At 45.0% G+C, this 285,690-nt stretch overlaps 3 protein-coding genes and 1 long non-coding RNA gene across 12 annotated transcripts in view; all 4 read left to right on the top strand.

The window, feature by feature from the left end:
* ANKRD17 (ankyrin repeat domain 17) overlaps positions 1–23,756 on the top strand; it is a 93,757-nt gene extending 70,001 nt beyond the window's left edge. For 3 of the 6 annotated variants that reach the window (XM_064450733.1, XM_064450737.1, XM_064450736.1), the window contains 19 exons: positions 619–767; positions 2,468–2,579; positions 2,763–2,908; positions 4,926–5,068; positions 5,823–6,036; positions 6,684–6,859; positions 7,684–7,846; positions 8,643–8,738; positions 9,977–10,093; positions 10,952–11,123; positions 11,931–12,378; positions 12,793–12,948; positions 13,180–13,329; positions 13,852–15,500; positions 17,348–17,545; positions 18,616–18,864; positions 20,738–20,913; positions 21,238–21,402; positions 23,166–23,756. In XM_064450733.1, coding sequence (XP_064306803.1) covers positions 619–767; positions 2,468–2,579; positions 2,763–2,908; positions 4,926–5,068; positions 5,823–6,036; positions 6,684–6,859; positions 7,684–7,846; positions 8,643–8,738; positions 9,977–10,093; positions 10,952–11,123; positions 11,931–12,378; positions 12,793–12,948; positions 13,180–13,329; positions 13,852–15,500; positions 17,348–17,545; positions 18,616–18,864; positions 20,738–20,913; positions 21,238–21,402; positions 23,166–23,225 — 4,739 coding nt within the window. In that variant the 3' untranslated portion in view covers positions 23,226–23,756. The remainder of the gene's footprint in view (positions 1–618; positions 768–2,467; positions 2,580–2,762; positions 2,909–4,925; positions 5,069–5,822; positions 6,037–6,683; positions 6,860–7,683; positions 7,847–8,642; positions 8,739–9,976; positions 10,094–10,951; positions 11,124–11,930; positions 12,379–12,792; positions 12,949–13,179; positions 13,330–13,851; positions 15,501–17,347; positions 17,546–18,615; positions 18,865–20,737; positions 20,914–21,237; positions 21,403–23,165) is intronic. The other 3 variants (XM_064450734.1, XM_064450738.1, XM_064450735.1) reach the window with 2 other exon arrangements.
* Positions 23,757–25,710: 1,954 nt separating this feature from the next.
* On the top strand, positions 25,711–31,610 carry LOC104041813 (cytochrome c oxidase assembly protein COX18, mitochondrial). Its single transcript, XM_064450744.1, has 6 exons — positions 25,711–26,067; positions 27,292–27,392; positions 28,100–28,263; positions 29,350–29,462; positions 30,504–30,611; positions 31,280–31,610. The coding sequence occupies exons 1-6, from the start codon at positions 25,726–25,728 to the stop codon at positions 31,451–31,453; spliced, it is 1,002 nt and encodes a 333-aa protein (XP_064306814.1). The 5' UTR covers positions 25,711–25,725; the 3' UTR covers positions 31,454–31,610.
* A 99,506-nt stretch (positions 31,611–131,116) lies between these two features.
* Positions 131,117–142,232, top strand: LOC135313209 (uncharacterized). Of its 2 annotated transcripts, XR_010372846.1 has the most exons (4): positions 131,117–133,944; positions 135,031–137,610; positions 137,705–137,869; positions 138,633–142,232. It is a non-coding gene; the product is annotated as an uncharacterized LOC135313209 (long non-coding RNA). The 2 variants fall into 2 exon arrangements; XR_010372845.1 differs by having other exon boundaries at positions 137,705–142,232.
* A 3,982-nt stretch (positions 142,233–146,214) lies between these two features.
* Positions 146,215–276,998, top strand: ADAMTS3 (ADAM metallopeptidase with thrombospondin type 1 motif 3). Of its 3 annotated transcripts, XM_064450731.1 has the most exons (25): positions 146,215–146,548; positions 147,931–147,992; positions 151,793–151,820; positions 160,009–160,409; positions 192,374–192,530; positions 240,422–240,621; positions 249,927–250,010; positions 251,183–251,339; positions 252,534–252,639; positions 253,588–253,731; positions 255,256–255,388; positions 255,861–255,974; positions 257,077–257,222; positions 257,779–257,954; positions 259,139–259,272; positions 259,808–259,931; positions 261,964–262,020; positions 262,240–262,323; positions 263,668–263,748; positions 265,336–265,499; positions 266,081–266,246; positions 266,994–267,126; positions 267,395–267,602; positions 268,337–268,454; positions 274,152–276,998. In XM_064450731.1, the coding sequence occupies exons 2-25, from the start codon at positions 147,969–147,971 to the stop codon at positions 274,727–274,729; spliced, it is 3,717 nt and encodes a 1,238-aa protein (XP_064306801.1). In that variant the 5' UTR covers positions 146,215–146,548; positions 147,931–147,968; the 3' UTR covers positions 274,730–276,998. The 3 variants fall into 3 exon arrangements, with proteins under 3 accessions (XP_064306801.1, XP_064306800.1, XP_064306802.1); XM_064450730.1 differs by lacking the exons at positions 146,215–146,548; positions 147,931–147,992 and adding an exon at positions 150,563–150,913; XM_064450732.1 differs by lacking the exons at positions 146,215–146,548; positions 147,931–147,992; positions 261,964–262,020; positions 262,240–262,323 and adding an exon at positions 150,564–150,913.
* The last annotated feature ends 8,692 nt before the right edge of the window (positions 276,999–285,690 follow it).

The following is a 285,690-nucleotide window of genomic DNA, read 5'->3' as shown; positions in this document are numbered from 1 at the left end:
TGGTATTACCTTTTGCTTATCCTAACAACCTTGATAAAAGTTTCTGCAAAATGGCTGTTAAGAAGCTTCCACGCCTCTGGTTTCAGCAAATCCTGCCATGTGAGCATCCTGGCACTAGCGCTGTCGCTTTTTTGTTACGTTGATGGGGGCCAGGGTGGTGGGGGTTAGTGGTTGGACAGACTTCTATGTGAGAATATTTAAACTGTTTTAAGAGAAATTGCATGGATACCCATTGATGGGACATGTTCTGCAGTCCTGCTTCTAAAGGTATGGAACTCCTGGTCCAAGTAATGGCTGACCTCTTGTGGGAAAGATCTTGGTTTTTTTTTTTTTTTTTTTTAAATAAATTATTTTGTGGTGGGCTTGTAGAAAACATGCCAGTCTGATACTTACCTATTTCTTGGATCTAATACAGTTAACCTTTTTCGTAGCTGATAAATTCAAAGAGTTAAAGGTTCAAAGCTTGGGTTAACTGGATTGAAAATATGTATTTGTGGAAAACAAAGTTTTTAGGGAGTTCTGTCTGTCGGTGGGAGTTCTTTCCCACTGTCCATTTATTGTCATGTTAAATATTTGAAGTGTTTTTCTTTTACTAAGTGTAATTATTCTGTTCAACAGCAGTGAGCGGAAGAGCATCTGCAATGTCAAACACTCCTACCCACAGCATTGCAACTTCTGTCTCCCAACCTCAGACGCCAACTCCGAGTCCTATCATTTCTCCTTCAGCCATGCTACCAATCTACCCAGCTATAGATATCGATGCACAGGTAAGCCTGCAAATGCCACTGCGGCACAGATGCGTGAGGCTGTTTTGCTTCCACGTCCTGAATAATTCAGTGATAGTAAATGACTCTGTTGGATAATGAATTGGGTTCTACAGACTTGATTTGCTGCTTTTAGAAAGCCTGTACAACTCCCCAGAGAGCTGCAACCGACTTTCCTCTGTGCTCTCGCTGGAAAAAGAGAAGTCTTTGAATCACTAAACACTTGTATTTCTTATTTCTTTCACATCGGAGTGATTATGAGAGGCAGCAAAGCTGTCTTCTGACAGAAATATTTTTTTGGCCTTAATATCCTCAGGCAAAAATAAGCCTTAAAATGTTGCGTGCTGTTTTTTCCGGTTGTGCTTGCAGTTGTTGGCCGATGATCACCCAGCTTGACAGAAGTATGGAGGTATTGAAACTAATAATTTATGTAAATTTTTTAACAAGAGAGAATAATTCAAGCTTTCACTTCTTGTGAAGAAAAGGCATTTCTTTACTGAAAGTGATTTTAAAAAGGGCTACTTAATGTTGACTCTCGCACCTAGCTGGCCATCAAAAAACCACGCGTCTACTAACTAGCATACGTACATGCATAGTTCTAGACTATACATAACGTGGCTAAGATGTGGGCAGTGTGGAGAAGAGGGAAGGGCATGAAATTATTGTGGAGAAAAGGAGAGAAACCTCTGGAAAACCGGTCTCGGCTACCTCAGCCTCTCGTGGCGCTGGGCTTGGGTTCTGCTGTGACCGTGTTGGGAAGCTCTCACAATAGCCTGACCGGCCTCGTTAGCTGGTAGGCACCAGTTAGGAGTCAGAATTAGGAGAAGTTGCCAGCTACCCTGGGTCATGATAAAGTAAAATGAGGTTCTCATAGTAGCTAAGGTATGCATGTGTGTGTTTGGGTTTTGAGTGGTTTTGTTGTTCTGGTGTTCGTTGAAGGAGAGAGAGATGTCATTTTAGGCAGTCCCTATGCTGTAACTAGCAGTGCCAGTAATCCTCTGAGTTTCTCAGTTGCTCTTTCAAACAGGATGGTGTTCATTTACATGGACCTTGGCAATACTGACAAATAAAATGCACGTTGTTTCGTTGCAAGTGTTTTAATAGGCAGAATCAAGGTTGATAAGGGCTCTAGAAACATTCACTTGGACACAGTATGAGTGCTCTAAAGGGAGAAAACTTAAAAGCAGAGCATAGGCTCAAAGACTTCTGTATATTTTCAGCTTTTTTGCGCTTCTCAATTATTGTGTTTCGTGGACTCACTGTAGCTGATGGCTGCTCTTCAGAGGCGTCAGCAATGGTAGTGGTGGGATTGGGAGCTCTCCCTCCTTTGGTTTAACTTGAGGGATAAGAGTTAAAGACAGAATTCTTACCTTCATTATACCATCTAAAGGTCGCAGTCGAGCAGTGGAAAAGAAGTTGATGTAGTTAGCAAAGCACTGATGAAAACTTGGTTCTTGAAGAATCTCAGTTCTTGTCAGGAGCTTTTCTGAAATCACTCAACAGAGCAGACTTGAAGTACACTCCTGTTATGAACTTGAACAAAAACGATAACGGTGAGGTAATGGGTAGACGTGTCTGATGCATGTAGAGCTTTTTGTTCTCTTAGATACAGTTGTACTTGGGCTACTCTGCAATATAACAGGGGCTGTACATGAAAAAGGAAATATTTATCTTGTTGCGTATATGATGTCTGTTTCTTCTAGACTGAAAGTAATCATGACACGGCATTGACACTTGCTTGTGCCGGTGGCCACGAAGAACTAGTACAAACACTGCTGGAGAGAGGAGCTAATATTGAACACAGGGACAAGAAAGGTAGGTATCTTACTACGGCAGTTACAGACCGTCTGTGGTTTTCCAGTGTATCCCACTAAGTAAGTGCACAACAGGCCTAGTCTTTATGCGAAGTTTTTCGGCATGTTTTTCTGGTGTTTTAACTTAGGTTGCTTAAACTTAAGCTGTGAACATGGACTTTTCAAACATCTTTTTTCATTGCAGGGTTTACTCCGCTTATTTTGGCTGCTACAGCTGGCCACGTGGGTGTTGTTGAAATCTTACTGGATAACGGAGCTGATATTGAAGCCCAGTCTGAGAGAACCAAGGACACTCCCTTGTCCTTGGCTTGTTCAGGAGGGAGACAAGAGGTGAAGTAAAACTTAAGTCTAAAAGCAGTGTGTAGATAAGATATTGTGCCAGTGTACTAAAGCAATCTTCTGGAGAAGTTAGAGTAACTTAATCCACCATTCTTCTTCAGGTTGGTGTTTTTTAAAAAGCATGCGAAGAGCTTCACATGTTCTAAGTTATATATTGCAGCATGTCTGATATAAATGGCTTTTTCTATTTTTATAAGCTGGACCAGTGCTGTGCAGACGACCCCATGACTGTAATAATTAGTGGCTCATTATGGGGCTTTTACCAGCGTAATTAGATGTAGATAGGAAAGTGAATGTGATGAGTGTTCCTGTTGGGAAGCTGGAGTTAGACATGAATCAGCTCCTTATATGAGCCAAGAGGGTTTTCTAATGGATTCTGTATAGACCATGGGATATTGGAGTACTGCAGATGGCTCCGGTGTCTCTGGCTGAAAATACAAAAAACGTGTCACAAATGGCTGATGAAAAGGAAATGTAGGGGAAGGTTTTTTTTGAATGTTGCGTGAAATACTGTATTGTGAGACTTGATTGTGAAATCTGCATTTTGATTTTTTTTTTTTCCTAACGGTTGTTGTATATCTTAAGTGTGTAACTTTGTTAATGCTTCTACTATTCAAATTGCAAAAGCCACAGTGGAAACTATGTATTGTGGTGCGGGATCACCTTCCTCTGTCTGTGGCCGTCTGGGAATTAATGAGGCTGGAGACACCTCTCCCAGTTCCTCAGGATGTCTTCACAGTGATACTGTGGCATTTAAAAGGTCATCTTCTTGAAAACTTGTAGCTCTTCTGGCCTGTTTTTAGCGCCACTTGGAAGATGTCAGGCATTGGGGGATCAGCTGCAATGACAATCACGTCCTCTCTGGTGGAGGGAGAGGCCTGATTTTTAGTAAGCCTCTCACAGCAGCCTTTGCGGGCAGCAACCTCTTAGAGCAAAGGTGAATTTGAGCCTACCTTCTTAGAGATTCACTTGAGCTGTGTTTCTCAAACAGTATTGGAGGAACGCATCATGTTTTCCTTCATGTTTTTTGGGAAAGAAGATGGGAAAACATTGAGCTTTGGGCAGTAGAGATGATGTCGGGATGCCCTCCCCCCCCAATTGTTGTGTTCGGCAGTATGTGTGTCCTGTGACTTCAAGGGAAAATCTTCTGATTAAAAAGCCCTTGGCTTCAGTTTTGCAGGTCTAATCTAAACATGGTTTCTGCTTTAAAAGCTGAAGGTGGAGCAAATTAAACGTTGCACTGGAGATGACACAGTGGGTTTTCACCTTGGTGTTCATCTTGATTTTTACATTGCTAGTTCAGTTTGTTTTCTGCAGAAACTTCATTACAGAATGTGACCTTCATGTAGAATATGGGAGGCTGTGAATTGTTTGGGTTGCAAATAAATCTGTAAGGAAGGAATAATGTAAGCACCATTTGCTGTTTTTGTTAACGTACAGCAAAAATCAGCGAGGGATGCGAATGTTATCTTCTGTAATGGCTCTCGCATGAGACTGCTGTGAGCAATCTACACACCGTTCAATGTACGGTGTAAACAGAGAACATAAGAGCATGCAACTGCCTTCTTGTTTGCTCGGCAGCTTTGGTTTGAGGAGGAGTTTTTAACTTGATAGCGAACGGAGCATTGGAAAGGGAAAGATCAAAAGGAGTACTTGGTATACCGTATTCAAACTGAATCTCTGGTTTTGGCAGTCTTTAAGGACGGCTGAAATAAACATAAAAAGGTCTTGATTTTTTTTCTCGCTATGTAATGTAATTTGGTATGACTGGTTAAACATGCGAACGAGAGATCATGATGGATTTTAAAAGAAAGTTTCACAGTGGCTTTGGGAACGTAGTTTCAGCCTTATCCATTCACAGAGGTGAGGAGTATAGGGAAGCAACCGAATAAAATTACTTTCTTACTGTTCAAAGATGTCAATGGTATATTTAGGCTTCAAAACATTTGCCCTGGGTAGATTTGCAAGTTTGGGAGAAAACCAGATGTTATTTCTTAAAACACTGCAGGTGGTGGAGTTGCTGCTAGCTCGAGGGGCAAACAAAGAGCACAGGAATGTTTCTGATTACACACCTTTAAGCCTCGCCGCTTCTGGTGGCTACGTGAACATTATCAAGATTCTGCTAAATGCTGGGGCAGAAATAAATTCCAGGCAAGTACCCTTTTCACCCCTTCTCTCATAGTTTTTGTAGTGTTCCGAATTATTACCCTTTCCACAAGGATTTCTTCACGGCTATGTGGAGCAAAATCTGATTATTCTTATATGATCACAACCAATGTATTGTTTAATTTGTAGTAGCCTTCTTTACTCCGAGGTCAAAAACGTAAGGTTTTGACTGTGCTTCTCTAATGCTATTTTAACTTCCATTTCCCTTTGTGTATTTTAATAACTTCTTTCCTATATCATACTATCAGTCTTCTGTGTCCAAGATAGAAATCGTGCTTTCTGCTCCGGTTGGCCTGCTGGGTTGAAATTAGTTCTGGGTTACGTGAAGAAAGGGTGTGTGTTTATTATCCCTTTGTTTTCCCTGTGTAGTTTAACGAAAGCTCTTTCTGTGCATGTATGCATGTGTGTAATGCTTTTGCCTCCATTGGGAGGTAGAATATAGCTCAACCATGCGCTGCACAAGTCGAATGGAAGGACCAAGAAAAAGTTATGCTTCTCATAGGAGATGCCTTTAAATTTACATCAATTAAAAGGTAATGCGCATAGTATCTTGAAGTAGAAATATGCTGTCCTAAGCAAAGCAATTTTGGAGAATCTCTTGAAATTTCAGTAATAGTTGCTATGTAGCTGATGTTTCGGCCTTGGGTAAGTACTCTGCCTTCCTAGTTATGATAAAGTAATTTCAGAAACGTGATTATGATGTAGAGAGTTCATTGGTTTTTCTTTTTTTCTCTTTCAGAACTGGTAGCAAATTGGGCATTTCTCCCTTAATGCTGGCAGCCATGAATGGGCACACTGCTGCTGTCAAGCTGTTGCTGGACATGGGCTCTGACATAAATGCCCAGATAGAAACCAACAGGAATACGGCACTGACTCTGGCTTGTTTCCAAGGGCGAACTGAAGTAGTTAGCCTGCTGCTTGATAGAAAAGCTAATGTGGAACATAGAGCTAAGGTAAGGAGCAAATAGCTGAATACATCTCCAAAAAGCGATGCTTGTACGTCGTGGCGTCTCTGTGGTTATCTGATGCCTCTTGTGCAAATAAACTTCTCCTAGTTCAGTTAACTGAACTAAACCACGTATTCTAAGGAAAAACAATGGCAGCACTTCAGGGCTAGTATTTTGGTGGTTACAGCTTGTCAAAATTAAGTGTTTCTTCTGAAGCCTTAATTCCTCTTCAGGTGCTTACAAGCATAAGAATAGTAAGCCATTAACTTAATAAAAACAGCAGGTTTGAGGGTATTCAGAAAGAGCTGGAATCTTGGCCTAGGTATGCTCAGTTGCCTAATCTCCTCGGGCCAGCTGCTTATATCCAGAGTGGTCATGCACAATTGAAAGGGGATGTCTGTGCTTGAGAGTATCCCAACTCTTTAAGTGGGAGGAAAGGCTGTACGCTAGAAAAGTAGCTTGAATATTGAGGGGAAAGAAAAAAAGAGAGATGTCCTACAAATGGCATTCCGTTCTCTTTTTCCTCTGTACTTAATGATTGACAGAACTAGAAATACGTTCCTGGAAGCTGAAATAAATCTTGTCTCTCAAGCAGAACACCCCCCACCCTCACCCCCTACTAAATGCTTATTTTTCTTGCTTTCTTCTCTTAGACTGGTCTCACACCGTTAATGGAAGCAGCTTCTGGTGGATATGCAGAAGTGGGCAGGGTTCTGCTGGACAAAGGTGCAGATGTAAATGCTCCTCCAGTACCTTCCTCAAGAGACACAGCTTTAACCATTGCTGCAGACAAAGGGCACTACAAATTTTGTGAGCTTCTCATTAGCAGGTACTGTATTTGCAAGTGTGCTGCTTGAAGAAAAACATCTCCAATATGGCCTCACTTAGACCAACATTTCCCAATATACAACAATATTTCCCAATATTCTGTACAGGGTAGGAAATGGGAAAGGTTCTGTGTCTGTCAACCTTTACTATGTATTTCTGTTGATCATAAGTGATCAAAGTTCTCTTTGGTGTGGGAGTTCGGTATTGGCATGCTTGCTTTTGCTTAAATGGACTAAATCAGTTTTTCCTGCCTCATGGAATCATGAATGTTACAAATAAAACAATTTCTTTTAAAGTTTACCTGTATAGTACTCATAATCATGACGCAGAGCCATTTTAGATGGCAGCGTTAAATCCTTAAACAGAGGAAGCACACAAAGCATACATCTTAATTATTTCTTTTTTTTTTTTTTAAACGATTGCAATGTGTGTTCGTTGTAATTGTTTCCTGATTAGCTTTTTGATATGTCGTTTCCCCAGTACTCACACTGGTTGTTGGCTTGCACTTGAAATGTTTTAAGTTGTTCTGAGTAAGCTAATGAAGAATACAGTGTATGGGTGGATGGGAGTTAATGAAGTAATTTGTCAGCTCTCTCTGAAGCTTCTCTAACAGCATGATTTAGAGTACTAACAATGTTTTTAGGCTCAGTTGAGGCTCTTGACAGCATCAGAAGAAGCAAAAGTATAATTTTGGAAGCTGTGAATGCATAAATTTGATGGAAGAATGGCTACTGCATTCTACCCTATTGTTGTGTTGCATGTCCAGTTGATAGATCACATGAAAATCTGGTCCAGAGTTTTGATCGAATGTGTTTGTTTCTGTAGAGGAGCTCACATCGACGTGCGTAACAAGAAGGGGAATACTCCGCTGTGGCTGGCAGCAAATGGAGGGCACCTAGATGTTGTCCAACTGCTAGTTCAGGCTGGAGCTGACGTGGATGCTGCTGATAACAGGAAAATAACTCCCCTTATGGCAGCCTTTCGAAAGGTAGAATATGATGTTCAGCTTTGGTCTTAGCTAGTATCATCTTGATCATCCCTACACAGTTCTTGGAAACAGAACTTAGCTGACAAACTACATAGTTAAAAATATGTCAGCTAATTTTAGGACTTGGCACTGAATCTTTGCAAATAGGTATGTGTGTCACCTTTAAAATATCTGTGTTAAATTGCACTAGAATTTTGCTTTGTAGGCACTTCACTGAGGCTTGTTCTCATTTAGGTCTCTTGAGAAGTGAAAATTGCAGTGTATTTGTGCAGAGAGGGGAAATATGTGATAGAAGGGGGGGTGGGGGGATTGGATTGGTTTCTTATGCGAGAGAGGATGAGCGCTTTGGCCAAAAAAAAAAAATAATAAATTGCAGGTTAGCTCAGTTGGACTCCAGCGATAATCGTTGTTAGCGAGGGAGTGTAGTTCAACTGCTGCAGTACTTGAAAAATTACAAATAACTGCACAAGCCTGCAGCTGTTAAGTTGCCAGAGCTGGGCGTTTGAAAACTACCAAAATAAAAGGCAGAAGTATGTGGAAGGATGGCTGGGGTAAGGGCAACCTGACGATGGGTACTGTAATTGCTTGCCTTCTTTTCCATCATAAATGTGAACAAATACGCCTCGCTAGTTTAGGGGGTGATAAAGATTCCAAAAATAGAATTAAGTGCGGAGAGCATCGTTTGAAGGAGTTGAAAACAAATATTTTGCAATGGGTGCTTGGACTAAAGTGCTTCTTAGCAAACCAGAAGCAGCTGGCCTGATAGAAAACGTTGTCCTTGAAATTTCTTTGTCAGGGTCATGTGAAAGTGGTGCGCTACCTAGTGAAGGAAGTCAACCAGTTTCCATCAGACTCAGAATGCATGAGATACATAGCAACAATTACTGATAAGGTAAGACTGTAAGAAAGAAAATATTTGAGAAGGAATAGTGCTGTGACTCAGCTTTAGAATCGATCTTACGAATGTTCTTTAGCTTCCTAGCACACCGGATTTCAGCCAAATGATGGAGTCCCATCGGAATTCTTCAGAAAAATCATAGCAAAGAAGGGAGCGCATGGCCACAGCAGCATTGTGCGCCTTAGTGCTGTCAGAGCAGTAGTAGAGGCGTTGTTATTAATTATCCGTGCTTATTTTCAAGTGTCCTCCCAGTCATTACCTTACTCTGCTCTGCATTCCTCCCTGTTGAGCAAATTCATACTGAATTCACGACGGCTTCTGCAGCGAGGTAGAGCTAACAGAATGAACTTCGAAGTGTGTGTCAGCTTAAATAGGAAGATGGAGAATCTTTTAAAGACAGTTTGTAGTAGAAAGAAGATAGGAAACATAATTGACAATGAAGTGGTTTCTTACAGCATATCAGGCGGACTGGTGCTCTTCCCTGTGGGGGTCCGGTTTTATTTCGATCATCTTCAGTCCAGAGGAACAGGGCAAAAACTGCTTCGTAGTAAGAGAAACGAGAATAGCAACTGGTGCAGAAATATGGTTGTAATGCTTCTACCTCTTCACTGATACCCTGCGCTGCAACTGAGCAGTCGTCTTTCAGGGCGTCAAGTTCTGATGAGCATGTTAAGGCTGAAGAGGTGCTAATGTTTTATTGCCAGTGGCTGTGACTGCTGTAGGCACCCTGTGCATTTCAACATGTTCACCACTATGAAGCCAATATAGGTTTGAGAATTATTATAATACTATAATTGTCATCTATTTCCCAAATGTCTTAAAAAAAAAAACAAACAAAAAAAACCCCCAAAACAAACACACACAAAAAACCCAACAAACACCCAAACCCCACAAAACACCAAAAAAACCCCCCTCTTGCTTTATGATATGTTTTTCTTTTATTTCATTACATTTTTTGGGCTTGGTAATGGGCACAGGATACGAACTGTCTTTGTACCGTTTATAGCATAGTGAGACATAGGTTATTGGTGGCACGTCACGCCTGTGCCTGGAATATTAGTTTGCAAGGTTGGGCATGAAGAGGAACTTACTGGCAGGGAATTTGAAGTTCTCCCTTAGTCCTGTGCGAGTGACGCAACACAATAATTACAAGTGTAAGCTTGAGATCGTGCGTTCTAACACATGCAGTGTTGCTTTTTCAAACAGAGGGTTGATGTTCTTTATCATTTTAGGAGATGCTGAAGAAGTGCCACCTGTGTATGGAATCAATTGTTCAAGCCAAAGATAGACAGGCTGCTGAAGCCAACAAAAATGCAAGCATTCTTTTAGAGGAACTGGACTTGGAGAAGGCAAGTTGAAAGAGTTTGGAGCTGTGAATGTTTATTTGATAAAATTCCAATTTCATGTTCCTTCAAAATTGTAAGATCAGTGAAAGTACCTATTAAAGTATGGGAGTATGTGAGATTACCAGAATTGGAGTATCTAGAGCTGAGTACCCTGTTGTTCAGGTAATCCTTGAACTTCACTTCAACTACTAGTCAGAGAAATTGGATTAAGCAACTGCCATAAAACTATTCTCTTCCGGAATAATATTGTACCAGAAAAAGGATTTCTGAGTATAACTTTTTGTCAAGCGTAAGATAGGCATTTTTCAGTCACATTGATGTGGATTTTAGGTCTAAACCCTGTTTTGTGTCTTAGAATTTAAAAAACAAAAACCAAACAAACAATAAACCCCCAAAAACCCCCAAACTTAGAATGTCACTAAAAATTATAGTTGTGTAGTAGAAATCTAATAGAGAAATCAAAGTACAATATAGTGTCGAATGAGCACACGCTTTGTATTTTAACTAGCTGAAACCATTTCATGTTCTAATCTTTGAAAGGGAGGTGGGTGTTGTTTGGACTGTACCGCTGAGTTACACCGAGTTGCACAAAGAATCCTGAAAATGTGTCGTGGAAATCACCGACTTAAGTTCGTATGGTGTCTGTCTTGTATTTCTACACTAAGCTTCTGTTAATGTCAGTGAATAATATGTTTGGAAGAAGCAAATACATAAAAATATGGATAATAGAGAATTTAGCTTCTCCTTTGTGAATACGATAGTCTAAAATGCAAGTTCAGCTTCCTAGGAAATAGAAATCATTTGCATTTCTTGAAATGCATGAGGTGTCCTGTAATACGGTTCCATGTGCTTGACTTGTAGCTAAGGGAAGAAAGCAGGAGACTGGCTCTGGCTGCCAAAAGGGAGAAAAGAAAGGAGAAAAGGAGGAAGAAAAAAGAAGAACAAAGACGAAAACTAGAAGAAATAGAAGCAAAAAACAAAGAGAATTTTGAACTTCAAGCTGCTCAGGAGAAAGAGAAGCTAAAAGCTGAAGGTGATATAAAATATTTGCCTTACTTTTGAAACTCGGCCTTGATTTTATTTCCAGTATTAAAAATGGCTTTTCTTGTCAAAACTTGAATCTGAGCTCTCTTATGACCTGCTGAGCTTGGCTTTCATTTACCTTCTCTATTAAGCCCATAGATTAGTGTGATGGCTGCAGTGAGAGTTATGGGTTAACTTTACCATAGGGATGGTGCTGGGGTGGTTTATTGTTTTTCTGGGTCCCAATACTTAAAACCAGGTCAATTTTTTATTTTTAGCTTACAAACAGAATAATAATAATGATAATCTGGAAAAGCTGGCAATATGGAAATTCCAAATATGTATCTTAAATTATCCATTGAAACGTGGCTCTTCCATATCTTGTGGCGAAGAGTTTCATGTACTGTACTGAGAAATGGTTTTCACTGGTGGTTCCCTCACTCTGATATGCTGAAAGAAAGGGAAGACGTGGCCATTTTCTTCTGTTGTTTCATGTGCTTGTTTATGTCCCCTAATTGCTGGCATCTGTCTCCCCATGCCTGAATTCAATTTCACTTTTGTGAAATTGCTACTGCATTTGGTCCAGGAAAAGAATAAAATTCTGTGTAAGGTAGCGTAAACAAGGGGAGAGGCTCCACTGTATGACATACCTGATAGTCTTACAGATGTCTGCATAGTTAGGGGTTCTGCATGTTTCCTGGAGCCTTGTCGAGTTACTCACAAGTCATGTGAACGGACAGGTGTGATTTGGAAAACAAAACCACCCGAGGTTCCTGGAGCCAGCTAAATTAGTGCTGTTTTTTCACTCTTCCATCAGATGATCCGGAGGTCCCAATGGAGCCTCCCAGTGCTACCACTACAACCACCATAGGTATATCTGCAACTTGGACGACATTAGCGGGTTCCCATGGGAAGAGGAATAATACCATCACCACAACAAGCTCCAAAAGGAAAAACAGGAAAAACAAAGTAACCCCGGATAATGTTCAGATCATATTTGATGATCAACTCCCAATTTCCTATAGCCAACCAGAAAAAGTGAATGGGGAATCTAAGAGCAGCAGTACTAGTGAAAGTGGTGATAGTGACAATATGAGGATTTCCAGCTGTAGCGATGAAAGCAGCAATAGCAACAGCAGCCACAAAAGTGACAATCATTCTTCCACAGCCGTTACTAACACGCAGAGCAACAAAAAGCAACCATCGGTTCTTGTCACTTGTCCAAAGGATGAGAGGAAAGCAGTTACTGGCAAATCATCCATAAAGTAAGTTGCTGTGACCATGCCTGCCATTCTAAGGTGGTGGTTGCCCTACGTTGGAACACTGTCCTTGTCTTTGTGGACTTGTGCTCCTAAATCAGTTGTTCCGAAGCGGATGAGGCAGTGCGTCCTTGCTCTAGTGTGTATAAGGAGTATGGACATTGCTGCAGTATGAACTTGAACTTAGTAGTAGGTTCTGAAGCAAGGAATGTCATTGTGGATCTGGAATTAGGGAACTGCTGGAGTTACCTTGAGATGTTAGCATCTCAATTCAAGCAACTTCTTAATAACAGTCTCTTAAATAACAGTGCTAAAAGAAAAATGGGTTGGCGGGGCTGGAGAACAGGCAAAATACAAGTCATCCTTCCCTTTTGGGGTTTTTTTTGAACGCATAATGACAGCATATAATTTCTTTTAAAGGTTGTCTGAAGTCATGAGTGAAGTGACGAGTAATTCATTGTCTACTTGCACAAAGTCTGGTCCTTCTCCCCTTTCTTCTCCAAATGGAAAGCTAACCATTGCTAGTCCTAAACGCGGTCAGAAAAGGGAAGAAGGGTGGAAGGAAGTTGTGAGAAGGTAAGCAAAATGTTCCCCTAACTCCTCCTTGTAGATGCCCTTTTTCAGCATGTTTTATCTAGTGTAGCACTCTCTGGGGTTACTGAGTGACCTTCTTGGCGGACCTGGTAGATACCACAAAATTACTGCTACATCGGTTGAATCATGAATTATAACATTGTTTGACTGACCCGCCCACAGCTTCATGCCATGGAAGTGTTTCCCGGTTAATACTGTTTCTTTTCTGTATAGATCCAAGAAGGTTTCTGTTCCATCCACTGTAATTTCCAGAGTCATTGGCAGAGGAGGATGTAACATCAATGCGATACGTGAGTGCACGGGAGCGCACATAGACATTGACAAACAGAAGGACAAAACTGGAGATAGAATAATAACGATAAGGTAAGCAGGCGGCTTGGTTTGCTCGTTCCGGTGGGGACTTTTTTGCTGTAGAACACTTGTCTGTATAGAAAAAGAGAAGGCTTGACCTCATTGTCACTTGAAAGATGACTTTGAGACAGTCAGTTCTGTCAGGCAGGGGAGACGAATGGGGTGAGGAAACCAAGAACAACTGCCAGTCGGTGCCATGGCATTAGTACAAAAGGAGATGTGGGACGTAAAGAGCATAACCATTAGCATTTGGGCATTTGGTGTTTAGACTTGTTTAGACGTGGCTAAATATGTATGTGTATTGAGGGGAGTAAATGTTCTAACCGTTTGGGGTTTTTTGGGATTTGGAGTTTTCAACCTGACCTTCTTAAATAATTGCTGGTGGCAAGAATGTGCCAAGCTCAGCCTTTAAATAGAGAGTTATTTTTCTGTCGGTGTTAGCATGATGGAAGACAGGCTGGATCGTGTGCTGCAGGTACTTTGCTATTATGTATGCAAACACTTCAGATGCACTTTCCCCTTTCCTTTCTATAGGGGTGGCACTGAATCGACAAGACAGGCCACGCAGTTGATTAATGCTCTGATTAAGGATCCAGATAAGGAAATCGATGAACTTATTCCAAAGAACCGTTTGAAAAGTTCGGCCACAAACTCCAAAATAGGGTCGTCGACACCTGCCACCACTACAGCTGCTAACAGTTCTCTCGCGGGCATCAAAGTGACAACCGTAGCTGCTTCGTCAACATCTCAGACGGCCTCTGCACTCGCCGTGCCTGCGATTTCTTCAGCATCCACTCACAAAACCATCAAGAACCCGGTGAATAACGTGCGGCCTGGTTTCCAAGTTTCTCTTCCATTAGCATATCCTCCTCCGCAGTTTGCACACGCTTTACTTGCTGCTCAGACGTTCCAGCAAATCCGTCCGCCTCGGTTGCCCATGACACACTTCGGAGGTACTTTCCCACCAGCTCAGTCCACATGGGGTCCGTTTCCCGTTAGGCCATTGAGCCCTGCAAGAGCTACCAACTCGCCGAAGCCTCACATGGTGCCTCGCCATAACAGTCAGAACAGCAGCGGTTCTCAGGTGAATTCAGCAAGCTCTTTGACAACTAGTCCGACAGCTACAACAAGCTCGGTGGCTTCTACCGTGCCTGGTTCTTCTGCAAACGGCAGTCCAAGTTCACCTTCGGTCAGAAGACAGCTTTTCGTCACGGTCGTGAAGACATCGAATGCCACGACGACCACGGTGACAACTACGGCGAGTAACACGAGCACGGCGCCTACGAATGCCACGTATCCGATTCCTACTGCCAAAGAACACTACCCTGCATCTTCCCCCTCATCTCCTTCTCCTCCTGCGCAGCCCGCGGGCGTTTCCAGAAGCAGTCCCTCTGACTGTGCAGCCGCCTCTCCGAATAAAGGTGCACCTTCATCTGATCCAGAAGTGGGTAGTCCGCCAGCAGTGGAAACAAGCAGCTCGACCAGCAGTAGGCAGCCCAATTCTGGTACTGGCAGCTCATCTGTGCACCCTGCTCATCAGCAGCCTCCGGGAGCTCCTCTGCAAGAGGCAAGACCCCCTCTTCAGCAACCTCAGGTTCCCGCACCAGATCCTCGAATGGTTGTGCCTCCGAATTTAGCAGCGGCAAGCTCCTCTGCTCCCGTGGCAGGTCCAACAAATGCCCCGATGACCTATCCCATGTCTCAGACATCAATGGGATCTTCTCAGCCTGCAGCTAAGATGGAAACCCCGGCCATCAGACCGCCTGTCCACGGAACCGGTAGCGTCCACAAGAATGCAGCTCCTGTGCAAAATTCTTCTGTCGCAGTCCTCAATGTTAATCACATCAAAAGGCCCCACAGTGTTCCTTCTTCAGTGCAGCTTCCTTCTACCTTAAGTACACAAAGTGCTTCTCAGAATCCAGCCCATCCAGCAAACAAGTCTATGGGTAACAATTTCAGTGCTACTTTACCATTTGGGCCCTTTAGTACGTTGTTTGAAAACAGTCCTACATCCGCTCATGCCTTCTGGGGTGGTTCCGTCGTTTCATCTCAGACAACGCCAGAATCTATGCTATCAGGAAAGTCTTCGTTTTTGCCAAATTCAGATCCTTTACATCAGTCTGATACTTCCAAAGCCCCAGGTTTTAGGCCACCGTTACAGAGGCCGGCTCCAAGTCCCTCAGGTGAGTCTGCGTTTTGCTGTCATGCCTTAATAATATACTTCAAAAATAACTGCGGCATGTTTTTATTTTGAACATGTAATACTTTCTGCCTCAGCTTTTGTGGTCATTTATAGCCAATCGCTGTCTGCCCTGCAACGAAAGGGTGCTGTAGTACAGTTTTTTGTCGTTCCTGTAAGCAAAGTAGAGTTCATCTTCCTTTTAAGTGCTGCCTGACAAATCTAGTAACTATTTTGCAGCTGATGAACTTGATAAAAGTTGAGCTGAGGCATTCTGTCTGCCTTCCCAATCTACTCTTCTCTGATTGCCAAGATAATAAAACACTGCACTGTTATTTCCCCCTCCCTTTCCCACCACCAGCTAACAACTCTTCTAGTTCATGATAACTTTCTTCTTGTACTGGGGCCGCAATAAAACAGCATCTTCAAAGTGTTAGGGTGATGAATAAAAAAGGACTGTGTTTTGATCTGAAGTTGTAATAAGAGGTGTGTTCTCTTAACGACTAAATTAGATCAAAAAACTTAACTTCATTGACTTCTTGAACTTTATAGCAAGATGTTTAGCCTTCTGCACAGCGGCCAAGGGACTGCCACAGAACTTGTTGCGTAGCTTCCAGAGAGTACGTGCACCGTTTGTGCCATCTGTGTCTGTTTTAGTAGGACCTGTGAGTTGTATTCGTAGTTTTGTTTATGAATGGAGAGATTTAACAAGGTGGTTGTTTTTTTATTTTGTGAATATCGTGGTGTCGAGTAGCTTTTGAGGTGCTCTCTGTGGATTTTGTCACCTTGATACATGCTTCTGAGTGTTTTGAGTTCGACACGCTCGTGCACTGTGTGCCACCTGAGCATGCCTGTCAGTTCCTGAGTGAAAGGGGTGCTGTAACCACAGTCCTCCTTTACAGCAGCTCTTCTTCCTTGGGAAGGCTGCAGGCATAATAGATATAGTTGGAGGTGTCTGTTACAGAGTCAGGGAGTGTTAATGTTAAGTTCACTGGGAAGTAGCCCCTGAGAGCCTGAAGAATTTGTCAAGAAGTAGAGGTTGGATCTTGCTAACGGATGATGCAGAGGGGGCGTCACTGGTGAAGGGAAGTTTCTCTCTTTTTTTTTTTTTTTTTTTTTCCTAACTGAAACTACAAATATAAATCTCTCGTCATGTGCTTGATGAGTAGGAGAAGGATGGAAGTGGCACAGCAGTTGCGTGGTAACAAGCTTCCTTAACAGTTTTTGCAACTTAAAACCCTAAGATTTTGTTTCCCCCTTTCTTCACTAAAGGGATAGTAATTCTTGTCTTTTTAATAGCTTGGCTTATTGGTGCCTATTGCGCTTAATAAAAGAACGTTTTCCTAAGCAAGTGAAAATGTCCCCCTGGGTTGGAAAAAAACACATCAGTGTTGATCATGGTGTATATAGACGTCATTGTGTAAAATGGAAAATCAAGGGAGAAAGTCTTCTTCAGTACTATTTCCACCATTCCTGGAACAAAACCATACTTTCTGAACCTGCAGAATTTAAATTACAGGTTAATAAAATGCTCGGTTACTTTTCCAGTATGCAGTTATATCAGAACATGTATTATATTCCCTATTTATTTGCAACCAGGGTACCCGCATGATAACGTAAGAATCATTCTTGACTTACATACACAGCACAAGTGCCACATGCTGTCAAGACTTGCAGAGTAGGAAGCTTAAGACTCCGGGTTCTCCCCAGGAAATAGTATGCCCCCCCTCCCACCCCCCAAATTGATTGGATAAGAGTTCACTTCAGTTTTTTATCATTTCCATGATATTGATGACTTTTTCACAGCGATCTTGGAGTACTGGGAGTCATTTGTACCAATTTCTCCCATAGGTATTGTCAGTATGGATTCACCCTACGCTTCTGTAACACCTTCTTCTACACACCTGGGTAACTTTGCCTCAAACCTTTCAGGAGGTCAGATATACGCGCCTGGGACACCTCTCGGCGGAGCGCCTGCAGCTGCTAATTTTAACAGACAGCATTTTTCCCCACTTAGTTTATTGCCTCCATGTTCATCAGCATCAAATGGTGAGTCCTAGTCGGTTTGTACAATGGCTTCCGATCTAGTTTCCCACTAAGTGGCCTCACGCACTGCCTATTTTAGGTAGGCTTTTCTAGTTATGAAAACTTTTAACGTCAGGTTTTTAGGTATGTTTTAAATCTTTTAGTCTGTGATCACATAAAATTTTCTTGTGCAAGTTCTGATCTCTAGTGTGTGGTTTGGTTTATTTTTTTTTTAACAGCGAAGGCCCTGCTATTGTGGACTTCCTTATTTTTGCTGCTATTAACTTTGGCCTGTTAACATATATGACATTCTTATAGTCATTTTGCAAAGAGGAGGTTGGGGTTTTTTGTTCATGAAGGTAACATTCCAAGTGTGAGTTGTGTAAACCATGTAATGTTTCATACTAAAGCTAGCTCAACAGTGGTGATTGCTTAGTTGTTCTGATGTTTTTAAAACAGAACTGTCTAATGTGTTCTAGGAGAAAATACTTAAGACAAGCTCTGGTACCTTCCTTTGTGTTTGGCCCCTGCCATTTTGGCTATGTAGTGGAGTTTTTCAGACAGAAAAACTGTTGAGTGCTGGCTTGTTCAGGGAACTTGTTAGTCTGTTTTACTGGCAAAACCAAACAAAACCTACCAAAAAAAACCCCACTGAGAACAAATCAGGATTAAAAACCAACCAACCAACCAAAAAACTCAGCCCAAAACAACCCAAGAAGAAACAAACGAAACAAAAGCACAGGTTTCTTTTGGCTATACTTTTGGGTATAAGCCTCAAATCCTTCATTAACGATAGACAGGAATGCTTAGTTAAGATTTTGAGGTCTGTTGTGATTGATTGCGGCGGACGTCCAGTAGCTGAGTTGGCAGGGCGTGATAACCATTTTATGTAAGAGACTAAATGGATGGTGATTCTCTCTGATCTGAAAGTAAACCATTGAAGTTATGCTGATGTGTTTGCTGTACGAATGTGGCATTAACACACCACCTATATTAACTTGTTTGATGTGTGGCTTGACTTTAAAGCATAGGTTGGTGGTGACTTGAGAGGATCTGGCTGCTGTTACTAAGTGCTATCCTGGATTTTCTTGCAGAATCCCCTGCTCAGTCAGTGTCTTCTGGAGTAAGAGCACCATCTCCCACCCCTTCAGCAGTGTCCTTGGGATCAGAAAAACCCAGTAATGTTTCTCAGGACAGAAAAGTTCCTGTTCCGATTGGGACTGAACGGTCTGCACGTATCAGACAAACTGGAACTTCTACTCCATCTGTTATCGGGAGCAACCTAGCTGCTCCAGTGGGACATAGTGGGATCTGGTCCTTCGAAGGTATAGGTGGCAGTCAAGGTACGTAGTGCTAACGGACATCCCTGTGCTTGCGGTTGACCACAACGGTGTGTTTCCCTAACTTGCCTTTGGAGCTGAAGGACGGTGCAGAAGCAGGTGCCTCAAAACGTAGGAGTGCTCTTTCCGAAGGAGTGGGAGCAGGGACTTCTGTTTGCCCTCCTGTCCACTTGGCTGTGTTTCAACAAAGCCTCAGAAAGCCTCAGGGGTTCTGAAACGCCCTGGCTGTGTAGAGTAGTTACTCAGAGCAGGAAATAGGAGGGAAGATAAAACCACAGGGTTTAGAGGGATGAACTGAGTGAGGATCGTCTGATTTAGGAAGAGGGGAGATGAAGATGTCTCAAGACAACTGTATTTTCTTTCTGTTGATAGATAGATGATCTGGTACAGTAGGAGTTACTATTTAATTCATAGCCAAGATGGAGCTTTTTGTGCTGAGGATGGTGCAGTTCATTTATGAGTTTGAGTATTCCTTGTTATTTTCAGTCGTGGCATTTGTGTTTCACTAACACGAGGCTCTTGGCTCTGCTGTAGTCACATAGAATTCAGTATTCCACAATTCATGAAAAAATTAAGTTCCTGATGAGACAGGTTTTCTCAGCAAACGCTTCAGGAGTCTTGGATGCCTTTTGTAGGAGACTGCTGAATTTCTTGGGGGTTGTTTTTTTTATTTGATTTTTCTTTGTTTGGGATGAAGAGGAGGGAATCATGAGGTGATGCTGGATGGCACCTCTGGAGGTCATCTCAACCTCCTGCACAGAATGGGATTTGCTATGAGGTTGATCAGGGTTGCTCAAGGCTTTATCCAATCTGATTTTGAAAACCTCCAAGGATGGAAGCTGCTCAGCCTCTCTGAACAACCTGTTGCACTGCTTGACTGAGGAGTCGAAACAGCCTAAGGTTTTAATAGACTGACTATGCACATGCTTTGCGTGCGAGAAGTGATTACTGGGTTTTTTCTGCCAAATACAAAATAGGTGGGATGTATCCAGACCTTTCTTTACTTAACTAATGGTCTTTTTCCCATCTGTGTAGCGAGAGGCTATTCATAACTAAGGCTGAAAAAATTGAGTGTGTTCATTTGCGTTGTCAAGGTGTAAAAGTTGCCCTTAAGGTCTGTCTTAGCTTCCAGGCTGCTGTTTTCTTTCTACTTTGTTCAGTTACTTCAACGTTCTGATTTTCTGTTCAGAATGAGGTTAGCTCTTCTCATGTTGAGTATTAGGATAGCTTCAGAAGTGTTTCTATGTTCCTCCTCCACCCTTTTAAGTGTAATTTCCTTATGTTCTATTTTGAAAAATTGGCTTTCTAGTTGTCTGGGGTTTGAACTGTAGTGACAATACCAAGCTGCCTTTAATGAATTCATGTAATTAGAACATGAGCACACATCTCCAGCCGGTCATGTTCTGGTTTTGCTTTTCAAAAGTATTTATCTGTCTGTTAGTTCATTAAATAATTCATGAAAGAATGGTAACGAAGCAGAGCAAATAGTCTTCACAGTGCACCTACCCCTTCCACAGCACCAAATGCACAAGGAATTTAAATTTTTGGAGGAGGAACAGTCAAAACAAATGCCAGCCTTCCTTTTCAAGTGAAGGAAAAATGTAGAGGTGATGGTTTGGTTGTATATAACTGTTCAAAACTCTTTGCATTGGCTCGGGCTTGATGCCATGGAGTAACTTTACGTGCCGGTGCTGCTTCTGATGCTGTCCATCCCACGTGCACCTAAACCTAAGTTTTAATGCGGGTAGGTGCATAGGAGGTGCAAGCTGAGCAAATGCTACTTCTAGAAACGTTGCGGTGTGCAAACGTTGAGGGTGGAGAATGGATGATTAGCGGGTGTCATGTCATGCTGTTGCTGTGTCTTCTGTGCTGTTAGATAAAGTGGACTGGTGTCACAGCGGGATGGGGAGCCACATGATCCACAGGCCCATGTCCGATCCAGGGGTGTTCTCACACCAAGCCATGGAGAGAGACAGCACGGGAATCGTAACGCCTTCCGGTACATTCCATCAGCCCGTTCCTGCAGGATACATGGACTTCCCAAAAGTCGGGGTAAATGACCTTCTTGGACTTGATAACGCGTGGTACCGCTCCATTTCTGTTAGTTCTCTGCCTCATGTGCTGACACACAGAAGCATGCGTAATGTAAAACGCTGCCTAGCCCTCACAGTCTTGCAGGAGCCTAGATCTGATAAAAAATAACTTGTCCGTGATGTGATTGAACAAATGCATGGAAATGTTTTTTGTAAATTCAGGCGTTACATTACTGCTTCAGCACGGATAATTTTTTGAACACAAATTCCCTTTTGTCATTGTACGTGCAATAGTAGCAGTGTTTGTGACTATGTACTGATTCTTGCTTCTTCCTCCCTCCAGGGTATGCCTTTCTCTGTGTATGGGAATGCAATGATTCCTCCTGTAGCCCCCATCACAGATGGTACTGGAGGCCCTATATTTAATGGGCCTCATGCTGCTGACCCATCTTGGAACTCGCTGATAAAGATGGTTTCAAATTCCACAGAAAATAATGGGCCTCAGACGGTAAGTTTTCAACTTCTATATTTGCAATTTCGTTTTAACTTGAGAAACAGTGTGGTGAAGGTAAGAGCTTAGCTGTTAGAAGGTATGAAAATACAGTGCAATGTTTCTTCTTGCTCATGTCTCTAAGGAGCCGATAGAGCCCCGCTACTCACTGCAGCACCGAGTGCTGTACGTGCTTACTGACAACTTCTGAACATCAGTTGTCTCTCCAAAAATAGAAGTAAGTTGTCCCAAGAAAAAATCAGCACCACTAAGTTAATGCAGTTCAAAGGAGTGTGCTGTAGTTACTTGTGTGAACATATTAGTGCTTGAGAACTGGGAAGCTTGCTTCCAGCTGAGCTCAGGGCAGCTTTGCCTCTTCAGTCAAAGTGGACACCTGGTTAAGTACTGCAGAGCAGCTTTTCTGATGATGTGTCGCAGGTGAGTGTGCATAGGAAAGAGAGTTTTATGCGCTATATTTTCCTCAAAACTATCATGATTTCTGTTTGTGCAGTTCTGCATTTGGGAAAAACACAGTCAATTACCTTCTGTGAGAAAAGCCATTTATTTGCTGTTATTTAAGCTTTCCCTTCCCAAAAAGGGAAAGCAGCATTAGATTTAAAGGATTGTTGCCAGGCAGTGAAAGGTATAATGCATTCACTGTGTTAAGAGTTCACATGGGAGGGTACTAAGAAGCTCTTCTGTCCGCTGCTCTGATCTCACCTGGGTTATAGGCTTGTCCACTAAATATAATTTAGGTACAGGGGTTCTGTTCCCCTAAACCTCTTGCTGGTACTGAGCCAGCAGCTAATACTTTCACGGATCATCAGTAGCTCTTGTTACATTATATCCTGTGTTTATTTTCAGTTTTACAGTGAGCTCTGTTATACTGTTACTAAATAAAGATATTTCTGGACTTAATTTGCTTGGGAATCATCCAAGCTGAAAACAGCAGCTCCCGGCTCTGGCAGACCGTGGGTGTGCAGCAGAAGAGGCGGCCTGTCATTTGGATGATTCTTGTATTGCTCTGAAGTGGGTCACGACCCTGTGAGGCGACTTCTGGTTTAGTGAGAAAAGTTGGTCCCCCAGAGAACACTTTGCTTTGTCCTACTTGGGTTTCCCCAGAGCTGAGGGTGCTGGTATGCATTGGGGGAAAATAATTCAAGGTGCCAGAAGTAGAGTTCTTGATAGACTGACCTACTGAAGGTAAAGAAGACAGACAGTCGCTTGCTCTGAAAGCTGGAGGCCTCCAGGTGTTGTCCTTGCAAATAATTTTGCACATATACACGTCCTGTTAGTTGTCCTTGACAGCGGACCTGGCACGTTTAGGAGTACTTTCTTCCCGGCTTCTAAAGGGACGCATTTTTCCTGTGGAACAGTAAAATATATATTTCATCAGTGTTGCTTGATGGAGAAATGAGTGGGCCTAAATAGCGTTGATATCTCTCTTTGGTTTTGCTATGAAGGAAAGCAGTCAGGCTGGCTGACAGTGATTTTTTGCACAAAGTTGAAAGGGAGAGGGGGAATGGACCCTTTGGCCGAGGTGAAAAAAGTACAGGCAGAAAGACGAAACCCCCATTTCCCTCGCGTCTCTCCTGAATTGCAGCAGGATAGAACAAGTGCTGAAGGGAACTCAGTACAGTTTGACGGTTCGTGGCTGTGTTGTCTGATGTTGGGCTTTACTTGGGCGCAGTGAAAACTGTGAGCACTGCGGTGTGGTTTTGATTTGTGAACTGCTTTGAGCAGCCCCGAAGCATGGTGTTAAACGAAGCTTTCTCTTCCAGGTGTGGACTGGAACTTGGACACCTCACATGAACAGTGTGCATATGAACCAACTTGGCTGAGTGGGATCAACTTGCTAGCCTTGAGATTCCTTTCTTGCAGAGGAAAACACAAACGGCAGAAACAGTTTATGTGCTCCCAGATCATTCTACTGATGTGCTTGACTGAAGTGTGTAGGCTTTTTGCAGAAGAACTTACTAACTGACCTTTTTCTGTGAACATTGTGACCGCCCATTCCCCACCATCATACGTTTCAACTTAGTTAGCCTTTATTCTTTTCTTTCCTTTTTTTTTTTTTTTTTTTGACATAACTTTCTGTTGAAGCTGTTCTTTGGCTGGTTGGTTTTAGTACTGTAAACTGCTTCTGAGCAAACACAGAAAATTAGCAAAATTATGTAAACTTGATCCTGAAGTTTTAGAATGGCAAATAAATGTACAATTGTTTACATAACAAATGGCTAAGCAGAAAGTAAATTTCAATATGTCAGTATAGAGGCTCTACTTTATGTAGACTTAAATTAATGTGAGATATGTACCTTCATATTCAGAAATCTGGATGTTTCCTTCATACATTAAACTATTAATAAGCATAACTTTTCTACTTGTGTAATTTAAGTACATTATTAAAAAAAAAAAACCCCAAACCAAAACCCACCATGGGCATTACCGACGGGCTTTTTCACAAACGTGTGCTGGATTTTTTTGAGAAGGCATACATCAGTTGTAAAAAGATATTAAGAGAGTTTCCATTTTCCTTCTGTGAAAGGCTTTTCAGCAAAAAGCGCCTGAGAAAACAGCCTTTTGGTATTTTCAGAGTCGTCGCCACACTGAACCCAACTACTTGCCCGGTAAATGTAAAACACTGCAGCATCTATTAAAAATTATTCTTACACTTGGGTGGATTCAGCAAGGCCTGTTCTGTTCCACGAGTGCTCCCAGAGCTTGTTCCTCTGGTTCCTTCCTTTGCCTACAAAAGTCATTTCAGAACATATATCCACGGTGTGTGTTAGTTCCAGAATGAGACTCTTAATTTGCAGTTTTAGCAGAACTTTGCTGATGAAAACCGACTCTGAAGGAAGGCTTATTTCGGAATAAGTGGCTTTGTTCTAGGAGGCAATCTCTTGCTCCAGACTTGGTCACTGCCCCGTGAAGGTTTATTTTGATAAGTCCAAGTGACAATTTCCTTACAGTCATTGTCAGGAGCTCACCTTCTTCACTTAGATTAGCTTGGAGTGAACAGCAGTACTGGGAGGCGAAGTCTCGGAGGTGCTGCGAGGCGACTCGGTCAGCAGTGACGCACAGCTCCGCTCAGGATCCCCATACGGTTTGTCTGTGTGTGGTTTAAAGCAGACCTACGGGTAGGTGTTACACTTTCTGTGCAGGACAAGCAAGGGCCAGCGTGGTCTGTTGCTTGGTTATTCTGCATGGAGAAAGGCTGAAGGAAAGCTTGGTTTTTCTTTGCTATGTCACTTGGAGTCAACCCTTCTGTTGTAAGTTACTACCCTGAGAGATACTACCTGGGGGAGAAATATCCTGGGGGGGTTAAAGGGGCTGCTGTTAAGGCTGGAATTTACAAAGTGCTATTTGGTATTTATTATGGTACTCCTTTGAAAGCCAGAAGCAAACAGTGCTTGTCCAAAGAAACCCGCTGCCTTTTAAATACTGTGTTATTTCTGAGGTGTCCAGAAGGTTTGGGTGTACCCAAACATGCCCTTGGGCAATGCTCTAAATAATAATAAGCTCCTTGTTGCAGCTGTGAGATCACCTGAAATATGTTGTGTAAGAAGTGGTGGTAGCAAAATGGATTCCACACTGAAGAACTGCTGCAAGACATGAAGGAAACTCCATTTCAGCAGCTTACTGTGAGTGGGGAATAGTGCCCTTTCAGTCTACTTTACTACCTTGAGCCCTCTGCTAGAATTTTTTGGGTAATGCTTCAGTGCTGTTTAGGATTATTTGCATTCTTAATCAGAAGTAATCCCACTGAGAAATGGTGCTCAGTATTTATTAACAGCCATGAACTCAGTGGGTCAAAAGAACAGAGCTTCTCCCCTGCGTTTTGTTGATTTGACATATCAAACTGGCCACAGCAGCCCAGGCCTTGGTACTGCTCCTTTTCCATGTTAAATTAAATCCTGGGTGTTTTGGGAAGTCTGTACACGGAACATTATTTTCTGCAGATAACTTTTTTTTTAGTGTTTTTTTTCAGATGTTTTGCTTTTTCTTTGACCAATAAAAAAAAGGAACATACTCTTGCAAGACCTTTATTTAAGGAAAAGGAAGAGACCCCAGCTAGGGCTGGGTACTGTGGAGGGGAAACCCTTTAGCCTGAAGGGGAAGAGAACAGGGTCGAGCACGCAGGAGTGGTTTAGCCGCTCGGGCGCTGAGCCCGCACTCTGCAACGTCCGGTCCCTTGCAGTGACGCCAGCACAGGCGCTCAGCCGGTCCGCGGGAGTTGTTAATTGCTAATTAGCCCCCGCCTTTACCCTGCGCCCGGGCGCCTGCCCTTCCCGCTGCCCTTCATCAACATGGCAGCCGCGGCGCCGGCAGGGCGCGGGGCGCATGCGCCCTCCACCCCACCCCACCCCATATGAGGGCGGGGCGCGCGCGCCGGGACCGTTGGCCATGTGGCGGCTGGCGCGGGGTTGGGGGTCGCGTGGCGCGGCCGTTGGCGGCGCGCGGGGTCGGCCGTTAACGGTCGCGGCGGCAGCGAGCGGCGATGGTGGCAGCTGGTACGAGGGTCTGGCGCATTCGGCGCCCGTGCAGTGGGCGGAGGAGGGGCTGGTGGCGCTGCAGGCGGCCACGGGGCTGCCGTGGTGGGCCGCCATCGTGGGCGGCGCCGCCCTGCTCCGCACCGCCGTCACCCTGCCGCTCGCCGCCCACCAGGGCCGCCTCCTGGCCAAGGTGGGTGCCCGAGGGGCGGCCGCGGGCGCTGAGGGGCTCGGCGCGGGCTTTGGGGCCGTAGGTCCTGGGACCTTCCCACAGACGCGTAGCGGCGGCCGCGGTTTCCCCCTTCACCCGGGGTCCCTTGTGCGGTCCGTTGGTCTCGGGTGGCAGGGGGCACCGCAGCTGGGGTGGGGGGTTTGGCCGGTTAAAAACCTGCGCTGGTCTTTCCTTGGGCGTGTGAAGTATAAGAGAAACTGAAAAATGGGGATGTGCTGCTTCATGGTCGCTGCATGGAAATCGGGTTGTTTGAGTGAGGGTCAGCTGGCGCGGGCGAGGTACTTTCTGTGATTTGTTACGTTAACTTAAAGCTCTTGATAAAGTTGCTCCAGTGAAAACTTAAAAGTAAACCAGCCTTCAGCGGTTTATAAATATCCATTTTTCTTCAAAAATGAGGAAAACGGTTGGTAGTTACTGAAAAGGTTATATGCTGTGCCTGCAGCTGTGAAGGAGCCTTGGCAGTGCAGTGGTATGAAACAGGGCGTTTCTCCTTCTCTCTACTCGTTTTTTACCACCTAACGAGGACTTTGGGTGGTGCTTCACAGCTGCCAGAACTCAGGACGGATTTGCAATCAGTTGGATCTTTGTTCTTCACCTGTGTAAAGGTCAGACTGGTAGATGCAGCTGCGTTTCTTAGACGTGTTCTTCAGCAGCTGTCCTTTAAAGACTGTTACTGCAGAAGCAGCATAATTGAATTTTTTTATTGCAGTGTATTTGGGGTTGTTTTTTTTCTCCCTAACGATCATTTTTCCTTTTCTTTTGGTTGCAGAAGTGAATGTTGTACTGCACTCTTGTGTAATGGGGTCTCTTCTGATTCGTCAGGCTAGTGACCGGTGACTTGCAAAGTTGCATGTCCTGCTGGGCTTTAAATCTTTCTGAGGTGGCATTAAAGGTTGTTTTAAGTAGCTGGTCGCAGTTCCTGAATGAAGAGAGAAAAGATGCTTATTAACAACAAAATATAAAATCAAATTCCTGGTTTGTTTCCCTCAGTAGTAAGTCAGCATCTTTGAGGTTATTTTAAATACTTCTTGTCAGTATCTTCACATGTTCATTTTGTTTAAAGGTGTTCACGGATGCGTGCATTGTCTTTCACAGTTGTTTTTAATGTCTGTACAGTATTAGGTGGGGTAGGAAGCGGTTGTTTTGTGTAACTGTGCATAAACGTTTTTCCTTTTCTTTAGCTAGTTGGAAAATTTGCAGCCTGAGATTAAAAAACTAGCTGAGCGTCTTCGCTATGAAGTTTCCGTTCGTGGAAAGCAACTGGGTTGGTCTGAAAAGGTGGCCAGGTAAGATGGCAATTGTGTATACCTTATAAATCTATTTTAGATTGAAGGGTAGCAGGAGGGAAAGTCCTACAAGCAACAGTCCTGTAGAAGGATTCTCCTGCTGCCTAAAGCTTAGATTTTGTTACCGCTTCTACAGCTTAATTGTGTTTGTTTTGTTGCCCTTCAGAGTCTGAACTTGTGACAGGCTTATGATTACAGGGCTGCATCCAGGATTGTTACTGTTGTTTTCACTTGGGACTAAAGTTTTCTTAGCTATTATGGCATCTAAATGTTGTTGGAACTTGAGGCTTGAGTGGTAGTGGACCTCTTCGTTGGCGTAGCACTGGGCCCTGCGCAGTAGCAGCGTATCTCAGCTGGGTTACTGAGGATCATGTAACTGGCCGATTGCCTCTGTATTGAGAAAGTTACACCCTAGTTCAGACAAGAAGCACCATGAAATACAATATCAAATGACTTACTGGTAGCTGCCAGTGACAGTGGGAATTTTTGTTGTGAAAAGCTGCTTAAAGCAACAGGGCTAAAAGTTATGAGGGAAGAGGGTTGGCAAAGGAGAGGGGCACATTTGAAGAGGAAGGGCTTTCAGGTTTTCCAAGGTTGTACCCAAAGAAGCCAATTGGACGTGCGCAGCCTGTAGAATTGCTGTTTCACAGTTTGAGACGTTACTCTAACAGGTGTTATGAGAGGGCTTTTTTTTTTCTTTCTTAAAGGTTCCACTTTAAGAAAAACCTACGGAGGATTATTACGGACCTGTACGTTCGAGACAACTGCCATCCCTTCAAAGCCACTTTAGTGGTGTGGGTACAGATTCCACTGTGGGTTTGCGTGTCCCTCGCTTTGCGCAACTGCAGTATTGGCACCACCGACTCGAAAGGTAATTAAACTGGACACGCTCTTTCCAGATGCTTCGTTGGTTAAGGAACACTATCTCCCGAGCTTGACATGTTAGCTGATACAAAAACTACTCCACTACTAAGTTTTTAAAGTTAATATAGCTTAAGCGTAGATAAGTATCTGATAAAAATAAAAATTCATTTCAAAGCCGTTGATTGGGCACAGTGCACACATTGTACTAGAGCAAACCACCGTTCGTATACGCAAGGAACTCGTTTCTGGACCGCACCTATACTCTTCTTCGGTTGGAACTCGTCGAGCAGGTAGTCACAGCATCCAGAGTATCACTGATTGCTGCTTGTACACCCTCAGTATTTGTAGTAATGTTGTGACCTTTGTGGGAGGCCTCTTCAAAAGCACTGTCAGGGTTTGAGCTCTGGGAGCAATGTGAGGCATTTTATTAGGCCGTGTGAGCCTTGAATTATTTTGTGGCCTTCTGAAGACAGGGTTACTAGAAAAAAAAAAATGCCTTGGGATTTTTCTGGTTCACAAGATAAGCATATTTAGCAACTAATATTACCCATCCCACATCACATTCAGTAGTAATCTGTATTTTCTTATGTGTGACATTTTACGTGAAGTACTATAGACAGGTGAACGTGTGTGTGGTTTTTAAATAGAAATACTGATGTTTTAGAAGAGAGTTTATAGTTTGTTCTTCTAAACAAAAATATAATGAGTGATATTAAGAAAAATATTATTATTTCCAAAACACAAAATCTGTAGTCACCATAGGTTACCGCATTGTGTATTTTCCTCATTGGCTTGTAAAATGGTAATTGAGATCAAGCTAGTTTTTATCACAGGTTTGCCTGAATCGGTGGCTGTCACGGGCAAAGCCGCATCTCAGCTTGTATCTTCTACCATTTTTTTAGTCGCATGGAGAGCGGACTGCCTTGATGTGTGTTCTGTTAAACCACACATTTCTGCTTTAATAGTACTTATCATGTAGATAAAATGTACCTGGAAAGTTGGATGATTTGATTGTAATACATGGTACAGTTCTGGCCAACTTGAGGCAGCAAATGAGACTTAATTCCATATTTTCTTTAAACTATTTGTGTAGTTCAGCAACAGTTTTCAGCCGGCGGAGCATTGTGGTTTACAGACCTCACAACACCAGATTCTACGTGGATTTTGCCAGTTTCACTGGGACTTATGAATTTGCTGATCGTGGAGGTACGTTGGTGGAATAAATGGGATGATTGCAAAAGGATACTTCTTTTTATAGAATTGTAAGACAATATTGCCCAGTCATAAAATACGGTAACATAAGGGTAGTTACAGGTTATCACTGCTTTAATCTGCTTGGGCAGAACCTAAAAATAACTTAATTGTTCTGTGTATTTGAATGTGTGGGTGTCTTTTGTAGAAATGACCAGCTCTGATGTGACATGTCTCAGATGCTTTATGGGCTTTACTCGAGCCCCAGTAACATTTAGTCTTGACTCTGAAGTCTTGTTGCATGATGTTCAAATGAGCTTCCGGGGTGCTATGCATATGAAAACACACGTGGGGGTTTTTGGTTTGTTCTACTCTCTCCCCCCACTCTTATTTGTTATTGCCTGGTGGTCAAAACTAACAGCATTATTTGTTCTTCTTAACAAATTGGAAAAATCCAGAAGTTCTTTGCGTTGCTGGGGAGATTAATCAGCAGAAACAGCAAAAAGAAGAAAAGTCTTTATTTCTCATTTTTGGGGAAATATTTTTCTTCTTGATTTTTCTGCGAGGTGTTCTCATCAGATTCTAACCATCTGGATTTCATTCTTACTCCATTTTCTTCTTTGTCAGGTGGACTGAGACTGTCTTAGGGACAAAAAGTCAGCATGTGACTCTAGACCTGATTCTGCTTTCCCTCAGTTACCTGTCAGCCGCTTCAGGGCTGTTTCCTGTTGGCAGCCTTTTCTGAGGGGACCGTGCTTTGGGCTGAGGCGTTGGGACGTCCACATGTGCAAAAATGACTATGTAAAGTTATTGTGAAATGATTGTTGGGAGCTCTGCTAGGTTGGTACAGCATTTTCTACAAAGGACTGAACATGTCAAACATCAACCGAGTCAGATGAGATTGTAGCAGTATGTTAATGGAAATGGAGGGTGCAGCATGAAAGTAATAGGTGAATGAGAGTGCTGGGTTACAGGAAACCCCACTGTTGCCTTTTTTTCTCCTTTTAGTTGTTTCAAAAAAAGCTTGTTTATAGCTGTGGGTTTCTCTTCTTTCAGATCTTTGCTTCACAAAAAATGAAAGTTTCCAGATTCCAGAAGTTTGCAACGAATTTCTTTAGAGTGGTGTCAATCATAATGATCCCTGTTGCTGCAACCGTCCCCTCTGTAAGTACAGGCTCTTAATGGGGCGTCCGTTATCCTGTGACCCTGGCATGTTCCTAGTGCTTGAAGAGCAGCCCGAACGCCCGGCGTATTTAACAGACCCTACTCTCTAGGACAGCGTGCCCTAAAACAAATAAGATGTTTTATTTACTTATATGTTCAAATTTTTAACGCATTAGGATTATTTTGGTCCAAGAGGGAAGAATATGCAAACTTACTGTTTCTAAACATCATTTTCACAAACTGGGGCTTGGAAGGACGTTCAGAGCGGGTTAGTGTCCTTTTTGCGATCTCAAAAAGGAGAGGATAAGTTTTTACCGGGTGTTCTGCTTCTGAATGTTTTTGCAGTGGTTAGTAAAACGACAATATCTAGTTGTTTCGCTTATCACCTTAGTCTGAAATAGAGAAGTTTAAGCAAGTCTAATATCAATTCATTTATGAAATGTTGTCAGACTTCAGTATAGATGACTCTTTTTCCCGGAAGAGTTGTGCAAGTGAAAAATGCATTTGAAATGGAAGCCATTACTGTTATTGAGAGGAGTGGTTTTAGGTGAGTTATTTTTCTTGGTAGCTGGGCGTAACCAGCGGTCGTGGTTCGTGAAGAGCTGCCTAAAATCGTAGCGTTTTGCTTGCCCCTGGGGAGGCTGACCCAGGTGTTTGTCTCGTTGCAGTCCATGGCGTTGTACTGGCTGTCCTCCAGCTTCGTGGGACTCTTGCACAACCTGTTGCTGCGTTCTCCGACTTTTCGTCGACTGTGTTGCATACCAAGGACCAAAGCTGACTCGGATACTCCTTACAGAGATATTGTGTCTGCCTTGACTACCAAATACAGTTTTAAGAAATGATGTCATTCGAACTGTCAGAAGACCTGTCCCACAAATGTTGCATGGGTAATTAAGTAGCGCTGTTTTATTGAGATGTACTTATGTACTGTGCAGTGTTGCAGCTGGAATTATATTTATTTTCCAAATAAAGCATTGACTGCGTGGCTGTAAAGAACAATTGTTCAGCACAAATGTATGTATGTTGGGAAGTTTTCTGCCAAGGGTGGTCGTTTTGCAGTTAGAATAGTCCAGTAATACAGGCTTGTCTGCCGAGTCATTGTAAGGAATTGTGCAGGTGAATATTAAATAAAACTGACTCGTGTAGGCTGCCGCCTTGTAGTGAAGCTGATCTGACCTACGGGCTAGTGAACAAGTTTTGGGGAGAGGGAAAAGGCTAGATGGACTGATGCAGTAGTTACTGGTTTATTTAAGACACCTGTGCAGATTGGTCATCAGGTATAGTTGTTCATTATTCAGGTGGTTCATGTGGTAGTGATCTTAACAGCTCTGAGAGCTGATTTCCTGTAACTGCAGAGTGAACTAGGTTGCTGTCAGTCTCTTGTGCATTCGGTTTGGAGCTAGGACAGGCTTCTTCTATCATTTCTGATCATGAGCTGCTGAGTGACAGCATTCTGACTGTATATACTAAAATGAGGCAAAAGTAGCACCTTGAAAAGAACTAATGATGGTAAGAAACCAAATACTTAATTCAACTGTGTATCAGGTCTCTTCTTCAGTGTGAATCTTAAAGGTAAAGTGCAAATCTTTTATGCTGTAAAGGACCTGTGTGTGATCTTTTTTTCATGTGAACATCAGTGTCACTACAAGTATGCCCCTCCTGTAAGGGTATTCAGGCTCACGTCTCACCCTGCTCTGCATACACCATAAGTCACCAGGCATACGCTGTTGTGAAGCTTGTGCACACCACTGTCCTTCTGCACAGAAGGTGTGCAAGTCCAGCCTTGGAAAGGGTCACCTTCTTCCTTCGAGAGGCAGAAATCAGGATAGAGGGCAAAGCATTGCTTGTGTTCTTTGATCGTAGATGCTCATCACAGTGCAGAGCTGAGGTGATTCATGTTTTAACTGTCACAGTTAGTGCTCATTAATCTTTGATAATAGGAAGGAATTGTTAAAATAACTGGCACTTTTGTCATTAGAGGAAACTATTTAGCACTGGGAAAGAGAGAAGCAGGTGGCCTGCCAGGCAGATGTAGACAGCAGTAACAACCTGATGGGTCTCTTGCCTTTGTTGTGGTGGAAACAGTCTGTAGTGTTTGGTTTATTTCTTCCTGTCGCCCTGACCCCTGAGCGAGACATGGGGTTGGAGGAGTTTATCAAGGTTTGGCGTGCAGGTAGTGCAGGGATGTTTTCTCAAAAATTTTGTTTGAAACTAAACATTCCTAATTTCCAGCCCTGAGGTGCCTGCTTGTAGGAGGGGAGCCACTGTCTACTGGGCTACATTAACAAGAGTGCAGCCAGCAGGCGAAGCGAGGTTGTTATTCCTGGGAGCTCAGAAGTGCATAGAGGAAGGATGAGAGGCAGCGGGGACAAGTCAGAAGACAAAACATATCAGAGTTGATACAAAAAACCCATGGTTTTTACCTCGAGGATGGTCCAACACCTGGTTTTCTGGAGGAATTGTGGTATCTGCATTATGGGAGGTACTTGAAATGCCAACTGGGCAAGGAGGCCCTGAGGAACGTGCTTGTAATGGGCCCTGCCCTGGGCCGGCGGTCGGATTAGAGACCTCCAGAATTCCCTTTCCAGCGGCGCGGTTCTGTGATTGTATTCATGTCTTATCTGGCGAAAGTCACAAATTACTTAGAACACTGTTTTTCAAGCATACATCTGGGAGTGTATTCGGTATTGTGGGTGGTGCATTGCCAGTCATCGGAGAGGTCAAGACAAGAATGGGTTTTTCTGTTCTGCACAGGTAATGCTGAATCTCTAGCAGCATCCCATCCGATGGTGTAACAGACCGATTGTGTTCTCGTGTCATATCAGGAGCTCAGTGATCCTTTTATCTGCTTGTTTCTGCTTAGGAATCACTGACTTGCACATTTTCTTCCACTCATATGTACAGTTTGTTCAATAATATCTTGCGTGAATTTCTAGAATTTTTAAGGAAGAGCAGCAATTAAAATTTTAGGTTGTGCTGTTCTAAAATGATAGTTCTAACTGTTGCTTAATATGGGCTACTGTTTCCTTAAGAGTAATGGCAAGCTTGCTACTCTGTAATAAGGTTTCTTTCCTTGAAATACATTTCCTTCCCTTTTGAGATGTCAGTCAGAGGTTGTAGTCTCGTTTGCAAACATGCATGCAATTCTTTAAATACAGGAGAACAGGTTGGTTATTCCAGTAAGGAGGTGCTTGTGCAAGATTTTGAGTGTTGGTATTTGAACTTGTGTTTTGTCTTTAGTGTTGTGGAATGTCTCGCTTCACAAAGTTGATACCAGGTCTGGCTGTGTGGCAAAACGAGGCAATCAAGCTTGGTGAGATACAGTGCTCTTGATGTCACTCACAGAATTATAAAGAGTGACTTTGTATTCTTTGGCATCTCAAATAGCACAGCAGGATTTAGTGACTGTTCAGGTGCTAAGTTTAGCAGTTGATAAATACTCCACAAAATAACCAAAGTTAATAAAAACTCAAAAGTGTGTACAGAAGGAATATAAGGCATTGGATTTAATGGGAACTGGCCACAGATAAATGTACTTAGAGTTAATATAAGGGTAAGAAAGGTCTGGAGTGTTTTCAAATATAACAAAAATCTACTAAATTAAACCTGAACTCAAACTATCAGGACTAATAGGAAAGTTCTCAGGAGGTGAGTTACTCCACACCTGTGTTTGACTTGTTTCCTGCACTTTCTTCTGAAGCACCTGTTTCTGGGTGCTGCTAGAGGCACTGGGGAGATGGGGGGAACACAATTTTGGCAGAGCTGGAGCCATCTGCGATAATTTTGGCATGGAAACACCATGCTTGTGGCTTTGCAAGCTGGAATTCTGCGTGCTAATTCTGAGCGGCTCCCCTCTCTCTGTGATGGGTTAGTCACTTTCATCTCATTTACTCTGTCAGTTGAATTGCCAAGAACAGGTAATCACGTTTTGAAAATATTTGTGTTTGTTGGGCTTTCCAAACTTCTGAGTTTGGAAAATGTTTATGAACTGGTTTTTGTCCTTGCTTTGATACTTAGAGTTTGAGATAGGAGGGTGGTGTGGACGTTTTGTCTCGCTTGTTCATCCTTGGTCCCCCATCTCTGTGGTAGCAGCCCGGCAAGACTGAAGCTATTTTATGGTGGTGACGTTATTATCCTTCCCCTCTGGAAAGGAGTTCAGGCACGGCTCTGGTGTTCACTATTGTTTCTGTGTTGGAAACCAAATGCTTGTTAGTAATAAGGATATGAGATTAACAAAATCCAGACTGTTCAGACTGGAACTGCAGAGAAAAAGAACAACTCATTAATTTACATATTATTTTTAAAATATAGGTATGAGGCAAAAATATTTAACCATTCACAACCTGGCTTTTAGAAAGACACCATTCTGGAGTACTTTGGCCGAGGAGTTTCAAGTCGGCCAACATCTGGTAAAACCCGTGCAAGGCATACAACGGTTGATTATCTTTCTCATGGGATAGTCGCTGTCACAAATGAAACTGCTGTTCTTCAGAAATACAGAAGGTAGCAGAGGAACTATGATATGGTACTGCAGAGAGCAGAGCACAGCTCCTGATTCGTACAACTGAGTTAACACAAAGAATTCTGCAAAGAGGATTACGTTCCTTTGAAATGTCAGGTTGGAGCACTTAGTTTTAACACACCTGTTGTGAAGATAAGAATTTGAATTTCCTTGACAATTCGCGACAGCAATTGTACTTCTAATTTAAGAGAAAGTAACTTTATTTCTGTTGAGGTGTGTCTCAGAGAAGGTGCTGGTTTGTGTGAAGTGGATCCCAGAGATAAATTTCATGGAGCACTGAGTTTTGGTGATCTGCAGGTCCGTAAGTTTGCTGGGAGCAAATAAACTGTACCATGTGTCTTGTTTCAGCTGTTCCAGATACCAAGGTTATGAAATTCTGTCTTATATAATTTAGCTGCGTTCCAAGTAAAGTTTCTAGCTTTTATTGTGGTTTAGTGTAAGTGGTGCACCTGTATATTTGGGGGGAAGGAAGAAAAAGCAGAAAGTCTTATGTTTTTCAGAAAATCTTGATATGGCTACAAGTTGACAATTCATACAGTTATTTCCTTAAATACTCTGGCTCTAAAAATAAGGAAGACTTGTTTTATCATTACCAAACACACCCAAAGGAACTGTTTCTCTTTCCTTTTGCCCATTATCTTATCTTACCCTTACCTTTTGTCCATTCCCATTTGCATTAGGCTAACGTTAGAGAATCCAGGCATTTTCAGCATCTGCTGATTTGGAAATTTAACATTTGTGCAATACCACTGCTTTATCTTTGTTTGAAATGCCTAGTAATTTTGTCTAAGACTTACTTCGACTATGTCCCTTAGATAAAGGGGGAATAAAGTGGATAAAAGGAGCATTTGGGGTTTTTGATCTTTTTCACTCCCTTGGACCCCTGAATGCAGTGGTGCGTATGGAATTTGTGACAAAAGGGAGTGCTGAGAGAAAGAACTGCTTAAGGATGCTCTGCGCAGTAGTCTTCGTTTCGCTGCCGGGCATAAGGCAGCAGATTGGAATAACTGTGGATGGCTTTGTTTGTGGAACAGATGGGAACACTGGTTAAGCATGGAAGGGAAGCACTGATAGCTTTTACTAGTGTTTTTATTTCTCAGTTGTGTAGCTGTTGTCCAGGCGTAATGCGAGTTGGCATGATGGCTCAGTCCTCAATACAGACTGTAGTTCCTCGCGTCTAGTCCCCACCTTGCGTTGCAGTAGCTGCTGTGACTCATTTTGTATTGTGCCGGTGGAAGAAGCGTCTTCATCTTTCAGTTTATCACCAGAGTAGACGGTGACCGAGATGGGAAAAATTTTCACATTTGATTAAATTAATAGTATCTGTCAAAATACTCTCTAACAATAAGATTTCTGTAAAATAGAAACCACCTTCTAATTCTTGTATAGTTTCTGAACTTCAGTCAGTAGATCCTGCTCTACAAATGCTTTAAATACTTTCAGTACAATCAGAAGTGCTGGAATTTCTAAACTGTTTTTCCTAGCATTGCCAAAAAACACCCAAACAGTAGAAATAAGTGCCATAAACCCCAAGGATCTCTTGAGAACGTTAAGCTGACCTTTAAACAGTGGCAGAAATAAATAAAATTCGTTAACTGTTTCTATGCTGGATGAAAAAATCTGCAAGAAGGGATTATTCAGTAACAATCCTGTCATGAAGGAAGATTCATGGATTTCAGCCACCAAACTGTCTGAAAGCTGTTGAAGAAAAAAGACAGGATGAACTGTAAAATAACCGCTCAGACAGGAATTAAGTGTTCCACCCCGGATTGAAGAAGTCCACGTGCCTCAGACATACTTCAGTCTTGCCTGAGCACCGGTACCGCAAGCCCTCAGTAAGCCAGAGATGACAAGGCTGGAAAGGGGCAAAAAATACTGTTTGTGGAGTGACAGGGTGTGTACCTTCAGGCATACATGCCCCCAATCTTTTTTTTAGCCGTTCTCCACAGTTCCGTGATTGTAAGAAAACAGTTCTATGTTTGCTGGTAATTTCCGGCTTAAAGGCCGCGGCAGTTCAGCAACTTGAGTTCAAGTAAGAGAGAGTATTACCGCTGTCAGAGTGCACTTTTTCCAGATTCTTTTTATTCGAGTTAGAAGTAACACTGATACTGAGTGCTGAATAAACATGCTTTGGTCCTTAAAGAAAGCACTAATTTGTGTTTCAACCTCATGAGACGGATGAGGAAAAGGATGTTCCATGTGGTTTGTTTCTAGTTCTGTATTAATTGGTACTTCAATGCTTCTCTGTAGCTGTAAGGGCTATCCGCTGATGGATCTAAAACTGGAACCAAGCTTCTCGGGTGGATTAGTCACAAGCAGGCAACCATACTCTGCGGGCACCGCTCATTTAAATGGGTAAGAGGCTAAGAGCAAATGTGAGCTCATAGCACTTCACAGTTTACTTAATTTTGAGATGTGACGCATTCAGCCACGCAGCAGTGCAAGGCTGAACATCTCTTTCTTCTGTAGCTTGCTTGCTTGCTCCATAATCTTTGTCCCTTTCTCCCAGAAGTCTGTCAACTATGCTTCATGAAAGTGTCTTGAAGCACATCTGAAAACAGTGATAAGCTGTGCTCCTATACCTGTCAGGGTATTATGCTTTAACTAGTAAGAGAAACGAAATCCAAAACTGGTAACTGTTCTACATAAATGCCCTAGCCTTCCTGTCTGTTCAGCAAGAAGGAACAGGAGAATGCTTCATTTTATAGGAAATTTTCTCCTTGCCTTCCTTCCTAGGCCCTTAAATTAGCATTAGTTAGTCATATGTTATCCATGTATCTTCGATCCTCCTTTTTCCCCCTTTAATAAGTGCTTATTTTTCTCCAATTTTTCCTTGAATAGAAGTGCTTTAATAATTGTGTAGATTAATACGGAGATGTCTCTGGGTTTTTAAAGTTTGTTATGACTATATGTCCTCTTTACCCCAAAACTGCAAAGTTTACTGAGTTTAAAGCACTATGATTTTAAAATAGAATTATGTGCTTTGTGTAAATACTGGGTTTGACTTAGAGTTTTATCTTGCTAAAACGAAGGGTAAGGAACGAATCCAGGTGTAACTTCACAGATAGGGGTGAGATACTGTTTCTGACTGAGAACAGCAATTCTGGAGAAAAAGCGCAGAAGTCATTATACTAGTAAAGCTGCGCTTGCACAGATTTGGCTGGGTTACTTGTGGAGATATTTTCACTATGTGGTTATTGGTCTTGGAACATCAATGATCGGGCAAGTTCTGTGTGCTGCCAGGATATTCTTATGCCAAAAAAAAACCCCTCTGTGTGAAACTGCAAGTTAAACGAGGCAGCAAAAAGCGTCTTATCTAATGATATCTAACAACTCAAAAAGCACAGGTAAGGAGGTCATGGCATGGGGCCAGAATTGGTACAATAAAGCCCTTTGCAGGGCTGCATCAGATGTAGGAAATTGTTTCTAGATTTTTTAGAGGGTGTTACAGACCTTCCAGAATGTCATGTTGTTATTTTGCTTCAGCTGAAGGTATTGGGAAAAGAGGATTTGCAAAGGTGGAGTGAATTTTGGGCTGTAAACTGGCTGTAGGGGGAGCTGGTACTCTGCGCAGCTCAAGCAGAAAAGTCCCCTTCACCTTCCTTAGCACTGTTAATTTGGAAGGGGATCCCGTTTCCACCTTGGGAACAGGGCATGCTTGAAGCTTCTGCGCAGGGCCTTCAGCCAGATACGTCTTTTTTGTAGTAAAAAAATAACATGGTTTTCTTGGGAAGCATAAAGAGGTCCTTGAAACTGCTGGCTGAAAAATACCTCACAGGTGAACAACACTGTCAGGACATCGAACATTTAGTACGTGAAATTGGCTTTGTTAGTTTGTCTGTTGTGTTCGTTATCTTTGAAAGTCTGCTGCTTCCTAAGATTTGAGTGGCCCTAGGGTTTGGGGGGAGAGGCATCTTTGTTCCCTTTGGTGGTACGTCTCTGCTGGGGCAAGCAATATGTGGCATATATACATAAAGAGAAGCAGCGTATTTGGTAGAGTTACATACGGATACATAGATATATGTACACTATACATTTTCATAAACACATCTCCCTATATGCAGATAATCCTGCTCGTGCTGAAGTGCTGGCAGATCCTTGTCATGGGAAAGGCACACATAACGGCGGCCCCGGCAGATGTTTGTCAGGCATGGATTTAAATGTCGGACTTCGTTGTCAGCAGCGATAAGCATTTATATTAAATGCTTTGTAACGCTTAATTCAATATATCAGGTACCGTTTCACTATTTCTTGTTTATTTCAGAAATCACCATGAATCCATTTGCAGCGGAAAGCTTGCTGTGCTGAACTCAGGCCAGCTTATTCTGGCCTTTGTCTGTGGTTTTCCTGAACTCTTCTCCGTTGCAAATAGTGCATTTCACGTCTGAGCAAACTGTGTGCCGTACATAAATGTGGGAATTTTTGTATGGATAAAAATTTTCACTTGCATAAAACTTGACTGTGAACTTTGCCAGTCAGTTTGATTGCTTCTACTATGCAAGCCAATTTTCAGTGCTGTTCTAGCAAGAGGTGGGTGCGGAGGTCTGTTAATGTAAGTGCTCGGATCTCCATTTATTGGTGTTCCTTTTACACCATTTTAATTGTTCTTCTCTGCTTCTGACTGTGAACTGTACCAAGCACCAACAGCAGAAGCCTTCAGGAGGGAGACTAAACTAAAGGAGCTGGCGTCGGTCAAGCCATATTCAACTAAGTACAAGTTCCCTGAATGGGTTCTGATGAGATAGAACTCAAAATTGCTGAAATATCCTGGCACAGAATATGGAGTAAAAGTTGGAGCCTTCAGTGTCTGTATTGCTTTGCTATTCCAAAGCCGTAATCCAGCGCACGCATGGAAACTTCCCAAACCATTGTGAAGTATTCATTAATACCAATGCAACACAGAAAACAGTTCTGCAAAGGCGAGTTGAGAGGGCACAAGCTGAAATTGGGAGAGAGGTAATAGAAAATCTTGTTTTGTTGGTAATAGTTTCAATGTGCAACAGAAAATCAAAAAAAAAGATGCCTTTTTAAATGCGCTTTACCCTGCCTCACCAGTGCGGGTGGGGTTTCATCTATGTCTGTATAGCCCTGACAGCCTGCTCATGCACACACTGCCTACTCGCCTTAGTTTAGGATGAATGATATTTAAAAGCATACGTTTTTAAGCATCATATATGTTCCATTCTCTGTCTTGAAAATACAGCCTAAATTTTGAAAATAGGCTGCAATGCTCATTAGCTTTAGTAGTTTTGGCTTGGAAAAAAAGGCTGTGTGCCCAAAAACTCACCTCCTTTCTCAGCCACGGTAATTACTCTCTTAAAATATATTGTCTGCACTAAAAAACCCTTGTCCTGATGTTTAATGCTGTTTCTGTTGAAGTGGATCAGAGCTTTGCTGTTTCCCTCCCTATGATACATGCCTATGGTAATGTAATTCTTCTATTTTCTGTCCATGTTGACAAGATGACGATGGAGCAAAGTAAGATATAACGATCTGTCTCGGGCCAAGCAAGCTTGTCAGCTGCAGGAAGGAAGGAGTCCCAGGAATACACCTGCTCTGTCCTTTATGCTAACCTTATGAGTGAGTGACCCTGCAAGCTGTCGTGTCGTGTTAGAGGGTGTGCTTTCTGCAAGTCAGCCCGCAACGTGGATTTTGGGAGGAGAAGTTAGAAAAACTGTTGCTGTGTTTTCTGAGAAACAAAACGGAAATGTCTTGAAAAAGTCTGTGCAGTATTCTTTCTGAATGATACAATATCACTTAATAGCTCTCTTTGACTTAACTGTTTCTTCACCTGTTCTGCGTGCTTCCCATTCTGGCTTCACCAAAAGTGAAGAAGTTGTAAATAAATTACGAAAGCTCACTAGTAAAAAAAAAGACTTGAGATTTTAGAAAGGAGGAGAGAGTTCCCTTCTTAACTTCCCTCTGTTTATTAGCTTGAGATTCTGTAAGAAGATCAGTGTGGTCAATGTCACATTTGAGATGCAGCTGTCAGTATAATATAACGCCATGTACAGGGTGCTGGAGGGGAGTGCTGTTGTCTGCCAGAGAACGTGGTACCTTGCTAGTCCACTTGGTTGTTCTTTGTGGTTGTTTTACTGGGGAATCCAAATTCTTAGTTCAAAGCTGAGTTACTGGGGTGGATTCCTTGAAGCGCAAGAATATTTTCAAGGGGAATGTATCACTTTTGGTGCTTCGGTTCCATGGCTTCTGGGAAGAGAAAAGTGCTTAAGTATTTTTGACGATGCTGCTGTACACAGGGGGGTGCCCAAGCTTATAGTTGCTGTCGTTAGCTGTTGAGCTGTTGGGGTTCTGAAATGTAGGGCAAGCAGGCAGACCTCAGATCAAAACGTTTTTCTTCTGTCTTTCATCTTGCTGCTGTTTCAGAACTTAATCAGCCCATCCCCTTGCAGTGTACACTGCTTTTCCACCTCATTGCCATGTCCCTTTGAAGTACCCCACCATTTAACACTTCTGATCTTTGAAATAATGAAAGGAACTTTCTGGCTGCTCCCTCTTTGTGGGCTGAAGATGCCAAATGGAAATTGGCAGGTGCGGGGGCAATCCCTCTTGCCGCCTAGTTGTCTTTGCAAAGCCATCCGTTTATGCAGCCATGTGGCCAGCTGGCAGGAGAACTCCTCTATCTTTTTTCCCTTCTTATTGTTGGACTACCTGTATTTAATTGATCTGACTTAATTCTAATGGTGAATAAGGTGAGCGCGCACATCCACATGTTCCTTTATTTGAAGAGCTGAGCTTCGTAGACTCACTTGTCTAACTGCCAGTTCATAATTTGCATGCCTTAATTAACCTTGCAACTGAAGTAACAGTAAATTATGTTTTTTTAACCTGCTTTACTTAATATAATCCCCAACTTTTGTTTCAAAGAAAAAATGGTAAGAGTCCTTTAGGAGAGACCACTGCTCCTTTATTTATAGGGCTTTGGCTTCTGGACGAGGGTAGTAGCTAGCCACAGAGCCCTGACGGCTCTTCTTTGCCCACTGCTTCCTGTGTTTGGGAAAATGAGGATCCTCTCTGGCAGTGGGGAGGGTACCTCTCTGGGTCTCCTTGCGAGGTGCCCGGGAAGAATTTGCTGCCATGTGTGGGCTCAGATACGTAAACTTGGTAAGCGTGTTCTCCCTGGCTGTCCCTCCCAGCCACAGTTACTTTGGCCAATTCCTCAGAGACCAAATTATTCAGTGTTTTGTGGCTTTGACCAGGAGTAGATAAACAGATAATAACAATGTCTCTGCTTTTACTTCGTGCCATGGTAGAAAATAGCAAAGAAATCTGCAGTATTATCCACTGCAATGAATGGGAACTGGAATTAAAGCCTATGATTTTAATCTGATTTCATACTTTGGTGAATTAGGACCATCGTCATCTCTCTGTAGTAGTTAAATTCTGTTCCACATAGTACTGATGGGGGCGGCTAATTACCACGGAGACTGGTATAAATTGAAATAAACTACTAGAACTCACCAAACCTTTTCCTCTGAATTCTAAGCATTGTGGTTTGAGCCATTTTCTTTAAGGTGGGTTTTTTTTTCCCTCCAAACTAATCCCCAGTATTTGTTTTCTGATTTTTTTTCCTGTGTAGCATGATAAACTTAACTAAAGTACATTATGTTATTATTTCTTTATATACATTCCAGCTTGTTTGCAGGGTATGTGATGAGCAACTTGGAGAAGAAATAGTTTGTCCTGGATCAATTAAATGAATGTGATTTGAAGCCCCTGGAAAGTGGGAGATAAATTAATTTCCAAGTTTTCTGGTGGACAATATTTTTACCAAAAGCCAACATGCTTCTGGGGATTTGGCAAATATTTTCACAGAACCAAGTAACAAATGTAACAGTCTACTCCAGGAGCAAATAGATATGCGAGCGACAATAATAAAACCGGGAAGCTAGTTTTAGTTAAACAGCCTACCAATTCTTTGTGCTGGAGGTGATTCAAAAAGGACCCTCTGCTTTTTAATATACATGTCACATATTTACAAAATGATGGAGGCTTTTTTTCTTAAGGATCACAATTCTTCCTAAGTGCCAGATAACCTTTCCTGCTCTGAAAGCTGTCCTGTCATTACAGTCCTCAGATGTTACAACGATCGGAGTGTAAAGGCAGACTAGGGAAGCTGGCAGTGAGGGATTCTCTGATTTCTTGCAGATTCTCAGGGGAAATCTTAACGTATCACAAATGGTCCCGACTGTCCTGGAAGGGAACCGGCCATCGTCGGCACTCCTAAAAGCTAAAGATGGAGGAAAGCGAGGATGACGCTTCTTGTGCCATCCTTCAGCATAGAAGAATTTGCGTGTGAACTGTCATGCTTCATCCTGCCTGGAACCCTGTCCCCTCTGTTCACCCCCTCGCACCCTTCCGCCTCTCAGGTGGGGGCGCCACGGCAGTCGGCTCTTTCCAGTTCAGCGTTCTGCAGATGAAGCCTAGAAGGCATTTTAATTCTGGAATCTTGTGTTCTGACTTGATGGAACAAGTATGGTGCATGCAAGAGTCTGTTATTTGCTTAGATCCTGAGATGGAAGCAAGGCTTTTACCCTGTGCTCAGAGTGTTCCTCAAGTGTACCAACAGCAGATACTTGAGTACAAGTGTGTCCCTGCAGATAACAATCTTCACCCTGGCAAGCATAAAAGCAATGAAATCTGCCCAGCTCCCAGAACCCCTGGTACTCAAATCACTCATGAAAAAATGGGGTATCGCACTGTATGCTCTGATTCGTAATACCAGGCTTTTTTATTCCTGGAGAGAGGTGGGGAAGGAAGGAAAGCACGTTTACCTGTGCCAAGTACCCTGCCTGGGCGCTCTTGTTCTTTTCACAGCTGCTTTAGCCTCACAGGGTAGAAGGTGCTTTTCCTGGCAAATTTGTCACAGGACACCAAGAGCTGTACGTAATGTCTTGTCTTGACCTAGGAACTGACTAGCAATGAACGCAGACCCTGGCACGGAGGTTGGGGCCTGTTTTCTCGTACTGCTCAGCAGGTATTGCCAGCCCATGCTGTTGGGTCAGAGCAGCCTGAACTGCACGACGTGATGGTACGTCTGTAATCAGCCACAGCTGGATCCCTGAAAAGTGCAAAGCAGTGTGTCAAGAAAAAAAGGATGCAAGGCTTTTTGTGGCACCATTGAAGCATGTGGCATCCACCATTTCAGGTAAATCTGTTTTTATAGCATTACGGAAACTTCTTCAGCCTCTCACTAAATATTTTCTATTGCCTCTTTCTTGGAGGTGCCATTTTGTTCTGAAGAACGTTGGCAGCCAGAAACATAAGCTTCTCCCTGGAAGGTGGAACTGTTGGAAAGAGCTCTATTTATAGCAGAAAGGAACCTCTGATACTGATGTTTTTCCATACGCAGTAGTTGCAGTCAGACTCAGGATAAGACACTGCAGAGGGAATAGACTAAATGGCGTGTCTTTCTGTAATCTGAAATGACTCTAAATATTTGCTCCATTTAGGTTTCATCCTAGATTTAGTCTGCCAGAGAAAAAGTATGTGTATCTAGCAAACCTGTGGCAGGGGAGCACTTAAAGTTCTGTTAGTAAGAGTTCGTGATGTACTTAAGTGAAGGCAAACTGCCGTTTTGCTGTTTGACTGGATCCATGCAGAGCATTTGTATCACTAAATATTGCTGATAAGAAGCTAATTAATTTTTACAGCTGGATTCAGTGATCAGTGTTTAAATGCGTACATGCCTGTAGTGTTGATTGGGGAAGGGTCTGATTGGGTTTAACTGTCTCCACATTCAAAGATAGGCAAAGTGGGCACACACCGTTTTTCTTCAACCAAGATAGTGTCGTTGATATTTTTGTGAAAAGCACTCGAACTCTGAAGAGGAGAGGTATAATCTGCTTGTAGGCCTGCAGTACTGCTCATCTTGGATGTCAGGGTATAGTTCTCACTGTCTTCTATTCTGTGCTGCCATGTGTATCTCTGCTGCTTTCATCTGCCATATCCATAATGCACCACATGGAATAGCATGTTCTTGTAGCAGTGTTTCTGGAAATGTGTGACAATGTGTTTTGTTCTAAAATCCAGGAGAAACGTGAAGAGAATGCCCTGTCTGGGGTGGCACTGTATTTCAGCTGGAATGAGAGAAAAGCAACCCCTACTGTCCTCTGCTCAGAAAGTAAGGATCCCAAGCTAGAATGTACATCTCCTTACTTGGGTATTGCCTAGTCAATATTCAAAGTCAAGGAATGACAGTAAGGAGAACAGGATGGTTCCTGAGCTACCTCTGTTCAGCTCCTAAATCCTCCCACCCTTCTTGACTGTGCGTGTTGCCAAGCCTGTTGTAGCTGCTTCCTCAGGGTCTGGTGAGCTCCACCCAGAGACTCAGCAGAGAAGAATTACTTCTGCAGCCTAATGATTGATCTTTAATAGGAAGAGCCATTACTGTTGCTGTTGATTGAGCCATTACTGTTGATACTGTTGGTATCAAGCCTTCTGTCACTAGGTGGAAGGCAGGTATAGGAAAAAATAACATCCCCACCAGAGATTACCCTGTCTCGCCTCAGTGGTGAATTAATGCAATTGATTTCAAGGAAATCACACTTCTGCATCTGCACTTGTACAGTAAAAAGATGGTTTTGGTACTTGTTACAGCTGAGAACTTGTGATACTATCACAGGCTTGATTTTGGCTTTACAAGTCTGAGGCTCAAATGTGTTAAATAGAGGGGCCAGAAAGGTTGAAAAGCCATTTGGAATGTTGACGGGTACCACACACGTTGTGACGGGAAGAATGTTGTTAATTAGAAACAAATGCCAGCCTTCAGCATCAGCCAGTTTTGAGGAAAAGGGCCTGTCAGATCCAGGAGTTTGGGCCTTGTTATGTTTGTTTTGAATTTGCCTGGGGACTGTTTCTCAGTGCTGATCAAAAGTGGTGTGCAGTTGTTCCAGAGCAGATAGAATGCAAAACTGTGGTAAATGATTGATCCTTGGAAGTGCAGGAGGGTGAAAAGAGATCTTTGGATCATAGTTAAAATGTACTCTTGCAGCCAAGGCAGAGCAAGCCAAGACGTTGCTTTTCTGCTCTTACTGTTGAGATGACCTGCTTTACTTTGCAATGAGGTGGGCTAGGACTCTTCAGGCAGAGAGGTGGTAACTTTTGAAGTACTTGAACTTGAGCAGAGGAGAACATCTGGCTGGCTTTGGTCTTCATTCCTATTTGAGGGCTGCCATTGGTGAAGCTTATTCTCTTTGGAATTGCTGAGTGAAAAATCTGATAGTGTTCCTCTTCTCCTGGATGCCAATTCAACTCCCACTGCAAGTAATTTGTTTAAACCCCCCTGGGTAGTATTATTTCCATTAGCAACTGAGGCAAATGGAGATTAAGAAACATGTTGCACAGGCACAACATCACAGTACATGTCAATGTCCTTTTCTGTACTTGAACTGTAGGGGCTCATACTGTGATGGGTAACCCAGAAGCGGCCAGAAGTCAAGTCAACCACTGCAACAGGCAATGACAGCCTCATTTTCTTTACATGTTTAGCTATTTTTACATTTGGTGTCTCTACACTAAAAGACATGCCCTAAGTTTGGGCAGTGGAGCTTGTTGAGGACAGCTCTGAAGAAACATGGAGAAGTGATAAGTGCTCAGTTGCTAAAGGGTCATAGGTCTCACATCAAAAAGGGGAACACGCACACTGATTATGACTGCTCAAAGGAAGTCTGTGGCAGAACTGTGAGTGGAAATTCAGTCTTCTGTGCTCGGATTGTAACAAAATCCAAATAACTTAGCTTTGTATGTGGTGTGCATCTGTGTCTTTCATGCTGCCTTGTATTTCCTTTTTTCTTTAAGAAATAGCCAGGTGTTCAAATGATACCCTAGAAAGTACAAACTCCACTTAAACGCTGCACAAACGGAGTAAAGAAACTTTTCAAACAGAACTAGGATTTGCAGATGTGTCAACCTAGTTTTTAAATAGCTGAGCCTTTTTTCCGTACTCAATACTGTATCATAGGGCGCTTTTAGGCTTTGTGAGCCAAAAGATCAGTCTCTGTGGTTTGATCCTCCAGGATCTTTTTACTGTCATTAGTCCCTATATTAAAATATGTCTTAAGTGTTGCAGGTATTCGTCTGACTTGTACTTTGATAAACCTGGATAAAGTTAAAATATTGGTAAGAAAGCTAATTATTTCAAAGTCTCTTTGCAAAGACAACCAGCTGCATCACAAATGTACTGTTAAGTTGGGGCATGTGGGGGAGAGGGAGAGCAAAAGGAGAGATGCTGTTATAGTGTCAGTTTGGATAATTGTTGCAACTTTACTGGTTGTTTTCCTGTGTATTAGTAAATACACAGCTCGGTGTGACATATAATATTGCTCCTTAAGGAATCGAGGGTGCCTCTCCAAATCCCTGTGGAGCTGCTGCCTAGCAAGTGGCTGTAACCTGGCTTTTTTCCACCTTAGCCTACAGTTAGTACCTCACGCAAAGTGCAGTTGTTTGCCCTGGATCGCTTCTCATCAGAAGCTCCCAACTGTTAGAGTAGTAGAGCAGGGTAAAGGAGTTGCCATGGTGGTGGCTGCAGCCTGAGTATCTAACAGGCTGCAGAGCAAGGGATGTTGGAATGAAAGAGAGCACGAGCGGGCTGTGAATGTGTCTGTACGCTGTGCTTTACGGGCCTTGGTGAAGGCAGAGATTGCGGTCTTCTAGCCAGGAGCGAGAATGGGTTTGTCCTTTCAGAGACTTGGAAGGTGTTGCAGACTTCACTTGGCACCCAGCTCCGTTTCAGGGGAGCGACCAAGACACATTGTGGATAGTGCAACCCATTTTCCCGTGCAATAATATGCACAGGGATGATTCGTTCATTTTAAAAATGATTGCATGTTACAGAAAAGTATGTTGTTCATTTTAAGACTGAAGTACCTTGAACTGAGCAAACGTGGCAGGAACGTAACAGATGGTCTTGGCTGATAGATGCTATTTATGTGCTTGAATTGATGTGGATAGGACAATCCTGCATTCTGTAATATTTCCACCAGCAACGCTCGTGGCAGAGCTGCCTGCTATGAGTCAACTCCGTGGTAGCCCATAGAGTGGGATCGACAAGTTTCGGAAACAGTTTGAAATGTCTGTGCTTGCCCCAGGAAGAGAGATGCTAAGGTATGACTTCCAGCCTGCTGTTATGCAGAAAGCAAAAGAGCACTTGTTAGCTCCTGGGTCCTCTTGTAGCACAGACCTGTGGAAAATGCCAAAACCAGCTGTATTCCAGTGTGATCCTGGTTGGAAGAATGTTGAGATGCAGGAATTCAGTTTTGAATAATAGACATAATTGCCCTTGAGGGCTCAAATTAAAACTGAGGCCCTTTTTGTTTCACATGCTCAACATAAGCAGATGGAAACCATATTGAGCATAACTACATATTTATGTAAGTCAGGAAACATACTTTCTTAAGGAAGTGAGAGTCGGAGGGACTGCACTATAAAAGTGCCGTGTGGTCTAACCTTGGGCAGCCGATAACATTCTTTAATGGAAGCTGCTGCAGGCAGATAAATTCTCTTCTGTATGGATTTGTGAACTGTTAGGCTAGGAAGGGAAAAAGAAATGTGGAACTTGAATTCTTTATGGCCAAGAATTTGAGCCCTTTTTGTCTAGAAAATAGTTAAATGACAAAATTTTCTAATAAGGAAAATGAGTTGCTTAGAAATGTATCTAATAAATGATGAATAGTGGCAGTACTCGCTAGGTGCATTATTTCTGCTTTGAGGAAGAGTTTGAAATAGAAAGTTTGCAAAGAAAGAATTTTCAGAGGTTTCATATTGATGTAGCCTAAATCTCATCTTCTGTCTTGCGGGGACAACCAAAGGGATTTTTGTGCTTTTTGAGCACTCGCATTCTTTGTGCATGTTGCTGAAGTGCTGAAGTCTAGCTGGCCGGTCTACGTAATGAAACAACGAAACAAGATTTTTTTTTTTTAAAAAATGTTCTGTAAAGCAGAGACACTTAAGACTCAAGACAGCTGAAAGTGTTTTCATTTATGCCTAAACATGACACTATTGTTCAAACTTAAGATTTGTTCTTGGGTCAAATTCCAGTTTAATTTGCCTACACCACCATCCTTCCCATGAGTTCTGTGTTTATACCATTGTGTTGGTGGGGTTTGTTTTGGGGGTTTTTTGTTTTGGGTTTGTTGGTTTTTTGGTTTTTTTTTTTTCAGAAAGCCAGCCTTCTTTAAACAGTGTTAGTCTTTTATCTTTTTTTTAATCTCTCTCTCCTGCTATTCAGTGTTCAAGCCAGGAATTGGACTTTTTACCTTTTCCATAGATGTCCATGTGATTCACGATATTTGCTGATTAAAACACTACATACTTTTGACACTCAGCTGTTTGAAAATATTTCTGTTCCTCATTTCTAGGGATTTATTACGCTGCCAGAATTACTGTTGGGAGTCACTAGGTCCTTATCAGCTTTTGTAAATGGAACAGATCCAGTTTTGTCAGATGGAAAACAGTGAGGGACTGGAACCAGGTCCGTTGATTCCAAAGTGGTGCCATTTGCAAAGGAGCACTGATCTTCGTCTGTAATCACTGCACGGTTCATGTTTTTTATTTAGTTACTGCCTGTATAAATGCTTGCTCCGGAGAGTGGAACTAATAATTCTCTTCTACTTTACAAAGTAAACAACCTCAGATTAATTGGATAATAAAAGCTTTGCTATGCTTGCATTTTTCCACTTTATATGCTATTACTGGAAGGTTGCAAGATAAGCTTTGTTTGGAGATATTTAGAATAATAGTTTCTGCAATAAGTCCCCAGAGACTGACTACGCACGTGATTGCAATTTTTAAAAAATATATGGTGACCTTTTCTCCTTCAGATGCAGATTATCTAGAATGAACTAATCGTACAAATCAGGAGAAAACAAAGCATTTTGAAGCATTGCTGCTCCTAACGCAGCATACCTGCTTATTAATAGCTAGTCCTGCGGGTACTTCTGGTTCTCTTCGCTACAGCGTGGCGATGTTGACGTGAACATGTCAAAATGGGACAGAACGTAGTTGACAGACTGCGAGAGCTTGGAGCTTTGGCATGTTTACTTTTCCAACGCAGCCAAGTCCCTTAAGGAATGGAACTGAAATAAGAACGGCTTGGCTCGGGAGCTGTATATCATGTTATTTGCTGTCACAAGCTATTTGCTCTTGTGACAGTTCAAAGTCTGGATTGAAGATCTCTGTGGAAAATCAGGCTTAAGTCTGGGAGGTGCTGAAATGCAAAAGTGAGGACTTGATCACAATACAGTCTGTTAAAAATCCTAAAGATGGGGAAAACTAATTCTGATATTCTGGCCAAATGAAATTTGTTTGGTGCTTTGGGCTTTTATAATACTTCTCCAAGTTCTGTCACGTGAGATGATGTTCTTATGGTGTTAAATCATGCTAAACACAGATTTGTGGCGGAGGCCTGAGCAAAGGAGCTGTGTGTTACTGTGTTGGCATTATAGTGGCTGTCAGCATCCCTGGGTTTGTAATGCTTTCTGTGTTGCTATTTGGATGAGCATTGCTATGACCTGTTGTGGGCCTGTAGTCAAATAGCATTTTCTAGTCCTTGTTGTGAAAACTTTGTGGTTCCCTCTCAAAAAATTACTCTTTTTCCCTATTATCAGCTCATTTTCTGACCTAAAAAATGAAGGTAGATTGCCCAAATGAGCATGCAGCCTCACCGTCAGTTAACGCATACCCTTTGATATGTAACACATCAAAGGTCTCGAACAACATGTTGAATGTTCACTGCAAGTTATATTTTCCAGTGCAAACTGAATATTCTTCAAACAGTCTGAAAACCCTGAGCAAAGAGGATTCTGCCTAAAAAGTAAGCAGAGTTGGAGCAAGGTATAATATAGGGGTCTAACTATGGATTTCGTTTACTAATTTCAAAATTCAGTTTTGGGCCAAAGTAGTTACTCTTTCCACACAGAACAGTGAAGATTTCAGTTATGAATACCTAAAAAAAGGCTTTTTCTCTACCTAAAGCTCAGTAATTTCAGTGAACAGCTTGCTTAATTTCATTTTGAAAATGATCAGCTATCCTTCTGAGGATGTCAAGTAGTTCAAGCAGGACCTGTTATGAATGGCTGAGTTCCTGTATCGATACGTATTGTTTCGTATACTCATTTCTTCCCTCCCCACTCCGGCATGGTCTCTCAAGTCCTGTCAGTGCTGTGTCTGTGATGGTGTAAGAGGAGGCATGCTGGAGCTCCCTTAGGGCCAGTGTCCTCTCCAAGAAACCAACAAAGGCAGTTCGCATTTTCAGTCGTTTGGGAACTGATCCTTTGTGATGCTGAATGACTTTGATTCACATAATCTGGTATGGGGGTGGAAGATGCCTGCTCGGTGTGAAGTGCTGAGATGCAAAGGATGAAGGTCCGAGTGTGTGGCTGAAGGATTTCTCTCTTCCCCAGCTTAGAGCCACCTGTTTCTCTCTCAGAGGGCTCCTGAGTGTCTTTAACAATCCACTTGTGGTAGCTACGTGCACCCTGCTGAAGCGTAACGCTGCCTTACTACCCTGCAGGCTTCTGTCCCCATAGGAGCAGCGCTAGAAAAAGAAGTTGTAAAGGAATGTAGTGTGTTCCACCAGCTACGTGATGGCTTGCTGGCCATCACGATGTGGAATGCGCTTGGAGCACGCAGGGTGGGTTCTGGATCCCCTTTTTATTGCCAGGTCAGCATGTAACTATTCAGTATGTGTCAGACTCGTCGTTACGTTTTATCGTTTGTGTTAATTGTGACTTTTGTGCTATTGGAGATCTTTAGGATTACTGATCTGGTATTTTTCAGAGCAGGGTCTCTGAGCCACTTTGAAGCACTCTTCGTTCTGTGACCTGATACTGTACGTTTTTTTCACAAGCTGGTGAAAAATGAAATAAGTGTCAGTGAAATAATACAAACTTTTAGATTATTGATGACCACAGTAAAACGAAATTATCATTTTCTTCTGGCACAGGTTATTAATTCAGTTGGGTTAAAAAAGCTAAACGGATTAACCCTTACTCCAAGCCTCACTCTCCCCAACAGTCTGGGTAATCTTTTGCCTTTTGTTTTCTCCTCCTCACCATTGGCCTGATAATTTTGAAGTGGCTGAGATGCAGAGAGCAAAACCAAAAACCCAAACCAAACCCCCAAAATATTCTTGTGCCTCTGTCACTGCTAGATTTAACTTGCAAAGTGAAACTGCAACCTATTGTACAGTTTGCTGTCTTGTGTTCTCTGAAAATGGGGACACATCTGGGGTAGTGATGCAGTTCTTAAGAGAAAGACAATTGCCTGTGATAGGCATCATTTAAATGCCACTTTTGGATGGTAGCTGAAGGGAAGATGCAGGTTATGCTATGACAGCACAGAACGTTGGGAACTGGAAAGCTATGCCAGAGCCTTCTATGAATTCCTGTTGTGTGTGGTCAGTTAGAGATTTTAGCCCTGAGTTTGTATGCCGTGTAACTCATCTCCCTCTGCACCTTTAAAAAATGAGACCTCTCTGAACTTCACCAAATGAAGGTCCAAAATGACTCACTGATCAAAGACTTGGCCAGGTGAGTGAGGCTGAGTGAACAAAGAGCCCTTCCCCTATAGAAATCCTGCAAAGAAAGATGTCTTGAGGTGTGAGACTTCTGAAGGATAATCGGTAATTGTGGAATCCATACAGCAAAATGCTCGCTTCTAGGAGTAGACCGTTATATTTAACGTGACTGTTGAACAGGTATGTGAACATAACAGGCGTTAGGCTAACAGCTGTTGGGTGCTGGTTTTCTAACATAATAAGCTTCTGATTGGCTTACTTGCTTTATCAAAGAAACTATAAGAAATTAAGCCCTTCTTTCTTGCTGTCGTTCTTTAAGCTTTGGACCTCTATAGGTGATGATAATAACACAAATACGAATAATACACCAACCGCTGGTCAGTATAACATGGTGGGATGTGAAGGGAGGGGAGGATTAGCTGCAGAGCGGTGTCTAGGGCAGAAGACCGATATTTGAAATGCTTGTAGTTGCTAGGGGCCAGCATACTGCTAATAGTGAACTGTGTTCTTTGGAGATGAGTACTGCCCTTACTCATGCGTCTTTGGTTTTTAATGCTTACTGGTACTAAAAAGCCCTCCATGCAGAAACTGAAGGAATATTTGGCAAACGGGATGAAGACGGCATCTGAAGCTCTTGAATGATGCAAAGATTGTTTCTTTTTTCATGCTTTTGATTGTGCTATGATTTGGAAGGGTACACAGAAAAGGAACATATCTCATGGTGTATCTGTATAAAGGCTGCCAAAAATGTTGAAATGATTTAGCGGCCAATGCTTATTTTTCTCCATAATGTAAGGTTTATGGCTAGGCATTCCAGCATTCTTGGTAGAATCCTCTCTTAGTGTTTCTGTCTAAATATTTCTGTTTTATGGAAGGAAGTTGAGCAAATAAACTGCTCGTCATCATAGCTCACTCTCAAAGTTTAGAATATTCTTCAAGTTGCAAAAGAAATGCTACGAGAGGTCAACTATATTAGCTTTATCTGGAGTTTATCACAGATTTAAACGCCGTAGCTTATTTTAGGAAGGCTTTTTACTTTTTCTGGGGAACCTCTGTCCTTCAGATGCTCTCTCTGCACGTTTGCTTTGTGGGGAATGTTCATGTCGGGGTCAAACGGCTGTTCTATTCTTACGTCTGTCACAAACCTATCTGGAGATAGTCGTGCTGGGTACCAAAGTTGCTGATCTGCACACGTTTCTCTGCTTAAGCATAATTGGTATTCCAAGTTACCAAGTTACCTTTTGTTGCTGAAATGTGATGTTGAGGTGCTAAAGATCTTTGTAAATCCCAGGATAAGCTAACCTATGAACAGTAGAAGCAGGAAAACGCACTGCTTTCACAGAAGTAAGACTGTTTCCTAATGTAAAACTACGTATATGTTGTTATTTCTGCCTGAATAAATGTGTGTATGTGTCCATACACATGGGAATGTCATTTATTCAGTCTGAACAGGAGAGATGCTGCAAAACTCAAATGCAACTATCAAAAGATACTTTTTGAATGTGACAACATACCTAGAATAATGAAAACAGGTGGGTTTTTTTTTTTCAACATGTGATGGGAAATAATGGTAGTTTGTAGGGTTTTTTGGTATAGTCATCCTGGGGGAGCTCTTTTCTGGTATGCTGGTATTTGCCCGGCCGCTGAAGGCTGGCCATGACTAAATTGAGCAGATGACTTACAGAAGAGATGGGCTTTTGACTTTTAACACTGGATGGCAGTAATATGGTGGTAATGGTAGTAGCCACCAGCCAGAGGCTGCATTGCTACCTCCGGTCATTCGTAAATAGCTGTCCTGTTTATGTATGTGGGGTCTTTTTTTCAGGGTGGTGTGAGATCAGATGTATTGTTTATTTGTTCAAAGCCATAACAAGGTACTGTTAACCAACAGATTTTAATTAAAGCAACCCAGCTGTAAGTAGAGTGACCTCATTTACCACAGGAAACAGGTAGCTTTTATGAGGCTCCAAGTAGTGGCTCCAGTTTGACTTCCATGTCCTGTGTTCCAGAGTTATCATATGGAAGAGTCCTGGCGAGAGAGACAGACCTCTGCCATTGGTCTGGGTTCCCCATCCCCAAACACTACAGAAGAGCCCTAGGAAAGAACAACTACATCCAGGTGCCTTTTCTGCCTGTTCGCCACCATGGCCAGTGTCAACAGCCCCCCTCAGTACAGGTGACGATGCTGGTTTTCCATTCATTTCCTTTGGGTGAAAAAAGAATTGATATTGGTTCTAGATAATGGCATGCATGCAAGCTATTGTGTACTGCATTTTGATTCAGATATTGAAATGATTTTGCAACTGAGTCACAAACAATGAAGTAAGCTTATGTTATCGCTGGGAAAAAGAAAGCCCTCTAGCAACAATTATGTGTACATGTCTGAGTAATGTTTTCTGAATGTGGTGGCTATGCTTCGTGGTCCGGGTATGTATTTAATTTGCATGAGGGTGATTCTAGATCTCAGAATTTCTAGACTGATGTAAAACAGGAGGTGCACAGATACTTCTGGGCTTCTGCAGCTTGGCACTTGTTAGACTTGTAGAAGAATCTAGGTAATTAGAGCCTAGTAGTACTTTTGTATGCTCAAGAGAAAAAAAAAACACCACTTCAGAATGAAGTTTTCCACTTCCCCTGTTTTACATTAAACAAGACAAAATCACACAACGTCTTTGTCAAGTCTTTGGCTGCAAAGACTATCTTTTAATAAAACATTGCGCCTCTTTGAGAGGACTGGAATCCCTAGAAGCGTTTTGGTTTAGAAGAGAAGGGAAATGTGTGTGGAACCGAAGCAGAGAACAGTTTGATCATTTCATATGAAAAGCTGGAGACTGCAGGCTAATAGTTCTGGAAAACCAGGGTAAAAGGGGTGATGTGACACTGCTACTAACCCTTTGGTGTGGGTGAGAGGTGTTAACATGTACTGAGGAGTGTAATTCCTCAGGTATAATTGCAATCTAGGCCTCTCTTGGCTAGAGATTAAGTAGGAAAAAACCCACTGACTACTACGTTCCAGCAACATCATGCTATATGCCTATGTAATGATCATCTTGTGATAGATACACTCATCAAAACAAAGCTGTATTGTTTCCCAGGTAGACTTCGCTAGGATTTTTTTTGTTGTTTAATTTAACAAGTCTGCTTACAGTAGACGGGGGGAAAAAAAGAAAAATCCTGGTTACAAAACTAAAAGTGAAGGGTGAAGTGGCTGTGACTGGCACTTGTCTTTGTTTCACAATCTGTAACTATTATACAGGTGACTGACATCAGCCATGTCCTTATATTGTTAGAAAGAGAAGTACTAGATTTCACTGACTGACTGTGAAACAATTTTTTTCCCTCTCCTTGAGGTCTAAACCAGCATTTCACATTGGGTGTAGGGGTCTCTTTGCCAGCACATCTGGAAACAAGTTTCAGCAGCACCATCATTTCATGTTAGCTTTTTGTGGATTTCATGTCTGGACAAACTGTAGGTTTGTTAGAACTAGATGTGTGGCTGAAAGACTGCAAAGTTTCCTAGTTAGATCCACGTCTGGTATTTTTAAACGTAAGGTTCAAGCAAGAGTGTGTAGTAGTCCCTCAAGTGATAGGAAAGAAAAGTGGGAAATTTTTGATGTGTAAGATAGAGTTACTAATGTGTGCATTAAATATGAACTTATGCACATGCTGTAATGAGTATTGTATTGAGCAAGGGGGGGAGGCAGGAAAAATGTTGCTGTGTAGACTCAGAGTTGGGAGACCTTTGCAGTGGTCTGCTGCTGTGTGACCTTCAGCTTCCTTAAGTTCAAATGTCACTAAGTTTTTGGGTTTCAGCTTGCTTTCTTGTCCTTTCTCTGGCCTACTTTGGTTGTCAGGTTTCCTAATAGGCTCCGTCTCTGCCTACGCTTAACTTTGACCGGATAATCCATGTTAAAATTACAGTTTCTTTGTTTACAGTGGGATTTTAATACAGCTTGATTAATAGCTTAAAATACTCTCTTCTCCAGGTGTGACTACTTTTGGAGTGTAACCCTAGCACGTCTTTATACAAGCAGTAAATAAAACTGTGTTTACTCGATATAAGCTACCGAGTCAGGAGTTTTGCCTTCCTCCTATTCCGCTTTGCTCTGCTCTTATGTACAGTTCTAAGAAATAAAGACAGTTCCAAGACAATTTCCAAGTCAGAGCATCATGTGATATATGTTGTGTTGGGAAGAAACCTATGTGCCCTGACCACAGTAGTTGTTGGTGTATAGTCAGTGTTTCTTTTGGAATATTTATTGAGAGTAATATTTGACATGCAGTTCATGTTGCTGCAGCAGACAGGGTAAATATGCTAATGACTTCCAAGTGGGAGCTGCCTGCTCAGGAGTTGTGTGTGTAATTTATTCCTGTTATTGTTTTCTAAGGTAAGTCATCAAATTGGCTGCACATGTTGAGTCATTTCAACCCTCCAGTTACTTCAGGGTGTGTAACGTAGCTGCTTAACCCTTTCTCAGGCCATTGTGATATGCTACTCGCATGCTGTTAAGGTAACTGTTCAAGTGAATGAAAAAAAAACAACCCATCAATAAATTGGCTTTTGCATTTACTATTAAAATACCTGTCAAAGACCTGATTTTGATGTCAGAAAAGCTTTGTGTAGGGGGACTGTAAACGAAACTAGTTAAGTAATTTTGAATTGCCAGTTTAATATATGGGGTTTTTTGTGTTCCTTCACACCATGAGGACAGCCATAAGGCAAGTTTTTCTACTGCATGTCATAGGAGTCCACTGAACCCTGCAAACAGAATCTGACTCCAAAGAGCCGTTTTCTTAAGTACCAAAGACAGTTTTGCTCAAAGGAGTTCAGTCAGGGAACTTCATTAATGTTTTGTGTGACATAAATTTGCCTCCTGAGACATGTTCCTTCACACCATGAGGACATCCTGCACCTACAACAGTTCTTTCAATCAGATGTGTTTTGATACAATTGTTCACAAAAAAGGCAAATAAGGAGGAGCTGAGAATAATAAAAAAAAAAAAATTGGCAATTAGGTTTTTTGCTGTAGTGGTTAGAAGCTGTTCCTGTCTTGAAAATATATATAGATTTTAATGTGAGGCTTGGCTGTTTTTGTATGTTTTGTACGTTGACGACTGATCCAGGCACAGGCTGTTTTGGTGGTGTTTAGGTTTTTTGTTGTTGGGGGTTTTTGGTGTTTTTAATGAAAGCATAGTGTTCACTGGAGGCAACATCAAATTGGTATAAAGCTTCCTTAGATTCATATGGCTTTTTCCTGTTCCCAGACTTGCTTAAGATATTTTGGCAGAAGGTCACTATTATATCATTTCCACTCTGTCTCCACTCTGGCTGACTGCAGGTTTGCTGATAAAATTGTAGCGTGGAAGTTAAATGGTGAAACTTCTGTGTCCGAGGCTGTCACTCCAGCATGTCATAGAAGAAACCTAGATGATTCTGTTCACATAAAAGTCCCCTTCTCAGCATAACCTACGCTTGTTTTACTACCACTGTACTATTTAAAGGAAAGGAAGAGGTGATCCTCAAATCACAATATATGTAATACCTACAAATATTTTTATTTTTAAAAAATTTTTAATTTAATAGACTGTATGTTGATATATATATTATTCAAGACCTGAAGAGGAAACGTGACCTAAGGATACACATATGTAAAATATATTTAACAGTGTTACAAGCTCCTTGGTTTGCAGAGCTGAGTATTTAAATTACAGAATTGAAGCTGTCTGGGCAGTTTCCTTCATCCCTGTGTGTATATATATGTTACGACACAGTGTTAAATGACCACAGACCGTTTTATTCTTTGGTAGTCGTGCCTCAGCGCAGAGGCTAATTGATGTTCAGGGGTTTATGTGCAGTGTGAGGCTCTTGGACATGAATGGAGTTGAAATGAACCTGGTGAGTAGGTCAGGAAGTTACAGAGCAGAAAGGAGGGTCTTGTGCTGAATGTGGCTGAGTGTTCCCTGGCTTTGGTGTTTTTCTGTGGGCAGCTCAGAAGACAGTACAGGAATCTCTAGTGTGTTGCACAGATACGCTGTCTTCCTAATAAGGTGTTACAGGACGTCCTGCAGAGGAAGAGGTATGGCGTATACTTCTGTTCAAAAGCATATCTAAAATGCATGTAATGTACCCTGCGATGCTGATGGGTATGGTGTTTGTCCTCTTTTCTGTTCCTGAGCTGTTTGCATATCTGTATATGTTGCTTTATTATATAATAATATTGCTTTGTACGAACAGAAGACCGCTAATAACAGGCAAGCCTTAGAAACGTGGAACATAGCAGCAGCACTGACGCATGCTCATATCTAGGTCAGGGTTGTAAGAAAGCGTTAGAACAGGCATCCGACTCGCTTGAGGAGCAGTAATCTGGACTGCATTCCAGACTTGTCTCAAACTGCTCCCACAGGTATCGTCAACTTTAGCTACATCTTACATAGGGCTTGTCCTTTAAATTCATACTTGAACTTGCGGAGTTTGTGGCATTTAGGTGTGGTGTTGGGGTCATACACGTGATAAGTGAACGAGTAGCATCTGGATTAATATAATGCTTCCTTATTTCAAGCTCATCTGTCCTCAGTGGTACCTGCTGATGCTTCTGTTTCATATGGGAGGCCTGGCTGGAGACAGCACAACCTGCTCTGGTTTTGGCCAAAGTTTTAAAGTTTCTTTCCCTTGCCTTTTCAAACTCTATTCAGAATCCATTACTACAGTGTACGGTGAGATCTTTGTCAAGAGGCAGGAGGACCTACGGATCCTTATTGCTAGGCAAAATAGAAGAAGATTTTGTTGGCCAGCTGTGAGTTCTCGGGAGGCATCAGTATGGTACATTCCAGTTCTACTACCTACATACTGGCGACTGCTTGCCACAACTTTGTTGGACTCATTCAGACTCAAACAGGAAATGCTAACTTGCCGATTTTGGTCTTGCAGTTTTCTTTGTGCTGCGGAGAGAAAAATCTGATGCACTGGGCTAAATGTTGTGTTTGCTGTGGGAATTTGCTGTGGCTAATGCAGTTTTTAAGACCTGTTGGTTCATTCAGAGGTCAAGGAACACTTATTTAAGAGAGTCTTCAATAACATTCCTTTACCTTGGCAAGTTGAAAAAGCACAGTGCCAATTTTTCTCCTCTTTTGAGTATTAAATTTTTGCATGGATCCTCTTGACTAGCAACCAAACAGTGAAATTGCTTTTAAAATCTGAAGACAGCATCATGTAAAGGCAGGCACACGTGCATTATGAATTCGTTTCCATTTGCTTTTATTTTTTCCCTACCTTCCTATTAATGAGGGTTAACTCAAACCCCAGCATGCTATCTAGGAGTTGTCAGCTGAAAGGGTATACAAAGGTGTAATTTGCCTAAGCTTGCTTGAGTCGAGCTATCTGCCGTTACGGTTTTTCATGCACCCAAACATTGTGGAGATACCAGGTGTGAGGGAAGGCCCCATATTCTATGTGTGTAGCTGCTTCTGTTCACCAAAGAATCCGTAGTGTTTGGTGTTTTCCGTTTCTCTCATGCTTGCCATCTATACAAACGCTCAAAGATTTTTCATCCTCTAAAGTCTATTAAAACCCCCACACTCTGAAAAATTCCAGATTAAAAGCATTCAGGTTAGGAAACGTTTGAAGTGATTTCTTTCCTTGGAAGGACAGACAAGACTCTACTGTCCCTTGCAGAGAAGTGGGTTGAAGGGTGATTTACCTGAGTTGCCTCATGTGACTTCAAGCAATGGAAAAGGCACATGTCTCTCCACAGAGTTTTCTTACACATAAAATGCTCTTCCTCCCACTTCCAATGCGGTTATTTCATATTGTGTGCTTTATGTAAAGCTTGAAGGGGGAGGAAATTTGGGGGCACATTGCTGAGAAGCAGGATGAGATCCCCAGCCTCCTCATTAGCTGCTAGTTAACAGAAGGATTTTGGATACAGAAGTGCTTGAAGGAAAGCTACTCCTAAATTCTTCTTTTCCTCCTTTTTGCCATTCCCTTGGGACAGAATTGTGTTGGTTGTTTTATTATCCCATTGTCTTGACAGATTCTGTGCTCTGCAAATGTGAACTGTGGTTTAAAAAATAAAGGCAAATACATATTTACAACATCTAGCTGCAGGTATCACCAGAAAACTTAGCAGTTTATCTTACTGCCAGAATTACCCAATGTTACCTGGACTGAAACTTGGAAAACCAGCCTTGCTGCGAACTGTGCTTTCAGCTGGGAAGGTAACGCCCTTCGGCCAAGTCTACACAGTTAGACAAAATGAGCCAGACACTGCTCTCTGGCTCAGAGGCTGGATGGCACAGTTGGCATCCATGCAGTTTGTAGCTAAACTCTTCTTCCCAAGAAGAGAATGGGTGCGTCAAAACTGCCTTGTTAGGAGAGGTATCCTGAATCATGCTGGGACGTTATACACTTGAGTGGTAGCTGACATGGGCAAAAACTGCCTGGGGAGTGAGAAAGAACCAGGATGAATGGTGATGTTGTGTCAGAGCCTTGTCAACATTTTATTTATGAGTGGAGACAGAGCCTCTCAGTTCAGTGGAAATAATACAGAGCTGTGTGTCTTTTATCTGCTTATATAGTCTTCTCCTTCAATTGGCATGACTTGGGAAGTGATGTGGTCCACCACTGACCGCTGGGGCCATGCAAAGACGACTGCAAACACACAAGTGTGTGCGCTTTGGTTTCCTCACCAAGGTTCACAAACACGACGTGGATAATCCTTTCGGAGAGATGACTTGGGCAGTGAGGCAGTGTATGCTCTCATATTCTTGAGTTGGAAGACAAAATGGCAGGAGGAGTAGGGAATCTGGATTAAAAAAATAAAAAGAGATGCCTGGATTTAAGAAATTAGTTCTGGAGCAATATTCTAAATGACTATTTGGTCAGCTCTGTCATTCTGTTGCTGCTTTCTCAGGAGTAGTTGTTTATATCCATGTGTGATTTTTATGGTCAAGAGTAGTGTGAATCAGCTTCTTGGGTACCTCAGTAGTGTTAGAAGTTTGGCCGCTTCCACTGCTCAAAATGGAGCCAGCAGTGCTGCCTGTTCAATGCAGCCACTACTCAGGAAACAGGCGGTTCTATCCCTTATCCCAGTAGAATTAACTGCTGAAACTGGGAAAAAAAACCCTCAATGCTTAATTGAAGATGCAACTTACAACATGGAATGGTTAGACTGATCAGAAACCCATGGGCAACCTGGAAAAGAAGTCGCCTTTCCTTTCTTGGGGCAGCAGCATAGCGTTTCAGGGTTGGTGGGTTTTTGGTTTTTTTTTGCTACGGATGGTCAAAGTCAAACCAGGATTTCCATCGTCAGGCAGAGTTTTAGCTGGTTTGTCACGTCCCTTGCTGTTGCTTTTCCAAACCGGTCATGACGTGTGCAAGTAGCAGATACAAAGAGATGCAGAGTTATGGCTGTGCATTTGTACCTGAGGCAAAAGATGCCTGTAAGGAAAAAAATCCTGAAATCGGACTTGAGCAACCCCAGCCTTCGGGGCTCTGGAGCACAAAGTTGCAGAGATAGTATTGCCACAGAGATCTCTGAGGTACGCTTCTCATCAAGCCCATGTCAGGATTTTACTCCTCTGCGTCAGCACTAACAGTTCACAAGCTTGCAGTGATTCTTCTGTAAAATGTCTTCTGACAATCTTGCTAGGACTCCTTGCTTTCTTATCCCTGGTGGGTAGTGCATAGGTGTTTGGCAGCCCTTTATCCTAGCTGTGTTCCCTCTCTTTACTTGCTTGTTTATCATTTCCCTGTGTATGTTGTACTTTTTAACTATAAGAGCTTTAATTGCTGTGTTATGCAGTTGTTTGGGGGAGAGATGGGAAAAAAAAAGACAAAGAGACAGCAGATCTTGTCTCTTTGTGTGAGAGAAGCCCTGGGTGGTGGAAAAGTTGTTTGTAAAGCTCTGAAAAAATCTGCCTTGACCTTGAAACATGTTTGGTCTCCTTTATCTTATTACAGTTCTTGCAGTTATACCTGGGGTGAATTAATCTCTTCATTAGCTACATCTGACTGCTCAGGCAAATGTGTCACTGAGTTGGATGAGCGGTCTGACATTCGTTTCATGCAAAGAGATGTCACCATTTTAAATAGCACATCCCAGGGGGCAGTTAAATCTTTTCACTGCTGAGAAAGACATGGCTTGGCTTGAAATGAAGTTTAAAAACACTACTATACTAAGTACATTTTACTGCCTAAATACATGCACATGCCTATATCTGTGGTCTCCTTTGCCCTCTACCTCCTTTTGGAATTCTCAGAAGTGTTCATAGTGTTTGTTTCCAGACCTACTGATGGCTGCTTGTGATTTGTCTTGATGTATCTTACGCACAAAAATGGCAATGGATCTTCTTCCAGTGTGTTCTGTTAAAACCTGAGCATTTCCATGTCGAAGAAGGGTGCCGCCTTGTGCCGCAGCTGCGCGCTACCGTAGGAATAAGCAAACTTTGTGGAAACTGATGGTTTGCAAATATTTGAAAGTGCTTTGCGGTTTCTTAGATAAAGCTAAAGTATGTGAACGTGAGTGTCGCGGTAATCCAAACCTGCAGGCACGCAGACTTTGAGCTGGTATGAACTGGGAGAGCTGTCTTTAATATGTGTGCTTCCTGCACCTTCTCCCTGTGCATCAGGTACGTGTCAGGTGGAAGTAGGAGTGCCGGGGCTGTTGTGCCTGAGCTACAGAGAGCTGCCATGAGAACAGCGAGTGCCTTTGCTGTGCTTACAGCTCAGTTGCTCTGCCTCTGCCCGCTCCCTGCTTCCTGTTTCTTCCTACGTTTACACTGGTCCCTGCGCTGCGAAAGGGGGATGTAGGAGCTGAATTGGGATATGTCAAACCAACATCATGTGAAATGGAGATCATCTAGCGTGAGACTTTGATGTACATCAGGAAAGATTTCATAGGGACTTGATACAGGAAGGGGCACAGTGTTTTTTCGAAGGCATCCGTACATTATAATCCTCTCTATGGAGGATGAAAATCCTTAGCTAGTCTATTGAGCGCTACCTTAAGGCAACATTACTGTTTGCCCTTACCACTCACACGAGGACATGAGTCCCAGCCTCAGTCCTCTTAAGTATAGAAGCTTTTTTCTGATTTTCAGCATGTTTTTTATTCCTGGCTAGTTTGTACCCCTTCATTCTTTTGTCATGAGATTCCTCTAACTGAAACTTTTTCTCTTTTTAGGTATTCATACCAGTTATGAATACCTAAAGGATTCTCCCTCCCTTGACGTTCTCTTCATGATATTTTCAAAGCAGTGGATTTTCCAAAAGGATACCAGAATGCGTATCTGCATTATGCCAACGGCATCTGAGTCATTTGTTAAAATGTCCCCTCCAATCTATTCCTTTGGTTTACTTGTGTGTATCAGTGACTCTGTCACCAAAACGAAATCTTGTTAGAAGTGATTGGAAATATTATTGGAGCATTAAGTGCCTTTGGCAGGAGAGGAGGGAGAAAAAAATCATTTAACTATGAAGAAAGAGCGCACAAAGGGATTTCTGATGCACAGGATGTACAGAAGGCGGTAGACTGCTGGGCTCTCTTCCCCTCTGTCATCTGAAGGCATGTCATGAAGTGTGTTAGTTACTATGAAGAAAGTCTCTGGCTCTGGTTGCCCTATATATGTGCTAGCTTTAAGTAAGTCTGCCATTTTACTGCTGATCTGGTATCGATTTCCTGTCTGTAGAAGCAAAAATTATGATTTTTTAAAATTGTACTGTAGTAAAAACCCATGCCGATATCTCATGTGGCATTTGTTTGCAAACCTACCTTTATTCTGTAGAGGTTTACCAGTAAACAGAATATCTGCCACTGCCTCTTCCACCGGATCTTTTCTGTGATTTAACTATGAGACTTACAGTGTGTCTGTCTTCACTGTGTTCCCTTTTCAGTTGCTGAGTCTGCTGTTCAGCTGAGCCAGATTTTTACTTTGTTAGTGAATGACTCGACCATACAACAGGAACACAGTGATGCCAGTGACTTGTGATAAATCGCCTTTCCATAATTCCAAACCGTTTTGTTGGATGCTGTAGACGGTTTATTTGCTGACAGGATGTACTTTGAGTAAAACAGGCAAACTTCTTTCATTTATACCAACACCAGTCTGGAACAAGTCAAAGAAAAACACAGTGCAGCTCCACTGAGTTTGCGTTGAGAGGCTTTCCCTAGACCTAGGCCAGTGAAACCAGTAGCTGCTGTTCGTCCGAACTGCCCTAATCTATGGCGAGGATGCTTGCTATCCAGCACCACCAGGTAGAAATGCTATTGTAAATAATAGTAGATTGCAGCTTCAAAACACTTCATGTGTTTGCATCTTTTTTTCATTCTAAAATTCAGGTTTTGGTAATGTTTATTTTGAACCTTCTTTTTAGTGCTTTTTTCTAATGTCTCTGAAGTGCCTTCTCAGATTTACTTTCAAGACACTTGTTTTGTAAACAATACCCAAACCAAGTATTTCACAGTCTAGGACAAATAACTGTAGATTTTCAATAATCAAAAAACATTACTGAATGTTTTTCAATTTTTCCATGCTGTTAGTGTATTGAAAAAATATGACTTTTCATGGTCCTTTTTGATTTCAGGTGCCAATATAATGCTCTAATAAAATTCTTAAACTTTGTTTCTGGGTAAGACTTTATGTGCTTGACCTATACATTTCAGACAGTTCTTTGCTGAAATTGAAACCTACCTGGGAAGAGTATTTTGCTAAGTGGTGGGGCTTGAGATAGTGGGAGGGTGGAAGGTACTCATTGTGCTTAAGATTATTCCTGGATGGTGGTTATTTGGCCTCCTATAATTTTCACTGAGGTGAGAAAGTATTCCTGATGGATTCGGGGTGTCTTATAATGGTCCAGGAGGTTTGGAAGGAGTTAGAAAAAGTATCCTCAATAAGAGTATTTCTCTAGAAAATTGATGTCTTGCACCTTTTTCTGTTAAACCTTCTAAGTGAAAACTAAATGCAAACTAGGGAAGTTTGCTGTTTAAACTGAAAAAAAGGAAAGAACACCATAGCCCAACCTATAGCCTCGCTGGACCTCTTTGTAGTTCGGATTAGGTTTAATATTTGTAACTGGTGCCCGAAACAGATTTGCTCTCAGTTCGTTCCAGTGGCTTGCACAGCTCTCCCTCCCAGGTTCAGGGGGAAAAAGGATGGAGGGGAAGAGGTGGGACTTGCCAATGTGGGCTTGCTGGGGACTATCTACTTCTGCGTATTTCAGTAGCTCTGTGAAGAAAGGGTTGTTTCCATTTTTGTGGGTGGGTCAGTTCTGGTTTTCTCACAGTGATGGCAAGGGTATTTGCGTTGTTGAAGAAGAAAAAACCTACATCTTTTTAGGCTAAATAAAGTACATAAACTTGGTAAAGATCCTGGCTGGCTGAGCACATTAAAATTGTTGCTGCTTAGTTTCCACTTCTGCTTTTATCCACTCTAAGGGGACTAAACTAGCACAGGTATGTTAGCAGATAGAGTTGCACGCTGCGTCTGCCACGTGTATCCATCTGTACAGTTCTGTCAGACTTCCAGTATTTTTCAAACTAAAACAAACAGCTTTCCAAATATTTTGCGGCACCCCGGCGCGCTTTTTCTCAAAAACAGTGATAGAATGAAGTGCCTTTTACCGTTTAATATACTTTTCTGAGACAGCTGCAAACGATTTGCTATTTTTTTCCTGAAGCACAGTTTGGGAAGCTTTTGCAGTAGACGAGAGCTTTGTTTTGACGTGCAGAGTCAGTGCCCAGAAGAGGGCAGCCCTGCCCAAAGGAGCTAAAAAGGTAGGTTTCCCAGGCAATACTGTAGAAATATGTTTCCTTTGTCATGCCACAAGTGAGCCAGGAATGATGTATCTGATAACACTAGAGTGGGATAAAAAGCAATTATTTTTCAAGAAGCATGTAGAAGATAAGATATCTTTCCTTTCAATGACATCTGGTTTTGTTTGTCTGTTGGGGGCTTTTGGAGGGGTTCATTTGTTCATTTTTTTAAAGAAATCAACCTAGAATTAAAGATAAAATTACCTACTTCTGTCAAGACCTTACTTACCCTTGGTGTATTTGAACAGCGTAATCGGAGTGGAAATAATATTTGAGCAGCCTGTGTTTGCTGCCAAGTTTTAAAGAAAGTCAAACTGCTGAACCGGTGCGGGTCTCTGGCTAATCACCCAAACCTGGCGTTTGCTAGTGATGTACTCGTTTTGAGATTACAGAAGTCTCCTCTGCAGGAGCAGAGAGCATTTCCTTCGCTTGATTTATTCTGTTCATTCAGTTTAGTCCAAAAAACCTGGTTCACTCGCAGTTGAGGAAACCAAATGGAGGAGAGGGAGCTTGCAAAGTAGAGATGCTGCTTTTAAACTTTGCCTGGAGGAATAAAAACAAGCTGTGATGTACCAGTGCTAAAACTCTGCAAAACAGAACAATAAAAAGTGTTTAGTTCACTGATCACAGACGCTGCTTTTTTTAATAAATTAGTTGTTTTCTGTTGCAAAACATAGTCAAGAGGTCTGTGGTGCTTTCAGTTTGGTTTTTTTTTAACAGTTTTAAGGTTTGGCAGTTGTAAGTTTCGCTATACTTTATTAAAAGAGTAATTAATCACTCAATTCAAAATTTATTTAGAAGCTTATTAACTATGTGATGCTAAACTGGATGTTTTGTGTATTCTGGTCATCGAAGGGTCATTTCAGAGGTTTTATTTGCATGTCTTAATGGTTACAAATGATGAGGGGCTCTTTTCTTCTGATAATAAATAAAATGTGCAAATACAAGCCAAGATCTAAATCCTTGCCTGGAAGAAAGGTTCCTTGTTTCGGAAGGAAATGGGGTTTTTATTCTGTCATGGTCTATAATAGATCCTTTGCTAAAACACTGGTGTACTGGTCATATAATAGAAGTTAATGTTCAACAAAGGGACGCCTCTCCCTGCAGCAGGTGTTTGCAGGTGCTAGCAATCCCATATCCCAAGAGAATGGAAATTCCATCGTCAGACGTGATTCTGTGTCACCTCCTTTCCACTTCCAGGTGCCCTCCTTGGTACTGCAGGGATTCTTTTTGCAAGCAAATTATAATAGCTTACTGTGATTTTAATTGACATATTACCCATCTCTTTTTAACCTCCTCTTTGCCTTTGAGTTGGGATAATGAGTTCACGCTAGCAGTTTCTGTTTTGACTAACAGAAGGTCTGTGAGTCCCTATGAAGAGTCATTTCGTTTTCATGTGTTGGTGTGTGGCTGTGACAAGGGAGTTAGCCATTGCAGCTTACCCAGGTCTGAAGAAGGGGAAACTGGTTGTAAATCTTAGTGGATCTATAGAGCTGATTCAGTGCTGAATTGAATTGGCGCTGTGCACCGCTCGCTGGTGTATGGGAGAGCTTCTGCCAGGTTGATTTTTAGAGTGTGTGGGGGGTGGATCTGGAGCAGGGTTTGCTGGATTTAGGTTTGGCATAGGGAGAGTGGTGTTTAAGTGGCAGCCTACACTAGAGCTGATGGGGAATATGCTTTTGGAGAGGTGGAGCTCCTCCCAGGGTGAACGATTTGTCTTAGGCTACAGAGCTAGCGCAAGGAGATCCTATTTAGTGCAGCTCGCATGAATGCAAGATATGTGAGCGTAAGGAAGAATTAGGTTGAGTTCTGTGGCTGTCGTCTCTATCCTGTTTGAGCACTGACTACAAAGGCAGAGAACAGGATAATACGCTACCAGAGATACTGGATCACAATATCAATAAAGCAGAGATAAAATAATGTTGGTGTTTGCTCTAGCTCCTCCCTATTGCGTTGGTTTTCAGAAGTTCTCCCGCTTCCTGGAGTACAGAAATACCTGTGTGACTTAAGTGTTGCTTGAACAATTTCTCTCTGCCACTGAATACACGTGAATTCATTGTTTGATGAGCCGTACCTGGCTATGAATGATGCAATTTAAAAAATGCTGTCTCTTGCTTAGATTTACTCACGACTGTATCAGTCAATTTTAAATTGCAATTTTAATTTCTCAACAAGTAGTGTTTCATGTATTAAGGATGTAAACGTTTTTCTGATTATCATGAAATTACTTTCTTTACCTATCGCCTCTAATTTAAAGTTTCCAAGCCATTCCAAGCAGTTTTCTAACCTCTGCTAGAATATTTAGCAAATGTAGACTACAGAAGCAGTTAGCTCAGCCAGAAGTGGTATTTTCATCCTTCCACAGCACAATTTTTTTACCGCTCTTCGCAAAGAACACAGCAACTAAATCTTGTTGCGAGGAGGCAAAACCATCCTGGTCCAAGAGCCAGCCACAGTTTTACCTTTCTGTCTAGTTAAAGTTTCTTCAGTAAAAACTATTTAAAGCACTGATGCTTTATTGCGGCAGGGACTCTTTCAAGTGCTGTAATTCACAGGTCTTTGTAAAGCAAATTAGTGTCTTGGGAAGAAGCTATGTCAGCTAATAAGGAAAGAGAAGCTCGGAAAGCCATTTTAAGTCTGTGTATTTCTCTGACTTGAGTTCAGCAGGGCAAAGAGTCTGCCTGAGTATTACACTTAGAGATTTTTTGTTTTTTTTAACACAATCTGTGGCCAGAGGACAGAAAAAAAGCAAGGAGTGGAGATGATAAAAACTGGAAACAAGGAGCAGCAGGTTAATATGTATTGAAAAGGGAATTAATTGATCACGAGTAGATACAAGGCGCTCTGTTTTTCTTCTTATATATGATGTTGAGCCTAAACTTCACTTATCTCAAAATTGTATAGAATACAGTTCAAAATTTACAACTATCACAAAGATTTTGGTACCTATGCCACACTTCTCTTAAGCTTCGATTACAATTAATTTAGCAAGGTTTGTCTGGTAGGCCAATAGCTAGCGTAAGCCTGTATTCGAGTGAAGATTTCAGGGAGAGATTTTTGTTTATATGTTTTTTTTAATAGCAGTAATTTTCTGTAGTATTAAATAATTTCATTCCTAAGATCTACCATTATATGTACCTGTAGATTACGAGTGAATGCCAGGTGTCAATGAATAGTCAAGAATTTCCACTTGCTACGGAAGGAGAGGTATCATGTAGCAAAGAGAGAAGGTTTGGCTTCGAACATGCAGGTGTCATCACGTGCAGTGATCTGCTAGATCTGCGTGTGTTTAATCTCAGCATCAAGACTATCTCGTGAGGGCAAAGCCACTGATTTCTAGGCTGGAACTGGAGCTGGCTTAAGCCGTGCCAGCCTGAAATATAAATGCACACTTAGAACACACCTTCAGTGTCTGTCCATGAGCACATCTATAATTCTACCTCTAGGACAGTTTCCAGGGGCAGGAAGACTGACTACTGCCTATTGTCAGGCTTGAGCTGGAATATTTGTGAGGGGAGCTTTTGACAGCTTGTTAATCGTTTCTCTGAACAGGTAGGTGGTTTTGCCTTGAGTGCAACAGGGAGGGATTTCTCGGATGACTGTTCCTCACGTCTTTACTGTATGACCGTTTGTCTGGTCCCTCTTTTAGAAGAGAGGTCATGTATCCTTTCAGTTCTGTCGGCTAGCTACCTAGTTGTAGGTTAAGGGTTTTACCCCAGGACTTCTCTGTTCTTGAACTTCTTCCCAATGTGGGTCATTCTCTTGTAAATCTTGCAGTTTGGGTGGGAACTCTACCTCTGAAAAGTTTGGCCATTTGTCCACACACACAAAATTAATTAAAGATGGTTCCTTAACCTTGTTTATGAGGCCACACATAGAGTATGAATTTGACTGCAGTTTGAGGAAGGAAGTTTCAAAGCCTAATGCAGTTTACCCACTGAGTGTCAGAAGGATTTTGAGCACCTAAGTTTTGAAAAAGTAAGCTTAAGTCTCTAACTTTTGTAGCCCCTACCCCTCCCACAAAAAAGTATTACAGTTTTTGAGATAAAAGGCCATTTGTAGTGCAAACGCTCCCTATCGAAAGCTGTGTTTTCATACCAGAGTAATAATTAGCTAAATCCATTAAACAATGGATTTAAAGGTGGGAAACAGAGTGAAGTAAATTGGAGTGAAGTTCACGATGGCATGTGTGAAAGAACAGTCTACACAAGTTAACTTATTGTATATGAAGTGGCCAGCACAGCATGGCCCTGATGGCCACAGGGGTTGTGCTGTCCTTAATCAGAGACCGAAAGGAGTTCTCTCTCTTGAGACTAAGTGATGAAATTAGAAGACACATTTAAAAGGGCCAGTGTTAAGTGTCCAAAATGGACATAGTGGGTAGAAGGAGAACTTGCTCTTTGCACAGAGAATTGCAGCCCAGAGATATTGGGCTTGTGCTTTGCAGGTCAGGGAAAAGAATGCATACCGAATGGTGCTGACTTGGTAAGTAACTGTGAAATGAGATAAAACAAGAAATGAGACCTGGAGTTGTCTCTGTGTGTGCTTGTAAAATGACGGTATTGAGTAGCGTACTGAATGTTTGGAAGCTTTCCGGAAAGCTTTTGTTTGTCAAATGCCGCTAAGCAGAACGACTTGGAAAGGCAGCATGAAGTAACGTTCTGAAATAATGTCTGTCCTCGCCCAGCACAGCCAGTCATTGAAGCTGTTGCTCAAGGTGAGAGAGAACCAAAGCTGACAGCAGTGTGGCTGTATCGTGAATAGAGGGATATAAATTAACATCAGCCTAAAACTTAGCTCAGTATCTGAAATAACCTGGGAAGTGGACTAGAGAGAGAATTCTTCTTCCCACACTGGGGACCTGGCTTGATTGCTGGAGCTGGCTCTCCATGCTCTTGCCAAAGACAGCAGGCGGTTTTTAATGGCCACACCTATTTAGGATTGTTATTTTATGTCTTATCCAATAAAGGATAGAATAAATGTTGTTCTGTTTCAGAAAAATACAACAGGCGTGGTAAATGCTTCCAAAACTAACAATTCTTTAGAAAAACAACCGTGTTCTGGGGAGTAGCAGACTTGAGCTCTTTATTAGTCTCATGCTTGCGTAATGTGACCATTCCTGATTTCATTAGTATTTATTGTGCCAACTCTAGTTATAAAACGTATACCATCTTCTTTCTTCTTCGCTTTGTATGCCCTTGTAGTCCATTAGAAATTCCATACTTCAGTAGGGTGACTGTCGAGGGTGGTCCTGGGTAGTTGCTGAGGACAAAGCGTGCACCAGCCTTAGCTCTTGCCACACGTGTTCTAGGGCAACACCGTTACCTTGTCCATAACGCTGGTGCTGCAGCTGGTTCCTGCTGGTCTGTTGATAGCCTGTGCCTAGTGTTATCCCTCTGCTGACTCGACCCACTGTTTCATCCTGTATACTGGTGTCAACACAGTTTAGGCAAAGGCTATCCCCGTTCCAATCCTAAAAGATGCTACTGGAGGTCATGACATTCAGGGGGTGTTGGTATTCTAGTTGGAGATCCAGAGCCAGCGGATTTGATGGCACTGGGTATTATTTTTTTGATTCCTTCATTCATTCATGATGTGTGTGCTGAAATAGCTAACTTACAAGGAAACACAAGTGGCTGTTTTGCTGCCCCAAAACCAGAAAGTTTCATTTTTGGACAACTGTAATAAAAGCCAAAGAAGCAAAGAACACGAGACCAGAAAAAAGGTGCCTGTGCTACTTCTACTTTATATCCAAGTAGGTAATAGCTAGGCTGTTGCCTAGGAGCTCTTCTCTGCATCTTATACTTCTGGCCTTTTCTGTGTTTTATAAACTGAGCAGAACTAGCAAATAGACTGTCTGAAGCACAAGCGTATTTTTAAAAAACCCAAGGCTGTTCCAAAAGGACCTGTTTGTTTAGGGACTTGGGTGATTTTGCCTGGAGAATCCCTGTTAATAAAATTGTCATATGTAAACAGCAGGTTTTATGCAGTGTTTCTGCAATCTGTACTATCACATAATTAAAAGTTTCAGTTTAGATTTGTTGAATGTACAGAATGACTGTGTTAGCTTGCCACAGGGATGCTTCTGGAGTGGTTTCCAGCATTTGCTACAGAACTGCACTAGCATTCCTGAAGCTAGAGAGAGCCTGAATTCAAACTGGCACACATAGCCTTAATGAAAGCATTTGTGGGTTTTGAGTGGATTTTTGGGGGGGGTTGGTTTGGTGTTTTTTTTTTTAGTGAGAGAGTTTCTGCTTTGCACTAGCCATCTTTATTTGCAAGGCATGCATGGTTAGAGACTCCTCTGTGTCCTTGCAAGGGCAGACTCAAAACTGGCCAACTTGCTGATTTAGAGCCTACACTATTATTACTGTCCCCAGACTCCAGCCAGCATCATGAAACCACAAGAATCAAACAAACAATAGGATTTGTTTGGTAAGAAAGATTTTTCCTAACCCCAAAAGCTGTCATTTGTTGTACTTCAGAGATTAATGGGGAAGGAGGAGAATTCCACTGCTTTGAGTCCAGTCTCAAGGGAGCATGCGAATGTTCTCTTTGTCCTGCGAACCAGGATGGCTGTTTCAGGCAAGGCAGGCTCAGTTGTTTGGGGCAGCTTTACAGACGGGTAAATGCAACCCCCATAGTAGTTTTCACAAGTGGCTCGAAGTTGGTAGCCAAGACATTCCTGACTACCTGAGGATGGCTTTGTCCATAGAACACATAAAATGGGCTGCGGGACTAGCAGGGAGCCCCCAGCTTAACGATGCGCGTAGGAACTCGGTGTTCAGCTGAAACCTAGTGGCACCGATTTGTGTTGGTGAAGCTCCATGCATGTGAAGCGTGGTGTGACTTCATCTCTTTCTGAAATGAATTTCTGCTTGTCCTGTACTCGTCTAGCATAGTGGTTAAAAGTTAACATGATGTCTTTCCCAGTGTTGTATACATTTCATAGTGTACTGTAGACTATGTAACCCAGAACTGCTTGGAGGATTCCAAAACTACTAGGATATTCTAGCAAAGTTTTGGGTTGCATGACATTATTTGAATATTTCCCAAGCATTTTTCTTAAAACATTCTTTCAAATAAAATAGGAGTAAGCATATAGGGTTTTGTGTGTGTGTGTTAAGTAAAAGAAAAATAGTTTTACCAGAAGCAAATGTAGTTTGAAAACTCCCATCCCTGTTTTATATACGAATTATAGGCAAACTTTATTAGGACAAAATCAAACCCACAGTCTTAGTAAGCTGTAGTTTTAGTACAGGTCAAAAAACATATCATATGTAATTCTCGCTGCAGCCAAGAAGAATTAAAGCAGCTGCAAGCAAACTGAAAGTTTTCATGTTTGGCCTCAGTTTTGTCTTTTAAAAACTTCTAATTCCTCCGTTCTTAGTTGTCTAAAATTCATGGAACGTGAAGGAAATAGGTGACAATTAGCAATAGCTTCAGTGAGGTGATGCTTAAAATAGTCAACCTTACTGGAGCTTTTCCTGTCTTAAAATGTGGAATTGAAATTTTTAAGGGCTGCAGTTGATTTCCTTATTATCGAGTGCAGATGAGCAATCTTGAGACTGTCAGATAGATGGTTTTCATTTCTGCCAGGGTGACTTTGCCCTTACAGTCTCTGTAGACAATCAAGCTGTTAACAGTTTCACTGCCATATCAGGCATTTAGTAGAGTCTGGCAACTTTTAAGTTATGCAAAGTCTGAAGATTTTACAACCTACAAGAATTAGAAATAATAGTAAAACATAGAAAACAAACCTTTCAGAGTTGCAGAGCAAAAGTCATTGGCAAGGCATGCTCTCTTTCTTATGAAAAACCTCAAAATTTAAGGGTACCAATAAAATCTTTCAAAAAGGAAAAAAAAGAGAAGCTTGGCTTAGGAGTCTGGTGTGGAACCAACGTTTCTTGGCTGTGTACAAATTCTTTCAAAGAAACATTTGGAAAAGTTCTCTGCAGCATTTTTATTGTGTTTTTCTTCATCAGTTTCATTGCCAAAATAATTTAATGTGGGCTGAATACTTGCTCTCATTCTCTTCAAGTATTTTTGACATAAGCATCTCATCTCAAAAAAAAAAAAAAAAAAAGGCAACTTTTATCTGTTAGACAATTCAGGGCCTTTATTTGGAGCACAATGGCAGCAACTGTAATGTGCTGTAATCCAGACAGATTTCTGAGGGCTCCAGACCAAGGCTCTACATCCCGTGGCCCAGGAATCCTTTTGCTGCTTCACCATGGTAAGGAGAGACGGCTGTTCCCTAGTTAGGCAGTAGTGGTTAGCGAGGGTGGTAGAAGGCGTCCTGACTTTGAGCTCTCCCAGGAGCTACAGAATATAGTAAAACCACTTAAATATCAGTGGTTAAAGTGGTTAGTGATTCGTAAGGCACCAAACCCAGTAATAATGTGGAATTTCTGTTGAGCAAAGGCGTATTTTTTAAGAGTAGAAAAGTTGCATTAGCAGAACAGATAATTGTCCGTCTGGCCTAATATCCCAGTTGTGGCTGCTTTGAAGCAAGGTGTTAATCTTCCTTTCCTCAATATACTGCTGATTATCTAACACTATAGCCATGGTGGGGTTGGAGCGGAGGGGATTTCTTTCAGATCCCAGCTGGTGATCAGCTTATGCCTTGGTAAGGATTGATAGCCCCAATAATTCTTATATAAGCTAACAGCAGTTGATACTTATTCCTTTTCATAATGGAAATTATGTTTGTGTCTTGCAGACATCAAGCAGATGAGGTGGAATCTTACAAATATTCCAGCAGCTTTTTGAAATTTGCTAACCAGTTGGTCTCAGTAGTCTAATTCACTCTTCTTTAAGTGTTGTAAAATTGCTTAAAGCACAGCTGAACCGATCCTCTTGCCATAACAGTAAGATCTGAATCTTTTCATCCATAATGAATAAAGTCCTATTATGTCTAACAAGATTGACCCCAATCCTCCCACACGTGACATGCAGCGCTCCATCTGTACAAATTTCAGTAAGTAATATCCCTCTTCACTCTAAAAAGTCTTTAATTCGGAGTATACCCAGCTCTGCAATTTTTTTGCAGATAATGCGAGCAGGCACCATAAGCACGAGCACTTATTTTATTTGCTGGTTCAATTCAAGAAGGACACAGAAAAGTAGTGATGGCCCTTTGCAGAGCTACGGAGTCTCCAGGTGGTTTTTGGTAGGTGCCTTCCATGGTTCTAGAAGAGTCACTGGTAGCTGGGGTCAAATATTTTGGATTTCAAGGCTGGGATTTCTTTACAGAAGCAAGATCTTGATCTACCCTTGTAATTTACTAATGCTCTTGCTTCCTCCTGTTTTTTGGATTCCTTCCGATATTGTCTCAGCAGCAGCTGTGACCAAATATGTATCTTCATTAAGCTCATTTTACAAATAATTTGTGCCGTATCCCTTTTTGAGTACTGACATGACATCTGATCACAGTCGTCTGTTCTGGGCAGCATGGCTGGATGCAGCGGTTTCTTGTGCTGGGATGTGAATGAGCAAACAGAATTCAGTTCTGTCCCATTTGTGCTTTCTTCCTCACAGTGCCTTTGGCTGAAGCGTCTGGGCTGTTCCATCTGTATGGTTTGAAAGCCAAAGTCAATGCCTTCCTTATCTCTGAGGGAATGTAAGGTTGGACGAGGCCACATGTCATTGGAATCTAGCATTGCTTCGACTACGCAAGAGGGAAACAAGTTCAAGATGTTGTTTTGTAGCATTGGCCGCACCCACTTCAATCTTGCCTTAGGTCTTCAAGATCAAAAGAAAGAACTGTCAGGGGCAACCATATCGTAAGCGTCATTACACTTCACAGGCAGGCTTCCAGCTGTCTGAAAGAGATCAGAGATACGAGAGAAATCTGGCTGTCCACATCCTGGAAACTCAACACAACCGAGGCGACACGGCTGCAGCGTTTGAGAGGCAGCCGTATGGCACTCCTGTGCCTGGCCTTAGGGGTAAGTATTGAGTTTAACATAGAGATGCTACAAGAATACCTGGAGAGGAACTGCGTTCTGTGGCACGTGTTAGTGTGACATTTATTTCCACAGCAAGGTGGCTGACTGCGGGAGGCTCATGGGGAATACTCGCGTTAAAACAGAGACAGAGGAATGGCTTAGAAGAATGAAATGCCAGGACTGGCAGCATGCACTCTTCTAGCTCATGGTAAGCGCAAAATAAAATGTATTTGCTTAAACCACACTCTAGAGAATGAAGAGGCTTAGACTATGAGATGGTTTTAGTTTGTTTTGGGTTGGTTTGTCTTTTTTTAAGTTGACATTTGTAATTAAATGAGACTGTCCCTATTGACCATTACCACGCCTCACCTGCATGCAATACCTTCTTAGGATGTCCTCATGGAGTTCCTTACAAATATGCAGTAATCCCTCCAGGCTTCTGTCTGTAAATCTCGTGTATCATTCTCCATCAGGTGTTTGTTTCTTTCTTGTAAGTAGTTGCAAATGGACGTGATTTTCATTGCTGTACAAGTCGACAATCTCAAGCTCTTACAACAGGCGTTGGTTGGCTTTCTGATAGCAAAGAGCAGTTACCGTTTCTCACACCTGCTCTTCATTTTCTAGGGGTTGCTTTCATATATGGCAAACTGAATCCCAGAAGCCTAATCCAAAGTGTAGCAGGATTTCCATCAGGCCCCAAGTCCATATCGTATTCTTCTCTTTCTGTGCTTCTCGTGAAACTGATGTTCACCAGGAACTGAAATCCATTGTGCGTTGGTACCATGGCTGTGTGAAGAAGTCTCTAACACTGCATGTAGCCACCCGGGTGGGCAGTGATGAGTAGTTCTTCCTTGCAGTATCTCACCCACTCCGCTACCCCCTGGTAACAAACTGCATGGCTGCTTCAGTCATTGCCTGTATGATGCCAGTGAAATGACATAAACGTAAGTACTAGCTGACGTAGCCATATGCTTTTCATATCTGCAAAATACTCAATTTCTAAATCCGTTACTTACACTCAAAATGGGCCCCAGTACTGTTTGTACCTCGTTTTTTTTCAGTCCTTCGCCTTCCCTCCTATCTTTTCAAATAAGAACAACATGGGAGGCCTTTCATTTTCCAGATCAGAACTGGAGATGGCATAAAATGTAAACTGGTTTGCCTTTTTCCAGCATGTGTTGCATTCACAGACCATGAAGAAGCCTGTGTTCTACCAGGGCCATGGTAACCACCGCCAGATTTTGACTTGATGGACCAATTTTCATTTTCACTGCAGCGCTATTATCGGACTGAAAAACAATCCTTTTATATGCCAAAGCTGGCCCTCACTCGGGTTGCTACTAGGATTGGCAAACATTCCAGGAATCTCATGTTCTGACTTAATTCCAGCATTCCCCAGTGAGTCAGTGATTTCTTAGAAAAAATATGTTCCATTTGAAATTAAGCACTGGCCATGGTAGTGTGCATTTGTGCAGCAACTTTCCCTCTGAAAGATCCCGACTTCTCTTCCTGACTGCATATACTGGATCGCCTTCTCACTGGCACAGCAATCACGATGTGACCCGGGGGATTTCCACCTCTGCTGCCCGTGCTCAGCACCCACTTCTCCAATGCAGCCGTTAGGGCTGGAACGCAGCAGAGAGGCAAGGCTGCTTAGCGCTTTGGGAGAGGAAGTAGAAATCTGCTGAAAGCAAAGATGGGGGAGTCCGAGGGTGACCTCTCCCTCCCCTCTCTGTTTGAGAAATGCAAGATGTTCTTTGGCAATTAAACGTGATGAAAACTGCTGTTCTGTCTCGCCCTATGTCAGCAATCTCCCATCCTCTTTAAATAGGATGTATGGCAGTTTTTAAAGCACTGTTTAAAATCGAAACCAAAGCTTCCTGAACTTAGTACCCTCCAAAAAGTAAAGTCAACCAGAACGTCAAGGTTTGTTGGGAATGTGACCTGTAGACGGTAGAGTCAGCTGTAAAGGGATAGGATGGCCTTTCCCTGTGAGTGGAGCCATGCTTATCAGTGTGCTGCCTTCAAACATCAGGCGGTCGTTACCCCACCTGGTAGGCTGGAGAGTCAGTGCGCTAACTTCGTGTGCGGGGAACAACGCTCTTGTTTACAAACCCAAGTTAGGGTGCCTCTGAATAGCACTATTTAGCAATTCAGGTCACTGCTAAGTGAATATTGGACCAAATGATTTTGGGATTGTTGTTTATTTTGTTATTCGCGTGATTGGAAGTTTGCCCTCGTGAAAACTCAAGGCAACCTTTTTGGGTTGTGTAATGCTTTGTGAAAAACTTACAGATACAGCCAGGGCTGGAGATAAGGCAAGTGTTTTGTCTGGGCTTTTGTTTGGTTTTTTTTGTTGTTGTTGTTGGGGTTTTTGTTTTCTTTTTTTTTAGTTTGCTTTGGTTTTTTGTTTGTTTTTGTTTTTTTTTATTATTATTAAAGATTTAATTCTCATATGTGGGTCTGTTAGGAAGCTTTGTTCCTTTTTTTTTTAGTTTGAGGCCATATTTCCGTTCTGTTTCCTGGTATGTCTCAGCATATTCACTTGATTGGGGCACACGGACTAAGTTCTGCACAGCAGCTAAAGAGACAGACTGACAGAAACTATACCTGTGTATCTTATTTTTGGTCTGTGCCTACATAGGATGGGCACATACTAATAGTATGCTACAGGGCTTGTCTGTATTTCTTCATACTGGTTTCTCTCAGGTATACAGGGAAAATGCCTCTTGTCGTATTATAAAGAGTAATTTCCTTGTCAGCCTTCAGCTATAAAAGAATGCAAGATTCTTTCATTCAAACTATTTGTATATTTAGGCAGATTGATGGATCTGTTTGTCTTGACACCAACACCAACATGAGGTAAAACATTAAAAGGTTTACAGCAAATCGTGCCTTTCTCCTTCTCGGATTTAGATGAATGGCGCTCTATGGCTTGTACAACTGCAAGCGTAAGTGTTTAATTTGCAAGGACTGGAAGTATACAAAGAAAAAGTACCATTTGTTTTATGTGGAAACTTAACTGCTCTTAGAATCAGCTATAGTAAAGCTGGAAAATATGATAATGATATTTTCATAACACAGTTAAAACTGGGCCAGCCCAGGTGGCACTATGCTTTCATACACAGTGCCCGGAAGCACCCATTGCCAAATTGTACAGAGCCTGATCTTGCTGGGGGGAAAATCAGGGCAGCGCTAATTCCGGTTCTGTTAATATGTCTATAGCCTCTCCACACATGCCGGCGCTGGGTCAAAGAGTGCCTTTTATTTCTGATCAGTCATGAAGCGAGAACAGAGCTGTGAACTGGTGAGGATCTCCAAAAAGGTTTCAACACCAAAGGGAGTTAAGATGGGTCACTTTTTGACAATCACACTCATGTTATATCCATAAGGGGGTTATGGAGTTTATATACAAGTTAATTTTGTTTCTCTGCTACTTTAGAAATTCGCTGTGGTTATTCACGAAGTGAATTAATAATTTCCCATAAAGCTGCAGAGTGGCATTTGGAGACTTTGCATATTCATGTTCGTTACACAGAGCAAAGGCGGTGGGAGTTTTGTTGGAGGGCTGCAGAAGTGAGGCATTGTGCACCCGAGTCCAAGCAGCTGACAGATGGACACTTGTGGACAAAGCTGCACAGCAGTCAGTATAGCAAGCTCTACACCAGCAGGAATCTTTGACCAATGACAATGATGTTGCTGTCTTTGCTGGCCTATGAAGCATATGCTTAGTATGGTTTCCATCTCCTTTCCCTATATCCAAAGTCTTCGGGTTTTGCTAGGCTTGGGAGAGATTTCTACACAGCAGTCCCTTTATTTGTATTTTATTTGGACTGGGTAACTGGAAGGAGGCTTGCTTCTGAGTACGGAGAGCCATGCTAGAGAGACATGTTAGCTTCCAGCACCTACAAACATGTTGCTTGTCTTCGCTAAAACCACATCCCCAGCCACTTGCTAAAAGGCCCTTTTTATCAAAAGTATTGCAAACATGTGAGCTGTCAACAATCCTGCTTCTCTCTAACGTTCTTCCTATCGATCCAGGAGAAGCAGGAGCTGGAATGGCAAAACAAATATAGACGAAAGAGTTTCTACGCCTCTCTTGTGTGTGCTGCTATTGTTCTCAGGCCCAGTACCTCCTCCCAGCCTTAGAATATTTTACAAAGGTGCGCTCTGAAACATAGCCATCACGTGTCCCCTGTGGTGGACTGTATGGTGTTGAGTAAACAAAGATGTGGCCAAAATATGCGCAAAATTCTACAGGGCTGGAAATTTTGATATTTTTTGTTGTGATTGCCATTTTTGGTGAGCTGTGAAGTAGATGGTTACTATCTTTAAAGCTTTTGTGGAATGTTATAGCTTTTGGTTGTCTTCTGTCTTTTGTGGGAGGTTGAAAAGCATTTTCTGGGGCTTGTAGCAGACTAGATGTCTCCTGAGGTGTCCTTTGGAGGTATCTTCTTGTTGCAGAAGATCATCAAATTAGACATTACTTGTTCACAGAACGTGATAGTGAAGAAAGGCTCAAACTCCTCTCTGTGATTCTTTCTGTGTGCTCATGCCAGAGGCCAGGGACAGGTGATACAGTTGTAGGGGTAGGTAGGCTGGCCTTGTTACTCTTTTGTATCTCATTAAAACCATTGTGTTTATCACGTAAACGTTGTGGCTGAATTTAAACTGACCAGAGCTCCCTGTGATGAGAGCAGCATTTGAAACAGAGCCGGGGAACTAAGTTCCTGCTAGTGAGATATTGGCAGTACAGTATCCACGTGAGATAGAAGCTGCAGGCTCCTTGCTTCCTGTTCTTCAAAGGCAGCGCTAGTTACACCCAGCTGCCACTGTCCAATGACCTGCTGAGACCAAGTTAAAGGATCCGCCGAAGGGTATGTGACTCGTATGGACAGCTGCTGCAGCGGGGCGCAGCATCCCTGCACACGAGGAGGCGGCCTCACTTATCTCACTGCAACCATTGCAGCTTCCACCATCTGTAAGACAGCGTCTCGCCAAAAGCAGTTGCTGAAAGGAGACAGAATGGGGAATAAGCTGCTCAGGGCCACTGGCTTGCTCCTGTAACTGCCTATAAAGCTACCTTGATAGCTTCTCATTTTCTTTAGACCTCACAAAGGAGTTTGTAAAGTAAGTTTACAATATCATCCTCCCTAAGAAATGGCATTACCTCAGTTTATAACGTTTTTCCGTATGGATTCTTTTTCTGGCGTTGGGAGAAATTGATAACCTTTCCCTCATGTGGTCATTGCTGGAGCAAATTCAGTAGGAACTGAGATCCTTAGGATAAGGTTTTGTAGAATGGTATTCTAACCTGGCACAGTTTTACTCATTACGTGATTCATCAAGGTTTTATAATTTCTACAGGGCTTTATTAAATCCCATTAACAACATCTTCCTTTCATTCCTCTTAGACTACATAGGTCTGTTGAAAAGTTTTCTGGTCCTACTGTGCATTTCTAATAATGATAAATTGAGTTGATCTCTTAGGACTGTTGGATTAACAGACAACTTAGAGTGATGTTGACATTTGAAGGCAACAATTTGACAAAAAAATCTGATATTTCAAAGTTCAAGCAACACATTTTCATATTTTTAGCCTGATTTTTTTTGCATGTTTTATCCAGATCTGTCTACATTTTACTATTTCGAAGTACGTTTCAGTTTAAAAATTGCTTAAAAATAATTGTGAGAAACAGCTGGAGCAACTTTGATTAACCAGATGTAAACGTATTTCTGAAAAGTTGAAAATTACAAACCTAGGATTTGTCCATGCTTCCTTACTAGAAAAAGACCCGTTCTAATGCTTCTCTAAGTGACAATGGACCCACGTGTCAAAAGGGGTGCCTGCTTTATGAGCTCCCTGGCTGCAGCCACCTCTGAGCTGGATCTCATGGAGCACAGTGACAGCCAGAATAGGGCAACGCCTGAGGGAAAGACAGGGTTTCGGTTGGTGCCGTGTGGCCAGTGTGCTGCCGGGGAAACTTTTGCTACCACAGAATATTAAACAGTCTCAAAATGAGACTGGCGGGGCAGGTGAAGACCAGCTTTAGACTTCTCAGAACAAACATGGCCCCGATAGGAATTTGCACTGGGCATTATTGTGTCTTCTGACAAAAGGTGTAGCACCTTCAGCAGCCGTGTGCGTGCGTAGTCACTGACTGAGCTCTGCCTGAGAGGAAGAAGCTGCTGCTTCCATTTTTCTGTCTTATTTGCATGCATGTTTTCTTAGGATTTACTGATCAGCTGTACTAGATAGATCTGAAATAGCTAATGCCAGGTGAGTGAGAGCAGAGTTTTCAATCCCTTTATGTTTACACGTTTTGGTGATGGGCAAACTTAAAAACATGCGGGTTGAGTTTGGCTTCGGAGTCACTTCCCTGCAATTTGGCTGCGTGAGCAGCATGGCGTGAACTGAAATACCTAAGAATCTGCCTTCGGTGTGTTTGTGACGAGTTACTGCACGCTCTGCTGCGTTGTGTATGCAGTGCTGTGAATCTTAATGTCATGTTCAGAAAGCACTTCTAAGCTGCTATTCTGTGTGGCTGACCAAGGGCGGGCTCAGGAAAACAAGAAGCAGAGTTTTTAGCAAGGAGAATTTTAACAAGTTCATAACGATTCAGGTTAATCTATCCAGTATTTGGTCTCTTTTGCTGCTGGGGAGTCTTCTCTGTAAGCAGCTAAGGTAGAACAGAACAGTGTTGCCTGGAGATTAAAGCATACCCAGAAGACATGAGATTTTTAGGTGACTTCATTAAAAACCATAGAGAGCTAGGGTTTTGGAGTTCTTTTTTAAATGCATTACATCCATCTGCATCCTCCCCAGCAATGACAGTGGAACATTCCTTTAGCTATTACATGAGGCAGAATCTCCTTTCAAAAGTGTTAGAATGTGCAGTCAGTCCAGACATCTGAACTGCTGGAAAAAAAAGCAGGGGCACTGTGCGATGTTTATTCTTCTTTTTTTTTCTTTTTTAATCAAAACACTCCGGATTTGTGGGGTCAAAAGCATCTGGCCTCTCTGCAACGAGCAGATAATTTGCAATTAATGAAAGAGATCAATGCAGGTGCCAATAGAATGAAAACACCGACCCCAGTGTTTTGCTGGAGATAGCAAGAACACTTTCCAGCCCGTATAACGCTCTTGTGAAATATTGCAGTTAAAATCCTTTCCGTTGTGCTCGTGGAGTGTGCCAGCAACCAATGGGTTGATACACTGTAATATGTTAACACAGAGAAATCGAGTTATTAAAACAGGATTAAAGATACTCTGGCTTGAAGGCTGAAGCATTCTGCTTTGGTTTTCCGATCATCGGACAGTTCCAGGGTTTCAGGGTTAATTCTAAATGCCATATTTTACCACTATTCATTGACGGTTGCAAATAGCTACGTTTTAAGGGGGGGGAACAAAAGAGGTTTCAGATATCACAGCCTGTTCCAGAAAAGCCTGCCAAGTCTCCAGAAAACTGAACTTAGTAACTGAAACTATTAAAATCATAAAGTTTTATAGATTTTTCATTTTATTATCCTTTCATCCTAAGGTATTTAATAGAAGACATTGCACATAGGATGTCATACGCTTTTCAGGCTTTATCTGCAAGGTCACTGTTCGTATGACTAACAGCAATTTTTGCAGCAGATTCCGCTATCAAGGTACAGGGGTGCAGCCCTCTGACACGTTCACTGTGTGACTCGGGAATCTGTGATGTGCACTAGGTCGGTGCAGCCACGTATTTTCACTCCCCCCATCGTCAGGAAACTCCTCTGCTCTCGCAGTGATGTTCCTCATTGTACACAACCTGGGGGAGGGTAACAAAGAAATAAACCAGCTTCTTGGGGGACTGCAGATGGAGTGTGCCACACATTTTTTTAGTAGTAGTTAAACAAAAGGAACGAAATAGTTTTTCGGAACGTTAGTCTTAACTGCTAGGGCTTCAATTAATGCTTGCCTTCTCAGGAAGAAGAGTGTGGGACACAAAAGGAAACAGTGTCCTTAGGCAGAGTAAACTTTGCCCATTATCTCTGATAGTTAAGGGTAAAGGAACAGGTGTTATTTCGTAACAAATCCAAAAGCAGTAGTGTAATAACAAGAGGGGCAAGCTAGGTGATCAGGGCATTGCACAGAGACTCCAAGTTTTTGGATTCTTTTCTCTCTCGAGGTAGGTCAGTTAGACCAAATCCTTTCCTTACTGCGTTACCCATGTGAAAAGAGCTGCGGGGGTACTAATCCAGGTTGAAGCACAAGCTCTCCTGGGCCTTAGTTTCACTGATATGCTTTTCTGTCCTCCTTGACTGGGTGTGAGAAGTTGGCTATTGCTCCCTTCCAGTGCAGAGACAGGCGTTCCTGTGACAAACTGTGTCATAAGAGCAGAAAGGAGGGAATCTGGTAGTGGACGTTTAGCTCCTGGCAGCACCACGGGAATAAAACTATATATGTCCAGAGGCAAAAATGGCATTGGCCTGCTTGCTCTGGGCAAACCTCGCTATCGCTGTGACCATGTACGTATTTGGGAGTGTTGCTCGCAAGCGGCTATTGGCATCACCGTGTTGTTCCCGTCTCCACGCATCTTCTCACAGACGTTCTTGGGAAACACTTCACGTGAATCAGGTTTAACTTGCAGTTGCCCAGTACCTGGATCTATGTGGTGAAGAGGATGCAAAAGGAGAGGGTCTGAGCAATATTAATGGGGGTCGCTTAATCTGGCATGTCTAAAAATGAGAGCGGAGCCACGTGTTACGCCCTACTATGCTATGCTGTATCCAACTTCTGTATGAGCAATTGGAAAGCAATGTCCTTCATTAGCCCTAGGATTGTGGCATGGTGTGATGTTTTTTTTTCCCCTGTTTCCCAAGTGCCACTGTCCTAAACAGTCTGGTAGAGTCTGCAGCTGTGACACACTAGCTTTTCCTTGCAGTGATGAGTGCCTCAAGCGAGGGGGAATTGCTTACAACTCTGGGCAACCCTGAAAATGTGGAACTCGTTCCCTCTGGAGTTATGAAATGTGGACGGACTCCTCTTTTTCTTTTTTTACAGTGGAAAAGCATGAAATCATAGCCACATTGGCTAGCGTTATTATTCATTTAACAGTTAAACTTCCATTATGTTTTACTGTTTGCTACATGCCATTTTTATGTGCTTCAGTTTTATGTATTTTGCAGTTAACTGTTTGAAAGGAGAAGTGATTTACCAGGACTGCGCCTTCCTCGACACTAGCTCTGTGCTTTTCTTGTTGCTAGGATGATATTTGTTTCAGAAGGCATGTGGGCATATTGGAAAATGTAAATGTGTAAAGCTTTACTGTCTCATTGTTCATAAAAGACTCGTACAAAAAAATAACTCTACATAGATTGTGGTGAAGCATCCCTATCTGTGGGTATAACCATTGCTGTAAGTACTGTTGCTTGTTGGTTTGGAAGACAAATCGCTGAGGGTGATGTTGTGTCTCACAGTTACTGTTCAAAAATGCTCCAGGCATGGTGTTTGCTTTTTAAATTAGTAACATTTGTGTCTTAGTTTGGAAAACTGAAAAAAAAAAAAAAAAAGGCAGCTGATACTTGTCATTCTTTGAAATCAATAGCAGCCTTTCTGTTAAGTTAATTAACCTTGGCTTATGCCTATTATCTCCTATTTATTAAGCTGAAAAAGTTTCCTTAATGACATTTGCTTTGGTTTAACTGGAAAATTTGTGCTTTTTTGCAGTAGTTGCATGCTGCTTGGTGAAATTATTCTCTGAGAAACCCCTTTTCTGAACGAAGATCCGTAAAAGCAGGTGGGTGTGACACCATTACTTTGAACATTAGCTTGAGTCTGCCAGTTGAACGTGAGCTCCCACTAAAGTAAGAGGATTCTCCTTACAGGAACCACTGGCCCATCTGGTAGGGGCCCTCATTTCAAATTCGTAGCAGTGGCCTTTAGTTAGGTAAATTAAGACTGCCTGAGGGGCAGTGCCAAGCAGGGAGGAAGGGCATGGGGCACTTCTTCCTCAGCCCATCCATGCAGGTGGCACACGTGGTGTGGATGGCTTTGTTCCCAGAACCCCCCCAAACACCTGGAAGAGGAGCCTGGTTTATGCAGTGGCTACTCTGCAAGTAACAGAGGAAAAATGTCCGGGTCGTGGCTACGGATGCGTTCCCCCTGCCCTTCTCAGGCACCAATGTGACGCTGTAATCAGAAGGAGGTGGAGAAGTCTACCTAGAAGTCTGTGGGTGAAATATCTCTGTGGTGTACCTCCACAGGGACTGGATAGGTACTAAGAATAGGTTATTAGAGGCGCTTAAGGCAGCTTTCGCTGCAATAACGCAACTGTAGCAAACCAAAAATTGAGACTATATGCATGCTACCATAATATGGTCACAACTGATAGAGTCTGGTGTATCGATGGGATTGGTATACAGTTACAGCACTTAAAAAAGATGCTTGCAACAGGGACCTAAAGCCACAAGCTACAGAGGCTGCAGTTAATTCCAGCATACTGGAATTAGCACTTGTCTTGTATTTGTGCAGTTTTTGTGTCATGAAAATGTAACCAGACTGACCTCCTCTTACATAAGATATGCTCCATGGGTATTATTTTACATATGTAAAAAGATTTTGAAAAAGGTGGTAGAAACTCTGCTTGGTTTTTTGTCTTGCTTCCTTCCTGTGAAGTTTGTTTTGCTCCTGTGAGGAGTCTGTCTGCTGGGCAATTACAGTGAAATCATACCGTAATCACACACTTTTGTAGGAGCAGCAACTTATTTTTAGATCTCTTGTTTTTGAGATTCTAGTTTGGGAGTTACCCTGAAGGTAACTGGTATTTCCCCAGTTGAAATAGGGACATGGTGCCCCTAAAAATTGGGCAGTTCAAATTCACGCTGATAAATTACATGCAAAAATAAACCAAGTATTTTATTAGAGCCTGTATTAAAATGTTCATTGATCTCCAGGATAATTCACAATAAGGGGTCCCAGAGAACAGTGAGCTGAACATGAGCCAGGAATGCACACCCGCAGCAGAGAAGGGCCAGCAGGATCCTGGGCTGTATTAGGAGAAGCATCACCAGCAGGTTGAGGGAGGTGATCCTCCCCACCTACTCGGCCCTGGGAGACACGCCTGGGTGTTGTTTCCTGACCTGGGCTCTCCAGTACGAGAGGGACATGGACATGCTGGAAAGGCTCCACTCACAAAGATGATGGTCTGGAGCATCTGTGATATGAGGAGAGACTGAGAGAGCTGGGTCTTTTCACCCTAGAAGAGAAGGGTCAGGAGGATCCTATCGTTGCATATAAATACCTGATGGGGGAAGTGAAGAAGATGAAGCTCTTCTCAGCCGTGCCCAGAGACAGGACCGGGGCAACAGGCACAAACTGAAATACAGGGAATTGTGTTTAAATATAAGAAAAAAATACCGTGAGAGTGGTTGAGCACTCTCGCAACAGGTTAGTTAGAGTTGTGGAGGGTCCATTGTGGGAGATAATTCAAAACCCAACTGGTCGCAGTCCTGAGCAACATGCTCTGGTGGACCAGACGGGTTTGAGCAGAGGGGTTGGAATGGATCATCCCCACCAGTCCCTTCCAGCCCCGGTGACTCTGTGAGTCTGTTTGCCAGTCTGGCTTGTGCCGTGATACGCTCATCTGATATTAATGAAGGTTTGTGTTGAAGTTCCTAGCTGTTCTTTAAAGCATTTTGCTTAATGAATGTTTTGTCAAGTACAATATACATTGCAATACTCTTCTAGTGGGTTTTGGTGTTACACAAACTTCCATTTATGTCTGGTTTTTGTGTTTGACTGTTTTGGGGGTTTTTTATATCACTGTCCCTAACATAAGTTAAATAGAAATTAGTAGGAACTGGGCTTTCAAAAACCATGTGACACAGCTTGTTTATAAAGCCTGTCTTGGAATTAGCTGTCTTTTACCCACAATTGTACCTTTCAAATGATTTGGGGTTCAGTCTCTGAAAAGAAAAACAGATGGCATAATAGTTCTGGTTTTTTTTTTCATTAAATGGCTAGCAGGCTGACCCTGCTTGCCCAGAAGTCAAGAAAGTATTTGGGGTTCCAGCAATACTTTCTCGTTGAACACCTAACAGTCTTAGTAGTTTTTGAATAAATAGGGAATGCAACATTTGGCTAAAAGGTAAGTAGGAGCCCAGACAATAAAACGTGTATCTGGGCTTAAACTTTCCAAATATGCACGGTTTCCAGTTATGGCCGTCTCTGCTGTGAAGGAGCATTTCAAGAATGCAGGGTTTTATCAGGGTTGGTTTCATTGCTGATGCACGCAGAGCTCGAATTTCAGCTCTGGGTTGGCAGTGCCTCGTCAAGACTCAGTGTTTCATCTGCTAGCATGACCTCACCACTGTAGTAATGCTGCTGAAATAGAAATGCAGGATAGGTTTCTGAAGCGGGGCAGGTTTGCAGAACCCTCTCGCCTGGAGCCGCTGCAGAGGGCGAGGACCAAGCCTGATGGAGGAAAGGAGTGGCGCTTGCAGTGCCAGCTGGGAGATGGGGTGCTTCGCCGAAAGGTTTAGGGGATGATGGTGTAAACCAGGGAGCGTAGCTCAGCCCAGCCCATCGTGCTTCGCGGGCGTGGGATGTGACCCGAGGAGCAGCATGGTGCGTCTCTGCTGTGGTGGCGGTAACGCTCTCTGCCGGCTGGGTGTTCTGTGGGGTCACGGAGGTGGCTTGTAGGTGCCCAGCTGTCAGTGGTGGTTGCTGGGGTTTAGTTGTCTCATTTTCCGTAAGCTGCTTGGAAAATCACAGTCTGAGAAGTTGGACCCGGAATTCCAAAATGGCAGCACATATTGTAAACACCTTATTTGAAAATATTCTCTGTCATGAAAAAAAAGTGTTGCCCACCACCTTCCCTTTGCGCTTTTAGACAGAGTTGGTGCATAATTGAAACTTCGTGCTGAATGACAGCTACAGTCTGCAGTTTGGGACAATCCTAAACCATGGTGCAGGAAAATACAGAGGAGACTACGAATGTCCTGGAGCACCGTTAAGTAATGTTATTCTAAGGGCAACCGGCCGTTCGTGGACTGGGAATGAAGGGAGAGAGCAGGAATTTGGGCAGGTTTGATTTAAATGTCAGATTGTTTTGAAACATAGTCTATGCAGTATGTAGGTCAGTGCTAAAGGGATAGACTGTATCTGCAGAGGTGCTGAGAATGATTAATTTCCCTGGACAGAGTTCTAGGGGTTTGGGTTTTGCGTTGGTTTTGGGTTTTTTTTTCCCAGTGTGTGCTCAAGTAAAGCTGCACATTCTCATTCATGATGGGCTCAGGTTTCCGACCGTCTGCCCAAAGGGGAAATTTGTCCTGGCAACTGCTGAAAGGGGAACTCTTGTGGACTGGCACCGGTTTGTGCTTAAAAAAAATTAATTTTTTTTTTGCCACATTTAGGGTAGCTTTTCAAGGATGGTTTATTTACATTTCCTTCTGTGTTCTCTAACCATTTGCATCGTCCAGAGTTGATATTTGCGTTCTTTCCAGCAGCTGCCAAGCACCACGTGAGATGCATATTAGCCTCCTTTCGCTGCTGCGAGCAAGCAATACCTGTATTCCTGTGCAAAACTGCACCCGCAGTGCTAGCCGAGCCCTGCTTCTGTGTGGGTAGACCGACTAAGCCCTTACTCTGAAGGGCCCTGTTGCTTGGCAGAGACAATATTTTACTAGTCAAATTCTTGCTGGTGATTTTGTTCCTTATAGCTGTGAAATGACATGGGAGGGAAGGCCTCCTCGTGTGAGTGGAGAAGCTTGGGCCCCATCTTCTCTGAAGCACAAGGGATGGATCACGTAAAATCTCCGTGGCAGTCCTGACCGGGGAAAGATGGGTACCTGTGCCGGGCTTTGTCAGTCATTAGCTCTTTATATGATGCCTAGCCTAGCTAAAGTCTGTATTGCTGACCAACAGATACTAGTGTGTGGTATTATTTTAAACACAATAAAAGGCAGCCTAATGGAGTATTTAGGGAAGACTTAACAAAATCTCATTAACAGTCCTTTAAATGAGCCTGAGCCTTGTATCCCTTCTCCCCCTTGATCTCAAGTAGTCTGGACTCTTGTCAGGGCCCTTGCAGCCTCAAACAAAACACTTAAGACTTGGCTGATAAATGACAGTAGAACAAAGTCTGGAAACATCATACAATATTCTAAAATATTAATTTTAAATAGTACTTTATTACTTATTTTCTGTTACTTTGGCGCTTGTATATGCAGGAATAGATATTTTAAAATGGACTCTGTCATTGTTGTGCAATCCATCTTCTCATGGTTTGCAGATTAATACTGGTCCTCAAGTTGTAATGAAGGAACGCATCTTGAGGGCCTGAGCTTCTACTGTGATTGCCAAGGCGCCTGAAAACAAGGCCTGCGTTAGCTCCTAGTCGTGCTTTCCTATACTGTCAGATATGCAGAGTCCCCGACAGACGAGAAGCAGGTGGAGGGATTATGCACGGAGAAGGCACTGGCTGTATTCTATGCAGTATGCTGCCAAGATTGCTTAAAGATGGTTTTGCTCAATAATTATGTCAGCCAAATTTTCTAGCGCAATTTGGCGTTTGGTTCCTCCAAACGCTTCTCCTGGTACATGCAGGCGCAGCTTGTATGTGCTACGTATCTTCAGAGTGCAACTTCATAATTTAAAAGGAGGCTTGCAGAAGGTGCTATTGACGGAGTAAAATGTATCTTTCTGGAATCCTGATGGATCGATTTATTGCTTCTGCAATTTTTTCCGGAAGCTGCGACATCGTGGAATTGTGCCTTCTGGGTCAGAGATGAAAGGAGTTGGCCAGTAACTCTGTGGAACTGAAACAATTTTTCCGAAAATACAGTAAAATTTTAGCCGTTGTGTTCAAATGCACTGTTTTGCCTGGTCAGTAAAGGCTACTAATTCATACTTTCACAGCAAAGAGAATACTTGGATTCTTTGTTGCAGGACATACTTGGTTGCTGCTGAATTTTTTTGAGGAGTCTGAGTCAAAAAACACTCTTCGTTTTGATCTCTTTTTCATGAATCATGGAAAAAAAACCAAACATGGTCTGGGGTTTGGGTTGTGTGTAAGTGTGCACTAAAGAGCTTGGGTGTATATGATTGTCCAAAATTTGTTCGGGGGCTAGTCAAAACTGACAAATTCTTCAGCATGGCAGACCGGCCATGTGGTTGCTTTTGGACGGCTGGAATTAAAAAAATATAAATAATGCTTATATCTTAACATTATGTCACCTCTGAAGTTTGTGAATATCATTAGAAATCCCTTTGCTAAGCTGAATGTTCCACAGAATTAGAAGCATTAGCACATCAAATCAACGGCTCTCCTACTGCAGCATGACTGTTTCATTACTATAATGCTCAGTGTTGAAATCATTCCCGGAGCTCGCAGTCTTGAATAGGTGAGGGAAGTAAACAGGGGAAGGAAGTGCAGTGGAAGTAATTCTCTGTGGTATCAGTTTAGGAGATGGTTTAGTTTCACGTTCCTCTGCAGTGCTGTGTTACCTCTAACAATATTTTTATCTTGGCTCAGCTAGTGGCAGGCCCTGCCCTAGGGAGGGGGAACGTTGCAGAAAGCTTCCGCTGCATTTGAATGCAGTCTGCTGGACTTGGCTTAAGCAAAAAGCAGGCGTGCTAGGTTTTTTTAGGCATGCTAGTAACAGCATAGGCAGAGAAGAAAGAAAATTTGCCAAGTAAGGAACCATTATGGACCATCAGCAAATCAATAAATGAATGTTCTGTACAGGTGTATTTATTGCTACTTATAAAGATCTGAGGCTGTTCTGCTCTTGCATTGTAACGTCAACCAACACAGAGTGGAAAGTGTGTTCAGAAGTGTGCAAGAGTTTAAAATTCTCCTCTTCGTATTTAACTCACTGAAATGTATGCATTTTTTTGAAATTTCTCACCTTCCCACAGATGTTTCAATGTGTTCGATTCCACTAAGTCACATATTTTCTTACAGGGGAAGAGTACAAATGAAATAGCTCAGATAGTAGCTGTGTCTCTTGGTGGTGCTCCTTAGGTACAAAACACGGGCTAAAGCGCCCTTTTGAGCTGTGGATCGGTAAGTCAGTTCTGGTGCTGTCAGTGCTCCATGCACGTGGCCGTAAAAAAAACTTTACATCTGTTGGTTTGTCCACCGAGGTAACTTTGCAATTCTAAAAGCAAGGCCAATTGTTTCTGAGTTTCTCTTATATTTTTAAGCTATTTTGTAGACATCTTTATCACTGACGTGGTTTTGCTGAAGCAAGGGCTGTTATTCTAGTAATTATCTTTACCTAATTTTGCGTATAGGGATTGTATCAGTAAGAATAATAGACCTTAAACATCTTTGCTCTAGAATTCAGTTAGGTAAAAATATTTCTTGGTAAATATTCTCTTATATTCTATGGTTCTTGCTGTCTTAAAGTGTTATGAAAAATAAAGGAAAACCAAAGTGAAGTTATAGGTTAAAAATCCTAGGGGATTCGTACTACTTAACCAGAACTTTTTCACAGATGTAGAACTGTGACACTGAGACAGTGGCCCCTCTCGGAAGCCTAGGCTTTTCTTGGGATGTGCTGTTTAAAATCCCAGCTCTCTTCAAAGCCTGGCACCCGTCTGGTAGCTCAGCAGGCAGAGGGAGGGAAGGCAGGCGTTAGCAGGGCCAAAGGAGCTACGCATACACTCTGACGTTGGAAGGCTCCTTATCGTCTGACAGCTGCGACAAGGAGCGGTATAGAAAAAGTGTAAGGACAGGTCAGTGTCAGGAAGCGTGTTCTTCCTTTCTTAGGTTTTGCAGCTTTGCAGAGTTTTGGTTTATAAACAAGCAACAAAAAGTTATTAATTACTAGGAGATGATGCAATCAAATGCAGTATGTGATCTAAGTCTTCATTGTGGACAGGAAGTTTTTCCTTCCTGAAGAGATGATTTCTATGTCCACTGAAATGGAGGTTTTAATGGGGACGACTCCAGAAATGCCGCATTGGACATTGAGAACTCAGAAAACATTGCAGTCCAGACACCCCACGGAACTACTGCAGATGCTAGTTCTAATAAAATGTAAATTGGCTGGAAATCCTAATAAAATCAAGATACTGATTCCAATGTTTAAATGGCAGCATTTGTAAGAATCAAGTGAAAGGAAGAGGGGAAAAAGCACTGGTTCTCCTGTCTCCCTTCCCTGCAGCAGTTCTTGGGCATCTTCCTAGGTGTCGTTTGGCCAAGGAGTCACACTCGGCCCTTCAGGCGATTTGTGAGAGCGGAAAGTGTGGTCAACTTCCAGAAGGTTTTGGGATAACATATACCACGAGGTCACCAGCCCCAAGCTACATCCCTGCCGCAAGCAGGAGTGTGATGGAAGTGCTGGAGGCACGGCGGCGAAGTCGGTGCCTTTGTTGCTGCCGGCGCTAGCTGCAGGTGTGAGAGCAAACAAGGGTGTTTGCCCTCTTTTCAGCAGTCCTCTCTTCAGGTGCGCGCTTTTAAATTTCTGTAGGACAGCTGAAGAAAAATAAAATAAAAATTCCATGTTCCACTGTCCCATGTTTCTTAAAAGGCTTAGGGAAAGACCTGGATTCAGATAATCTCTCTGCAGTTTTGCCAAACTAGCATTGTGGAGTGGCATTTTCAAGAGCCTTAAGCATCCGTAGTTTGTTCCAGGATTTTGAAATGGACTTACGTGGGACAGCTAAATAAGATTCAGCTTTCAGAAAATGAGTTGTAGCAGCCCTTAGCTTCCCGGGCAGTGCTCATTGCAATATCTTGAAAGGAAAGCTCTTGAAAACCTTTACACTTAATGAGGATTCTAGGTAAGGGTCGAGCACTTTGGGGACAGTTGCAGGTACTAAACTCGAAGTGCAGGACAGCACGTCTCAGAAAGCAACAGCAGTGCCTTTGAAGCGGTACATTTCGAATGCAGTGGTAATAGCTGGTGGTCCCAGCTGTGAGTGCTAACAGTTAAATCCCGATCTCTGGGATGGCGCGTTGCTATTTTCTGCCAAGCATTCGTTGTTATTAAAGAACCTCTTCTGGCCCAGCCAATAACATTTTTCCAACATATGAATATTTCTACTTTCATAAGCGTAGAGCCCCTTAAAAAAAATCACCTTCACATCAAAGCTGTTGGAAAATACAAGTTCTTCTCTCGAAGGTCATTAGTTTCTTTAATAATTAGTGTTTTAGTCTGGGCAATATATTCAGTGACATAAGCAGTTTTTGCCATGGAGATTTTGTAATGTGAGCACACTGTAAATTGTGTTGGTTTTTTTTAATCATGGTTGCTTTGCAATACTGGAGCCCCCCCATGCTGTCTGTCTTTGTGCCTCCCTCTGGTGCCTTTCTGTACCTGCCACACTTCTTCTGGTAGGCTCGGCTGCGCCTCAGCTGAGTTTTTGTTGTGTAACGCAGGTTTACACACCGTATTCCCAAGCGCTCTAATCCTGCCCCAGATAACCTTGTTCTCTCCTACGCCTCTCTGATTAGTGACAGAAAATCTTCCTTGGTTCTTAATTGTTGTCTGCTTAAGTTTCAAAAAAATGAAGAGTAGTTAGCAGCCATGTCCTACGCAAGAATGCTGTTGAAATGGATGACTATCAAAATCCTCAACTGTAAGAAAGCAGCTGAGTCCATTTCACAGGGAACTTCTCTTCAGTACAGAAAGAAAGAGCCCAACACCAAAAAGAGGTTACAAGAGGTATGTAAATAGCTGCCTTAGTTCATCACAATTCTTAGGTCAGTTCGTATAAAATACTACTTCCATTGACTAGAAATCACAAGAAACTCTGCATCTAATCAGAAGGTAAAGAAATGAGGGCTTTCAGTTTGACCAGTCTATAATCTGCAGAGGATGTACAGGAAGTATATTATTGGAATTAAATATTTTAATATGAGAGCATATAATTTCCTCTAACCCAATAGAATCCTTTTTGTATGGAAAAAAATTATTCGCTGTTAAGGATGCTTAAAGTGGTTTTACATTGAGGACTGTCAATTTTTATCAGCCCTGCCTTCAAAGGTTTTTCATTCAGGTCTTGGAGTCTGATATATTTTCAGCTTGTTGAAAGTATTTATGGTGGGAAGTGGCATTCCAGTGTTAGGATGAATGCTTCAGTCCTGCAGCATGGCTTGGAAGTTAAGTGACAGCGACAGGAAAAAGTACTGGTAAAGAGTTGAGTTTTGTACGTGTTTTGTAACCGCTCAAATCACACCCAAATCCAAGTGCTTTATGATTTTAAAGGGGAATTTTAAAAAGTCTGCATATGCTTTTAAAATTCCAGATTTCAGCTGAAACTCAAACTATTAAAACAGTATAAAAGAATCTGTGCTGGAGAGATTTCCAGCCAGGTTGAAACACAACCAGTACTGGAATTTTCATTTGAAAAATCTGATCTTGCAAAGCTGCTTTGTGTATTTCCAGGCCATTAAAGTCTGGACGATCTAAGATAAGCAACTAAACGACATGTATTTCTTACAGCTAAATCTAACTAGCAGAGACTCACTCACAGCACAGACAAACCTCTGTGTTAAGAGGCGAGTACAGGCTTGGAGTCCGCAGTGTTTGATCACGATTCCTGCGCGTTACACATGTCACAGAGATGTTCTTCCACAATCTTAAGTGACCCAGAGATGTACTTGAACGATCACTCTGTTTGGTGGAGCAGTTCCTGACTCCTGCAGGGGACAATGGCTTGAACTAAGAGGATTAGCTATACGTATAAATTCATAAGTATACACGAATGTTTGTAAGGCTGGAGCCAAAAATATTAAGAGTGTATTCGTATACTCCGTTTCCTGCATCTTGATTAAAATGACATTTTTAATATCCAGGACACATGGCTGGTTTAGCTGAAACTGATATAAGTTTAAATCAGGTTGCATTGAAAAGGCTGTTGGTAATTCATATACATAGATCTCTAACAAAAAAACCCCAGCCCACAAAGTTGTTTAAAAGCCCTTCATCTGTTTTTAAATCATGAGAGTTTTTTTCAATTAAGAATTTACCTATTTTTTTCTGTTGTTTGGATGGAGGAGTTATGTTGTTCTTAACAGTATCTGTACATCAATTTAACAGCAATAGACTCCAGAATTTTTTGTAGAAACCACAAAATAAGTGCAGCTTTATTAATTTCAAAAATTTCAGAATTTCTGGAACTGTGTTCAGCAATATAAAACTGGTTCATTTTTTCCTGAATTTGAGTATCCTCCTACCAAACTGTAAAGGAAAGAATTCTACCAGAAAGTGCAGACGTGTCCATTTTTCGAGGGCAGCAGGGAGGTGCAGACCTACAATCACATCAGGGACGGAGTGCAGCCATCAGTGAGGAAATGAGCTTTTTTCTTTTCTTAGCAGCGAGTAACATTCCCAAGAAGTGTCCAGGTTTTTTTTTTTCCCATTTTCAGTGAGAGAAGCTGAAAGGCAACCTTGTGAAAATATGTTCTGATCTGCTATTTCATTAAAAGAGAGGAAAGTGCTTTGCTGTATAGTGGTCGTGGATCTCACAATTTGGGAGACAGAAGCGCTTCAGGAAGAGGATGCAGTGCCATGTGCCGGCTGCTTGCTTATGTAATGGTCGGGACAAGCAGCAGGAGGACTGTTCTTCCAGTGTGTCAGCGTGGGTACAGTGAGCCTAGAAACCCTCAGTTCCCTACAGACCGGTACAGCAGTCGTCTGAGGCAGAGGAGCACGTGCGGTTGCAGTATACCCCTGACCCTTTTCCACGAAAGCGTCAGTAGTCGAGGCGGTGGTTCTGCATTTGCAGAACTATGAGCAGACACTGAAGTGTCACGGCCGTCCATGCCAAGTACCGGTACACAGAATATTTTCAGTGTATTTCATAATCAAACTGCAGCTTGGTTTGGTTCAGGTTTTTTTGAATTCATCAAGGTGTTTCCTCCTCCTTCCACTACAGTCAATTAAAGTTTCTTGGAAGCCGTAGCAGTGTGGAGGCACAGCTAGCAAACCTGAGCTAAACTGGTTTCATTTGGTACCTTCTGCCATCTCCCTTAGTCTCTCCATACAGAAACTTCAGCATTTCACAATTAGGGAACATATTTGCCCATCTTTTGGGTTTTGAATGGGAACATTCAGAGTATCTTATGAATGAACACAATGACTTGGAAACGCCCCAGTTTTAGGGAGACGAGTGCTTCTGCAGGTATGCTAGTTGTTTTGTCTGCCAGCAGTCGTAACAGCAAATCAAACAGATTTGAACCTGATTCTTCTCTTGCTTTGAAATCAGGAGTAATTTCTCTGCAACGTATGAAGAGCTGCACAAATGCACAACAAGCAGCTTTGGCACTAAAGCTGCAGTCAACATTGCTGCTTAGAGAATCCCTGAGAGGCAGGGCAGGGCCAGGCCCCATGCTGAGCAACTCTGCGTTGTGCGCTTGAATCTTTCTGAAGGTCATGGTCATGGGAACATGGGAACATGGCTGCTTTCTTACACCCATGTAAATGAAGAATGGAGGAATCAATAGGCTCTTTGCTGCATCAGCTGCTAATTTTTATGAAATGTGTCAGAACTTTGAGACTTCGATTCCGACTCTAAATTTGACTAAGATTAGCCAGTGGTTTCAAAAGGGGAGTGGGAATAGGAGTGCAGACAGAGCAGCATACACGATCCACAAGTGTAATTTCTTTCGGGAAGCGGACTAGAAATAATGCGTGACTGGGTGTCTCCTTTTTTGGGGGTGAAATGAGCTGGAAGTTAAACGGGCGATTGAGCTCTTTTATGAATAGGGAAGAAGTGATGTTGAAAGAGCAGACGGTGAGCATTGCCAGTGGATCTGGGACCGTTTGCTGGAACTCAGGAGAATTTAGGGATTCATTGTTGCAAGAAGAGATCGGTCCGTGGGGATGATTTCTGAGCTCTAAGTGTGTCCTGCAAGGATGCCTTTTTCTCACTTCTTGCCACCAAGAGAATCCTGATTTCATCTTTGCTGGCTTGTTTTAAATTAAATCCTCCCTCTGCAGGGAATCAGTATCGTAAGTTCACCCTGTGTGAATTAAATTTGAGTTCTGAGGAAGCAAAGCATGGTAGTTTAGTTCTTGCTCCCTTAGTGAGTAATCAGACACCATCTTCAGGGCTGAAGCAAAAGCATGTGAGCAAACTGGGTTACCTCGTGGCCAGTGCATGGTAATTTAGCAAGGCTTAGCGTTAAGTGAAAGACATGAGTTAAGCGTGCTGGCGACCTTGCATTTCCTTGCATGGGAAATCCTGCAAATAATGAGGTTATTTAGTCCAGCAGAGATTAAGTAGTTATTTTGCATTTTTTGCTTTAAAAGAAGAAAAGTCAGTGTGAAAAAAGATCTCGTTTTGAGTGATGGATCTCAAGGTCCGCAAAAGAGTAACCACTTAAGTTTAGCCAGAAGAAAATTATGTTTTCCTCCTAAGGATTAGATTCTTGATCTACTCATCAACGCGTGCAAGAATATTACATCGCTGCCATCTGGGAATAACCATTTCAATCTTCTGCCCCATTCTGTAAAACGCTCTGTGAGAATGAACCAATTCCCTGAATGGAATCTCATTTTCTCTGGCCTTTTCCCTGCTGAAGCACTCTATAAAGACAAAAGAGAATTAAACAGAATATAGGAAACAAAAGTTATACTTTTTTATTTAAATAAATCAGTTAATCCACGACTCGCTGTTTCCATGGCGCTCAGTCAGAAATCTCATTTCTTGTTATCAGCCGATCTATAATAAGCGAACTGACATTCCTGTTTTGTAGCGCAAAAAAAAAGGTTAAAAAAAATGCCGCTGGCATTTTCCACTGGCACCCATGAGAAGAGCAGTTAGCCTTGCACTGACAAACACAAGTAGTACACGCAGTTGTAAAGATGGTTTTTAATTGCGTCGCTACACTGTTCTGTGAATGTTGAAGGCTATTCTGTGTGTTTGCGAAGAGACCTCAGTGGGGGCCTTGGTTTGTTTGCTTCGCGTTCCTTGTAGTATTGTGTGAGGCTTCTGCATCTGGGAATGGTTATTACATGGAGTCTGGGCAGCGGCGCTCATTTTTAGAGGCACCATATGTCAGGTTTCCATATGCAGAGCAGATGGCTCGCAGACAGGAGGGAGCTTTGTGTTTCGATACCTCGAAGGAGACGCTTGCCCATAGGCTGCCTAGTAGTTCGGCACTTCCGCAGCATTCAAGGGAAACAGAAAACCCTGCTGGCACAGAGCACGGGTTACACCCCGCTTCTGCTGGGTTTATATAGGCAATAATGAAATAGTCTGTTAGAGAAGGGAGAGAGTCCTCAGTCCTGCAACTCTCAGTGCACGGGTGGCTCACTGCGCTTGCTGTTCCATCCTGATGCCTGTTGGATCAGTTTATCAAAAGAGGGGGTGGTTTGGGCTTGTTTTCCCAAGAGATACGCTACAGCTCAGACAGGTTTGCGGAGTGGGTGCCTGTCATGTAGGTGATAGGTAACTCTGTTGAACTGTTAAAAATGCATGACCAAGACTAGACTCCTAAGGAAGTAACCATTATATGTTACAGTGAGCAGTCATCGCAGTTAGCCATTACTGGTCGTTTCACGGAGGTGCAAACGTCATGCGCTGACGTGTACCACCACCTTGGTCCGCATCACCAGAATCATTGCGAGTCTGCAGCCTGCTTTAAATTACCCGTAGACTCCAGCCTCTGCAAATATTTTAAATATACCAAGAAGGTTAATGGCTGTCGTGCAGGATCTGAGCCTGTCATTGCTTGGATTCAAGTTAGGAATCTTATTCAGAGGCCGCTGAAGTTTTTGGGAAGCCCGAGGCCTTGATTGGCAGCGTGAGCTCCTGTTGTTCTACCTGCAGTAATAGCTAGTGATGGAGATGAGTGGCCTTGTGAAACTTGTTTGAAGCCTCAAACTGTTTTCCTGTTAGTAGAGCGTGCACATCAAGGAAACCACCCATCATGTTTGGCCATTGGAAGAGGGAAAAAAAGAGAAGAATAATTTGGCATGTAATGTAAGTTATCCTCCCTCCGTCGGTCTTTTTGGTAAGCGTGGGGTGGGATGTAGCAGCAACGACAAGGGTCAAGTTCACGCTGTCACATTGGAAGGCGCCCAGTTTAAGAGGGGTAAATCTGCCAAATTTTATAAGCATCAGCATGAATTTGGAAGTGCCTTCAGACGTGAGAGACTAATACTGCAGTCTTAAAAAATGCAAATGAAGAACTGCATGTTCTTATGGAGTTTGTGAGCATCCCCGGACACGATTTTGACTGGGATGAACTTACTGATGAACTAATTCCCCTGTTGATACCAGGGATGTTCATGGTGCCGAGGATGATGTCTCTAGGCACGATACGCATCGAGGCTTTCTGAGTGAATGTAGCCACGATGCTGCAAAGTCTGCGTAGAAGCATCATACCGTAGGTTGCTTTGTTTTAAATGACTTTTTGTCAACGTTTCCTTGTAAATGAACGGGATCTAGCAGAAACATAAAAGGTGCTGTTTCTTTCCCCATAGTGTCTGTATTATCTCATGCTATCAATAGGTTTATAGTAACACCAGGGGAAAGCTCTCTTGGAAGTAAAACTTTCAACATTTTATTCAGCAGCAGAGTAAAGTTTGATCAACAATATGCTCTGGACATCCAAATATGTATTTCGTGTGCTGATTATACCCACTGGCTGGAATCTTCATTTTAGAAAGAAAAGCTATACAAAACCTATTGAAAGGAAATGTGATGTAGTCTGGAAGGGTAGTTCCTTCACACACCTATCTGTTGGGGGTCACTCTTCCTTCTGATTGATTTGTAGAGGACGTAAATTGAAAAGCTGTGAGATTTCACTTTGCTTAGCTGCTAAGAAGGAAATGCTGCTGGGTTTTCTGGGGTGTGTGCTATTGAGTAGTGTTGATTAGAGTTACTAGTACTGGGAATAGTAAAAGAAATGAGAATGCATAGTGGAAGTAGAAGAAATCATGACCAGCTGTTGCTTTCTACCCGTCAGTCCCATTAACCTTTCCAGAGACAGCATCCTCATGTCTGTGGTTGATGAGTTTTGCATCAGAACTAGGCTGCAGTACTAGATGAGATGTGATGTTTGGGGAAGGAGCTGTCACAGAAGTTAGATCTGAAAATTCAGAGAAGAGTATTCAGTAGCTCCCTTAGATTCCAGAAGATGACAGTATAGATCCTTTAAGGCATATATCTTAAAGCCGCAACTCTTTGTTTAAAAGCCAGGCTGGCTGAAGTCGGAAATAGAGCGCTTAAAGCATTGGTTTCACTGGACTTCATGAGGCTCTCCATTATCAACTTGAAACTAGTAGCGCTACCATGGTGTAGTACTCATTTTCTGCATTGTTGGCACAAAAATACCATTTTATAAAGGGCAGGTGCTCTTGGTATTAAGATGCACATTTTCAAAATGTTCAGCATTCAGTATGTTCTTACAGTTATAGTCAGATAATGGTGGTTCTTTTTTTCTTTTTAAAATTTTTTTTTAAAGTCTGAAAGTACTGGCCTTTAACCAAACCTCACAGGGAGAATGTTTCTGTACTTGATGGAGAGAGGCGTAAGTCAGGCCCTTTGTCTACTCTTATTTGTATGTTTGGAAGCATTATGGGAATACAGTAGTAAGTTGTTACCGTTGATGTCTGAATGTAGGTGCACTGTGGATGCGGTAGGTCCGATTGTGAGTGGATCACGTGGGCACAACAGCTGCTCCAGGACTATACAGAAAGTCTATGCTTGCTTTGCTATTTTACAAGCTCCATGTTAGGCACAAAAAGGTAACTGTTATTTCCATGGGTTTGAATAGATTCGTTTTACTAAAAGAATGGTTGCATGATTTTTTGCTGTACGAAGTAAGAGAGAGGTATAAGAATAACACCCTAGTTAATATGCTATGCTGGTCTTTCCATTCCACTGTTCCGGCAGCCTTGTCTTGCTGTCAAGACACTGATAATGGAAATAGTATTCCAGTGACATTACTAGAGTATATGCTAGGCGTAGACTATGCTAACATTATTAAAGAATCTGTGCCAAGGTACAGTACTGAAAGAGGAGAAACTTAAACTCATGCACATTGTTAAGTGCAAGTAGAAACTAATAAGGCTTTTCCCAGACCTGTAGAAATGCCAGAGGTGCTGTCCTAGGAGCAGCCGAAGGGGAAGGAGGATGGTTACCCTCAAGTAGGAAATGATAGTCCAAGAATGTGTGAGAGAGAAATTACCGAATCATCATTTATTCACTTATATACCCCAGTGGAGTTGTTTATATGTGTATCTGTCGATACCTATACGCATGTTAAAACAGAAAACTCTCCCGTAGTACTCTGATTTTTGGTAATATGGCTGTCTTCTTGTTCCTGATATTACTGCATAGATGTAAAAAAATCATGAAGCCTGACTAAAGAATGCATGGCCAGTTTTAGCTGACCTTTGATCAAATTTACAGATACACCAAAAGACAGTGCATTCATGTGGCCCTGGACATTCAGACCGCTCCGTGGAAAACATAGTTCTAAAGCTTATGGCAGATTTTAAGCTATTTTTATTTTTGTTACAGATACTTTATAAAGCTGTAATTTAGGAGTTGACTCTGGATTGAATTTATATGCATCTATTCAGTGAGTAATCAGGCCTGGAAATTGCTGGTGAACAAGATTTCTAACAACTCCAGGTTTTGACAGGCTTGGAAGCGTAACAGGAGTAGCCTTTCTGGTTTCCTAAATTCCTTTGGACTTCAAAAGAGCTTTCTGTCATTGTGGTTTGGCTTTTCAGGCTAACACGAACTCCGGTTCTTCATTTATTTGAACTTTGTGCGCATCCTCAGAGTTGGTTCTGTTGTTTTGTTTTCTTCACAGTGCAGAAGATGAGAAGTCAGGCAAGGCCAGCTTGCGCAGAAAGTGGCGTAGGAAGTTTGTTTCTTCACTTGGCAGTCAAAGGCATTATGTGCTGGTAACTGGTGCTTTAGAGGCTTAGGGCAGGCCACGTTGTACGTGGCGGTGGGTGGGAGCGAAGGCCAGCGCACAAAAAAGAAGGCAGTGTCTATCCTAAACACATGAGAACACCGGGTCTATAGAAACTGTCTGTTCTGGCGTAGGGCAAGTGGGTAAGCGTCTAAGTCTAAGAAAACTAGGTATTGTTTCCTTAGGAAAGTTTGCTTAACTAATACAAATAATTTGCCAATGGTTATCTCTGAATTAGAGTTACAATCCTTTGACTGATTGCTTCAAGATGTATTTTTTTTGCCTGCAAGGACTCTTAAATCCCAAGAGAATCCCTTTAAACATCTGTTCCGGCTTCACTAGAGACACTGATGGGCAACTGCTGTGATACTGTAATTAGAGATGGCTGCTCTGTTAGCCAGGATTCTGGTGCCCACCTGGTGCCATCTTTTTAATGTGAGCAGTTAAACGCATCCGTTCAACAATCTGAAATGGGATTCAGGGCTTGTTTTCCCAGCGAATTTTATAATTCATCCAAGTCTCAATTTGAAAAGCTTAGAATGCGCATACGAGTATTGAGCTTTCCAAAATGGTCACGTTCAGAGTGCAAACATAACCTTTAAGACAAAGCATATATACACTTTTATGTATATACTTTTTATGTTAGATATGTATACTTTTTATGTTAGCTACCCTCATACGTTAAGTAAGTTAAGGTGTAAGCGAAGCGCACAGTGCCAGTCGAGTTTACAACAGTAAATCCAAAATGCTCTTTGAAATTATTACTGGTGGTTCACGTGGTTGTAACTAAGAATGGGAATGTGGTAGACGTTTTCACAGTTCGTCTCTTGGAATTTTCTAGAGAAGTATCTAACAGTGAAATAGTAACCAGAAGATTTCACCAATTCTGTGTTATTCAGTCTCAACAGCTAAAAATCACAAGTAATGTTCTCATCTGTGCGAATGCAGTGGTATATTTTATTATTGTACTGGGCTTAACGTTCCCTACTACTTCCAGTCAGAGCTTGTTTAGTTTGCAGGTTAGTTATATGTCTAAAAAATGGAAAGAAATAGAAACAAAAAATTAAAAGCCACTCTTGCAGTAGTGTCTTAGCATGCTTGAGTCAAAGACGTTTTATTTTTGGCAAATCCTTTACTACTAGTAATAAAGGTTCTGCAGTTGGGACTTGGTTACCCATTCCATTAATGATCCGTCATGAGCCAGGATAACCCAACTCATTGTTGTGAAGGCTGTATTATCTCCGTGTTTTCCTGGCTGAGCTAAAGACATCTTAAAATAACAATATCTGAAACATAGTTCTTTCAGAAAATGTATCTGATTTGTGTCAAAAGAAAGATTTTTAAGTCAGAAGCTACCATTAGTCATACCCCATGCTGCTGCTAGGGGGTTGGTTGGTTTGGGTTTGTTGTTTGTTTTTTTTTAAAGAACCCAACAGATTCCATCACAAAGGTCTACATTATCTTACCCAGAAACTGTAGACTTATAAACAGATTTCACCTGGATGCAAATAAGAATACCTCCTATCCAGTGTAATTCAATCCATAGTGTCTCTGGAAAATTAAATTAGCCCAAGGAAATCAGATCGAGAATGATGGGCAGCATTACGCTGCTGTCACCACAGCTGGTTCATTTCAGTTAAAGCCAGTTTCACTTGTTAGGTCACCGAAGCTGCCTTGCTGAAGCAGTGCAGAAACATAACGATCTGTTCACCCCATCTCTGCTTCATCTGTCACAAGGCTGTGGCCGTAATGCCATTCGGGGGGCAGTGGGGATGTTCGTGTTTTGTGCAGCTTGGGGGGGCGGGGGGGGGGGGGGAGCCACCACCACCAAAAAAACCCAAACCAAATCTATCTGCTTTAACCCCTGCTGTTTTGGTGCTTAAAACAATTTAATTTATTTCTGAGAATGTAAAACTCATACTTGTAGGAGCTATGTTTTTTACTTCTTGAAACATACAGACTGTTAAGGGCCTACTGTTACCTTAGTTTATGTTTTAACATCTAACTTCTTTTATGTAGAGACTTGAGAAATCATCACAGACTAAGTTCATGGTTTGGTGCAAGTACATCCAGAGAAAATGTTCTTACCTGCCTCATAAAGGATAAAATTCCAAAATACTCAGTTTTGATCTAATACTAGTCTACTAAAATTGCCAGCCTGTTTGCCACGTGTTTAAGGGATAGTTCTTGTGGTGAAATTGTGTGATGTTGTGTATTACTTCTTCCTTGCATCTTTTACAAGAAGGATCTGACCGCTGCGTTTTGAGAAGCGTGTGATCTTGCTGATGTGTAAAGCACCAGCCTGGGATTATTTAGCAGACTGAGCTCTTCTTGGAATTTAGAGGAAAAATATTTTTCTGAATCCTGAATAATTATAGACAAGAGTTGGATATAGCAGCTCGTCTCTGGGCGGGCAGGTTTGCGTCTCAGACCCCTCAGTTCTGGCCAAGTAATTTGGAGCGAGTCCTATGTCTTGATGTATAGCTTGATCTAAATGTCTGTTCTTTTTGACCTACCTGGTTGGTCTCAGTAGAAGGGAAAAAATGAGCTCTTGTTCCTGCCTTTGCATTGGGATTGTTCACAAAGGACCCGTTAGATTTCCAGCATGCAGGCATTGCAGTGGAGACAGTTGGCTTTCCAGAAACCTCCTTGCTCCATACCTCCCACTGGATGTCATTCCAGTGTTTACGTGGGACTGAGCACTCCGGGATATCTGGCTGAGGAGTCTTTTCTGTATGGCTGGCGAGACCGGGGCGGGGAAATGTTCTTTCTTCCTTTGCATTTTGGATGCCTTTTGAGTATAAGCTTTACCAAAAAGCTATGTTTTGAAGCGACTCTTCCTTTCTGCTTTCCAGATGTCCTTTCTCTGCCCTCTCCTCTTTCTCGTGTTTTGTGAATTCTTTTCAAGGATCGGCCAGGATGGCCCTCCAATAATACAAATGCAGGGACTGGACAACAAGATCATCTAATTATTTACCTTTCTGTTTCTTTCATTCTTAAATTTATGCGCCTGGTGGCAAGAGTTAAGTAAGAGGGATAAGCAAGCGTAGATCTTTCTTTTATGAAAACGTGTTGGTGATGGGCTTCTGCCGTGCATTTCAGATCTGGGCCTGAATCAAACTGAACTCCTCCGGTGTTTGGTGATCATTAAATTGGCTTGGAGTCATGAGAAAATGCACTGGAAAACTTGGAGCTGTGTCTGAATTCTTCCAAAGAGGTGCAGTTCAAGCAATACATGTAGGTAAAGGCTACCCCGTATTCACATTTGATAGTCACTTATTTGCTTCGCTGGAGGAATGGGCGCAGCTCCCTTGCTTAAATGGAGGTAGGCTGTTTGTGCCAGATTATCTCTGCTAACACCAGAGGCCAATTTATAATATAAAGAAACAAAAATAACACACTGGCATTGTTGCCGCAGGTAGATACCAGGCTAAGTGGTAAAACCTGTCACTGAGACAGCAAGTAAGGGAGAGTAGGGATAGCAGACTGCCCTGCTGTGCTCTGAGGGGTCTGAAAGGCTAACTTGGCTTCTAGTCCAGGCCCAGCTGTTCTAAACTGGGGATTAAAGGAGCCTGCCTGGTCCCGCGGAGCCACAAGCAAGTCCCCCCTGTGGATTCTGCAGAGTCACAGTAGTGTCCGTGAGGAGCGCATCGCTGCGGGGATGGTGGCAGAGTTGTTCTTCAGCTAGTGACCATCTTTTCTGTTGAAGAGACTCAGCTTAGGAATGCGTTTGAGAAAGGAGGAAATTCTTAACTACTGGCTGAATCCTTTGCGCAGGAAAACTAGGTTTGTAGATGAAAGGACTGAGTTTATATTCAGACCCTCTCAATAAGACGTTAAATACACAAGAGGAGCCGTGGCATATGGGCCATATTCCACGTTTTCAGAGCATATTTCAGAATTAATTGTGCCGACAAAATTTTATAAAGAGCAGCTCCAGACTCTCTTCTCTTTGGCAACAGTCAGTTCTGGCTGCTGTCTAGCAGATGAACATGTTTTTCTGGTTTTATTATTTTGGGCTTGGCTCTCGTGCTTACTGTACAGATGACTGGGGGGGGTGGTGGGGGGAGAATTACCTACATTCATTAACCAGACTTAAAATACTTGCAACAGTCAACAGCTTTTGAACATGTCGCTCTGAGTGCCTGGGGAGTCAGGAGGGGGAATAGCAACAGGGCTAGATAAGGAGAGGTGGGAGCGAAGCCTGGAATAGGATCCAGGCTGTGTTGTTGTTTGCAGCCAATATAGATGGCTGTCCGGGATCCAGAGGGCTGAGGTCTAGTCTGTGGAGAATTCCAGCGTGGTTTAGTCTAGACTAAACATTCTTGGATGCACTGAGTCTATCACTCTTGCTGAGACTCCTCTGCCAGGGACTAATTGGAGCTGATGATCACCTACCCGCGAGAACTGTGAATTCCATTTGGAAGGTGCTTTTTTTTCTTTTCGTTTTTTTTTAAAAAAAGCATTTTACAGGTTTTGGCAGGAGGATATTTTTGGCTCTAAAATTAGAAAAATTCTTTTAGCCTAGATCCAGGTATAAATGTTAATATTCTCCAGATTCTTTCATTTTAAAATGATGCCAATTACAAACAAACAAAAGTCCACCCCTCTCTCCAATTTGGTTAACCAAATTTCCTTTCTGTTCCTTTCTTTTCAGACTTAAAAAGCTCTTTCCTTCAGGCCTTGTGATACAGAATGCATTCGTTTTTGCTTTGATAGGCTTTCGTTACAGGTTTCTCCCACAAAATTTGCGTGTCATGGTATAGCAATATGGGTGGAATTTCCAAAGCACTTACTCTCAGCCTGATGTTTCTCTCGTTTCAGTCAGTGAGCTGGCTCTAGGCACATTTGAAATCTCATTGTTGCTTAGGCCGTTTGTGTTTGTTCCTTCATTTCTTATAATACACTTTACATGGATGGACCTTGAATGCTTTTACTTCATACTGAGTTTTTAGCATATATTGCCTGACACTGTGAACAAAAGGAAGGCAACATGTAGTGTAATATAATGAGTATTAGGAATTATTGTAGATTTTCTTTCCAATTTTATGAGGAGAATTGAAGCATCTTCTCACCCCATCTTTAATGTTCTCAGGAAAGGTATAGGAAGAAACCGTGAAGGCACATATTTTAATGGTTGCCAGCCTAACAAAAGGGGTGGGTTTGTTTTTTTTTTTTGAGATGTCAAAAGGCAATCATTGTTAAAATTAAGGGGGGTTTTAATTAGTTCTTTTGGGTATGTTTACATAATGCTAAATCAGAAACAATGAGATTTTGTAAAAGCCATGAAGTTTTTAATAATGCAATTTTAATCAATGCGCATTTCCAAATCCTTTTGAAATCAAAACCAGATCCAGAAGTAGCAGCAAGGGAGCTGTAGAGCGGGTGAAATGTGAACAACAGAAGCTTTGCAAAGGAAGACTACTTATTGCATGAAGATCTTCAGGCTGTTGCCTCAAGATATGGTATTTATAAGCATAAGGCAACCTTGCTGTGATTGGGATGAGAGGTTGCTGTGAGATGAGGTGTTAGTGTAACAATCGTATTAAAGTTAATAGGAAATCACTTGCTTTTAGTAAAGGAATTGGTGGGTACGTGTGACGTGGTATTTGGGACTCAGTAGCCCTTGCATCTGATGAAATCCAGTGTTGCTATTTTAGGCCTGAATAGTTGTCTTTGAGATGACCAGTCGGACTTCTCAATGTACGGATCCCTCTGGTTGCAAAGATCCACCTGAAGCTGGTAGAAGTTTAAGGACTTGGAGTTAAAAGATCTGATAATGACGATCGCATATGTTACTATGAGAGTCATAAAACTATTGTCTTCTCTTTGCGTGGTGAAGTCCGTTTCAATGCTGTTTCTGAAAGTCGTAGCTCAACTGTCTGGCATGGGAAGAAATGCGGACTCCAAGGAAAGTTCTCCTCACTTACTCATGGTTTCATAATTTCTGTGGTAAAGCCTATTTTGTCATCAGTTGGTTAGTTCTGGCTCCCATTTTGTTACAGCTGTCAAACAGCTCTATACTCGACTCGTCTGTCCTTCTGACCGGAGCAGAGGCTCCCTGAGGGGCGCTGCAGCAGGTCTCCTCGCAGGCACAGGCAGCCTCCCCTGGAGGACACGAGGTAGCACTGGCAGGGATTTTGTCGGCAGTCTGATCAGCCTTGCCAGTAAGAACCCTGCTGCGTTGCTTGTTTGGGGTTTTTTGTTCAGATCCATGCTCCTCCACTGTAGGATCTACAGACCAGTCCTCCAGCGCTGCCAGTCAGTTTCAGAGGAGGATGCTCACTGCTTCTGAGGAAATTTCTATATGCTTCGTATTAATTGTGAAGAAGCTTTTAGGAGCAGTTATAGCAAGACTTCAAATGACAGGGAGATAAAACTCCCAACATCCTGTATTCCTCTTGTCACAGTTGGAGCCTCTAGAAGTCTTGAAATCTTATAAGGAGACCTTTCAGATATCTGAAAAAAATTCTCCTATAGAGATTTCTACAGGGGTCTTTGGAGAAGTCTGGCTCTTGCAGAGAGATCTCCTGGAGGGGTAATATTCCTGCTTACTCCTGCCTTGTCTGTGCCTTCTCATTTCTTGGAAAGGCTTCTGAGAAAGTGGCAGCTGACTGACTCTAACAGGATCAGCCATCCTCCAGTTCTGTAACCATCAGCTAGTTGGTTTTTTTGGAAATTATTTGAGGAGAGGTGGATGAGGACTTGGAGCAGCGTGTGGTGTTCTCTGAGAGGGCTACTAGATTTTCTGAGTAGTCTTCAGCAATGCTGACTATATGATGCTGTTGAACAGGCGGTGGGATCTGGCAGGAATCATTTTTTTCAACAAGCTGAGGGAATTGCTGTCAGTGAGCCCCCAGACAGATGTGACGGTTGGTTGCTCTGTCTCCTGTAAGGTCTTTTAAGGGCTGAGTTTCATGAAACTTAAACCTGTCTGCCCTCTTTGTTCAGTTTCTTTCCTAATTCTCCAACAGTGAACCTGAAGTTGTAACGCTAACTGTATTGGCTGTGCTTAACAACCTGTCTTTTCTTACCCTGCATCTTCATATAGGAATTTAACTCTTTGTTCCTCCTACACATGAGGGAAATTATTGAAAGTAAGTACACACAAAAAAGAAGTGAGGTACAGTGAGGATTTTGTGAAAACAAATGCTAAATCCAGTTTCTAGACTGTCATCTGTCAGTCCAGACAGCAGTTCCTCTTGAGTCAACGTGTCTCAGTCTTGTGGTCTTTTGACTCGCTTTCTGTGGACAGATTTCAAATGCCTGCACTGAACATGAAAGCCGAGTAAACAGTTGAGATTTGCTTGCAAGACTGTCGCGGCCGTTTCATCTGCCTTCCTCTGCCGCTAGGATTTCTGCTGTCCTTTCTGCATCCGACCAATGTTAGCTCCACAGGTCAGTAGAAAGAAGGATGCTGTTTAGTGTGGTTTGACAGAGACCTTCACTGTGAGGCCGTGGCAGGTGCTGTTCTGTTGTCAGGCCTTTATTGCTCACTAGGAAAGGGGTTGCACGGTGGTCCCACAGATGCTTGCAACTCCCTTTCTCTGGGATTAGGGCAATGCAAAAGTTCTGCGTAGTGTAAAATTTGGCCATTTACTTTAGTGAAGGAGAGTACCTGGCTTTTCACTGAACGCCAGATGAAAGTCAAGGTAAAAGGCCGCTGTTGTAATTGAACTTTTGTTTTTTTAAGAGTCCAGGGTCCATCTTTAAATAGAACATTTGCGCTCACTTGTAAGAGCTTGTGCCAGAGTGTGCCCTCTAATTACATTAGCCCAGGAACTGAGGTGTTAGGAACAGCACCAGATATTACAGGAGCTGCCAAGAGTGATTTCTTCCAAGCATTGATGCATAATCTCAGCCTGTGCTAAAGTCAAGCTGTATTTTAACAGTAATTCTTCCCCACTCCTGCTATGGTGTTATTTCAGTCATGTCCTTTTAACAAGAAAACTAGAAAATTCTGGAGAAATGCCACATTATAAAACACATAATGCCAGGATGAAGAATATTGGGCTCTTACATTATTGTAAAAATGAGGATATGAGAGACCTAAAACAATAATCCAACGAGAATTTCTTCTCAAATAGTAGAAATAGCAACCCAAATAATATATATTAGCATCACTCCTTTGAAATCAATGATGAATTTGTTTTGATTTATATCAGCTAAGCGTCTTAAGAGTAGTACCAATTCAGTATTGTAAGGTTTTATGGAGAGAGGGCTGTCAAAAATGCAATCATGTTGAATTTTTTGCTCATCTTAACTCATGTGCATAATTCCAGTTCATCAATTAATCATAATCAAACCATTAATCATAGTTCATAAAATTAAATATAATTTAATATAGTAATAGATAATAATAAACTAATTCCTAATTTAAAGATGACCTTTTCCGGTGAAGTACGCTGATGAAAAAACATATTTTCTACCAAGGCAAGCTGTACTTGGGAGATACGCAAAGTTGTTTTTTTTTAAATAAACCTGGGGTTAAAAAAAAAAAAAAAGCAGCAATAAAATGTAGACGAGGCCTTGTCACATGGTTTGAATTTACCTGGCCCATAGCCAGCAACCATAGATTTGATTTGTATAGCAGCAGGTCACTGGAGACGATAGCATTTGTGTTAAAATGCACTTAACTTTGTTGAAAGGCACATACACAGATAGTGTGTGATCGGTTACCAGTTTTAATAAATTACCCTACAAAAAACTGGCAGGAAAACTGCTGTATGCATCAATGTGTCCTGTTTTGCTATTTCTTCTGACCTTTATGCTCTTGATTTTTTTGCTCTACTTGAATGCATTGCCTATTCTTGATTCTTCCAAAATAGAAAAAAAGATGACATTTTACATCATTGTAATAAAACCTGAAATGCACTGCAACACAAATAGTCTAGTTATTAGGAAAAGGTTTTAAGGAATCAATAAATCCAATTATTTCAACTAATTCCATAAAGGAAAAAGACCAACATGCTGGAGACTATTCATTGGCTCATGCTTTTGACTGACTTCATTACATTTTGCGCCGGAGGAATATACAACTAATTTTAATAGAAAACACACGAGGACATATTTTTGTTGGAGAAAATGTTGTAATTCGTTAAAACAGACAAAAACAGATTTCCCAAACCAAACATGAAATTCAGTATATTATATTTACTCATAATAGAGAGATGCTTTAAACTTTAACAGACAGTTTATGAGCAATACTCTTGCTGTGAAGTCGTGGGGGAGGCAGTGGGAGGACAGAAGGAATGAAGTCGAAAGGAGAATTGCCAGGTGTAGGAATGAGGTGGGGAAACTGTAAAGGGCTGCTTTCTTTTCTTCTCTGTTACACAACAACTGCCAAGTAGTTTCTTGACAAGTATTCTGCAGGGCCAGGGTGAGACGTTTCGGGTATATCCTTGCCTCAGTCCGTGGAGTAAGATTTAAGTACAAAGCTGTGCTCAGCAAACTAAAAATATACTGCTATGTCTACGAGATGCTTATGTTGAAGAATTGTGTGAGTTTTAGTACATGAACCAGGTTTTACTTTTTGTGGGTGGAAATATAAGGGATTGAACTAGATGGAATCTGAGAGCACAGCCTCCCACCGCGGGACTTGAGGATGTCGTTGTCGCTGGTGGGAAGGAAAGACCGTGTGGCGGGGAAGGTGGTCGCCCTCTGGGCGTGCAGGCTTACAGTAGCTGCACCAGTAGGTATCTTCAGAAACGGACGAGAGAGCAGTCACGCGTACATGGCTTCCACGGTTCTGCCCCTCGCACCCCGGGTCAAGCAGGGAGCCCTGGAGCCCTTGGCTGAGCGTCCTGGGGCTGTGACCAAGCTGCAGTTACTGGTTTGGGTCAGCTCTAGCTTTGTGTTTTCTGTTCGCTGCCTTGGATTTTCTTTATTTTCTCTGCTACAGCATTTGTGTGCATTATAATAGTTTTATTTGCACAAGCACTGAATTAACCTTATAATCTACTTGGATGATTTCCCGTTACCCATGTTCCCTTCTACCTTGCTATCCCAGGAATTGATTTCTCTTGTTGGGGCAGTGGCGTGAGAACGTCGACTGTTGTCCCTTGTAAGTCAGAGAGGCTTTATGTATCCAGAAGCCAACATTCCCTTTTTTATTTTTCATAATCTCCCTGAACATATTGCCAGCGTGTACATCATTTCCATCGGCTGACACTTCCCTACTGCATGTTTCCATTTAGATAATGTGAAGGAAAACAAAGCAAGCAGGCACCGCTGAAAGCGCTGCTTTATCTGTGCGAAGTGATCGTGCTCGCTCTGAGCTGTCTAAATGTGAAGGTGTTTCTGCCTGGCTTCAAAGCCGCCCAAATACCACGCATTTGGAACATTGATTGCCGGTTCAGACGGGGTATTAGATTTCACTTAAGAGGATGACTAGAGGGACAGAGGTTGGGAGGGGAAGAGTCTAATGGGAGAATTTCATACCGGAGTTTAGAAGCGTAGAAGAGAGGAGAATGACCAAGCCTAGAAAAAGATGGATGGACTGCGAGGGGAAGAAGAGTGTAGGGGCTGGCAGAGGAAGCACGAGGATAATCAGAGGCTGCAAGAAAGGAATGGGAAAGGGAGAAGCATGGATGGGGAAATAGTAACTTGGCAATAGTAAAAATTCTAGAAATGGTGCTTATATATGATCCCTTGTATTATGGTAATTCTCCCTTTGTTATTGTCACGGGCTTCTCCCACGTTAAACCCTCCCTCTTTTCTGTGTCTTTTTTTTATTTTTAATTTGAAAGCCAGTATGGTGAAGAGTCTTCCAAATCTAACAAACTCATCTGTTACCTCAGAATAAGTCAGAGAGAGTACTCGCTTTTTAAAAAAAGTGCTTAGCACGTTAGTCATTTATTAGTGTTCCTTATTTTACCCATGTCTTGAGTGTTAGAAATCCATCAGGGTTTTGACCTGGCTTTCCATAGAAGCAGGATTAAACCTGCTAAAAGAAAGCAGTGGTATAAAAAAGAGTAACAGGCAGGCACTAGCCTTTTGGGAAAAGGAGTTCCAGTAAGGAGCGCTGAATTTCAGAATATCATAAAGCCTTCCTTTAAATTGGAAAGTTCTAAGTTTAAACTGCTGAAACTGATGAACATCTTGGCCCCGTCTCAGCTGATCAGCTCCCCGAGGGCTCTTTTTTTTTATCCTTCCTGCCCATGATTTTATTACATCGTATGATTCTGGAGGGAAACCTGAGGAAACTACCTTTTTAGGGTACATTTATAGATAGGTAGCATAATGTTTTTCCGGAAACCAATTGATGATAATGAACAGGTAGCAGCAGCAGCAGCAGCAGCACACTTCATTGTACCGAGCAATAACTCATTTCAGGAGCAGTCAAAATTTACGGCTGATGATAGGATTATTATGGTGGAAAAATGTAGGTGTCAGTTCTGTTATGCCTATCAGATGGGGAGTGAAATTCTTGGTACTAACAGCAATCAGGACAGAGTCATTAATGTATTAACAGAGAAATAATATTTTCCTGTCTCCCTGCCCAGCTCTGTCCCTGGCTGTGTTTTGATGCTCAGACCACCCAGGCTTCGAAATGATTACTGCAGCTGAAGTCTCAATTCAGTCCCAAAGCATGGCCAACAGCAGTAAGAGTGACAGAACGAGTTACAAAATCAAAAAACCAATGAAACCTGAAGAGGCCACTAGTGTTTTGTATTGCTGGGATGCAGCCAGGAGGACGGGATTCAAATACTGAGGGAGAGTGGGTGAAGGAGAGTATAAACCCAGAGTTCACCTACCTCGTCTGGAAAGGCTAAAGACTAGATGGGATGCAAATAGATAGTGTGATCAATGCTTACGCTTTTCTTCCATCCGTTCACAGGCGATGAGAACAAAGACATACCTGATAAATAAAAGGGCAATGAGCTTTGAACAGATGCTGACTTAAACATCTGTGGGATGTTTAGGAGCTGACTTAAGCATCATATAATAAAAGGAAACACTGAGGTTAGGTTTTCTAGTGGGCTACATATTTTGATGATTACTAACCATGTCTGTAACACTGTGATGCGGAGGACAGTCCAATCTCAGCGTTGGGGAATGCCTAAGTGACTTCTGCGGTGCGTGGGTTGAAGAGTGGTTGCCGCCTTTGTCTGGAGCATGTAGTGCTCAGTTTTACCACCAGCCAATGTTAGTAGGGGACTAGGAAAATAAGTTATGTGATTCAGCTTGGCAAATTCTGAGTTTCTATTAATCAAGGGTACAAATTGTTTAATATAAGTAATTTTGTGTTATTAGTGGGATGGCAGTAATGTCTGGGATACGAGATGTTTGCATACAGCTGCTGTGGGAGCGGCATAGAGATATGTTACCTTGGGACAGAAAGCCCTGTGCATGATATGTTGCAGGGTATTTATGGCATGTGTGGGACAGCTAGAGTGTGTTAATCTTCACCCCTTTTTCATCCTCGGGCTTCAGCCCGTTCTTGCAAAGGGAGACTGCTATTGGCATCGTCCTAGGCTCTGTGCAGAAGGAGTCGTCTCGCGTCCTTCCCCAACAGAAAACAACCAGGTTTCTCGTTTGTCCCTTCTTACGGGAAGAACAGATCCTGTGGGACTGTCACTGGTTCCTTTTGTTCCGACGTGACGGGAGTTGAGACTTCTCTTTTAAAAGAATAACCAAGGAGAAGAAATCATTGCTGGCCACAGAAACGAGAGAAAATCGATGACTCTATCTTGTGTAAAGTGAAGAGGCGGGAGCAGCAAAGCTGTGTCAGCAGCTCTACCCAATGTTAGTCTATAGCGCAGTGCTGTATTGATTGTGCTGTCTTTGTCCCGTGAGTGGCTGGGGCTGGCTTCCTTTGCTTTATGGAAGCGTGAATACTACTTTACCAATGCATGGGTACTAAGATTGACCTCAGTGGGGGCGGAGGAGGTGAGCGGATTTGAAAAAAAAAAAAAAAAAAAATCCAGAACTTATTGCAGTTTACTGGATTGAGGCTATCAGGTTCAACTACTAGTGTGTGTCAGGAAACAGGAGCGCCTTGGTGGGGAAAAAGGGGATGGGAATTGCTCAAAATGTTGTCCTCTTCAATTTTTAAAAACAGTATCTAATCTAGTTTTGTAGAGGTAAGGCAAGGATTTCTGAAACAATCACCCCAGTGGGGGTGGGACCCCAAAACCTAGTGTACAGTGGGAGCAGTCTGGGATCCATTCTTTGATGGTGTACAATCAAAACTGATAGAAATATCTGCTCGTATCTGAGTCACCTAGTACATTAGCGTGTAGCTCTGAGTGTTTGCACGCGCTTGCAGGTGAGCTTGGAGAAGAATTAGTTGCTTTCAGTTAGTTAGAGCGAATTATCAAAAACACGAGCGCTGATATCCTTTACAGAAATAGCAACACCATTGCCAATCTCCTTTTGCTGCTGTATCACAGCCTCAAATTGTCTTGTGATTTCACGCAGCCTTGCATGTACAACCCTTTTATTCCTGAAAAGTCAGGGCTGCTTAGTGAGTGGAGATTGTGACAGTACTGTGAATTTTTTTGAGTGACATCCAATTTGAATGACATGAATTTTTCATTAAATGTTCCCTTCACTCTGGATTAGCTAAACACAACATAATATATCCCTAAGAGCAGGCAAGCCTTTTCCAGTTCGATGAGAACGAAGAAAGTCCACTATTGCCATTTACAGTCCAATCTTTCAGTAGTCTAATATTGCCCTAAGCAGACCCTGAGAAAAGTATCCCGTATTTCAGAGTCTTCAGCTCTTGTGGTACAGGAGCACCCAAGTTGCTTCTGCCTTCTCTATTTTCTTTTGGTTTGGAGTTGCTGAGACAATGTCTCTGTGTTAGTGGAATCTGAATGAAGTCAGATGGTGAAGACTTAAGAAAATCCTGCCCAAGAATCACAGAGTGTGCTGCAGGGGCTGCTCAGACATTTTGAATATAGTCACTTCTAATATTTTCAGTAGGAGTACTTTGAGAAATACCAGCTGTCTCTGACTTAATTTTTATTTTTCTATTGATTTTTTTCTTTTTATATTCGCGTTTAGATTTTTACCTTCTAAGTAAGTATCTCTACCTTTTTCATATGTCCCTCTCAGTTTTGAGATTTCTGTTCCCCTTGCTATTCTCTCCTCTTATACTCCCTTCCTAGGGAAGGACGAAAATTCAGGTGTTAATACTGGAATGGTTTTTAGTACGACAGTTTCAGCTCTTAAACTCACAGCTTTCCCTTGCTTTCCTCAAGCTGATGAAACCTTCTGTGTTGATTACAGGGGAAGCAATTGTTTAACATGACAACAGTGGAACTGAGTCTTAAATTTTTTCATTAATCTAGTCATAGCTGAACTGGGCAAGGTGCTGAGCAACTGTTCTGAGTTGGACTAGAAATCTCCGGAGGTTCCTTCCAGCCTCAGTTATGCTGTGATTTTGTGGTGATCTACTTTTGCACCCAGCAGACGGTGAGAAGGTGGAATATGTGAAGCTTTTCAACCTGCTAAGATACTTCTCTTCTCTAAAAACCGATATTAAAAACCAGACTCCTCTGCCATGGACCTCCACAGAAGTCAGTGTTTGATGCGACCTTTTTCTTCCAAATACATCCCTCCTCAGCCAAGCCTTTTGAGATTTATTGTCAGTCAAGTGTTTGGTCAAATTCTTCCCTGAATGCTTTTGGTCAGCACACGTTCTTCATATATCCAGAGTAAAATCCACAGTTGTATCACTTCAGCACAGCTCCCCATCGTTCTAGTAGAAACATCCATCTGAAACAGATGACACTTAGACAGGATGTAAAAGAAATCTTCCTTAGGACAATACTTATCCTTCTTCATTTGAAGTTGTTATCTTTTTCAGTATGATAGTACAGGCTTTTCAGCTGCTTGTTTTAATAAATGCTGGTTTGTGTTTTTTTTTCCTGAAGATTAGCAAGATTTCTGTATGGTGTTTTTATTTAAAATATTTTAAGATGTAAGACACAGATCCAACTTCAAGCCTCATTACAAGAACTTAGCCAAAAATGGAAAGCCTTCAGAGGCCTATTATAGTGAATTACAGTAATTAGAAGCATGAATTCTGTCTAACAGCTCAAACTGCTTCAGTTGATCTGGAATTTTTCCCAAAACCTGCAGAAATTTAAGGACCGCCGCCTGTCCAGATAAAACACACTGTCTTGGCTCAGCAGTCAACACGGTTAATAAGTACTCTGGGTTCAGGTTCAGGCGCGCAGCACCTCTGTCAACAGCAGAAGCGGCAGTATCAGGTTGGTCCAGCTCTGCTTAGGTTTCTGTGGATAAGTTGTTCATAAGCACAGATGTATCATCGTTGTGACAATGCCGATGTCTTTCACGGCTGGAACTGCTGTTACAGAAGTGTGCTATGCAGCCAGCCGCTATCGAGACCCCTCTGTTGTCAGTCCTCTATGCGTGCAGAACAAGGATTCCCTGCCTGGCTTCCACGTGCCTTCTAACGAGGACAGAGAGCAGCGAAGGGACGGCAGTGGTGTCTGCGCTAGCTGTATATTCAGAATAACATTTAAACAGAATGCTTAGCGAACAGCAGAACCCTCTTTTTGGCTTTGCCGAGCACACGTATGATGTTTTAGTTGTGTATGTCTGAAGCGGTGGCTTGAATTCTCATTATCATTGCTTACAGAAAAGACCTGCTGAACTTTCCAAGCATGAAACAGAGTTCACAGGGTCCATTCCTTTAAAGACAATTTTTTTTGTGGTGTGTTCTTTTGGGTGACTCCCTTTTAAGGACAAATAAGCTAGGGAATTCTCAAGGAGAAGGTAACATTGCTTTTAGAAAGACGTTATTTAAGTATTTGACGGCATAAAGAGAAGCCCAATTAAATGTGTTAAATGCTTGTCTTGTCATGATTGTGTGTTACTCTTTGCAGTAATCCCAGTCTGTTTTCTGCAGGAGAAGCCATTCTGTTGAGAGTAAGGCGACAGTTTGTAAAGCTACAAACAAATGGCTAGTTAGATTAGCATTGGTAGAAAATGTTTCTGTTAAATCTGGTTCCTTCAAGAGGATAAAGAGCAGAATTTCACTTTGTGCTTGCGTGGTAAGAGACAAATTTCATCTTTGTGCTTGGCCAGAATCAAACTCAGCTTTGTGTCACGGGCCCAAGTAGCGGCATGTGGTTTTCCGACACGTTCAGTTAGATTTTCTAAAGAACTTGTGGCTACGCTTTCAAGGACTCGGCAACTACTGTCGGGGCCAGACGGTCCTTGTGCGTGAAGCAGCTTCCACTGGGACGGTTCAGCCTGGCTTGTCTGACCTCCCCCGGAGGCATGGCCCTCGCTGTGTTGCTAACTTCCTCTGAACCTCCAGCTGTAAGATGCAATTACCGAAGATGTGAAACGTTTCATATTCCTTCAGTAAATCAGCCTCCACGGATGTATGCTCTCAGAAACCTTTGTCCTCGTTACTCCTTCTGAAAAAACCCTTTTCTTCCTGTAATAATTTCATACAGGTGAGCAGTGGGAATTTAAAATCGTATCTTAGTCTCTGCTGTGAACCATTCAGGATAATGAAAAGCACAGAACTGAAGGTCCAAAGCAATCTGTATTGTACTTTTGAATGTAGTCTCTCCACCGTTCCTGGCACAAGGTTTTAGGTAAATGTTTCCGAAGAAAACAGTCGCTTTGTGTAAACTATCTATATATTGTCTGCTTTAATTATAAAAGCATCAAGCGGCATTTCCTTCCCCATAAAATTTCCTAGCCTTTTATTGCCAGATGTGGCAATAAGTCATAGAGCTGTAAATCAAACCAGTCCCTTTCTTCGTAATACTAAAAGCTACGATTCTCAAATGCCCTTTGCTATTGCATCCCCTCAAAATTAGAAGGTATTGCTACAAGATGATCTGTAAAATTATTCTCTGGTTCTTTCTCAGTTTTTCAGAGGCTGATAAGAAATTGGAAATGGTGGTGTGTTACTGGTATTGCGCAGTGCTCATTTGGAGTCGGAACGGCCTGGAACGGTGCCCTGGAACCGATTTCTGATGTAGCGGAACCGTGTCCCTGGCCGTATGTATTAAGTCTTCTGGCACCGCCTTCCTTGCAAAATTAGCTAGGTTTTTGCATCTCTGTTTCATGATGTTTTACATACTGCGTACGTTGATGACATCCATCTGTTGATTTACTGTGATTCTGAGACCAATAAAGAGCTGAATATAAAAGCTGGAAAGGTAACTAATCCTTTTGAAACCGGGCACCCACTTGCAAATTCAAGTGACTTTCCATGTAGGATTATTGGATAGAGCAATTTTTCAATTCAAAATCTAACATGGAAGTTGTATTTCTTACTTAAGAAAGTAAGGAAGCTATTTTTTACTACTTGTAGGTTTGATTTTCTCGTTCTGTGCAGAATAACATTGTTTCTTGCTGCTTCTTTGTGTTTTCTTTTGGTAGTAATTCGCAAATTCCTGGGTAGCAATTTGCAAAGTGATCATTTTAAAACAAAACTTACTTTCACCTCTGAGTCGCTGGAGTCTTCAGGGGACATCTAGCTCTTCGTAAGGTATAAGCCAAAGCAGATTTTCTCTTTAATTCCGCACATTCACATCTGTGTACGCCAGCTGAGGATATTTTGATTCTCGGTCCTTCCTGAAGAAAACTAAATCTGTAGAGTCGGAAGTATTCAATTCAGGATACCCTCACGGTTTGTTTCCTAGAAAGAGCTGATGTTTAAATGACCTCCAGGAGAGGCTGAAAGATTTAGCTTGTACTCTGTTAGCACACAAGTACACGAAAACCAAAGGGTTGTTCCTGTTCATCTTGCGCATCAGCCTGAAACGTTGTCTTTTGACCAACAGGAAAACAACACCAAAATTGTTAAACATCCAAATAATCAGTTTCTTGCAGTGGGAAACTGTAGCAAGTATTAGGCCCTCATCAGCCGGTGCTCTCTTGTCAAAGCCGGTTGCGCGATGTTTGCTGATCAGGAGGCAGTATTTAAATGTTTCCCTTTCCATCTTAGATCCATTGGTGTCAGCAGGCCAGCAGGAAAGGAAAAGGGAAGACTCTTGGTACAGAGTTCAGAGAGGTATTTTGAGTACCGGCTTGAAGTCAGTGTGTCTCCTGACTTAGAACAAAGTCCATGTTTAATATCAGTGGATATTTATAAGCATAAAATCAAACAATGGAGTACTTAAATCCATTGCAAAGTGGACCCACCCAAGCTGCCAAGGCAGCTGGGGTACTCAGGGTGTATCTTTTTTTGGTGGAACTGGAAGAGTTCTTGCTCCAGTATGGACTGATGAATTCCTTTTTCTGTGGAAGGTGTAATCTGTATCATTGTATCCCACTCTGGTTTGTTTCTTTCTGATACTCTGCATGTTTTATTATTCTACTCTGCCAATGTTATGGTTTTGGGTTTTACTTTGACTAGATGTAGTAATAAAAATGCAACTATGTAAAGGTTTTTGTGCATTAGCCAGGCGTTATTTTGTCTTAATCTGGGATCAGGTAGAAGGCCCTTTTTGAAGGACACTATTGGTTTTGTTTGTTTTCTTGTACAATTTTTACTACTAATAATATTTCTGCCTTAGTAGGGATGTTATAGTAAATATTTAGGGTTTTTTCCCCTCTGGGACTAACATTTGCATACATTTGTTTATATCTCTGGTTGCATAGTGGCAGGCTTGAACGGATTTTCAAATAATTGGGTGCACTGTTTTTAAAGGATATCGTACATCCATCGTGACCGAAAGAGTGCTTCGTGGAACTGTGAAATGGCTCTTAGAGCTCATTTGCATGAGCAGACGCCTGGTTTCAGGGCCGAATTGTGACGCTGCAATATCAGTAGTAAAGCGGGAAAAAGACGGACTGTAAGAGCAGGGAACTGCTGCAGATGTTCGGAACTGTTGGTCAGATACGTGTCAGGAATTGCTTCAGTGATTATCATGTCGGTGGTTTAAAAACTGCCTTGGGAAAAGGGGTGCAGCTACAGGTGACCTCTGCAGCTTTGTCTAACCCTACCTTCTATCTGTTCTAGGGTAATTGAGACGATTGCACGTGTGTTCGTGCTGAACAGAAACCCACCTTTTTCATTGCCTTTTGCTCACGCTGGGTTCTGCCTCTGTCCGAGAAGACTTTGTTCCATGAATGAACCAGTCAGAGCCTGGAACTTGAAACTCAAACGGAATAAAAAGGTGGGCACGATCTCTTCATACCGGTGGAATAACTGCCCTGAATTTAGTGGGGTTAAAGTGATGTGAAACTGTGTTAATGAGATCAGAATGCAGTTTTAAACGTTTCAAGTTGAGTGGATTTTAAGTGGCTGCCTTAAAGTCGTTCAGCAAGGGCCTTTTTACTACACAGTTGCTTTGCACAATTTTGACGCTTTAAGGCTAGCTAGAAAAACGTGGTTTTTCCATTTTCTGTAAATAGTGTTTTATACAGAACCTACGTATTTGTTAAACCATAATGAGTTAATGGGGGGATTTCTTCAGTTAAATTTTGTACGGGAAATGCTGTCCTGAAAAATGGTGTCTCTTGAAGGGATTCAATCAAGTAATGTGCAGAAATATGGGAAGGAACAAAGGTGCAGATAAATGTAGTAATGTCTTTAGATTACTATGGCTCAATGTCGGATGCTGCCAAGTAGGTTAAGTACCGTAGTCTTGCAATGAAAAAGCTGCTTGAAGCTGATAATTGTCATGCCTTTGAGAAAGCAAAGTCCATTCATTATAGAATAAATGGTTTATGAGCTGAGTCTCTCTATCTCATGCAACACTATTTTAGATTAAATCTCTTTCCAATTTGTATTGTTCAAATAATTATGTTTAGCTGGGGTCAGAGTTTGGATAATGCATTCCCAGCCCTTGGGTTTATTAACTGGCTCCGGGACCAGACCACAATGTCAAACAGCCCAAAGAGGTTTCATAGTTACTCTGTTTTGGCTATTTTCAGTGGTGCTGCTCCTTCCTGCTGCAGTCTAATCAATGTAGTCATTTGATAAGTGTTTCTCCATTATACGACTTGCCTTATTTGCTGAAGCTTTGCTTTCCAAACAGAAACGTCCATTTAAAATGCAGTGTCTTCATTTAAGGCTACATTCTTCAGAATGAACCACTTCCTGGTTCCAAGTAGTAAACCACAGTTAAAACAGTAACAGAAAGATGGTGTACACAGCAAGGATCAAATCTGAGAGTAACATCTGGATTTGTTAGTATGAGCAGTCAAAGTATGCTCAAGTGTTGCTTTTAGAGCAGGATTTTCTCAGTGTTTGGCATTTTGGTCACCATGTGTACGTGCTTCATCCCATTAACTGTGACGGGACGTCCAGGCAGAGCAGGGTAGGATGGCAACAGAGCTGAAGTCTGTTGAGGGATTAAAAAGGATTAACTTTGCAAATGCAGTTATCTCCATATCATAGCCAGCATCCTGATGAAGCCCAAGGCCGTTGCCTTACTGCGAAGTCAGGGGTGCTCTGTGAAATGCCGGATAGTTTCGGTTTTGTCGATGTGAGCCCATGTTTCACCTGAAGACCGCTTCCTCGAACAGGGTATCTTTCAATGTCTTCTGAAATATGTGGAAGTTTTAAAAGAACTTCCTCAACTCATTTCAGTCGGGAGGAGAGGCTGTTTTCCTCTCCAGAGCTTTACAGCCATGAGCCCTAGCGTCACCGTTCCTCTGGTCAGTGCTGGCAGTTTGGAGCTCTGCTTTCAGAAGGAACAAGGATGCGTCAGCAGTTCCTTCACTGCGAGTTTCTGTGGGCGCTGAATCACTTAAGCAAGCGGTGTGACCTCTTAAGGGTCACCTCCCTTTAGTCGGTGTGATGCTGCAAAAGTTTGAAGTGTCAGGCAGTGCTGCTTTTACTGACCATACCCTCAGCTCTTCCTGGCGCCTGCGTTGGCAGTCCGTTGTCAGTAGTCGCAGAGAATGAGCTGCCCACATGTTTCTGGAAATGTAACTTGAACTGGATGCAATTTGCTTTTATTCAGCCAATAGAAAGAAAGAAAGAAACAAACAAAAAACGCAAACCAAAACCAAAACACCCATCAAGTGGTCATTTTCCCTACTGATGAGACACCTTTCTGGAGGCAGAGGAATCAGAAAACAGGACAGATGTGGAGTGTGATTTGGGCTGTTCTGCAAAATGCCTGGTGCTGGATGACATACTTAAATTCTGTGCACCTCTAATTCCATTTTCTTTCTTTTCCTGAATTTTACTTGCAAATTTTGCAGGGCTGTCTCTTGTCATGTGTGTACATACAGTACTTTGCGCAATAGAGGCATAGCCTTGGCTAGCAGCTCTAGCCACAGTGCTAATGAGGCTGAAAAATCATGGATTACTTGCCTCAGATGTGGTTTAATGTCAGCTCATGTATCTTTGAGATGTTAAAGTAGATTGCTGAACATGAGTTAATTTCCTCTCTTCTGCTAAATGAGTTGGAGCTTTTGAGAGTCACGCAGACTGTCTTATTTATGAGAAGATGATAAGATAGGCATTGTTTGAGAGTTCTTGTTTAAATATGCTTCATAATAGCATTCCCCCTGCCCCCATGAAGATGCTACCATCAGTTGCAATAGTCATGTAAAACAGCTCTGTAGTACTGAATAAGGCCTTTATGTCTGGAAACATGCATGTTTCCTCTTCCTAGAAAAACAGAATTCACAGCTTACGCTGCTAAGTGACATTTTTTACAGATGTTTTCGCTGTTGAACAACTTGTGTCTTTTCTATGTAGCTTGAGGAAAGGACATAAAATGAGACAAAAGCATCGCATAAGTCAAGACACGCAGAAGTGCTGCCAAGCAGAGATCCCACAGTGATAGAAGGGCTTCTCTGGTGGGGAACTGCGAAGAAATGGCTCTGCCGGTGTAATGCTGGAACGGGCTGCAGCAGGAAAGTCACACACAGAAAGGAGTAAGTCATCGGGTAAGCGTCTCAACCTCTCATTAATTCACCCAGACGCTCTGTGGTTTTCTCGTCTGTGGTGCAGAGGAGCACGTCAGCAGGTTGTCACTGGAACACTTGGGCTGCTGAGCAAAGTAGGGAAGAAGGTGAGAGTGAGGAACGGAGAGAGGGTGAGTTACTGATTTGGGACTGGAGCCATAAAAAGGGAGCCAGGCATCTGACTTCACATTTTTTGCCTTGTTCACAGAAATTAATAACCTGAGCTACAAAATTTTTAACACATTTGGCAATTTTTTGTGCAGAATTATAATGAGATATTTCTTTGTCCTCTCTTGGCTTCTTTCAGTTCTAAACAACTATCCCCATCTTGATCAAATTCATTCCTGCCCCCACTGCTGCTGTACTTGGCACTGCCCGCTTGTTACAGCCTATCAATGGCTGTGTACGCTCTGATAATCGAGCGCCTTTACGGCCACGATTCGCAGAAGCAGCTGCATCACCTCCCCATTTGAAATGAGGTACTTGCAATAATCTTCAGTTTGGTGAGAATGAAGTGTACTTAATTCCAATAAAGTTAGGCTCTGATTTTTTAAGCTTTCCTAAGTCAGTGCCGTCCCCATAAGTTTGTATGCATCCCTTCAAAAGCCTGATGCAAGCCAGGAAACCCTAGCCTTGTGTCAGATCTTCCTGAAGGATGCCTGCCTTGAGTCAGCGTAAGGGTCGTGCTGTGGCAGCAGCGTAAACTGGCAACATCAACATTCAAGAAGGCCCTACCAAGACTCCCTTGTTCGACTGCCACAGCCATTAGCTACTTCTCAAAAAACAGTGTGTTCAACTCAGGATTTTCGTAAGTCACAGTCTTGGCACCAAATATGTTGTGGAAAAATCTCATTTCATAGATTGGAGTGCACCCAACATTGTGATTATACCTAGAGTATCCGACACATCCTATTTCAAAGTGCAGAGCATATTATAGTGCATATCGGTGAAGAACCAGCAGGCCAGCTTTGCTCTTAAGTGATGAAAACTCATTTCCTGGAAAGGTAGCTGTAAATTTTCTCAGAACTTTAAGCAGTGGAATATTAAAACGTATCACCTCTGGATATGCAGGTTCATATTTGCATTTTTGTTTCAACTCCTTCGTATAGAATCACTTAGGTTGGACAAGATTGTAATCCTAAAATAGGATTTAATTCGAAGCAAGAATTTTAACCAGTATTGAAACTGAAAAAAATAGCCGACTTCTTTTTAAAAATGATTTGATCAGTTTGGAGCCCCAGTTGAATTAGGAAAGCCCTAGGACAGGATTTAAAATCAGTAAGACTTCATTGGGTGCTCTTTCCATATTTTTAGAAAAAATGCAGGATAGTTAATAGTACTCATCTTGCTTTCTCTCATCTAGAGAGCTGATGGAGGAGTGCCCTTTTCCTTTCAGTGCAGGCAGATCAGTCCTGAAACACCTAGGCAGGAGCAGAGCAAGGACTGTCAGCGTTTCCCCAGATCCAGTCCCCTCCTGCGTTCCTCCTGCTGCCTATTTCCTACACCCACCTCTGGGGAGCGCAGGGCGGTTGGAAATTCTGCCTTTTCCTCTGCACTCTTGAAGTAATCACAAAACAGGGTCAGGAGCTGAAATTGGTAAGGAACAATGAGCAGCTTAATGACAGGGCATTGTAAAATGGAGGAAAAATATTTAAAAGCCTGTGATCTGAGAAAAATAGAGAACTAACAGAGATTTACTGAGTCATGAATCAACATCCCCTACTTGAAGTTACAGGGAGCTTGCTAGACTTGAAGAAGCAAACACCTTTAACCTGCCATTAAAGGAAGCACAGGCATATAAGCTATTGCTTTTACACATAGGGATTTTGATCCTGTGCTGACATTTAAGCTTCCAGTCTAGGACCATTGCTCGCCCGAGTTCTGTCTGCAGCAGCCTATGTCGTACTTCATACCGTTGTGGATGCTGGATTTGGCAGTATGTTTGCAGGTCTAGCTCGGCTCTTCCAGGTCTTGCACGTGTCAGCTGCTAGGCACAAATCTGGAATTCTGTTGACTTTGTTTGATCTCCGAATCAACATTATGTCTTTAAGGCAGCATCTTTTAAGATTATTAATAGTTAAATAATTTATTTTTCTCGCTTCCTGCTTTTACACATTGAATTCAAATGATTTGTACCGAATGGGGTTAGGCCTGCCCTTGCAGAGCACTCAAGAAGCTGCAAAAATGAAAGCACTTACGGGATTATATATATTTCAGGTTCTTCATGTGCTGAAGTTTTTTACTGTAGCATGGGACTTCATAGATTCCCAAGGAAAACTTGTGACAAGTATTTTAGGGGTAATCTGGTTTATCTACATCTCTGTGAGTACTTCTAGCATTTAACCCAGAATTATTAGTCACTGTGTACCTGTGTAGTCAAGACTCAATCTCTGTAGTTTTCAATTAGGAGCTGTTCTTGTGCATGTGATGAGATTGTTTCAAAGAAATATAAGCGTTTAGCTGAAATTTATCATAGAAGTGTTAAACATGTCTCCCAAGACTCTCAGAAGTGACTTATGATTTTAGATGCCTATTTTGAAACACAGTGTATAGTCAAGAGCTTGGTTTTAAGCTTTCTTTCGTGTGCCCCAAACTGTAATTATGAATAATCATTTAAATTTATCACTCCAGAAAGGAGGCCTTCCTTCTGGGCACCTGTACGCATTCCATTAGCGAACACATTATCCTGTCGTCATCTGAACCTCAGGTGAAGTTCTTCAAGCCGGCGTTCTGAGGAGTGGAGTTAAATTCCTCTTGCTGTGGGAGGCTCCAGAACAACGCCAGCTCTGCGCTCCAGTCGCGCAGTTACTGCGTGAATTATGGCAAAGTCCAGAAGAATCTGCTGATGTGTCCTGTGTGGGCACTGTCCGCTGAGGGGTTCACCCTCAAAATCGCCGCCTCGCCACCTGTGTAAGCCAGCACATTTTGATTTGTCCATCAGAAACGATCCCTTTAAAAAAATGGAGTCTGTTTGGAAAGGCCATCTCCTGCCACGGAGTGGGGTAAAAATGCTGCTTTCTGACTGCCAGCATTTCAAGGTTTCAGCTCAGCCTTTTTTTACAAAGCTAACCTTCACTGCTGTCTAATAAAGTGAAATAAGAGTGAAAAGTTCAAATATTAGACTTTCCTGTGGAGCTGGTTTCATGGTAGCCTGACAGCCAACATCAACAGCATGACAGTACGGGGTTCGTGTTTCTGTCTAGTCTGTGGTGGCCTGCTGAGATGGCATATGCCTGGGAGCGAATAAAAACCCTCATGGGAAAACGGAGCATGTACCTCACGGAGACCACTAGCTCAGTGACTGGATGGGATTTTTCTTTTCCTCCTCAGTATCTCAGAGGAGGTGTCATTTATATGTCTGCATGGGGGAAGAATGGGAGAGCCCATCATGGCACCAAAAGAAAAGTATTTTGATTTGTTTGAATAGCTACAGAAACCTCAGTCTTGGATCCTAAATTCACTTCTCGGTCAGATTCAGGCGATTGCCCTGAAACCCAGAGCCGGTTGGGAGAACTGAGAACAGAAGCTCACGCAGGTAGTGCCGGTGAGGGAGCAGCCTTTGTTGTTGTTAAGGTTGTGCATACGTGTGTTGAGGCAATAATAAAACCTAATTATTTTACCTCTTAAAAGGCATAGATTTCTGCCCTGGAAAAGCAAGTAAATTGGATACATTGGAGCTGGCAAAATTGCATGTGGCTTGGCTTTGCTATCTGGAGGAGAAGAAACTCAAATCAAGATTTCGGAATAGAGGGGGAAAAAAACCCTCAACAGGGAGAAATCGTTGTAGCAGCAGTCAATTAGAAAGCGTCCACGGGGCCTTTTTACCTGTTTGCTGTTTGGTTTTTGGTTGGTTGGGTTTTTTTAAAGTGAGATTAACTACATTTTCAGTGCGTCTGCTAAAAGTGGTATGTGTTATTCCAAGGGAGGAAAGTATCGGGACAAGCACCTTCTGAAGATCAATGAGAAACTGCAAGCTGGCCAACTTTTTAAAGTGTTTGACTCCAGTGCTTGCATTATTTATGGCTATTGTCTTTTTCATAAGCAAGATTTGGCCTCATTGCATGTGCTGTGGGAATGTAGAAAGACCCCAAACCCGTGCACATAGTGCATGAAGATAATTGTGCGTGTCTTTTATCAACAGAACCTAATGCACAGGTTTTGTGAAAATGATAGTTAAGGGGAGAAGCTTGTCCTTGCTTTTTGTTAGGTGTGAAATGCAGAAGAAACGTGAAGGAATGCAAATCCATGGGCATCGTTCTGAGGAGGCACCTGTGGGGTATGAGAGGCGGATCTGTAGAGTCGTTCCTGTTCATCAGCCTTCTCCTCCGGCAGTGATGAGCTAAATTAAGTGGACAGTGATTTCTCTTATTTGGCTACATAGACAAAACATAACTGTTCCAGAGCAAAGCAGGCAGATACCTCACTTGGCAGCAGACACACTTCTTTTTCAGCTCCCTCCTGAGATTTTCCTTTAAGCAACTAAAAGCAAAAATCCAAAGGTTAGATTTCGTTACAGGTGATCAGTAATTCAGCTATTTTCTTGATCATTTTGGAGAAAAAGATTCTGTTTCTTGCAAGGAAGATAAATCACTTTTATTTAAAAAATCAAGATCGTGGTTTTCTAAACTCCCCTTATAAACCTACACTGTACGGTCAGGGCATAGAGTGAGGGGGGAGGATGTAATCAGTAATTACTGAAGTAAGTTTAAAATTACCTGTGTGCTCCTGAACCCAGTTAGAGGGTTTCCAAAGGCTGCATCTGGATCTACATTAAGCAACCACACCAGTTTTAGTTCAGTGATTTCTTTTCCTTGAAGGAGGTTGTTCTTGGGCTCAGAAAAAGGTTATAACTATATCCGTAAGTGAAAAATAAAAAGAGAGATTGATGTGTATGTTAAAAATCAGGCTGCAGTAAGATTTCAGTGTGGTGTTTACCTCGAAGCATCCTCCTTATCAGTGAGGTGCAGCCATATGCTGGAAGATAGGCCCAGGAATCATAACCGCAGGAAAATTTGGCTCACCAGTTGTGCTGTCCGTGAAGTTATCATTGAATGTGTCGTTCTGTGAGCACCACAAGCCATATCTCTAATGGATTTGTGTCTCCCTGGTGACTGGCTTTGGAGGCGAAGGTGACAATGCTTGAATTGAGGCTTTTGCAGCGGATATGGCATTTTCAGGACTTCTTTCCCTGTGAGGCTGGTGTTGCAGCTTTTCTTCTAGGTCACTTGGACAGTGTTCTTTATCTCTGCCTATATTGCGGAATTTGCACGAACCTGGTCATCTCGGAGATCTCTACCCGTTGGACAAATTCTGTGAAAATTGGACAGCGGGACCAAAGCTTAAGGAAGCACGTATGTATACACAGTGGTAAAAGAAGTCTTGTTTCTGTAGTAAGTTAGCAAAAAATATGTTTGCTCTTTTCAATCGTTGAGCTTCCATTTAATCAATTTTCAAGAGGTCTTAGTAGCCTGTGTGTTGATTTCTAATAACAGAATGCTGCTTCTGCATGATGTGAGTCTGCCCTGATAACTCCAATGAAAAAGAAGAAAAAAATATCTAGAAAACTATTTTGTGTGTCTGTGTTGTCTCTGATTTAATGCCCCTACAGGAGCCCACATGAATGTGAAATACAGTGGAAAAGAGGACCAGGAAAAGGAATGAAGAATTAATGTTGGCAATGGCGTATGGAAAGAGATTAATAGGAATGCAAAAACAGCCACCCTTAATGTGAGACAGAGACCTCTCCAATTCAAAATAATGAACAGAAGCGAGTTTCCCCCTTAAAAGATGTTGAAGGCAAAAATTGTTAACTTAGACAAATACTGGAGCTGTGGCGTTTCAGTACATATGTTTTGAAGTTTTCCAGTCACTGGGAGATATTGGAAAAACATTTTCCTAGATATTAATATTGTCCTTGTTGTAAAATGTAGTCCTAGGCCAAGTATCCATTTTAGAGAACTCTAGCAAGTCTATTTTTATTAAAAAGCCAAACAAACAAACACCTTCTTTCTATTAATGGCAGATGGTAGGCAAAACGTGAATCTGCAAGAATAGGAGCGCCCCGGGATCTGCTGTTATAGTTGCAGAAAAATGGACCTTGGGTTGTACTCTAACTGGCAGGAAAGCTACTTAGTTCAAAAAGAGATCTTTTTAATAAGAAGTGAAAGGCTGCTTATCTTATCAGTAAGAACAAGAAGGCCAAGAGTCCTTTAATAAGGAGCTGTACCGATCAGCAGAAGGTTTTCCAGATGTGTTAGCTTGGGCTCTGTCTTTTTTAACTGTCTAAGAAGTCTCCTTTCCTACCGTACTTCTTTTAATGCAGGGCCTCTTTTCCTTTTCCTTTTCTTTCGTCTTGCTGCAACAACATCCTTTACTGACCTTTTTTCTAGGGCCCTTTGATGTACTGACCCCTCGGTGAGGTCAGATACCCGCCTGGTTGCAATCCATTGTTTTCTAAGGAACTGCCCTAGTTTATGCTAACTGAGGATCTGTCCTTCTCCTAGATCATTGTATAAAAAACGTGAATCCTTTGGTCTAGGTAGAGTAGAATTAATCTAAATAACTACACTGATATTTGGAAAAGTAGTCTGAAATAGAGCAGTATGCAACTGATGAGTTGCTGACTCATGCGGGGTGGGCAGTCAGAGTTATCGCGGGCCAGCTGGATGCAAGCAAAAGTGCAGATGGAGAACATCAGTGAAAGCTGAGATGAAAAAAATGCGAGGATGCTGGGCTGGGACAAGAGAAGGACTGTGAATGATATTATAGCACAAATAAAAATGAGAATAAAACTTCACTGCGCTGTCAGCACTTAAAAGCAATCGAGAGAGCTAAGTCTAAGTCCAGGGAAGTTAACAGCCCCCTGTTGCCGGCTACAGTCTTTGGACCGGGCCCGCCAAGTGGACTCAGTTTTTGCTTCCAAAGACTATGTAGAAAGGCAGCTCTTATCCTTCAGCTATTTTAGAGCCTATTTTGGGCAAAAAGACAAATATTTCATTGGACAAATGTGATTGTCAGTCCAGAATATTTCAGGATATTTTCAATGCTGGCTTCTTTTTTTCACTGCAGCTGGTTGAAAGGATAGTGTTTCTGCACGCTGTCACAGGGCTGGCGTTTGGGCTTGGGTTTTTTATGTTCACCACTTACCTTGATGCCAAACCATAACTTGGTTTCTTTGGGTTTGGACGGGCAGCCGAGTCATTTGCTGCAGTTGAACAGAGTATCTGTGTATAATGCAGGTGGAGGCTGAACACGTCCAAACAAGCAGGCCAGTCAAATCCTCAGTGCAAGGGAAGGAACCACGGAGCTCTCTTCTGAAACAGTCAGATATATTTGCCTACTGGAAGATTTGAACAGGGAGAGGAAAATCAGTGCTCTTAAGAAGTGGGGAGTGGGGTGCGTTTCCAGGAAGATGTAAGGTAGAATTTAATTTTACACGGAGCCTCCCATACTTGAGGTGTTCAGCAAAGTGTTTTATATAGCAATGTGTTAAATATAGAAGGGTGACTCAGTAGGCAAAACAGAGCAACCACTAAATCCGTTCACACGTATAACGTTGGACAGTAAATGAAGGGCTTCAGCAGTAGCAGGGCTGTGAGTCCTGACCTCCAGCAGCTCCTGCTGGGGTGCTTTTAAGGCGTCGCTGTTTATCGCTTTCCGCTCTGCCCCTTATCAGAGGGGAACAGCTCACTTCTGGCAAAGATGGCTGAGGAAGGTAACTTCTAAATCATCCCCACGTGCCGAGCCAGAGCTTCTGACTGTAGGAGCCGTGTGGTACCTAAGAACCGAAACATTAAGAAAAGACATCAGCTCCTTTTGGAGGGAAGCAGCTGCAACACGGGCCAGTCAGGTTATGCACAAGCTGCGATGTTGTTGTTGTGGGGTTAGTTCCAGCCTGTGTCTCGTTAAACAGCTTGCATTGCTGCATCCTTGGTAAAACAGCCAAAACGTGAAGAGGCAGAGTTGGTAAATAAAAAACTGTTTAGCCTCAAGAGAAGGCTCTGAGGGGATCTTACCAACGTACATAAATATCTGAAGCGAGGGTGCAAAGCAGATGGAGCCAGGCTCTTTTCGGTGGCACCCAGTGACAGGACCAGTGGCGGCAGGTGCAAACTGAAACACAGGAGTCCCTCTTGAACATCAGGAAATGCATTTTTTCTTTGAGGGTGACTGACCGCGGAACAGGTTCTGCAGAGAGGTTGTGGAGTCCCCCACCTTGGAGACAGTCAAAAGCTGTCTGGGCATGGTCCTGGGCAACAGGAGGCTCTAGGTGGCCCTGCTTGGGGGGCGGGCACGGTGGACAAGATGACCTCTAGAGGTCCCTTCCAATCCCAACCCTTCTGCGATTCTTCTGATGGCCACGTTTTGTTAAACTTAAATCTGTTAACAAGGAGACTGTAATGTCTTTCTTGGATTTGGTTGAAATTGGAGTCAGGAAGCAGTAACTGGGTCTACTGCTTATCGTTTTCACAAAGCTGATGTACTTTCTTTTCCTATCATCTTAAGGATTGGTGCTCTTCTCCAGCCCCAGAAAGGTACCATCAGTGTTGTACAAGCCCACTGACACAGAGCAGCCACTTGAGAGGAAAGAAACGTCTGCCTTGAGATGCGTATGAGGATTTCCTTGTTCTCATTCCCTGACCCCTTAAACTACAGGTTTCTGCTTTCTCAGTTGTGCAGAGTGCAAAGCTGATGCTTGTGGGGGTATTTAATTACATACGAAAAGGAAAGAGAGCCTGGGGAAGGACACTCATTCAATCTATGCTGTTCTCCTTGCTAACAAGGTAAAATTAACAGTCCCGTTACAATTTACCTCTAGGATTCAAAAGACGTGAGAGACAATTGCAAATTCACAAAGTATGCTCCTCATTATACACTTGGTTCCTGTAAGAAAACAGAGAAAACGCACGGATGAAAATGAGGAAATGCGGTGGGAGAGTGTGCTCTGAACTGGGCCGGGGGCGGGCCGGTGGCTTCACTTGCCCCAGTTCTTGCTGTGACAGCTGAGAACCTGGCTGGTGTGTGTGGGAGTGGAGAAGGAAGGGGAAGGAGGCTACGCTTTCCTTCCAGGCTTATGCAAAACCACTTAAAACTTCAGGCAGAGCCCAAGAAATGGCGATTTAGCCAGCATTGAGGGAGGGATCCTGGCCTGCGCCTGCCTGTGCCTGAGGTTGGGTGCAATGGGCGTTGCGTATTCAGTGAGCAGCTGTGCACAAAGCTGTCTGCTGATTTTGTACTCTTCATGCGTATGGAACCCACAATTTCATTATCTGTTATTCAGCCAGTTCTCAACACTAATATCTGGGCAATCTTCTCGAAGAGCTAGTGTCTAGGGTAACTCTGGAGGTGTTTGCTTCTTGTATTTTCAGTGATCAGCTGAGCAAGTAGCAGCTTTTGTGTGGGCATGTGACAAATTTGCACATGTGCCATTTTTTTATGCTAGTAAAAATTGTATATCAAACAGACATTCACGGGATCAATTTGCTACACAGGCAGTGGCTGAGGAGGCTGTGTGTGCAGCTGCAAGCTTGTCTGCGCGTAACAAGTTTTTTGAACGTTTGTCTCTTCATATCTGTGCAGAATCCGGTTTATGTGAAATGAAATGTTGTCCTGCACCGCTTGTTGGTAGTAACGAGAACTACACAAAATACTCACAATTAAACCACAGACCGTATATACTTCATTCAGATTTCATTATGGTCTCAATTTAGGAAAGCTTTTCTAGAAACTCGGTCTGATACTTGAAAACCTTTAAAATTACCTGAGCTGATGAGCGGTTTTGCTGTTTAAATCGTATGAAATACATAGCTTTATAGAGTTGTAAAGAAAAATAGATAAAATCCTGCGCTTCTTATTATATTTGTCTTCAGGTGTCAGATTCAGTAAAACCTGAGATTGAAAGGAAACTCGGGGCGTGCCAGCCCGTGTGGATCACCACCAAAAGTCATTTGTGCATGACTTCTGCACACTGTAGCAATCTGTAAGGCACGAGGGGCTGCTTAGTAGTCTGTTTCCCTGGACTCCTGTAAGAAGAAATTCCTTGTTTGTCTAGAAGGGAATGCTGATACTGTGGTCACAGAATTGCCTGCAAGGTATTGCAGAGATTCCTGAGCTAGTCTGAAGCTGGATAACTGCGATTCCGTGAGCAGTCTAGGCGTCGCAGTCTGAACCTCAGCTAGACTAATTTATCTAGTCTTTACATTGCTACAGCTGGACTTCTAGCTAAAACTGAGTTAACATGAAGGTACCTTGGATGCAGTGCTGCATTGCATTCATTCCTGTGCATTGAAAAGAGGAGGCATCTTCCCAGTTGAGGAGGAGTACTCACGAGGCTTAGAAACAGTAACTTAGCATTTGCAAAAGACAAGAAGTCCTTGTACTGCGAAAGATAAAAGAGGAGTTACTAGAACATGCTACTGCTAGCCCAAAGGGTTTGAGAAGCGAGCTAAAAATGACTGAGAATCACCAAGAAGTACTGAGATTTCCAGTCATATCTCAGTATTCGGTGTGTTTGCTTTTTAGGCTTTCCACTTATAAGGTTTAAAAACTCAAGTTGTAACACGTGAGTCTGAAATTCAGGAAGTCTTTAGATTTTTGTCTAAGGAAAGTTGAAAGTCTGTGTGCCTGTGCTTCATCTAGGGCAATTAGAAACACCGTGTCCTATGAGACTTGCCAATACTGAGGATGGCTGAAAGGCACTTTATTTGCTGTTTGGTACATGTCAGGGAAGATTTACAGCAACTGCACCTGTCTTATTTCCAATAAAGATCGCTGCACTGATGGAGAGTGAAAAGGATGCATCGGGTAGCAGTGCTCTGTCCCTCAGAATGGGTGACTTCTCTTGCTTTTCCTGCTGAGAGAGTATCTAACCTTGCCTCCTACTAGAAGTAGTCAAATATTTATGTCTTTTGCTTCCTCCTTCACGTACCTGCCTGTCTGTAACCCCTAGCTCCTTGCTCCTTGTTCCATTACCTCCTGTCTTTCTTTGCAGTGCCCCTGCTTGGCTACTCTTAAACCTGCTCCTGCAGCTGGAGCTGGACAATGTCGTTCAGCAAAGTTTGCTCTGATGCTCTTACGTTGGAAGACCAAGAGTGAAGGGCTCACCTATTTGGCTGATGTATCTTAATCAGTGGTTTGTGTAAGTAATAAGTGAAAAGGATCAGCCAATGTCCTGGTGCTGGTAGAATTAATTTTCCACATCTGGCTACAACAGGTGGGGGAAGCAACAGTGAAACATGATTTCTAATTTTTACAGTATTTTTGTGCCGGGGACTCTGTCTAGGTCTGTAATTTGTGTCTGATTTGTAAGCCCATCCCCTGCCCTTGCCAGGTTTACGAGTTAGTTTTATTTCTGTTTGAATGAATGGAAACACAGCAAAGATGAAAAACTATTCCCCTAAATGAAGACGACTGTTGAGAGACCTTAAGTGTTTGTTAGTTCACTGCAGCAGCATTTGTTGCACTTTGAATGTGGAACCAGCGAGCTGTAAGCTGGCACTTAAACGTTGCCCAGCAGACTGAATTCCCTCTTTCTCCTGTGCTGAATTCAAAGATCCAGCTGGGCATAGAATGAAACCTCTGAAAAGACCGTGGTATCGAGTGTCTCTTCCAACAAAGCAGCAAGGGAGCGAATAGCCAATTAACAGAATAAGGATCATCTTGCATGTTTCGTGCTACCTGGCACTCTAGAAGAATTATTAGATCAGAACTTTCCTAAGGCATTTCATATTGAATGGTATTCACCATTCAAAGGGTAATCAAAGGCTAAGCCCTTCTCCTCCTCTGAGATTTTAAATATATTTTTTTCTTTGCTGCAGTTCTCTGCTGATAAGAATCCAAGTTTACAAATTCTAGTTGTTTGGATATTTTAATGAAGGGCATTGTGCTATTGCTCAGGATCTGACAAGGGAAAGCTGGGTGAATGATGATGGCAGCGAGTGAAACAAAGGGGTGGTAGCAGTCGCCGGTATTTTAAATTTGTCTTGAATTTCCTTAGACAGTTAACTTGCCCATTAGAGGCTGAATGCTACACTCGAGTTTTGGACCTCCTCCTGTAACTTGTCCTGAAGTCAAAACCTGTTCTGCTGAATGGGGCGCTGGGGGGAAGCTGAAGGCAGGCTCTGGGAAAGATAAGAATTCAAAGTCAAGTTGGAAAAACTGTCAGGTACGGAATATGCTTTAATCATCCTTGCTTCATTAACACTTAAAGCCCATTAAAACCAGCAGAATGCTTGGGCCCCTCATGAGCTCATGGTTATTCACGTTCCTCCACAACTTGTGAATTCATTGGCTCAACTCAGCTGAATCTGGTAAATGAGCACAGGTATCAGAGGAAATGAATTTCCTACAAACAACATGCGTGGTGTGAGTTCGCACGTTTCCACCCACAACTTGAGAAAGAGCCTTTTTGCGTTTCCAACCAAAGGAGAAGCTGCCGTCGGAGCTCAGCGGTAAGCACGCGATAGGAACCTGCAGGAGATGAGGCTCGATTAGTTCCAGTGCTCGGGCAGTCGCGTTACTTCCCTTCTTTCCTGCTTTTCTCAGGCTCCCTCAGCAGAGTGGAGAAATAAGAAGATCCGAAGACAGCAAAGTTCTGAGGCTAGAGCTACACGGAAAAATGAGGTCTCCTGTTTCTACTTAGTGTAGTAGCTCTCTGAATTTAAACTCAGCTTAAACGCGACTGCTAGGAAGAAAGGCAGATAAGGCCTAGTAAGTTATAAGCCTAATGTACCAGTCTTTGGCATCAGGTGAAAATGGCGTACTGTTTGGAAATTGCAAAACGTACTGTGGTTTCGTTTGTGAAATATGTAAAATCTGAATGGGTTTTGTGGAGAAATGCTCATGTGGTAAGGGGTTAGGATCCAGAGAGACTTTTGTGTATTAGTTCGTGATGGGTATGTGTTTGCTTTTCATCACCTGGCATTCCCCTGAGGAGTAAGTGTCCCTGGTTTGTAATGATTTCCTGCTGTCTGAGTACTGTTTGTGAAACAAAGATGGGAAGGCGAGCGACTGATATCCCTTAATTATGCTGCTATTGACAGCGTGAGGTCCTATTAGGAATTACATTGGGCATGAGTAAACCTGGGAGCTTTCTTAGCCTTCAGATGCTTTGCCTTTTTCAACTGTTTTTAAAACTAAGTGCTGTAAATTGCTTACTGTAACTGGGCACCAGTGAAACCATCCAGTCTGGATAAAGATGTGCAAACCAAAGACATTGAGTAAATAACTACATTTTAAAAGTATTTTTCCATATAGTTATCATACAAAAGTGAAACTGCTGTGCTTTAAAAACCCAGAAGGAGGGGGGAGAAAACCCAACTTGCATAAGTCTGCATATAGCACTTCTCTTATTTGGAAAGGGTGCCTCAGGATGTATTTGTACTACCTGACTATAGGCACAGAGCTGCTTTTATGAGATCTAAATTTGATGGTGAAGCTGTACTGGAGTTCATGGCCCCTACTTTTCCCTCAGGCACTCGTTTTCCCCTTGAGCTGTGCTGGAAAACCTGTGGGTAATCTGCACTTCCAAATCGGTGACAGGATTGATCTGGGCTGAACATAATCTTCACAGAAAAAAAAAGATAAGTGGAGGAGTTAGAAGGGTCTGCCTTCTCCCTCCAGATGACTCTGAGCTGAATGTCTGCCCGGTATGAGTTCAGGGCAGTGCTGCTGCAGCGAGGGATTTTAGTAGAGAGTAACTTTTCACCATTGAAACTCAGTGCTTAGCTTTTAAAATTTATTTTAAAATGTTGTATGCAATTATGCGTGTCCATTGTGTTTTATGTGATAAACAGCGATGGGCTTGACTAACAGAAAAGGAACAATAAGCCACAAAGAGGCGCTCTGTTTATACGTGTTTTCCCGTATGTTTGCATGCGTGTATATCTATGCGTATCTGTGTGTAACTACACTACTAACTTGAGGTGAATTTTCAGATATTATCCTGCCATTTGTTGCAAACAGACTGGAATATAAATGAAATCAGCCCTGAACAGTCCTTAACGAAGACCCTATTTAGTATTCTAATCCTTTTTAAAATGCAGATAAGAACATTCAGCCGTCCTGTGCTGTCCTGGGGACTTCTGGGCAAGCATGAGAGGGAGAAAATACTGCTGTTGCAGGCCTTGTGCGATAGCATAGTGCTGCAGAATGCTGAGGTGATGACAAACTCCGTCACACGCGTGAGCTGAAGCTGGCAGAGTAGCCTGCTCTAAGTTCACCGGGGCTGATCTACTTGAAGCTGGCCTTATGCATCCCCATTGCAGCCCCCTCTGCCAGAGGTCTCCCCTTCCGCCCTCCTCTTCGGTGCATGGGGTTGGAAGATGCTGCTGCTTCTCCTTGCATTAAAAGCTGCCTAAAGTTGAGCAGAAATATGGGCTTCTAAGCTAGGGAGCGTGCTTTGCACGTGAGCTGCTGCCTGAGCGCGGCACTCCCGCCGGAGAGGGGGTGTTCCTGCGGGTGGGTTCGTGCAAAGGCTGTTTTGAAACCACTGCTCTCTTTTTCCCACTCGCTGTTCAGCCTTTCCGCAGCCTGGCAGCTGGGAAAGCATTCTCGGTTAGACACTTGTTCCGTTTTTTAAATCTTCCTTGGCTATTGGCCACCCGCGGAGGCACGATACTGGGTTGGGCGGATGTTTGGTCTGATGTGTTCGGCCGTTCTCATGTTGCCATAGCCTTACCTGCCATTTCTGTGGGTGACTGCGTGGTGAATCGTATTGCCTTCACCTTGTCAGTTTCTTTTTCATGATACCGCTTTACAGACATGAGGTTCAGGAAACTGAATTTTGCAGGGAGCCCTGCTTTTCCTAGGAACCCAGAGTACATCTCCATTTCCTTTGAGCCTGGAATTTGCTCAGAACTCCTTGAGTGAAAAAGTATTCACTGGATAGAGGTTTGAAAGGAGAAGGCCAGTGATGAAGGAAGAGGTTTGTCTTCTAAAAAGCTGCTTCCCCCTCTCACTTGAGTGTTTCCTTGGCTTACATGCCGGTAAGAACAGCACAAGTCCTTTGCTTTAAATCTGTTCAGCCCTTGCTTATGACACACTTTATTGCTGCTTGGTCCGTGTTGGATTTACTCTTTCCTCTAGCCCATGTAAATTCATCAGCAACAGATTGCCGTGGTAGTTTCCCCTCATAAACAGTATACAAGTTACTGTTTCCTGTTACAAAAACCCTTCTTTTCCTTTTCCCAGAAACAGCGAGCAACTATGTTGAATGGATTTCTCTACAAGGTTACTTTACAGGTCAGGAGGTTAGCTTACTTTTGTCTTTTTACTTGAACTGTTTCCGAAGAAATCCTCTGTGTGTTCTCCTGAATTGTAAAGGCTGGTGAGAATGAGAAGCCTAAGTCATCCATTAATCCACAGGCAAAGTACTATTCAAGCAGCTGCAGTGAAAGCTCTCACATGCTGCCCTGGAAATAACCCCAGCCTTGACGTGGTAAGATGACCCCAGGTAAGGTCAGATGCTCACTTCTCATTTTCAGTTAAGCTTCTGGCTTTTAAACAGTACTTGGAGTTGTCCCTTGTGGTTGTGTTGATCTCTGAAAGCAGATGCATCTTCACAGGGAGAGAGCGGACAAGTGGAGTCCAGAGAGGCAGAGGTTTATCTGCTGAACGTTGCTGCTCTCTCATCTCAACTTAGTGTTGTTTTGGCTTAAATATTTAATGGCCATGACCCCATGTGAGAGCAGCAAGTGGCATCAGGATTTTAGCTTAAGCTGCTTTGCAGAGACAAGCACCTGTTTTAATTCCTTCTGGAAATGGAAGTGATTTGGAAGTGTCCCCACAAATTCAAGTCAAAGGGGTAACACTTGCCTGCTTGCATACTTTCCCATGAAGTGCGTGAATTTGAATGATCTGTGACACGGCGTAAGAGATTAAAGCTCATGGCTGGGATTTTCAGGAGGGCGTAAGAAAGCTGGATGTCTGTCCTGATGGCCTGAACACTAACTGAGTGTGGCACTTAAATGAGCCTTGGGTCAAACCTCTTTCAAGTTCTTTGAAAATCCTGCCTGTGCTAGCCTTCCATGTGCATTGGGGTCAATGTGCGGCGCAGAAGGCGAACCAGCCTGAGTTCAGTGGGTTTGTGCATAAGGCTGACTGTTTAGATAAAACACAAGGGATAGTGCTGGACTTAGACTGTGACTTCGCCATCTGGTCCAAGTAAGGACCAGTGCAGCATGTGCGCTGGCACAAAAGCAGCGATGATGCAAAAATCCACAAGTAGCAATTTTTTTCCCTATTACAGCCCACCTCTTTCTGGGGTGGTGGTGGGGGAATCGCAAAGCTCAACCAACAGTATAGCCAGTACTTCTGGCTTAATTCTGATATTACTACAAATAGACCATTAAGGTTTCTGGAAGTGGTAGATATGAACGCTCATTCCATACCTAAATAATGATGATTCCAAAAGAAAAAGTTTCAAAAAGAGCTGTCCCCACCCCCAGTTGAAAAGTAAAGCTCTCTAACATGTAAGTTAGCTGCACTTAAGCAGTCTTATCTAAGTATCTGTAGTAGCAACATCCAGGAAGTTCCAGCAGTGCTATAGCCTGCCTGTGGGGCTTTCTAAATAAGTGATCTCTTTCCAGCTTAGTCACATATGTTCCATACTGAAAATAGAGGCTTAATAATGTCTCCTGTCAATTAAAAGAGTTAAGAAGGAAGTGATTGCATAGGTGCATATATGCAGCACGTGCATATCCTGCAGTAATATTAGCATTTCAACTGTCTGGTTGCATGTAACTGTAAAGTTACTGAGGGTTCTCGTATGCCATCAGTATTTTCATAATTACTTACTTTTACCTGATGTTTCTAATTTATGCCTAGATAAGTCTGCTCGGAGTGGTCACATCTGCTAGCAGCTCTGGAAGCTTTCTTCTCGTTTTCGTTTTCATCCAGGAGTCGTTCTCTTACGTGAAATCTATTGAATAGGTCAGTATCCGTAAGATTTACCGAAAGCACTTTGTACCGTGGTTCTGGTACGTTTATTCATGTCAGATAACTTTCCTGCTTTCATCCAGAATTGGGGTTGTCCAGAAACAGCAGTGCTCAGCCTGCTCCTGCCATTGCATCTATAGTGACAGCTCCTTCATGGTGCACGCTCCTCACTGCAGAATCTCAGTTCAGCTTTTTACACTTGGTGTTGACTTAAGTGTATTGACTTTATTTGTGATATTTGAGTGAATGAAATGTTAATTCCATATTATCTTAATTATTCCTTCTGGGGAATCCCAGATCAAATATATGTAGCAGGTAAGCATAGTTTGCACTGACCTCTGTGAGATGGATGGCCCATCAGTCTGCAGCAACACGGCTCCCACATGTTGTGCGTGAGGAAGAAGTGGGTGGTTCTTTAATGGAGAGTAACCTAAAGCATTTAAAGCACCTGATGAGAAAGCTGGCCCTGCCCTAAGTATAGATTTACAGACTTTCCCGCTCGTCCGGGCGTCAGCTACGTGACACTGCCAGCACGCAGGGAGCGGACCGATGTCCGAGTTGCGTTAACGCTGAAAATGTGGTAGCCCTCCCAGAACTGCTCCCCATTCTGCTTTGGCTCTAGGTGAGTCATTTGCATGCTGAGTCTGCCTGGAGGTTAAAAGGGGGGGATGCATCCTTAAATTAGAGATGCCCATCCCAACTATGGGGGGGTCTTAATAGAAGAGAGTTAAAATTGACTTGGTGCTTAAAATAATCTAGCTTTCTTTTCACTTAGGAGAGAACCACCACAAAGGCGGTGCGCAGGGATCGCAGTTAGTCTACATTCCTAATAAAAGCCCAGTTTTCTCTTGGCTGGTTTTACGTCTTTCAGCTTAAGAGCATAACAGAAACAAGGCTACGTGTGCTGGAGGTTGAGCATCCGCTTATTCTTTCCTAGGTTGCAGCTGTAATGCCAGATGCATTTAATGCAAAGATAGCGGCATAGACTGTTTGCCTCTTTTCTTTATTGCCACTGACGTCATGTAATGCAAAGCTGTGTGTAGGGGGTGGGGAGCAGCCTGCAGCTTCCCATGGTCCCGGTTAACATGCCCTTTGAGCCACTGGCCGCTTACAGGAACAGTGCTGTCTCTTGGGTTCCAACTGCGGTCGTTATTAAAATGCTTACAAAAGGGGCTACTGGCAACCGTCCTCAAGTTGCTGGTTTTACCCTTGTGACATGGAATGACCTTTTGTAATAGAATCAAGGAAATGGAAGTAACAAAAACTACTGACATGATTGACTTGAAGAATTTTGTGAGGTAATCAGGAAACATCATAACCCCTTTGGAGTAGGCAGATTCAAACTGGAGCAGAATCAGACATTCTCATTGGCTTGCTTAAGGAACAGTCTTCCAACAGGATAGTATTGATTTGTACGTTTAATTTCTCATTTCTGTGGTGCAGTTTCAGTCTTTTCTCATTTTAGGGAGTCAGTCCAGGAGCGTTGATTTGCATCATGTTGAGAGGTAAGGGAATACTTAAGTATGCAACCTCCCTCCCTCCTAATGGGAACATCATTTTTGGGTTTTTTCAATGGCGGAAAAGGAATCAGTGTGCTGAAAAAATATGCATTTTCTCTCTCTGCAGTCACCCCCCTCCCCAGGAGTTTCTGCAAGAAAGTGACTAAAATGAAAGCACTTGTTACAAAGCAGAAGTGTCCAGCTGGTGAAGCCGACGGGAGGTGTACACCTGATAGGGTAAGGTGCTGCTGCAGTTCGTACTCCATTCTGTCTGATCTTACAGCTTTATGGGATTACTCATGAGTCCAGCTGAGGACTCATGATTCATGGAGGGCATTGCCTTTATGAGAAGGCTTTACAGTATCTTTGTTGTCAATCAACAGCTTGTCTAGGCGGCCAGAGGTTAAATTTACGTAGCCTGTGCTTTGGAGTAGGTTGATTCAAGGCAGACGTTACACCGATGTGCACCAATGATAAATAAAAAGCTGCAGAGAGCAAGAAGCTGCAGCCGGCAGCATGGGGTGTGAATAGCTGTCATCCTCACTGGGAACAAGTCTTTTGTTGATTGGTGGTGGCTAGGGGAGGGTCAGCCACGCATTCAGCACGGTGGTTTCGGCCGACCACAAACTTCTTCAAAAAAGGAGTTATTTGAAGGGTTTCCCTACAAACCTCCTGACTAGGAGGAGACTTGAAATTATGTGGTGTATCTCTGTTCTGTGACAGGTTGGCCGTTACACGAAAACCCCATCATTTCCCAGTGTAATTTTCCTCTACAGTAAGCTGACATGGATGGCACTGCTTTCCACAGAAGAATTCTTAGAGGGGGCTTCAGACCTTCTGGTACCTTCCTCTTCTCCGTCCCCTCTCTCCTGCTTATGACAAGTTTAATTTTACCAGCTAATATGTGAATTCATTCCCTGTTCTTTCCAGTAACTGTTTTATGTGCTATTTTTGTAAAATGCAACTGATCACCTTTGCATAAGAATGCTAGTGTTCTAGCATATTCACGGCTGTCTGGTCGGGCAGTACTTGGCTACAGAAGGAATGAATGTTTGCACCCAAAGGGTTATCTTAGGTCATGAGCAGCGCTGCAACATTTGTCACACTTCCATTACTTATGCCCTTCATTGGTTATGAAGTCCTGGGAATTAAATGTTAGTGCAATCCAGTTCCCTGGGCAGCTGCCCTAACAGAAAGGTGTACTTTGACAATTCCAGAAGTTCAAACATGCTGTCACGCTTTAGCTTACAATAAATGCTCCGGAAAGAACAGCCGCTCTGTGGTCATAATAGTTATAGCATCTCTCCTACTTTGCATAACTGGGAGGAGATTTCCATTTCAAAGAGAGTCCTGGGCAGCATTTTCTGCGTTACTTAAGTCCTCAGATTGAGTACTTCCTGGCGGAGGGTACTGTTCTGCCCAGACCGTGGAATATAAATGGGGAAATGGAAAGTAAAAAAAAAATCCCTGGCAAACATAATCCCTGGTTAAGACCTCTGAGTGCAGATTCCCAGAAGCCAATAATTGCTCTTTCTTTTGTCAGCGGAAAAAATCATTGAAGAGTGTGAGAGCAGCCACTTCTGTGTATCCAGCAGGTGCTCAGCCTCACCAGTTACCTACAGGTGTCTGTCTTCTGTCTGTGCATCCAAGGAGATTGCACAGCTCCCCGCTGTCCAGAAGGACGTACGTATAAAAGCGTAAATCCACAATGTTTACAACCAGCAAAACGCTCGCAACAACGAGCGTGGATAGCGCGCGACAGCGCCCATCCCTGCAGTGCACAGGTGTCATTCAAGTAAGTCTATCCCTCGCATAGAGGCAATTCTCTAGAATTTCAGGACGGAGCACGTGCCCGCCACGTGCTGGCCGTGCAGGATGAGAAGGATGTTCTCCGTCTGTATTTTCTTGTGAGGGCTTAAGGCAACCACGGGCATTGAAACGGGCCTTCGGTGCTGTCACAGTCTGTGCAGCGCGTTGGGGTCGCTGCCTCGGCAGTTCCAGGAACCTCTTGCAACACACGAACCGCTGATTTCTGTATCAGTACCGCAGGCCTTTACGAGCTTGGTCTTACTGGATCTTATTTTTAGAATGATTTATGGGTATTTCTTTATTCATTTCTTTTGAGGATTCAGAGTGGTTTTAATTGCATTTTATTTGGCACACATTGTTTCAAAATTAACCACCTTAAAATAGCAACGATTTTATGGAATGTATCTAGTATACACAAGCGCTGCCTCTTTCCATTACTTTTCATTTTTCATAACGTACTTTACAACTATAATTTTCATGTCTCGCATTTTTTTCTCCCGTTTCCTATGTCCCGTGGTTAAATCCTGACCGTAAATCTTAACGCTGCTTTGTTAAAAATAATAGGTCTACTATGCTTCTTCATTTAACAATCTGCTAGATTAATGGTGTCTTTAAAACAATTAAATATGGTTGTGTGGTTTAATATTCCCAGTTTTAATGCACCGTGAAGGAGAAACTATAGCCGTTTTCATTTATAGAGTGCCTGCATTTCCCGTGCTGTCTGGCAGTTCTTGTCTGACACCTTGGTACTGAAATCCCTCTCTTGCACCGCTGTGGTAAACGCACAAGGAGGGTAATATCAAAAAAATCTTCATGGGCAATTTTGGAAACGAAACGACAGATGTCATTGGATGGCAAGTAAGGCTGAGATTTTAAAGGTGGCATCTCGGCAAGAAAGGCCCTTGCAGGTTCGGAATGCCCGGCTCGCGTTGCCGTATGTCGGAGCCAGAGAGGAGGCCGCCTTTCGGACTGTCAGGGCGCTATTAATACGCCTGCGTGACCACAGTGCCAAGGTCTGGAGCTGGTGGTGGCGCCTTCGTTACCTGTGATGCTGACAAAATGCCCGGCGAGCAGGGGAGACGCTTCGGCTGCAGCTGAGACTCGGTGTGTGTGGACGGCTGTACAACGAGCAGTGCAGGAAGGGGTGGGTTTCCATTTAAGAACATAAAGTTTGGTTCTTGTACATCCAGGCTTTTTGGAGTTTGGGTGGTTTGGGTTTTCTTTCAGTAGTATGACTACAGCCCTTCAACTGAGAGGTCTTTGTGCGCGGCCTTTTTATTGTGTGCGCTCACAATGCCCGCTACAATGGGGCTCCGGTCCGTGAATGGGACCTCAGGCATTACTGAAATGCAAATAGTAACGAATTTTAAAAATGAGGCGCAGGCGTTCTTTTCAGCCGTATCCCGTGGTAAGAAACCAATTTATATTGCCTTAGGTTTAACGATCGCGCTGTAGGCCTCCTGCATCTCTAATTACTTGGAAAAAAGATATTTCTACTTTTCATTAAGCCAACAGTTAGCAGGCTGGAAACCTGACCGGGTCGTGTACGCGTACTCTGGTTTCACCGGAACAAGAGCTGGGTCTCCGGTCTCCCTGCCTCACGGAGGATCCTGCCCTTCAGTTGTATTCAGATCAGGGCACGCTTCATTGAGAAGGAGAACCTGAGGCCCAGTGTATCAATCATTAAAGGAAGTTAGGCTTTGACACCAAAGCAGAGCTGGTATCTGGAAGTAAATAGCAAACTGTGGTTTTAATGGTAAAGATTAAAAGAGCAAAAAAAAGGGAGGGGGGGAGGTGGAAAGCCCAAGCATGGTGTAAGGGATGTGCTCTTCAGTTTGTGGAAGTGGCAAGGAAAGTAAATTAATCACGAACTAGCTTATCTGGGCTGTCCTGTACCGCTTTCTGAGCCGGCCTGGATGATCTTTTCTTAAAGATAGATGTCCTCCGGGCTCCACTGCTACAGCCGTTCCATGAAAACAGGCAACCATCTGCAGGACGCTTATAAAATATTTCTAGTTTTCTAAAACAGGCACTCAAAGTGGCTATCTCTGCCATCTTATATAGGCAGTGTGGTTTGCCCCGGCTGGTTTTCAGTGATATGTCTGTTTTGGAAAGACAGAATTAATGCTTTCCAAACTGGCCGCTATTAAGAAAGGTCATCAAATGTAGACTGGCAGAGAATGGAGTGGATCAGAAACTCAGTAAATTCTAATGATATCTAAATATTGGGAAATGTCACTGAATATTAAAACAATATAAAACTGAATATTGAACCATGTGTGTGCGTACATGATCGGTGAAGACTGCGATTTGTCTAGACTGTAGATATTATTCCTGTACGTGAAGTTTACAAGTGCTCTTGTCAAAAAAATGTGAATATTTGAAAGCTTGTATTAAATAGTACTGCAAAAACTCCTGTTCAGTTAATTTCTCTTGGTTCCGTAGAGGGAATATTCTTCTTTAAAGTTTCTCAGTTTGAATTCTTGTTCCAGTTAAAACTTGCTTTGAATTTTTTCTGTGTTGCAGGCACTTCTGCTGTGAGAGAACGTGAGGCTTCAGAGACCATGTTCCAGAGCCTTTCTCATCAGGTAATCGTACATTTTACTCACAGCATTGAGTGTTTAACTCCCCTAAGTAATTATTCTTGCCATGCAAATAGTGTGGCAGCTTCACAGCCCAGAAGCTGGCCCTATGCAGGAGTTTTAGAGCTCAGTGCCTCTTTGCGTCAGGGCTTAGCCTCAGGTTCGTAAAATAGTTGTAGCTGTCGGTCTAGTGCATCAACAGAAACTGCACAGATGCAGAAAGCCTATTGGATGCGGTGTTAGCAAGAGTCATTTTTGAATTGCAAATACTTAACAGCTTTTTAATAGATACACATATATAGATATGTGTGCGTGCATATGTAAAAATATATATATACATATGTATATACATCAGACTTGAAATACGTACAAGAAAATCTATGATTTCTTTGACAATAGTATGTCCCAGCTTGGCTGTTAGAGGTGAGAAACCTCTTCGAACTTTCAAATACTGTCTTGAGTTATGTTTGTTACAGGTATGGTACTCAGCCTTGTTTCTTACAGCTGAGGAGGCGTCTAATTCTCACGCTTGTTTTTGCTCCCTTTTGATATTCCCCTCAAAGCTGTGTTCAGCAGTGCTCCGTGCTGCGCCCGGATGACAGGGGGCCATCAGAATGGCTTTTTCCACAGAGTTCCTGTGAGGAGCCGAGTGAATCGCTTGAACCAGCTCCTCCCGTTGCGGGGAGCCTGACCCTGTACGTTTGCAAAATTCTGGAGTGGAATCAGAAAGAGCCTGGCTTGGAAATTTGCTAGGTAAAACGGAAGGAAATTAAATTCAAATAGTGAATTGCACCTATAATAAGCCAGCATGAAGCACCAGAGGTTGTGCTGGTCCATCATTCCACCACAGAAAATGGATGGTTGGCAAAGCACACAGGTATGTCCTATTACGGAAAAGCCCACAAGGAAATCGAAGTTGTTGTTTTCAGGATTTGAATGATGTGCAATAAATAAGGTCTGAGGTCACCTAATGAACATCAGCGAGGGAAATAAAATGTGCAGTAGCTGCATGTTGTGAATGGTACCGGGTTTGTGCTCTGGGTGAGGGAAGAGCCCTGTGGGAGACGCGGCGTGCTGTCAATCAATACCGGTCGGCGTCTTCATTAACACACGGACAAAAGAAAGCTTAGGCTGGTATCCCGAGTTTGACAGTTCTGAATCGACAATTCTGACTCCGTGGCTTTGCAAACTTACTGTCCTCGACTTGCCTTGCGCTGTGTAATTATGTAGCTAGCAATTTACAGAGCCTCAGCCTTTCTGACTCCGGGCTTTCTAGAAAGAGGCTCTTGCGCAGTGGGCAAGTGCCCGCTGTTAGAGCCTGCTGAGTGCAACAGCCCGCTTGTATATTTTACGTACAGAAGTGGTCTTACGCTTGTAATAACAGAGACCTGTCCAGGCATTCCCGCTTTCTCAGAAAAAAAAAATCCTTTTCACGTAGATACAGTGGCTTCTGGCAGGCAGTTCAACTTGAAAGATGATTATAGTTAGGCTTCCACACGTTTATTCTGAAATGTTGCGTAGCAATGATCTGCTTGTCTGTGCTAGCTGGAGGCCAACAGAAAGTTATTGACGTGGGTCATGACGTATCCCATGAGCGGCGATCCAAAAGGTAGGCCAGAATGGCATGATTTAAAACTGGGATCCAGGCGTTCCCATATTAACCATCTCTCGTAACACTAGATAATCCTGACCCTAACAAAATTCAGTTCTTGCCTGGACTGTTTTATCTCTGGCTGCTAAAAGTGTTTGTGAATTGTTTTGTTTCCCCCTTGGGGATACCCCTGGAGGTATCTGTTACCAACTCGTCGTTGCACACCCTCAACTGCCTAACGTTTTCTAGGCAAATATAAGGGACCAAGAACATACAGAGCATGGTCCTCAAGATTTTTGTCTGTGGAAGGCCCTGTACGAGTGGATTTTGGTCCCTGTCCGGGCCAGGCAACATTGCCTGTTGCGCAGCGGGGATTTGGTTGCGGGCTGAGCCCCCAGCTGGGGGGAAGAGAAGCGGCATTGCGACCGGGCTGCAGTCCCGCCGGAGCCTCAAGGCCTCTGCAGCATCTGCTGCGCTGCCCTGGGTTGAGAGGTGATGCGGGAACCTGGGGCTCAGAGCTCTGGAGCTCTTCCCGGAGCTGCCACCACGGCGCGGAGGCGGAAGGGTGGGCAAGTTTTGTCTTCGGAGGTAGCCTGTGGATTAAAGCAAATGCATGGTCGGGCAGGAGGGTGACGAGGCGGGGAGCCTCGAGGGGCAAGTTGGGGAGCAGTGAGGGTGTAATAGGAAGGAGCCCCGAGCGGGGAGTTGGGCAGCACGGAGCATATAGTGGCGGGGAGTGGGGAGCCCTGAGCGTGCAGCGGAGAGCGCCGCGACGGGTCGCTCGGTGGACGAGAGCTTTTCTCAGCGTTGCGTGGGCGACGTTAGAAGTTTCCACGCCGACGCCCTCGCGGCCGGGCCGGGCCGGGCCGCCTAAGCCGAGCGCGGCCGGGCCGGGGGCGGCGGCGGCGGCCCCTGACGTCGGTGTGCCGGGCCGTGCCGAAGGCGGAGCCGCGCCCGGGGGCCGGTGCGGCTTTATTAGCGGCGCAGGTCGGGATGCGCGGCGCAGGCAGGGCGCAGGCAGCAGCAGGAGGCGGCGGCGCCGCGGTGACTCGCCGCCCCACCGCCGCCACCCGCACCCGGCCCGCCCGGCTGCCGCCGGCCCCGGGGCCCCGCCGCTAAGCCGGGGCGGGGGGGGGGGGCGGCCGCCACCCGCGCTCCCCACGGACGGCCCCGGGGGCTGGGGCGGCGGCGGCGGGAAGGACCGCCGGCGGAGGGGACAGCAGGAGCGCGGCGGGGCGGCGGTCCGCGGGCGGGCGGCCGGCTCGGGATGGTGCTCCTGCCCCTCTGGGTAGCGGCAGCCGCGCTCCTGGGGCTCCGCGCCGCGGCCGGCCGGCAGGTGAGTGCGGGGGGCCGGGACCCCCGCCCCGCTCCCCTCCCTTGCCCTCCTCTCCCGGGGCGCGGGGCAAGCCTGGCCGGCCCGCGGGGGTCTCTCCGCCAGCGGCCCCGGGGAGCTGCGCCCCCTTCCCCGCTCCCCCCGGGGCCGGTCCCAGCCAGGCGCCCCCGGCGGGACGAGCGGCCCCGCGCTGCGGATGAGCTTTTGACAGCTCGCAGGGGGCGGCTGCGGGGCGCTGCCCCCCGCCCGCTGCTGCTGCTCCCCGGAGCCTTGCGTCCCTTCCTCCGCTCCCCGCGCCGCCGGGCCCGCAGCATCCCGCAGGATGCCCGGGAGTTTCGGCTCCCCGTACCATCGCCCTGGCGAGACCTGGCGCCGGGCCGGGGCTGAGCTGGCGTTGGCGTGGGACTGCTGCCTCTGTGCCCGGGGACTCCGGTTGACTTTGCTGCTCCCTGGCACGGAGGCGAAGGGGAGCTGTCAGCGCTCCCCTTCCCCTCTCAATTTAAGGAGTGCCTCCGTACTGCCCTGCACCCGCATGCATCAGAACTCCTCGCCCTCATGGACCTTAAGGCCTTTTGTCCGCTGCCGAACTTAATTTTTGGCACGGCGTCACGATATGTGGAGTGGGTCATTCAGAATCAGGATTTCCTAGCAGCTCTATCTGTGTTAAGCTTACTCTGGGCACCGGCAGTATATTGGTGGGTGGGAACTGCTGTTTATTCAGTTAAGGAAAAACACCATCCCTGGAAACCAAAAGCAGAAACGTAAAAAACGGAGCAATACAGACCAAGTGATGTTTCAGCCTTTTAGAAGCACTGGGCTGTCACGCGTTGCATAGTAATTACACTCACAACTTTGTGCATGTGTTTCTTTTTTCTTCTGCAGGCTGGTAAAGAGCAACAGATCCAAATAGGTAAGTCTTTTTAACTACTATTGCTGCTATCAAAGCTGAAACGAAAGATGCAATCTCAACAAACTAGTTTATTTTCTGGAAAAATGATCTGTATGCAGGCAAGCGCTCCCTTGTGTACCCCCATGCTGCTACCACCCCGGAGCATGTGTCGTTTCACGGTGCTGTGGCATGACCTGAATTTGCATGCCCTCGCATTATGTGTTTTTGCATCCTGATACATCTGTGCTTCTTTTCTTAAATGTAAACCACCAAAAGTTAAAATAGCAGCGTGCTTAAACTAGTCCTCTGAATATCACTGCAAATGAGCTCTGCGTCGGACTTCTGAATTGAGGAAATGTCTACTCCGTTTGGCTAGGGCAAACCGTGTCTTCGTGCCATTCCTCTCCCGCGCCGGAAGTGTTCAACCTTTGCTTTTAGCTGGAAAAAATTTGTCTGACGCCGAGGCCTCTTGGCATTCCGTCGATGGCCCAGCGTGCTCGCCGCACGCCTAACGAGAGCTGCTGGCCGTCGCCGTGTAGGCTGCCGTGCTCACGTAAGGAAGGGCGGCGCAGGAAGGTTGCTGTCTGGGATGAATGAGGGCAACGAGGTGCAAGGGACTTGGTGGTGCCCACGGGGTACTTCACTTGGAAACTCAAGCCTCGCTGACTCTTTTCTGAAGACAGGAAGCTTCGTATAATTGGGAGCAAGCACACAGTTTAGTTTCAGAAGATCCGCGTTCATTGAAATTAATGGATAATTTAGTGCTCCGCGGGATGGAAGAGGCTGCAGAAAGGCGCGGAAGCTGACGGCCTCTCTCCCAGGGCGTCGGTGCGAGGGCCTGCCGTCTTACGCGCTCCTTAGCTTACCCCGGTGTGAAATAAGCCTTTTAACAGTTTGCTGTCGAGGGCGAGCGTCTGCGCGCTGGAGTGTGCTCGAGAGCTTTTCAGTGAGAGGGGCAGTACCGGTGGGGATGGACCCTGGGCAATTCCATTTCCAGTTGCCGTTAGACCTCCAGTTTTGAGGTTTTTGGTTCAGGTTTTGATCTGAGGTTTTGTTGAGAAAAGAATTTCAAGTATTTCTCTAAATTTTGGAGTTCTTGTCTCAGTTTCAGGTCTGGCACTGCATTCTGCTGGGCTTAGGTTGATTTCCACTGCGATCGGTGAATAACGGGAATTGAGGCAGTTGGGTACATTGAAACCTAGCTGGCAAACAGGCTTTTTTTTCCAGCAGTATGCTGATCAAGTGCTTTATTTCTAGTTGTTTCTATGAGAAATGGATTGTATCTGATTTTCAGAAACCATAAGCTATACAGGAATGCGTGTTTTAGATCATACAGTACGTGAGGCAAAACTCCTTACCCTGGAAAATAACTCTTTTCCTATAACTTTTTCCTTTCTTTCACGGTCCCAGCGTTGCTGTAGTCAGGACGGTCTGAGGCGCGCAGGAGCGAGATGATATCGCGTGGCAGAGCGTGAATCGGGCAGCCCAGGCAAAGCCCCCGGCGCCAGGTCTGCGTGCGCGGTGGGGGACAGGCTCTCTGCCTGCCTCTCCCGGCGCCTTGGCAGCTCACCTCGCCCTCCCCTCCCTGGGAAGGCGAAGAGGATGCTGGCTGGTGGGCCTGCCCGCTCACGGCTCCGTGGTCCCCGATGTCCCGCTGTGCGGCTGGGCAGTGCGGGACCCCCGTGGGACGGGACTGGGTGTTGGCTGGTGCCCAGCGAGAGGGAGCTGCTGCCCTGTCCGTGTCTCCTCGGCGCAACCACCACGGCATTGCGCAGGTTTTGGTTCAGGCTAGCAGGGCTGACGGTCTGACGGCTACCAAGACCAGGCCGTCTGTGGGTAGCTCTGGCTTTCAGGGACTGATGCTGTTTCGTTGGGGGAAAATCTGTGTTATCAAAGCTAGTTAACACTTAGAGTCATCGGGATTTGCCCTACACTTTCTTTTTTTAAACTGTTAATATTTAAAATAATGTTCGATCCTGAACATTCTGATTCAAAAAGCATGACTTACTCAGCGTAGGGTTTTAATGACGACAGTAAAACCTGCATTAGGATTGCCTCCAAATGGGCTGTCCAACTTTTAAGTCCCTCTTAAGCGTCACTTTGCATCGGTGGTGTATATTTTGATTTGGTCCAGGGCTGGCCGCTGTCAGCAGCTAATCTTTTCTTGTTGCCTGCAAAGTCACTTAGGACAAATTAAAGCATATAGGATTTTATTTAAAAAAAAAAAATTATCAGTACAGAATGCGTTATAGAGATAGGGAGTTACCCAAGCTTAACTACCTGCATGAATGCATAACGTACTGCAAATGCCTGGAAACCGCCAGGCAGAAATCATACCGTTGTCACTTGTGACATAGGAAGGCTGAAGGTGCTGGCACTCGGGGTGCTGCTCCATCATCACTTCTCCTGCCTCAGCCTCCCACACAGCAGAGCTTCGGTGCTGCTCCGTGCTACTTCTGGAAGAGAACTGGGATGTCCAAGCTGCAGAACGGCAGGGCCGGGCTGCCCCACAGCTGGGGTAAGACGCGCTCACCTGCAGTTTGGCAGAGGCTGGGGAGGTACCGCAAAGAATGTCTGGAGCTGTCTGTATCCTTGGGTCAAGTTGACAGCGCAGTAAAGGAATGAGGACACCGGAGAAAGGCATAGCATGTGAGCCTCCCTTCTTGCCATCCCTTATTTTATTCATCCAGCTTGCAGTTTCTCTCGCCGCATCCCTGTTCAGGTGCACAGCTGTGTGGGAATTGTCACCAAATCCATTCCCCTTCTGTCTTGTCTTTCTCTCTGGGCATTTCTGCCACCTAAAGGCAGCCCAGTACAGAGTGATGGTAGTTCTGAAGCCATCCAGTGTGTTGAAAGAGAGGGACCGAAACTTAACTTCCTTGTTCTGGAAGCCACCAGCAGAAGGGTGAAGGCAGAAAGCAGTGACGACGAAACCCTGCTAGGGCCGTCTCTTTGTCGCTGCACCACCTTCTCGCGTTACTGAGCGGCGCTTTGCCAGGTGACTGGAGCAGCTCTGTGCCCAGCCGTTGTGGTTGCCTGTGGGATGGAAGGGTAGTCTCTCAGAACACGGGACGGCCTTTTTATCGAAGTGCTGTCCTCCTAATTCCTGCAGCAGCAGGTAATGATTTGTTGCCCGGTACTTCACTGCAAAGCTGGGTGCCTGCCGTCCAGCAATCTGGCTGTGCCTTAGCTCGTGCAGCCCCTCCTGAAGACGGAGGCACAGCCATGCTCTGGAGGCGCTGCATTAGATCCAGTCCTTCTGCCGAGGTAGCTGAGCTTCCTGACCCCACACGCCCCTCGCAGGTACCACCTCCAGGAGAGGTGAGGGAGCTCTGGGGGCTGACCACAGCTCACTGCTCATCCCACCATGTGGTGTGGGGCAGCCTGGGACTCAGCGTGCAGCCCCACGTGAGGCGACTTGGTATCAGGAGTTCCCACCCAATAGTTTCTTCGCACATTACCAGCCAAAAGGGTTGTGCTTTTGCTATAATTTTGATAGGTTTCCACATCCCATCTTCCTAATTGAAATATTTGCTAGCAGTATAGAGAGACAGGCGTGGTCACTGCACACAGTGATTAATCTGCAGCTCATTGCCATGGCTCAGAAGAGCGGCCGCTGCCGACGCTTTCACGCAGTGGACGTGATTTCACGCATCGCAGTGATTGTCAGAGCTGCTCCTGTGATCAGGAAATGAATTTGTTCACAAAAGCTGGTCCTTCGGCTGCAACGCAGAAGCTTGGAAAAAGGAGAGTCCCGTTATCAAAATTTATTTCCGTGCACTGTGAGCAAAAAAACCAATCAGAATAGTGAACGCTAAATGAGGTTCAAAATTTTTTTTAAAAGAAGAAAAAGAAGGTAATGTCTTTGAACGTGGGTAGCTTGGATATAGCCGTAGCAATATTTTTATTTCTAATAAATATGTAAATATTTAAAAAGTTTCTAGAACTATGGAAATATTTTGTCTGAACTTTGAGAAATTTCTCCTTTTACACCGATTTCAATTTCAACTGTGCTTTTGGAATCTTCTTGCTTAAGTAGATGTTTGTGCATTTGAAGTTCTGCTGTGGACAACTACCTGAAGAATTTTTGACCCATGTATTTCAGACACTCTTATGCCTAAAAAAAACTAATGCTCTTCCAAATGCAGGTGATTAAAAAAAATAAGTAGTTGAGGATTTTTGAAGCGGCATTGTGCTGCACAGTTGTTGTACAGTGCAAAGACAACTGCTGTGAGCCAGTGGTGTTAATTCTTCAGTTTCATGCGTGTTTGAGGGGAAGAAAGTCCGGACAGCCCTCTTCAGAGGCATTCTCCAGCTAATTGTGTTTTGGCACACCATGAAAGAATGTGATGTTCTTTAAGTGCTTCCTTTCAACTTAAACATTGTGCAACTGGAGCAGCTGTTTAAAGCCAGATTAAAAAAAAAAAAACAATTAAGAAAATTTGAAGCTAAGTGCTTTTTCTATTGCTCTGTACTACTTTTCTGATCGTTACTGTAAGCTTTGAAATATCAGAACAGATCAACGCTGAAATTTTAGCAGCGGAAAGAGAACATCTACAGCTGGAATAGCATTTCCTAAGACCGTACAGTCCATGGAAAAAGGGTAATATAAGTCAGTGGAGGAGTTTAGATGTCTTCAGTGTTCAGTCATGTCACATTTAATTTTAATTGCCTTTGAACAAAAGGCATTTCCTCTTCTAGCTCAGCATTTAGAGACTCTGGAAAAGGCTTTTGCTGACTCAAAAACTTGACAGTTCTTATTTTCCACCCTTTGTTCCTACCTTCTTGTGGCTAGCTGGCTGTTCTTGTTATTAGCAAAATAACCTTTTTTTTTTCTCTTGCCCCCGCAAGCAGAAGTCTGGGAATGCTGCTGCAAGATGTGCAAAGCAGTTTCTCAGTTGTGCGGTGAGCACAGAATTTGATCACCAGACTGTGGTCTCTGGCACTGAACGTCCCGCTTCAAAAAAAAAACCCCAAAGCCTTGAAGAATCTCGGCGAGGTAAAAGGAGGGACCTCAGCCTGTGAATGAAATCTCATCGCTGACGCGCAGGGAGCGTGAGGATCTAGGTTTTTACTTTGACCCCGTTAGGATATACAACCCGGCAGCCCCCGGCTCTTGTGCGTGGCCTGGTGTCTTATTAGTAAAAATGAGTTTTGAGTTTTAATTCGGTCCCTTCTCTGAGGAGAGGGATTAGCAATTCTCACTCAGAATTCCCACTGTTTTAGATGGGAGTTATCCTAAGGATAATGTCCTAATTAGGATACCAGTTTTAGAACCTGATCCTGTCGGTGTACGGCAAAATAGGTTGACTTGGCTGCTGCTGCAAAACTGGCTGTGACTGCTGGCCCTAGGGCGTGGGGTACGTTTTCTTAACAGTGGACTTGAAAATTATAAGGAACCTTTCACTCACCCAAATGCTATAGCCCAGGCATGATGTAAAGCTATTTATAGTGCAAGAATTTAAATGTCCCTGTATGTCCTACCAGTACCATACGTTGTTTTTCTGTTAAATCCCTCAGTAACTGGCATAAAAGAAAACTGGAGAAAAAACAGTTGTATGAAGACATTAGGAGCATTTTCCTGCTGAAGTTATTCGTTGAACGTGTGAGCCTCTTAAAATAAGCAGCCACTGCTACCAGGAGAGAGGAGCAAGCTACTGAGCTTTCTCTCTATTAATTCTCAGTTCAAGTGTGATTCACACTGGGAGTGAGTAAAATTTAGCTCATTTAACTCGGTATATTTATTTGAGGAATTCTCAGTGGTACTTAGTGGTAACATCTGAGCTATCCAGTCGTGCAGTTTTTTAAATGAAAAGTATCAGTAATAATCACTCTAATAAGGCTTTGGCCAACTCTCTCGGGAAGAGAAAAGCTGAGGAATAATTATTTCTGTGCTAAGTGTCTTTTTAACTCTCGCGTAGTCTAACACACAGGCATTAAGATGTAGGCTTTGGTCCAGTTCTTAGCAGCAGTTTGGCCCACAGCTTGACCTGGCCCGGGAACATCTCCTCTCCTCCTTTCACAGGATGAAAATCGGACACCGAACGTCCTGATTACTTCCAGATTACAAAGGTCTCACAGAAGAGATAAACTCATTTAATGGACTGGCTTTACAGTGGTGTGAAATTACTTTAGGGCAACGGGAAACACATGTCTCTGTCCTGATGCAGGGCTGCAAATGTGATAAGTGATAACAGGAGAAGACCCTTCTCTGAGCAAAAGAGAAGATTCTCTTCCTTTTCTCACCAGTGCCGAAGGACAGCAGAGAGCGGAGGGGGATAAAAATGGTTTTCTTGGGCTGATAATGCTATTTTCAGTATACAGGTAAGGGACTACACAGAAAGAGGCTTTTTTAGGCGTAGCAAGGTGTTGTATTCACTCAGGTAAACTCAGAAGCCACTTGGAAGGTTTCCAGTCAGCTAATGTTGCTGCTCATTAGGCAGGAACCCTGAGCTGACCGGTGGGCACCACAAACAAAGTGACAGGCAGAAGGGGCTTCCCTTGCTGTTACCTGTTCCCTACCGTGGCTTGGCTTGCTTGGCCAGTGCCTCTGCTACAGCAGGCCACCCTCGGGATAACTTCTGCTGGTAAGTGGCTGCCCGCAGCCTTGCCGGGCCGCGCGGGTCAGGTGTGCGGGGTGCTGTGACACTCGGCAGAGGTGCTACAGCAGGGGCTTCCCCTTGGAAGCACACCTCCTGCGTGGGGCCCGTCGCCTTAGCCACGGGTCGCGCCGTTGAGCCTCTAGAGCATGACCCAAGGGTTTCCGGAGCGCCGCTTGGCTGGTTTAGTAGCTGCTCTGTATTGTGTAAAGGTGCAGGATTGAGGTACACATTTGTGAAGGTCTGTGTTGGTTTTGTTTTGGTTTTTCTTTATTTTTCTTTTAATGATGGGCATCCTTGTTTTTGAACTCCGTTACTTAAGTTACACGAAGAGGAAGGGCGATAGCGAGTTCCCGGGTGAGGGGATTTGGATGAGGAGATCTGCAGAGGGAGAAGTTACTGTTTATACCACTGCTGACATCGACCAATTTATCAGCGGTGTGTGATATCCACTGGGTTCTTTCCCCTGTTTCAGTTTTGTAAGACTGCAGAAATATCTACGCACATTGCAGTGATAAACAAGCATGGCACTTCATTTTCAAAATCTTAATGGGGGTCTTGATGCAGGAGCAAGCCGTTCTGTTTAAGGTGTATGAAGGGGTTGCATGGCATTTCTTAGAGGAGAATTCAAAAGGGTCGCTGCCTCTTCTGTGGCTATTAAGTAAACCTAAACCCGAGGAAACTCCCCAGATAAATGTAAATGAATATTTGAGGGTTTCCTCTGTAACTTTTAGGAGTATACAGTCATGAAAGACCTGCTTCTTGAAAATTTTGGCACGTGGAGGGTATTTTGCATGCGCTTAACCTGTATCCCAGCATCTGTGGTGTGCGCTTACTTGAGGTGCATAGCTGGGTGCAGCTTCTTGTGTTTGTCCATATGCTTTCCCTGAAGTTGAAATGGCCTTTATCCCTGGTTTGTCGTACCCTGCTTAACATGGCATGTCAAGCGCTTTTCTTTTTCTTTCTTACGTGTCCTGCCCTTGTCTGTGTAAAAGCAGTGCAAAGCATTTTTATAACAACAGTTGATAGTGTTATGAGTATTAAAGGCCTTGCCGTAGGGAACCTAAGCGAAGATTTATAAGCCGGAGTGTTCCAGCTAAAGGGACTAGTGAGGCTTACCTTACGTTTGCCTACGTTAGGCTGATGTGCTCATATCAAGACTAGCCGTCTGGTAGGGCATTTAATGCCCACTGGTGTGGTAAGTGGTGCTGTCCCCTGTCCTTTTAAAAACTACACTGGTTTTCATCGTTCTCCAGCTGAAATTGTCGGTGGAGTGATTTAGAGCAGCTCTAACAGGAATCATAAACTGGGAATTTTGGAAGGGGACATGTGAGGCAGAGGGGTCCCCGTTCCCCCCACCAAGGCGTTTGACGTTCAGGCCCGAGCACGCCGTGGTTGTGGTGTGTTGTACAGTAAATGAGCTGCAGCTGGAGCGCTCCCTGAGTGAGGGTAGCCCCTAACAGTCAAGGCGACGGCCTGTTGCGTCCTCGGATTTACCGTTTGCTCTGGTGACGTGCGCTTCTGTAGCTGCGCAGCTGGTCTTCAGCCTTCAGGCTCCTTCCATGCTCTTGTTCTAATTTTAGTTTGGTTTTGGGTATTTCTCTTGGCAGAATTACGAAAAAGCAGACCGAGACCGTATGGGTTAGTGATTCCAATTAGTACCAATGCAGATGGAAGCTACATGTCCAATATCCTCTCTGCGAGTCACCAAAGAAGATCAACACGGGAGGTATCCCAAAGCCCCAGACAGCTGTATTTTAACGTCACTGCGTTTGGAAGGGAATTCCATCTCCGGCTGAAACCCAACAGTCGTTTAGTGGCTCCCGAGGCCGTAGTGGAGTGGTACGAAGACTCTGTGGAAACGGGAAACGATGCTGGTAACGCGAGTCAGACTAGAACTGCTACAGAGAGACTATGGAAGAGAGAGCCCCTGTGGACCAACTGCGCCTATGTGGGAGACATAACTGACATCCCTGGAGCTTCTGTTGCTATTAGCAATTGTGACGGTCTGGTAAGGCTAATTTAATGGCATTAACGTCTGGTATTTTAGCACTTTGTACACAGCTTTCATTGCTTTTAACTACACATTGCTAATGACATCATTTAAAGAACTTAATTCCTTAAATCCCTTATAAATCCCTTAGAGTGCGTATCGATGTATGCAGTCCTACTGCTTTATTCTGGGATAATTTCTCTGAGTTTGACGAGCAAAGTCTTTAATCTCACTGGTGTGAGAGAGAAATCAGATCTGTGTCTTGTTGGGTTTCCTTTTTACTTTCATGAGGTGCTACAAATGGGAAAATTAATAATGAAGTCATTTTAAGACTTAAAAGACGACGTTTTGGTGAGTGAATGTAGAATTTGGCATCTGGGGAGCAAAATCGAGGGCTGCCCTCTAGTCCAAGAATAGCAACAGATTCAAGTGTTAAAGGGTTTATTTATTTACGAAATAAGCGTGCTTTTTCTTTTCCTACATGAAGTTTTGTTTTGCTTCATCAGAAGGTACCGTGAGGGAATTGAGTGGTTCACATCTATGAAGGGTTCGTTCTCAGAACTGCGCTGGCCTGGTTGCGGTGTTAGTTGAAAACGAGTGGTATTTCATTGTGGCTGCAGCAGATGCAACGACTGCCTTGGTACACAAATCCCATATTGAAAGGCTGGGCATATATTGAGCACGCATACCATTCATTAATTCAATCATGCGGTAAAGAAAGCTAACAATACGTACCTTGTACTCTTTAAGTAGCAGGAGCAGTGGTGGAGCACGACTGCAACATCCTGGAAGATTAATGTAGTGGTTACTCCGCAGCTATTCAGGAGAGGAATCATATGAACAAGGCTGCAACAAGTATCCCTTCTTGGAAATAGGTTTCCCTTTTCCCGTCACATGCCGCGTGTTAATGATTTTATTCCATTTTGCGATAAGTACGGGCTAGCAAACCTCCCCGCCTCTGCAGTGTGCCTCAGTCACCGTGTGAGGAGGTGCGTAAATGTCTCAAACTCCCGATTCAGAGCTTAGGGCTATGCATAGCCAAAGCTCCTTCAAGGAAATACTGGTGGTGCTTACATCTGAGGGGACCAACTGATGTCAGTCTGGTGCATTTTGTTTGGGGTTCTTTTGGTTTTTAGAAGAATCTGTTGGCAGCGTGCTGTCTTTACAAAGGCCGTGCAGGCATCTGCCTGGATCAGTATAGCTTCAGATGTAGTTCTTCCAACGAATGAGACCCTTGGGCTGACAGCTGTATTCAAGCAGTAATCCTGAATGAAGTTCTTGTGTTAAGTGAGACAGCACTTGAAGACAATAAATTGGATTAAATGGATTTAGATTAAGGAGTAGAGCAGCTTCAGCAGAGATGGCCATGTGGCTGACAAGCTGCTCGTGGTGTTTTCAGTTTACTGAAATGAAGTAGTTGCTGTCTTCACAAACCTCCGTATGCACAAGAAGGTGGTGGATACCAAAGGGGTCCTAAGTAAAGAACAGGAGATTTCTCCGCTCTTAAAGCTTATTGCCATGCTTTTCCCATAGCACCCCGGAGAAGACCTTTGTGTGCTTTCTGTAGTTTTAGGGACTGGACTAGGAGAACATGTGCTTTCTGGTTTGAGGAGAGCGGGTAGATGCTCCTGAGTCGCTGTTGTCTTTGGTCTCAACCCAAACTGTCTCGTGCAGTCTTTGAGGGACTTCTTCAAGCTCCCGAACCACCCACCGTGTGGCAGGGCTGGAAACCAAGGCTGGAGCACAGATGTGGTATGAAGCTGTCGTGACTCTGTTCCCTGCCCATGCTGCTTTCGCACCCGTGCTGCCAGGAGCCAACCTTAGCTGCCGCTCTAGCTGCTGCGCTGCGTTTTACCTTGCTGCCGGGGGACGCCCTGGCTGGTAGAGCGCTGCCGCGGTGGCTTTACTGCTCCCTGTTTCGGGCAATGAATGTGAGAACAGCTCTTGTGCTGAAAACCCATCTTTTTGAGGACTTTTCCTTGCTTACTTCACCTAGCTGTTGTCAGTGTCTTTCAGAGCTCTAAGCAAGGGAGTGTGAAATAAATAAAGAATCCTGAAGATTGATGGGATTTTAGGTTGTTTGGGTTTGTTGTTTGTTTTTTTTTTTCCTTCCCGCCAGCTCCAAAGTTAGCAGAAGTAACGTGACGTTCGCATTTCTGGCTTCTCTGTTGCGGTACTACGCGTCTCTCAGCCGAGCTAGAATATTTGATCCTCAGTGAATCCTAAAGATGTAAAGAGTGAGATAACATGGCTTAACAGAAACTGGAACAAGAGTGAGAAATTCTAGGGCCGTGTGTCTATTGAAAGATTTATTTTCAACTTCAGAGGAATTTAGACTCTCTCCAGTGTAGCAAGCTAGGTTCTTATCTTTGGGGAGAAAGTAAAGGGAATCACTCTGGTAACAATTCACTCAATGTGTAGCTTATGAAAGAAGTTTGGTATCGTAAGTAACAGAAAAAGAACATTTGGCTTGCCACAGGGTAGCAAAGGACCTCACAGATTTTATTTTGTGCGTCAGGATATTTTTAATCATGACTCATAAGACACCTGCTGATCGTGGGGCAAAGCTGTGTTGTGCTCGCACGTACTTCGTAGGCATTACTGAAATTCATATCGTTTAGGGTTTGCTCTCAGCACTAGACGTGTGGTTATTAGGAACATAAGGGGGCTAAATGTTGATTACTTGATTGTAAATATATGGAGTAACTGGCGTTTGCGCTAGTAAAGCAGGATTTTGCCCGTGGTCCCTGCCTGAATCTAAACTCAGATTTAAAAACCAAAATATTTGAACACTTTTGTTTTGAAATAGTTTACATATCTCCTTTTGCAGTAAGTCATCTGCGTGCCATCAGTTTTGCAAATTCCTATCTTCACATCTGCTTAGTATCCCTTGAAAATAACCCTGTTTATTTTAAAAAATTGCATGCGTGTGCATGCACTTGTCATTGCAAAAGAACACTTAATTAGTCTTGTAGAAGCTGCCTGTAGTTTTTATTACTGCGTTTGAAAAAGCTGGCGCTTCCGCAGGTTTCTGTTGTATATTTCTGCTGTTGTTGTGGTCAAAAGAGCAACATTTACTGTCACAATATTTATAGAGTTTATCAAATACTTGCTGGAGTTGCAGCAGAACTTGTAACTGAGTTAGAGTCCTCAAGCAGGATCATCCTTCCGGAGATGAGCCAGCCCGCGGAGAGGTCCCACCTTGTCTCGCTTCAGGAGGATCGAGTTGTTTGTAGTGCCTCGTGGAATTTAGCCTTCTGGTAATGGTTGCTGGTACCTGGTCTAGTTACTGCTGCTTTTAGCTGCTCCGTGGGTTCATGTCACTAAAGCTTGCCCGGCAGCGGCAGTCTTCTGCGGTTCGGGTGGTGCTGGCATAATGCAGAAATGTTGATCCAGCATCGGGAAGGGAAGAGCACTGGTGAAAAACCTGATGTTTTTTCCAGAGGTTTATCCTAGTGTCATGCTGAGACGCATGAGCTGAAAGGATCAGCATCCTTGGGCTCTCTGGGCTTGAGGAACTGGAGCTTTTATGATGTCTTAGCAGAGAAAGGAGAGAAGCTTCTAATAACTGGTCTGCCAAGGGTAGAATTGCCTAGATTGAAGTCTGTGGATTGATCCCTTGCCTGTTTTTATTTGGCTTTGGTCTGTTAGGCGTTCGGAGGCAGTATATGTTGTAGCAATGGAGGGACGTACAATTGTGCGGGCACGATGAGGCCAGGCAGAAGGCTCTGCTCACCCACTCGTTGTCCTTAAAAACTCCTTGTGTTCCTGTGTCTCATTCTGCCTCCTTCCTGCTTTTCCTTCCTTTCAGTGCCTGTACAGTGACATCTCGCCTCCGTATTCTTCTGCTGTCCATCTCATTAGGCTCAGACTTACTAGTGGGAGTGTGTGTTATTAAAGGGTACGGCAAGCCTTCCCACGTGAGTTCCCAGCCCCTTCCCGATTTACTTCTGAGTAGCGTCCTCCCTTTTGTTCTCCAGGTAAAGGTCAGATTGTTCGAACAGTCGTAAAGAACTTCATTTAATAAATCTGATTTAACATGTCAGATTGTGTTAACGGTGCCTTCTCTTCTGGAAAACTGTGGGAATGTTTTGTGTGTCTCTGACTCAATGAGATGTTTCGTCTAAGGTGTTACAGGAGGTTTAGTGGCTTAGCTAATCAAAAGTTCCTAAAGTTTATCTGACCTTGGAGTTTGCTGCTGAGAAAGTGTTGGTATGCATCTAGAGAAGCATATGGTTTAGAAGAGTAGGGAAGTAACCGCAAGATATTCAAAGAAGTGGAACTAAGTTCAAAGCAGGCTTGGCAGGTGGCAGTTGCACAGGTTCCCTGTGCCTGGTGCAACGCGGTATCTACTGTGGAAGATGCAGAAAATGACCAGCCTCAGAAACCCAGTACAGAAGTTTCCGACTGTAAATAAACAGAGCACGGCAAACTTAGCGTTTAGAAATAACCAAGTAAAAGTTCCAAAGTAAAAGTTCCAAAAGCTCTCTACCTTTTGTTGCAGAGAAAGAGGCTTCAGTTTCTCAGCTGGCTTTCTTCCTTGTGCAACAAAACCCAAACTGTTGTTGGTACGCAGTGCCTTCAAACTGTACGTATGCTTTGAACTATGGTTTTGTAGACGTGTGCTGCCTTGTTTGATCTGGTTTATGTTCACATACATGCAGCGTCGAGTGTGAATGTTGTCTTCTGTTTCTTGTAGAGCATTAACCTTACTTGTTTTAAACTAAAGGGTCAGATCCGGTATGATGAATCTTTAACCTTTGACTTCAGATACAGAGTTAAATGTGACCTGTATTGTTTACTGGAAACCCCTGGCATTCAAGTCCAGGGCTGCATACGCTTATTTGGAAGTACAACTGTGCGCAAATGAAAGATGGTCCACAGTCTACCTGCCTTTTTGTCTTCAGCTGCCAGCCAGGGAAATCCTTGAAGACAGGCCAACAGTCAAGAATAAAAAACCCCAAACCTGCTCAGATCTATCATTTATGAGGGATTGTTCCTCACTTGCTTATTGTCATCCCTTCTTCCTAAGGATATCGAGACACGAAGAAACTTGTGTGTGTCTTTACGATCAGTACTTTCACACAAGTTAATGTGCAGCTGTCGGTATTTTGGGAGTTTTAGCGTATCCTCAGAGTTTGGTTTTGATTATCTGACATGAGAATCCCCTAGCACAGACCTCTTGAAAGCAGGGACTTCTTAAATATCACCCTTTAACTGTGTCTTAATTTCACCCTTTGGGAAAGGAAGCTGATGAAAGTTTCCTACCCTCGGTGGTTTTGGCGTTCTTCTCATTAATGATGATAGAGTTATCTGAAGCGTCTGAACGGAAGGAAGTACAGAGATGCGCACAGTTGATTTCCTTTGGCAAATATGTTTGAAATACAGGCTGGAGTATCTCAGGCTAGAGATACTTGCACAAAGACTTAAGCCTTCATTCAGAAAAAGCTTTAAAAATATGCCTAAGTTCAGGCACATGATTAAGTGCATACCGGGATCTAAGCAGTTTCAGGGTGTTTTGATTTGCTTCAAATGGTTTTTTTTATTACTGCTGTTCCATCAAGACCGAAGCGTTAAGGCTTATTTTTTGTTTCTGTGTTGGTACTGAAGTATTGCTTCAACATTATTTCCCCCAAGCTGGCAAGACGATGTTACTAAATGGAGAAACAGCTTTCTAGGAGCTGGTGGTATTATATCTCAGTGTATTCGAATGGTGTTTTGGAGACAAACACTTGAACTGCTGCTGAGCATCTGGCTATAGCACATGGGAAACTCTCGATGGGGTTAATTGCAGTGTCCTAAAGAAGACATTATTAGGGTCCACTGTCAAGCAGGGCCGCTGTGGGAAAGCAATCAGAGCATCTCGACTTCTGGGTGCGAAGGCAGCGTGTAGTGGGGCGCAGCCGCGGTGGGCGTAGCTGCAGGCACTCTCAGGAGCGCTGGGATATGCATCGGGGCTCAAAATGGGACCGTCCCCTCGGCCCTGGGCATCTGGTAATTGGGTACCTTCTGGGAGCGCAAAGCACAGGGAAACAGAACAAACAGCTAGGGAGCTAGAACCGCGTCCCAGCCGCGCGCTGCTCCGTGCAGACGGCAGCAGTGTCTTAGACTGATGTAACGTTCTCGTGTTCGTGCTACCCTGCCCTGTTGTGCACTTCCCACAGTAATTACATCCTTGCAGTGAACTCCCTTAACCTGCCATGCTTGTTCTTGCCACTTGTGTTTTGCTGTACTTGGCAGCCCTGCAGACTTATTAACTGGGCTTGATACATTGCAGCTGCCTCTTTTGATAGACAGACCCCATCTGGTAACCCCGGCCCGTCCTCCCCGTTTGACTGAGCAGCCTTTGGTCACTGTCAGGCTGGGCTTGGACTTCATCCCTGTCACCTCTCCAGTACGCAGCACTTCCTACAGGCTAATACAGACTTTTCAGACGTAGTAATCCACACTAAAGAGGATTTCTCAAAGTCCAGAAGCTCGAGAAAACTCGGAAAAATGCCGTGCCATCGTGTCGCTTATTCAGGACTTGAGGCTCCTTGCATAAGTCACGGAAGGAAGGACTATTGAGAAGGGAGGTGATGGTGATTGAAGGAAAATGTCAATGTAGTGTAAAAGAATATAACACAGAAAACCTTTTGCATGTCTTGTTTGCTGCTTCTTGAGGTTGTCACTCAAAACAAGCGGGTGCTTCATCCTTACTTCATGTAGTGTAGCCAAGGTTTATGCAGACGGTTGCTCAAGCTCCACTTATTTCTTGTTTGTTTTTAGAAGTTCTTCTAATGGGGCCACATTTGGGCTAACGATAGATTTGCCTCGCTTCTTAGCCCTTGCATCTCCTCTCTCCTCCTGCCTTGCATTTCTCCCATTCTTGCTTAGAACAAACTGTCCTTTCCCATGGAAAACCCCCGTTTTCTTCGAAAGCTCTCATCGAAACTCATTTTTGTGAAGCTTTCTCTGTCACAGAATGTCAAAGCATTTGCACCCGCAAGCCAGGTACTGTAGGTAGATGCATGGATCACTTGGAAAGAGTTTGCAAAAGATGATGTGAGCAGGGAGAAGATCTGGGGCCTTCTGTGTCCCAGCACAGCTCTTGCCCCTCTCTGCCTCCTGCCGTGTTCCTCTGGGAATATCGGCCCATGACCAAAGTAAGGTTAAACCCAATTAAAGAAAAAGCTCTTTTTTAGAGGTGCAGAGAGAATCTCTTTGCTTCAGGAGATCATTTTAGAAACTGTCTGGCAAGTGGGGGAAACCTCCGTGCTTTGTACTCAGCCTACAAAGTAGGAAGTAGTAAAAAGGGCTATGATCTGAGTTTCCACTTGGTTGCATGCTTTACGTTTTCGAGGCTGGTTGAACTGCTAAGTCCTCCTCTGAAACGATTTTCCTGTGGGCTGCAGCTCGGTCTCCCTTCGTTCCAAGGATTGCGTGGTCATAGGAAAAACTGAATAGATATACAGTAGTACTGCTGTGGGCTTAATGTAGATCAAATCGGGCCAAAATATAAGGAGCCACGCAAATATCTTTCATAGCACGGAAATATGCGATCAGTTTGGGTAATAGGTTTTCCAAATGGAAAAAGATGTCATGTATTTTTAAAATGGAGCACAAAAGCAAGAGGCCTGACGGTCTCACTGACCTGAAGAAATCCCTCCTGCCAGAGCTGTTCTCCTCCTGCATGGAGAGGGATGGAAGCAGCCCTGTCCGCTGCTGCTTCCCTCTGCAAAAAGTGCTGAGAAGAATCCCAGGTAAGGAAAAACTGGTTAACTGAATGAAATAGACGAAGTACATGGTGCATCCCCGCACCACGATCCCTGTCTGTCCAACCGACGATACAGCAAAGAGACCAGCCCCTGCCATACAGAGAGCGAGGGGACTGCAGAGAGATTACAGATCTCTTGGGACTGGGAGTATGAATTGGGATTTTCCCTTGGCTCATGGATGAATTTGAAACACCTTTTTTCCCCTCCTCTTCTCCGGTAGCCTTCCCCAAGCCTGATTTTTCAGGTGGAGAAAGAGAGAGTAAGAACTGGGTCTGTAAGCAGACTTCAGCAAGGTATTTGAAGCCTATCTTCGAAGTAACTAGGTTTTCCCCTCATTGCTTTGATTACAGTAATTCCTTGCTTAAAACTGGGGCTCGTGATTCCTGACAAAACACTGGGCTGCTGGAGCCTGTGTGGTTCCTCCGGGCCCCAGCTGGCATTTTTAAACAACGCTGCTGTCATATAGACACTGGAATTAGTCGAGGTGTCTGTACACAACGCTGCAGAATTTTTAATTTCTTTTTTTTCAAGGGGCTTGAGAGCATCCTATATAAGCTGTCCAAAGATTAAATACTTTAAGTTCCTTCTTAATTTATGCCGTGGTGCAGGTGATGTTTGATCAGAAAAAAAAGGGGGGAAAACCCCTTTTTTCGCTCACTTAATAACAGCCAACTTCAAAAAAAGTAGTTATTTTTGATTGAGAAATTATGTTTTTTGTACTTAACAGCACATCCATTTTGAAGATGAGGGTATTTATGGATTTTTTTCTGCATTATTAGCCAGGTAAAATATATCTGAACACATCACTTAATGCTGTGCACATATGGCTCGAGAGTAGTCCATTTAGCAGCACAAATCCAAGATAACACAGATTTAAACTGTGTGTAAACCTACTGGATAATAGTTATGTATGTATCCACCCCAAATCTAGAGGAGTGTCCCAGCCTGGTTTTATTAAGATGACTGCATCGGTTGTGAAGATCCTGGGATTGGTGACACTTTGCACATTTTAAGACAAGCGTTACATCGCCACAAATGCGATTCCTGGGCCTCTGTCGCGGGAGAGAACTTGCATCCCTTTCTCTATCAGAAAAGAAGGTATTTGAAGTACAAACGTACCGAGCAGTGCTTTGCTCGTCCGTGAATTGCCCTCGAATCCCTTGCCCGCTCGGTCCTCCCGCCCTGTTGCAGCGAAGCCGTGTGTCTGCTCGCTTCCAGCTTCCCCACTCAGGTGTTTGAAGGCGACTGCGTGGGCACACGCGTGTACATGTGCACGTGTGAGTATTGGAGAGAGAGAGAAACCTGTTGCTCCTCAAGAGTAGTGTAGCAGTTAAACTTGGAAATAGCATTTATTAATTCTTAGTTTATTTTAAAATATTTTTCCTGGGGCACATTTTAAGGAAAGGAAGTCTGTGTAGAGTGGTGTATTTTAAGTCTACGCGTCCCCGTCTGGAGGTGTTGTGCCTCAAAAAGCAGAATGACTGTGTTCTTATCGTCTGTCTTCGCTTACTCTTCATTTCACTGATGGAGTAGCTTACAGAGGTGAGAAAGTGGTTAAGCTGTGAAAGGGATGCTTGTTTATGGCTATGAATATGTGAAAATAAACATCTCTCATGCGTGGATTTGGACAGGTTGGAGTTTATATTCCAACAACGTGTCCCTGCAGAACAGTTGTGGTTTTACAGCCCTTCTCGAGCTAATCTTAACGGAAAATAAATTCTGCTAAACTGCTCGTTTGCCCTTGTACATCGAGCACATCTACAGTAGCGTTTCTGTGGTAGGGGTGCTCTGCGGAGGAAACAACAACAAGTTGCCCTATTTCTGTATAATCCAACAAAAACAACATCCCTTCATTGCGCCCTCAGAATACCGGTGAGTCTGCTCTTGAGTCCGGACTTTTCCAGACTGCGCAGAGCCCAGGAGGAGCAGGAGTGGGCACCGAACGCGTCGCAGCCCCTGTCGGAGGCGGCGGTGGGTGCGACGGAGGTGGCATCGCTAGTGCTGCCGCTGGTGTCGCATCCGTACCCGATTCAGAAACTCCCCGGTACTGCGTGTCCTCATCCTGGCACTTGCTGTTCCTAAATAACCTGTTTCATGAAACAGTGAGATTCAGTACTCGTTTGATCAGTGTTCATTCCATAGGTATCGCTGTGTGGTAAATAAACGCCCGCGGGCATTTGTGATCAGGTACCATGTGGCTGAAAAAATGAGGTCGGGTCTGAGACTTGAGCTGCTTCCGCTTACTGGAAGGAGCTCTGCTGAGGGTGCAGCAGTGGCTTGCTGTAGCATCCCAGACACTCTTTCAGCCTCCTCAGGAGTAATTTGCAGTCGCTCCATGGCAAAAACAGCGGTGAAGGGTACTGTAGGATGCATCCTTTCCTCATCTTCCCTTGCTGACACCATACCACCCTCTACTTTCGAAGAGAGAGCAGGACTTAGGGGGACATGTCCCCCTGCCGCGGGGAGGCAGCAGGAGGCTTGGGCTGTTGAAGCTTGCCGCTGTCATCTAGGGCACTGCCTTAGGATCCATCCTCCTGCTTTTTCAGCTCTTTGGTGGATCAGAAGCAAGTCAGCACGTGCCTTGAGTTTCACCTCTTCTGCTGCATTTTTTAATGTGGTTGGTTTTGCCTCTCTTTGGCTTAGGGTATCAGAGCAGGCATTTCAGATCAGCAGAGGGACTTGTCCATTCCTGTTAGCGAGAAGTATTTTGATGAGGCCTCGAATGAAGGTCCCTTGGGCTTCCAGAGAGCAGAGATGCTCTGCTAGAGCAGAAGCAGCCTTGCTAGCCTCACTCAGGTCGTGCCATGCTCCTCTTGAAATTGTTGTTACAACATGTGGTTGTAGAAAGTGCAGGAGACTGTAGTCCAAGACATGGTCCCTCAGTAGGTTCCTTTTCATCACCTGCCTTGCTTTGCTTGTGAAAACAAGATAGCTAGACAAATTAAGATGATCTGTCTCTTCGTGGCTTACGTGCAATCCAGGCTGGAGCCAGGGAGCGCAATAGGCAAGGGAACGATGCCTGCATGGTCGCCGCACGTGTGCCTCGCGGTCCCTTCCTGGAAATAGTCCTGGGTCGCAAACGCCGCCCAGTCAGTAGCCCTGCGCGGGGAGGTGACGCCGCGCGGATGGCGGCCGTGGGCGGGCTCCGTGTTTTGGGAGTTGTTTGCCTACCCGTGACATTTTCATTCCGCAGGAGTAAATTAGTTCCTTGTCGCAACAGACTAGTTTAGGAGCAGCCATCCTCAAATGGCCGAAATGACTGAGAAAGCACTCCTTGGGCAGTTTTTTGATGATGAAGTCTAATTCTGGCCTATAATAGGTCAGAAAGATATTTTGGCCTCTGGGTTTCATGTCATTTGGTAATTCTGGTTCCTCAGAGCAGTTGGCCTCTGAATTATTTTGCCCGACCCACAACTTCATTCGGAGACCTGAGAGCCACGGTTGTCTGAGGTTTGTCTCGTTTTTCTGATGGTGTTGGACTGAAGAAACGAGCCTTGGAAATACCCTACGTGCTGCCTCCAAGCTCTGCTGTTTTCTCTTCCCTCTCTGGAGCTTATTTCCTCAGCCCAGGACAAAACTCAGAACGTAGATGGGATGGAAACTGTGCAGATTTCTCATGGGACATATATAGAAATGACATGTATAGTCAGCCTGTTGCTTTCCTTCATCTCCAGGTCCCTCTGGAAGATCACTGGGAAGGGGGGCTCTGGATGGAGCGGTTTGAGGGGATGGTGTTGTACAAGGTGCTGGCATTCCTGGCCTCTTTTTTTCCTGGCAGGCTGAAAGGATATTGCCCGCTTGGGAGTTCCTTCTGCAGATGGATCCTCACAGAATGAAATAAGGTTGGAATGAACAAGGGAATAGTTTCCAGAGGACTCCACCTGAAGTTGCCAGCACTGGCAGGTTCTGAGGTGGTGTTGGGCTTCTGCCCAATCCACCTGTCCCTCCTGTGGCTGTATCTTTTGCAAGAAGGTGTTGGTTTATCTATAAGCAGCTGTATCAAATACAGCTTTTTCTGGGGAAGGATTGTATTAGTTGAATACCTTCCCAAAGGCGGAACTGAAGGATTCTGTTCCAGGTAGGATTATTTCCATCCGTGTACGGCGCAAGGGGTTGGGTGGTACACCAGCAGTGCAGTGGATGGGCAGCAGCAGTAAGAAAATAAGAGATTAGACACTAAGACTGCTTGTGAAACACATCTTGGGGGCTGGGGAAGTAAATAAGGGAAACAGGAGAAATGTTTGTGAAGGCATAAGGCTTCCTTCATTGCGTTAAATTAGTTCTCTTGCTTAATGTTCACAACTGCCCTTACTACCTTCCCTTGTCTTTGTAAAGTTTGTCTTGTAAGATTTTTTTTTTAAAGTCCACATAAATTGTAATAAATGTTTGTTAAAATGTCTTGGGCCAATTGCTGAGCCCTTGCTCTGCTGTGGCCAATCTTAGTAAGAACCGAAAGCCCTCAGCACCTGCTGGCACCTCAAAGGGGGGCAACCTTATTTCGTCAAGCATTACTTAATTTAGCAAATGTGTAGAGCCTACGAAGGTTTTGGGACCAGGCATCCCTCCATAGGTGGAGACGGACATGAGATTTTCTTGGTTGGTAGCAGAGAGCCCAGTTTGTGGGAAAAGGCTCTTCCCAAACCTGCGCAAGATCAGATCTTTTCCTCACCTGACTGTAAGCTGCGAGAGCCGCTCACAAGAGCAGGAAGCCTTTCTTCTACCTGAGTGGGGGAACGTTATGGATAAACGCTTCGTGCTGCAAAGCAGCCTCCTGGCCTCCGGGGGATCGGAGGCACTCAGAGGAGCAGGGGGAAATGCTCCTTCTCTGGGGTCCTTGGAAAGGGGTGGGTTTTGCCTCTGCTGTGTCCAGGGGGAAGGCATGATTTTAGGGCCTATTTGCTCCCTATTATGTATTGGTTTTGGAGGAAGTCAATCTCTGGAGGTCTTTTGTGGCCTTCTCCCTTGAACTGTGTCGGTTCAGAAAAGATGGAGGTGGTTTAGCTTTTTTTGGAATGGGCTCATGGGAGGCATTTGTAGATCTTTCTGGGAACTGAAAGTAAATTTTTGATATTTGTCTTAAAATAAGGTCTATATTTTCTGTTCAGGAGAGTGTGGCAGCAGGTTATCAAATAATTGAAAGCAAGGATAAAAGTAGAATCAATCCCATCCGTTTTGACAGTCCTGCATAATTCCTCATCCTTCAGTTAAGGAGAGCTAAGGTGACTGGCACCAAAAGTGTTTACTGCTGTGTCTTACAGGCAACAACTTCACTAGTATTGATTTTTTCCTAGGCTTTCTGCTTGTCTTTTGCTGTAGCAGCAGCAGCAGCGAACGTGGTGTCCTGCCTGAAAGTGCATGTTGGAAGGAAGTAGAAGTAATGCTGGCTGATGATTGAAAAGCAAGCAGGTTGGAGACTAGAAAAAAGAGCCTTAACTGGAATTCACAGAAAGGCATAACTGTTTAGCTGGCTTTGAATAATATCCCATCTGATTGTAGAAAGGTGCAGTTCCAGAACGACCGTCTGCGTAACGGATCGGCCAGCCTTTTTGCCTGAACGGGGAGTCCATCAGAAGCAAACGGCTGGATGAGCTGTTGCTGCACCAGGTGATGCAGCTCTTACCTCAGCAGCTGGCTTTTCAGAAGCATTAAGGCCAAATAGATGGGCCAAGTGCTGCCCGTGTGCTGGGGAGCCAGGAGGTACAAGGTCAAGGAGGCGGCTGCCTGCCTTGGGTGGTGTATTGAGGGGCTGGAAGGAGAAGAGATGAAGTCGGTTCAGGGTGGCACCTGAGTGGCCTGAAGTGATGAAATCCAAGTGGCCTTTGAACTCTTTACAAGAGGAGGACTTCACTTATGGAGCTTCCTGGGGGCTCTCTGGAACGTCCAACAGGACTAGCCCAAAACGCGTGATGTGGGAACTTAAGAACGAACCCAGGTTTGCCAAGATTTCTATGTGCTACGTAGCCACAAGGGGAAAATGTGGCGCTAAGAAGTCTAACACCGTTACTCTCTTTTCCCGTTTTTCTAGATTGGAGGGAATATTTGAAGGTTAATTAAGACACTTCACGGTATGTTGTGAGTTAGGCGGAGGTGAGAACAGCAGTTTGAATTTCAAGCTGCACTGGTTTTGCTAATGCTGAATATGGAGGTGCTTTAATCAGGTCATCCGCTCTAGAAAGGGATTTAGGAACAGGCATGTGTGGAAAGTCTCTGTGGAAGAGCTCCGACTTCATAAAACTAAGATATCTCAGCATTGATTGCTGCAACTTCTAGACTTTTATTTATAGTTTATTTCCAATTTCGCAAAACTATTCTTTACAGCAGAGTGTGGGTTTCTGGGTAATCCATACCTTTTTAAGCAATATATTTAGGGGCTCGAACTGCTGTTTCCAGGTCAGTATAACACTCGCCAGTTCGCTCCACCTCATGCGACTCCGAGCAGAAACAGTCACTGGTGGTACAGCAGCCCGCAGCGTGCTGTGGGGCTGAAACCTGGGCATTTCCGTGGTGCCCCTGTTTGCAGCGTCTCGGCTCTGGGGACCGCTGCTTTAGTGCTCTCTGCTAGGTAATGTGCGGAGACCTCCTCCGGAGTCAGGGAGGCGGCAGCCTAGTGCTGCTTCCCTGCTGGGCGCCTGGAAGAGAAGCCCGCGCTGGCAGAGGCGGAGAGCTGTCGGTCAGCGTCTGAGCTCAGCTAAGCGATGCTGTCCTTCGTGTAGGTGGTTAAAAAAACGGCCTGAAACAAATGGCTGGTGTCTGGGTGCTGCTCTGGGTATCTGCTTTGTAGCTGTTATTGAATCGCACCTTCTGGTCTTGGCTGTGCGTTTTCACAAAACAGTGCTTTTAGGGCAGTTTGACAAATAATTTCCTTTCTGGATTTTTGCTTTTTGTTACCAAAGTAGCATATGCTTCTTAAATATTTTTTTTTTTCCTTATTCCTGGAGGCTCACAGCTCACAGTTTATAAAACAGCCCAAGCTTATTAAAATTACTAAGTACAACCCTTTTTTATAGCTTTAGTAATAAAAAACAGATTGTGTAACTTCTGTGGACCCTTGATAACACACATAGCGCACATGAATTGGGCTCTCATTCACGTTCTGCCTTCACGTATCACATGTGGTAAAGTATGTGTCTCAGTAAAAGAAAGTAAATAGATACTGAAATAGTCAAATGTTCTCAAAACTTAATCCTTGTAACCTCTCTCAAAGTACTTATTGACTGTAGAGTTTGTACTGAATCTGAAACTGCGTTTTGTAGGGTAGAGATACAGAAGCTATATTCAGTAACGCTTTTTTGATGTTCCCTGTTTATTCAGCACTGTACTTGCTTGTATCTGGAATTCGGCCTCGGAGCCGCGTGGTCTGAGGTTTGTAAAGGGGGCAAGAAACCAGACTGGACAGAAAACGCCGCACAGGGTAATTGAGGAAAAAAGGGAGAAGCGGCAGGCAGACAAGGTGGGCTTGTCTGTTGGAGGAACGCATCATCTGCGTTCCGGTTCTTGCCTTTTTCAGGGGTCACATTGCAGCTCCAGTCACCGCTCGCTGATTCGGGCCCTGAAAGAGCCGTGCAAGTCCAAGTCGGTCAGTTCGACCTCCTGACCTCACGCTTCATCAGGAGTTTCTTGAAATGATGGATAAAGCTGCAGCATTATTGTCCCTGCTCATGGGATGAAATATTTGCTTTCACTTCGATTTTAAACTGATGCTTAGTTTTCATAGACTAGTTCCCCGACTTGGCTGATAACTTTAATAAACTTTTGATATTCTTTTTTAAAAGCAGCAATGGTGCGACGGTGAAGGAGCTTTCTAACCTCACACAAACCACACCATCGTTTGGCTTTCTTGGTTTATGCCTGACTAAATCGCTAATGTGTAAAACTACTGTTCCTTTGAGAGATTTTACCACGGGTGTTTTCGCATGGAGATGTAGAACCAATTTAAAATAGTGAGTTCGATATAACTATGACTAGCTTTGGCGTTTCAGTAGTTGAAATGGTGCTTCCTAGCTTTTGCTCAACAGAATATTTCCATTCAGAGTAAAATAGATCAGGTTTTTGTTTGTTCTCTAACTTGTAGCTGAGGAGGTGACTGGTGTTCACCCTTAGTTTTGATTTGAATTTTCTATTATCTTGGAAGGCCTTTCAGGTAGGGGCATCTTTGTTATCTACATCGGTAGCTTGCCCATAGCGTTAAGTCCTGTGTAGCGAAGGGCCCATGAGCGCAGCCCTTCCAGCTGCAGTGAAAGGCCAAGTGCTCTGCAATCCTCATTTATGTGCTCTTTACAACATAAATTAGCAAACCCTGTCAGCTGATATTTGTGGAAATGGACTCTATTAAGGTTGAGCCAAGCTGCCCGGTGTCTTATTGTTTGTCAGGAGCATGTGAGTTACCACACTTGATAGTCTAGAGCTCTATAGTGAGTCGTCTGTACCTATAGCGGAACCTCCACGGGGAGAGAAGCTACAGCCAACTGCGGAGTTAAGCCCGCAGTTACGTCCCCATACGAGCCCGCTTGCCTCTAACCTCAGTGAAGATGATGCAAAAATATAATGAATTCCTCCATTATAAATACAGCAGAGAATTGCTGGGAGGAGTCCAACAGGTCACCCGAAGTGCCTTTCTGGGGGGCGTTTCTGATGGGTGCCAAGTGGGGGTACCCGCCTCCCTGCTTCACACCAGCTGTATGTTAGGGCTCGAGGTACCCGTTGCCCTGTAGAATTGGCAGAGTCGGTGCCAGTGCTGGAGCACCTCAGGGCGCTCTGAATTCCGCAGCACTGGATGCTGCGTCGCGGTAAGTGCGCCGTGTAACTGGGGAGGTGGCGGCCTGGGACGTGGCCGGGCAGCTAACGCCGGCCGCGCGGGCACCGCGGCAGTGCCGAACGCAGTCACTGGGGTGGTTTGATACCTGGGACATTTGTAACTGGTGATAGTTCTGCGGCGTTACTCGTGACCGCTGGGTGCGGGCAGCGGGTAAGTAAATATTCCTTTTCTGCGCCACAATAGACATGGTGCTGCTGACCTCAGGTGTCCCCTTTTCCACCCTCCAGATCATGAGATGTTAATATTTTGGGATTATTTCATTTGCTTTGTAGTTTTGGAGTATTCAGCACTTGGTTTGAAGTTCTTATTTTTCCTTCTTTGAAGGCTATCAAATGTCCTTGCTTTTTGTTTTCCTTTCCACTTCTTAGAGGAAGCTATGACTCTCATGTAATCCCATGACTCCCAGAATTGCGAAAACGCCAGATTTACTGCAAGAAGCTGGCAACCCTGCGCATATAAAACTTACCTGTGGCCTGAGCGCCCCTTACCACGCACCCACGTTGGGGCTCCTTCCGCAGAAGCGGGTTTTGCCATTGCCCGTTCCGCTCCACCGTGAACTGGCTACTTCCACGGAGCTTCTGTAATTGCCGCAGAGACAAAACTTGCACTCAGTAAATATTTCTACAGAGATATGCTGGGCGCAGGGAGATACTTGACTGCGCCGAGCGTGTTCCACGCATACTTTTCAGTTTTTAATAACTGATATTTTAAAACCACAATTCCTTCTTTAAGGACAAAGCATTTTGCGTGCCAGTTTTGCACGGCAGTTTGCCGTTAAAATGAATCTGTGTAGGTTTTCCAAGAACAAAAAGAGACGCATTTTTCCACATAAAAATCAAAGTTTGTTTTTTTTTTCCCTTTCATATAACTCTTAAGGGGTTCCATTGATTTTTCTTAGACTTTCTGAAAGGGGAAAAAAGAAACCCAACATTTGGATTAAAACCAAGCATGAGAAGTTTCAGCATAAAGGAATTTTCTTGTGTGTGTTTATAGAGGAGGCTAAAAAGCTTAACTTCAGTCCCGTGCAATGGCCCAGTAATGTGTTGCCATTTTCTTTTCTCCTGTGCAAATTCAACAGAATATTGGCTAGTTTGGTGGCTCTTCCGAATACCTCTTGCTTCTTGAAGCGGTGCATCGATTAGTGTACGGAGAGAGCTTCGATTCCTCGGAGGAGCAAGCGGTAATTGTGGGAAGGGCCACGCGTTTCCCAAAGAGATTCTCGCCACCAGCCGAGGAGTCCTTGATTGCACCGGGCTGTAGGGTTTGCAGGGATGTCTGTCCCCGTTCGAGCCTACTGTTTCAGCTCTGGTTTAGGTTCCTCACAGCACCGACCGCTGATTAAGGACCGCGTTTTTGAAGAGAGACATGAAAGACATCGTGTATTTCCTATGTGAATTCATAGAGTGTAATCCTCTGTTCTCTTTTTTATTTCATCTTTTACTGAATGAATGCACCATCTAGAAATCGTGATCCCTTCCTTGTATTCTTCGTTCTTACTTTCCTACTACGTGGCAGAATGGTCCGTTGTGGGTGGCTTTGCACAACATAGCGTCAAATTAGATTAGTAATCTCATAGCGATGGTTTTTATTATTCAGGCTACACCGAGTGTGCTAGGTGCGTTTAAAATGGTTGTATTTCAGATTATTTTATTAGCCACAGGAAGAACTCTCCTTAGTTAAGGAAATGAGCGCATTGTTTCTGGTCAGCGTGACTTTCGGTATTTCGGTATGAGTATATCGTAGCTTCTTATTCCTAAATTGTGTCCGTAGTTTGGAAGAGGATATTAAACATTCCTATGTTTTCATCCTGTTTCTGAATCTTCATCCTGCTATTCATTTGAACAAATAATATTTTCCTTTGTAGCTGCAGAAGATTTTTTTGTTTTAACAATCTGGTACTAGGTGATTAGTCACAAACTTCTGTTGTCTGAATAGTTCAGCTGGCCGTGAAACCGGAGCCATGTGTGCTGTTTGGATATTTCATTTGATTCAAAAATCGGTTTTCAGGTTTTTAAATAAATGCTACCTCACTCTTAGCACTTATTTAATCAGAAGAATCTTAACAGTGCTCTGTGCTGTCTGTTTAATAGCCTTCAAGAACTGAGACTAAAATGATTCAGGAGCTCTTGCTTTGATTCTGAAATGCTTTGCCAGGAGTTATGCAACAGATAAAGCATGTATATAACATGGATTTTATATCACGTTGGTCTTCCAAAGAGGAAAAATGAGCTGTTGAATTCCTGCTTGCTATACTAGAAATAACTCAAAGGGTGCCGGTGCTGGGGGAGCCGAAAGTGCGGATGTTTTGCCTCGAAGCCACGGTGCCGGCCCAGAGCCCAGGAAGCCTCAGAGGGTCCACGGGGGCTGGAGGCCCATCCACAGGGGGAGAAGGAGTTTCGTCTGCAAACCTCCTCTCTCCCTCTGTAGGCACCCAGCAACTGTATCGATAACATCTGTTTCTCCGAATGTGCAGAGCGCTGCCATATTACTTTTTTCCAGCATTCTTCTAATGTGTAGTATTTTTTTATATGCCAAGTATGTCGAGGCCATAAATACTTTAACATGCAGAAGATGTGCAGGGAGAGAAGTATGTCCTTTTGGACGGCTTTTCCCCTTCCCTGCCAGCCCTGCGAGACGGACCTTGGCAGGAGCCTGGATCCCCTTACGTGACTGAGAAGCCGGCTCTGCCAGAGGCGCGGGTGGCATCCTCTAAGCGACGAGCCCCCCGCCGCGGGTCCCCGGGGGACAGCCCCTGCCATCACAGGGGGCTGGAAACCCTCCGTGGTTCCTGGTGCCATCTCCTGGAATCACACGTTCCTTCTGAGGTGGCCTTGTTAAGCGTGTACCTTGGTCTGCTCGTAACTTCACGTGGTGGCAACGTCTTTAGCCTGGCGCCGTCGGCATCCGGGTATGCCGCGCTTCCTGCTGCACGGGCACACGCACGAGGGACGTGCCTGTTGGATCGGCGCGGGGACGCGAGGCTGCGTATCCATGCTGCAGGCTTCTAACTCCAGCTGTTTGTCCGCATGCTTCCAGGCCTTTGCGCATCCTTTTAATCTTCTGCCACCTTTATTTCTATTTATTTATTTATTTATTTATTTATTTATTGAGCCTACTCAAACCTCGGAGGACGGTTGATGGTGGCGCCCGTTTCTCAGGAGCACGGCGGTTCCCCGCGCTCCGTGGCAGCGAGGAACGGCGGCCCCGGCAGGGTCAGGCACCGCCAGGAGCTGCCCGCCGTCTCCTCGGTCTGTCCCGCAGGCGGAGCGGCCGGTCCTTTTTCACTTAGTTCTGGTAGCAGCTCGCAGCGACACACGCTGTGGGCAGAGTGGCGGCCTGTACCATTCTCTTTGGGTGGGCTTCTCTCTTTGCATTTTTAGTGAGGTTAAGAGAAAATGTGTTATTTTGCGTAATTGCTTGGAATTTGAAATGAATGCCGTTTACGGTCACTTTGGTAAGCTTTCTGCATTGATGTCACATCTTGTCCGTGCTGTATGTAATTTCAAAATTATCTGTAGCCGCTTTTGTCAGATCAGTGCTGTATGTTGTACGCAACGTTGTGATAAAATAATACAGATCAATGAGTCCAAGTTACTTGGAAGCGTCATAAATATAAGAAAATGTGTGATACTTGATTGCTTTCACTTTATTTGGATTAATCGTTGTATACACTGACCTATGCAAGTTAGAAGAGCAATAACTACAGAAAGTAGAATAAATGGAAAAAGAGAAGAAAGCAGGCAAGCATTAGAGGTATCCCGGTAGCATTGCGAGCAGAAGGGGAACTCTCCCCTCGTTTGCCGGATGTGTTTGGTATACAGGCAATGGGGCTCATCTGTACGTGTGAAGTTATTCGACTGCGTCTACCCGCAGAAGTCTCACTGAATCGGCATTGATGGCACGTGCTGCGAGGGTATGAGGCGGACAGCTGAGCTAATCACTTTTGTTTGGTCCAAGGCGCTAGTATTGGAGATTCCAACTACAAAACGGTGCTTTGGGAAGCTAGAAAAGGAGGGTCTTTATTTACCAAATCTTCTAACTAGCAGTAAAGTGTGTCTGTGCTGTCAGAAAGATATCTATAGGCATTCCGTCACAGATTTTAACCCCAGCAGATGATGGACATGCTTTAGTACGAGGGCAATGGGTGTGTGTCCGTGCTAGCTTAATAAATGAGGCCACGGGACTATGCAGATGTGCTTCTATTTGCCAGTTGTGTTTAGTGGTAGTCTGTACTCTGATATTCCTTTTTTATCACCGTTATTTTTTTGTTCGTATGACATATTCTTGGCTAAAATGTGACTCCTCTTTCCTGCGGGTGTCAGGAGTTGGCTGCGTAGCTCAGTGGTATACAGCTATTCCAGCAGGGTGATGGCTTGCCCCGCTGTATTTATCTAACAGATGTGATACTTGACGTGCACGCTGTACACAGTGCATGTCCTTGGGTAAATCACCCCTCCGAGTCGCCCCAGCAAAAAAAGGGGCATCAGGGACGGGCTGCTGGTCCTGCGCCCCCCAGCGCGACCTGCTCTTTGCCTCGGCTGTTATCAGGAGCGGGTTGGCCTTTCCCCCGCGTCCAGTGGTGCCCCCCTCTGCCGTGGTGGGACAGAAAGGCCCTTGCAAAAGGCTACAGCTAGCCTTATTGTTGTTCGTTGATCTCCTGAAGGTTCTCAGAAATGTGGCGCTCCCCAGCCTGCCTCCGCGCTGGGGTGCACGGGTCCCTGTCTGCGGAGCAAGGGGTGCGCGCAGGGCGCTGCCTTGCTCAGGCTCCGAGGCTGCTTGCCTGCCCGCCTCGTCCCTGAGATCAGGTGCCTGTTTGCAGCAGAGGCTGAGAAGAGACGCCGTCCGCGTAGTGCGAGGTGACGGCCTGCGCTCGTAACGCCGGCTTCGCGTGCGATAACCCCGAGCGAGGCGTTTTCTTGTGTGCTCGCACCTAGAGATGCGTGCGTGGTGCATGAAGAAATCCTGGAGAGTAACAGTCCAGTTGATAGTCATGAACTGAAGAGGGGCATCGTGGGGCAAACTTGACAACTTCAGAACTTTCTAGAACATTTTTGAAGGAGAAACCCAGATAATCGGTGGGTTCTTGACAAAATACGGATCCCATGCGGCATGAGAAATAATATCCGCCCAGTGAATTGAAGGTGTAACCCTGGAGCTAAACGTGTAGGAAACCTAGAATCAATTTCCACCCACCGTAGCTCTGTTTTGGTGGAGGGAGGCAAAGGGAAATGTGCTGCAGGCAAAGCATCCTTCTTTGCTTCTATTTTCCTTCCAATAAATCAACCAGTGTTTGGTGCGACTCCAAAAAGTTCTCGTCTGTGGATTAAAAAAGCGAGCAGCAGGTAGCTGTGACGCAGGTTTTGCACAGTCATTGAACTGAACACACCTTAAACTAACAGGGAGGGTGAAAGGTGGTAGTGTTTTTGCGCTGAATCTGTGTTTTTAGACGAGGCAGCACCTTTTTTATAAAAGCATGTTTATATCGACTCCTTAAGAAGTTTAGACTGGAGGGCTGTCTCCAGAACCTGCCCCCCTCCCCTTTTGCCAAGTCCCATATGTTTGTCTTGGCAGGGTGCGGTGTCTGCTTGGCTGGTGCTGGGATATTAAATTGAGGGAACACAGAGCTCTTGATGCTTTTCAATAGGGCTTCTATTTAGTTAGCGGCAGGATAGAGCTGTCAGCCACCTGTGATTGTCCAGCAGGGAAAAAGGGAGAAATAGGAGAGCTGGGGGAAGAGCCCTGGAATCATTTCCCGATTTCATCGATAGACTGCTCAGAAGAAAGCGTTTTCCGGGAGGCAGCAGCTTTGTGTTGGTTTGAGTGTTGAGCCCGTTTGCTGCGGTTCTGGCTCGGGCAGCACTGGTGGTAGGTGAAATAAATGATGGTGCTGGCTGAGACTACTCGGGTCAGTGCAAGCAACTTTCTTACTTTAACTTACCACGCGTGAAGAATCTTTTAAGAGATTTTGTTATGAGCTGAACAAGCGATTTGTGGCCCGAACTGAGAATAGATGCAGGTATCCCAATTCTGACTCTTAGGGATGCTGCACATATTTCTGCATTTCGTTCTCTAAGGCATGTCTGGCGATCGATTCAGCTACTGTGTAGGAAACCAGGGTGGTGGGAGTCATCTCGGGTACTCTCAGAAAATGCTGGTGGAAGGTGGAACTGGACTTGGCATGCACAGTGTCCCTCTTTCTTATATGGCGCTTCTTGTGAGGTCTTCAGGAGAGACAATGATACTCTGCTTCTCTCAGTCAACAAAGCCCTCTTCTGCCCCCACCACGTGCTTTGAAGAATAGAAGGGAAAACAAAAGTTCGGGAGAAATCTCTGGGAGGAGAGTAAGTCGTCTGCGTTTTTGCAAGGTTGGACAATATGTCACTGTTTGTCTTGATTCCTTCTCTGCCTTGCTGCTGGCAGGATCCGACTTCTCTTCACCACTGCCTGTGCTGTTCCACTTGGAGAAATGTCTTGGTCCTTCTCTGCTTTTCAAGGACAGATGTCAAGACGGTGGAGGAACCTCCTTCTAAGCGGCTTTTTTGAACATAAGCTGCAATCTTTACAGCTGTCATACGCGCTCATAGAACAGAGAGGTGTGTAAGTTCACAGACCAAGTTTAGGCCTGTGCCTAAGCTCTAGTCTGTGACTACACCCCTAGGTTGGGCCCTGCTCTCCTGACCTTGGGTATTTACAGTCGCTTCGCTCGCACTCCGGTGACAGCGGATCTGAACAGTCGTGGGCTCTGGAAGTCTTACTGTACACCTTGCAGACAAATCAGTCTGTGTTTGCCCGTGTTGGTTGCAGTCACTGGATTTAGGCCGTACTTTTCTAAGCAAGACGATTCATCCTCCTGAGCATAAGCCTCTCCCCTAAACCAGGGGTGGCTGTCCTGTGTGGGCAGTTTTCCCTTTTCCCACTGAATTTTTAGCTGTCCTTGGACTGGAGAGTAACCGTCTGGCTCTTTTACACATGCCTGCTTCCACACGTGCTCTGGTGAGAGCTGTCGTCTTCTCCTCATTTCTGCTGCCCTCCTAGGTAGAGTCCAGCGACGTAGCCTGGTTTTATTACTCTGTATTTGCACCTCTGTGCCACTGAAGGGTCCCAGGTTGGAACTTTGTTGTAGAGGGAAGGTGATTTTTGTACCCTCAGACCCCTGCGGTTATTCCTAGTTTTTTTTCCTTTTTATGTATCTCGCTCATTTCTTACCAAGGACTATTACTGCAGCCCGGCTGCGTACAGACCACCTCCTGCTGCTGTGCAAAGTCCAGCCTGCTTATTAATCTGCTTCTTGTGTTATCTCCATCTAGAGATGAATGCAGAGCCTTGAACATGATGTTAAATTTCAGTTTCGTAAGCTTTTAATCTCCTCTGTTTCAAATCTTCACAGTAGAGACACAGCACGTGGTATTTCCAAATTACTCTGTTACAGAAGGGTGCCCATCTCCTAAGCCAGGTAAAAGGTGCCTGCAGTTCAAATGAAGAGTCTCACGTACGGTGATGCAGTGAAGCTGTATCGATCACCTATCCCGTGTAGTCAATTATATGTTGGGTGACTGACTTTTTTTTTAGACAGTCAAGTTTTATGCCTCGGGTACAGATAAAGGAGGGCTGTCATGTATTTAGCTGGAACAGTGTTGCTGAAAGGCTGTATAATGGTTAGCTGCAAGAAAGCCACATGAAATAGGTAAACGTTTCACTTCGGGATATTGTGAAGGACTTGAACTCCTCATTGACTGCGTTCAGGGTAGTGCAAAGGCTCTGTGTCTTCATGAGAGCGACCAAAGCAGGCAAATAAGGCCTTTAATCGAAGAGTGCGAGCTCTTGCAGAGGAACGCAAAGCAAGTCAGCACGGCACGGGGCGTACCCGCGTACCCAGTGCCGTCAGAAGAGAGCGGCGTGCGGCGTTTATCCTCCCACGACCCGAGTTAAGCACCGAGGGACCAGGGATCGCGTGCTGCTCCCCAGAGCTGACGCCAGCTCTGGGCCTGATGTGCCTAACTCGGTGCAGTGCTTATTGCCCTTGGTTTGTAAAAGAGGTGCATTAAATGTATAATCCCAATTAACTGCCAGAAGCGTACTAAGATATTTCTCCTAGTTTCTAGCTGGAACTGAAGAAGCGGCAAAATGCAAAAACAAATTTAAAAATCTGGGTTTTGAAGTCTGGAACAAGTCTGGTGACCAAGGCGTTGGTTGGAGAAGCTTGAATAGAGCATGGACAGCAGGTGTGGTGCGAGAAACAGCTTGTCCTTGTGAGGGTCATTTTCTTTCTCACCTAAGTAAAAAATGAAAATATTAAATTAAAAAAACCAAACCCAAAATAGACACCTCCACCCCCCACCCCACCCCCCAAAAAAAAACCCAAAACCCAACAAACCCAAAATGAAAATGCAAGAGAGAGGGAGAAAACCTGGTGTGAGCAGCCTACAAAAGCAGCTTGGGAACAGATTTGCTCTTGGTCTGTACACTTTGCCCCCGTCCCTGCCACGTCGGTCTGGGAGCGGCCGCATCACAATGTGCGAATATTTCAATATTGTATTTCTGACTTGCTTAAGGCAGCCTTACCTGTTCGGTTCTCTCGCTGCTCAAAGCTGGCTTAGGAGAAGTAGCTGCTAATGAATGCCTCAGTTCCCCATAGTATCATGGCAACGTTTTAAAAACTGTTTCTGTGTACTACAAAGGCACTAAGGGCGGTTTAAAAATGTAATTGGTATCCTTACCTTTTCTGTGGTAGATTCATTATATCTTATAAAAATGCAGGGTTTTCAAAATATAGATACTAGCTGAAATATATGATTGTGAAGATAAGTGTGTACACAGATTAAAATAATAGTAAAGCCACAAAAATGGGAATGAAGGCATTTCTCACTGAAAATAATTACTGTGTGCTCCCTCATTGCCTCTAAGTCAATGGAGGCTAATTGAACCTGTTAGCATTTAGCTATAATGCAGTGTCATTCTGCTTAAATGGATAAGTTTTCAGTGATACGAGATCGGACAGCACAGAAACCCTCGTCGATGACAGGACGTAGAGCTCGTTGTGATCGTGGTGCTGGCGTCATCCTCGCCGGCGGGGCGGGTCTCTGCGTGGCTGGGTGCTGCTACAACTCGTGGCTCATTGACAGGTGGTGTCAGGGAAATGCATCCTGAGCCTTTACAGGCCAACCGGAAAAACGGAGGAGTCCCACGGGCATCCTTTAAGATTCCCCGTGCTTCCCCACCACCACCGAACCTGACCGCTTCTGATGGAAACCTGAACCGTGCCGGTTTGTGTCCTTCAGGAGTTGGCTGTCTCTGAGCATCGCTTGATGCAGCCAGCCACGGAGCAGCGCTAGCTGAGATTCGTAGGGAAAAGGGAGAGTGAGCTCTCTCCCAGGAGGAGCTGGTGTGGCATGCGGTCACCGAAACCGCTGCCCAGCCTCTTCTCTTGGGAACTCTTACGCTGGTGTCTTCTGACGAACCTCTGGAGCAGCGGCACGGTTTCAGTCACCCTGCTCCGGTAGGCGCTCCTTGCCGGTGAGGTTGAGTGGTATTTCGGTCACACCTCTGGAGTTGTTCAGCCTTCTTTTCCGGTGTTTGTATACAGACACAGATGCGTGCAGTGCCTGCTTTCCGCTGGCAGTGTGCCTGTAGCGTGTTTGCTTTACACCGGTACCCACTGATGGACCGGGCATCCTACCACGTGAGATGCTGAGCAGGCACAGGCCGTGAAGACAGCTTCTGCTGGGAAGGGCTTACGGAGTTCAGAGACAGGAGGGAGCAGATACAGGCAGGACAGGAGGCGGGAAGGGTAAGACATGAGTGATGAGTACAGCAGAGAGAGGTCTCAGCACTTAAGAAACCTAACTTTTGTCACGCTATTTTCATAGGCAGTTAGGGAAATGAGTGTTTTATAGAGGGACTTACATGAGAAAAAAGAAGCTTTCATGTTTGGGACACCACGTCCAGTCGATCAGAGGACAGTATGAAGGAGACAAACCCAGGACTTGGGACAGAGCTGGGCAGTGGAGGCTGGCGTCAAAGGAGGAGAGCGTTTGTTGACCTTGCTGCATTGAAGACGAGATGACAGGGAGGGTGGGGATGCTCTGTCGTAGGTTTGTTTTGTAAAACAAACGCGCTGTAGACTTCAGCAACCCAAAGCGTTTCCTACTGTCCCGTAACGCTCGGTGGCACGCGTTGGCAGCGCTTGTCCCGGCAGCGGCCGGTAGTGTGACGCTGCTGCCTTGCTAAACACGCTCTTTCACTCTCTGACATTTGAGGGTGGGCTTTTCAAAACACACCTGAGAATTAAATGACTTGCCCTCATTGCAAACCGCTAGAAATGGGGCGTTTAACTTCCTAAAATACTTTTGAAAATCCCACCCGTAATGTTTATTCTAATATTGAAGTTAAATGTATCCATTCTTAATGGCCACTCCACAGGTCTCTGTTGTGCTCTCTGAATGAACGGTTCTTTCCTCTCTTGCAGCTAATACCCCACGCATATTTATGCGGAATCATGTTCCCCCTTAAATGCTGTTGGTTTTGGCTCAGTAAGTGATTCTTTAGTTCAACCTGCCCTCGTAGGTTATTTTCTCAAGGCTTTATATTGTTTGTAATTGCCTTATTGTCTGCATCTTTTTACGTTTGAAAGAAAAAAAAAACCCAAACCACACTTTTCCAGGTTTTGCTTTATCGGTGGATTGTCCAGCAGAGAATACATCGTTTGCCGTCCGCTGGGAAGCCCTCCTAGGTGGGCTGCCTGTGCCAGACTAGATTTGGCCTTGCTCCCGCTTCCCTTCTATTACGAACTCAGGCAGGACTTGCTCCCGCATCGGTTTAATTCGGCGGAAAGGTTTTCCCTCAGTTTGCTATGCACCATTACTTCTGGGCTGAGGAGGACGAGAAGACCTGCGGGGATGAAGTGCCTTAATGGTCGGGAGCCGTTTCAAGACAAGGACAGGTATTACGCAGCCAGGCGGGTGCGCACAGGGTGCACAGCGGGTTTCCCCTGGGACACCCCTCGGGGAGGGGAATTCGCTCCCCTTTTAAAAAAACGGGAGAAGGGATCCTGTAGGAAAGGTGAGGAGTCAATCCGCTTCCCCCGAGGCTCAGCCAAGGTTGAAAGGGTGCTGAGGACAGGCGGGGTTGTTTCCAGCCACGCTGCCACAAAGGCTTCTTTTTGCTTTCGGAGGTTTTGGTGCGTTCCTCTTCTCACACTTCAAGAACAGCGAGGACAGTTCTAGATAAACTTCACAGAAGCACAGATTTCAAACTGCACCCTTCAGTTGATGGAAATTTTGAACGTTGTTAATTTATAAGAAAAAGTAGTAAAACTAACAGCATTCCAAGATTTCAGACTATGCTTTCCTGTATTGCTCCATAAATGTGCTTTTGTGGAAAAAAAGAATTTCCACTACATACCTCTTTCTTGAAAATCCACCGCAGACTTGTCTCCAAGTGAGCCTTTAAAAATATGTGCTCTAAACACCTGCTTGCTTTTCTCTCTGGCTGGTGGGGGAGAAAATGCTGGGTTGACAGTGGAGTTCACAGTGAAGATTGACTTGAAAATGCAATACCTGCTTATGCCCCTCACTCTCCATTCATCTGGAAAATTTCAGGCTCATTTTATTCGTGGCATTTGGAGTGGGGGGAAATCAGAATGGAAAGCGAGCTGGATTCTGCATCCGTGCTTGCCTGTAGGCTTTAAAGTGGTCCAGAAATGTCCCAGGTGATTCCAAATATCATTTTCCAATAAAAGGAAAAACAATCCAATATTTATAAAACTTTTTCTGCCGTTATTTACAACACGCTTTGTAAATACGCCACCATAGTGATTTTAAATCTTATGTATTAAGTGTCAGAGTATGTTAATAGTTACGTTTACTGTAGTGGTGAAGCAAAGCAAGGGTGTGTGTCTCCAAAGCGTGGGCAAATTAGTCATTCAAAAGCATGGGAAGCATATCCAACTTCCACACAGGTGATAAAAAACCACACGTGCAAACGAAGCAGACTAAAACAAGGCTGAAAGGCGTGGAAGGGATTTTTCCTTCATCAGCCCTTCAGGTTTGGCCCTTTGACTATGAAACCGCATTTGCCTCCTCTCTGTTGTAATTCTTCCTTGGGAACTCTTGGGACTGTGGGGAGCACCGTTCACCCACCAAGCGTGGTGCCACGTCTGGTAGATGGTCTGTGTGAGCAGCCTTTGGTCTGCGGGAGCCGTTTGGCAGCGCGTATGTTTAACTACTCCGCGGTGCCGGGGGAGGTTGCGCCTGGTGCTGGAGGTCATTGCTCTCGCGCTGGATCTGCAGGGGATGTTGCTCTCTAGGAACCTCGTGTTGGGGGTGGCTGCTTGGAAATCAGCCCTTCAGCTCCATCTGCAAATTTTGCGGAGAAATTGTCACGTTTGTTCGTGATTGTGGGCGCGAATCCCCTCAACGCAGTTCAAATCCCCTGGAATCACTGAGGTTAGCCATTACCCCAAAAATGAACAGAAGGTAGGGAGATACCTTATGCCTGTATAACTAATCATCCATAACAGCTGTTTTAGAAGGGGGAAAAAAAAAGGTGGGTACGAGATACAGTCTGACTGAAGTGGGATCCAGCTGGGAAAAGGGACAGGACCTCATTCTCTGTGTGATTCCAGGCGTGTGCCAAGGCAAAGAGGCTGCCGTGCATCTTCTGTAGAAGAGCCCGGGTGTGCTGCAGTAGTGGTGCCCGATTGCCAGGCGCTTTGGAGGTTTAGGTTTGCAGGGAAAGGTCAGCTTGCACCGATGCCTTTCATCTCAGTGGTTTTACTTTGTAAATTTGCATTATTTTATTTTTTCTCGTGAACCGTGTGATTAGGTGAAAGGGGATGTTCGCTTTGGGTACTGTTCCTCGTGGTGAGTAATTAGAGTTTTAAAATAGCAACTGTTTCTGTGTCATACTGATACGGCCAGGTTATCAGCGTCTGTGAAGTTAGGAGGCGTTTGAGGAGCAGACAGAGAGTTGCGGCTTAAGCGGGGTGGAACGTGTTAGGTCTGTCAAAGTGTTTTATGGAGAGTTGTGAAAATGGAAACTGGACTCGATGCTTGCAGATTATTCCTATATTCCTTTCACAGCAAGGCACACCCATTCTCAAAACCATAATTGTGGCTCCTCCTTTGTAGATCTAACACGGAGAAGAAAAAGTGTACACATGGAAGCTGGAAAGCGAATCCAAGCTTCGCTTTTGCACTGAGCGCTGCTTTTGGATAGAGCTACTTTCAACTCACAGGCCACAGCTTCATAGCAAATGGGTTATTTACAAAAAAAACCCTGTACGTCTACGCCAGTAACATAGCAACTGTAGGTGCGGAACTTAGTTCTGCTCAGAAAAATGGCAAGCAAGCCAGCCATTAACATGCAAAGGGGACGTGTTAATTCCCAGTCTAATTATGTGTACTAGCCACATGAAAAACTGAGTTGTGATGCTAACCTGAGTTATTGCAACCAAAAATCTCGCTTACTACGGCTGCTCACGTAACGAAAACAAAGGAAGAATGTAGTGTTTAGATTTGTGTAGTTTAGCCAATATTTGAAGAAACTGATTTAACTGAGAATTTGAGTGTAGTTGTAAGAAAACACACAGAGCATGGAAAGCTTGCGGTGAGGTACTGTTTGTGACATTCTGAATATTTGTATTAAAATACTAGCTTTTATACTCTGTCATATACCTTCACAATTCTGCCTACTCGCATTTGGCAAACTGTCTAAGCTCGGACTATGACAATCTCCGTTTGTTGAGGAAAGAAAAAAAAACAACAACTGTGTAGCATTGCCTTAAATAATGGGGCTGGGGAGGCCCTGGAGCAGTTTGCAGAACTGTCACGTTCATCTCCTTCGGGGATTTTGGGGGTGGGTTTTTTTTGGTTCATACTTTGTATGTGTCTCTGGTTGCAGTGAAAGCCATAACTGTAACTCCTACCTTACCTGTAGTGAAATCTTCAGTTACGTTATGGTAACTGAGCTCTCTTGTAGGGACTTCTTTGGTTTATGGAAAAAACCAACGCATCACTCGGCTGGTAACAAGCAAGGGGCGGCTGTAACGCAAGGTTCATCCTGCCCTGTTATATGTAGATGTACAAGACCGAAGCTCACCTGTGGGACTGGTGCAGGTGGGACGAGGACAGGAGGCTTTGCACGCCTTGGTTTTTAGCCGAGCAGAGCTCACGCCTCAACTCGAGCGCAAAAACTTCGCAGGAGTCTCGCCTTAGGTTGGCCGTGGGGCGCCCGCCCCAGCACGTCCGACGCGCCGGCCGGCACGGCGGGCCCCGGCGCCGCCGCTGCGCAGGACGGGACGCTGGCACGCTGCAGTCCCCGGCAGGCTCGCTCTGCCCGGCCCTGCCCGCAGCCAGGCAGCCTCCGCCGCCGGCGGGGGCTGGCGGGGCCTGGGGAGGTGCTCTGGGAGCCGTCCCGCTGCCCCTTACTGGCAAGATGGAGACAACATTGCATAAAAGTCGCAAGGCTAATGCCCGTTGGTAGGTGCTCTGCTGCATTTTGTACAAACATCCATGTTTTGTGTGTTAATGTCTAATGCAGATTCCTCACGATACTGTTTTCCAGTATTTTCAAATACTCTACATCCATTTCTCCCCTACGTGATGTTCTTGCTTTCGCTGGCCTTTGCGGAAGAGGTTCAGTCTTGCTGCCCTTAGATACAAGCAGGGGTTTTTAAGTGGCTATTTCCTCAAGCGTGTCACCAGATTTCCTTCACCATTATTTGCTGTGACTTATATTCAAGTGCCAGCACAGAAATTTTTCCTCCTGAGCATGAGTCTCTCTTCCCTTAAACTGGACTTAGGCGGGTGTGACTTACTCCAGTGAGTTTAATTGTGGTAATCACCAGGATAAATCTGCCTTGTCCGCCATCCTGTCCCGCAGCTTTTACAGGTGGAAGACGTAAGGAGAAAGGGTTTTGAAGAATTGTCCATAGGCTCATAGTTACAGGGAGAACAGTATGTGATCATTTAAGTAGGAAACCCTATGGCTTGTGCTGATTTTGGTGAAGGGCCTGAACCGTAGAGGTTTCAGAAAATATATGAGTGCTCGGCGTGCCATGCTTATGTTGCACAATAAGCTGTGCATAATGTACAAATGGTAGAGGCCCTTATGGCTTTAGTCTTGGTTCTGTTTTTGAAGGGTTACTGTATGTCACACATAGACAAGGTCTTCTCTTCATGCCTTCGAACAGTGGCCTCAGCCAGATGAACATCCTCGGCGTGCAGGGGATATTGCCTCTGGCAAGAAGTCCACGCAAAGGCAACCCGGCGGTAATTTGAGTCTTACAGTGCAGTAATTTGCTGAAAGTTTTATGCTGCTTCACCCCTCTTGATACTTGTTTTTTAAAGCATCGGGCCAGGTCTTTAGGCTCTCAAATGACATATTGGCATGCTTTCTCTCTTCCTCACCAGGCTGGAATGATAAGAACTGATAAGGATGAATACTTCATTGAGCCTTTGGAAAAAGGAAAGCAAATGGAAGAGGAGAAGGGAAGAATCCACATGGTGTACAGGCGATCAGCTGCAGCGCAGCGTCCCACCGACATGCTCCCTGACGTCCATACAGAAGGTACGGTACCCCTGTGTTGACTGTTTACAAATCTCTTCCAGGTAACTCTAGCCTGTGGTGGCTTTTGAAAGAGGCGGGTTTGACTGAGCTGTTTGAAAAGACAGCGTTTCAGCGTTTTGCTGAAATGTGCCATCAGTGATACAGGCAGTACCTCTGTCAAGAGCAGCGCACGTGCGCTTTCATCGAGAACAGAGCTCAGCCGCGAAGCGTTCGTGTCAAGAAACGTTGCAAAATGCTGGTGAATTCCTTCATTAAACCAAGGGCAAAGTTTGTACTCATTTAACTGGAAACAAGTCTGAGCTCTGCATACGTTGGGGAGGTATTGTGGGACATGAGATGTTAATAGAAACACTCATATGACTGCCATGTTCTAAGCTGTTATTAAGGCTCGCCTGTCCATGCAACTTCTGTTTTAAGTTAGGGTCCTATTTCTTTCTGAGTAATAGCTAAATTATGCCAATGGCCGATACTGTTTTCCCCCTTCTCTTCGTTGCAATTAATGCAGTTTGAAGGCAGCTGTCTTGATCGGATATGTTTTCACATATCCAAGGATTCCCCTCCATCTTGAAGATAATGTGGTTGGTCCATCTGACAATAATTATTGTGTAGTTTAATTCATTTGCTTGTATGTTCCTCGTCCCACTTCTAATATTATACATATCCTTACAAGCCAACGCATTGCATAGTGAATGTTGAGGTGTTTGACACCGTGGGCCGAGGATGAAAGGGCAGCTCCGTTCCCCTTCAGCGCTCTGCCTTTTTTCCAACATCTCCCAGCTTCTCAAATTCCTATTTGTACTTTGTGTTCATGTGTTCTTGGAACATAAAAGGGTGTGAGAACAACAACTACATTCAACGCACAGACCTAGAATTAGATACAAATATTAAACAGTGAGGAATCAGGCAGTCCCTCATTGTCAGTCCTTACGGACTTAAATTATTTGGTGTGGTTTTGGAGTTATGCCTCTGAAAAAGCAAGCAGGAATTGACAGACATTTTGAATAAAACCCTGTCAGGCTGTTATTAGTCTTTCAGAAGATAAGTCGGTGCTGCCGACTGCAGTATGGCACAGGGGTAGCAGAGCAAGCTTGGGGACCAGCAGCAGTCTGGACCATGCAGGCTCATCGACCTGGCTTTTCTCCGAGACCTGTGCTGCCACACGTCCCTTGCTTTTGGTACCCCATAAGGTCATTCAAATCTAGGTCGTCCGTCTCTGTCGTGTGATGGACTGAGCAGTGCGAAATAAGCCTTTGTGGTAGTGGCAGTGGGCTCAGCGCCGTGTTTCTGGGCTGGCAGACTCAGACCGCAGTGGACAGAGTGCGTACTTGGTGATGGACCTTCTGGGTCTGCTTCGGCGGGTTCACCGTGTCTTTCCTCTGCAGCCTTCCGTGTGCTCACAGACTTTATTTGTATGTGTTTTGAATCCATGGAAGCCTTTGCAAATTCCGGGTAGCTGTGATATGGGGAAGGTTAGCAGGAGCCTGCAACAGCTGAGGCAAATCGGTCAGGAATTTCTGACTTGCAGTTCATAATATATGAAGATTAGTGAGACAGTAAACATGTAAATGATGAGTCCTACCTCAGAATCCTTGAATGTTGTTTGGAGTTTCCTTAGTCCATTGAGGGTCTTCATGTCTTCAGCATCTTCCCATCTTCTTTTGTCTGGTCAGAGGGAGCACTTAAGAACAGCAGTACCTTTTTGTAACTTAGAGCAATCTTTTTAGTTAGTGTCAAAGCCACGTGCCTGTAGCTGATTTTCTTGTTTTTCAGGAAGTTCTGACCAAAAAGGCTTGTTTCTTGTATATTGCTTTATTTCATCCTTTGGCAGAGGGGATCTCTTTCTATGCTGCTGTGCATTGTGATTTGAGCATTTGGCTGTAGAAGACCTATGTGGTGTGTAATACAGGGCATGCTGGCATATGGATCCGAGAACCAGAAGGGTGGATATGGACACCTCGAGGGCATTCAGTGAGAAAGGAGCATCATGAAAGGAACCAGAGATCTGATGAAACGTAGGCAGGCTAAGGGAACTTGCTGCTTCCCATATAACTCTGAGAAAGGTAGAGCTTTTTATTTTAAGTGGAAGCGGAGGTTACGAGAGGAGAGGCGCTTGTGTCTGCCACTCGATTACAAGGCTTGCCAGCTTTGTCCCAAAACGGCTGAATGTAGCGTGATGTGCCAGGCTCCGAAGCCCGTCTGGCGCTCTAGAGAGCTGGGCTGCGCAGGTCCTGGGTCACCAGCCTGTCCTACCCCTAGCAAAAATGAACAGACCTTTGGCTATGGTACAGTCCAGCAGTCTGTGTTCATGATGTGCTCTGGTAGGTGTTCTACTGATGCATTGCACACGTATTCGTACGAAATATGTCTATATTTCAATCTGCCTGTCAGGGAGCTCAACCCAGGCTCTGTCACTGTGTCCTACTTTCTGTAACTAGTATTTTAGCACTTATTTTCTGTCATCTGCAAGATACTTCTCCTCCCTCCCCTTTCTTTCATAATTCAAAATGCTTATTCCAGGAAAACTGTTCACCGACTTCTGTACCACTGTGCTTACAACTAGCTTGTTGATAGTTTTTAATTTAAAGTTCTTAGAGTAATAGCCACAGATCTGTGCAAAACTCACGTGCATAACCATACCTAGCTGAAGGTGCCCCGTGATGCCAAGGTATGGCCCAGCCCTCTAGAACATGCAGCTTATCATGGGAGGAAAAGGGAGGTGTTTTACGCTTGCTAGACTGCTGCTGTATTTTAACCAAGCTCTATTCCTGTAAGGCACCCAGACCATTCCATCCTGGAAGTTTATATTCTTGGGTAAAACCTTACCTAACATGGAAGAACTGTCACTACAAAATAGAAAACGTTGTATGGGTTTTTTGGCTTCCATATTGATGTGTTCTGGCACTCTCTTGGTCATTTGCTAACCTGTGAGGTCATTTACAACATCAGGCGAGCGGTGCTTGCATGTCCACGTCTGTGCCTGTTGACCTAAAGCAAATGCGCAAGCCTTATTGAAGTTTGCCTTTGCTGAAGAATTTTAACCTCCTTTCTAATGGACATTATACACAGAAAAATTCCTCTCAGTTATTGCCTTGCCAAGCAGTTCGATGTAGTAGATAAACTGCTTTTCTGTACAGCTCATTTTCAGTTTAAAAGCGGCCAGAGAACCTCTGCGCCGCCCACGTGGAAGAGCGCTGGCTGACCCTGGCACAGACGGTGGGCCTGGGCTTTCGTGAGAACGCTGTAGGTGTTGCAACTACTGTTGGTATCTTCAACCTTCTCCTAAGAGGGTTTCTTAAAATGTGTTAGATGGGTTTCCTTCTAGCGGTGAGCTTCCGTCGGTCTTCAATTTTCAGACGTGTCTAAAGGTCTCCACTTGCCAGTGCGCTGTGAAAACTGAAAGTCTTTCCCATCTTTCCTGTTTTTCACGGAAGAAAGTTAGATGGAGGTTGGCCGATTTTTCCCTCCTGGTTACTTTTCTGCTGGAGTTATTTCTTTGCTTTTATCTACCTCTCATGATCATTTACTAAGCCCAGTTACTGACTACTCCCAGTTGGGGTAAAGCCTGATCTTTATGGTACTTGTTATCCTTATCATATAAAGCAGGCTTGTCTGCGCTGCTGTTTGGCATTTCCACCTCGGCTGGGATTAGGCACAAGAAAGGAGTAAGTCACATTGCCTTTGTCCTTATATATTCAAGATGCTTTCAAAGATCCAAGCATGATCCCAGTTAAAGCAAGGTGCTGAAACCCATGGAGCCTGAGGAAATGTTTGGCCCGTGTGATGGGTTAGCATTGCGGCCCTTGTAACTAAATAAATGGTAAGCGTTACTCACGTTCACAGGAAATCTATTCTACTTTGGACAGTTTAAAGCTTTTGCACACATTGGAGTTCAGGAAATAGATCTGGGTGCTATGCCACTGTGAAACAGTTTGCAGGTAGGCTGCTGCATCTAGATGCATGAAAATCTTCCTTGATCTCTCTGCCCCTGCTCCCCACCCCTTGTGCCCAGTGGCCAGGCCAGAGGCAGAAGTGCAGAGCACAGTCTGCTGGCGGTGTAGAAGTTCAGCCACATCTTGAGCCGAAGCAGACAAGAATCCAAGGTTTCAGTAATCGACGACAGATGACTCAGTGAACTAGACAGTAAGATAAAAAAAGTACTTAAAATTGTTGTGGTCAGTGAAGTTGTTATAAAACCTGGGAACTGTGGTGTAAAAGCCTTCCTCTGCGATGAAATAAGACGTACTGTGTTGTGTTCTCTCTACAAGAAGTCAGTTTTATAAGATACTGTTGTTGTGAAAGCTTTCAGTCTGACAGGACATCTGCTCTTGCTGCAGGATTTTATAACATTTGGGCATTTGTGGGACGTTTTTCAAACAATGGGACAGGACAAGCGTAGGAGCTCTAAGTCAAAAGGTACCACCTTAAGATCCAGGTTTTAGCTGCATTGGCAATGTAGTGGAGCGTGTATTGGTTCACGTACTGTGTTCTCATAGAAAAAAGCACACACGTATGACCTACCTACTTCTCTTTCCTGTTTTCCTTTATTGCATTTACTTGTGATGAATTTTCAGCGAGCTTTCTTAGAAAGGTGGGAACCAGAAATCCGTGTTTCTGGAGGAGATATTAGGATGCCTCAAGCTACTGGATAGTGCGGGTTTAGCCTTTCCACTTTTGCAGCAGCATAACCCTACCCCTGAAGCAGCACCCTGTGCTGATGGCTCCTGATGGTACCCGTGGCTATCCATAGCCTCTTCAGGGAATGATGGCGCACGGCGGGCGCTACCCCGTTGTTTTCATCGTTTGCTTTGTGGAGGTTGCTGTCCTTAGAAGTGCGTTACATGAAACGCTCAAGAAATCAGGTGGGAAATCCTGCCTCATTCATTTGAGGAATGCTGTAGGATTATTAACAGTTAAGGATAGGCCTCGGTTTCCCTTCCCTCTGCATGTCTGTGCTAGGAGTGCTGGGGAGCTTCTGCATCTTCGCACACTGAAATGCTTACAAAGTCTTGTTTTAAGGATCTTTTTTTTTAACCTCTTTCATTAAGCATAGGGAAGAGCCCCTCAAAACACTTAGCAGAAGATGGGAAGAAATGTTAGTATTTCAGAAATAGAAGTGAAGTGGTAAGATATGCTTTCCCACCCCTACTTTTTTTTTTTTCTTTCTTTTTTTTTTTTTTCTTTCCCACATTTCATCCTCTCTCAATGTAAGGAGCTAGGGAAAATACACCAGAGACTGAGCCTTTAAAGAGGGGGCACAGATACCCTTTGAACTGGTGGGTGTCTGTTGTCCTTCGTGTCTGTGTGCACCCAGTTTAGACTCCTTGAAGGAACCCTTCATTAATTATTGCCTCTTCATACCCCACTCTTTTTAGTCAGTCTGGTGTGAATATGATCTCTTGCGTATAAATGGCCCTGAATACTTGGTGGCTGGTTTATGCTTATAAAATAGCTACTCTCTCGCTCTGTGATAGCAGGGAAATGTGAATAATTTTCCGTATTTTGACAGTCTGGTGGCAGGAGCGGTTATTTGTATTTCATGGGTCATCTGTCTGCTAATTCACGGGATCTTGTCTTACTGTATTTCTTGGAACCTGGTCTTTCTTGTGCTCGTGCGAGGCAATGCAGGGACCTGCAAGAAGCAGTTAGTCCTGGCTAGCTAATGTTAAAATAATTTTACGAACCAGCCACCTAACTGGTACCTGCAGGCCCCATTGCACTGGATAAGCCTGCTCGCTGGTTTAAAGTGCCGAGCCTGGGATAGTTCTGGGCAGAGGAAGCTCTTCCTCTTCTGCAGGATGGTAGTCAGGGCCTCCCTCGGGAAGCCCCAGCTATTGAAAACCACTTAAACATAGTAGGATGTGACACGGCATCAAGAAACGTCAAGCGGATTTCTCCCCTGGGAACAGAAAAGGCTCTTGATTATTCTTCCTTGTGAAGAGCTGGGTCAGACAGCAGTCACACAGAAAACCATGTGAAAAGTGGTCAGCTTGTAATGTTTAATGTAGTCATGACCCAGAACAAGAATACTCAGACCACACTTTCAGAATACGTGTGCTGCCCTAACTTTTGTCTGAATTTGAGAAAATGGTTAAAAATTTCTGTCTCTGCTCAGAAGTGAGGTGGAATCAACCATCGTGAACCTGGTAGGAGGATATGAATGAACAAGGTAGATGGTTACAGCAAGTGACAGTGGGCTGAGACAGGCTGCTCAGGCTCCAGAGGATCTTCTCACTAGGCTTGGTAGGAATGCAGAGACAGAGGCGGCTCTCAGAATTTCATAGAAATTCCTGGCTGGTGGAGGGTGCTTTTGTTTGACGTGTGCTGGAGGATAAGCAACACCTAGAAACATTTTCATTGTCGGTGGGGACTTAGCAGCCCAGCAACCCTGATGGATATTTTCAGCTTTAGGAAAGGTGATAGATGTGCAGAGGGCGGAGGAGGTATTATTTCCGCAGCCAACAGCCTCTGACCGTCCATTAATCCGGCCGTATGAAAAGGGGAGAACTCCTAGTTTGAGCCATCATGGGTTGCCATGTTTTACCTACCAAAGGGTTATTGTTAGACTGAAATGAATGAGATACTTGGAGAATAATCCTGTTCCGAAGTGTTACTCCTTTAGCATCGTCCGTGTCTGGTACTGCATCATGAAGGCAATTTACGGAAGGCTCTACACTGTTTCTGAAAACATTTTAAGTAGTTGCAGTACTGTAGAAGCCATATGAAAAGCTCTGTGACTTGGCATCCCCTGCTCGTGCGGACGTGCCTTGTGGGGCCGCAGTTTGCAGGATGCCACCACGCACGTGCTCGGCTCTAGCGTTTGACTGCTCCCGAGGGTCACCCCTCCAGGGAGGGGAAGACGCTCTGCTTGCTGTGTGAGTGTCGAGGCTCAGTAAAGGAGGCTCTGCCGGGCCAGGAGGAGGGAGGAGTACAGCTTCTGAGACTGTGGTTTTTTTTTTAAAGACACTGGATGTTTGATTTTAAACATCTGGGATGAGCATCTGGTCAGGTATAGTCTGGGAATCCTATCATAGGGCAGGACGATTTCTAGAGCTCTTCATGGGTGTAAATACGCACGATTGTGTCCTAACGGCTTTTCCACATCAGACTGCCCTGGGATGACGTTTGGTAAGCTCAACTTCCCCAGTAATTTAAACGTTGATCCTAAAGACACAACATCTGTGCTTCTCATTTTAGTTGAGTGCTACAGGTACTCACGATCAGTGTTCACGTCATGAGCATTATTCCCAAATAACGTCTGTTAAAGAAAAAATACTTAAGGGCAAAAAAAAACCCCAAAGATCAAAAGGCTCCGTACGGGGGGTGAGGGGTCTAGGGGACAGAGAGCGAACGAGCTACGCATACAAAGCTGAAAAAACTAGAAGAATGTATGAGGCTGTCATGTAACAACATCCTTCAAATAAATCTTTAAGATTTTATCACCAAAATAGCTTTTCACTTGGGAACAGAAAGAAATGCTCTCCGGACAAGCCTGAGCTTGGAAGGTTTTGAAAGTATAATGATGATATCATTCTGTCTGGACAGGATGAAAAGAATCTGTTCTCCTTTGTTAATGAGCTGACAAACATCACCAAGATGTGTGATCATTAACCTTATTCCTTGAAAGCATTCAAGAAACAATAGGAACAGGCAAAGAACCGTAGAGTTTATAATCAAATTTGCACCCAGGAGGCCTTCTTTGCAAGTTCTACTGAATCAGGCTCAGGAGTATGGTAATATAAAATCCAAATTGTGTTTCTTGGAAACGTAAGGGCCTGATCCAAGTCCGCTGGGGTCGGCGAGAAGACTCACATTTACGTCAGTGGGCCGATGAGGCAGGTTTTGGATCGTGTTCTGCCTGAGCTGATCACAAAGAGTTCGATTTATCTTCCCTCCTGTTCATTCATTTATTATTTTTTTTCCATGTACTTTCTTTTCATATAGTATAATGATGACAACCAGCCTTAAGCTTGGAGAGTACTCAGCGTGTTTATGTCCTCGAAGTTTTCCTATTCTATCTTCATCTTCACATCATAGGTTGGTTTTTTTTTTAAATGACAACCTATTCACCCAGAGAGCACTTGAGATGAAAGTATTTTTGTAATTACTTCCTAACAGTGGGAAACAAGGAATAGGAGCCTTTATCTCCCAGCTTCCTTTCAGAATTTTCATTTTCCCTAAAGAACCAAAGTGCTTGTGTGGCTGATGGGGTTGCCATGGCACTGGGTTAGAGTGTCTTTGTCCCAGGTGGGAAACATGTAGGAGGAAGAAATGATTTGGGAATTGCTCCTGGTTGCCTGGGAATGAAACCCTGGAATAGAAGGTAGAAGAATGGGAAGACTATTGCCTTCTCTGGAGACCTCCCTCAGCACTTCCCCAGGCACATTTGTGTTTCTTAGAGACGTCGTCGTGCCAGAAGGTGTCTGAACTATTTCTCAGCAGAATTTCTCATGACCTGTGTTCTGATGGAGGATGTTTTAGATACCACACAGCACACCACCCGAGCTTGTGCACCAGTAACAATGGGAAAGACGGAACTGATTTTGGCGGAGACTTAGTACGGCACATTCTGTAATATGCTCTGTTACAATATAGGCATTCTTGTGTAAGTTGTACTGGTGGTCATAACCTGTGCCTGTGCTCATCTAAAGATATCCTGCCTCTTTATCCAGATCTGCTAGAGCTTTTGCTTTTAAATCATCCGCCTTCTCTAAAATTGGAACATAATAGGATTCATTGAAGTTCTCGATTGAATATTGGTTTGCCCAGGGTTAGTTTTTTTCTTTTTTTCAGGTAACAGTTTGCTTAATGAAAGGAAAGGCAGTCAACAAAGTACTTTTCAAGCAGGGACAGCACAGCACGGTAGAAAGGAAAATAAGTATTGGTGATGGATGTGTTTACTATACATGGGGGGGGAAGAGAAGGGATCTAAGGAGGAGGAGAAGTTGGAGGAAAAATAATGAGAAAACCATCAAGCCCTTGTAGAAATGGAAGTAGATGAGTAATATCTTTGAGTGCAGTGGAATTACAGCCCTCTCCAAGGGTTTGAGTGTGTGTTTGCACTGCAGACGGCAGTGTGCTCTCAGCCCAGTTAGGCATAACCTGAAATTAGAACTAACCTCCCTTCCTTGGACATCAGTGTCGGTCAGTACAGCCATGGAATCAACGGATTAACGCAGAATATTACCAAGAAGCTACTTGTGTTACTGGGATCTACGGATCCACTCTTGCTTTGGTCTCAACCCAGAATGCCCCCGGCGAACACGGCCGGGGACGCGTGTCCTCCGCATGCTGCGGTCCTGAGGGCTAGCCCACGATTCGGTTTCAGATCTGCTTTCTTTGCCCTCACTGTTCTTATTGGCCTTGGCCCACTCGTCCTCAGGTGGTCTTTGGGATTCATGTTGTACTTGGAAAGTGTCTTTGTTTTAGTATTTGCGCTCTCGCCTCTCTTTTTTAATGACACCTGTCAGCTGAGACATGCAGGGAGACTGGACAGTTGGGTGTGGAGTTGGCTCAGTGCGGTGTTTCTCCTCCCAGTTCGAGTCAACTCGGGGTCGTGTGGTTCCACTAATGTGCTGGGCGGTGCAATTTAGCAATTAGTTACCAGAGCTCAGTGATGAATGCTGGTGTCTGATGTGTGCAGTTATTTACATCCATCTCCAAAAAATAAAAGCAATCCAATTCTTCCCTTAGATGAGCATCCAAAATTTGTGACAGGAATGGAGAAAAATTAAGGTGGTGGTTTGTAGGCTGTGAAATAGATCCTGTATTCTGGGACATCTCTCTGTTCCCTCTGTGCATCTATCTGTTTGGCCTCTATGTCTCAATGTTTCATAGATTCAAAGCATAGTAACTCAGCAGTTGTGTTTTCAGTATTTCCAAGGATGGAGATCCCATGAGCTTTCTGGGCCTCTGTTCCGCTGTTTCATTACCCTTGTTATGAGATTTTTTTTTTTTTTTTTTTTTCCCCTCTCCTATCTAATCGGAATTTCCCATGTTCCAACTAACGTCCATTACCTCTCATTCACCCAGCAAAAACTTCCTGGGCAGTAACGATCACTGTGTCTAGAAATTCAGTAGGGAATGAGGTAGCTGGGTGTTGCCAGGCAGATTCAGTCTCCAGCCTTGAGTTTTCACAATCGATTTAATAATGGCTCTACATTAAAGGCTGAGTTAATACACGAAAAGCATTTGCAGGAATCATAACTGGACATGTTAGGCAACAGGGCTGGAAAGCGTAGGTGGGCAACAAGCGGAGAACGTAACCTGCTGTAACCGAACAGTTGTTCTCTGGCAAAGCGAGGAATAGAAATAAGTTTGCTACAAACCGTCATCCCTCATTTTCAAGAGAGTTGTAAGAGTTAGTAAGATGTATAGAAATTATATTCAAGGTACAACCAAGAAATCACATTCGTGAAGTGCACTGCTTGTCAGTGAGGCCGTGATGACAAAGCTAAGGTTCAGCGCCTGGGGAAAGAGTCCCTAATGATAAAATTAAACGTACGATCCACAGTGCCTGCCCCACAGGGTTTATTGTCTCTGCTCTGAGATGTGTACGAGTAAAAGAAAACCTAGACTTCATTGCTGAGAAAAAGCTTGTACAGTTTTTTTAAGAAAAAAAAGGCACTTGAGCAGGAATGGATCAAAAAGTGCTAGAAAGTGACTTGTGCACTCTGTGTCAGGGGGGTTGCGCTTACCTCCCGGTAACAGGAGTAGGGGCATCCATCTGTTTAAGTCGTCTTCAATTCTTGGCAATAACAAAGGAAAATCATTCTTAAATAAAACCAAGCATAAAGGCCTGATTCCGACCGCAGGCACCCAAAGCCAGAGCGGTGAAACACGCAGAAATCTGTGTGAAGGGAAAATTGAAAAAATGGGGAAAGATTAGTACATGCAACTTGCAGCCATTCCGAGGCTTGTACAGTTTCCCAATAAAAACTCCTAGTGACCCCAAATTACATAGGAAGAAGAAAACTTTCTACAAACAGTGGTGATAACGGACGGCAGAGATTTTTATATATTCTTTGAGCAGCTGTTCCCATGTGAAGGCGGCCTGTTTTGTTTACAGATGATATTCTTAAAGTAATCTCCTAAGAGGTGAAGACATGCCCAGGTAAGGGCCACCCTTTGTGCCCTTCCGGCACGTGTCCAGCGTGATGGACAAGTCCGGTGTCGTGGCAGAGAGGGGCATCACACGGGGCTCACTGCTGCCTCCGACGGGTAAGGAGATGTTTAACCCCGCGTGTGGTACTTTGTCTGTAGTGGTAGACAGTAGCCAGCACAACTCCTCCCTAGCACAACAGTCGCCAGAGCTGGTTTTGTGGTGTGTGTCAGCAATGAGTAGCTAACGAGCTGGAGATGATGCTTTTCAGAGCAGTTTGATTGCCAAAAGGAGATCCGTAGCAGCTCATATCATACACAAAGCAACATATCGTGAAAGAATAAGCACCTCTTGCCCAGATTTCCTCTCTGCTGCCAGTTTCTTTCCCATTGTTTCAGGTGGGAGGCGAGGAAAAGCTTTAAAGGGAAGGATGATGTTAATTTACATCAATAGTCAGTGTCGGAAGTGCTGGACAGCATTGCAGAACTGAGCTCGCTAGCTCGGGTGGGAAGCAGCTCGTGTCTCCTGCTGAGCTCGGTAGGAGAGATGCGTGTGAGATGGTTAAACGTGTTTTGAGGTTGGCTGGGTGAGGCAGCAAGGAGAGCAGAGGGCCAGGGTGGTGGTACCCGGCGGTGTGCGCAGGGGTGATTCCCCGTCTGCCCTTCCCCAGCCCCACTCGCCTCCAGCTGTAAAACAGAGTACGTCCCCGGACAGCCGCCGGCTGAGAAAACACGCTAATGGAAGCAAAAAAGCTGCCTTATCAGGATGAATTAATGCGAATTAGAGGTCAGGAGCATGAGGAAATGAATCCTCCCACAGCTGGCGGGGGATGATGCTGTTTATGTGTTTTACATACACATCATACAAATTTAGTACTGAAACGTGATACTGTGAAGGCACCAAGAGACTCTCTTTCACCAAAGGAAAAGGTCCTTTTTTAATCAGTCTGCATTCTACAGTTGACTTTCTTAACCTATGTCTTTGATGGCAAAATGAATTAAAATGCAGCAGTTTGTATCCTAATACCAAAGGGTAATTTTCATGCCATATGACTGTTGCTGGGTTTTCTTCCCCTGAAATTTTAGGTGGTTTAGGCATTTTTTTCCCCGTTGTGAGACACCTGGTTTTAATGGGTTTGTTGCTCAGTATGTTTTTTTTAGAAAGATTTTAGAAATGCAGAAATAGGTAAGAATGCAAACCGAGGGGGAGCTAAGCAACCTAATTCAGTTTATATTTTTGAAAATTTCTGGAGACAACATAGTCACCCCCGGTTTACGGTAGAGAAGGAGAAGGACTGATCTTGCACACTTGGAGTGAGCGGTTTGGATGCGTGCAGGGACTGGCTGGCGGGCCATGCTCCTCCTCTCGGTGGTCGCTCCCTCTGCGAGGGCCGCGTGGGGCTGCGCGGCAGCTCCTGCCGCGCTGTGTGGATGGCACCGAGATGTCCCCTGGAGATCACCGCCCGCTTCCGTTTGTCCCTCTGAAGCGCTGCGTAGATGATAAGTGCTCGATGATAAGCGTTTGTCTCGCGTGGGATGACAGGGTGTTGGGCAACCGAAGCCGATAGGAACGCATATGGAAATGACTAACGTGAGAACATCATCCTTGCGGTTAATTTTGCTCCCAGCGGACCGAGTTTCTTCAGATCCATTTCTGGGTTACAGAAGTGCGTAAATCTTTCCAAAATGCAATAGTAAAACACCGCAGAGTAACAGCATGACCCAGCTGTTGTTTGCTATGAAAACAGTGGGGGTTTTTTTTTTTGCCAGAAAGCCTTGCCTAATAATTCTTTCAAGTATTCTAATAACATGGGACAAGATCATCAAGATAGTTAGGGTTCTGGAGGTTATTAAAAGACACACAAGTCTGAGTCTGCAATTCGAGTTGGAAAAGAGCGCATTGCTAGCTAGGGGAGGCTGGCTTCTCCTGCCGTAGTGGCGGGGAGAGGCTGACCTGTGGGAAATCTGGGTTAGACTCTGTCAAATACTGTGTGGTTTGGGAAGAAAACCCAGCCAGCGATGAAGAGCTTCGCTGGCTTATACCTTTAGGAGTAGCCCGAGGAAAGCTTTTTGTTTGTGTGTCTTCCTTTGTGGTGTGACTGGCGGTGCCTTTTTTCTAAGATTGCCTGGGTAAGTCCTGTCTGGAGGAGGGATGCAGGTAACCGCTGAGGTGCCCCTCTGGCGCATCCCTTGGAGTCTGAGCGCTCCACCCGCATAACAAGCAGGCTGCTTCGTCTGAAAAGCGAGCGTGTGACACGCGTGCCCGAGAGCAGGTTTATCCCAGGCCAGGATGGAGTAGCTAAATGATTCGTAAGAGTAATGAAGGTGGCGTTGACGCGCAGTTTCCTCTCCTTGCCTCTCTGCTCTGCCTTTCTGTAAGCCAGGGAAAAATGACCGTGTGGGGCGTAGCGGGCATTGCGCTTCAGAGGCCTTTCTCACACTCAAATATTTACTTACGCTGGGCTCACGACTTATATCTGTAGGTAAAAGCTCTCCTTTTTTTTGTTAATGGCAAAGGGGCTTCGTCCATCAGGTGGCAAGAAACAGTACGATTTTCTTCTTTCTCCCATATTTCTGCATGGGCTGCCAAACTGTAGACCCAGGCACGTGGAGAAGGTTGGATTCATGCACTCACATCCCAGATGAAGGGCGGGGAGTGGTGGGGTGTAAGTGCAGAATGGGCTCGGGGGCTCGGATATCTGGGCCAGAATGAGGGACAGATAATGTACCGCTGTTGCTAAACATGGACAGGTTGTGGCCTTATAAGTAACCTTTTATTTGCTGTAGGAACAGAAGCAGAGATTTTTCCTGAATAAAGCTTTGGGGTTGCTTGCTGCTTTTGTCTGAACAGACAGCAGCACATGTCCTGCTCCTGTCTCTGTAAAGGCTGCAGTAGGCTGTGAAGCACGGAGGGGCTGAGCTAAACTGGGTGATGACTTGCCACGGTCCTGTGTTAATGAAAATCTCCTACAGAATTAAATGCAGTAGTGTGAATTAGTGCCACCTGCATATTAAAAAGCGCGTTGCAGACCTCGGTACAGTCTAACTGCTCGTGGCCGTGATGGTGGGAGAAAACACTGGAAAGTCCTCCTGTTCCAGGAGGAATTTAGTTGTGCTTCTCTCTCCTCAGCAGGAAATCTGTTAGTGATGTTAAGGTAACAGGCAGTAATAACTCTGTTAATGATTTACAAAAGTCGAAGAGCGGTGTGACAGTCCGCAACAGGTTTGTGGCCGTTTCCTGCCCCGGAGCGTCTCATTAATCCTCTGGGCCTGAGGTTTTTGGGCTTCTTTTCTCCCTTTCATGTGAAGGTTAATGTTTTAATAGCTTACCAATTTAGTATACGCTCTGTTCCTTTACACTGAATCTCTTCTTGAATGTATTTCATTCAACATGCTGTGAAGTGGTGTGCTTATACTCGAGAAGGTCCATGCAGCCACGTACCGAAAGCCTGCATTTTTTTAGGATGCTGATTCCTGCAGTCTGCCATTTCTGCTACCTATTTCTGCTTGCAACAGTTGATCAAGTGGGAGTGAGCTAATGGATCAGGACAGGCCTGCAGGGCTCAGCTTGGAGCAGATCTGCGGGAGCTGTGACCGGCTGGCCAGGCCGTGCCTACAGCTCCGGCCGGTGGCTCGTCTGGCAGCCGATACCGGCGTGCCGGGAGCGAATTTCCTCGGCATCGGAGGGTCGTTTGTCCAGCAGTGTCATGCGTGATGGCATGCCGAGGCGTGTCACCTCCGCCCCTCCCAGCAGCTCTGCCGGGGTAGCAGAGAGGTATTGAAGCGCGTGCTTTAGAGAGGGCTCTGGGGAAGAGACGCTGAGGATGTTCCTCGCGAGCTCTGAAAGCAGCTTCAGCAGAACCGGCGGGGATGATTGCAGACCTCAAATGTCGCAGTCCTCGCTGGCCTCTGGAGGAATTTTATTTTAAATAAAAAAAATAAAAATGCCAAGAACGGCTGGCCCTGAGGAGGCTGTGGTTTTGAGGTGGTGTGCTGCTTAAAGGGAAAAGAAAAAACCAACCAAGAAACCCTTCTGGCAGCAGGAATGCCTGCCTTTCTGTCTCTCTGGTGCTCCCTTAGAGAGCTGAACAGAGTCTGGTTCTTCACTATGTTTTCGTAGCAGTAGCAGGGAATTAGACCACTAGGCTCCCTCACCTCGGGGGTGCATCTGTTATTTGCCCTGCTGCCTAGAGCTGTTACCTTCCAGCGGCTGAGTACGGCTTAGCGACGGCGGGGCGGGACATTTACTGCTGTGTTTCCGTATGGGGGGAGTTAACCTGGGAGGCTCCTCAGGAACAAGGCAAGAAGCCGTCCCAGAGAAGCCAGTTCCGAGAAGCAGCTTGAATAAATGAGATAGTTGCAACGTTATTGAAATGCTTTTGAAATTTGAGTTGTTAGGAAATTATTTTGTCCAATAGGGAAAGATTTTTGGATTGTTGAAAAAAGAAATTGCGACGGTAACAATTTCATTTTACAGAGAACTAGAGAACGTATGGTTTTCACAACTGAAAGCAGTTGAAAACGCAACATAAATACCTCTTCCAGATCACGTGTGCTTTACCTTTCTTAGAATACAGAACGCGTTTAGTGCTTGATGCCTTTTGTCCTGTTTGATTCAGTTCTCTCTCACATCTTGGGCTTCCTAACTGCGTCCAGCCAGAAATGAGTGTCTTTTGCTTCTTCCATTTCTGCATGTAGATTTTCATTTGGCTTTTTTCAAGCATCTGTGATTTGACCTTTTTTTTTTTTTTTTTTCCCCCCACTCGCTTAGGGCAGAAAGGAAAGCCTTTAGCGAGAGGGAAGCACTCTTGGAGTAAAACTAGAGCTTTTTGTTTGCTAAACAACGTGCGCAAACCGCGGTGTGTGCGCTGCGGCCGCCGTGACGAGGGCGTGCACCGGCTGGCCAGGCCACAGCGCAGGCGGTCGAGCGCCGGCCGGGGCAGCGCAGGGTGCTGCTGCCTCCGCAAGCCGTACCTAGACGGAGCTGAGCAACGCCCGCCCGGCGGGTTAGGAAGCTCTAAAAAATTCCCTACGCCTTACACGTGGGAGTTTTCAGGTTAAGTCAAACTGCTTTCTGATCTTCCAGGTTGTCTCGCGACATACAGCGAATATCTCAGGCTTAACTTAAAAATCATGTTGTTGAACATTTCTGGATGCGTTAAGGATGAGATATTCGGTCCTTTGCACCCGTGTACTTTTAGGAGTCAAATGTCGTTCACTTGATTTTCTCCAGATTGTGAAAAAGGTCTCCGTTGCTCAATTTACACACATGACCCCTTTCACGTGGAAGCAGCGTTGTTGCTCAGCTGCTCCAAATTCCAAGCGTCAGATAGAGTATGCTTGTTCATTTTCCTAATGCTCTTTCTTTCTCACAGGTTGTTTTCTCTTGATAGATTACCTGGTTTAGGTTTCCTTTATTATTCACCAAAGCTGGGTTTGCTGTATTTCTAGAAAATTCATCTGGTGTTCCTAGGCGGAGAGTAATTCGAGGTGTATCAGTGGCTTTCGTCTGATCTGTGGTAAAAGCTGTTTTGAAAATGCCTGAAAAATATCTTAGAATGAAAGGGCAAGTCGTTATGCTCTGTGGCTTATGGATGAAACATAATTAATATCGTCACAGATTATATGACTAGTAGCATCATAGATGTTGTTGATTTTCAGTGAAGGCCCTCAATGTTATTTTTTAGGTCTGTGATAGCAATAGAAATCCATTTCACAGAATAATTTATTACCTTTTCGGTTTTTGTTTTTTTGTTTTTGTTTTGTTTTGTTTTTTTAAATGCTCAGTTTTAACCAACACTCAGTGAGTATCCAGGAGCCACATAATTTGTTTTGATAACTATTGTAAATAGTTTGTCCTTAAAACTGCCCTGCCCTATAACTGGCTTCTGCTCAGGTTCTTCCACAGCCAACTCAGTGGGGTTTTTATCACAAATCATAAGTGAATTTGCAAACATTTGAGGCTGAGCTTTGGTATTTTCATGGTATTTCTCAATTTGCTTTCGCAGGGTTGATTCTTGATTTATTTCGAGTCCTTTTTCTTAATCAGTTTGCAGAGCTTTCCCTGCCAAGAATAAGTAACAATATATTTTCATTACTTCCAGCACTTTGAAGGTTCCAAGTTCCTGATGCCCAGAACATATACTACTAGAAGAAAAAAAAGAAGTCTTCCTTTAGTTAACAGTTGCTCTTTAATGGGGAACACGAGGTGGGATAAATCAATTCAAAGAATCTGGTATTTGAGCGACCCGCAGATCAGTTCAGGTAACGCCATGCAACGTTTCGGTGGCTGATGATACGCCAGCTTAGTTGGACGGAGGCCGACAAAGTTCTGACCTCCGCAGATCTGCCTCGTTTGCTTTTTTTTGTCAAACATGCTTTTTATTTTCGCTGGCGAGACAGACCCATCGTTCATATTTACTTTTTTACATCTGAAGTTTGTCAAGCTGCTTGGAAAAATATGACAATGAAAGACATCTGGGCATCCCATCCACTTTCTATTTGGAAACATCTGCATCGTTATTAGGAACTTCTTGCGAGCGCTGCAGTGAGCAGATGCGTTCCCTTTCCGTCTCCAGGCTAATTTACAATTGCTGGCAGTGAAAGAAACTCCATAGGCACTAAAACCCAAGTACCTGCTTCTTGACTGGGCCTTTTAGTACCACATATTTAGGATGCCTTTGTGTTTGTTCCTGGGTAAAGAACAAACTGGTGGTATTTGTGGGGGGAAGTGATGGAGAAAAGCCAGCGGTGTCTCCTTCAGGTTATCTGTCGTCTGTATCTATATGACTTTAAAAGCTGAGCACTCGTGTTCTGGAATCTTTGCCGTGCCGGTTGATTCGCAGCTGTTCATCAGATGTAATGCTCCTTGTAAACCCAGAGTCCTCTGTCTCAAGCTGCCCTTTCTCCACTTTTAAAGCCTGAAGAGATCTGCAGAAATACAAAAAAACCCCTCTAGTCTTTCTTCCCTTGCTTAATATGGGAGAGCCGCTGAAGTGTAGTGGCTACAACTAGAAAAAATTATTGGTTGGGCCTTGGCTTTGACTGTGGTACAGACTATATACGCTGAATCACGTAGTTACGGGAACAAAAAATCCTGCCTACTGAGCTCTAGGGAAGGGCCGTTCCGTTCGGTGGCCGGGAGCTGCTGCAAGGGAGCAGCGCCGCGATGCGGCCCCCCTGCCGCTCCTGCATCCCCCCCGCGCCCCGCAGAGCGGGACTTCCCAGGGCGCTCTCTTCGCCAGCCACCCACGGACCTCTCCTACCCTCACCTGGTTAATGCTTTCTGAACTTTTCCTGTAGCAGTGACTTAGGTAATTCAGTTTGGTGCTGTGGAGGGCTTCTGTTCATTTTAGCCCTGTTGCCTGGCCGTTTCATTTGATCCACGCTAGCGCCTATGGCAGGAAAATACTCCTCAGCCTTTCTTTGATTTTTTTTTTTTTTTTCCAGGTTTTATATCAATCTTGCTTGTCCCTCCCCATTGCCTGTTTTCCAGCCCAGAGGGAAATGCTTTATTCATCACTCGGGGCCTGTAAGCAGCTCCTTACCTGTGGCCATCCCTGCCACCTTCTCCGCCGCAGCCTCCCGCCCGTGTCCTGCGGGCGAAGGCGGCGCGGGCGGCTGCGTGCTGTGCCCAGGCCGTAGGCACGTCGTGGGTTTGTGCAGTGGCGTCGTGTTCTGTTTCGGTGCCTTTTGTAACGGTCGGTGCCCTTCTGGATTACCTGTTGAACACAGTTGTTTTTAGAGAACTCTGAATTTGGAGAATTCTCTGGAATTCAGTGTCCCTTTCCTGAGTGGCCGTAGGTAATGACACTGCGTATGTGTGCGTTTTGCTGGGCTTTCTCCTGTGTGTTAGGTCCTTCTCCTGGGTATTAGTTTTCAGCTGCCAGTATCTCCTAATAACTCAGTATTTTGAAGTTCTTCACTTACCTTTGGGTGTCACCGCGTTAATGATCAGAAACTTTATTACCTCCGTGTGTGTGACCTTCCCGGATTAGCGGTGAATACCTTGGGTCGCACAGCTTCCAGCACGGGTTTGTACGGCTCTTGAAGAAGCGTGGCTGTTACACAGAAGGGAGATTGCATTGCACGCCACCTGGCTTGCTTTTTATACTTGCAGAGAAAAAGCACAAGTCGTCTTACCGGGGAGGATGAACAAACCATTATTACCTTTAGGGTGAGCAGAACTGAGTTCAGGGAGCACCTTCCTTTGCGACCCTTACTGATGAAAGGCAGACGTCAAACAGGGAGTGGAAACCCACGCCGTTCCATGAGACTGCCCTTAGAAGGCAGTTGAGGTAAGGATTTCAGGTTACCTATTAAAAGATACTTATATCAGGGTAAAATCTTCCTGTGAATTGCTATGACTGAACTCAGATTCGGAAGAGAGTAACTTGGTTCGTCTGTGAGCTCTTAGCGCTTCACCTGTTTTCATGCATAATCTCCAGACCTCCCATGCATCATTTAGCATAATATAAAATAGACCCATTCTTCTCACGGAGGAGCAGGAGCCACACTGGGTATGTATTAATGGCACAAGTGGTGCTTTCAAACTTTCTGCTTCTTAGGGAATTCCTTTGTTAATACATAGTTGGTCTCTACATGGTTTCTCTTAGACCATTTTCTTTCTAGGAGGTTTTCCAGCGCACATTTGGCGGTGAGCCTGCTACCTGATCACAGCATTTGGGAGAGCTTTTTCGGCAATACCTTGAATACGTGTACACTGTGTTTACAGCCTCCGCACACGTAACCTGATGTGAATCTAGCTAGCGTAGCGGCTGCTAGCGGTGAAATTGCGGCGGCCCCCAGGCTGGGCTTGGGAAGCCGGGCAGCCCACGGAGCACAGTCTCGTGCCAGGAGATGCTGTGCGTCTGAAGAGCAGCCTCCTGTAGAGCGGGCCCACCACGGGGACACACACGGGGTCTGCCTTTAACTTAAAACAAGTAACATCGAACACGAAGCAAAGCAAAACCATGATGTTTACAAAACCATGTTGCTTACACGATGTTTTCAGAGCCATGATGTTAAAATTCCTGTGTATTTTTTTGTTTCTTGTTCAAATGCTCCGTCAGGTAGCCTGCACTTGTATTTTTTTTTTTCATTTCATCCACTTTTAACCATTTCTTTTATATCACAGTCTGAACAGGCTGTGTTCTGGCTTCAGTAACAGCATGGAATGGCTTTGAAAGCGCGCGTACGTGGCACTGAGATCAAATTTTTCTAACTATGTAAACACAAGTATTTCAAATTACTTGATAAAAACATATCTCCACCTGACTCGCGCCGTAAGAAATACTAAAAGCTATTCGTATTACAGGCTGGCAAACGTGAGCAGCCGAGCTTTTCTAACCCTCTTCCTTTCCTTTTCCTGTGTTAAGGTAAGCGAACAGTTTCCTGACCTGTTTTAAACTGCTCCAAAGGTAAAAAATGGGATTCTGGCTCTGATGCCAGGGAAACTGAGGCAGCAGCTGGCTTCCCAAAGCAGGGAAAGCCGGATTCGAGGAAGGAGAGCCAGCTGCTTTGCTGGGTGGGGAGTTCCCTCGGGAAGGCAGAGACTTCAATCATTTTCCTCTTAGCAAGTCCTCCCTCTTCTGCGCTCGGTCCTTTTCTGCCTTAACACAAGGAAACTCTGTTTCCCATTTTTCCTTGGAAGAGCGGAGCAGGACAGCAAGAGCTTCCATGAAACATTAGTTACTTGGGACATAATAAGCTGCGCTCAGCTCCTTCTCTGAAGTTTTATTTGGGGCGAATGTAATATTTACAGCAGGAGTGGGTTTTTCAAAGACGCTGCAAATTATTACCCCAACGAGAAGTGGGTAAGCTGATACCCAGGGTTAGGAAGGGGCTGCTCCACAGTCAGCGGCAGAGCTTAAAACCAAACCCAAACTTCCCCGTGTCCCAGGCAGATATTCTGTCTCGCTAATGGCCACGTTGAGTTTCAACTGGCATAGCTGAGAGCTGGCGGGGATATTATTTGTTTTTCAGTTCAGAGAGAGAGTGATCTTTTTGCTCGAGTGGTTTTACTGAAGCTTTTTGTCGTCTTACTTGTCTAAACCCAAGGCCTCGTTTGTGCAGTTCCGCGTGTTTTGTTGGTGCACCCCCTTCCCCTTTTTATGTGGTGCTAGAGGAGAACGGCTTCGTACATATTTTTGCCATTATCTTGGACGATATCGTGGTACATGTACTGTTTGGAAATAGCTTGGGTTTGGAGACGTTTGTTGGTCTTGGAATGCTGACTTACAGTGCATTCATGGAAAAAGAGCAGGAACCCGAGTTCAACAGCATTCAGTGATAGTTTATAGTTGGAGCTTTTCCTTTATATTTATGCCAGTGGAATTTTGAAAAATGGCTGAAATTCCATGTGGCAAGAAAGAGAGGCTTATTATCTTATTATATGACTAACGCTTTGATGTGTTTTTTAAAATTGGTATTATTTGCTGTCGTGCCCCTTCTATGCTTCTGCTATATTGGTTGCTTCTGTTGCCGCATCATTTCAAAGAGCTTTTCTTCTAGCTTAGACAGTTACTTTCACATTACTCAGGGTGCCATCCTCCTTTGGGGATCTGGCCGGGGCAACCACGCTGTCAAATCTGAAGCCAGAGTAGGGATAAGCTAGCCTTTGTGTTAGTTAGTAATGGAATCTAAGCTGAAGTCTGCATTTTTTGGGTGACAGTACTGAAATTGTGTAAAGCCTTTCAAAAACAAAGAGCAGAAATACCGTATGGACCTGTTCTGTTCATTCTCTGCCCTACTCATTCAAGGTAGGTATTTTTCAAGATTAAGCACTCCCACTTTTAAAAGTAATTTTGAAGTCAAAAAAGAAAAACTAGTTTCCTTGTAACTAAGAATCCCAGTTCACTTCTCGATCTAGCTGTACTCCTCTATCCAAATACCGGCCGCCTTGATTTTGTGTGGCTTGAGACTGCTCTGCTTTTATCTGTGTTGACGTGTAGCAGCCTGGAGATACGGAAGTTTTGCCGTTCGTCAACAGTATTTAGAATTTAATTGAGGATAGAAATTGGGTTAACCTTCTCAGAAAAATTCCCGGAGAAGGACCTACGTCTGCTCAAATTAAAAGGCTTTTCCTTCTGTGTGTCGCTAAGCCCTTCTGGAAGAGGGACGGTCTGACAGCCCCGTTACGTGTGCTCGGAGAGGCCAAACTCTGCGCTGCTTCTGCTTTATCTCCGTTAGGGATGCCGCTAGGCAGTTCTTGCTCCTGCCGATGGAGGTGACAGTGCAGGTACTTGTTACGTGGGATGAAGAGCAAGGGTAGGATTCTTGCATTCGCAGCGGTCTCGCCGCCCGGCAAAGGCAGAAGGGCAGCTCAGCTCTGGGGGATCCGCGACTTGCGACTGAAATTGTGCTCGGGCACGGTGTGATGCCGCGTGCGGCGGCTTCGGGCGCCGGGAGCGTTTCAGCAGGAGAAGGAAGGTGCTGCTGCGGGCATTTGGAGCAGCGCGGCGCTTGCAGCTGCAGCGAGTCTCCGGGCTGAGTTAGCCAGGTGGGAGACCTAGGGCCGGGAGGGCAGCAAAGCCTTTGAGAAGACTTTCGGTCTCTCTGAGCGCCGCTGCAGGGGGCCCCAGCTCCGAGGGAGCCTCGTGACTTGCCGTCAGGTATCGCGGGCGATCCTGCAGCAGCCGAAGGCCTGAGCAGGACTGCGCTCGCAGCGCAGATGCCGTGGGGGGCTGTGTCCCGGGCGGCTCGGAGCCTGGAAAGGCAGCACGGCGTAGCCTCGTTAGTGGCTGGAGGGAAGAGGGGAGTGGTGAGGGAGGGAGGGGTGAAATGGCCAGCACTCATGCTTTGATAAATCAGGTCCCCATAGTCACTTATGAGTTGAAGGAGGCTGTCATTGTCGTGCTGCTGAATGGGAGGAGAGGTGCAGACCAAAATGGCTGGTGGGGAGAGTCCAACACCTGCAGCTATAGTGTCGTTGCACGGATCAAATTCCCGACGCTCGGGCTTCTCTTTACCTGTGCGCAGCTCCGCGCGGTGCGTACGCGGATGCTTCGTTGTGTTTTCTGCCGTGAGCTCGTTGGCACTTACCAGCAGAGAACTTCAGCTGCCAGCATCGCCTAATCAATCTATACGACCAGGTCCCTGTGCAGGTTCTTCAGCTAGTTTTCCATGCTCCTGCTTTGCTAACCACAAAATGCATCAGGACTGTAACTCCTGCGTTGTTTACCGTGTCCCTGTCCTAACTCTGTCACACAAACTATCGAGCTACGTGGCAAAAAGAAATTATCCCCCACAGAGCTCGTGCTTTCTTCTAACGCCGGCGTCAGCTTTCCATAAACCGTGCTCTTAATTTCTTTTGGTGCCTTGGACTGTCTTTCTGGCTGCTATTCCTGTGCAACACAAATAGTATCAACACAAATAATATTTGACTAAGCATTTTTTCTTTCTAATTTTGTTTAAAAGTCATTAAATGTACTGATTAACGTGAGCTGAAGAGGTTCCTTTCTCTGTCTAAAATTGTGAAAGGGCGGACTGCAATCTCGGCAACAGATTTGACCACAGAATGCTGTCTGATCTGGACCTCTGGTTTCTCCAAGTCAGAGATAATCCTCAGCAGTTTTAACTTGGTATTATCTGGACATCTTAACCATCCTTATTTGGTATTAGGTTGTTTCCAGGCTGTCTGCTAAAGTGAAACCTGCTGTGCACTCAGGTCCAGAGGTCACTTACGTACGCGTTGAAACAGTTCTTGTCATATTCTGTCCACCTTTCTCCCCCTCCTTCACCCTCGCCTGCCCCACAACAGTGTGTACCCTGGGGCTGTTTTTCCGCTAGCATTTAAACCTGCCTTTTGAGGAGGACTGCCTCTTTTTGTCATATTTATAGTCAGGCCCATTGTATATTCCATGGAAAATTCTTCCTAAATCTTCTCCCGTCTCAGGTTACTCTTTTTTTTTATTATTATTATTTTTTCGCCGTCTCTGTTAGCTTTCCACCAGACTGGAGGGCTCATTAAAGCATACTGTACAGGAAATAGAGAGAGGCGCAAGAATGGGACCCTGCTCGCCAAATAGGGAAAGTTGGCAACTCTCCTCGAACAGGGAAATTCCTTGGCTTCGAGGAGCAGCTTCGTAGAGAGAGCGCGCTATTGAGGAGGCACCCGGGGCACGGAGCGCGGCTTGGAGTGCCGTTCCGCGAATAGACGGCGTTTTGGATACTCACACGTTGCAGCGAGGTTCCATCAGTAGCGTTCGGATGTTGCACTCAAATTAATTGGAATGTAAGAGGTGGACGTTTACAGTTTTAGCTGAGCGGTCTTGAGATCAAACGGCGAGCGTCAGGAAGGGGGAGATCAGTTCTGGGCGTAAAGAAGGTAACGGCCTGCGTAACGATCGCCTACAGAAGGTGTTTCCAGCAGGCTTCACCTCCGACGTCAGGCAGCACGGGCAGAGCAGGAACAAACCTCTCCGAAAAAACTCTCTCTCCTTAGTTACCGCTTTTTCAGGCAAACGTAAATGGCACCATCTTTCAGGCCAGAAAGAGATGGAGGTCAGAATGGGAGAATTTATGACACTCTGCTATTTTGGACGGGATTGGGATGGGGAGAAGGAGAGGGGAATGATCAAAATATCCTGTGTGGAAACACTGCGAGTTATATTCATAACACATCTGTGCGAGGTGCAGTCAAGGTTGGCTCACTAATAGGAATTTGGTGAGATGGAAAGAAATAAAAAAAAAAAAGTCCTTCCTTGTATAAGAGTCTGTATGAAAAAAGGAAAGTATCGAAGGGTAATGAATCCATAATGAAATAACTTCTGTTGCAGTGGCTGAGGGCATGGTGTTTTGGGCCTTGCAGGCGGCTTTCTTCCCCTCCCTGAAAGGAAGCAGGAAAGCTACTGTGGGATTTCTGTCCGGTTTGCAAACCAGCTTTGTGGTGACAGTCAAAATTCAAGCTCGTAAGCTGCATATTGCCCGGGTTCTTCACTGGAAACGCTGTGACGTCAGTATGTATGTCATATCAAACTGTATGGTTTTTACAAGTATATCACACTTGGGTCACATTGCATATAATTATAGCCAGAGCTGTGGGTGGGAGAGGTTCTGCTTCACAAGGAATTGTGAGATTTGAGAACTGGCTTTCACTTCAGGACTGCTCCCTCCCCCTTCCAGCCCTTCCAGTTCTGAATTTCTCGCTTACAGAAAGTGTGTGACTAGGAGACAGGAGAGGCTTTGACTGACTTGATGTGATTTCACAAAATCTACAGTAGCGTGTGCGTGTGACGTGGAATATTATTTTGTTATGAAGAATCAGAATTTGTCAACCCAGAACGGTTATCTGGAATATATTTCTAATCCCCCACTTAGATTAATTTTTTTGTTAAAAAAATACTTGATCTTCATTATTCCAGCCAGTTCTTGCGTACAATTTAGTTAAAAAATGAAGCGTTTCAGCCTGAGGTAGGTTTGAAGGCCAAATGGAACAGTCCTCAAAACCTTAGTTTTATGTACTTTAATACCTAAACATTGTAATCTAACATCCCTGTCTGATTGTAGTGTGTATATGTGTGTTTGTACAATACATCCAATGGTGCTCTTTAAGAAAGATGACCCGTATGTATAGTTTCCCGCTCAGAGGGCGGTGAGGATGTGCGGTGTTTACTAGAGGATGAGATGTTGGTTGTTGGGGTGTTGAAATGCATCACTCAGTATCTTAGATAACCCCCGCACGTAGCCTCGACCCAAATGCAGCAGGAGTCTTTGCGTTGCAGTCACGGGGCTTTAGATTAGATCCACGATCCTATGTGTTTGCCCAGAGTTTGCTGGGGACTTTCAGGTAGAAATTGCCAAGCTAAACGCTGAGGAACCATTTTTCAGTTGCTGGGAAAACTTTGCCAAGATCATCCCCGGTTGCCATCTGTCGGGGTACGCGCATAGGGCGGGCAGCTTTGCATCCTTCAGCAGCCTCTCACGCGTGCAGACTTCTACCCAAACCCCGGCTCCTGGTGCTGCCCGGCGCTTGATTGCTAGCGCTGGGGGAACCCTGCCCTGGCCTCGCGGCGCGATCGCTGCAGGCGCGTGGGCTCATCGAAAGGCCAGTCTCCAAAAAACAGGCTTTCTAATGTCACAGGGTTGGAATCCGCTTAGTGACAAGCGAACAATTAAGGACAATTACGCTTTCAGCTACGTTAACGAGTAACCAGGCAGCAAGACATTGGAAGGAAATGACCCGTTGTTGAACACACGCGTAATTTGTGGCTCACGGCATCGTTGGAAGGGTGTTTGAAGTTCTCTTTGCTTTGGTAATATGGACTGCATAAATATTTACCCACGTTTGTTTTCCAGTTTTACACACTCAGTTATTCCTTTTATGTGACCGAAACCTGTGAATTCCGTTCTTCTCTCTCCTTTAAATGCTTATCTCTGCATAAGCCATCTGAGGGCTGAGCCTGCCCATTATGTTCGCGGCCTTGGCTTTAGTCTGCGCCGGTGGCCGTGTGAGGGAGGCACGCCTGGAGTCGCGAAGCGAGCGCTGTTCCCTGAAACCTCCTCTGGAAAAAATACTCTCTGGGGCGGGGTGGCGACTGGTGGAGCAGCGGCACGCCGAGCTTCGGGAGACGAAGTTCACTGGAGAGGCAGGAAAGCGCTCATCGCTGGCCTGGAGTTGCCCAGCGCAGTGACTGTGCACCAAACACTGTCTCAAAAGTATTTATAGATTTAATCGGAAAGCACGTAAGAAGCGACAAAGATTGGGCGAGACAGATGTTTAAGGAAGCTCTTTAATGCACTTCCCATGTCATCGTTTCATAGCTTCTGCCAAGTGGATGTTATGTCTTCCTCTTGTCTTTTCTGTCTTTTAAATGAATTAATAACTCAATTAGCAGTTTTTATCTGTGGCAGTAATGCTCCAACACTTGAACTTTGCCAGAGAGGAGAGCTCTTCAGTCGAGTGCTTCGCTATATATTGCTCTTAAAATGACTGTTTCTCATTCGCGACGGCTTGAGCGAAGCACTTGAAACCACGGTTTGACGTGTTCACCCGCGTGCGCTGAGGCGACGCCGGTCGGCGGGCAGGTTCCCTCTTAAAATCTGAACTCGAGAAGGCATTAGCCAAGGCGCGGTGCTTGCTTATGCTGCTCTTGTCCATGTCAGCATGCTTGAGGAGGAGAACATCTTTTTCAGCGTTTAGGTTAACTCTTTTCTCCTTTCAGCTTTACCAGCTCAGCTGAATGATTTTCTCTCTCCTGTTTTCCCTTAGAAATGAAGCTGAATTCTTCTCATTAAATTCACTGACACAAAAAATAAGTCTAAATCTCAAGATTTAGCGAAAGTTGAAAATCTTCATTCAGCAATTGAATTTTTGAAGCAACTGACAGTTGAAAAACAATATTCAGTGAGATGGAAGTGAAAAATTACTGGTCAAACAGTGTTTTTTTGCTAATCTAAATTGGGATATGATTGCTCCTGCAGCTGCTGGATAGCTATTGTAGGATATCACATAATTTACCTCATTCCCTTCTGTAAGCAGTGTTTTGTTGAAATGCCACCACCAAATATTTCTTCTGAAACAAAATCTGGTGTTTAATAATACGCAGAAATGCTCATTTATTGTGACCAGTGCCTTCCATATATGACCTAACCTACCAAAGCTATTCTTTTACAGACACGTCAGCCTTCCTGGACGAAAGGAAGACAAGTGTCGTGTCTGTGCAGCCAGGTCAGTAACAGCTCATACCTGGGCATACTAAAAAACCAGCAAGCCCGGCCCTGTGTCTGCTGTAACCACATCAGAAGAGAGGCTGGAGATGCTGAATAATTTTGCCTTTTACACCTGTAAAGAGGTTCATTCAGTTTAGAAGTTCCTTCTGTTACACCTCTTCTGTGGACAGACGCGAACGTATGAGAGCCTGAAAGAACTTATTTCAGTCCCAATAAATTCAGAAATCTTCTTTCATTCCTTTATGGGCAAAGCTCCTAGCTTTGGCGTTTTGACCGAGCTTCATCTCTTCCCTCCTCCACTTCGCATTTGTCCTTTTAGGCTTCAGGTGTTTGTTTCTATCAGGCCAAACATCCGCTCCGGCCGGAGTCCCCGGCTGTATCGCCCAGGTTTCAGAGCTCCTTGTACGCGATCAGCGGCACATCCGAGGAGGGCTGCTAAGGCAGCAGGGAGTGCCGAACTCTCAGCATTAATGAGTCATTAATGGTAGTGTGTGGTGGTAGTGGTCTGCTCAGACCCCTGGGCGTTCAGGGGAGCTCAGAGCAGTGCAAGTCAGCGAGAAGTGTATTAGTGTCTCTTCCCTTACACAGAAAAAAATCCAAATTTAAAGTACCTTTTTGGGTTTTCCAGTGTGTTGCCATCAAAATGTTCTCGTACTTCGGCGTTGTTAAAGTAGCGGGTTACCGTGCCCCACCTCTTCACAACTCACATTTTTTCCTTGGCTTTTTACGATGTGTTTTTGCTGTTGGTAATTACATTAATGGAAAAGCTTAGCTGCGTGAGCTTTAGCTCTTCACAGCCTTCCTCTCCAGCTGGATAGCAATTTTGGCTCAGACTGTGCTAGTAATGCATAGCTGGAAGCTCTTTAGCAAGGGAGCCGTCCCTTCTACTTCTCCGTAGGCAAGAGACCTCAAAAGCTGTCCTGGAAAAGGGCAAAGAGTGTGTCCTGAGCAGGTGAGAGAGCCTTCCCCTCGCATGGATCAGACTGTCGGGCCTCCACCACGGGGGTTTTATGGCATTTGTGGAGCTGGTCCACAGCACAGATTTTAAGATACTTATTTTTAGGGGAGCCATTGAATTGCACGTCGGTGGCACACAGAAATCCTTCCGCAGTAGTTACCAGGCTTCCCACCTTGCATCAACAAGAGCAAGGGAGAGTCGGTTGTCTATTTACTACTGCTCTGCTTTTAGCAAGGCACGGCTCCCTGCTCCACCTAATCCCGTATCAAACGGAGCTGTGTTCTGTCTTGATGCCTTGCTGCTCTGACTGGGCAGCGTAGTAGGCTTTGCAGACCTTCAGAGGCTTAAGGCAGATAAAGCGATGATTAAGAGTGTAATTGTTGTTGACAGTAGATGGTGAGCTGCTCAGTAAAGGTAATGGCTGTGGCTCGGAGTACAGATGGGCACAGGCCGTGCCACGCTCCTGTTACACGTTTACTGTGGCAATAACGGGTTCTACATGTTTAGAAACAAATTCCTTTCACAGCATTTAAAACTACATAACTGCACATAAACGCATCTCTCCCTTCGTCAAAGGGAAACGAACAACCAGTGTTGTAGTCCGGTATCCAACAAACCAGAAGGTGGAAGAGCCCCTTTGATGAGAGAAAATAAGGAAAAAACAGTGAAGAAAATCTGTGCTGAGAAGAATTTTGTTAAGCTTTTGTGATTACGAAACCGTTCTTTTGCTGGTTTTTGCTTTTCCTCTTTCCCTTGCCACCCCCTGGGAGGTCCGAAGTAGCAGTGGTAGTCACCCCTGGCACGACCACCCCTGGCCTTCGCATGGATGTGTTCCCACGTTAGCTTTGAAAGTGTACAAGAAAGCTCAACGTGTCAGAGTTGAAATAAAACCAAACAAATGTCGTTTCGACTAACACAGGTGGCATCCAACAATGAACAGCCAGCTGTGACTGCTTCAAGAAGGTTGCAATCTGTCCGGAAAGGTCTCGTGTCCCCTCATCTGGCCAGACCGTGGAGGGACATTGTGAGCTGCCTTTAGGGACAGTAACTGTAAACATCCTGGACAATAGCGTTCCTTACAACAAATTCACTAACAAAGCTAAATAGTGAGAAATACTCTTTTGAATGGATCCAGGGAACTTTTACTCCGTTGGGGAGATGGTTACTAAAAACCCTGGATGCAAAGATGTCTATAAACAAAGGATGACCAGCAAGGAAAATACGAGCCAATTGCTGACATGATGACCTCATCCTAGAAACTAATTCACCTTTTCTGTTATGGAAGAATAGCAGGTGGTGAACTGGAGGTTAGCAGAAGCTTTCTTCTCTAAGGAGAAATGTTTTTTACGAGGGTCATTGGTGGCACACCTCTGTCCTCCAAGAATGGAAAGGCAGATGATGTGGTCAATTTTAAATGTTCAGTGACCCTAGGGGTATTTCTGGAGCTAGGCAGTACGAGCTTTTTGATATAAGTTCTGTGGTGTTAAATGTGTTTATCTATGCAGGGACTTGTAAAGTGTGACTTTGATAGCTTGCTTCGAGCTATGTTTTCTGCTGCGGTTATTCCTGTTTTTTCTGATAGTTTTTGGGGACTGTTCTCCTGCTGTCCACCTCCCTCAGCCCCCTGCTTTGACGTTGGCGCGGTCTTTGGTTTTTAACCTTCCCTTAAAGACCAGCTGTGGCCAGAAGCCAGCTGTGTGGTGGGTCCGTTTCCTCTTCTAGTGACATGTAGAGTTCTAGGCTGGCTTACGGATGCGTCCTGGTATCATTCCTGCTAACATTCCTGGTATCGAGGTGTGGGATGAGGAAATAATCTTCCTCTAAGACACATGACAGTTATGACTTTTAGTCCTACCTGAAGCTCACTGGGAAGAGCTCTCTGTCCCCTGGTGCCCACTGGTGCGTACACGTGCTGTTTCCTGGGACTGTTCTGAATTAGGTGTCCCTCTCGTGCTCGCCCTGGGCTGCGGACGACTGACCACAGGGCTCCCGCCAGCCCCCTCCAGCCCCCTTCTCCCAAATAGGAAGCTTCGCTCTTTCTGTGCTTTCCAACAGGTGACAGGAGCTGGCTCAGATGCCTGCGAGGGAGGAATCCAAACCATGACTGAAACAACTTTGAGACCTTATTATAACAACTTCGTTAATGAGCACTGGGGGGGCTCGACTTCCTTGAGCACTAAACGTTCATAATGCTTATCTGCTACTGAAAATATCCATTTAAAGAGATTAGGCCCTGGAACTTCTCTGAAGCCTTTAGGGATCTCAGGGAAGCAGCCCAAAAACGCAGACAACTCAACCCATCCAACATTTCTTCTCCCAGCAAGTTCTGAGTTAGCAAATACATTACGAATGCAACCCATGTTTGCAAAATGTGGCGGACTTTAAAGGTACCCCCCTTTCTGACTTGCCCTTTCCTTTTATAATGCATCATTCAAATTATGAATCCAAGGACTCCTTAAGTGTTCCTCTCTGTGAAATGAAAATTATTTTCACATTGATTTATTGATACATGAAGGCATGAGTACTTTTGGGGTAGTTAATGCAGAGCTCTCTGATGTTCCCAGGAGAGTGTCTGACTTCGGAATTAACGCACTCTGCCCTCTTACTAGCTGGAAACTTCGGAAGCAAAGGGCTGGCCACTCTGAGCTGTAACAGCTAAGAGAGTCCTCACGTGCCCAAACATGGGCTTAGTTCCAGCAGACCAGGTATCCAGGTATGCATTTCAGCAGCGGACCAGCCTGGAAATTGTCGCTGACTTACTTTTTCTCATCCGCAAACTGAATGCCAGAGCCTCTAAAGATGCTTTTTCCTTACTTTTAGACATTGATACATCTGATGGCTTTGCAAAATGTGTCTTTTTTTTCCGTGTTATTTTTCATCTTTTACTACAGCTGTGTTTAAAGGGCTCACTTCGTGACTGGTTTTAGTGTTGCGTATAAAGGCACGGTTCTGGTCTTGGGCTTGTTTGGGCTGTACAGGCATTACACGAAGCCATGTCGTTTGTCTGCAGTTATGGCACGAGCTGTCATGCCAATACACTGGTATTTAAACGAAGAACTTGGTAGGGAAGTATGGGGAAGTAGGAAAGGAATGGGTTTGCTTACTTTATGTGGATCTGATGTGTGACCCACAAACTTCGGCTCTGTATCCTGTAACTGCCAGCATAAGGGGTCAGCCAGGTCTCTTAAAGAGCCAGACCCAAATGCTCAGGTTTTCTTCATGTATAAAAATAAATTACAGCCCTTACCTGATAGAATGTTCTCATGCTATTAAAGTGCAAAAACTTCAATTTATTATTGACCAGGGTCATAAATGTAACTCGCCCCACTAATCTGGAGAGAAAAAAAAAGGTTTATTTATCACGTATTGGTTTATCAACAGTATCCTAATTCATGGTAAAAAGCCTCAGACGATGCAGAGATCTTTCCTCTCTGCCTCTCTTACCCACCTCCACTTCCATTTCTTGTTCTTGAGTCGTTTATGCAAGCTATATATGCCAGCTCCTGCGCGCCATACTCCAGCCTGCGCGGGAGCTTAGCCAAGGCCATACGTTAGCAGCAAAGCACACTGAGAAAATCCACACGTGTATTCACTCGTCGTTCTCTGATGAAGGAAACAAAAATGAACTGTCCCCTCTCCTAGGAGTAATTGTTGTGGGGTTTGTTGATTGATAAATGTCTTCTTTAGTCAGAGCCTCCTTTTTTTGAAAGCAGGAGTTAGTTGCTAAGCTGTTACACAGGGGAGTTACTTTTCGGGAAGGTGGCTGGAAGGGCCCTGCTTTTCACTTCTGGAAGGTGGGAGAGCCTTCCTCCACAAGCAGTCTGTTCCGTAGCTGCTGCGTTTCTGTGCCCAGGCACCACAGCCGCGCCTCTCTTTCGGGTTATCGTTATGGGCAGGCAGAAGAAAACGCTTCCTGTGTCGACCCAAACCAGTTAAAATTTGTCGTTAATCTAATTAATGGTTTAAAAATCAAAATGCAGCAGTTATTTCTAGTGCAGTAGCAGTGCTGCTACCACGTGTAATTCATATTCCCGAATTATTTAACAAATGCAGCTGGAACCGATAGGCACCAACTTGCGAATACGTGCCCCTTCCCTGGCTGTTTGGCCCCGCCGTGCTGTGCCTTGTGGCAGCGGGTTCTCGCCGGCCCGAGTTCCTCCCCTGCCGCCTTCTGCTCCTCGACGGTGGGGCTTTGTCCTTGGTCTGCTCAGCGTGGTCGACGCGGGCCGTCAGGCGGTCTGTTTCTAACTCTTCTTTCCTACTGCCGGTAGCGTTACGCCGTGATTCAGTAGTTTCGTCAGCTCTTTTCCTGTGTGTGGCCTAACTCCTTCTGGTCGTACGGCACAAAGGGAAGCTACCGCTAAAGCACGGTACGCAGCGGTCTCCAGACTGTCGGCTAAGTTGGCTGTTACGGCTGGGCAAGCCGGGCAGCAGTCACCTGTCCATGGGCAATGCCTTGTTACAGCTAAAACCAAGCTAAAAATAAGGTCAGGAGGAGATGAGCCAGGGCAAGGCCGGACAAGTCCTGTGGGCCGTGTTAAGCTAATGCAGAGCTGTGATCTAGAATTAGTGGTGGCAAGGCAAGGTGTTACTGCATTCCTTAGGCCATGGGGCTATATGGAAAGTAGGCTGTGATTTGTTGCTCTCTGTTACTTCTCTTTGCTACAGTAGTGGATGTGGAGAGTGTCCTTCCCATGCTCTTAAGCTTTTGATCATCAAAGTAGAAGCCAATAGTCCCGGAGCAAAGGGTGGCAGCGCGTTCAAAACGCGCTCCGTTTGATCCTGAGACTTACTCATCATCTTTTTGACAGTCATCCACTAAACCGAGGGTATCTGAGATGACTTGTGTTTGGAATCTCACTGCACCTGTGGCACTTCCTCAAGTCCATCTGAGAACCTGACAAGTGCCTCGCGGGAGCCTTTGCCACACTTCTTGCGGCAGAGTGGTGACAGCTGGTTTTACTTAAAGCTATAAAACGTATTGAAGGAGTTTCCAGCGTGCGTAAAAACCGAACCAGTTTGTACCGTGTCAGGACTATGGAAGGAAGGTCTTCAGAGAAATGATCTCACAGGCACTCTTTGGTGTAGATCTGGCACATGCTGTGGGTTTCATTCTTTTCTAAAAACAGCTCCTGTCTTTCAAAGTTGGCGTGCCTCAGACATATGCCTCCTGCTCGCTTTACATTAACCAGACTCACTCTGGCTCTGGAAGTTAAGGGCTATAGATTTATTCAGTAACGCCGATCTCCAGTGATTTACAAGAGCGCTGTGCCTGCTAACGCCCCTCACCCAGGTATGTTTTCTAGCTGCTTCTTATCTGGGTGTGACTGTATGATTGCATGTGTTAGAACCTCACAGCGACATTTTCGCTTCCGGCAATATTTCTCGCTTCCTTCTAAGACCTAGAGCGTGGCAAGTTCGTAGAGAAATCTAAAAGCGCTTTCACCGTGAATCAGCTGAATGCAGAACTGTTGTAAAGGGAACTATCTACCCTCTTAGTGTGCCAGGTGCCAGTAAGCTCGTATTCTCCAGTAGTGAGGACCCTGGAACTGGCAGAAGTTCCTCTTTTGCTTTTTGTGTTACCAGTTTCTGGTCATGGGGTGGAAAAAGAACGGTTAATAGTTAGCCCAAATTCAGACATTTAATTATAGTTTCCGTAATCACATTTAAATTCTGGCTTTGTTTTGTGTATGTTTGCTGCCAGGTAAGGATAACCTTCAGTTCTAGAAAACCCTCATGCCAGGTAGGGAGGTGATGACAAGAAAATTAGGGGGTGAAATTCTAGCCATTTCCATTGGAAAAGTTTATCCCGAGTTGGCTCTAAGCATATTCAAATGTATACAGAATTATGCCTTCGGTGGTTCTACGTGGCTTCCTAAGTGTGCTGTTGGCATCGATCCGTCATGTAAATGAGTGCTAAGAACTGTTTTCACTGATGATGCATGGAAGGGAAGAGTCCTTCCCGTTATACCAGAGCAAAGCTGGCTCCGCAGAGCCAGCACGGAATATAGTGCAGGAAATCTTCCATCCTTCCCAGAATTACTCTGCAGCTGGGATTGCTAAAGTACCAGAGAAACACATTTTATGGAAGCAGTCAGCACTTCAAAATATTTTCATCTCTCTTTTAAGTGTAACAACAAAGAAAGATAATGTTTGTGTTTGTGGCCCATTGAGCTCATGCATTTGATGAGTAATCCTGCAACCCAGAGATCCAGACCTTCCTTTAATCCCTGTTTGTTTGTTATTCTCCCAGCCACTGTCACTCTAAGGGTCCTACTGAAGAGAATATAAACAGAGCTAATTCTCTAAGCTGTAACTTGCCTAATCATCTCAGGAGGGTGAAAGATATCCAGGCTGCGTATGAAGTCACAAGCCTTTTTTTCTCCTCTCTTTTCTTAATTCCTCAGTGTGGTTAAGCTACTGTGAAAGTGGAGTTGTGTCTGAACTTAACTGCAGCTGGTTTTATTTCACAGAATATTTCATCAGAGCAGAGGCAGCGTTACCTTGCAAATGCAGGCAGTCCTGCTGTAGGCTGGGAGGTCCTTCTTCCATTTTGGTGGTGTTTCTTCTTCCCAGGCTTCGCCTGCAGCCTCTTTGCTGCATCACCACAGCTCTAACAGCAAGTCACTCATCAGATGACTGGTCACATTCGCTCTTTCCTCCTTAGCCCATCTCTAACACCAGTCAAGCACTGGAGCAGGGGCTGGACTCAGTGATCCTTGCAGGTCCCTTCCAGCTGAGGACCTTCTATGATTCTATGAAATAACCTGTAGCAGCTTGGAAGGAATCTCATAGGTGACTGATGAAGAACAAACACTGAGGGGGAGGCAGGAGGGTATTTCTCCAAAAATCGTGATGACATCTCTGATGTCATATCCCTGACCCTCAAGGGAGACCTTCAAAAAAAGATGAGCCTGGAAAAGAAAAGGTCATAATCTTACTAGGTAAAAAAACTCATGCCCTCAATAGAATACTGGTTCTGTGGCACATTTTAACCCCTCGCTGCCAATCCTTATTTTCCTAAAGCTCTAAAATTACCTATCAGGACATGCTCTCGCATCTTTGTTCTCTGCTAATCGCAGAATCCCAGAACGGTGGGGGCTGGCAGGGCCCTCTGGAGCTCACCCCGTCCCACCCCTGCTGGAGCAGGCACCCCCAGAGCAGGGGCACAGGGCCGCGTCCAGGCGGGGGGTGAATGTCTCCAGGGAAGGGACCCCACAGCCTCTCTGGGCAGCCTGTGCCCCTGCTCTGGCACCCGCACAGGGAAGGGGTTTGTCCTCATGTTCAGGGGGAGCTTCCCGTGTTCCAGCTTGTGCCCGTGGCCCCTTGGCCTGGCGTTGGGCACCACCGGAACGAGTCCGGCCCCATCCTCCTGACACCTGCTCTTCAGATATTTTTGAGTATTGATGAGATCCCCCCTCAGCCTCCTCTTGTCCAGGCTGAACAAGCCCAGGTCTCTCAGCCTTTTCTCATAAGGGAGATGCTTCAGCCCCAGAGCATCTTCATAGCTCTCCACGGGACTTGCTCAAGCAGTTCCCTGTCCTTCTTAAACGGGGGAGCCCAGAACTGGATGCAGTACTCCTGAACGTCTTCAGTTAGTATTTTAAACACTGCATTATTTAGTCTGTCAAGTGATGCCTATGTTTGTTTAGGTTTTCAGTATTTTCAGACTACTTCTGTGGTTGTGCTGTGTGACAAGCTTCTCTTTTGGCCTTTCACAGCCCCTGTGGCTACCATCAGGTGAAGATTACTTTCTAGAAACATATTTAGCCCTTAGCTCAGTTAGATTTTGACAGGCAAGTAAGTTCATAATCTTTTTAAGATAAACGTATTTTTCAAAGCTCAAAATGGTATACATTCTCTATTTAAACTGTTTAAACCTAAAACTGTTCACAAACTACAACGCGTGTTCAAGTGATGGAAGCACTTCCTTCTCTTTAGGATTCTCTGTGGGTTCCTGTTAGAGCGTAGGTGCGGATAGGTGAGGATCTGCCCCGTCGTCCCCTCCCTGCGATAGCAGCCGTGTAATCCCTTTCAGAAGCAGCCCTGGGAGGAGGAGAGGGCGCAGACGGCTCCTGGGCTGGGCTGCCCGGCGAGCTGGGGCTGCACCAGCGGGAAACATCACCCGCAGCCCTGCGTTTAGATGAGAACCCCAGGGGGGAAATAGGAGCAAACGCAGGACTGCTCGCTCAGTGTTCCCAGTGTCATTGGCTTCAGCGGGAGCTGTATGGTTTTCTGCGGGTTTTAATTTCACTTCTGAATTTAATGTGATTTCTGTTAAAAAGTAGCCAAAAAGCCCGGAGGAATTATGCATCTGAAGATCCAGGGCTGTACTTACTGTGGGGCCGCAGTTCTCACATGGGAGGCATGGCTTCTACACTGGTTTTCTCTGCCTGATGGTGCCAGTGAAAGGAATAGGGTGTTATGAACTTCAGGTTCTGGTTTTTGTGTGAAATGTGCTGATTTTTGTGTGCAGGTCTTCAGGTTCATCACAGTGCAAACATCACTGTGGAAAGTTGCACATAGAGCCTTGCAGACTGCCTTTTTTTAATAGAAAAAGTTTGCATCTGGGAGGTTCCAGTTTTCTTCGCCAGCCACGCAGTGCCGTGCATCTCGGTGCCTCTGTCATTCATGCTCATGAAGAAAAAGGCTGGTGCTTTTCTAAGGCTTTTCCACCCCTGTCCCTTTTCCACCCACGCTCGCCATGATGCTGAGGGCAGCTCCGTAAAGTAGGAGACACTGAAATCTCACCCTGTGTTCCTCCTTCGCCGCGAGGATCCTAGCAATGGCTAACGCTCCGTCATCATTTCAGCAGGACTTTCAACAAGCAAGCTAAACACCTGGCTCCCGCCGCAGTTCGTGGCGGACGCTTTCGGAGCCCTGCCGGACTGGTGCGGGCCAGGGCTGGCTGGCTGTGGTACCAGCTTCCCGCTGGGTTTGTTGGGAAGCAGACCGGCAGTCGCACACCCAGGTCATATTCTGATAGCTTGGGTTTTTTTGCTACGCCTTTCGGCCTTTTGCTAACTAATTTATGGCGGTCTTCAGAGAGGAGGAGGAACGACCTGTGGTTTGTTCTGGGTTTTTTCAGTTTGGTTTTTATTAATGCTCAAGTGATTGTTCCATCTCTCTTGAGGGAAAGGTTAAATCTGATTTTCTCCTCTGTGTAACTGCACTGTGTTTCTGCAGAACAACTGGCTTGCTTTGTGTTACCAAAATTTCTTACTTATTGTGAAACATCCCAGAGAGACACCTTGGAGGGTTCCCAGTGGCTTCTGGAAACGCTTAACAGACAGAGCCCTTAATGTACAGTGAAACATAGAGTGAAACCATCTATTTTTATGGCTGTCTTGCTTGATCAGCGTTGCTTCAGATACAGACTCTGCCTTTCGCTCAGCCCTCCCAAAAAAATAACCCAAGCAGATGTTTTGGCAACACTTAAGCACAGAGTAACGACGAACCCGCGCACGCATTCCATCAGAGGCAACACCACCACGGAGGAACCGCATTTCAGAGGCCAGATGGCAAGTCCCGCTGTAGGTGTTGTGTGTGGGAAGGGGGGGATTCGGGGCAGTGACGCTTAAGTAAAGGCCAGGTTCTTATCATGCCACCAAGGCTGTCGCGGTACTGTTAGAAAGTCATTCTGACGCTTCTGGAGTAAAAGACAATTTCATGCAATTCTTCAAGAAAAGATAAGGGAGAATGCTTAACTCATAGAAGATTTTTTTTTTCCTTTCTTTTTTTTTTTTTTTGAAGGACCTAATAAATCAAAGCACACAAGTTTCAGCACATCCCAGAACCTAATGAGAACATCCTGTCATAATATTTTCCACTTGACAACCTGGGTGGTTTCTTTTGCAAGCACTGATCCCTCGTAATTAGGCAATACCAGCAGCGCCACAAAAATTCTGCATATATGCAGTTCCTGGGGAAATAAGCTAGAAGTCTGTTGGAACTGGTGGGAATCAGTGTTTGACCTACGTGATTCTTCCTTTCTTCCCTGGCTTTTCAGAAGGCGCACTTCAAAATAAGCCTTAGCCAGGCACACATCAGGGGCTTTCGCAGACTTGCTGAAGTACATATATCAACGTTTTTCTTTTAATTAAGCAGCCTGCGTTTCTCATACGGGTTTTTGGCAAAAGCTCCGCAGAAGCTAACAGGTACTCTTGTGCTGCTGCTGAAGTCGGGGGGGGCCAGCTGCCAAAGCATCTGGCCATCCACTCCTGGTAGCTTCTTGTTCCACATCTAAAGGGCCAGATATTTAGAGGGCATCAACATCTCAAATTGTTCTTTAAAGGTAGTTAGTAAAGAACAAATGAAACAGTGACGTGTGTTGTAGAACTGTTAAAAATGCACCGTAATACTTGAAACTCTTCTAAATCTGTCTGAGTTCCGTGGGCGCGTTCAAATGGTAGATGAGCTTTTTGTATGAAGCAGGTTGCTGAGGACCTTTGACAACCTGATCTGCATTCAGCATGGATGAAATCTGGATTAAACGTCAGTCTTTGGCTTTAAGAAGCTTGAAGCTACAGAATAACTTTATCACGACAGCTTTTTAATGTCTTGAGGACAGTCGTGTTTATGAGTGCTGTACGGGCCCCTGGGAAGGGGGAGACAAGGAACATGTGAGTGTGTGGTAATAACGTTAGATACAGGGCTTATGGAGAAGGTGTCTCAGAAATGTTCGACAAGAAAACAAGAGGTAACAGTCACAACTCGGAACACGGAGAATTGGGGTAGATACTAGGGAAAAATGGTTCGCTGGGATGGTGGTTTCCTGGATTGGGGCCCAGAGAGGCGCTGAGACCTCCATCCACCGAGAGTTTCGAAGCGGCCAGGATGAGTCTCTGGGCAGCCTGCTGTAACCTTGAGTTTGGCCCTGCTTTGGGAGGTCTCCAGAGGGCCCATGCAGCCCCGGTGCTTCCATCAGTCAATCTCATTCTAAGAGCAAGGTGGGAAAAGGTCATTTTCAGCTAGTTTCTTCAACTAGCGAGCCCTGTTTCTACCCTGATTCAGTTTTTTTGACCTGTTCATCAAAGACATTGATGGCCTTCCTGCAGAGTCAGCTGGAAGCTGTAAGTGGCTGACTTCTCTGGAAAGGGTGTGAGATGTCGTCACCCAGCCTGGCCCCCGACAGCCCCGAGTCCCAGGGCCCATCCAGATGACCTGCGAAATACCAGAATCAGCCCGTTACCTCTATGCAGTTTGTGCCAGATGTGTTCTCTGTAGAGAATTCTGTGTTACAAAGGGATCTATCCTCAAAAGCAGAATTCTTTGGGGTACCTTCACTGTTTACTTCACATCTCGTGCTTTGCAAAATGAGCAAGGCTGCCTTCACGGGTTCTAAACATTACCTTCAGGGTATAATAGAGCCGCTGCTGCCACCAGCTGCCTTTCCGAAGGGAGCCGTCCTTTTCTCCTCACCCTTCTTGCATTTGATTGCAAGAGGAGCTTACAGCTCATTTTTTGTGTCCCGTAATTTCTCTAGTCGCTGTCCTAGATGCAAATGCACAGAAGTTCAACAAAATAAAATAAATAGACTACGCTCTGTAGGAGTCTGAAATATCTGAGCATTAAGACTGGAGAAAAGGGCAGGGGAAAATGTAGCGAGAATGCCTGTCTCCACCCTGGTAACACAGGTTTTGAGAGCTGAAGAAAATACAGAGCTTCAAGGAACTATAACTAGGAGAGAAAGCAATCATGGAAACTCACATTCATCCGGTGGTTAACAAGTAGGAGAATGTGCAACGGCTGCTTAGTGCAGCTTTAGGAGTGACATTATAAGTTGGCCTAGTTTCCTTTCTTTGAAAATAGCATAATGGAATTTTTTAGTCGCTACAGAATACAGCCGTCCTTGGGGACACTTTATACATTAACACACTCGTTAAGAAGGGACGTACATTGATCTCAATTTGTTCCAAACTGACTTCTCATTATTTTCATTTTGAACTAGCGAAGTTGTGGAGCCTCCCCAGACACCGCTGCCAGCTGTATTTTCAGGAAAAGGCTAAATTAGGCAACTGAATGCTTGCTTCTTCTAAATTTGTCGGTGGCTCATAATCTTTTGCCAAAAAGAAACTCTAGCTTATGGCTGGCTCGGTGACATCATCCCGCTCCTAGAAAGCCTGCATGTGTGGCCTGCATACCTGCTGCGGGGCCGTGCCTCGGTGCCGGGGCGCAGCCCTAGCTCTCCCAGCTACGGGCAGCTCACCCGGCCAGGCTCCCACGCCGGCCTCGCGGGCAGCTCTGCCAGCGCGCCCCGACATACGGCTGCCCTCCGCCGGCACCGCTGCCGGGTCGTCACCCGGCTCGGAAGAACCTCGCTCGCACGCTTGCAACCCGGCCACCTCCTTGCTGTCTTCGCTCGTGCTTCCTTTCTCCCCGCGGATCTGATGCCTGTTGATCAGCTTGCATGCTCGTACTTAGGATCCTTCCTGCAATGCAGTTCCTCCTCCTCCCTTCGGTCTTTTTCTCAGGAGACAGTAGAACATGATTCCTAGTACGAACATGGGTATTAATTAGGAATTAAATTAATTAGGAACTAAACCTGTGCCTAACCGACTTCGGCCGCCATAAGTCAAGGCAGCCCTGCCCGCCGAATCTGTTGCTTTCCAGCCCTGCGGATGCAGGAGTGTGGCTGCAGGGGTAAGGGGAGGCAGGCTTCTCTCCAGCTAGCGGTCAGCGCTTGGGAGTGGAGCATGAGTCACGTCTTGCTCTGCCGCTGATTCGAGGCATCTTCCTTTCTGCACGCTAATGAATTTGAAGCGCTTGTCTGCTAGCTCAGACATCTGTCGAGGTGAGAAAAGCGCCTCCGAAAGAGACACAGGAAAAGGTGTAAGTCTTTAGGCCACAAGCGCAGCAGCAGCAGCTGTTGTATCGATTCAGCAGGATTAGTTGAACGCAGATGTCCTGTCTGTGAGCCTGGCGTCCTTGAGAGGCGTCCCCTCGCTCTTGAGCGCGTGGTGCGGCTTTGAGTAAATGAGCACCTCGACAATGGGCAGGTTTATAGTTACACTGCATTAATCTCCGCCTTATACTCACAGCTGTAAAGCTCAGAGCCTCTGTGTTCTCTCATCTGCTGGGTTTTCTTAGACACAAGGGAAGCAGTCGGGGACTAAGCAAGGCGCCGGGCTGTAGCCATCTGATTCTGAAGCGAACCCCATTGTTGCTGCTGCAGAGCAGTTCCTGACCTGTCTCGCCTGCTATACGGCTAGCTGAGGTCCCCGAGGGTCTCCAGTGCCCACTCGGAAGGAGCGAAGGGCCGATACGTCCCACTCAGCTCAGTGACACTAGCGAAATGTGTCCGAAGGAAGGGTGCGACGCCAGATAGACCCTGTTATTCCTTAAGCAATAAGCACATATGAAGAGTATATATACAGTGAGATATATAGATATATAAGGGATGCTGCTGGTATCAGTGGCATTGTATCACAAAGTTCAGCCCACATATTTTAAAAATATAGAATAAGTTTGTAAGAATCTTCTGTGCGGGAAATGCTTAGGGTTCTCTTTAGACGTACAGAGGTTTGGTTGATGGCAACATTCATTAAATTAGACTTGGCAGATCGCGGCTTTATGTAATAGTAGGGGAAGAACTGCAGTTTCATTCTTTTAAAGTTACGCTCTAGGAAGGATGCATGCTGTAACCCAGAATATCTTTTTTCTTACTTTTAATACAGGAAAGCATCGAGGTGGGGTACTGTTATGCCTGATTTTTGACATAGATGTTTATGTTAAGAGTTCATTGTTCCTGAAACAGGATTTAGAAGGGAGGCAGACTTTATTGGTCTTGAATACGCACGTCTGGGTTCGCAGGGAGGCTCGGTAGATATATTTGTGCCTGACAGAAACCTACCGTCTGATTCCAGCAGCGCGGTTCCAAGTCTCTAGAGGTGGCACAAGGCGAGGTTAGCAGCCGTGGTTTTCAGCGAAATACAATGACAGGGCGTGTGGGGGAGGTTTCCTTCTGGTGCGTCTCTCTTCCATTTCCACGACTTCATCTGCTACACGCACAAAACTCCTCCTGCCTTTTCTTGGCAGAGGAACCCCAGCGGGACTGGAGGAAGATGTTGTTCTTTGCTCCCCTCATTTTTGCTAGCTGATGCGTGGTAGACAGGCTTTGATGTGTGCTGTGGGAAAAAAGAAGAAAAATACACACCTGCACACGTGCATCCGATGCCGTATGTTTTGTCTTCCTACCCAAATGTTTGCATAACCGTTTCACTTGGAGAAAGAGCATGGACTAATCTTTTTCTGACAGGTAAGATCGTGGTGTAAAAGACACAGGTAACACGTGAAATAACAAAGGAAGAGATAACGAACCAGCTAATTCCAGAATGAGATTAGGAAGGATTAGTGTGTCTAGCACAAATCCACGACAGGCAGATGAGTTTCCTCTCTCTTTGCTGGGTAGGCATCGTAGATTAACCTGCAAAGAACCTTTGTCTTCAAATGATTAATTTAAATAATTCACACCAGTCAACATTGCTGTGATCTCTTCCCACCCACAGGAAGGGGGTCATTTCTCCCGCTTTCGCTTGTGTCTGAATTACTTGCTCTGTGCTCTAGAGATGAGTTTTATAAGGAAAGATTGATTTCTCCATCACCTGGTGACAGCAGCTGCAATATGGAGGTAAGGGAGTGTCCAAAGGCGCTCCTGAGACATTTAGCTAGCAGATCTGCAGGACTGCCTACGTGTAAACTATTCATCTCAGCGCTGAAACCACCCCTGGATTTAAATATTTGCGGACGATACGCTTCCTGCGGTGCTGGTGCGCAGAGGAGTGGTGGCAGCTTCAAGCACCTCGGGTTTTCCTAAACCCTGGATGAACATGCAAAGATTATGATGCATTATTCTTGGAAGGCCAATTTTTTATAAACCCATTACATGCGAAGCCTGTAATCATACACAGGGGAGGTTTCTTAACCCTTGCATAACGATCTCTGGAGGCTTAGCTGTGTCTTGTGCCCTGAGTTCCAGTAGTGTGTGGCACTAGCCGTAGGTAGTGCACGTGTGCTAGCGCTGCAGGTGTCTGTCTGTCTGACCCTGAAAGTCAGCAGGCACGTGCGGGTGTGTGTGAGTGCGCAGTTTGGACTGAAGAAAACAATTTACATACCTTCTGGCGAGAGGGAGGGTCGAAAGGAAAAGGGTGGTGGCGTTTGTTATTTATGGCAATACAGAAAGTCTGCAATGGTCTTGCCAAGCATAACCAACAGTTTTACTTCTGTATTAACGAAGATGATGTGCAAGAAGCATTCAGGCTCAACTCTTCCCTTCTACTATGAGTACCTCTAAGTACCTACTGAATTAATTGGCTGGAGAACGCTGTCTTCACTGGTTGTCGCGCTCATGCTGCAGTAAATAGCTCCCCGCTTTTCCATTTTTTCCATAATGTCTCCTCCTGCTCCAGCATCCATAAATTTTTGAAAGAACTCTGAATTGTAGAGGTTTTGGTGTTCTGAAAAGCTCACCCTTCCAAAGCCAGGAAGCTCTCGGCACAGAAAGGCGATAGAAGATGGTTTTCGCTACAGCTTCACAGTAAACATGGGGGGCTGGCTTTTAATTAGTCTCATTTGCAGCAACGTGATGCATCAACCAGAGGCAAACTGGGCAGCCTTCTGCAGAGCGGATTAGGCAAAATATGCGATGTGTCGGTGTCTGTCTGCCTGGGAAGTTCTGAATTATGTGTCTGTATTTTGTATTTGTAAGAAAAATGATGCCATCTCCTGACCAGAACAACTCATCTGAGGATGGTTTCTGTGCTGCTCAGAAAGGATACCTGCTGATCCCCCTTCCCTGCGCCTCGGCTGAAGCCAGTGAGCACAGAACAAACTTTTTAGTATTAACCAAAATTATTGATGATCAATTATGGTAAATAACTTCAGGTATTTGGAACAGGCTTTAATGCTACGAAAAGGTTCATTGACTCTGTACGCTCTTTTAAAATTTCCACTAGTGCCCTAATACTCAGCTGAATCAGGAGCAGCGGCATGAAGAAAGGGATTTAATGACTGGGCTGTAGGAGTGTAGGCATCTTCTCCCTTTGCGCTGCTGCTCTGACATGTCACGCCGTCATCCCTTTGCCGTTGCACTCTATTAAGTGCTTGGCAGTGGACGTGGATTGCAGCGTTTGCAAACAGAGCTATCGTTAGTATGCGTAGCCTGGATTCGATTTGGATTTTCGAAGTCACTTAAGTGCTGGATTATGGAAAAAAGACAGGGGAATCGATCATAGAACTGTAGAACAGTTTGGGTAGGAAGGGGCCTTTAAAGGTCACCTGCTCCAACCCCCCTGCAGCGAGCAGGGACATCTTCAACCAGACCAGGCTGCGCAGAGCCCCGTTCAACTTGGCCTGGGATGTTTCCAGGGATGGGGCATCTACACCTCTCTGGGCAACCTGGGCCAGGGCTTCACCACCCTCATCATAAAAACTTTCTTCCTTACATCCAGTCTAAATCTACGCTCAAGAGGTGTGGGAAGAGAGGTTGCCAGTGAAGCTGAGGCAAAGAAGTCGCCGAGCACCTCAGCCTTCTCGTCGTTTGTTACCGGTTTGCCAGTCTTGCTCGTCGGTGGGATGGTACCGGGAAGCGTCCCTATACTCTTGCCAGGGTACCTGTCCCTGCTTCCGCTGCCTGTGCATTTCCTTCCTGATACAGAGAATAGATCAATCCCTCGTATTACCCTGTGTTTTCTGGACACGGCGTAGCAATTTATAGTGGGTGCGTTTAGGGAGAGGACCCCACAGCTTCACTTCCCAGCGAGGCATGGGAAAAGGCAACGCACAGAATGAGGCTTGCTAAGCAATGAGTAGCTGACAAGCAGCTCAAATCAGCCTTAAAGTTGTTTTCCGATGTTAGCGTTTCTCTTAAGGAGTAACGTACTTGCACAGCGCCAAGAACAGCAGACAAAAAAATACCAGCCAGCACCAGGAAAACCGTAGCTCGAGTGGGTACTGCCTAATGTCCTCAGAAGTGCTGGTACGTTTCATGGAATGCGCTGCACGCCAGGCTGGGTGAAATGGTTGGGTTTTTACCACTGGGCCCAGTCAGGGGGAGGCTTGGGGTTTCTGTGGAAAGAAGTATGCAAGTTGCATTTCAGGAGGTGGGAGGCCTAATGCTTGAAAATGTTTCCAGTATTACTTTTTCTTTTTTTTTTTTTTTCAATTCTTGGCCAAAAATGGTCATTACATTTCTTCCTAGAGAGAGGTTATTTTTTTCTTGCTTTGTTGGGATTGCACACTTGAAAAATATTCTGTGGGTGCACGCATGGAAAATATTGGCATATTGAGAATACCCTCTGTGTGCCGAAAGTGGCTACGCATTAGAGAGGGGTGAAAAAGAAGGAATCCTTTCTGACTCGCTCTGCCTGCTCACACGCACACAAAAAAGAGATTCTCCTTTTCACTTGAACCGCAAAACCACCTATTTAAGGAGGGAAGTGACGGCCAAACCGAAGGTGCTGCGCAGCGCAGATAGTTGGTTCTTTCTGAAGGGCTCTCAAGCTATTCCATTCATGCCGCGGGCGCAGCGGTTCGGTGACGTTGCTGGTGTGTTTCCGTTGGACGCTGCGCTCGGCAGCTTTGCCAGCTGCAGCAATTTTTAGAATTGGAGCTTGTCTGTGAATTTCCCGCTTGTGTGCTATCACAGCGTTCGCATTCTTGAGAGCCAGAGAGGACTTGCGGTTGAATTGTAAAGCTGTTTGCAGACCTGGTCTCTCACCCACAGCGGCGGGCTAAGCTTCTGAAAACAGCTGGGGGCAACCTTGCCATTTGATGTGGGGTCTGGGGAGAGTTATTTATGTGTTGCTGTGATACTTAGGAGGGAGAGGCTTCCCAGCTAATTCAGCCAGTAGTTGAGTCTGCTCAAGATGAATTACATTATGCGGCCATCCAGCACGTTTTGCAGCGTTGGCCCTGGTCCTGCTGTCCTTCCGCAAGCAAAACTTACATCCAGTTTACTGGGAGTCTTGCCTAAAAACGCGTGAAGGGCCAGTTTGTGTACTCGCAACCTTGGCTTTCGTCAACCCCAGCGCAGAGGAAAAGGGACTGAAAGCTGCGCCATCGTTAGGGGAAATGCCCTGTTACAATATGAGTCAACGCGAGCGGAAGGCAGGAGCGGCCCTCCTTTCTATCCGTTGGATGCTGGTTGCTCTTGCTGGGTTCATAGAGCTGGAAGATCCCTGTGTACTCATGGGCTGTATCATCTCCTCCTTCTAAATGGAAGAGTGGGGGAACGGGGATGCTCCCTTACTGTTGCAGAGCCAGAGACTCAAGGACAGCCTAGATCCTTGTGAGGACTGCAATATGTAGCTAGCGGTTTACACCTCAAGATGGTCCAAAGAGGTCTCTTTACTGTTGTTTATTGCTCAGAGCCTGTTGGTGTGCAGGCTTAGATGTAGGAAGAACTAAGCAGCCTACAGCTGTGGCTTTTTTCCTGTCAAAAATCCATGGTGGTGTTTTGCTTTACTGTCCTAAGCGGAAGAAACAGCTTTTGAGTCATTGCAGATATGGGCTATTGAACGCATCCCCTTAAAAGCCAATCCAGAACGGTTCATCTCAACTCTGCCCCTTGACCCGTGTCTTCAAGGGACCCTTCTAGTATTCTGTGATAGTCGCAGGAGAGGATATTCCAACACCTACTTTTTAAACAGAGAACTAAACCATCATTAAGTCAGTCAGAAGTTCTAGCTTAGCTGTTCCAGTGATGGGGGGTGAGGAGGAAACAGACAGCACTGCTATCTGAGATCTTTTCAATGTGAATTGGGCCTGACCACATTACTTTTGAGTGCTAAAGCCTCAAGTTAAGCGTTGTACAGCGTCCCCAGGGAATGCTGAGGCATCCCATGTCCGTGGCATGTTATAACCCATGCCTGATGCGTGGCAAAAAAAGGAGGGGGAAAATTCTGCATTAGGAAGTGAAATTTTTGTCCTAAATCTCCATAAGGATTAATTTTGTGCTTGAAATAAGAACTGTGTGACAAATTGTAGAGCCATATGGTTGAATGCATTTTTTCGTTGGGTATCTGGTGATTTCTCCTACCCCTACACCACTAGAATAATCTCTTCAGAGTTCCTGATTTATTTTTTCCAAAGAATTGGTGACTCTACAGATGAGGATGTTTCTGAAATGGAATTGGAGTAGATGTTGATGTCTTACTATTTCTTGTAGAGTCTCTTCTCGGTGGCCTCGGAGAGCTGAGTTCCCTGTACAGCAGCGTAGAGCAGCAACTGAACGAAACCCTGAGGCGACGCAGGCACGCGGGAGACGACGACTACAACATCGAGGTGCTGCTAGGGGTGGACGACTCTGTCGTCCGATTCCACGGCAAAGAACATGTGCAAAACTACCTCCTCACCCTCATGAACATCGTGAGTATCTTCCCCAGTGCTGCACCGCTTGTTTCGGAATGTGGAAGGCTTTTGTAATCTCTTGCAGGAGTATCTAAGAGACCATGCTTGATACAAATACGAGCATTTTGTCTGCTGTTGTATAGAGTCCTCTTTTCTCAAGATGTTCCTTTAATTGATCTTTTTTTGAAGTAGTTTTCTAGGGCACATTCTAGGGTAATTCCAGGAACTTGGAAATAGTTGAAAAACAGCGAGGGGGGAGTTGGTATAAACTTGATCCATTTCTATTAATTCCTAACTTCTCCTGCAACACAGTGCTGAACGAAACCTGGGTAAAGAATAAATATGCAGAGCGAGAAAGTGTTCTGAACGCCTAACAGCTCTTTGAAAGAAGGCAAACCTTCTAGCAGTCTGTTCCTTGACTTGAGTGGCAATACCCAGATTTACATAGAACCTGCAAAGGAACAGACAGGCATAGAACTGCTTTATCATGGGGTGTCTTATGGATTTAGCAAGTATTTTTTGTCTACGTACACATTTCTGGCTGTAAAATCAATGGCAAGATACTACGTTTCAAGATACAGTCTTGACCTGTGCTATCAGACTCTAGGGAAACGCATGTTAAAGAAAAGGACAGTTCACACTGTGCGTTAAAAGTTATGTATTATACCAGCACTGAATGCTCGGATTGCTCAAGCTTTTCTGGTTTCTCTAGTTTAGAAGTAATCTAAAAATAAAATACGTGAAAGGAATGTAAAGCAGATGTATAATCCCTTGCAATGTGTGGCCTTTTCTTATGCATGTAAGTCTAAGACCAATATGGATACATCCTGGAAGCTGTGAGGATCATAAGGTTTTCCAGGGAAGAAAAAGAGTGTCCTAAGGACAGACTGTAAGAGGCTAGGCTTACAATTAATGATGATCTGATGAATGTAGTAATGATTCTTGTATTGTTTTTACACTCACCTTTTTATTCCTGGAAAAATTTAAAAATGATTCCTTGGGCTTACAGATCATCTTTGTGGCATTTCTTTATTCTGCATCACACCAGCCGCCGTCGCTCCTGACCGAGAGAAGGCAATCCTTTCGCTATTGCAATGTATCAGAAACACCTCTCCCCCTCATCCCCCGAACCCCGCTTTGGCTCCCCTTCGTACACAGCATTCCACTTCGGGAGGGACAGCCAATGTGAATAAGTCACATGGTGAATTTGGCCCTCAGTCCTTCTTTTACGGTTAGTTTGTGTGCTTGCGCTGGGGATTTTTTTCTTATGCATTTTCTGCTCTTAACGCCTTCCCTTGGTCCGAACTTCATAGCATTTGACTGCAGTGGCGGGCAGCGAGGGTATGCGTGGTGCTGGCCCACCAAAGGTTAATTGAGGCCCAGTCTTTCACTTAGTTCATTTAAGCCTGACGTACATGAGGTGTGGTGGGTGGGTGACAGGAGCAACCCCCTCGCACCTAATCAGGCCAGTGGAAAATCTGCTCCCAGTGGGTGGATGGAAGAGGTGAGATTGGTGATGCCGTGAAGGGGTGGGAGGGCAGGTAGCAAGAGTCGCTGTTATATACAAGACTTCTTGGGACAACACCTTTGTGTTAGACCTCACGTGTACACAGATAACAGAGAAATGTCAGAAATGCTGCATTCAGAATGACCGAGGCGCTACTGCTTAGGTACAGAGGAGACCTCTCAAATATTGACGGGGAAGCAGAGGACCAGGACCAAAGTGTACCCACAGGTATGGTCTCGTTGTCATAAGACCCCAGTGACCTTTTAGATTGTTAAAGCCAGGTCCTTTAAAAAGAGAAAACAAAAAACCTCGGCACAAGACAGCTTTTGCCTGCCCAAACATGCTGAGCGTCTTTGAATATCTGCCCCACCTGTTCTAGATGCCAGCATGAGGACCAGCAGTTCAAAAATTTAATCCGTAGAATTGGAGAGGGAAAAAAACTAAATCTAGATTAATTTAAACCGATATCTTTTCCAGCATAAGGCTGTGTAGAATTATAACAACTCTGTGTAGAATTATACCGTGCTATAAATAAGAAACTCCAGACATACGCACACATTGTAACTGAAAACCAGAATTTAGTCTGCTACATTTACAACCTGGAGCTTGGTTCAGCCTTACGCCTTTCCTACTGTTTCTGTAATTGTGGGCTTGTGTGTGTTTAGGTCACGGTGGTATTTCAGCATGCCAGCGGGGTTGCTCTCGAACAAGAAGCGAATGGATGCTGTAGAATCTTGGTTTGATGAAGAGGGGCAGTTGAGTAATGCCTGTACGTTTGGTTTTTGGAGGCCAAGGCGTTTAATCGTAACTTCCTCCCCTCCTCTGACACGCACACAGAGAGCCTTTGACTGTGGTGTGTTCGGAAGCTGGGTGTGGAGATGTTTGAGGAGGAACAAGCCACCAAACCTGGGCTGCACTGTGGGTCACCTCTGGGAGATGAGTGAATGGACAGCAAGACTTCCGTGGCCATGAATGCACATCTAGTAGCTGTGTATCTCCGTTGTTAGTAGAAGCTGCTTTTTTAGGCTTGAGGGAATCAGAAAGCACAGGAGCAAGTCTTTGCGTGTTCCCAGAAGATCATCAGCCACGGGGACTGCAGCTGCTGCGGTCCAGTCCCCTGCTGACAGCCACAGGCACAGCTCAGCACGGCTGAATTCGCCTGGCAGACGCGGGCCTGACTTGTGGTTCAGGTTTAGGTTTGCATCCAGTGGTGTGAAGGTCCGAGAACTGAACGGTGCGTATCTAAACTTGCATCTTTTACCCTTCCTAAAAACGGGAGGCTCTAGAGGAGAAAGAATTTGTGATGGGCGTCCATGGGGATTTTTGCAAGGCCGATGGTAACTCGCCGAGCCTTGCCTTCCCAAGGAGGGAAGCTGAGGGCACTTTTGCCGTGTGTACTGCAGCATATGCAAGAGAGCTGCAGAGTAGCTTCAAAAGAACACATATATACGGGCATCATAAGCAACACTATTATGCTCAAGTGCAAAAAAGCAGTGTTAAATCTTGTTCACTGAACGCTGTGCCAAGACTGGTTATCCTGGGCACAGTGCCATGCTGACACAGCTATACTGCTCTCGGTGCCAGGGCTGGCTTGCTGGCAACCAAGCGCTGCACGGCCTTGCCATGCCGCTGGGAGCTCCAGGCACGGAGGTTCAGTTTCAGCTAAAGAAATGCCTGAGATGTTTCCCTATACTTAACATTTGTACGTACTCTTGGCTTCAGAAACAGGCTGGAAACCCCAGCATTGGCAATGCATCTAAAACAGCTGTTAAGGGTCAGCGCTGGAAGTCAGAAGCCCAAATGGGCTCATCTGGTCCAAACCAATGAAATCTAGCGTGGTCCCTAGCTTTTAGGCGAAGCTTTACCATTACCTCCCAGCGTGAACTGCCAGAGTCACTGCCAGCCTGCCTTCCAGAAGGGCCGAGGGCTAAAATCACCCCTTGGCGAGGGTGTCATTCCCCTGGAGTTGTTTCGGGTAGCTCGGTGACCTGCCCGTCACGGGGCAGTTGCCTTTGCCAGGAGCACATAAGGAGCTGCAGCCTCCACCCGCCGAGCCCCGCCGTAGCGTTGGCGCCGTTCGGATGCCCAGGGGAGCATCCCTCAGGGAGCCTGCACGAGTGCAGCGGGAAAGCGAGCAGAGGGAAAACTGGCGGAGGAGTGGGAAACGGAGCGCGAGTAGGACCACGAAAGCCTAACCCCCTTTCCTCTGCCCCCCAACCCTGTTTGTTCCCCCACCCTGGTTATGCCCCAGGGCCAAGGCAGCCCTTCTGTGACCCTCTGGGTCTGTCAGGAGCTGGGTCCTCTCTCTCACGTGGTGGTGTGCTGCGCTGGTGTTGGGCCCGCTTCTTGCAAGAGGAGAATTGGTTTTCACCAGGTTATTTAATGTTATGTGGGAATGTGGCACCGTCGGTGTATCTGATGCTTTGCAGCTAGCCCTTCTTTTGTATTACGTTGTCGCTCATAACATGCCTCTCCTCTCCTCTGCACCACCTAAGCGAAGCCTCTGACAAAGAGGGAGGATCTTGAAGGCACTGCGTTTAAAGGCATTTAATTTTCCAGCTAACAAAAGACAGAACAATGAAACATTCGTAACAATCACTTTCAGCAAGAGGTAGCTAGGACACTTTCTTAAGTGGGTGCTTAAAAAAAGCTTGCTGCTTTCAGCACTGTGGCGCGAGATCTGAAATTCAAGGCCTGCATTAGGTAACTGACATTTGTTACTCCCTTGGGCGGTTACTTAAGACAAAGCTTCTCTGGATTAAAGTAACTGAGATCAGAGAGATATGCACAGAGGGCACCAGGTTACACTGAAGGATTCGAAGCAGGTTGGGATTTGGCAGCATTTCTATCCTTCAATTTTTTTTTTTTCTTGAGAATAAATCTGAGTCAGCCAGGAGAGCGGCACTTCCTTGCATCATTCACTCTCAGATTGGAAGTTGCTTTTGGCAGAATTCCTCTTCTGGTGATCACTCTCCACTCAGCATTGCCGTTTTGTGGGTATCACCTTCTTTCTAAACAGCAATTTTAGTTTGCTGTCCGCATGCTGGAGTCAATGAGAGCTTTACTATTAGCTTCAGTAAGAGCAGATAGTGCTAGATATGTCTAAAAATTCTGCCGCAGGTCTCCATGCGTGCAGATCTTTCTCCATCACTTCACTCTGCCTCTGTCTAGAAGAGCAGAGCAGGGTCTAAACACATGAGTTAATTGCAGGATCCCTTGGCTTTTTCTAGTCTCTAACCTGATTCCTTGCCTTAAAGGTCAGACTAGATATTCCCTGACATCTCTTCCAACCTGGGATTCTGGGGTAGTTACTACCCGAGATAAAGGAGAAGAGGCCGATCAGCGCTCATTCTTTTCTGTGCCGTTCCACATGGAAACGAGAGCCGACGCTGGTGTCGGAGCCCAGCGCGCGTGAGGCAGGCGGGACGCCTGCAGCGCGTCCCCGTGCGGGGCTGCTGCCAGCAGCGTTTCAGAAACGCCACTTACCCCCGAGCAGGGACTTGTGGCCGTGGGAAGCTGCGCAGGTAATCTGTGTTGCTGAAGGGCGGGAAAGGGGAGTTAGCACTGGTTTGCAAACGTGAAAGCAAGTTAATTTTTTGCATACAGAAAGTTTGAGATTAAAAGTTGTTGTTTGTGCGAGTAAGGAAATACTCTCGACACAGTACTTGCAGGGAATCATTTCCTTTTTACCCCATACCTCATGAAACATCAACAATAAATCTTCGTTAAAGATGATTTCAGAATATTGTCTTTTTAGTTAGAAAAGCACTTCAACTTTGTAAACAGCAGAGCTGATAACACTGTCCCAGAACGCTTCCATCTTTTCTTGAACGCCTGCGGCTCCATCTAATGGGAGCAGATGTCAATACAGAGCCTGTGCAAGCTGAAGCACCGCTTCCCTGAGAATCTGTACGTTGACTACAGCGAAGATCGCTACCTGTTTTAGGAGGAATGCTTTTGTAACGATCTAGTCATTCCCGTCAAGATTTTAACAATGGTAGCCTTTTTTATAGGACTTTCTAAACAAGACGCAGGTAAAACAGGAAATGAGAAGAAGACACGATGCAAAATGAGTTCAGGGAGAGATGACAGGTGAGTATCGAGCTTTTAAGGATTCCCTTAGTAAAGAGGCTGCCAGAGCAGCCCGAGGTCAGCACTGCTCCTGCCAGCTCTTCTGCCTCCGCTCAGCGGCGTTCCTGCAGGCTTGTCTGCATCCAGAGCCTGGGCACCCACGAAAGGCCTCGCAGCAGGCGGCGGGGGAGTCGCTGCCGACGTGACTGGGCTGTGGGATGGGTGTTGAGCTGGGAGAGGAGAGGGTGGAGGCAGCCCGCGTTCTCTCACTTGAAACCTTTGCGCTGCCATCTCCCAGTCCAGCTGTCTGTGGCAAGCTGGCGTGCTGGAGTAGCACAGTTCAGAAGGGAATCTCTGCTTTATTTCCTTGCATTTCAATATCACGGTGAGCACTGAGGCTGGGAGAGCTGGGGTTGTTCAGCCTGGGGAAGAGAAGGCTGCGGGGAGACCTTATTGCGGCCTCCCAGTGCTTAAAGGGGGACTATAGGAAAGATGGGGGCAAACTTTTTAGCAGGGCCTGTTGTGACAGGACAAGGGGTGATAGCTTTAAACTAAAGGAGGGGAGATTTACACTTGATATAAGGGAAAAATTTTTTTACAATGAGGGTGGTGAAACGCTGGCCCAGCCTGCCCGGTGAGGTGGTCGATGCCCCATCCCTGGAAACATTCAAGGTCAGGCTGGACGGGGCTCTGGGCAACCTGGTCTAGTTGAAGCTGTCCCTGCTCCCTGCAGGGGGGTTGGACTGGATGGCCTAAAATGGTCCCTTCCAACCCAAACCGTTCTGTGATTCTATGTTTGTTACAGACAAATAGCCTGTTCTGTAAGGAGTGACTTTTTCTTATGAGTCTGGGAGTTGTCGTTCTTGCCTCTCGCTTCTCCCGTGTATCAGTTTACATCAGTTTTAATCTAATATTGCCCGTCGCCTGTGGTAAAGACTAATGGCATGTGAATGTGTCACCAAAAGAGCACGGCTTACTCCTTGCTATTTAATCTAGTGATTTATACCCATGGCTGGTCAGTAGGCCGGTAATCGACTATTTTTTTCAAAGCTGTTTCATTTCCAGTGGTGTGAGTAGTAGAGCAGCTGATGGCGTTAATCATTAAATTCTGAATTACTCAACGTTCCTTCACCGTAGAATATTAAGAAACCGCTCTTTCCCCCCATGCAAGTCAGACACAGCGAAATAAGTAGTTTCATCAAGGCAGAAACAGAAGGTCATTGAGGCTATGGGGTCCCCAAAACCCAGGGAAGCCGGCTGAAGCATTTGGTGTAAGCGGAGAGGAGCTTGCGGTGAGCGAGCGGGCCAGGGAAACACCAGCAGAAACTTTAGTAACCTGTCTTCGTAACCTGTTGTTTCTTGGCGCAAGGGAAACTGAACCTTTTTTGCCTGACGCACGCCTTTGTGGGAGCGATGCGATCCCATTAATGGGGAGAAAATATGAGAGGAATAACTGAACTTTGGAATAATGGCTTCACAAGACGGGCAGCCTGAGTTACGCGCTCATCCCTTGTAAAGCTGCCCTGCTGACAGTCTGTTCTCAGCTGGTCCTAAAAGGGATTGCGTTTTTAAAAACCATGGGCTAAAATCATTGTGCCAGGTCCCACAGCCCGGACAACTCAGAACGACCTTTTTTCCCGAGGGGAAGGGGGAAGCTCTGTTTAGCCTGACTAAAAAAAAAAAACACAACAAACAAACCTCTAAATCCTGCTCAAATGTACCAGCCTCTGCACAGTGGTATTTATTTTTCACCAGTTACCCATAACATAACATTTATTTTGTTTTTAGGGGGATGAGTAACTGCATTGATGATCTGCAGATGTTTTAGCCCCCTAATTTATACTCTGGTGGCAGGATATTTCTCACCTTCCCAAACACAAGAAGAACGATTTTTGACCCATCTGCATAATTCTGGGTTTTTAACTTCACTTCCACAAACACTCTTTTTAGTACAAAAGTGACCACATAATTCTAATTTATCTCTAAAAAGTAGGGCAGCAGTATTAGTTGCTTCTAAAAAAAAAAAAAAAAAAGTCCTCCAAACAAAAACCACCATGAAATATTTCAGTTGTTCGGTGAGCGGAGGAGCTGCGGTGTTACCTGTGGACGCCCGGCTTGTGGCTGGGCTCTCTCTAACGGGACATAAGCTTCTCTTGCGCTGGGAGTGTTCTCCGAGCTCCCGTTACGTGTGTGCGATAAAGGATATGCGGACTTCCCTTCCTTGTGAGCAGTAATAAGGCAGTTATGTCTGGTCACCTGCTTATTTTCACAAAACTTGTGGCTACTTAACTTCTTTGAGGTCTGTGTTGTTTTGCAAGTGTTGCTGCAAAGTGGTAAACGGAGCCAAAATTTATTGGGGCATTACAGCTAACGGAGGGAGTGACTGTCTAATCTTTGTTTCCTTTGGGAATGGGGCTAAAAACACTTGAAGCAAAATTCTGCCTTTAAGTGATGTGTAGAGGTCTCACTGCAGGCCTCTGCAGACCTAATTTGGTGCAAAGCCACGGACTGTTTTACGACGACACCCTGTGGGCTTTGAAGTTCGCTCTTTCCTGTTTGTTTTCTGAAGTCCTCGAGGACTGGAGTTTTGAGGTCTCATGAGGTTGTCTTATGGATGGGCGTTTTCTCGGGCCAGAAGTTGTTTTTAAAGTAGTAAGTCTTTCCAGACCGCGTAAACGTTACATGCTTTCATGCAGCTGGTGAATTTTTTTAACGGAATGCGTTGACTTGCAGAATTCAAGTATATTTGGAGATATCATTACCCTGTAAGGTATCCTACAGCGTTTATGTGTCTGGCAGTGCTGTTGGCTTTAAAACTTTCAGACGAAAATTTCCAAAGCATTTCTGGGATTTGGAAATACTGTGCCCATTAATTTTAAGATGGATTTAGAGTCAAAAGTACTATTCACATCTTAAAAGCTAAACACGTGCCTACATGTGTGCAGAGAGGAAGCCTTGTTGTTTGTGTCATTGTCTAAATATTCTGCCTTCCCAACCTGGAGCTTCAGAATGAAAAAATGGCTTCAAGTCAAATCCTCAGGTATTTTCCGAGGACAAACGTATGCTGACGTTAACGGCACATTTCCTTGAGTGAGAGCTACTGGCAGCAGCATCTGTGACAGAATGAACAAAAATATGCTCGCTCGTCGCTCTCCCTGCTAAAATACTCATCCCATGTGTTTAAACTGATTGAAGTGAGACAAATGGTTGCTGAAACAAATAGGAACAGAATCTGGAATTCATCCGCAGTTAGAGTGGCCAGATGGCATAGCAGAGGTGGCCACATGGGATGCATGGTGATGGGTTTATCTGTTGTTAAAGCAAACTCTATCTGCTTTTAAATCCCTCGGTGAACTTGAACACACTGCTGTAACCTTGCTTTCAGGAATAACCTCATTTCCCTCATTATGTTTATCTGATGAGTGAACTTAAGCGTTCAGAGAAGTATTTGTGGGGTCTGAACTTGGAGTCTTTTTTTTTTTTCCCCCTAGTCACCTTTTCTGTTGACCCTGACCCAAAGGCCGTTAAACTTGAGAGGAGTCTTGACATGAGCTTCAGAAAGTTCTGTCTGACGGGGTGAGCGATGACGGGAAGCCTAGTCTATGTTTCTGACTGCATGGAAATAATTTGAGACTTGAATCCTCTTCTGAGAAGACTGTAGCGGTATAAGCACTTGAAATACCATATATGTGGCCTTGGAAGTCCCCTTTTTAATTTTTCCTATTTTTTTTTTTTTTTCCTTCAGGTGAATGAAATTTACCACGACGAATCCCTGGGTGTTCACATAAACGTTGTGCTGGTCCGAATGATCATGTTGGGCTATGCGAAGGTAAGCAAGCCTCCGAAGCAGTTCTCTGCCGTTATCTGCTTTGTAATTGTAGTCCGTGTGAATCACGTGCAAGGCTGTGGGAACAGAAGCCTGCTGCACAGCTAGTTCCAGAGAGCTGCTTTCCCTGCTCGGCGTGTGCCACACGTGCTCGTGCCCTCATTCCTGAGGCTGGGACGTGAGCGTCCCCGTTGTGACACAGGTGCAGGACTGCCTCAGCCTGCTCAGCCTTGCAGCCTGAATTCCTGCCCTTTGCAGTCCTGCGGGTATTAAATCTGCTTCGTAGAAGCAATCATCTTGGTTGACCAACACAGCTTGCTGGTGCACCCCCTCCAAGCAGCCTGCTAGTGTAATTATCTCTTCTCGTTTTGCGTGCGCCCCGTTGCTGGCTCGCAGCACGCTCCTCCGCTCTGTGCCCCGGACAGTACTTGTAGCTGTACGTCAATTTTGCTGTTTCGAAGCAAATGCTTGTAAAATTGTTCAGGACGAGAGGAAAGCAGTGACGTTTGGGTGGTTACTGCTTAGGGTTTGATAAAGATCATATCCGTTCTGTTTAACTCAGACAATGAATTTGGGCTAGTCAGAAGACGAGTTTGACGTTTGTAGTTAAATTTACTGAGCTTATAGGCACACGCTGTAGCAGAAGCCTCAGATGTTTAATCTGTGTCCATCAGTACACATTTACTGGCACCACAGTGTTTTGCACCAGTTGAGGCATTGCCCTGTGTGTTTATATTATTCACTTCCTCCACACGGGCTCTGTGTGTCACTAGATGCTCATTCGTCTCAGCTGAGTCACGCTGTCGCCTGGCAGTCCAGAATGAAAGGAAGTTCCAATAGAAGAGAAAAAACTGTCCTTAACTCGATCCTCCCATCAAATCCTGTGTTCCTCCCGCGCATTGCAGGCGATACGCAGAAACGCAGTTCTTCCCACAGATGATGTGAACACCCGTTAAAGTGTCTTCAAAAATTGCCCTAAAGATGTACTATTGCACATGCGTGGTGACCGTTAACGTGCACATTTTCTTTTCTCACAGGAAAGGCGGCTGTCATCACTTGGAGAGATAGGGTATTAGGAAGAGAGAAACGGGGGCTTACTGGTGCTCCAAGAAAATCAAACTTCTCTGAATTTCCTACCTTTAGGAGGTCCTGGGTCTAACGTGTTGCTCTTTCAGTCCATCAGCTTGATTGAACGGGGGAATCCCTCAAGAAGCTTGGAGAACGTTTGCCGCTGGGCATATCAGCAGCAGAAGTCGGACCCCAGTCACTCTGAGCACCACGATCATGCCATCTTCTTAACCAGGCAAGATTTTGGGCCTGCTGGTATGCAAGGTAATGCAGCTGACCTGGAGCAGAACTGTCTGGGCTCGGTGTATCTGGCTAGCGTCTGCCAGAAAAGAGGAAAATTTGAAAATTGCATCCTTATGTGATCCTGAGACAATAAGCAACATAGGGCCTTATTTGGCAAATACTTAAGGAAGTGTTCAGTTATAAACCTGACCCACCTTTCTGTTGAAACCTGGTCCTGTTAGGGAAAGCACGAACACTCATCATAACTTTCAGTTCCCTGTTCTAGCTTTAGAAAAGGCCCACGGGGACAGCCTTGGCATGTACTCGTTACTCTGCTGTGCACAGAAATCCTTCCTCCCATGCATTTTATAGACTTTTTAAAAAGGAGGTAGATCTTGCCGTGGTGGTCCCTGCCATTTATATCTAACTGTAGAAGATTAAGTTTCTTACTTGAGAGATATAAGTAAACAGCTATTTACTTTCTTCAGATCCGGGCGTGTGTGTGTGTGCGTGCATGCAGAGATCACCAGGAGCGCTCCACGCACTTCGCATTCAACTTCGCTTGTATTTTATTGCATCATTCACTGTAGATGTCTTTTTCTAGATAGCATACCAGCTACTTTGATACCTGCATTCATCTTTATGACTTAAGGAACGATTGATAATGGGAAGTAAATTCACAGAGTGTGACTTACATTAGCACAGATAAAGAGGAGTGTGGGGGAGACCATGCTTTGGCTGTCCACTTGTGTTCAGTACCTCCGTGCTCCCTTCACTTTTCAGGGGCAGATAAGGGTCTGAGTTCTCCTTCAGGTCTGGCCCTGCAGTGAAACTGGTTGGGTTGAGATGTTAGGCAGGATTCCCTGTAATCAGAAAGATTTTCGCTTTTACTGAGGAAAAGACATGCAATAAGCACCAGGCAGTATGTAGATGAAGGTACTAATAGGAACACATGCAAAAAATACCGGCCTGTGACTCAACGTTTTAAATGAACATGGGTCTTGTGCGTTTTTGGTGATAAAAGTGTAAGCGCCTGAAGTAACACAGGTGCCTGCGGAATCAATCCCAGCAGGTCAGAGCCATTTATTCTGTTTGACAGCAGTTGCAAAGACGGAGGGAAAAATGACGATGAAAAAAAAATAACCCTAGGTTCTTCTCAGGTAGTAAGCTTATTGGGGGGTCTCATTTAAAATAAGTGTAATGGGTAAAAGAATCAGACATGATTTCTCTCAACAGGATATGCTCCTGTTACTGGCATGTGCCACCCGGTCCGAAGCTGTACCCTCAACCACGAGGATGGGTTTTCATCAGCCTTCGTGGTCGCTCATGAAACGGGTCACGTGTAAGTCTAACTTTTACCATTAGATTGCCAACAAAATACGGTACTGCATCTGCTGCGTGCTTCAAGTGGCTTAATTTTAATGGCTGTACGAAAGCTATCCTAATTCTACTTCCGTCCCCTTGGAATGCTTCAGTGGTTTCAGCAATGAAGAGATAAGTGGGGGAAGAAAGGAAGGGGAAGGGGGGGCACTTGTTTTCTCTAGGGTGAGGGAGAGGTCAGCAGGAAACCTGGAAGGCCCAGGCAGTGGAGGCAGTAGCTTGCCAAGCATCCTAACTTCTTTCTTCACATCGACTGAAAGTGCTGATTTGTTACATTTGGCACCTCTTCAAGAATGGTAATGTGTTAAGTTGGGAGTAACTGATTAAGCAAAGATCTCCAATAGCTGTCTGGGCGAATTAATGTCAAGCACTGAGGACCTGATTTTTGTCTTCCTTAGGTAGTGCAGGCTACTTGTTCAGGTCACTGGGAGGAATTTAGCCCAACTGGGGATGACCAGCTCACTTGCACGTTAAGCTGTACCGGGTGCACGCTTGGAGATGTGACGTGCTAACCTTGCTAGCTCATTAGAGATGCTACAAGGTAACTATGTTAGCTCTGCGTTTAAATAGGTGCTTTTGATAAATGAGTATACTAACAGTACAGCGTCTGAATACACGGCTCCCTAATGTGCAGAATTGTTCTCCTGTATCTGAAGCATAAGAGGTTGTCATTATCTAGTTAGTTCGTTCCTAGTATTAACAAACAAAGTATAAATGAAGGGGTGTTCAGGGAGTCAGTATGTTTTGGCATCGAAGAAGGTCAGTTTGAAATGCAGGTTGTATCTGTAGAACGCGAAGAACAGTTTCATTTTGCGTGATTCCATGTGCACGAGAAACTGTTGTCTTTACCATGTGTTGCCAGTTGAAGAGCAGAAGCTGCCTGGGCTCTGATACCGATTATTTGTTACAGGCTGGGAATGGAGCACGACGGGCAAGGGAACAGATGTGGGGACGAGACAGCAATGGGGAGCGTCATGGCTCCCCTGGTGCAGGCTGCCTTTCATCGCTACCACTGGTCCCGGTGCAGCGGCCAAGAACTCAAAAGATACATACAGTAAGGACCTGTCAGCACTCGGCGGTAGTTGTTTTGCTAAAGGAAATGGAGGTCTTTGCAGTTCCTGGGATGTGGGGCCAGTGTGCTGCCCTCTGCTAGACAGCGAAGAGGAGAGGAGAGGCGATGCCAGCGTGAAGGAGCGGGCACAAGTGTCTCAAATGGGACCTTTGACCGTGGAAGCCCTTGGTATAAACACAGCGGTACTGGGGCCTCGGAGGTACCGAGGAATGGGATCCTGCGGAGTGGCCTGCGCTCGGCTTCCAAACAGGGATCCAGCCTCCAGAGGCGTTTGCTCCGTGCCTCAGTGCAACGGCAGCGGGACACCGCTGTCTCCGCGTCTGGCCCCCTGCGGTGCAGCGGTTTCCTGATCACCTTTTTTGCCATACTTTTTCCCTTCACATCTATATTAGAGAAGCGATAAACCAGGAGCAATGCTTCCTCACATCGGGCTGTACTCAGAGCCCGTTGCATCCTCTGAGGCGTGGTTGCAGGAGTCTCTCTGGCAGAATTTACGTCAGGTAGCTGGTGTTTTCCCTAGGTTTTTGATTTCTCTAGAGGTTATGCTGTGAAGCTGGCAGGATGAAGCCCTAAACTGAGACAAGGAACTAGCAAAAGTTGTGGGAGAGAGAAGGCAGCTTGCACGCACGTGTATCTGAACTAGGGGGGAACAGAGAACAGATCTCTACCCTGCTGGCTCTAGTCTCCCTCCATGTATGTACCCCTTCATCCAGTTGTTACTCAGGCTTCCCGCTCCATTGCAAATAGCTGCTTTTGCCAGTCAAAACCGACCGGCATCTCCTACAGAAGAAACCCTATTCGTAACATAAAGCATGAAATAGTAATTGACTGAGACCTGGAGCTCGAAAAGAAATGCCCCGCTGCAGGAGGAGCAGCCCACCGGTGTTGCTATTTTAAGACATTAGGGTTAAACAGCAATGAGGGAAAAAACAAACCTTATTCTTGCCCTTCGCGTAGGCAGGGCTTCATCCCTGTGAATACAGGAGATGTCAGGTAAGAAGGCCTGTTGTCAGGCTACTGTCCCTGTTTCAAAGCTCCACAAAGTCCGCGGAAAGACTCCCTCTGACTACAGCGGGCTTTGTGTTAGGCCTTGTATTAGGAATCATGCTCCAGGTGGAAGCGCATTGAGATGTTGCCCTTTGGCACTGAGAGCGGAGGAGGGTTTGTTTTGTACCTCTGGTGTCAGGAAAGTAAAGCACAAATCTCAAATGTACTGCTAGGGCAGGGAAGGGCTGGAGGTGTCTCTCCACAGCCTCCGGCAAATGCTGGGATTTTGCGGTAGCATCTTCCCATCCAGTGCTCAGTCATGTTGTGCTAGGCAATGCTCCTGCCAAAGGGCCTGTCTGTGCTTTGGGGAGAAAAAACTATGTAAACAGGGCAGAAAACAGGTTGGAGAAAAGGAGTGTTGCTTTACTAAGAATAGGTACTTTGGTCCTGCTGATCAAAAAAAAAAAAAAATCATTACCTCTTCTCATGATTTTTTTTTTTCTGGGTGTCTTTCCACAGCTCTTATGACTGTCTTCTTGACGACCCTTTCGAGCATGACTGGCCCAAGCTTCCTGAACTGCCAGGCATCAATTATTCCATGGATGAACAGTGCCGCTTTGATTTTGGCGTCGGCTACAAGATGTGCACAGCGGTATGTCTAAGGCAGGCATCACAAAGACAAACGTTCATTCAGCAAGTTGGTGCCTGGCCTTATTAAAGAGCTGCAATATACGCATTTTCTCATAATTGAAGAGCAGTGTAAACGGGTCTGTAAAGAGGAGAGAGATATTTATAGGTGAAACCCAGTCATCTGGGTCATTTGGTTTAATGGTCAGGTGGACAGCAGCATGGTCCACACGACACCACACTTGCGGTAGTGATCCCAAGGAAGGAGGGGAAAAACCCTCATTTTCCTCCCACTTTTGGGTGTTTCCTCCTTTCCTCTTCTCACCAGCTCCGGTCTAGGGGATGCAGGGAATAAGCACTGTCCTTTTCTTTCTGAAGATACTGTACATATTTGTAGCTGTTGGTGTGAGATGAATTGACTGGGTGGGTTGAATCCTTATCTGAAAAGTATTAATAATCTCATGTTGAGTTTTATTCATAAATGTTCTGCGTTTCAGTTCCGAACGTTCGACCCGTGCAAGCAGTTGTGGTGTAGCCATCCAGATAACCCGTATTTCTGTAAGACTAAGAAAGGACCTCCGCTCGATGGGACAGAATGCGCCCCTGGAAAAGTGAGTATTGTGTCTTTCCTATGTTTGTATTGAAAGTAAAAGCCCAACAGTTGCATTCGTTTGGGTTGAAGGGCACAGAGGAAAACGAGGAGTTGCCCGGCATCCCCTGGGTGGAGCCAGAGGAAGGGAGAAGGGGGAGCTGTGCCTTCCCACTGTGATGTTCTGTGAGCTGTACAAGGTTTGCCGTAGCACGAAGTAAATTTTGGACATAGAAACCCCAGCTGAGGTGTAACCCATTCTCAGCCTCTTCTGTGACCTTTTTGTTCTGTTTTTTGCGATTCTTGTCTCATCTGCCAAGTGTCTATAAAAGTGCCTGTAGGAATCCACAGTAGCAGATAATGCAGTTACTGTAGGACCGCTTCTCAGTGCTTGTGGTCCAGACATACTGTGGCTAAATGTTTGGGTAAGCTTAGGATTAGCTCTTTATTTTTCCCTTTTAATATTCCCGTTGGTGGGTGTCCTGCTGCTAATTCATTTTTAATTATAAAAGTATACTCAAATAAATGTTTATTTAGCAAATTCCATGTATTTTGAGATACAGGAGAGCCCCTTATACCATCTGAGTATGCCCTAGCCAGCAGTGAAACAACACCCTGCCTAGTGACTAGCCCTCTGTTCCAGCCTATTTGCATAAGTGTGACATTTCGCCAGTATGACGAAGAAAAAGAAGAAGAAACCCAATTAATCCTCAGCAAAAACTTTATCCTGCTAACGTTCAGGACGTTGAAATTCCTTCAAAAAGGTGGTAGCGACTAAGGTGCCAGTGAAGCAAAGGCTTACTTAAAATTAAGTGGAGGGTGGAAGACGTTGAGCCTGGTGTGTCTGCCCAAGGAGGGGTTCAGGCTCAGGTTCGGCAGTGCTGCCGGCTCATTCACGGAGCAGACTGCTTTTGGGGAGGGGGATTGGGTACGCTTGGGCCCAGAGTACATAGACCCTCATCCCCTTTGTCCCCAGGACGGTCTCTGCTTGCAGCCTGTTCTCTGAGATGCCCCTTCCCAGCCCACAAGCTCACCTCTGCGTGCTTTTAATTTTACTGCAATTATACATTTGGTTCGGGTTTTGTTTCTGTTCTCACCTGTTTTCCCTGCCCGGTTTCCCTCAGTGGTGCTATAAAGGTCACTGCATGTGGAAGAATGCTAACCAGCTGAAGCAGGATGGCAACTGGGGACCCTGGACAAAATTTGGCTCCTGCTCACGGACCTGTGGAACCGGAGTTCGCTTCCGAACGCGGCAGTGCAACAATCCGATGTAGGTCTGCTGCTGGGCGGTACTTCCAGTCAACGGGGAAGCGTTATAGCTGCCCGCTTAAATGGCATTTACGTTTTGGGTGGAGTCGTCCAGAACTCGCATTCTGTTCAAGCCTCTTGAAATACGGCTTTTTGCAGGGAGCCAGGATCATTTTTGGAGAAACCAAGAATTTCCAGAGGAAAGCCTGTGGAAAACCATCCCAAGGATTTAGCTGATGTGTAAGAGAGTGAAGAGTACATAGTGTGTGAGCTCAGCAAGCTGCAGGACAAACTTAGATAACCCCTAATTGTAAATCGACTGCTGGCAGCATACGTGTGCACATGTATTAGCTCTGCGTTTCAGCGTATGCCTCGGGAATGCGTGGCCGAGCGCTGAGGTTACGCTGCGAGCGTATCTGTGCAGCGTAACTGCTGCTTCCATTTCTGTCGCTTCACACGCCTTTTTTACAAAATTATCTCTTAAAATAGAGTGTGAAATTTCACCTAAGGCAGAAGATAGATCCCGAGAACTAATGTCCAGAGGGTTTTAGAGTTTCTTCAATGTTTTCTCTTCACAGGCCCGTTAACGGAGGTGAGGACTGTGCTGGTGTCAATTTTGAGTTTCAACTTTGCAATACGGAGGAGTGTCCGAAGCACTTTGAGGACTTCAGAGCGCAGCAATGTCAGCAACGCAATTCCCACTTTGAGTATCAGAGCAGCAAGCACCACTGGCTGCCATATGAACACCCTGACTGTAAGTTCTGTTGTTTGCCTTTATTAGAAGACAATCCTGGAATCTCCCAGAGCTTGCGGGGGGTCTTGTTCATCAGCCGTGCAGAGACCAGAAATAATCGGTGCATGAGCGAGTGTAGGCGAGATGGAAAAGCAGGACAAAAGGATGGCCCCAGAAGGAAAGATAAGTGCTATGCAAGACAGGTGCCATTTTCTCAAGCGTAGGCCAGCTAGCTTCCCCTGACTTTCATCCTCCTCTTAGTGACAACGTGATGTAGCAAGAGGCTTGAGGCGCTCAGCTCCTGCTGGAATAGTTGGTGGGTGCTCATGGCATTTGGTGCGCTGCCGCTGTCGAGCTCTGGCTCTCCGCTGGTGGGGCAAGGTGTGGAAAGCTGCTGGTTGGGTCCTGAAAAACTCTTCCTGCCCTCTCTTCTGTACAGCTCTTTGTCTACCTGGGTGCAAAGGGTCAACGTTTGATCGCGGCTGCTAAAAGTATTAACGGTGTTTTTCTAATGGCGCTACTCGAGAAGTCCTTCCTGGTATTCTCCCATTCCTGTATAAATCCCTCTGCCTTGGCCTGATTCTGTCAGTCTTCGACACTGACATTAATCTAACCCAGTAACTACCTTGAGGGCCAAGGACAATTCCAAGCACGAAGGCAGATTCCTAGTTCACTGAAAGGCGTTGCGGTCTTGCTGGCATTTCTCCCTCAGCTATCTCCTGAGATACCCCTTACACGGATGCCTAAGGAGTTCGGTTCAGACGTTAACCAGGAAATACGTGTTCAGGTGGTGTTTTCAAAAAGGATAAAGAAAGTTGGAGACCCAAATCCGCTGTGCTTTTCTCCTGGCTTTAGCGCCATCTTCTCACGGACTCATTTTTGTGCTGTCATTTTTCTGCATCCCTGTGGTTCTGTAAACTCAGCCCTGTTGCCAACAGGATGGGAGCGAAAGCTGCTTTCAGAATAGTCAAGAGCCCAGTCCTAGGAGCCTCTTTAGAAGGAACTGATTTCTGTGAGAATATCTCAGTGAGAGGCCCATAATTCTCAGAAAAGCAAATTAGTTGCTTTTTTCCCCACACAGCTGCCTGTTAAAAGTCCTTTCTATCTGTGTTGTATTCTCTTCACTCCTTTAATAGGATATTTTTCTGAAACGCGTCTGGACTGCTGTTAATATATGCAGTTTCTTCTTTTTCCTTCCTACACAGCTAATAAGAGATGTCACCTGTACTGCCAATCCAAAGAAACCGGAGATGTTGCTTATATGAAGCAGCTGGCGCACGACGGGACTCGCTGTTCCTATAAAGATCCCTACAGCATTTGTGTTCGTGGCGAATGCGTGGTGAGTGACAGCTTCCCAAGGTCATCACCGAGTTTGAGCTGTGCTCTCTTACCGAACAGCTCTGGTTAGAATCCATCGGAACAACTCAGTCAACAGCACAGAGGCAGACTTTGCGGATGTTTCTAAATGAAACATTTGCAGCATCATATTCCTCATAATTCCTTGAGATTCAAATTAAATTAGAGCAATGGCGCAGAGCTGTTCTCTGGAAATACTCCATTTCTCTTCAACTGATCATTTCACTTGCCTTTTTTGCACTTAGTTTCATGTCTGAAAAGAACTGTGGGTGTTTTTCTGTCTTTCCCATCTTTCTTAGTCTTGAAGTACAGTTGACTATAAAGCAGGAATCACTTCCTATTTTTCACGTGAAAACCATTATCCAGCACCAGATTCGCAAGTAATTTGTGTTCAAATAAGAGAGATCGCTGTTGGGTGGCGTGAATGTTGCGATGGCTTCCCACCGTAACTTAAGCTGACAACTGATGACAAAGCCTTTTATTTTTTTTTTATTTTTTTTTTGCTCTTCCTTCTGCAGAAAGTGGGTTGTGACAAGGAAATTGGCTCCAATAAGGTTGAAGATAAGTGCGGCGTCTGCGGCGGGGACAATTCTCATTGCCGAACTGTGAAGGGAACCTTCACCCGCACTCCCAAAAAGCTTGGTAGGAATATTTTCCTGCGTCTGGATGTAGTTTCTGTTGTCCCTGGTGTTTCTGTCATGCTTACTGCTTTCGCAGCCCGGTCGGAAGCACAACCTTCTTTAAGGTAGCAGAACACAAGTAGTGAGCTGATGTGCAAAACCGGTTTAGTCCCTGGTAAAGAAATGACATCTTTAAAAGAGCGTACTGTTTCTGTCCTTTGAAGGACCCGTTAGAAGAAAGCTTGATCAGTCGCTTGTAGCGAGAAATACTCGCCATGCAGAGCATGTTTAGTTCTTTGTGAACCTCGAAGCCCAACCGGACAGCGGTTGTGATAAGTGGGGATACACGGAGTTCTGCTAAACAAAACCAAACTGTCCTTCTCCCGGTGAAGTGCGGAAGAGATGGAGATTCTTTGCCTGACACAAAGCTTAGCGTTCCTCTGCCTGTAGGAGGACTAGAGGAAGCATTTTTTTCTCCCGCTAAAGATTAAGCTTTTCCCAAGTTTTTCCTCTCAAACCTAAACTCAGGAGTTTTAAATGGAAGCCTGAATTTCTGTGCGTGTCAAATGAGCACGTGGATCCTCATGTCAAACGGGTTTTTTATGATGCTTTCTCACAAATTGCAGCCCTTCAGTGAAATAAACAAATTACAAATAAGTTCAGCTGAATTCTGAACCAAATATAAAGATGTTTGGGCAGCGATCCTCACTTCTCACACCCTTTCAGTTGTGGGACTGAGATCCAGTGGAACACATGCTCGCTCCGAACTAAGAATGACCTGCTTAAAATTTTCAGACTGCGCTCTGGGGTATTTTGCAACACATTTTGTATCGATAATAACTCAAGATCTCCTTGGCCTTCTTCAGAAATTTCTATTTTGTCAGTTATTTGTTAAGCCAGGGCGGTATTATCTCGTACATTTTGCTGTGCCTGTTTTATATTTTAAGGCTTTCCTGGATTGCTTGGGTTTTTTCCAGTCTGGGGAAGCTACTCAGGGAAGTGTATCTTCCGAATGACTGGGAGCAGTTACTTCAGCAATATCTCTCTGATAGAACTAAGTGTTTTAAGACAGAGCAGAGGAAGGCAGAGGGACAGATAATGCAAATGTCCACATTAACAGTTTCGAGGCTGGGAATTGCTGCCATGAAGCAAGCTTTATTGCAGCATCAATCTTTAAATTTGGACAGTGAGCAGACAAACTAAACTTTGGCCGCCAAAGATAAGGCGATGTGCGACTATAAATAGAATACATAAAATATTCTGCTGAAAATACTTATCACAAATCTATTGGAAAAGTTTACTGACAGTAATTATCAAATTACAGCAGAGAGCCTTTCTGAAAGGGATGCTTCCCTGGAGGCTGATGGGTTGGACGTGGAATAATGCAAGAGTCATTCGAACTGTGGAAGTAATGGACTTAAGACTAAGCCTCATCTATAAGCCTGTTTATTTCTGGAGCTGGCAGCTACTGTGCTTGTCTTAAAAAAAAAAAATAGCAGAAAAAATTGTTCGGCCTTCTAGGAGCCTTTCTGATTTTTCACTAAGGGAATGATTGGAATCTGGGGGGCAGAGAGGATATTCATGTCCCAACTTCGGATCCAGCCCAGTAAGAGCTTTCTCTCCTGAGTCCGGTTTCTGTTGTCCATACCAATGGTTTGCAGCTCCGAGCTCGCAGTCCATGTACCTAAGCCTGTGGTTTGGCGTACTCCCTGGGAGAGGAACAGGGCAAACGAGAGGCCAGCAGAGGCCAGAACGTCCTACGGACCCCACGGCGTTCTGGCTCGGCATTTCTGCCCGCGGGCCGCTGAGAAGCACCGCGTCGTCTGCCGGGGTGCCGGCCCGCGACTCAGCGCTTGCACGGTCCTCGCAGCGCCCGGAAAGCACGACGGCGCGAAGGGACCGCGCTGGGAGCTAGTTCAGGGAAGGCTGCTGTTATCAGCCACTTACTTGCAAATGTTAATTGAAAGCGATAGAAGTGTTTATGAAATGCTTATTGTTTTACCGTAACTCTGGCAACCTAGTCATTAAAAAGACTAATTGACCTCTTCCAACAGGAAAACATTTAAGCAAGAGGTGCCAAAAAGAATTCAAGTTTCTGGAAAATGAAATCTGCAAGTATCCAACTTAAAATCACCTACTTGAATTTTCACTGGTCTGACTTTCATTGACTATTAACATTTGCTAGATGTGTCTAATTCTGCTTTAAATGCATTTGAACACATAACGTAATTCATACTTTACGCTTGTAAAGACCATCTGGCTGACAAACTTAGTCAATGAAATAATAAGACTTGGCTCCCATAGCACTAATTACAGACGTTCTATTTAAGGGAAGGCAAGAGGAGCATTTACGTTGCCCAAAGGAGCTCGCAATATTTCCCTTTCTGAGACAAAGGAGTCTAAAAATACGCTGGGTAAGTTTCAAGCGCTTGCAGAAAGAGAGGCATCCATGCAACTGGAGAGTTCTTGCTGCGGTTCTCGTCTCCGTTCAGACATCGAGAGATAACGCCAAATCAGGCAAAAGCTCTATGTTTCATATGCTCAAAAGACGATCAATGAAAAGATTGGCAAATGCTGTTTGCGCAGCCGCTCGTCAGCCAAGATGTTACATATTCGTAGCTCTTCTTTTCCTTCCCTTAGCTTCTTGGAAAACCTGCGGTATGTCGGGTGCGTGACAAACTACCGATGCACTCGTTAGTCCCAGAATCCCCAGGGTGAAACAGAATTACTTAAAATGCTGCGTCTGGTGTTTGCAATGCGCAAGTAGTAAAACTCTTGTCACATCTAGGCTGCTTCTGCAGCAGGGCTGGATGCCTCGGGAAGGTTGCATAGCGAAGTACAAGGCGGAGAGAAACTCACTCAGCTCTTTAAAAAGGGATCTACAGAGATTTATCGTAACTAAACCTGCAGTGGTTAAAGAGAAAATAAGGGAAATAGGAAAATACCATGCGCTCAGAGTGCTTATGATGCTCTTGTTTAAAATTCAGTATAGCAGTACCTGTTGACAGGTCGCTAGGAGAGATTTTAGTCTTCCTAATGATAGTATTTGCTTAACGTTGCTCTAATTAACGGTGGCTTGGACTGATAAATGAATGAAATATAAAATAAGAATTATTTTCTTTGGGAGCAGCTTTTTACTTGCAGCTGTAACAGGCTGAGTTCAGCCCCACCACTTGGGCAGTAGCAACTTAATTGATGCATTTTCCACTCACAGCTGTAAATAGTTTGGGTTAACTTCCATACAGACAAGCCTCTTCTGACGTGTAGCGACACTGGGCTCTGTACCACGCCCACCTTTCCTCGGTCTTTGACGTCTCAGAAGTAAGCAAACACTCTTAGGACACGAACATCTAACATGACAGAGAGGAAACTCAAATCTAATGGCCTGGCTGATGAGTGGTTTGGAAAAAATAATCAGGGAGGCTTGTGTTTTTCCGCCTCGCGTGCCGAGGAGCATAGGAAACACATTTTTTGCCTGAATTGTTAGTTGGTATGGCCTATAGCAGCGTAGCTAGTCAAGCGACAAATAGGTTTGTAACTGGTTTCTCTCCTCTCTCTGAAAGAGGAAAAACACGAGGAGGTCCTGTCGAGGAGGTTACAAAACTATTTGCTCGGCTTCCTTCTGACGCTGCCCCTCAGTTGGTGATGGATGCGCTCTTCTGCAAGTAGGAGCTGGATCATGTAGCGCGCTCCTAACCATGGCTATTACTTTTTCTTTCCGTCTCTGCTTTCTCCATTGACTACTACACATGCCAAAGGGTACCTTAAGATGTTTGATATCCCTCCTGGTGCTCGACATGTGTTTATCCAAGAAGACGAGGCTTCTCCTCACTTTCTTGGTAAGTGTTTCTCCCCTCAGGTTTGGCTTTGAGGCATGATGAGACGCGCAGGGTAGTCATGCCGAAGAACCTGAGAAATGAGATAACCAAATTGAAGGGTTTCGGGTAAATAGGTGCATTCAAAATCGCACGTTAAGGACCGAGTCCTACAGCTTAAGCTCAGCAAACAAGTATTTCCTTCCCATTTGAATTCTTCAAAATATTAAACTGATCCTAATTTGCATGTTTACTAACAACAGATTGTCATCACTCACATTTAAGCGGGCACTGCCAGGGTGAAAACTATGTATTCTGTTATGTGAATCAAATTCAGTGTCTTTAATTACTCTTATGTGCTGCAGATTGTAAGCTTTTCCTAATGAAAGACGACTGGGGAACTTGCAATGCATTTACGGTCCACTTAATTTCAGGTTTTTCTCACATAGGCCAGTTCATACTGTTGTCAGTGAGGTTGTGTGTTACCGCTTACTGTTTTTTAACACGTAAGGGATTTTTTTCAGCTCACAGGAAAGGGGTGAGATCTTCCATGGATTTCAACAGCCTTTTAATCAGCTCCTCATGTGCTAGGGCAACGTCTGAGTTGTAAACCCTTCAAGCAGAGTTAGATTAGTTACTGAAAAGAAGTAGGAATAGGAAAGGAAAATAGAAGGAATTGTTTCAACTGTGATAATGTCCAAGGGGAAAACATTTGATGTCCAAGAGCTTCATTTTGGACCGAGCATGGGCTGATAGTAACTTTCAGAGAAGCACAACTTTGCCTTGGCAGCAAGTGGCTTCGTGAAGCTACTCGCTAGGTGCTGCAGAGCTCCTGCGTGTGGGTTACTATAATCACAGGGATTTGTAAGATTCCTGCGTAGTTTTTTTATCGTGTTTTACAGTGCATTGGAAGAAGTTGTACAAAGGTAAAAATGAGAGCCCATCTTTCAGTTTTCTAATGTATTGGCTTCTAATTGGAGCACATTAATAATCCCCACGCTGCGTGACTTCAAGGTGTGGTGCGGGAACCCAAACCCAAGTAGTTTCCCAGGGGTTCAAATGCCTCAGCTCTTTGCTTACTGATGTTGGCGTCTAGTCCACACATACATACACAAAAGGAACTAAAATGGGATGAAAAAGTTGTCATTTTCATAATCTGAGGAATATGAGAACTGCCCTTAAAGTCTGCGGAGGTCTCTGTTATATGAACAGGCGTTCCCAGTAATACCGGTTTTGGTCTTAGGCAAATAAGGAAGACGGGTGACTCTCCAGATTTGACCCGAGTTCCTTGCTACTACCCGTGCTTCTTGGGAACTAAGCTAGTACGGGGGACGTGCACGTTACATAGGGAGACACGCTTCCCTCTGTCGCTAGTTCTATATGTAATTCACGTGGATAAGGAGGTAAAAATTTAAGCAAATAGGCGAATGCATCTGTCATCAAACTGGAATTTGGAGGCTGCGGGAGATGGCCTTGGATACCACTGGCTAGCGTGTTGGGTTTTCTTGCAAAAGGCCTTCTATAATATCTCGTGTCCAGTTTCACCTAAGCCACCGTGATTGCTGACGATATGATGTGAGGCACGACTGGCACTGTTTCCAATCCTTTTAGCAATTAAGAACCAGGCTACAGGACACTATATTCTGAACGGGAAAGGGGAGGAGGCCAGATCCCGATCTTTCATCGACCTGGGCGTGGAGTGGGAGTACAACATAGAAGACGACATAGAAACTCTCCACACCGACGGGCCCTTGCACGATGCAGTGGTTGTGCTGGTAGGTTACACGTCAAGCAGCGGGAATACGGTGGGGTTGTCTGTTACAAAAAGCGCGCGGCCGGCGCGGAGCTTGCGCCGAGGTGTAACGCCTCTCTGACAGGCGCCCGCCGGTGAGGCGGCTGGTAGTCTGAAGCCCTTTTCTCATCAGCTGTTACCCTCTCTTGTAAACTGCTGCCTGTAATGTGTCCGCCAGAAGCCCAGTATTGCACTGTCGGATGCCGGGGGGACAATTTCAGTGGGCCAAAAAAGGCCTTTGCGTGTCAAACCCCGTCTGAGACCAGCCCTACCCTTTAGCCAAGGGAATGATGTGGTCACACCGTCCTTTCGTCCTAGGTGATGGTGTCCTGCTTGGCCAGCTTAGAATGCCAGCCTAGAAATGTATCTCATTTTGAGTGGCTCTGTGTTGATCTTGCTCTTGTTAGTTCTAACTGTGAAGACAAAAACTGATTTCCTCGCCCCTGTGAGTGAGCTAGCCATTTCCATGTTTCCCCTGAGAGCCAGGCCTTGGTTTCTTTACTTCGCCAAGCAATGAATAATAGCTCTGGTTTTGTACCACTGTTTACATTTGATTCTTATTAGATCATCCCTCGGGAGAATGACACAAGATCTAGCCTGACTTATAAATACATCATTCACGAGGATTCGGTACCAACTATCAACAGCAACAACGTCCTACAGGAGGAAATAGATACTTTTGAGTGGGCGTTAAAGAGTTGGTCGCAGTGCTCCAAACCCTGTGGTGGAGGTAAACAGATGATGTAGCACCTTCTAGTAATGAATGACAAATTACCCAAAGTGGAAAAGTAAAAGGTGGGGGAAGTGAAAGCTTTAGAAACCTTGGCCTTCCTGGTTTTTTTTAAAAGCAGTTTGTTATTTTGGGTGCCCAAGCTTAAAATAGCTTAAGTGCCTGATTGTTCAAAAGCGTCACACTTCCAGCCTAGGAAGAAAAAGTGCATTGAAGGTGTTTAAATTCAGGACCCAAAGCCACTTTGGAAGTACACACTCAGGCATTTATGCTACTGAACGTTCACTTTACAGTGTGTACATAAGCGTCAGGCAAAGAACCGGGAATGCCGCTGTCAGAGCAACTCTTACACTCAGCAGCCGAGCAGGTGATGTGTTCTGGTAGCAGAAGCACCAAAACAAGACCTGGGTTCATTCCCAGGTTAGCCGGTGACCTGCTGCTTGATGTTAAGGAGGTAATTTCTGCCCTCTCTATGCCAGGATTTGTGTGTAATGCAGAGATTAGACTAAGGGGTCATAACTGGCCCTTCATGGCCTTAAAAACCTGTCACAGTGTCGTGTTATAAATAGCATCCACAGAGCACCGTGCAGCAGTCTTGTGCCTGACAACTGAGCAACGCGTGGGCGCGTTTAATACTTTGTAAATATCTGTCACGCAAAACCATTTAATAGGCCGTAAAACTTAGATTTAAACAAAAAAATTCTAAAAAGGGCCTGCCTTTCCTGATTTTTCTGAAATATTTTCCAGGGTTCCAGTACACCAAATACGGGTGCCGCAGGAAAAGTGACAACAAAATGGTTCATCGCAGCTTCTGTGAAGCCAGCAAAAAGCCAAAGCCCATTCGTAGAATGTGCAATCTTCAGGAATGCACGCAGCCTCTGTAAGTGTGTGTCGCATAAAGATAGAAACGATTGCTCCCTGTCATAGGTGTGGAAATGAACCCCGGCCAAATTCGGTAGGAACCTGACGGCGTTCTAGCCTCGAGTTCCTGAGTTCTGGGTGGATTTTTCTACCTGTGTAGGAATGGTTACTGATCTTACTGAGTGGTTTCATCACGAATATATTGTATACAAAGGGCTGCCTGACTGGCAGCAGTATGGCTGATGGGTAAGACTTGTGATGGCATCTTATTCCGTTTTACTTCCCAGCTGGGCAGCAGATGAGTGGGAATACTGCACAAAAACCTGCGGGAATTCAGGCTACCAGATCCGTACCGTGCGTTGCATTCAGCCCCTTCACGACGGTGCCAACCGCTCCGTCCACTTCAAGTACTGCAGCGGAGATCGCCCTGAGAGCCGCAGGCCCTGCAACCGGGTGCCGTGCCCTGCCCAGTGGAAAGCCGGACCCTGGTCGGAGGTAGGCAGGCAGCGGTCGTGAGTGAGCGACGGGCCTTTGCTAACATCCCGCGCCTCCCGAGGCCGATCTGTGCCTGGGCTGGAAGCTCTGGGCTGCACCGGGCAGTTTTCCAAAACCTGAAAATCCGTAGCAGATAATGCCCTCCTGCTCCACGGGCTCCCGTAGCCCTCCGGACTTCTCCAGAAACCAGCAAGGAAAATACTCACAGTATCAGATACACCATCCCGCAAAACAAACGCTGAAATTTGGCTTGGTTTTCTCCAAGTTTCCAACTTCTCACTTCCCCGCTTCTGCGGATAGCCTAACATTTTTTACCAACTTGGACATTTTTTTGGAACCACAGAGTTTCTGCAAGGGTTGATATTGTTACAGTGGCTTAGGAGCAACCAGCTGAACCCGACAGCCAACTCAGTGAACACTGAGTTTTCTCTGTCTTTTGTATTCTCTTTATGTCAAGATCAGGTATCGGCCACAGGAAGAATAAGTAGCAAGATCCATAATATGCTCTAATGATAAATTTAACATTACAGAAAGCAAGAATCAAGGGAAATACCGTCCTTCTCCTCTGTAGATTTCTCCATAACATCAGCCTTCACTAAAGGCTTCATTCAAAATTAATTGCTGGAAAGCATCGCTTGCCCTGAAAGCCAACCTTGAGCTATTTTAGACACACTGATCTCTGCCCACCGCTGTGAAAGCTGAATGTCCTGAATTGTCTTGTGCCTGTTTCGTAGTGTTCTGTGACCTGCGGGGAGGGAACCGAGACCCGGCAGGTCACGTGCCGTGCCAATGACCAGTGCGACGGAGACAAGCCAGACTCGGCGAGGGTTTGTAAACTCGCTCCCTGTAACGGTAAGAGAACATCTTAAAATGACTGCAGTAGGTGAGGGTGACAATCCCTGTCTCGGTGCAGCCTGCCTAGTGAGCCCAGTGCTGGGTAGAGATGTGAGACACAGATTGCATCCTTGAGTGAACGCCATTGAGAAATAAAAGACCTATATTTTAGGTCTAAATAGAAGCTAAACTCCCTGTGACCTTGCTGCGTGAATGTGTACGGGGTTCTGAGACCGGGCAGAGCCTATGCTCACGGGCGGGCAGTGCGCACACCAACCTTGCACTGTGCTTCAAAGATATTACACCCTCAGGAGACAGCCACGCAACACCGCTCATCTCTTGCGTGCTAGAAAACATGCTCTTCCCCAGAGATTCTCCCGGCGCCCTGTGGTTTAGTCCAGCACGTCGTTGATATCATAGCTCCAGGTGATCGGTGCTTCTCACACACCGGGGTCTGTCTTGTAAACATGCTGAAACGGGGGGTTTAAACACGTTAGGCCAGGGTGCATTTGCAAATGTTTGTGCTAGAGGTGAAGGTCAACCCAGAGTCAACCCTGCTCAACTTCTAAATCCCAGGGTAAGTTTTACAAGCCTGCCAGTTGAGGAAATGAAAAAAAAAAAAAAAATTATAAAAATGGAACCACAGAGCATTAATAAGGCTCCTGGGAATCTCATTATGTTGTTCTCGTATAATTTTTTGAACAGGTTTTTAAGTTTTGTGTGACAACAAAGCCTTTCTTCCTTTAGGTCCGTGACACTATAAGATTTGGGGTTTATGTGGCTTTTAAATCCCTCATGGAAGTCCTAACACTCTGGTCACTAGCTGGTAGAAAAAACAGAGTAAGAGTCCTTAGAAGGTACAGTGTGTTTTCCCACAGAGGGAATCTAACTGCTTCCCATGAGTCTGATAAAGGTGTCTGCTTTTGCTCTTATTTGTCTTCTGCCACTGAAAGAACTCAGAGCAGAAGACAGTTCTGGGAGCAATGAAGAGTTACAAAACGCTGAATCCACTAGGTGGGAGCAAATCACTGTCTGTGACTCTGTAAGCAAGTACAAGAGATAAAATCCTGTTTTTCACTGGTGGTAAAAATATTTCCAGAGCTGAAAGAACCAAGGGCTACACCTTCGCAAAACCATTCAGGTAGTTTTGATCTTATGCTTTAAGCATCACCTTAAAGAATCTGTATTTCAAGCATCAGTTGGAATTTTTTTGAATAGCCACTGTTCTGTTCCTACCTTTCAGAATTAAGCAGCACAGAGTCTTTTTTCTCCCTGTGAGAGTACTACTTCTCTCTCACCATAAGTAATACCCAGAGCCGAGAGCCACTGACCTACGATCCACTTCTGTGGGATATGAGCAATAGACGGCCTTGCGCAGGCCCTTTACAAATGGCAGTTGAATCACACTGGTCAATGCTTACTGTATTTTTAGGGTTTTGGTTGTTTAATATGCACCCCATCTTGCGTGCCCCAGGGAACGAAGGGTTTCTGCGGTCACGTGTAGGCGGGTGCCTAACAGGGCCCTGAAACCCTCGGTACGCTTCCTAAAGAGAGAGGGCACGGCAACGCATCTCAACAGCTATTAAAAAAATGTGAATTAATGGCCATTAATACACCTGGCCTTGATGCAGCAGACCTCTAGCACGACCGGAGCTTTACAAAAACGCTGTGAAGTGCTACGAGGGCACAGACTGCTCCATCCTGGCCAAGCCCCCCATACCTTTGACAAAACCACAGGGTCCCTGTGAGCTCTGCCCCTCGGCCCCGCTACACCCACCTCGTCTCTGAGCTCAAACGTCTCTGCTCTGCTCAGGGTTCTGGGCCGTGACCTTCACCAAGCAGTAAGTAGCCGCCAGTATTCTTTCAGACCAAATAGTCTCTCTCTTTCGCCACGCTTTTCTGATGTGGTTTCCACCACATTCTGTGTTTTGGGGGAAATACAGCTAAAGTATCGATATTTATGTCATATTTATGTAGATAAGCTCTTCATGCATGGTCACACATGGCATTCCTTTACTTTTAAATCCGTATAGCCTTGATTACTATTTTGATTTTCAGGGCTTTAGGCTTGGCAAAACATTAGTCTCCATCAGGTGGTTTTGACAAATTATTTACTGCCTACGTGCAAGATCGCTGAGAGTTTAATTTTAATGGAGTTGTTGGCGTGAACGTTTGCCACAGTCGGTGTGGTTTCTTTCGTGCTATGTGGCACATAAGCACGCCTCTTCCATTTCATGAAAAAAATTATGTCTGCATACAGAAGAGCCACCGGCTCTTCCACCATATGCCTCGGTGGAGCTGAGTCTCCTCGTGTGGAAAACTGAGCACGCCTCCTATAGATTTTTTCACTTAAACTTCATGTGTGTCTCTGATTAGAAGGAAACAGGAGGCCGGACTATATCCTGCAGGCCCGTAGCAATAATCTGAGCAGCAGTCACATTCCTATGACTGTGCCAGATTAGAAGGATGGGTTTTGTGGTACTGACACAGATAGATGAGCTCCACGTAAGAACCTGTGTAGAGCAGACCCTTGAAAAGTCTTGACATGAGCTACCCCTGCTTTGCAACACAGGATACAGAACGAAGGAGAAAGCACGTGTTGTTTTCAAGTTCAGTCCCCAAATACCAACTTTCAGCGAGGTTTGTCAATGGGATGCCCTCAGCAAGCCGCGCACTTGGAGTTGCAGTGACGCCTTCTGTAAGAGCCGTGCCAACCCTAAAATGTAACGTGGAAAGGTTTCAGTTGCTGTGAATTATAGTCTAGTAGCTTCATCCTCTAAAGATTCCCTAGGGAGCCGATACGCTTTCTTGTCTCTTCTACTCTTAGTTACCATGAAGCAAGTAACAAATTGTGAGAAGGAGGATTTTTACCGTGAGCATCAGCGGAAGGATACAAGCACTTACATACTGAATAGGAGATGGTTGACTAGGTTGTGCAGAATTCACCTAAAAAGTAAAAAAAGGGGATTCTGTGAGTATACAGCTGCAACATTGTACTTATGGAACCTACTGAAAGTAGATAAGTACAAAACCAAATCTTTGCACCATCGCTTGAGTCACAAAATCTCAACCATCACAAACCGATACCACAAAAATTAACCGCGAGAGAAGAGGGGCAAGTAAGATGCGTCGTCACTGTGGAGAGGCAAAAATAACGGTTTGGTACTTTCTTTTTTGGTTTGTCACTTCAGGTGATGCTATTTGCTTTGACTTATATAGTGACATAAATCACAGTGTGTTGAGATGACGACTGCCATAATTTTCCAGATCAGGTGCTTTCATTTACGCAGAAGCATAAAATTGTTCTATGTACGGTGCAAAGATTTGTGTTTCAATATTAGCTTTTTCTAGTTTAGATGAATTATAAATATAGCCCTTGAATCTCCCGTGCTAAATTCCTGCTGAAAATAGTCTTATAGTGCCTTCGTGGAGTATGTCTATTCCCATGCAAAGCTGCAGATGTAACGCTAGGTTTGTCAAGCACCAGCAAACATCTCTCCAAGGAAGCACATTGGGATTAGGAGCAAGGAAAATGTCTGTATTGCATGCTGTAGTCATACAATTAGCTATTTATAAACAACATCCCACAACCCCACTGATGCACGTGTGTGTAATTTTTACTGAGTCCAGTGGAATTAAGCTGATTTACCCTGATGGAGAGGTTGGGCTGCAGTTAATATTTTAAAATAGGAAAGCTTGGTTGCCTAACGCACTGTTGACATGTGGTGTGGCAGCATCTGCACGCAGGTGAAAAAATATCACAGTAGAGAAAGCTAATTTAATTTTAGAGCTTAATAAGTGGTGTTACACGCCATCTGTTGCTCATTCAAATGTTGACAACGTAATTGCTAACTATGAATGGAGGACTAGACATGGAACAGATCTTCTCAACAGCTGGGCTTAACTCATGGCTTTTCACGTAATAATTTTGCATACTTCTATTTTAAGTAAAATCCTTCAATACCATTTCAAGCCAGCTGTGATATCTTGGGAGAATTCTGCTAGTGGAAACTTCCTGCTGGTCTCTCCCTGCAGTGTTCGACTAGCGACTGGATGCACCGAGCTCCCCGTTAGTCCCCATCGCTGGCTTTTCGTCCCGTGACATGCTGGTGTTTGTAGGCTCCTGGTCTGATTCCGGAGCGTTGCCAGGGCCTCAGCACCCCGTTCGGGAGGCTGAGGGGAGATGCAGACGCCCCGCGTTTCTCAAGAGTCCCAGCCGCTGGGCTGAGCCCTCGGTGGGAGAGAGACAGGTTCGGCTGGAACGCAACGCTGAGACGCGGGGTCTGTTTTGAGGGTCCCTGTAGATGCCTGCGGGGAGGCAATCACCCCTGCCTGCCTGCAGATGCATTGAGTTCAAAATACCAAGATGCTCTTCTGAACAGCGCTGACCCTGCAGCGAGGCTGGACGAGGTGACCTTGCGAGGTGCCTTCCCACCGTCCCCTGTTGGCTGTTCATGCTGCCGAGGCACATCATGTTCCCAACTACACAGATCCGTAACAGTGTAAAGGAGCAGTAGGATGAGTTAGACACAGGGAGGAGAATAATAAGGAGCTATTAAATCTCCTCTTTTTAAAATCTGCAAATAGTGCAGCTCATTTCAGATGCCCAGAGCCAATCTCCCATCACCTGTGCCGTGATGCAGCTCTGGTCAGATACTAACTGAGAATTTGACGTTTTCCTGTGAAATGAGAGCGAAGTTTTAATTTAAACTCACATTCCCATACAGAGTCCCACGGGAGCTTGGGAACTACCCAGGGAGCCTGTACCTTGATATAGTCAGTACAGCAGACTGCAAGATTAATAATGCAGCTCTCAACGGTGCCACCTACGCACGAGCGTTACCGGCTCTCAGGGTTTGTCCCAGTCCTGGCAACAGTAAAACTTAGGACTCCACCTCTCAGCTCACGCGACAGTCTGAAGGAGCCCAAGTACTGACGTGCTCTTTGCTCAATATCAAAGCATTATTTTCCTTCTGACTTCTTGCGTTACTGCTTTCCTCTCTACTGGTTTCATCCAACGCGACGGCTGCATCTCCGTTTGTGAGGCCAGCAAATGCTCAAAGAAACAATGGCATATTTGGGATCTCTAACGGATCTTTGACCTCGTTAACGTCTTTTCCCTGACTGAAAGCAATGCCACGCTCCTAACGCCAAGGCATCTTATATCCGACCTATCTGTGAAAAGCCCGCCGTCAGTTCTCCAGTTATAGTTAGGTCACTGATAAACTCAGACTTTACCTAAATAAAACTTTATCCGACTATAACATTCTATTTTAAGACATCGTATAAAAGGCATCGTTGAGAGAGGTTGCTTGGCATTTAATGTCTTTAAGGGAAGATTTCATTGTTTTTAATGCTGTTGATAGATAATGTCCTCAGGCTAGAAGCGGAGGTGACTCGGGGTGGGTAGGACTACACCTGGCCGGGTACGTGCCCCTCCGCAGATATAACGTGCCTTTCCACAGCTCTTCGCTCCTGGTGCGCACCGAAGCTGACGTTTTCGAAGCGACCACCGATTTCGTCGGTTCCAACGAGGGTTGGTTTTTTCAGGGTGGCAGTGAGTTCTGTCGGGACGAAGCACCTTGCGTTGCCTTTTCAGAGTTGCCCACGGTTTATGAAACACAGGCAGAGCTTTATGAGTGCCCATCTCAATGCTGTCCGGGCATTTCAGCGCCCTTCGCTAGGTTTGCAATCAACATCACGTTTCTTTTGCAGATGAGCCTTGTATGGGAGACAAGTCTATCTTCTGTCAAATGGAAGTGCTCGCGCGTTACTGTTCCATCCCCGGCTACAACAAGCTGTGCTGCGAGTCCTGCAGCAAGCGCAGCAGCACCCTCCCGCCGCCGTTCCTGACCGAAGCTGCTGAAACTGAAGAGGAGGTGAGGTTTGAGAGCGATCTGCCTGCGGCTTTGATGATGCCGACACCTGGAGTGCCCCACTACGCACAGTTCCTGCCCGGGAGAAGTCCTCCGGGCAGGTTTTCTTTCGCAGAAGAGGACGCAGATGCGCACGGCTCCCCGTCCATCCCCAAGGCTTTCAGAGGTGCTGAATTTCCGCAGCGGAGAGCTCCTCAGGCGAGGAAGACTTCCAGGCTGCTCGCTTTGCTGCACCAGCCGCCGGCCAACAGCAGCAGTCTCAGTGCTCGTAACGCCCTTGCGCTGGCAGCCGCTGCTCCGGCGGTGCCAGCTAATGCCACCACAGCCGGTGCTCCTTCTCCATCGAGAACCTCAAGGGAGAGCGAGAAGTGCCTCGAGAAGAGACGGCCTTCGAGGCCCTCCGCTGTGGGGAGATGAACGTGAATGCCTCGTGGAGGATAGCCACTGAAAGAGGCTTTGTTTGGCCCTCCGGGTTTAATTCCCCCACTTCTGGACACTGTGGCGCACGCTGCTTTCCACAAGCAGGACACTGCAGGTCATCAACTCATTTTCCTTGTAAATACAAAGAACGAGAAGTGCTGGTTCACTTTCTAGTTGCTCCCGTCCGCCTCCCGTACCGCGTTACCTGGCTAGCTTGAACGCGACGGAGGAAAGCACCAAAGAATATTCCTAGCAGTGAGCAGGAGTTGCTGAGGGCGTCAGTCGAGCTCTAGTGCAGAAAAGTGGCCCTGACCTCAGCACCCACCTCATTATTTTTGGTTTTCAAACACTCACGCGTAGAAAATGCCCCGCTACAAGAGGTACCAAACGTTTACACTCTACAAATAGCAATGGAACAACTGAACCCGTAAGACTTGTTTTGCTAATTTATCTATATAAACGGATATTGTATGAGCAAATTTGCAGCTGTTGTGTAAATACTGTATATTGCAGAAAATCAGTATTATTTTTAAGAGTTTTGTGCTGTCAGACAACTGTTTACCTATGTTGCGTTCCGGACAATTGCTAGGTGCCTGCCATTGAGTACTGCCTTATTTACGTTCCAAGAGTTGATTCTTAAAGCAGCATTATCATAAAAGGAGGAGTCCCGTTTTCATATGATTTACACCTACTGACACTAGGAAAGGGTGGGTTTCTTTGAGTATCAACAATGTGATGCTTTCTTTTGATGGGGGTGGGGGGGGTGGGGAAGTGTAAACCTGAAGGCATGAGTCTACTTATAGCCACCCGCCCATTAAAAGCAGGTTTAGAAATTTTAGCGTCATTCCCGTCACAGGTTGGAAAACCGATTGTAGGTGCCTGTGAAGGGAACCCCGACACCCGCAGCCTGCGCTGAGCAGGCGTTGCTGCGCTTGAGTGCCGTCCCTCCCGGCTCCTTTTGCCGAAGAGGTCAGGCCAGCGTAGGAAACCCTGTATATACTGTAAGTACTGTAATGTTCACGAGTCAAAAAAAAACAGAGAGTCCTGCTTTCCAGATGATCTGTTTGTTATTTCTGAAGCTGAAGAAGCATCACAGAGGTAGAAAGAATAGGCGCTCACAAGGAACAGCTGTGGCAAGACTTAAAACAGATTTTGTTTTTTTCTTTTTTTTTTTTCCTACTGGAAGCATCGGTTTAAAGGTGAGAGAGATATTTATTTTGAAGCATGGTTCACCTCAAAATCTCCACAACCACAATGCATCTGACTGCAATAATGCGCTAGTAATTTATGTCAATAGCCATCTTGTTCACAGTCCACCCGACCGCACTCTCTCCTGTGTGTTGCTGTAAAGTACTTGTATATAGGATTGAGAACTAAAGATATTTATTAAAAGTTGATTTCTTGATAGTATTTTATGTACTAAATATTTACACTAAGGGCAGTTGGCTATTCTTTTTGCCAAGATAAAATAGAAAGATGTAATTAGATACCTGTACGTGCTATGCCATATGGATAGAACAGAAATTTAAGCTAACTAAACTACTGTAGAGAAAATGTTGATCTTATTCTTTAAGAAGAAAAAAAAAAAAGGTCTTACGACAGCTTTTTGTTACAGGCATCTTTCATTTCTAAATAGGTTATTGAAGTTTCACGTGCAATTTTTGCTTCCCCGTAAAAAGTCCTCATTATCGACCCAGTTAAAAGAGCAGGGGAATATGTACCTCTCAAACGCCATGAAGTAAATTAGGACGCCAAAGAGGAAATTCTAGAAACACCCGTAGTGGTTATGCGGAATCACTAGGAAGAAATAAGGATGAAAATGGTTATCGGAAGCCTTATAAAGTAAATGAGAGTGTAGGTAGGTTCCTCCCGTTCGGGGAAGTATAGGGTCACGCTACGCAAGGCGCATCTTGCGTCGTGGTGCGCGTAACCTAACCCGCTACAGTATTGACGCCTCTAAAGAATTGCTGCTACCTTTCTGCAAGGCTTTTGAAGGTCCAAGAAATTAGTATTAAGCAGATTGTACAGACAATCCCTGAGCCTCAAACAGACAAATAGGGTGTGTTTGTGTCTTCAGAATCCCCCAAAAGTCAAAATCTCTTTTCTCTCTGTCTTTATCTTTTACATATATACAATGTGGGTGTAGATAATCCTTGTACCTTTTTGATTTCTTTTCTACCAAGCTAGTTTCTCTTTCTATAAAGTGTACACTACTGATACTGTTTGTTGTATTGGGGAGCACGTAGCAATAAAATCTTTAACGTAACGACTCTTCTCTGGTTCGATTCACGTGGGAGGGTCTGTTTTTTTTGTTTTTCAGTTCGCCTTCTGCAAAATGAAGGGCCGTTTACATCCCAGGCGTGACCTTTACCATCTGGGGAAGAAAAAAGAGCTTATTTGAATTTAATATTTAACCTGATTTCTAAAAACAGAGGCCCTGCTTTTACCATCGGAGAGTGCGGGTTGCAGAGAAACTGGGGAGAGGAAGGAGCGCCCTTCCAGTGATCCAAAGGCTTCTTGGTTCGTGTGTGAGTGTCCAGGTGGCAGCTCCGACCCTTTTGTCAAGAACACGGAACGTTTTTGGGCTTAGCTTTTTGAGAAAGGGCAGCTTAGGGACCCCGTGCCAGCCGAACCGGAGGCAGCTGCTCTCCTCTCCTTCACCTGGAGGTGTGTTCTGAGCTGATGAGAGGGTTTCAGGTCTGCACTAGTCATTAAAAAAAAAAAACCAAAACCACAAAACCCCGACCTCACCCATGTTATTTCAGTACAGGCGCATGTTCTAAAAAAGAGTCCTGGCCTTCTGGTCCATCTCTCCTTTATCAGCTTTGAGCCCACCCACTCTGAAATGCATCCTTTCATCTAATTGCTGTGTTTCTCATTTGCCAAGTCCAGGCTCGCCTCTGGAGCTGGTATTTACCTAAAGCCACGACTTGCCTGCGACCACGAGGTGATGCGACGCGGGGGCAAGTGGGGATGCGTGACGGGCGTGTGTACTTGCGGGCAGGCACACGGACGCGCCGACTCACGCTCAGGCTTAAGGAAGGAAAGCCAGCTTCCGTCGCAGTGCCCCGCGCTCCGCTTTCACCGCCTGGGTAGGTCATTCCGGTATTGTTGCAAAAAGCTGATGCCGGTTTTTATCCACTTCTGGTCGCCTGTTTTCAAGAACGATGGATCCGGATGGGAACTTCGAGAGAAGAGCTAATCTGGTAAGAAAACAGGGAGGTCTTCATCTCAAAGGTGGAGTCTAGGGAAACGTGGGGGTTTTAACCGAGTCAGGAGAAACTTTGGGTGTTGAACCCAGCAGGAGAGAGGGTGGGAGGGACAGCTGATCGCTGCATAGATGAACAAGGCAGGAAACACATGCCACTGTTAATGAGCCAGCAAGCGCCCTGGGCCGTGCGGGTACCTCCAGTGGGCAGCCGGGGGTCCCGCACGATGCCCTGCAGTCCGGGTGAGGGGGGAGGATTTCCACGCACTTCAGCTGCTGTGGTGGTTGGCTCTGGAATTTGGCAGTAGTATTCTGGTATTGGGTCTGTAATTATTGATTTTAATGCTAAATGGTGTTAACAAAAATAGGCAAAATGGAAAAGTAATACTACGAGGCCAAATTGCCAACTCACTGCATTGTCAGGAGAAGTTTGCGTCGCTCTGTTTGGCGTCAGGTCTCCGCTAAACCTCTGTTTTAGTGCATTCTGCCAAGAATTACGTTCTCCGAGTACGCTCTTGACAGTTTTAAGGTGGGCAGGTAAATCTGAAGTAAACGACTAGCTGAACTGAAATTCCTGTAGAGAGCACCGATACTAACATTTCGTTAGCAAGACCCTTGACAAAATCCTAAGATCCATTTAAGCACCCCTTGAGAGCGCTGAAAAGCTCTATTAATCAATGTTCAATACGCAAGCTGTTAGGGTAAATCACTTGCAACTGGCAATAACAACAGTCGCAAACTGCACTGGTTTTCCACTTCTGGAGCGGGTTGCAGAGCAACAGTCCCTGAGAGGTGTCTATTTTAACAGGAAACTGCAGCTTCAACAAGGTGAGAGCGTGTTAAAATACTGCAAAAAAATCCTGCAAGACCGCCGGGTGGTGTTTCATGTGGCAAAATTCAGTTGTTAACTCTAAAAGTATTAGAGAGAGGTACCTTGGAAAAGACATTTGGAGCCTGTCACCATCTGAACTGTAGTTAAGGCAGAGATTCCAGCAGCCGCTACTGGTACCTTAGGAAGATGCCAACCATCTGTATTCAAAACAGAAGTCCTTTTACCTCTCAAGTTTTTAAAATGCACAAAGGAAGTTCAGGCTTAGGTAAATCGATGCTAATGCAGTGCACAACAGGCTTGGTTTGTTCCAGGGGCTTCACACTTCGTGTTCTTCACATGGGTTTTTTGATAATTCTCTGAAAGAAGGGTTGTGCCCAAGGCAAGAGCTCTCACATGGCAGGTGCCCTACGGATTGGACCTCATTAACTGCAGTGAAAAGGGGAAATAAAATCCTTCTTTCAAATTTCATGTGGAAGTATCTCAGCCATTAAGATAAGGGAGCGCTCGTGGCAGAGTGGGAACCAGCGCGTTATTTAGCAACAGCCTGCGAAGCGTCGGCTTCTGGGTGAAGTCAGGGCTGCCAGAGCCGGACAGACGGCTGCTGCTGAGCAGTCTCGGGTTTTGCCAGCGGGGCAGACAGAGGTGCGTGAAAGATCCTGTGCGGGAAGGCAGTGCTTCAGAAGGATCAGTCGGCAAAACCACATTTTATTGTTCAGAGAAATAAACCACCATCCGCCAACCCACAGAAACACCTGCTGTTGTGTCTTTCTAGTGTTTCAGGCCCTGAGCATTAGGTCCTGGTTGGAATGATTTTGTTTTAGGACCAGGTGACTCCGCTGACGTGGAAGGGAAATCCCTGTCCCTGTTTAAGGAGCACGTTCTTTCCTTTTGTGCAGATGAAGAGGATTACGAGGATGTTCAGAGAGAGACTTCTTTCCCTTCAGTGGCAGAAATTTATCATACTTGATAATACATTATAAAGAAGAAGGGGAGGGGGCGTTTTACATCTCTCTATTTTTTTTGGCCCTAGTTTTTTTCAGCCCACGCAGCTACTGTGCGTTTCGTCGAGAGACGCAGGGATTACTTAGTCCCTGGGGTTACTTAGACCCCTGCGGGGTCTTGTGCTGTTTCCTTGGAGTCAAGCCAAAACCCACACGCCAGGGATGCTTATGTCCAGCACGTGGAGTTCGCCACAGTTTCATAAGAATCTGGCCGGCCTCACGCTGAGCAAATGTCAGACCTCGTGCTGCGGATGGCAGGGGGGTGTCGCAGGGTGCCACAAAGCAGAGCCCCCCGGGACAGAAGTGGAGTGCGATGGAGTACATTCCAGCACCAATCCCAAATCACTTAAACTGCCTCTACACAACCTAAGACAAGTAATGCACAGACCTTCCTACATTCGATTTGTCCCAAACCGTTGCTACGCCACTGTAAGAGACTAGAGGGCATGCTGCTCTCCAAGCGAGAGCTGCTCTGTGGGATAAGACTCTTCATGTAGAAAGACACACATTTTAGTAGCAGCATTGAAGAAAAAAATATAAAACCTGAAGTAGCAACTCAAAATTGTCCTTTTATTTTCTAGGAAACCTAGTGCAGGGGGACGGGCACACTGGAACAGGCTGAGCACGTAGCCCAGGATCTTCTTTCTCGTTACAGTCAATAACGGACACTTAAAGAAAATACGAGCAAGGGACGTATAGGAGGGCCATCCGTTCCCTGGCAGCCTTCTCCTTCCACACGTTGTGTATTCACAAACCATTACAAAATGTCGGTTAGTTAGAGTTAACAAATCTGAAAATGCGGGACCAAATCCTCTTTCCCCAGTGGTTTTACATCAGGAACTCCTCAGACTTAACATCGGCACAGGCAGCTCAGGTTATTTCGGTGCCAGCTGAGGAGGTTTATGCTGCTGAGGAAAGGCATTTGCTTTCATTGTGCCTTTCTCTGGTAACCATTTATGTTTAAGATGCTTCCAGGTTCCCATAACTCGGCAAAGAGGTACTACTCTAGATCACTGGCAATAGCATAGGAAATCTCTTTAAAACCGAGTACTGCTTTCTAAGCCTAAGTAAATTCATTTGGAAATTCCTAAGTGGCTTGCTTAACCTCCCGAGCCATTCGCAGTGCACTAGAGTCGGGTGTTTCCAAAGTGTCCCAATGCACTTAGCAAGGGGAATGAGTCATTAGCGAAGAGGGGTTAAAAGCGAAGTGATTCACAGTAAGCTCCCTTATGAGAAACACAAAGGCCTCCCGCCCAGACCTCTGCAGTCAAATGCAGACGCGAAGCTTTCTCTCACCTGAAATAAAAAGGACCCATGAAAGGCCAAAAGCCCTTTACAGGAGCCTCAGCCTTTGTTTTTTACATGCTAGGAAAAAAAATAAGCGTGCATCTAACTGTGCCTCTTGGTCTCTTCCCGTGACCCTCCTCCAACTCTGAGCACTTGAAAGTTTCCTCCCGAGTGTGAGTCTGACACCACTGCAAGGGCTGTTCTTGATTTGGGGCATCCTGGAAGGATGCAGAGGCACGGGAACCGGTCCTCTCAGGATCCCAAATACAGAATGAGGATGAATGAGGGGAAAGACTGGTTTTCCTGCCCCCCTCGCTCTCTCCACGCTTTGATACGTCCTTCTGATTAGAGACCAGACCCTAGCTGCGTGGTTTCCAGGGAGCGATGGACAGCGGAGGCAGACTCGTGACCCGTGGGGGACAGCCTGGCACCAGACTAGCAGGGCTCGCAGCCTCTCTCCTGGCGAGACCCTCACCCTCTACGCCTCAGGCTTCTGCCGTGCTCCGAAGAGCACCTACGTGCGTCCATCCCCTCGCGCTGCCCCACGCAGCGGCCGGCGAGCTGGATGCAGACGATGCTGTACAGTCAGTGCTGTGGAACATAACTATTCACAAAGCAGGCCAGCCCATCCCCGCCACCCCTCCAAATCTTCATTTAACCTCTCCCCATGGTGCACTCGAGCACTTGGGTGCACGTGGGGCAGAGCCGAGAGGAACCAGGCGGCCGTCTGTGCTTGCCCTGAAGACAGAGGAACCTGCTGGCAGCAGGTGTGCCTGCCCTTTCCTGGACAGGGGAGTTCATGGTGGGTAAGAAAATGAACGTGGTATCGACAAACCTGGAACACAGAAGAGGAAAGGAGAGGGATTAAGGATGTACTGCCTGCTGCTTTCTGCTTTGTATCAGCAATCAAGGGCGCTCCAGTCATGCTGTAACACGTTTGAATTTCGTCTTGAAAGAGTATAGAAATGTCTCTTGTTCCGGGGCAAGCCGACTTGCTGAGAACATGTATGAGAGAGCTGTTGACCGAGCAACCGGTTCCCATCAATTCAGGGAGGGTTTCTGCACACTACGGATGAGTATATTACCCTCTTTGCAGTACAGTCCTTCCTGTCTTGAGGGCAGCGAGGTGTCCTGGAGCGCGGCAGGTCAGGGCATCATAGGACACAACCTCTGCAGCCTGTGACCAGTCTGTGATCACAATGGGTTTATTCCCCTCTGCTATGGGTATGAAGTACCAATAACTTCACCTTCCATGGTACTCTGGAAGCAGAGATAATAGTGTCTTGGTAAATACGTCTTGCCTGCCAATGGGGCATTCTCTCTTTTTTATGCATGAAAGGCTTGGTGCGAGCAAGTGAAAAGAAGGAAATGAAAAAATCAGCATGTAATTGGAAGAGTCTATGCTCCTGGAAGGAATCTCCCTGTCATATGAAACCACAAAATGCAATCACTCTGCATTATGTGCCTATTTCCTCACTAACATGGTAGATTCCACAACAATATTTATAGCTATTGTTTGTAAACTATCCAATAATGTTTACCTTTATAAAGTACTCAAAGCACACTGGACTGAAAATATTCCTGATGCTGTGAAGAGACTTGAGTAAGTGTCTCAGTCTTTATTTGAGGGGGTTGCAGCGGCACCTGCGAGCATGTTGGCTGAGCCCGAGAGTGCTCGGGGGCTCTCCCAGCCGCCCCGGGGGGTCGGTCCTGGCAGCCAGGCTTCAGCGGCCAAGGCGTGCCCAGGTACGTCTGTCCCAGCCCGGCCCCAGCTGTCTGCTGGGAGCGTTGTAGAGCGCTGCGGGGTCTCCTTGGAGCTAAGCTTTCTATTTACCCCCTGAAGAATGAAAATTCAACACAGTATCCTCTTCCAGCATCCAAAGTCAGTCCTGGAAACAGGAAAAAAACCAGCCAAAAAGGTCCTGGCTGGTCCTGCCTGGGGAGCGCGTTGCTGAGAGGGAAGCGGGTCCGGAGGGCTGGAAGCGCGACTGCTGCCCCGTGCCCTGGACTCCGAATCCGCCCAGCCTCTGTGCACGCCGTGCTGCAGGCAGGGTCTCTTGGCCCCGCTGCCCCCGCTCCCCTTTAAATCCGATGTTCCCCCCCGAGATCAGGCGGTCCCCGTTTAGACCCGCTCCCCGGGGGCGAAGGCAGCGAGGGTTAAAGCAACGGAGGTGCCCAGACGCGAGGGAGGGGCCCGGGCCCCCCCGCCTCGCAGCGGCGCCAGGCACGTAAGCGCTGGTCGCTGCCCCCCAAAGCCAGCTGGTCATTCAGGGCGGGCAAAGGCGCACGAGCCGGGCTCGGGCCGTGCCCGGGGCCCGTCGGCGGGCTCCCTCGGGGTGTCTCGGCCGACGAGGCCGCGGGTACGGGCGGGAGGCTGAAGGCAAAGGGCGGCAAGAGAGAGCCTGGTGCTGCTGCGAGGCAGCGTCCGGGGTTTCCAGGGAACCGCAGGGCTGGGCCCTTTATAGGGCTGCGATTTGGCAGCTGCCGCTGCCCCGCTCCGTGCAGGGTCGTACGTGACGTGGGGCTCTTCGGAGGCACGCGCGGCTTCCCTGCTGCGCTGCGGCCTCGGGAGAGCCCCCTTCCCCCTCGATGGAGTTTGAATTGAGGGTGGGGAAAATCCCGGCCTGGGTGCAGGTGCGTGGCTGCAGAGGGAAGGAGAGCGGGGACAAAAGGCCGTGAAAACAGGTATTTCCTCGGCAGAGAGCTGGCAGGAGGCGCGCACGTGTGGGCGACGGGGAGGCCTCCGAGCCGCTCCCCGGCCCCCGGCGCCTACTGGGAGCTGCCGCTTGGGCCCGACCCCTGCAGCCAGCGACCCCGCGGCAGCGGCCCCGCGTCTCAGGCCACGGCCCCCTGCCGCCCGGGGGAGGATTTGGGGGCAATCCTGGGGCTGCAGGGCCGGCTCTGGCTCCTCCCGGCCCCGCGGGCGCCGGGGCATCGGCAGCTGGGGAGCCACGGGGCTGCGCCCGGAGCCGGCCGTGCCCACCCCGGCGAGCAGGACCCCGGCGCGGCCGCGGCCTTCGTCGGTCGCTCGGCAAATGCACGTGGGCCGGGGCTGGGGGAGCCGAGCCCTGTTTTGCCGCGTTCAGGGCCGTCGTGGGAGCGAACGCCGCCTCTCCCTTTGGGATTTGCAGGCTCGGAGGAGCGTCGGGGAGATCCCTTTGCAGGGCAGCAGCGATGTTTGTGCCGGTCAACGCCGTGCTCGTCACCAGAGGAAAAGCAGGAGCCGCGACTTCTGCTGAAGCGCAAAGGTTTCGCCCCGGCGTGGGCCCGGGGGGCTTTGGCTGCCGAACCGGCCCCCGCGGCGGGCGCGCAGGTAACACCAGCCCCGGCTGTGTATATCGGCCTCAGCACCTGGCCGCCCGCGGCTCTGTCACCGTGCTGATTTACGCTCCCCTCTTCCTTTGCAGGGTGTTGCCATTAGAAAATAAACGCCCGGAGCTGTTAAAAAGCCCCTGCCTTGCCTTGGCTGTAACGCCCGGGGTGCGGGACCGTTGCAGCCTCCCAAGCCCCGCGCTGGGGAAGCTCGGGCAGCAGGGACGGGGAGCGCCCGGCCCCGTTTCGGTGCCTGGGGGAGAAACGGGGAGGAGGTTTGTCCCCCATCCTGCCGCTGGCGGGAGAACTGCACCGGGCCCCTTATCGGGGCAAACCCCCTCCTCCTCCCGTAGCGCCGGGGGCTGGCTGGCTGCCCCCCTGCATCACCACCCGGCGCTGGGGTGTCGTCGCGCGCCGGGGCCCCCCGCCTCCTGTCTCCGGGGGGGCCCCCACAAGGCCCAGGGCCGGCACCAGGGTGGGGGGTGAAAGGGGGGGGCGACACGTGGCCCCAGCGCCGCGGGGATGTCCTGGGGACGCCGACGGCGGGCGATGGGGGGGTGGCGAGGCCGGAGGGCGTGGGGTGGGGGACTCGCAGGCGGCTCTGTTCTCCCACAGGTCGCCGGTATCTGATGCAGACGACGAGGAAGAAGAGGACGACGGCACCATAATTATGGGGCCAGCCCCCTCCCGTGCAGGGGTGTCCCGGCCATCGGCTGCCGCCTGCCCCGGGAGGTGCCAAGCGACCCCTGGGAAGCTGGAGCCGCCTGCCTGAGGACACCGCTGGCAGCCCACGATAATAAACCAATTAATCACTGCTAATAAATCGCTCTCTTTCATTACTGCGTTACTGTAGCCTGCCAATGAACTCGTGAAACCCCGGTCCTGTCTCAGCTGGTCATTAGCGGGGGGCTGCGCGTCGGGGGGGCTGCGCCTGAGGCAGGGGCGAGGGGCCGGGGCTGCTCGGAGCCCCCCGGCCCATCCCCATGGGGAAACAGCCCCAGCGACCCGCCCGGGCCGGCGGGCACCCCAAAGGCCTTCTTGTGCCGGACGGACCCCCACGAGCCGGGCGGCGTAGGAGGAACGACTGCGTGAAAACGGCCTTTCGCCACGGCGGGCCCGGGGGGGCCGCTGCCGCGCCAGGAGCTGCCTCGGGAAGAAACCTTTTAAACAAATATTTAGCCCAGACGACAGGAGCGGAGTCGGGCAGATGTGGGGGCTCCAGCCCATCACCCCGCTGGGTGCAGGGGCAAGAGGGGCCCAGCCCAGGCACCAGCGCCTGCCCGGCCGGTGCCGTGGTTGTGTCTTGGTCTGGCTGGGG

This window comes from Phalacrocorax carbo, chromosome 4 (genome assembly GCF_963921805.1).
Source record: "Phalacrocorax carbo chromosome 4, bPhaCar2.1, whole genome shotgun sequence".
In the NCBI taxonomy this organism is placed as follows: domain Eukaryota; kingdom Metazoa; phylum Chordata; class Aves; order Suliformes; family Phalacrocoracidae; genus Phalacrocorax; species Phalacrocorax carbo.
Note: the sequence above shows the minus strand (reverse complement) of the source record. Positions and strands in the feature narration are given on the sequence as shown.

Bases quoted from the DNA above. Each gene is read 5' to 3' on its own strand.
- LOC104041813 (XM_064450744.1), top strand. From the start codon at position 25,726: ATGCGCCCTCCACCCCACCCCACCCCATATGAGGGCGGGGCGCGCGCG. The intron at 28,264-29,349 runs GTAATTAAACTG...CTATTTGTGTAG, and splicing joins TGGCACCACCGACTCGAAAG to TTCAGCAACAGTTTTCAGCC. The intron at 29,463-30,503 runs GTACGTTGGTGG...CTCTTCTTTCAG, and splicing joins TGAATTTGCTGATCGTGGAG to ATCTTTGCTTCACAAAAAAT.
- ADAMTS3 (XM_064450730.1), top strand. From the start codon at position 150,845: ATGGTGCTCCTGCCCCTCTGGGTAGCGGCAGCCGCGCTCCTGGGGCTC. The intron at 255,389-255,860 runs GTATGTCTAAGG...TCTGCGTTTCAG, and splicing joins GCTACAAGATGTGCACAGCG to TTCCGAACGTTCGACCCGTG. The intron at 259,932-261,963 runs GTAGGAATATTT...CTCTTCCAACAG, and splicing joins CCGCACTCCCAAAAAGCTTG to GAAAACATTTAAGCAAGAGG.